Raw genomic sequence first — 287,161 nt, 5'->3', positions numbered from 1 at the left:
CTTCATGTGTCTTCCTTAGTCCTCATTCTTTCTTGTGACATCTTCCTGGGGGCAGGGAGAGGATGTCCATCAGAGCTGAAAAACTGGCTTTGTGCTCTGTGGAGAGCAGTGGCAGGGACGTGCGCTTGCAGACACTGGTGTGCAGTACAGATACATGTGGGGATGCACCTGCCTGGTTTTGCTGAGGAGGAGACTTGTGGGGGTGGAGGTATTGGCTGGCTTGCTTGGAGGGATCCCCTCTCAGCTCCATGATTTCTGCCGTCAGAGAGGGAGGAATCACAGTGGCTCACACAGTCAGTGGGATCTATGTGTGTCTGGAGCTGCCACACTCAAGCAATAAATGCAGAGGAAGAAAAGCCATGCACGAAGCTTAGAGATGGGCGAGGGAGAAAAAGAGCCCTTTCCTCACAGTGAAATAGAGTTGGGTGGGATAGGGTTGTGTTGGAGAAGAAAGGATCAGCATTTCTGAAGGGCAGAGCTGATAAAGAAATGTCTCAGGTGGTTGCAAGGCTCCTTTCTCTACCCTTCTGCCTACCCTTGCTGTTGCCAGTAGCATTCTGATAAGGCTGCAGAAAGGCACCATTGTCTCACTAAATCTCATGCTGATGAACTGAATGTCATCAGTAGCTCTTGTTTGGATCCAGTGCCATTAATAATCACAGAAAAACTTGACGTGGTTTTCCACTGGGCTTGTGAATAGCACGGTTTTGGCTCCATCTCAACAGTTTGGACTTTAAGAAGCTGGAGTTTGCAATGACCAATAAAACAGCAGGCCCATCATTGAAAATAAATCTGTGATTGGGTGTGGTTTTGACCTATTAAAGTTTTGGCCTTTTGCATCTGCCTCAGGATGCAGCCTGGTGGCTATGCTGCCCAGTCCTGAAACGTGTCCATGATCTGAGCTAGGAACACCCCAAACTCATGTGAAGCAGGGCTGCATCAGCTAGCTTACAGGGGCCTCACAGGTTGCTCCTATGATACTGAGTAGAAGACAGCTGCCTCTGCTTTTAATGTGAAATTGAGTTTCACCTAAGCAACAGATCTCATTTTGTAGAGTGCATCCTTTATGTAGGACCATCCAAGATGGAGCTCGTGGTTCCCATGAGCTACTCTTGTGTGCCAAGAGAAGAGGCGGCTCTTCAGCTGGGGTCCCAGATGCATTCTGCTTCTTCAGAAAATAAGATTTAGTTAAAATGTTGATCTGGAACTACCCAATTTTAGCAAGTCTGGAGTCCTGAGTGCTGGGGAGCTTCAATGACTGAGCACAGCAGGAAGTGAATTGGCTCTAAGCCTTAAAGGCTGCAGGGATCTGTCCTTATATATAGCCTCTCTCTATGCATATATATATGTGTACACATATATATATATTATATGCGTATATACTTATGTATCTTTTTAGGTCATTTGAGGTACTTCCTAGTCTGTGGCAATTGCTAAAAAGAAGTGGTACAGCCTTCAGCCTACTGTTAAGAAGCAGATGATCTTCTGGTGTCAGGGTCATTCTCTTCCCTAGACAGCTTGCTTTCATCTTCTGTATTTCTTGCATGGGGAGTTCTTTTCCCTCTTATGCTATATTCTGCTGAAGACAGCTACATGGAACTGGAGTCTCAGTTGATCTTTTTGCTCATTTCCACCCACAGAAGTCTATCTTTTTTAACATCCTAAATACCTTGGTAACAAGATTGTGGGTCTTGATTTGAAATTAATCTTTAAAAGAAGATCTTTTTTTCCGCTCCCTTTCCTTTTCGAGATCTGAACACCATCACAGAGGTAAAGACATGCATCTTCACCCAAAAGACTTGAGAGGGTTTCCTTTTGGTCTCTTTCCTAACAGGGAATTTAATAAGATTTCTTCTTCCCCTCAGACAAAGTCTGGTAATTCAAAGCACTGGAGTGAAGGAGAAGGATCTGCTTTTTGCTCTCATTCAAAGCATAGCGAAGTCAGTCTAAACCCTGGCATTTACTTCAAAGGGTGTTAGCTCAGACCTCTGGTCTGCAACTCTGCAAATTTTATCCCACTGTAAGCCCTGGGCTTCTGATGGGGCCATCTGAGAGCAACTCTGCCCAGCTGCATCAGGGGTAGCTGTCCTTGCTGCTCAGTCCCAATTTCCACGTATCAGCCCAGATCCTCCTTCCCAGCAGGCAGGTCTTTACACTCTGCAGCAGCACGGCAGCCAGAGTGGTGGCCAGCACAACCTTGGTCCTTTTCTTTGTGCCATGCTGGAGCTCATGACCATTTGCTAGTCCCCACAGCAACATTTTCTGAAGTCCTGGCAGGGGAATAGGAATAAATACGTGCAGAAATGGGGTTTCTTTTGATGGATGTTGTACTTAGGGACATGGTTTAGTGGTGTTCATAGAGCTAGGACAAAGGCTGGACTCAGTGATCTTGAAGGTCTCTTCCAACCGAAACTGTTCTATGGTTCTATGAAGTTCTCTCTTACTAGAAAGCAAGTAAACGTAACACAGAGAATGGTCTGCAAACTGCTCTCTGAATTTAGGTCTGGGTTTTTAGATACTCAACAGAGGGTCTAAAAGATATGTCAACTTTGCATGGCTGCATGATTCTGGCAAATGCACGTGTATGTTAAATGCAAGTTGATTGTATTCATGGGCCTTGGTGGTTTCATTGCTATTAGTTTGCTTTTGAGAGAGAACAGTTTTCTTTCCATGTGACTAGTGCTTTAAGGTGATTTGAAGTGGGTTTCCTGAGCATAGCTTCTTGTTTGGTGGCTTCCAACCCAAACCTGGCTTGAACACCTTGAAAGTCGCAGTGCAGAATCAAATATGGAGCAGGCTGGTGTATAGTGATGTGGGAAAAGTCTCAATAACAGGCTAACGCTGTGAGTTTCGTACGGCAAGCTATGTATAAGGACAGAAGTTTATCGTGTTACAGGCAGAGAGGAGCATAAAAATAACAGGATCACTGAGATCTAGGCCCACTCTCAAATCATAGAAAATATATCCCTGGGCAGCAACAGATGAACTAGGGTTGCAACTGAATGTACATACAGGTGTTTGTAGGTCTAAAATCTGAACATCATTGCTCCAGGAGCTTGGTGGATGGTAATGTTGTAGGGTGGATGATGCAATTACATAGTTTCAAGAAAACCTTCTGGATTGCTTTGCCCAATTATATAGATCCATGCACTGAACCAGGAATTCTTGTGTTACAGTAAAGTGACTAAGGCTTATGAAAAGAGAAGGTAGGGTCAGCTGTTCATGGGGCTGCACTGCACTGCCATTCAATTGTCCTGTATAGGGAGATGAGTCAGGGATATCAGTAACATCGCAAAAAGATTTGTCTTAGTGAAGAAATCAGGAATGGTCTGAGATCATCTAGCACTAGCTCTCATTGCCTTGTAAAATCCTATGGTTCATAAGCAGCGTCAAATGTGACTAAGGCAGCAAGGTGATTAGTATCTCTGCCCGGTGTGCCCCAGGTAACCCCATGCTTTTGGAAATTGTCAGCAAAATCTGACCTAGTGAGCACAAAGTCCTTTTGGATGAGGGTGTGGAGGGAAGATTTCTTGTTTTTTCTGTATTCTTCCTTCTCTGTCACAACAGCTATGAGCTTTCTTTGCCTTAGTACTTACTGTGCTATCAGACCAAGGAAGAACCCAGTCTGTACCCTCCAATGTAGCTAGCAGGTGTCCAAATGGGAGATCAGATCCTGGAGGCAGCAGCTTTGTAAATTAGACCTTCCATTCCAATCTCACCCCGCAGATTGCATCTGTGATTGATCTGGTATTCTGTATTCTTGAATCCCACATCCATGAGTTAACCTCTAACAGCATCCATGAAAATAGTGGAAATTCACTGACATTGGTCCTGCTTTTCATTTTTCCTTGTGTGGGTTTTTTTTGTTTGTTTGTTTTGTTTTTTTTAAAAGGTAATTCCAGTGACCAGAACAGTTCTCAGGGTTAATCCTGATGGAGTGGGACCAGGATGTGGGCTCCAACTGGTTTTAGACTCTGTCCTCAGAAACCGTGAGACTTCGGCAATTGAAGCTTTGGCCTTTCTGTCTTTGTTCCATCAGCATCCTCATCTCTCAAAGACTTTATGTTGGGGAAGATGAAGTTTTTAACACTTATGGCCATGAGGCAAATAAACTCTAGTAAAGGAGAGGAGCCATGCAAATTGACAGCTATTGTCAATGTGCCTTGGATTCATGTGCCTTTCACTTGTCCCTCCATACTTCTAGCTAGCAGATAGTGTAGCCAGAGGCACAGTGTGTAAAGGCACCCTGGAGTCAATGGGACAATTTTTTTTTCTGAATGTAATGGTAAGTTCTCTTTTGAGGAAGAATATTTCAACTGAGGGGTAGATCATGTTGGAACAAACACCAACCAGATCAGGATTGTTCAGCATTGCCCACTGGAAAGCTGAAAGGCAATGGCTAATAAAACGAATTTTCAGTTAAGGGAACAGAATTGACGGTTATCCTGCAAAACCTGAATTAAATAAAAGAAGGGGCACCCTAGAAAAGAATGACTGATCTCACCTGGTGAAGGTGGTCTAGAGCCCCAGGCACAGGCATGTCTCGTATACAGTGAACATGAATCATAGAATCACAGAATGGTTTGGGTTGGAAGGGATCTTAAAGACCATCTAGTCCAAGCTCCCTGCCATGGGCAGGGACACCTTCCACTAGACTAGGTTGCTCCAAGCCTCATCCAGCCTGGCCTTGAGCACTGCCAGGGAGGGGGCAGCAACAGCTGCTCTGGGCAGCCTGTGCCAGTGTCTCACCACCCTCACAACGAAGAACCTTTTCCTTACATCTAATCTAAATCTCCCCTCTTTCAGTTTGCAACCATTACCCCTTGTCCTATCCCGACCCTCCTTGAATCCCTCCCCACCTTCCCTGTAGGCCCCCCTCAGGTACTGGAAGGCAGCTATAAGGTCTCCCTGGAGCCTTCTCCTCTCCAGGCTGAACAACCCCAACTCTGTTCTCATAGGGGAGGTGCTCCAGAATGCAGAATGCACCTGAGGAAGCTGAGGTAAAATTTAGAAAGGAAAAAGGAAAGTGAAACTGTCTTCTGAAATACATTCCACAAATGAGGATTTTATGGTTTGTAATCCACACTGTGCTACGATCTCCAAGGTTGCACGGATGTAGCTGAGGTCAGATTCTGCCCCAAGAGCAGCATTGCAGTTGTGGTAGCTAAAATACCTCTCCAAGAATGGATGCTTGAGGTCATCAGCTAATTACACAGTGGGGCAGTGGTAGCTGCCCTCTCCCCAGAGATGGGATGAAGACACTGAACAGTTAAGTAGGTGGCAAAGGCATGTACATTGTCACTCTCTTCTGAAGCATCTGGGGAAGAAGCTCCTGTTCTCTGTTCCCTTCTCTCAAGCAGTTACACTCCAAACGTCATTTGCTGTCCAGCGTGGCTGGTGGGGTCTGTGCTGCCTCACCTGTACCCAGGTCCTGTGCTGTAGTAAGGTGTAGGTGGGCTCCACATGACAGAGTGAGTGACACTGGACAAACCTGAATGCAAAATCCACCAGCTGCCCCAGGCATGACTATGCCTGCTGAGAAGCAGGAGCCATACGATAAATGTCTCTGATAACTACACATAAGCAAAACATAAGCGAAAAAGAAATTTGTTTTTTGAAGGCATTTACGAAGGAGAGAGATGTTAAGGTAGAAAAGTGTTCTCATGTGGGTATTTGTGTAAGAGATGGCAGCAGCAAGGGAGTGACAATCACTTAGAGCAGAGTAATAAAGAGCCTGGAGGAAACTGCACATGGAAGATGTAGCAACTGTAAAGAAAATGACTGTGAAAACGACTGCTTTGTTACTCAGTAGCTCCCCTCCTTTCTCCTGGGTTGACACATTGCATATGCTTACCAAACACAAAAATTGTCAGCTGGATGTCATATCACCTTATGCCTCCAAAACAACTAAGTCCCAATCTTAGACGCTCTATTCCAGGTGATGATCCAAGATGCAGGAAAAACATGACTAGGTGATTTCAGCAGTTTATAGGATCTGTAATTAGAACAGGCAAGGAGAGCAACCTGAGCTGGTGCATCCTCTCCTGACCATCACAGCAGCCCAAAAAGGTGTCACTGGGACCCTGAGGGGTTCGTGCTCTCCTCTGTGAACTGAGCAGAGCATGCCTTGCTAAATAAGTCATGTTTCCAGGGTGTTAGTGTTGATGGGAAGTATTGATGCTGCTCTTGGAAAAAGAGATGAACAAGGCAGAGCTATTCTGGCACACGGCCCCTAAGAAAGAGAGGAAGCAGCACAAGCTGGTATTTTTCAAGTGGAAAAGGATGAAATCAATGGGGAAAAGAGTAATTGTTCCTGGTTCATAAAAGCATGTTCCAGACAGTGGAGAGGAAAACCTATTTTCCTAGAGGAGAGTGGTTGGGCATTTTTCAGCTGAAGGGTCCTGAAAGTAGACATAATTGATCATGTCCACTTGGAGATGAAACCTAAGATAACCATACTAAAAAAAATCATGATGATGTAAAGGCTTTTTTGACTCATAATATTTTTTCCTTATCTGATCCCCACCCGCAGCTGGGAGTTGGCTTGTTTTTATTGTGTTGAAAGGTCTAGTTTGCCTGAGATCCTTCTAGTAATTCTTGTAGCAAGGTTTCCTTCCAGACTGCTGTCATTAGTTTTCAGATACAGCTAGATCTGTGTGAAAATTCAGCTTTCTACCACAGACATTCTCAGTGACCAAAATTTAGCATTGCTTGAAATTTCTAGGGACAAAACAAAGTAAACCAGATTTCTCCTAGTCAGCGTGACAGCTAGCCTAGCCATAATGCAGGCTTTGAAGAGGGTGTGCATGTCAAAGATCATTTATGCCCCACAGGGAACTCAGAAACTTCCAAATGCTAAGATGATGTTGAAAAGGGAAGAAGCAGAGAATGTTTTTCAGATTTAATTTGGGACCAGCCCAAAGGATACCCATGAGAGAGGTAGGGGGAAGGAAATGTCAAAACACAGCTTTCCAGCAATGTTGATTCTTTTGCGTTTTGTAGATAATAGCTAAGAGAACATCTTTATTTTTATGGTACATCAGACGTGCTTTGTGCCCACAGACATAACTTAAATGCCATGTCCTTGCCCAAAGGAGCCTTGTATTGAGCTGGGTCCCTTTATTTTATAGAGACATATGTCTGGAGATAAATAAATTGCACTTAATTTTTCTTTCCACTCATGCAAGCAATTATTGTACATGACATGAAAATGGGCCAATTGGTTGCATTTTCAGTTTCTCAGATTCTTCCATCTCTGCAGATGCTGCCCACAGGGATGTTCCCCAGAGCACAGCTGAGCATCTCCTGAGAGGTATTAACATCAGGCTTTAGTAGGGGACTTTAACTCCCACCATCTCTACAGCCTTTGCGTAAGATCTCCAGGTGGCTACAAAGATTCACCCATATAAGTTCTTCAGGAACCAGAATCTTACCTGTAAGTGGAGTTAAACTCTGGCTGCAACGTCCTTTCGAGAGGGAAGCACTAAGACACAGCAATGGCCTGCAGTAATCTGTGGCAAAGGAGAGGGGAGGGAGGATGCGGGAGAGGAACGGCTGGGGGAGAGACTGGAGCAGCAGCAGATGTCTCAGCAGGCTGGCAGGGAGAGACTCTTCCAGGTGTGGGGGGGACGCAATGAAGGGTAAGAAGCCAAGCCCACAAGCAGCAAGGAGGTGCTGGTTTTTCTCCTCGATGTATATCCATCATTCTGCAGCAGCAGTGAGGTCTGGTGGAAACGGGTTGGTGTCAAAGTGGTCGCCATTCATAAGCAAAAGGCGTGGCACTGCAGCAGGTGGAAGGTAGCTCTGTGGGGAGTCTTTGCTCACTCTTCCCTCTTTCAACCCTTGCATAAAGCAATCCATGGAGGCACCATTTCTGTGGGGTGGTTTCGAACCTTGTTTTGGAACCACATCAGATATGCTCTGGTCATTGGTGATAGGACTTTAACATTCAAATTGTAGCCACAAATTTAGCAGAATATATGTACCCAGGGGTGAGCTTCTCCTAAAGACTCCAATATCCTGATGTGTGGGATTTCTAGAGAATATGAAAAGAAATGAGATACCAAGTTCAAAAGCATCTGCAGGGTGCCAGGGACAACCTGTGACACAAACTCACATGGTGTCTTTTCTCATAGACCGGCTATTTTTTATCCAACATTGCTCATGACATGATACCCTCAATGTCTGCTTCAGGCAATCCGTTTTTCCAGCCCGTGAAGCAGTCATGGAAAACTTGCTGCTCCCAAGCAGATTTGAGAGCCGAGCTGTGATGGAGAAGGTGGCTGCACACCTGGCGTGGGAGAGCCACTGCTCTCAGTTGCCATTTGTTATTTTTCTTGCCCAGTCATGGGCATTTGCGACTACTTAAGGCTGACAGCTTTGGTTTCCTGGTCATTATTTCTCTTAACGCTCTACCGTGCGTGTAATTTCTGTTGGCTTCCTGTTAGATAATTGGTATATTTTTTATATTAAAACAGACAATAGCATACATCTTTCTCAGTCAAATATGTTTCTCAATACTAGGTGTATCAGAATGTCATCCTCATTGGGTGTTTGTCTGCCTTAAGCTTCTGTGGCCTTCTTATTCCTGTGTCACCTTGGTGAGTTGGGAACAGCCCCTGAAGCAGTGTTTGTAGAGAGCAGGACCCCAAACTCTGACCTCCTCTTGGAGATTTGGGGGATAGGTGGTTGTGTGCAGCTGCAGATCAATGTTTGCACAAGGAGAGCAATAAATTTCAGACTCGCATGTCATTAAATCATGCAGTTTGGTCTGGGATTCTGTCCTGATCTCAATAACTGTTTGTTAATAGTTAAGAAGGCCTTCATAGATTCTTAACTGGTTAATAAATAACTCAGGGAAGAGAAGGTTTATTTTCTAAATCACAGGTTAGTTTGCTTTATTTTTAATGATGTTCCTCATGTGTGCCTTATAAAATTTTTTGAGAGACTAGTGACATTGAAATCACTTGCACTCTTTTTCTATGCTGAGCCAAGGCAACTGTGTTTTAGTCGCTTTCCTGCTATGAAATATGTTATAGGATTAAATATGCTATTATAATTAAAGATTGAAAAAGCCTATGGAACTTGGTCACAGACTCTGTCCTCTTGCAAAATCAGATTACAAATTCCAGGTGATGTCATCTCAGGTATGAAACACTTCCAGCCAAAAGAGATCAGCTTATTTTCCTAATAGCACTCCTGAGAACTACTGCCCATGAATCTGGGATTCTGCAATTGATTCTGTTTCTCCATATGTTGAAACAGCCCTAGCAAAGAGTGTTCAGTCTCCCATCCCTCTGGATTATTTGGTGAATGTTTCTTTCATCTTAATCACAGACAGATAAGCATCAGCTCACGAGGTGTCATGTACCAGCTACTGAATATAGAGTTGTAAGAAGCAGAAAACACAGGCTCTGCTTCTTTAATTAGTTCATGCATCTGCTTTGTTAGCTGATCAGAACTCTAAGAGCATAAGGAGTATTTGGCCCAGGACACTGATAACCATGCAGTGAGATCATCAACAATTCTTTCCAAGAGTGAAGGTTAAGGAGTACTCCTCCTAGGTCCCAAAATAGATTTCCTGTTGAAAACTCAGATAGTTGGACTGTTTCAGAATCACATAGCCACTTCTTACAATTATGCGATGAGTTGTGAACCTTGGTGGAGTTTGTACCCTGATGCACATGACTTGCAATACAGCCTCACCTGTGGCTGAAGTCGAGTGATCTTTGTGCTCTTGCCATCTCACAGCTGTGCAGATGTGTCCCTCGTAAGCTGCCGCTTCTCGGTTCTGATAGATCTCCCAAAGGGCAAAGATGGTCTAGGCGTCCAGAAGGCAGTTTTGTTTGCTGGTCAATGCAAAGGCTTTAATAGTGTATGGAAAGGGTAAGATCAAAGATACTTGTATTAGCTCTTAGTATGTCTTGGAGAAGGTTATGTTGGGGTTTGTTAGGAATGGCAGATAGAAACTTCTCTATGAACAGGAAAAGCAACATGGAACAAAGATTGTGCGGTATGGGATTTTTTTGTAGTGAGTTGGTAGCTCTTCTCTAGAGGCAAGACTAACACTCTGCAGCCAACATGGATGATTTTGTAAGCAGGTATGGCCATAGGGAAAATACCAGGGACATCGAGCGCATATTCTTGCCAAATGTGAGGTGTCTTGCTTTCAGAAACGAGAGCAGCACTCATTTTTTTCACACATTTTAGCTCATCCATCCATCTTTTGAATGTCTGACTACCTTAACGTTGTACCTTTAGCGAGTCTGAAAAGCAGCTCTGCAAAACGATGAGCCATATGCATAGAAGCACTGAGCGTCTTCTCCCTGCCAAGTTGCTCTTATCTGGCACCAGCCCTGCCCAGAGCAGCACTGCCTTTGCTCTTCCAGCACAAACAGACCTGATCATCTGAGGTACGGCCAATATTCACCACTGTCCTGCTCTGTGTCAGACTTCCCAGGCTAGGGTGGGTTGAACTGGCTGAGGACATGGTCTTCTGAATCCCACTAAAAATGGGACGCTTTGAGGGAAAACCCTTTTGTTGTGGGAGTCTTGCCACTGGTGCTTAAAATAAATTCATATTTGTAGCCTGAAAATGTGCAACAGATAGGTATATAAAGTTAACTCTGTTATCTAAGTCTCATGCAGATGAGGGCAACACTATTTTCTGGAAAATATCTGCCCCCCTACAAACACCAACTTCTGCTGCCTGCTACCCATATTAATCTGTCTTTGAGTTAGGGTTACATCCACACATAGTGCTCAGAACAAAAGCAGCCAGTCTGCTCAGTTTAGTATTTGGTTAAGAATAGGATAATTATATGTGTTTAGTTCTCAATATGATAAACTCAGGATCTGGCATGGTTGCTGATCTTGTCTTAACCCTAACAGTACACACAGACTTAAGTTTAATACCAAGGACCTAAGCTTACCTGTAAAAGGCAATGGAGCTCTGGAAGCGCGTGCCGTGAACACAGACCACTTTAGGGTGAGGCAATACATCCTCCTCTTTTACCTCCAGCTTTCCTGGACCCCAGTGGTAGGCACACACCTTACTATATGACAAGGACTGTTTCTAGGCCGAATTCAAAGGTGAGAACTTGGCCTCACTCTCAGCTGAACTTTGTAGGACATACCACCAAATCCTCTTCTAAACCCCAATTCTGCAGCTGGGAGTTGGACAGAAAAGAAGCACGGAGGGAGCGCATGCCTGCTCCCAGGTTTGCGAGCGAGAGCTGCATGGACGCCTTGGGTTAAGAAGAACAAGGACTGGCGATTGTGGGTTGTGTCCACATCCTGCCTGCCACAGAAGGATGTGTTTAGAGCTCCCTTTTCCAAGTGTGCCCTTCCTATCTTTAGGTTTTGGGTTGGAAATGGTTTTTCCTTGAACTGCCCAGGGACTGTAGTGCAGGTGCTCTGGTTAGGGATTTTTATTTCAAGGGCTGGTGACGCCAGGCTCGGACAGCCTGAGCACAGTGTCTCTCTGGCACTGGGAGTATTTTCTGTAGTCCCTAATCAAATCATGCTTAGCCACCATGAGCTGCCCTGCAGATTATATTTAAAGCAATAGATTTATTTCATAAACTGTTTGCTGGAAGTGCCATGTTATTCCTAGTTCTGTGCCAAGGCTTACTTGACTGCACCTGCACTGTGAACTGGAGTAGAGGCTCCTTTTCTGCAAGTTGGACCAGTTTTCTTTCTCTAGTTCACAGGACTCCCAGGACAGTTTTATTGAAACAAGCGAGGAAGGGGGTATAGGCATGTTCTGGCAGGGCACAAGGGTGGGAATGAGCATAAAGGGCTGCAGGCATCTGACCCTTGCACTGCTGCTGAATGCTTTGTATCCTATGCCTGGGAGCCCAGACACCGGGGTGAGAGCAGGGAGCTGGAGAGGGAAGCAGCAGCTGGATGATGCCACATACCAGTGTGGCTGTTTGTCTCCAGTCCTTGCATACCAGCTGCATTGTTGTCCCAAAAGGGGCAAACTGGAGCAAAGTTAACCCAGGCCTGGTATGCAGGCAGAAGCACGTGTGCAGGCACACCAGTGCACGCACCGTAATTGTCAGGCACGGCGATGCAGATTTGTACTTTGCATGTTGTCCATACAGTACTCGGTCAGATAAAGTAGGTATGGCTCAGGGAAAATGGGAAACCTGTCCCAGGTGAGATGTTTTAACTTTCTCCAACCTTTCCTTATCCTGGGAGGAGACAATTGGAGCTAAGGGCCCCACCTTGTAATTAAAGGCATCAGATATGAGGAGCATGTAAGACAGTAATTGCTAATTAGTAGCTGCATGGGTTAAATGCCATCTTAGTTTTCCTTCTTGGTGGCAAGGTGAGCAGAAAGCCCTTGGCTGGCAGAGAGGGAACAGGTTAGTCTGCAGCTTTCTCCTTCCCGATTCGGAGAGTTCTGTGATGTCTCTGAGTGGTGACCCTCAGCCCATTGAGTCCAGGCAGTTTTTAGTCTGAAGTGCATGGCAGGCACAAAACAAATAACAAGATGTCAAACTTTCTGTCCTTCCCTGGAGTCGTGACCAGAGGCTTGAGCACATCTCTCAGGGCCTTTAAATACATATAAATATTCTGTGTGTTGTTTTGTTTCTCCCCTTCCCCCTCTCGTTCTGTGACTTCATCTGATGGTCCTTGGAGAACAAGGGGACTATTCTTGGACACCATCCTCATTCTAGAAATCATAAACCTGGCATCTACCCTAGCCCTCTCCTCTTGGATGGGACCCTATCTGAAATGCTCATGGCACATCAAAGGAGCCAACGCATGCTCTGAAAGGGTCTGCTCTCTCCTGAGGACACAAGTGTCCTGTCCTCATGCATTGAGCTACTCACAGCTTCTGCTCTCGCTGCTCAGTCACTTGTTAGTGCATCCCCATGACCTGGGAGCTGCTGAAAGCCTTGCATCTTTAAAAGGGAATATTTGAAAAGTAAAGTCAGGCTGGGATAAATCACAGGGAACAACATTAGCATGTGAATAATATGGATAGGAGAAACTAGGTTATAGAACTCATAGTTCTATGGGTGGGATTTCAGACTCCTGCAGCCCAGAGTTCCAGCTATATAAAATGACAGCTGTGCTCTCTCTCTTTCTTTCTGTTTTTTTTTTTTTTTTTTTAATAATTTTAAGAAGAGTCTTCTTGGTTCACCCCCATCAGCATTGCCTTAATAGGGATCCTTTCTCCATGGCAGCCCTTTTATAGATTAAGAATGAGAAAATGGCTGCTAGAGGAGTGACTCACCTCATGGTCTTGTCCCATCTTCTGCACCCAGATGGAAATGGACAGAGGCAGGAGAGTCCAGGACACTGACCAAAGCCTTCGGTGATGGCTCAAACACAGGCAGGCTGTTCTCCAAAGGTTCCTCTTGGGCCTTGAAGGAAACTAAGTTAAATGGGGGGTGTGTTAGTCATTTCAGCCGTGCAGGGTGTGTAGCCCTGGCCTTGAACCTGGCCGCACTTCACACGCAGGGGCCAGAGGAAAAGGAAAGTGTAGTGCAGTCACTTCATGGGCATCACTTTGGGCCCTTCAGGGGCATTCAGTGGGAATTTGTCATGTTTGGAGAAGAAAGAAAAAAAAAAAAGGTAATTTTAAAAATTACTCATTTTCACATCACCCGAAACTGTGCAGTGTGTGATCCACACAGAGAAGAAGCAGTGTGATGGAAGTGGTTACTTTTCACTCTTGTACTGCTTGCACTAGATGCCTTTGCTGGCACAGAAAACACCTAAGGGCAGGGTTTTACCTACTCTTTGAGGGGCAAAAGCCGTTTCCATGGGAAGATACAATCTCACAGATCATCCTGCCCTCACACTGGCTCCTCCCATGTGTGTCAGTGTGCGAACTGATTAGATAAGTGACCTGGGTTACAGCTAACCTAGAGGGAAAGAAGGGTAAGACTGGAAGAACAATGAATTCATTTCACCAGTGCTGTTGGGTTAGACCGACTCTGAATGTTCACAAGAGCTGCAGCCTGTGAGACCTTATGTCAGAGGTGGTGTTTGCAGCAGGGCTCACGGGAGTGTTAGCTGAGCGATGCAAGTACCTGGAGGCTTTGTAATCAAAGGGTTTCGTGGTGTTTTCTCTCTTTGTGGTTTTTTTTGAAGTCATCCTAATTAATTAAAACAGCTGATGGAATGGCAGGGCAAGCACATAGTGAAAAAACTCAAAGCTGCACAGGTTTTCAGCATGGACCTGATGAAAATTCTTCTTCATGTACCCTGGTGCCTCATTAGCATAATTAACTCTGCTCTGAGTCAACTGAAACATCAGCAAGTTAACCATTTTCAAAGCAGAAGCAATTTTACAGCAGCAAAGTTGATACCGGAGCGCGTGAAATACTGAAGAAAAGCCTTTCCTTTCCATGATGGTTCTGAGTTTTTGAACAAAAGCTTTGTTATTGTTGTGTGATGATCTTTTTCTTGTAGTTGAACATTTTGACAGAGAATTCACCTCATTTTCATTAATTTTTCGGCAGGGGAAAAGTCAGCATTTTCTCAGTGAGAACTCACTGAAGCAGAGGCAAGGCTAGGTAAAGGAGCGTGGCTAACTCCAGCATAACTGTTGAGAAAAACCAAAGTTGTAATGAGCAAGTGACTCTTTGGTTTAGTGCTTTATACAAATTATCTATATAAGCCTGAGTTATTCCTGAGATTTTATTTCACTTCTGTTAGTTTAGTTCCACATTGACCCTGTGTTCAAACTCCTCTGAGGACTTTGCTTGAATAAGGAGATGGGTGTAGAACAAATTTGGCAGCCTGCTGTTGCAGGCTTTGCTCAGTGAATAGCATTGATTCATGTAAGTAATGTCATTCTAGTGAAAATTTAAGGGTTCAGGGTTGTGGATCCAGAGCCTCTGAGAAGCAGATATTGGGTGTGTAGCAGATTTTTGGGATGATGGAGTTTGAAGGAATGGCGGTTCGAATTTGGTGCTGGGAAAATCTGTGAAGCAAAGGATGGGAGCTTTGCTACTTTGCATGACATTTTCTTCCTGCAGGTGGGTTTCAGGGAGTCAGGATCTGGGAGGCTGTTATCAGAGCAGAGTCCAACGATATGGGTGCTGTGTTCGGGTCAATTACCCAAAGGAAGTCCAAGTTCCTTTCCCAGTCTTTCCTACTCTCCTGCAGATAACCTGAGACCTGCTGCAGCATCTGTAACACTGTCTGGAGAGGTCAGACCTCCTGGAAACATGGCATTAATGAAGGGGTCACTGTCCCCCATCTATGGGGAAGTCAGTGGAGTCAATCACTCTGATTATGGCTAATCACCACAGCACAACACTTACCCTCTAGCAGTTTGACCCTAGTGGTCAATTGTAGACACAGGTGGCAAATGGGTCAGGGAAGCTCAGGTGTCTTTGGAAACCGTCCCTCAAAGATGATGCTGGGTAGATGTAAGCTGTCCTTGAATCTTTTCCTCATGCAGATGTGGTGGGAGAAGGAGGTGCTCCTACATAACCAATGGAGCATGACCCCAACCTGTGCTTTGCCCTCATTCTCCCAATCCACCCCATGGCTGTAATGAGCATGGCACAGACATAAAACCATAAGGCATCTCCATGTACACTGGAAGGGCCTGTGCCAGGGCAGCAGGGAAGGTTTTCTCCCCTGGTGTTTGGCAGGCGTGGTGGCTGCAGTGGCCACGATACAGTAAGCTGATAGCATGCTCATGAGTCACTTCTCAAACACTGGCAAAACAGGCTGCACCAGGCCCCATCAGTGCTCAGGATATTGTAATTACGATGGCCTAGCTCACTGATGGAGGGCAAATACATGATTATTTAGAAGGCAAAGTTAGTTCAGTTGTATTCTCCTAGGGAAACCCACAGCTGCTGTCAGGCATGGCTATGGCCTCACTGGGGAAGCAAAGATGAGCCTTTGATGTCCTTGGCTCATTTGCCCTTGTAGCAATTCAGTTTGGCCTGAGCATCTGTGGTTGAGGTGTTCTCCTGATGATTTTCTTACCTTTTAATGACCTGCTTCCACTTCAGCAAACTACTTTTCCCCTCTGCTAAATAAACACTTGAATGAAGATTTCTGGTAACTAGGAAAATACCAGAAGTTCCAGTTTGCTATAATCACCTTGATCTTATCTTTTTAAGAATAAACAATTGTCCCCTGTCTGAGGCACATGGGGATTTGCGCTGGCCCAGAGCAGTCATTCATGTGTGCTGTCAACAGTCTCTGCCTGTGCAGTGCCCTGTCGGTGCTGCTCAAATTCTGGCTCCAGCAAAGGGGAGTCTTCTGCACAGCCCGTTATTCAGGTTGGTGCACATTCCTGGGAGCAGCGACTTACCCTTTTATAGCTCTTGCTTCAGCTGCAGTCTACTACGGCGTTTTCCCTAGTGTGTCTCAAGAACAAATCTTTCCTATTGTTAGATTAGAAGATGGTACAACAATGGGGTCTGAGTTGGGACAAGAGGAAGGTAGAACCGCACACACGATATGAGCATGTTGAGAGCTCATCCCAGCCACAGGAACGGTGACTGTTGAGGACGGCAGATGAGCTCCTGCAGCAGCAGCCATGGGTAAAGGCAGTTGCTGCACCTGAGCAGGTCTGGGTGAATGCACCCAGACACCAGCATCATGGGTCATCGTACATACTCTTCGTCAGCTCCCGTGGTTGTCTGCTATGTCCTCCAGAGCTATGCTTGTTTCTGGCAGGTGCTTAGATGGAGCCGGTCAGCCGGAGCTGGTTCAATATGCAGGGGTGGAGGGCCATCAGCCAGGAAGGGGCTGTTCTGCAACCCCTGTGTGCTTAGCCAGGGCTGAACATGCCAGGAGGCATGGACATCGACAGCAGCCTGTCTGTGGCACCAAGCTGTCACACACCTGCACTCTCCATGGATGTGGTTCTATGCTGGTGTCTCATCCCCCAGCAAAGAAGGTTTTGAGTTAGCTGCTTTCTTCCTAGATGAGGAAAGACGTGTGGTTAAAATAGGAAGGATTTCTTTGTTCTCTGTGGGGTTTTGAAAAGCATCGTCCATGAAAGAGGCCCTTGAATTCTGATTTACAGCAGCCCAAGCAATTATACAACTGTATCTAACATCTGGAGCTCTCAAGGAATCTCTCGGTTCCTTACCCTTGCATGTTGTCTTTTCTGACAGTCACAGGTGTGTGTGCAGGTGTGTGACTTATTTACTCCTCCTGATTTAGGTGATACTGTCTTTTAAACCGGTGCATCCTCAGGTTGGACTGAATTCCCATTGACTCCCACTGGATAAGAAGCATGTCCTGCTCAGCATCACATATGGTTTTTTGAAAGGAGAGAAAGGCCAGCGAGGTGTTTGGACCAATCCCTCATTGCCAGAATATCCACACTTAGTGCTTTTTGTCTCTGGATACCTAAGTCCATTTTACATCTGAGGACACTAATGCACATAAGCAGGGCAAAACTGCAGAGGGAATTAGTGCCAAAGAGGAGCAGGGTTAAGTTGTGTCCAGTTTCCAGAGCTATGCATGGATCATCCCATCCTCTCTGAGCTTGTGCCTGGCTGCAGTGTGTGTCTGAGGAAGGCTGTCCCTCCTTTGAGCACCTGGTACGTGATGCCTGGGCTGAATTTACCCTTCCTGGACTCTGCTGGTGGCTCATCAGCCTCGTGGTGGGCTGCTGTGATGCACAATCATTCTCTGCAACAGCTCTGTGATATGAGTAGCCACTTCCCAGTCCCCTAACATCTCTCCTACTCATAGAAAGGAAGGGAGAGGGAGCCAAGAATCATCTTTTTGCCCCGTGTGACAGTACAGCACCAGCACAAGAGGGCTGCAGCGCTTGATCTGAGTCCTCAGCGCTGCCCATGGCAAAGAGTAACCAGTTGCTCCCCAGTGACAAGCCCTGTCTTTCCATTTTAAGCCTATTTGTAAAAGGAGGGCTGTTTTGATTTTTTTTTCTTTCTTCTTTTGATGCCAATCTCTATTGTTTGAGGAAACTTTTGCTAGGAAACTGGGACTGGGGAAAAGGAAACTCAAAGACAGAGCAGCCAAACCCTTTGCAGGAATCTGCTCTCTTCTGAAGGTTAAAGGTTGTCATTTTCTGATTTACTGGAAATGATTGGTGTTTCCTTTGTTCTTCTTTGCGGTGGCTGCTCTGATAAGCCCTGAGGGATGCTTTCCTTGGACAGATCTGGAACAATTACAGCAAAAGAAATAAGGAAAGTAAGCCCATGTCCTGTTTTTCCTTATTCCATTTCTCGTTAATCAGCGATTTGCCTTGTTTCAGAGACTCAGGACTCTGCCTCTCTAATTGCTGGGGACTTTAAATGGTTGCAGACCCAGAAATACCATCCACTACAGACTGCTGTGATGAGAGTGTTGCTGAACGCACTATGTGGTCTGACCTTTTGGTTTTTGGAGAGCTGGCTTCTGGGACTGACATGGCTCAGAGATGAGGGTCATTTTGGAGCTCAATGTGAAGTTTGCTGGCAGCCCAGAGCCCTTTCCGTATGCTGTGCAACCCTGAGTCCTTTCCAGGGCTGGGGTAGGAGAGTGCTGCAGCTCCAGGCTGAGCAGGGCTGTGTGTGGCCCAGAAATATGCAGGGAGATGCATTAGGTCAAAGTCAGCTGATAAAGCCCCACCGATTCTAGGAATAAGCATCTTCTACTAGGCTGGGTGCAGATGGTGAATGCAAAGGGACTTGGCCAGCCCTCCCCTGCCGTGATGCAAAGCGCATGTCGTGTGAAGTGGTGCTGCTGCGAGGAGCCAGGTCCAGTCCTGTTCCTTCCTGACATGGAGTCCTCTCACACCCAGCAGAACTGCACAAAGGAGTGCCATTCCCTTGGTCGTGCAGCAGCAAACTTTGCTTATCTGTGCCAGGGGCTTCCCTGCATGGAGAAGGCTGGAGGTCCCAACCCACATTCCCACTGAAGCAGTAGGAGACTTCACCAGTGACTTCAGTGGACCGTGACCAGCCCTGTGATATCTTTGTGCCTTGGTTTCTCACTGTAGAAATGCAATAGAACAGCCACCACCTCCTCGGAGTGCTCTGAGGCTTGTTTGTATTTTATAAAGCACTGAGATGCGTGGGAAAAATGTGTCGTGAAAACCCCTCCTGAGAAGGCAGAGCCTGAGCACTTGTGACTGCTGTTTCTTTGAGCTGCAGGGACAAGCCTTGTGTATGATGTAACTTGCTGTGGGCAGCTTTGCTTGGAAGCAGGAAGAAGGGGGGACCACTGTCTTGTTATTTGGGTAGAGCTTAGACCAGTATGAACTTGGGGGGGAAAGTAGCTGAATGACCCACTTGTTCAGTCCTCCTCCACCCCTTCCTATGGTTTCGTGGCCCAGGCCTGGCCTTGATGAGTTGCTCCGTGCTATGCTGGCTGCTGCAGCACAAACACAACCCACAGAGTCTGAGGGAACATGAGGAGCCAGCAGCTGGTCTAGTTACCACCCTCGTGCCTTCTTCCTCTACCGGCCTTTAAGGCCAAGCTGCAAGGCGACAGCCGTGTCCACTGAGCTGCTCCAGATGCCCCAGAAACCTTTCCTGGATTTTTTGTTTGTTTGTTTGTTTTCAAAAGGCACACAGCTGACAGCTAGACAGTGGAGCAGCTGGAAGGAGATACCCAGCAGCAATGTTCATAAAAGTCCAGATGAAGGATTGAAACACCTGCTAGCACCAAGAAAAATGTTTGCTATGGGACGTTAGGAATTACACCCTGTGGTGCACATGGCTGCTCGCATGCATAATTTCCTCATCATTGCCAGTTAAAAAGGCAGGTGATGGATGGGCCAGTGTGAGCCAAGAGCATAGTGAAGGCAGCAGGCTCAGTCCTTGCCAGCAAGTGGAGAAGATGTCTTGCAAACAGTTGCCTTTAATACCTAGAGGTATCACAAGTATTGTGAGACATGACCTCCTTTTCACTGCAGAGATATGTAATAGATGCTGCTTCCTCTTTTCATCAAATAAAACCCTTCAGTAACAAATTGCACTGCCAGAATGGGTCTTTCCATTCAGAGTAGATGTAGTTTTAAACTACATAGTGAATTCATGGCCATAGGAAAACCAAAGACAGTTTTTCTGTTGATTTAATCTCAAAACTCAGTGCAGGCCTAAGGATCCCACCAGTGAGAGGAACTAGGATAGCTGCATGATGAAGAAAGCTGTCTGCCACAACCAAGGGACTTGGAGCCACCTATCTGCTTGTCAACGTGAAGCTGACCCAAGGGGAGAAGAGCTGAACTGGCTGGAAAATACAGGGATTGAATGCCTCTCCCATGCTATGCCTGTCAACACACCTTTCCTTCAAGAGGTTGATACCTGCAGAGGTTTTACCATGACCTCTGAGATCTCTGAGCTGGCCAAGATGGTCCAGGCAGCCCCACACAGCCCTGTTGCCAGCACGTGGTTCAGTTCACTTGCATGCATATCCACATCTCTTAGCACATCCAGGGGCAGCAGCAGCAGCTCTCCTGGATCCACTCCAGCTCATGTGCACACAGCTGAGGTGTCCCAGCATCACCTCACAGGTCAGATCAGGAAGCAGTGCCCTGAATCTGTGTCCCTCATTGGACAATGTCACCAGCCTCCTCGGGGAGCTGTGGCTCACCTCACTGCTCTGGATGTGCTGCCTGAGCACTGAAGTGGGAAAACCTATATAAAAACTTACAGAAATGTTTTGTAGATGTTACAGCTTGGGAAGGCCTTGTTCTCATAAGTCTGTGTGAGATGCTTTGGAAAAAGCTGTTTTCCAGACCTTGCTGAGCCCTCCTCCTGGGGAAAGTCAGCTGCCAGGAGTGTGCATATCAGCTTGGGCATGAGTTGCTGCTGGTTGCTTTGGAAAAGCCAGGCCACTACCTTACCTCTCACCCTCGTGCTGGCTTTGGTGTGTGCCTCGTGAGGCACAGATGCACTGTGACATGCCAGTGCGGTCCTCGTTTGTGAGTGTGCAAAGCCTGAGATGGGGCTCAGCCTTTTCAAAGGGAAGGGCTGAATATCAAGCCAAAAGGCTGGTTCTCTAGCACCACAAAAGGAAGGATTTAATGTCCTATTAAGTTTCGTAACATCCTCGTCATCTGAAATTTCTTTGAGCCCAAACCCAATCTGGGGGCGTAATGAATTCAACGTTCTCCCTCTATTAGACAGCTCTGATTTCTGCAGTTTTGTAAACATTCCCAAATCCACGTGGCACTGTAGTAGTTGTCTTTCAGCTGCCTATCTCAGAGTGTCTCTCAAAGGAAGATAGAAATCCTGTATCCTGCTCGAAGTCACAGAGAAAAAGGCATCAAGATTCAGACCTCAGCCTTATATGTGGGAGGAAAACTGACCAGACGCAGGTGTAGGGTCTCAACTGGTGCAAGCTTGCTGTCTCGAGTGCCCACCGGGACCTAGCCCTTTGAGTGAAGTGCAGCCTGAGCAGATGGTCCTCCCAATGGTACCTACGGGGAACCTGAGCCTGAACTGCCATCAGAAACTGGCTCTGGGGAACTTCCCTGCTCTCACAGTTAGTCTCAGGCTTGGGATTCATTATTAGAAATTGTTAAAAATTAAAGCGTAGGTATGTAGCCATAGATCAGGTCACTGAGTTCAGGGATAAAACAATTGCCAGGCTTATCGTACCCCAGCATTATTGCTAATCTTCGGGAAGGCTGGCACTGCTGTGGACTGGTGTCTGTGCTATGAGTTGAGCTGGGACAATGCACTCGCTGCCAGTGTTGCCAGTTGCCCTACGCCAGGAGCTGCAGTGACCCACCTGAAAGCAGATCAGAAAGTTGAGTGATGCAGAGGTGTGTGTTGGTTAAAAAGGTGGATATCTGCAGCTGGCTGGTGGAAAGGGGCTTCCCCGTGAACTGAAACAGAAGAGTTTGCCTAGCATATGTAACACAGAGACGAGATTTAGTGACTGGAGCTATTTATTGGAGTCTCTTTAAAACCATGTTCCGTGGCTGCAGGGCTGTTATCTTCAGTCCAAATTGTTAAATCTCATGGGGGTGTTTTGGGTTTTTTAATAAAAATATTCTGTCTCTTTATTTAATAGCTGAGATAGCAGGTTTAGCCCAGTATCTCCTGGGAAGTCTCTAAAATTGGCAGCTAAAATAAAATCAGTAGATTTTAAGAATTACTGATGCTTTATAGAACGTGGATGTGCATTTAATTTGGATACAATTCTGCAGAGGTAGCACATCTTGGCAATTTTTTTGACTGCTTTTTATTTTGCTAATAAGAATGCACGGAAACAAGAATGTCATTCATTAGAAATCTTTCTGCTTTGTTCTTTTTGCCGGTTCCTCATGCGGTCTCCTAACCCTCTCCCAGCAGTACATGGAGATCTCCACCTGCCTGTGTTCTTGCAAACCGAGTGTGCAAATACCTGGTGTGGTGAGTCAGTCAGGTCTTCACACCAGTCATTCTGCAGTGGTTTAAGATCACTGGTTACGGTGGAATCACCCTTAGGTTTTATGGTCTCTCCACCCAAGCTCCAACGTCCTTTCCCCATAACGGGGATGCAGAGGAAAGTCTTGGCTGGACAGTTGCTGGGGCCATTACTGCCATGGGTGGCATCAGAGGGCAGGGAAGGATTGAAACCTGCCTTGTTGCCCATTTGTCTTTTCTGCCAGCTCTGCAAGGATAGTAATGCAGAATGATGCCCTTAGACTCGAATGTGTGTAGAAACTTGGATCCCGCTGTCATCCATACTATGTCCAGGAGAGCTACATCTGGTTTTAATGTCATAGAATCACAGAACGGTTTGGGTTGGAAGGGACCTTAAAGATCATCTAGTTCCAATCCCCCCTGCCATGGGCAGGGACACCTTCCACTAGACTGGGTTGCTCCAAGCCCCATCCAATCTGGCCTTGAGCACTGCCAGAGAGGGGGCAGCCACAGCTGCTCTGGGCAGCCTGTGCCAGTGCCTCACCACCCTCACAGTGAAGATTTTTGACCTAATATCTAATCTAAATCTACCCTCTTTCATTTTGAAACTATTACCCCTCAACCTATCACTACACTCCCTGTTAAAGAGTCCCTCCCCATCTTTCTCCAGGCTGAACACCCCCAACTCTCTCATCCTGTCCTCACAGCAGAGGTGCTGCAGCCCACTGATCATCTTCATGTCCCTCCTCTGGACCCACTCGAGCAGGTCCACATCCTTCTTGTGCTGGGGGCCCCAGAGCTGGATGCAGCCCTGCAGGGGGGTCTCACCAGAGCAGAGCAGAGGGGGAGAATCCCCTCCCTCAACCTGCTGGCCACGCTGCTTTTGATGCAGCCCAGGATGCAATTGCCTTTCTGGGCTGTGAGTGCACATTGCTGGGTCATGTGCAGTGTTTCACCCACCAGCACCCCCAAGTCCTTCTCCGCAGGGCTGCTTTTGATCCACTCACCCCCCAGCCTGTGTCTGTGCTTGGGATTGCCCCAACTCAGGGGAAGGACCTTGCACTTGGCCTTGTTGAACTGCGTGAGGTTCACACAGGCCCACCTCCCCAGCCTGCCAAGGTCCCTCTGGATCGCCTCCCTTCCCTCCAGCGCGTCGACCGCATCACACAGCTTGGTGTCGTCGGCAAACTTGCTGTCAATCCCACTGTCCATGTCACCAGCAAAGATGTGAAACATCACCGGTCCCAGTACCGACCCCTGAGGAACACCACAAGTCCTTACGAGAGACGAATGGGATGTTTCTCAGAAGGGTTATTATTGTTACTATGGTTATAGGCGAGTGCGCAATAGCCCCAGCCGCGTACTGGGAATCCCTGTTGTGTTTGGTGCTGGACTGTAGACAATAAGACAGGCTATGCCCCAGAGAGCTACCTGCCCTTTAGGTTGCTGTCAAGGTATAATTTGCTTTTCATTACACACAAGCAATAAATAAAAGTCTACAAATTTCTGCACTGAGCCATTTTGACAAAAGGTCTAACCTGGAGCCTCGTGCAGAATTTTTTTGAATTAAAACAGCCACTATGATTTTTGTCATGGCAGGGGAAGCGGTAACTCTCTAGGCTACCTGCTATAGAAGAAAAACCAGGCACCATATGCAATGTAACGATGGCTCTCTCTATCTCAAAAATGCGAAACTATGGGAGAGAATTCGTCCCACCAAACGCCCACTAAGCACATTTTTTAAATCTGGTTTCTCAGCCTTTGAGGAAAGGAGAAGCAAAATCTAGCTATGTTCTTCTTGCCTGCTGGAACTGGGCCCTGTTTCATGAAATTAAATGGCTAAGGAGGAAAAAAAAATATATCCAAGGCAAAGATGCTATTCTCAACAAAGGGAACAGTATATGCAACAGCTTCTGCAGCATTCCTGCAACATGATGTCTTTCCCTGCAGACTCTCAGTTAGGGATTGATTGTCTAAGCAGAGAATTGCCCGATTCAGAAAGGCTTAAGGCACACTTCATGAACTGTTTGCTAAGAGGATGAATAGATGGGCATGTGTGTATATAAATCTATAAATCATGTCTTGTTCTGCCTGAAAGAGGACAGCTGAGATTGGATTCTTTGTCGTTTGATTTTCTGTTCTCAGGGCTAGGGATAAAGGCAGCAGTATTTCACACATGGGGTCAGGATTTGACGCTGCATCTCCAGAGGGACAATCTGTGGAAAACAGGAGATAATGTTTATTGTGAGTGCTAGAGCTCACAAAGGGAATAACAACATTCATGCTGCTCTGATGTGTTCACAGATAAGGGAAAGTCCGGTGAGTTTCTCTCATTTGGGTTCTCCTCTATCCCAACGGGCTTTTTTATACAAGCGATGCACGGGTTCTGGTTTGAAACGGGGAGGGGTTTGGTGGCAATGCTGCTGTACACTATTGCTGTTCATCCCAGTCCTTACTCCACTGTGCTCATTGCTGCCTCTTCCTGTCCTTCAGCTCAGACATGATCTGCTGCGTTTGTGCTGATTTGGCTGAACTTTTTGACAGGCTTTGTCCCACTTTGGCACTGGTGGGTTTTGGAGAAGGGGTGTTGATCGTGGGAGCTGGCACCAACCTTAGAACTGAGACAGGCCCTGCAAGCACCTATGCTGTGACCAGCAGTCCTCTGGAAGATGCTCCGAGCAGGGAGGGGAGGGTTCAGTAGCCAGCTGCCCTGAGGAGCTACCAGGTTTGTCCCCCCAGAGAGCCCTCCTGCTGCCCAAGCCGGCAGCCTTTGCACAGCCCTGGGGTACCAGCAGAAACAATGCTCTGCGTGGCCCCAGGAGGTGCAAACCTAAATCCCTTGGCCAAAGACATGTTTTCTGCTAGCTGAGGCTGTGCCTGGGGGTCATCTCTTCTAGGAAAGCCCACAGAGAAGAGCTGCTAGACCATTAGACCACACAGCGATTCCTACAGTGCCTATGGGAGCAAATGTGAACCCCAGGCAAAGAGCAGTGCTGTGGCTGTGGGACATCCTAAGCCCGCTCTTCCGCTGGTTTGAGTTCTCTCCCTAAATCCCCATGGGTGGTTCTGTGATCCCAGGCAAACATCCTATCTCCCGAGCAGCTCCGGGTGAAGCATGCAGGGGTGGTGGGATGTGGGCTCCTTTGCTGAGCACGGTGAGTGGGGGAGAGCGGGCGGGCGGCACGGCACAGAGCTGCGGCAGTGAGGCAGGCGCTGATCTCACTGTAACCAGGAGCACCACGGCTGAGCCCTTGGAGAGGCGCATCTGGCATGAGAGCTTTGACTCATCTCTCGCCTCGCTTGTGCTGGGTGGTGCGCTGAATGAAACGCAGGAGTTGTGTAGAACAAAAGGCTTTGCTCATTTCTACGTGGATACTCTATCCACCTCGCTGGCCCCTACGTGTGTTTTTTTTCGTCTGAGATGACGTGCTGGTGGATGGCTCCCTGTGCAGCCCTGGCATGGCAGGTCCAGCCGAGCAGTGGTGCAGGGTTTTGGTGGGCTGTGCTCTGCCTCCAGCCCGTGCAGAGCTCTCCCACAGCCCATCGGGCAACAGTTTTGTGCCTGGTGGCACGGTAGCACGGCCATCCCATGGGCACAGAGCTTCCCATTTATAAAATTAACTATGAGCCATCAAGGGTCAACTCCCTTTTTCTACAATAAGCATGAAAAGATTGGGAAGGTCAAGTAAGAAGTGAAAGATGTTTTTTTCCTTGATAGTTTTCTGCACTATCTGGTATCTCTCTGCCCCTTTGCCCCTCTTCCTATTTCATTTCAAGAGAATAATTCTGAAGCAGAGAATTAAGAAGTTGGTCTCATACTTAGAAGGTGTTAGACGTAGTACATGTGGGGTGAGGTTTGTTCGTTGTTTTTTTTTTTTTCCCATGAGCTTCTAAAATATAAAATATTATCAGCTACTGCATTTAAAAGTGGTCTTTCAGTCATTGCCCTGTCTGGGGAAATGAGTAACAGGTGAGAGAGCTCAAAGCACAGGCAGACATCCTATGTTTGTGTTTCTCACTTGTCATCCCTTCCCCAAAGAGCTCCCAGAGGCCACCCATTGCTGTCTGCCTGCTTCATCTGTCACAGCCACCCATCCTCCTTTACCAGGAAAAAGTTAATCTTTAGTCAGCCCCAGGAAAGGCCAGTTACCTACCCCAGATGTGTCCCAATTCTGACAGATTTGCCTTGGCAGCAGTGTGCTGCTTTTCAAAGAGCTCAGAAGAAACCCTCCTGCCAGCAACTGTAGATCGTGGTTTTTTCATTTCTTCTGGATGGGTTTCTTTTTCTCTCAGGGGAGGATTTCTCAGTCTCCTAAAACTCTTCATGTGGTATTTCTGTCTCATAAAATGCATCCTCCTTGCCTGTAGAAATACTGTTCCCTGCTAATACCAGACTAGCGACTGCGTGAAAAGTGCAGACAAAGCCGGACTTCATGGACTCAGAAGGCAGCCAGCTGAAGGGAACGGGACAGCTTTGGGAATGGGTACCCAGTCTCCTCCCTGTCTAGTGACCCTTTGCTAAATATGGGACAGCTTATATTTACCAAAAGCAGAGGGAATGGAAAGCTTAGGGGGGTCAGGAGTAACAGTTGCAGATGTTAGGCTCTGGGTTTGTTTGTTTGGATCTCCCAAGCACACTCTGATCCCAAACTTTTCTGCTCTGATGAGCGGGACTGGGTAAACGGACTCTGGTACTTTTAGTCCAGCCTGAAGTGGACAAGTGTCCACGGCTCCTGACTCACACACACTTCTGTTTCCTCCAAGGTGACTGCTCATCATCCTACTTGCTTGCTACCCTACCTGCCAAGCGCAGCCTCTGCCCCTGGAGGTGGCAGGTTCTCCTTCAGCTTCCCCTGCCTGGGCTTCCCCATCAGCAAATGATAGCTGATCTCACTTTCAGGGCTGCTGAGCCAACATTGTTTGTCAAGACTACATTACCAGGCAGTATTTGGGGGATGGGAGAGGAGTTTCCCCAAGGGTTCTTATTTATCTCCTGCATATCAACGTTTATCAGAAATTATGCTCATTTTCTGAAGAGTCCCAGTTTGCAGATCTCTAGGTTTCCTGTTAGCACTTCCTCGTGTTTCTTAAAGTCATTCATTATCTCCAATTAGCTTGTGACAGCTATATAGCGCCCAGAGATTGTGTCCTGGTAGTTCTTATAATACTTCCCAAGATCAGCCTGTTGTATCCGAAACAAAGTCCTCCTGCTTTTCTTCCCTTATTAAAATAATACTTCGCACTTATGTAATGTTCTTCAGATCTCCTGTGCGAACATGAGCTAACCCTGCTGTAAGACACAGCCATGTTTCTGCTTTGCAGATGAAGAGAGTAAGGCAGAAGGAGGGTAACTAATTTGCAAAGGTCACACAGCAAAGCGGGAGCAGAGCTAGGACCGTAATTCAGATAACCTGCTTTTTCCCTCACGCTCCAGTCACTGCCGCACAGCACTAACAGTCCAAATTAAGAGATTATAATGCATAATCCGTACTGGTGTGCCAAGAATTCTCTAAATCACATTACACTGTCACATAAAATGATGACTCATTTGATAACACAGCCCACAACCAGTTCCTTTATGTTAAAATTACGTGGACAAGACTGGATTTAAAAAGAAAAAGGAGAGCTTGTTATGTGTGTAGCGAATGCTGAGTTATAGATGCTTTCATGGATTTTATTTTGGCTGATGCTGAAGGAGCATTTGTGAGCCTGTTTGTTGACAGCGGTGCTTGGGACCAGAGATGCTGACATTCCACTAACAATAATAGGAACTGCCTCTGTTTGTTTCTAAATTGGAAATTCTTCCTTACATGGGCCCAACCCACCCTCCGCCCCCACCAAAGGAAAGGGCATTTGTCTGGGACTTGCAGATGGAGCATCCCCCAGCAGTGCTGGTGCCTCTGGGGCTGCAGGGTTGGGCCTGTGTTCGATCATTGCCAGCAGCCCCTCTTCTCCTGTGGGGAACAACTCACAGTGGTGCTTTTGGGCTTTCTGGAGAGAAAGCGCTGTTTATCTAAAGCAACTCACAACACGGCAGAACAAACAGCCCAACTACACTCTTGCCAGTAGAAGACGCTTTCACCAAATCTCCCTGTTGGTGCCTCCTCTCTGCCAGCTCTACTCTCCTTGCTCCTCCCCGCAGCCTCCTCGTCCTCGTTGCAACCCCAGCTTCTGCCCTTCGTGACTGCCTCTGCTGCTGCCATTTGGGGACTGGGTTATTATACACACCAAAGCCATTTGAGATGTGGCTTGTGCAAGTGACATTGAACCGTGTTTGGCTGCACTGTGGTTTCACTGTTTCCTGTTCCTTTTTCTGCCTGGGCTGTAATTCCCGCTGATGAGGAATCCAGCACAGAGTCCTTTTTGCCAGGAATGCCCACACATTCTCCGGCTGAGAGTTGCTGTGGCATCTCGTCAGAGATTACTTTTCCACACACCGCATGGCTGGCGCATGTCATAGCCACTTGCCGCACTTTGAATATGGAAGTGTGGTCAGCGCAGATGGTCACTGCTTCTTTTGAAGCCGTGAAGGGCTTGTTTGATCATGGGACCGCTCCATCTCTGCGGGTTGCATTTCCCTGTCTGCATCAGATCCCATGGGTCACTTCTGGCCCAACACCATTCTACCCTATCTCCCAGAAAATGTGGTTTAATCTCCCCAGCTTTGGGTAAATAAACCTCACGGCAGCCAATTTCCAGCAGGCAGTAAGGACTCGGATCAGGAAACAGCTTCAATTGCTGCGTAGTCAAGGCCAGTTCAAGAGGCTTTTTGGAAGATTTTCCTACTGTTGTGCTGGAAGCTTCTGCTTCCCTTGATTTCTTAGAGGGGAAAAAAAAAAGTAAAAACCAGTTTCTGTGTGTGACCTGTGGAGACCCGGCGCATCCTGTGCTAGTGCTGAGAGCAGGGGAGGAAAGTAATTGCTTTCAGCAGTTGGAAGGCGTGGGTGGCAGGATGGCTTTGCGTGGTGCCGGAGGACGCTCCGTACACGCATCCCTCCTAAACAAATACCTCTTTAAATGTGTATTATGGGAATTCAGGGAAGAGCTTTTTTGTCTGCTTCTCTCCAAGTAGGAGTGAGGCTTATTAGTACTCTCCTTCCATAGACGAGGTGCAGAAGCTGGGAAGTTGTGAGACGAGTAACATTCACTTTTATCAGTCAAATCTACTCTCTCCTGGACAGTCACTTCAGCCAGTAGGATAAGGAAAGGAAACACAAGGTGCCGGCAGGAGCGTGGCTTCTATAGGGGGAAGCACATAACACCATTAAGCATAGCTACAGAAATGAGATTTTTTTGCTGTGCATGTGTCAGTAGGAAGGAATTATTTCTGTAATACTGCTTGATGCATAAATGCTGGATATGTACTTGTTGAAGAAGATGTATATGTCACTGATGTGCATGTCAGAGTAACTGTATTCTTTTAGACGTGGTATTTGCATGCTGGAAGAGCATTGTAGGCTCGTGCAGTCAACTCACGTATTTTTCCAGGGATCTTCCGTCTGCAGTCTCTGAGAATTCCCAGGGAGCTCCTGCTATATAGGGGAGGGAAAGGGAGGTTTCAAGGTGAGATGTGATGGAAGTGGAAGTGGTTTGGACAGTCTCAGAGCTCCAGAGGCTGAAAGAGAAGTGGATGCTCTAAGTGCCTACTCAGATTTAGAGTCACAGAGAAAAGAAAAAAAAGAACTGAAGGTGCAGGGGTGTGAAACCGGAGTGCGAGCTGACAGCCCCCAGTCTGTGGAGCAGGGTTATACACAGCTCCGGAGGGAAATGTCTGCAAGCAGCAATCTGGTCTTTGTTAAAGGACAGAGATTTAGGGAGATGCACAGGTTTTCAGTAGAGCTCAGCTGTGAACAAGACAGAACTGGCCAGTTTGAGAGTGGAGGAGTAAAACTGGTGCTTGCTGGGAGGCAAGAGCAGCCTTGCTCTGCAGGCCAGGGAAGGTGCACCCCGCGGTGCAGCTGTAGTTGGGGACTGATTCCGGAGATTGCTCTGCCCAAGTGCAGGAGGGCTTGCTGCCCTGAAGGGGAAAGACAGACAGATTTTTCAGTGTTTTATCTCACTGTTGCTGAAAGAGATGAGTCTGTCATTATTTACTGCCATCTGTTAGATAGACAAGAATGGCAGCTGCTAACGGTGATACCTTACATCTCATAACGTCTTTCATCCCCCAAAACTGGAGCCCCCAAGAGATTTACAAAGACAATGCAATCAATTTGATGCCATAAGAAGAGTTACACCTCAGGCTGGTATCAATCAGTGGAAATTTAGCTGTTCTTTGTAAGCTATTTGCATCTCTGGAAGCACTACATTTATATGAGTGTGTTTATGCGACTGCTACAGTCAGCAGAGCCCCTACCCTCTCGTGAGGGGTCTGGCCTGTGTACATGGGTATAGGAGGGTTCGCATCATATCCCTGTCTGTGACAAACCTCAGGTGGAATTCGTCACATTTTTGATTCAGAAAGAAATTTGTCTCTCTTCTTTTTTTGTCCCATATTTTAAAGGCCTGGGTACACATGCACGCAAAGTCAGATTTAGAGATGATTAAAATGAGCTGGGAAGCAGATGTCTGACATCAGTGTAATACAGAACACCTTCCAGAGACTTTTTGCCTTGAATGGCATTACCCTGATCTTACTTCACTGATCCCACCAAGATGAATTTGTTAGGGGGGGCAATAAAAAATGCAGAGGGAGAAGCAGCAATACAGTGTGCAGCTAAAAGTGTCCAGACCTGCGAGTTGGATCCAAGACAGTAAGGGTTTTGTGGTTTCTCTGCTCCTGAGTCTGCCAACAGCCAGCAGGGTGACCTTGTACGCATCTCCTGGGTTCTTTGTGCCTTGGTTTCATCACTTATAAAATAAGGATAAAGTCATTCACCTCGTCTGCAGAATGGTTTAAGATCTAGTAATAAAAAATACTAGGAAGGAACTTAGGTGATATTGCTATTTTATATCTATGAGAATGCAGATACCAAAGCAAATGACATGCGCATGCAGGTCATCTCATCCCTTGATCAAAATGAGGCAGAGAGAGGGAAGGGGATTTCTTAAGAGGAGCAGCCATCTGCCAGGCTTACAGAAGAAATTACTGAAGTGTGTTATCAATAGTTATCAAAACTTGCTGGAGCGGAAAGGATTTTAACATGCTAATGAGCTTTCATTTGTGGTTCCTTGGTGGGGAGAGTTGGTTTCCTTTCTGCATTTCTCCAGGCTGAGCAGTGACTTTGCCTTGCCTTTCAGTCCCCACTCAGTGTTGGTTTCTGGTTCTCTTGTACTTTCTCAGTGTGGTTTCTGGGGAGGGTGAAGCAAATAGTTGCTGAACTATTTCTCATGCTTATTGTTTTGCAATGTGTGAAGCGGGTTATTTTCACAAACTCCACATTTTTACAATGCCAAGAAGTAGGAGCATTGGTTGCATTCCTGGAGGCTGCCTCCATGTCCTAAGGATGTGCATTTCCATTTTATTGTCTTCTATTTTTACCTTATTTTTGGGGAGGAGGAAGGGCTGGAACACCCTTAGGACAGGCAACAACTGTCTCCGGGCTGGTGTGGTCGGGGTGCGGAAGGAGGGACACGGCGCGTCTCCTGGGCAGCCCACACATGGCCTGCACATGAGCTGCCCTGGCAGCCCCCAGGCAGCCACAGAGACCCAGCTGCGGAGAACCCTCTCTGTCGTCTCTGGCTTTTTAAGACTCATTTAAGCCCTAAAATAACAACTACCACTCCCTGCTGAGGGAAACCGGCCGGGATTAGCTAAAGCCTCCCATTCCCCGCTGTCTAGTGAAACAAGGACTTTCCCCTCTGTGTAAACAGGATGACTTTGCTCCCCTCCCCATCTCCCTGAAGGGAAGCACTGTGCTCGCTCCTGCCCCCTGACAGCTCCTGCCTGTGGTTTACAGCTCAGGGCACCAAAGACGGTGGGAGGTATATGCTAACCAAAGATGACAGCAGATGGGTGCAAGCACTTTTAAGAACAGCTGCCGGTGTCTCATTTGATAATCCCATTTTTAACAAATCCATATGATGGCAAAAAACCCTGGAAATTAGGTTTTTCTGTCCCCTCTCATCTCCTGAGCCATACTTGACCCGTTCAACATGATCTAGGGATTAAAGGCTTGTTATTTTAGCTTCCCTACAATAGATCAGAGCCTGATCTCTGCCAGGCCACTGAGCTACTGGTGTTTGGCTCTCCCCCTCTTTCCACTTTTTTTATGTCCTGGGACATCTGATCGTCCACAGATGTGCCTTCTGCTAAGGGACACGGTGGATTCTCCCTAACGCTATGTGCTGCGGCATCAGCCCATTGTGTCGGTTGCAGCACATTTTGTAGCTCTGATGCTCCCATTTTTCCATTCTTAAAACTATGAAAACTGCCTCAGAGAAGAAAGGCTGGGTAGCATCACCCTCGGCAGCGCAAGTGCAATCAGGAAGAAAAAGGAAGCCCTTGCTCTTCTCTAATGGGGCTACAAACACGCTTTTGTGTCCGAGATCAGAAGAGAGAGAAATTGTGAGGCAAATCCTGACAATACTGCGCTTCAGGCTGTTGGCTGAGGTGTCCTTCGTCACCATGGTAGTGGTGTGCTTCAAACTAATAGCGAATTTGCCAACACAACACTCCTGCTAATACCCTCAATTCCCAGACGGGGAAGCCGTGCCACTGAGATGCAGAGTGGTTTTTCCAAGGTCACCCCGCAAGTAAATGGCACGGAGGTGAAAAGCGCTCGGGTTTATCGACTCCCAGAGCCTCCCAATGCAGCTTGTACCTTTGGGAAGGTTTTGCCTATAGAAAGGTCTGTCCTGAAGACAGAGCTGGACTTACCAGCCGTGCCCGCCTGCTCTCCAAACCTTTTTTTTTTTTTTTCCTAAGGGAGAAGGAAGAAAATGTTATTCTAAGAGAGAGAGGCAAAAAGGCAGTTTCCTGGGGTCCGTGGACCCTCTCGGAAAGAGCCGGGCCCGTGTTTACCCCAAGCCGCGGCTGGCAGCTCCTGCAACAGATGCCAGCCCCTTTGCACCGTAGTTTCTCCCCCCCGTTACGACCCCGCGCAGGGCGGAGCGCGGCCGGTACCGGGGCGGGCTCGGCGGCCCCGCAGCCCCCGGCGTCTCAGAAAGGCACCGGGGGGGCGGGGGGGGGGGGGGGGGGGGGGAGCGGCGGCGAGGCGAGGCGGGCAGCGGCGCCCCGGGCCCGGCGGTGGGGGCGGGCCGGGCCGGGCCGGGCCGGGCCGGGCCGGGGCGGGCGGCGGGGCGGGGCGGGGCGGGGGGCGGCGCGGCCGAGCGCGGCAGCGGGAGGCGGGCGCTGTCCATGGCCCTGCGGAGCGCCGGGCCGCCCCGGGCTCCGCCGCGCCGCCGAGCGGAGCGATGGGCAACACGGTGCACAAGACCCTGGCAGGTACCGGTACCGGCGGGGGAAGCGGGGCGGCGGGGGGCTGCGCTGCCCGGCGGCGGGGGGGGGGGGGGGTGGGGGGCGAGGGGCGCGTCCCGTCCCGGGAGATGCTGGGGGCGAGCCGGGCGCGGCGGAGGGAGCCACCCGGGGCGGGCTGGGGCACCCCCCGGTGCCAGCCCCGCACCCCTACGGAGCAGTCCGGGATAAACTGACCATTTAAAAAAAAAAAAAAATTAAACTGTCGTTATTGGTAATGGTCCCCGCCGCGGCGCGCAGCGAGGCGGGGATGCTGAAGCGGCGGGGTAGTGCTTCGCCCATGTGAGAGCGACAAAAGCGGGTGAAGGGGAGCTGTTCTCGCAGCTGAAGCGGTGATCCCCAGCCTTGCGGCCGAATCCGTTTAGGGGCTTTTCATTTCCCCTTCTCTTCTAAAATAATAATAACAAAAGCGCAACTTTTTAATATGGAGAGACGTTAGTTGTTCAGAGTCACCAGAAGAAAACTACTTGAGAGCGGGTCTGAAATGTTTGGTAGACTGCACCGGTTTTAAACTGCCTTTTTAGCAAATTCTGTTCTCACACAAGAGATGTACGGATTCTTTTCCTTTGCAAGTTCGTAACTGTGGGGCTTTTTCCTCCTCAGAGAATCGGTGCATAATAAAAGCAGTTGGTCTCTATAGAATCAACAGTATTGAATTGCTGAGCCCTTGCCAGTCTGTATCTTCAGCTAGTTGCTTTTCTTCTCGTTTCTGCTCTTGCAGAGCTCGTGCATCGCATCCTTTGTAGTTTGGGTGCCCATAAATAAAAAGGGTATTATTAAACTTCTTTAAAGAAGCAGGAGAACCTATTGAACACACACACACATGCCTCCCTGTAATCAGCCAGGGAGCTGAATATAGAAATAAAAAGAGGAATAGATTTGCATTTGGATGTGCCATACATTGTCTTTGCAAAGAGAGGGTGCTTGGGACCCTGTGCAAGGCACAAAGAAAGCTGCTAGGCTTGTGGTTTAGCTATGAACCGGTGATTAAATTTCTAGTTGCATCTCCTCTCGTTCTCTAGTACATTTTAATGGGAAATTAGCTCCTTTCACAATAGGGAAGTTTTCATTTTTTTTTAAATACCTCACCAACTGTCAAATAAAGGCATTGTAAGGAGTGCATGACCTTGGAGAAAATTCATTTTGTGAGCTGGCTGTTCAGCTAGAGACAAAATATCAAGGGGAGCATGCAAAAAACCTGGGACAGCCAGGGAAATATCCTTGGGTCAGAGGAGGTTACATCGGTAAGGCTTGAACTTCCCACAGAAAAAATATCTGTACCTGCTGGGACGTGGGATCTAGCTGTGAGCTCTGTTCCAGAAGGCTGAGAGTTGTATCAGCCGTTCTGCCTATTGCTAGAACAGTCTTTCCTGAGCAGCCTTCAGATGCACAGCCTTACACACGTGAATTTAAAAAAAGGGATGACATCAGTTGTACCGCAGTTCTGTGATTAAAGAGTTCCTAGTGGTGCTTTCAAAAGAAGTTCTTAAGAAAGAGGAAAAGTTTGATGGAAAACACTGAAGACTTGATTTATGTAGACCTCCCAATCAAACATTGTTCTGGTGGCCTAGAAAATCTCCATCCTGTCCTACCAGGTGGAGACCGTCTGTAAGGATTGCTTTGCTGGGGATAGTCCATTTGCAAACATTTGTCAAATTGCGCAAGGGAAAAACATGCAGAACACTTGAACACGGTTTGCTAATGTGCTGGAAGATGCTGAAAATGTGTCTTTTCCCCAAAAGTCAGCTGTGTTCAGTTTTTATAGAGTAATGACAGTCAAAAGAAGCTGTTAACCTGTGGCTGCAGAATAGATTTTGGATGCTTGCAATTTGGAAGTTTATACACATATTTTGTCAAGTTGGAGACAGTTCAGCAATTTTTTATATTGATGTACTCAGATGCATTGTTTGTCTTTCATTATCCAAATGGCATTGCGGAGGGAAGCAGGTTTAGAACGGTTCTTAGAACGGTCCTTTTGAAAATTATAAAGTTTTTCTGGAAGAAAGAATTGTTGGATGAAATCCTATTTGTAAATGCTGTGTTTGTTTAGAATTACTCAAAGATAATCAATCAAAATTAAGTCTTTCCTCTTCTTTGTCCAAAATGCATCCCTTTCTTCACTCTGGCAGGGTGAGCAATGCACTTTCACTCTTATTTTGACTGACAGGAATTTCTCTCCCCTGTCCCATGCCCTGAAGTAATTCATTAAGAAAAAAACCAAACAGAACAGCCCCAAACTAAAATTTGCCTACCTGTTGTGTTAAATCAATTAACTGTAGAAGCCTACAGATGTTGATCCCCTTTTGTCATTTCGTTCACCATGAATAGCTGAAGGTGGAAAAAGTATTTCCATTCTGATCAAAGGTAGAGGAAATGTGGAGGGACCTTCATCATTTGGCTCCTGGAAAAGCCGAACAATCAACAATTCAGGTTTTATATAGAAATGGAAATACTCTTCTCAAATAGTGGAATTCAATTTTAAATCCCATTGAATGCAGTTCAGCTCATTTTTATACCTAAATTTGTTCAAATATGTTTTCTGTGCTTGTTGCATCTATAAATCCTTGCACAGCCTCTCTCTTTCTCTCCACATTTCCCTGTAATGATACAAGAGCACACGCTGTCGGTGCCGGAGAAATTTGTATCGGGAGCTTGGGAAACTTGTGTTTGCCAAGCATCTGATGTTTAACACACAATGGATGAAGGCTTTGTCAAATTAACAGCGAGGTTTCTAACCAGAGTGGTATTGAAGTGAGTAATAGGCTAGGGCTAATGAAAGGCAGCTTCTATATTTGAACCAACTGAGGAGGCATTTGAATGGAAAAGAGCTGAGATGTGTCAGATATGCTTAACAACGGTCCTGAGGTGGTGGTGGAAATCGCTCGTATCTAGATGACAGCTGAATGATACATGACACATTCCTCCAGCAGGACGGTTGCCTCCTGCGGCTGGCCTGACCCCAGAGGGTGAGCAGGACCTCCTTGCCTTCAGTCTCCTCCGTGTTGCTGGCCACTGTCGCTCAGAGCTAGCCCACTGTCAACCCTTTCTGCATCTTCAGTGGGAGAATCTCCCACTGCATCTCCAGTGCAGTGTGGGAATTTACGCTTGGATGTCAATATTTTCTTGCCTCCCTCCCCTTACCATTGCCCATTGTTTGAGATGATTTGTGGGCAGGTGGTTAGGCAAGAGTGAATTCTTTATTATTGAGGCACGCCGTTTTTCTGTCTCCTACAGGTGATAAACTAGGTGTGCAGCATTGCAGCCGATGGGTGGAACATGTCCTGACCTGCAGAGTGGGCTGGGAGGCCGCGTGGATGTTGGTGGTGGATGGGTTGCATACCAACATCGGGCTTTATGGCTTTGTGGCTGCTCTTACCTGTGGTGCTGCGCAGAGGGGTTGCTCTCTTGAGTTAATTCACTGGTGAGCGAGGCATCAAGCAGCGCACATTCGCACCCCAGTGTCATGGATGGTGCTAATTGCTCATGCTAATGGCTTTCTTTGGCAGACACTTTGAACAGGACTCAGAAAATGGTTAGTAGTCAGATGGGGGCATGAAGCCTTACCTGAAGATGCAGGGAGCCCAGCAGTACTTGAGGACTAGCAAACTGGGAGAGGTGAAAATTCCCAACCCAGCGAAGCCCTTACATGGAGCTGCAAGGTTCAGAAAAAGCAAGGAACAACATTTAGGACTTCTGGGCAGGCAGCAGGTCTCCTTATGGTGCACGGCAGCTTATCGTGGTGGGGTGAGCGTGGACAGCTGCTGGTGGGCAGGGCGGGCAGGAGGCACTCACTGGCCAAAGTACAAGTAAAGGCCTTTCCAGTTGGGATCCAGTTGTTGATCCTGGCCCAAATAGGGTCATTGGTATTTAAAAAAGGAGCCAAATTCCCTTTTAAGAATCTGGCTGGGATCTGATTGCAGTGCTTCTCCCACAGCCTTCCTCACAACTGTGAGGAATACCAAGTATGAGTGGCATTTGTGTCTGGTAAACACAACGGAGAATGGGACTTGTTCTGGCAGAAATTACTTCAATTTCTTATTTTCAAGAAATTATTTTGTATTCTTAAAAAAAAAAAAAAAAGCTTTTAATAATTAACCCTTTCTCCGCAAGTCAGGAATCCCAAGTTTAGACCTTTACCAGGCTGATGCTTCTATCTGCCAGTCTTTTGCAAAACGGTGATGGTCGTAGGGTCCCGGTTACAGTAAAGCAGCAGGAATTTATAGCTTGTGGGTAGACAATGATGTTTCTGTGCATCCTTTTTAAAATACTGATGCCTGGTGTCATAATATACAGGCTTCTTTTGTAAGAAATGAGTGGCAAAGACCATGTAGTGGGAAAAGATCTCTGCCTTTTCCAGGGGCTAAAATCTCAGCTTCGAGGAGCATTTTTGTTTAGATTTGTTCTCTGGTCCCTCCACCCTCTTTAGTTACTAGTGATACACTGTAGGAGGAGTTCTTGGTATTGTGAGTAGGGAATTAGTTCAGTAAATTGTTTGGTTTTGTTCCAGTCTGACTTCAACAAAACGATAAAATAACACTTCAGGTTGTTCTGGTTTGAGTGAAAAAGGTACCTGTTCAGACCAGTTTTCAGTTCGGGTTTGGTTCAACTCTGATCAACACTGATTACAGGTGTTAATCCTCCCTCAATAACAGCCCTATTTTGGCTGGTTTTCTGCCTCTTTTAGACCAGGAGTTGAGGTTTCTAGAGTCTGTCATTGATTTTGCTGCTGACTCCCTCTGTGACTTTTGAGCAAGCGGCTTTAGCATAGTATTGCTTTATGTGTAAGGGAGGTAGGAAACACTGTTTGGCTCACATGGGTATACGAGAGTTAATTAATTAAAATGCAGGCATGAAGCATCTCCAAGAAGAAGGTCATAGAAGGGCGAAAAAATAGATTAATTCGCTGCTTCTATTGTAGCTTTCTGCTTTTCCACCCTTCAAATGGAAACCTGCGAAACTGCTCAGCCTTCACTGTGATTTAGAGCTGGAACAGGTTGATCGTATACTGAGTACTATCTTTAACCAGCCTCGCACAGTACATACCCAAAAATGTGCTGCAGCCAGCTGGCATGATTAATTCAGTGCTACCATTGGCATCTCAGCTGTTGAGACTGGAGAAACAACTGTACTTGAATACAGGAAGGCATCACCTATCAAGACGGTGCTAAGTGGAGCTGTGTGTCATGCCCCATGGCCGGTGTGCTGTCAGACGCACACAGCACATTGCCAAGTGTGTCATTAAAGCAAGAGCTTTTCATTGCTCTCCACTCTAACGCTGGATTGTGCTGGGCAGGTGCCCTCTCTTCTGTTTTATTGTTTACGCTCTAGAGGGGAATTGCTTTACTAAGAGGTAGGATATCTGGCAAACAGCACTTTTTCCCTTCTATTTCTTTAGATAATTGCTGCAGGTCAGAAAGACCTGCGTGTCACCGTCTGGCCCTACTGTAGATGCTTAAAATCACACCCCTAAGTCTGTGTGTGTAGGCAAAACTCTTAGAGAACCCTCACCGCAGGCAAAGGAAATTGCTGCTTCCCAGCACATTATAATTTGACAACCTATAGAGATGCTTAAGTATGTTTAAGGTGTTTAACTTTAGGCAGTCAAGTTTGAATGTGCGGGCATTAATGTTTACTTGACATGAAAAGGATGAGTCACCTTGAAGCTTATGCAGTGCTTCTCTTCCCATTCTAGTAAGGATCCTCCTTGCCTGTCATGTTCAATGGCTTTTCAATTAGGAATGCAAATAAGCACCTTGGTCCTCATTAGCTCCAGTGGATTTAGCATTCAAGCTCATTGAGTTTTGAAGTTGTACTTTTGGACAGTCAGTGTCCTGCTGCACAGTTTGCCTTGAAAGGAAACATTTTCTTTCTCATCAGCATCCCACCGTTTACAGAGCGTATCTGTGCAGGTTAGTAGCTAAAATAAGAGCAGGCTTTCCTAAGGTGGAGTGTGCATGTCACCATGATGGATGTGGTGGGTTCAGGAGAGAAGCAGGGAAGCAAATCTGCTGAACCAGGCAGGGGTAGAGCTAGCGAGAACCCAGGAGCAGGGGTAGCTTCGTGAACTGCAAGATGGGATGAGGCCAGGTGTGATCCCCTGAAACACTTGTCAGATCCCATCTGATTTTCCTTGTGGGGAAGGTGTGCACAATCTCCTCCATCTCTTCTCTTTGTATTTCCATCTGTCTTATCTCCTTTGTTTGTCTCCTTTCTTGTGCCCGGAGCAGTTTGGCATCACTCGCCTGCTGCTGCTTCTCGCCAGGGCAGCCAAACCACACAGCTGACTCACCACGGGTGCCTTCCCTGCTCCTAACGAGCTCCTCAGCCACACGCTCATTTGGGGCTTCCTGGCGTCAAAATATAGCTTGGCCAGCAAACCGTTCTCCAGATTTACCCAGGGGGCAGATGTGTGCTCACTTACCTACAAGCGCAGAAAGAGGTGAGAGCCCGAAGGGCTGTCGGAAGGGACCTGGCTCCATGTCACGTCCTGGGGAGGCTTTTCTGTCTGTGGCAGCTGGAGGAAGTTTTGCTACAGGAGTATTTCCATACCTCGTTCTGTCTTCGCATTTAGGCAGCTTCTCCACCCTTGCCCTTGGCATCACTGATCTGCTGTGTCCTGAAGGGGACTGACCCCACGTCAATGATCCACATATCTATTTGATGGCCCCAGTGCCCTTATGTTGTGAGGTCCTACCACTTCTCTGAAGACCTCCCCATCCCACCTCTTTGCATGCTGCAAATACAGCAGGACTGCCCAGAGGCGTTAGCTGGGGCAGCCCCTTCCAGACGATTGCTTAGATAAGATGTGTACCCATGGGAGGACACACTTGTTGGGAAAGAGATGCTGTTTACTCTGGGTTGTTCCATATATTGATGATGGCTGTATTTTTTTTTCCCTCTACATGTTAAAAAGCATGAATCACTGGCACCGAGACGTCTGGTTGAAAGCTTTATCTCGGCATACCTGTGTCAGCTTTTCCCTTCAGACCTGGATGCCCTGTTGTCTCAGTTACTGAGTGCTGGAACATTAAATTCCTGGTGTCTCAACAGTTGAAGCAGGGCTTTGGGGAGGAGTGAGGAAGGGGAAAGTGATTTCTTGCTTGTTAATTTGTTTTCCCCTCTGTGTCCAGGGAGATATCTTCCTCTGCTTTGTGTAAGCAGGGCTTGCTTTCCACCCAGGAGTTTTTTCTCTCTCGGTTCTTTCAGACCTCTCGCAGTGGAGCAGCTCGGTGATCTCCTACTGAGAGGATCAGACCCCATCTCTTTCCCTGCTCCAGCAAAACCACGACATTTTTTCCTTTCTACACCAACACAACTGGTGTAAAGAAACCAAATCCTAAGTTAAGAAATGACTTCTTGCTTGCTGCTGGAATTACACAGGAAGATTCTTTAAAGAAAAACCATTTAACTGCATTTCAAAGCTTTTCAGTGCAGTAGGGAAATCACATTTAGGATTTTTTTTTAAGGGCTACTGATGCTTTGAAGAGAGAAAAAAGGATGGAATTGTGTTTGTAGAGTTATTGGCTAGATAGCTGCATGTAACAGGTTTCCTTTTCTCAGGTTTTCTTGTTTCCGCTGTGGAGATTTACATAATAATGAGACTTTTGTACTTTAGGAATTCTCTTATTTTAACCATCCATTTGTCTGTGACTCCAGGTTTCTTGTGATTGTACTCCTGATGGCATAATGTCTTATGGCTATGTGGAAGAAATAAATAGACCACATAAAAGCAAAGCTCTGTTTTTCATTGCCCGTGTAGCAACACAGGGAAGACAGTCAGTCAAGAGAGAAATTCCCTGAGCGAAAGTTTTCCATCAGGTTTCCAAATGCCAAGGCAGAAAGTTGTTTGATTTTTGCCTTCCTCCATAACCCGAATGTTAAATCTGCCAAGCCCTGTCTTGACAAGCCAAAGGTAGAAGATAGAATATCCCATTTGGCAGCAGAAATGAAGCAATTTCATTCAGGTTTATCTCTCTTTCCTCAGCGATAACTGGCACTGTGGCAACAGCTTTTCTTAGCCTGTTATCTCTTTTGGTCGCATCAGGGCACCGGCTTCTCAGCTTAACGTGTTCTGTAATTTATGGAGTGAGTTCAAAAGTTATCTCCTCAGTGTGGTGCTAAGGTTGAATTCATAATTCCTAATGAGGGGAAATAGCTACTTCTTGGGGTCTTGAACTTGACATGGTTGGATAGAGCTTTTTTTTTTGGTAACAGAAAACAGTTGGTGCTTGAGATCTGTCTGGTCTATTGTCCCGATGGTGGCCAAAATTGCTGCTAAGAGAAGCAGCTAAGAGGCTGCAGAGAATTTCAGTATTTTGTGGAGGAGACAGGATCAGGACCTCTGAGCGCGTGCTCTCCAGAAGGCAGCTGGACAGGTTAACACCGATGCAGAGTGGTGGAGTGAATTGGAATATCTATATCACCGGAGGTCTTAAAGAACCAGTTTGTTATTCATCAGCTAGGAATGGCATTAGTAGGGCTGGTCCCATCAGAGAGTAAAGGTGGGCTAGATAATCCCTACAGGCTCCTGCTGAAGAGGTGTGCCCCCAGGAAACACCTCTTTAAGAGCTGTTCTTTGGTGGTCCTTTCCTCAGGATGCCATCAAAAACTCTTAATTACTTTGTCCTGCAAAGTGAAAAGGTTTCTAAGTATGAAAACTGAAATAATTTACTAACTGGCTGTTGCTTCACTATAGTGATAAAGAGCATTGGCTGGTATATTGTGTGGTAGCCATTGTGCTGGCTTATAAAACAGAGATAACTTTCGTATGGTGGTTCATGGGGACAAACCACACAATGGAAAGAGTGTTTAAGTGGCTTAACTTTTATCTGATGATCAGTGTTGGATTTACTGTGGAGCACAGTGCCCCTCGGGGCTTCATGGCTGGCTGGTGAACCTAGCCCTGTGCAGGACAGGCTGGGGACAAGCCTGTGGGGACATCGCACAGGGTCTGCATGAGAGCCTTGCCAGCAGTGAGGACTGAAAAATAAAAGTTGAACATTGAGACGATGTATGCAAGGAGGGGAAGCTTCATGCCAGTGGAGCTTCCCTGCACTTGCATGCAGGAAGGTTTGCGGATATTTCAGTATGCCAAGCATTTTGGTTGATCTCTTCTGGAAAGGCGATGTCCTCTGAAGAGTACGAGGCAAATCTTCACACTGGCATCTGATTTGTGAGTCTTAAATAGCAATTACTGGGTGATTTGCCAGCAGTGGAACAGCACTGCTTGTGCTGCTGATGTGATCAAAGGGAGAGGGTGAGAAGGACAGATGCTTTGCAAGTCAGAATTTCAAGGAAATCCATCTCGGTTAAAGTTTATAAAAACCGATCTTAGCCAACAGACCCTATAGCGTGTCTTTAAATACCACAGCCTTGAACAGCAGCAGTCTGTACTGAGTCATGCCTGGGGATTGCTGTTATTGGGGCTAGGAAAAGACAGAGCAAGATACAACCACACACACACCCCCCAGAAAAAGACCAAATGCTGTGAAGTATCCAAAATCAATCTTCTGAGTCTGGCTGTTGTTTCCAAAAATGTCTGAGTGGCTCAGGGCAGACTTAGTCTGATTACAGCTTGTTTTGCCCACCAGCAGCATCAGTTGTGCTGCGCTGTGGATGCTGGCTGGCCTCGTGTGGACGGGCTTGGCAGCCACCACCCAACGTAAGAAAACTTATCTCTCGTTTCACCTTGTAGGTTCAGAGATCTGGCAACAAGTGCTTTTATGTAAGACCTTTTGTATACATGGAATTGTGCAGGAAGAGAGATTTTTTTCTGAAACAAGAATGCCTGCTTCCAAATTAGCCTAGTCTACTGCTTATGTTATCCACTTTGAAAAGGCATGTGAGGATGCCAAATACCAGTGTCTGCACATAGATACTGGCAATAATGAATCTGCTGTCCATTTGCACCCTGCCTTGTTCCAAAATAACTTTCATGTCTAGACAAAGGATGCAGCTCACCTGCAAGGCTTGGCTATCCCCTCTGTTTGTTTTGCTATTGCATAGTAATTAAGATATAAATTTATTTTAAAGAGTTCCAAGAAATGCCTCTGCAACCCCAATGTTTATATAAGAGAGAAAGAGAAATTCATAATTTATTGAATTTGTGTGTGTTCTGCTGGGATTATTCATTGGAGGAACGTACTGAGTGATTTTTTTGTATCCTAGTAACCAACTGTGGTTGCTTTTCCATGAATAATCTTTATAGTTTAACTTGACCAGCCAAATCTAGAAGGGAAAACTCAAGTAAATTAGATTTATCAAGGCAAATAATTACAAGGCACAGATAGCTTTTTGCAGGTGAGAGAGAACAAATTTTTTTCTCCCTCATTTAACTACATAATAATCAGATTGACAGATCCTGTCTGGAGAATCAGATTTTACCAAGCAGAGCAATAGCGGAAGTTTGAGTCGTTACGAACTAAACTTCAAAACTTGATTTGTTTAATATTCATAATTAATGAATTGGTTAAAACAGTCCTTTCCTCCCTCAAACAAGCAGTGTGATGGTTTCCAGAGCTTCCTAATAGCAGTGCAGATTATTTCCCTTCTATGGATGCCGGCGGAGGGGAGCCCAGGGCAGGGGCTCAGAGTTCCCGGCTCTGCTGCCGGCTCTGCTGCCTCATGAGGACACTGTGAGGCTTAGTTATGAAACTGCTTTGCAATGCCCTTTCTCCCTGAAATGCTGGCCCCACGTGGAACAGCCAAAGTTTATTCCTTAATAGAAGTGTTTGCATTTTTCTCCTTTAAAATTTATTTTTATTAAAAATTAGCCCCTTTTCAAAATTGGGTTTTGAGGGATCAGGTTTCTTTTGAAATGCCTCTTGCTCTTAGAAATATTAAAAGCTAGTTTCTGAAGCAAAACAAAAATAAAAATTTGCTTCCCAGCTCCCTGAACATGTTTACTATTTCTCCCACCCTCTTCAAGCATTCAGCTGACCACCTCTAAGCAGAGGGCAGAGGTACATTCCTCCCAGAGAGGCCAAAACCCTTCTAATTTTAAAACGAACTATTTTCAAACCATCTTTTTGTATGCATTCCTATTTAGCAAATGTTTATACACCCGTGCAAAAAAACTTGCACTCCTGTAAATAGTGAAATCTATGGGCACACCAGTAGAATCAATCACCAAACCATGTGAAGAAGCACTTGGCTCTTCCTTTGAGATGAGATTAACGGTACAACCTCATAAGACTGTCCCAGAAGGAGGGAGCAGCTTACGTTGTGTGCCTCTGGATCTTGACCATATTTCCCCCCTCCCTGATTTGCTCCATGCCTCTTGTATCTTGAACACACACTGCACTGAGCAGTTCTTTTTTCTTCCTTTCCAATGGACTAAAAGTGATGAGCAGAAATGTTTGTTGGGTCAGTGCTGAGGACCTTTCTGTGCTTTTATTCCTGTATTTTCCCTTTCTGTGCCTATATTCCTCTGCTGAGCCAGGGCATCACTTTGGAGCGGTTGCTATTGTGCATCTCCAGCCGTCATTCATCACCGCAGACTCATCACCTTGGTTCTCTGCCCTATTGAGTCAGTGCTCTTCCACAGCTCTCTTTTTGGTAATCTTTTTCCCTGGGGCTAACAGTGGTGCTGGGAGCACTAGCTGTGACTTGTCTCTCTGTGGCAGTGAAAGAGTAGCTGAAGGGAGTGATGCTGCCTTACAGCTTGCCTCTCTGTTGCCTTGGAGGGTTGTGGGGTTTGGGACCTGAAAGCTCTTTTTCCGGGGAAGCGACCACTTTCCCAGAGAGGTGTTTGGGCAAAGTATGGTTGGTGGCAGAGAGGGTGTTTGGGGTGCAGACTCAGCACTGCCTGGGATCCACGCTGGGGAGCAACCCTGGGACTTATGGTGGGGAATGATCGAGGCAGACATGCCAGCTGAGCTCTGTCTTTCTGGTGGTCCCATGCAACCCTGGGTGCACACGCTGCACGGGGGCTTTGCCTGATGTGGACATGTAGGTCCAACAAAGAGAAGGAAGAAATCTCCCCATCCAAAATGCTGTGGGCCTGTCCTGCTATCACAGGATGGGGAGCTGCAGAAAAAACTCAAATTCAGCAGTTACGGCTATGAGAAATGAGGCATCAACGCGAGGCAGGTGGGAAAGACGGGAATAAAGGGCAGGGCCTTCGGGCACAGGCCTATGTCTTGTGCGACACTTGAGGGCTACAGTTCCTGTGCTGGGGGAGGCTCCTGGTGCTGCCTCTTGGGCTTGGAGAGGTTTGTGCCTGGGCTGGGTCTGCTCTGGTGAGGGTCTACTGGTATTGTCCCACTAGCAGCTCCTCTTAATAGGCACCACCTCAAACTAATAAGATGGTGTTTTGCGGCATCTTGTGTTCTCCAAGCAAAGGAAGCCATGCAATCAGGGAGCTTCTATATGCCATTAATACATGACCATATGGCACTGCTTGTGTGCAGGTGAGGGCTCCTGGTGGTTTAGCAACGTCATGAAGCATTTCTGCCATGGATCCTACTTGTCTAGGGTGGCCTAGAAAAACCTAAATGGGCACAGGAGGACATGCTGCTGTCTCACCGAGCTCTGCATGTGTAGGAAGCTGAGCTGGAAAGCATCCCTGAGTTTGCTGCGGTCAGGCAGGCACCTGCTCCGCCCTGGGGCTGTCGATGGGCAGAAGGTTTGCTGGTCCCATGTCACAGGCTCTGTCTGAAAAAAACCCACTGTGGTGCTAATGAAGGGGCTTTCTCATTGGGAACCAGCGGTTTTGAGCATATCTCAGCATGCACAAAAGTGTGGGAAATGGAAGGGGTAAGGAGGGCTAGGTCAGGGCAGGTGTTTAGGACATGGTGTACACCTTGGGGTGATGCTGAGGACAGGCCATGCCACTTCCCAGCCCCTTTCCCTCCTAGTATCTGCCATGAGCAGCTCTTGCAAGCAGCAGGCTGGTTTCGCCAGCAAAGGGTGATGAGTTTGTCTTTGGTGGGTGCTCTGGTCTGCCTGTCCATCAGGAAAAGCTCAGACACGTAATAAAGTGCATGCGCACCTTGCTGTGGCACATGCAGCACATCGATGCTGGAAGTCCTCCATGGACTTGAGCCGACGGCGCTGTGCCAGGGTAGGCATTGGCCACTGCCATTCAGATGATTTTCAACTTTATTTTTAGACATCTTGAGTGCAATTCACTTCAGCTGAAGCCAATTCCTCGATGTGCTGGCAGATGAAGGGTTGTGTGGACAGGAGCGTGCCTGCTCAGGGGGAATGTGCCTTTCTGTGGGATGCAGGGAGGTTTTGGGGAAGCTGAGCCTCTCCCCTTCTGCCAGCAGCAGGTCGCTGCAATGAATGAGTTGCTTAGGAGAGGGCTTTCCTGCAACTCTTCAAGGGACTGCTCAGATTCGGTATTTCAAGAGGCGCCCCATGAGCAGTGGCGCCCATAACACCCAGTGTCTGGTGGATTTGGGACCAGGAGAAGGCCCCTGTATGGATCCGTTTTGATGATCTCAGGCTTTCTGTACATTCGGCATCCCTTTTTCAGCGTGTTTCCATCTCACAAGTCCCTGGGAGAGGATGCAAGTGGCACAGGCAGCATGGGAGATGCTTGGTGCCATCTATTTTGAAGAAGCGGAGGGACAGCATGTAGTCATGCCACTGCCTGTGTTTTATTGTGGCCAGAACCGCCACAGGCTCTAAGCTGTCAACATGTAATTGTATATTTTTTGTCTGGTAATAAAATTTTGTTTTACCAAAGAAAAAAGAAAGAACCGAAAGAACCACCCAAAGAGAAACAAATTCTTTTTCTCCACAGTTTTTCATATGTGATTTATAGGTGTGTTTTTCCAAGTAAAACCAAACAAGGCCAGTGAGTGACTCTGAGTTAAAGTTTGATTTGGTTAATTGAAACAAGAGCCATCTGGGTGGAAATGTGAGGTTTTAGACAGCTGTTTATATTGTTTCATGTGGGATTTCTAAAATTTCCAATTCCGTAGTTACTAAGGAGCATGCCGTTTGACGATACCATGAGGTTGTATAGGTATAAATGATCTATGGAGAAGACAGAAAAAAATATCACAGCTATAAAAATAACAACAGCTTTGCAGCTCTGCAGTAAACTGTTCTGAAGGTATTGACCAAGTGTGCTTCGCTGAACAATGGTCCAAGCTCCACCTTAAAAAGGTGGAAAAACATGATGAAAACGAGTACTTCATATTGCCTGGACCTCCCCTGGCAGGCAGGCATCCACAGGCCATCATTGTTGAGGTTGCAGTGCTGTTTGTTTGCTGTATAATTCACACATTCACCCCATCTCTTGGCAGTGATTCCCTCCTCTGGGGGAGGGAACAAAAAAAAGGCTTTGGCCTTTCTCTGGCCAAAAAAAAAAAAGCTGGCGTTTATCTTCAGCAATGCAAGGAATTGTCTCTCATCTCCAGATTTCTTTGGTTCACCTGCCTTTATCAACTCTTGGCTGTTCTACCACAAAGGGAGAGCAAAGGGAGAAAAATGTTGATGTTGACTTAGGTGTGCTGGGATCAAATCCCACTAGCATTAAGAAGCTTGACATGGAGGCTTAAAAATAAACCTTTCTTGCTGTCCTAGTTGCTCAAATCCTTTTTGTGTTGAAATAATTGAAGACATTTGAGATGAAGGAAGGGGCTGAGGTCATTGTGTGTCCAGTAATGGTACGACTGTATTTTCTTTTGTCTGGACAGTTTAATGTCTTGAAGTGGCTCTTGTTTCCTCTTATTAATTCCTGTAAATATCATGGAAAAGGATCTCACAGCTCAGCCATGCAGCAGCCAAGAGTTGCACAACCACCTGCCTCTTGGACTGGCTTCATAGCTCAGCAGAAAACTATGCGTTTAAAAAAATTTCGACCAAGGAAAAAAGGATGCATCTTTTTTTTTTTGTGGAACGTTTTCCTGTGTTTCTGGACCAGCAAAAACTCTTCTCTTTGTTTTTTTCTTTCTTTTTTTTTCTTTTAAAGATTTTTGGCTTTATTTCTGAAGATGTACTGTATTTAGAAAAATCTATAGCTTATTTGTCTGAACCTAACTAAAACAGCCAACAAAATATGTGCTATTAGTGTACAGGTTGGACTGTACATGAATTGAGTGAAGCCACCAGCCCTTCAGCTCACTTGGAATGAGAACTTGGCCAGTATTAAATTTATTTAAAATCTCCCTGCTGGGAGAGTGTTGGCCTTGGGCACCAGCCCACCCAGCTCAGGCTGGACTCAGCCCCTGTGCAGTTACCTATAAGCCATTAGAGTTCCCACCGCCACAAATCCGTTTGTGCTTTGTGATGCCTCCGGGGAAACTAGCCTGGCAGAGTGGAAGAGCTGTGCTTCTCCACACACCCACACCCCCCCACACCCCCCCCCCCGATGTAATTATAACCAGTTATTCCCATCCCTTTGCCCTGTTTTGGATTCTTTACATATTGTTTCGGAAAAGCTTAGTGGAATCGCAGCCTTTGTATATATAAAATATAGGGTGATTGAAGACCTGGCCACTTTTTTATTTAGCTTCCTCAGCCATGCGTTCCTCCCAAAGCATTTTCCCCTCTTGCTGCCAGATCACTGTTTAAACTGTGTGTAAATACAAAAGGAACTGCGGACAACGTTTAAAAGTGCTGCACCATGTTGGGAACAGGGCTTGCTGGAAAGAACATCTTCCTAGAGGCCTTTTTTTCCCCTTTTCCTGTGGTTTTGCGGTTCCCTTAGGTCAGATCAAAGCCCTGTATGGGTGCCACCAAGTCTAATGGCTCTCTGGTTATCCATCCCTGTTTGGACTGAAATAGCTCCACCGTTTTTTTCTTTTAAACTGAATTCTTTCCTGTCCTTTGAGTATAGAGAAGTTGTAATTAGGAGGAAAAAAAAAAAAAAAGAGACCCTTAGAACCACTATGAAGAGAAGAGATAAAGACGAAAGAGCCTTCTGTAACAAATTTGAGGCAAAGAAAAATAGCAGGTTTGTTCCTTTTTATCATAAGGTTTTCTTGGAAAAAGTTGAAGGCAGAAATGAATAGCCAGGCTCTCTTTTCTGCGCCTGTAGCATCGCTCTGCATGTTAGTCTTGCCCTTCATCTGCAGCTTTTCTTCTTTTGTAGTCCTGGCACTGGACAATTCGTGTGCTACAAGAAAGTTCTCTTGTGTTTCTACTGAGCATGGAAAACACGCTCAGCTCGTAACACTTCTCAGCTCGAGTGTCATGCGCCCCACCTGAGTTGCCGGCGGTACAGCTCAGCTGTGGCATGGTACGGTACGGTACACAGGCAGACCCGGGGAGGGCTCTGACAGCACATCTTATGTACTGGCCTTTCTCCAAACATGCTTTTTTGGAGGTGGGAAGGCGTAAGTATGAAGTGTATACAGTCTGAATTCAGAGGGATGAAGATAATGTAAATGCTGGCTTTTAGGGTGTTTTCAGAGGACAAAGTATCGAAAGTGAAGCTAAATTACCACTATGACTTTTCAAATCTTTTTTCTCCCTGTTTCACAACCAGCCCTCCTGCCGTGATGCTGCCTGTCTGTAGGGGATGGGTGGGTTTCCTGAATCAGGGAGACAACAAAATTCTTTCCCTTTTTTTGTTCCTGTGTGTGCTGGAAGCAACACAGTGACGGGCTGTGGGAGGGATGTGCTAAGCTCCAGCGCTCTTTCCACGAGCCCAATATTGAAACCATGGGATGGAATAAAATGGCTACTCTGAGGATATTAAAAGGGAATCCATTTCATTCTCCAGTTTCATTAAAAGCCATTAACATAATCACTATTTATAAATCCCTAGTGCAAATGATGGTACAGCTGGTCAGAAGAAAAGAGGTTCAATGGAAACAGGGAGTTTATTTGCATTAACTGTCGTTACATGCTCCTCTGGCGGCAAGGGGAAAGGGTGAGGGCATGGACCGTTTCAATGTCAGTGATTACACCACTCACATATTCTTGTAACTCTTCAACAAATCACAGTCATGATTGGAAAACACTGGTTCGGAACAATGCCTTTTAAACATAAAACATTGCTGTTTATACCAACTGTAGGGGAAAAGTTGTCTTGGAAGTGAAGAATTAATTAATGGAGAAGAATTGGGGGCAAGGAGACAAACTCAGATTCGTTTTTTTAATCTGTGAAAAATACTATAACTAGGATCTTTTCTGTGCAGTGTGATTAATCAGGGATATATGATAGGTGTCCTGCAAGCACAACAACGGGGTCCCTCCCTTCCTCAAAGCGAGACACGTGGTGGCCTCAAGCCTCAAGGGCCCAGCAGCACTCACTAATAGAGCAGGTTTTTTCGGTCTCTTAGATTGCTCTTAGGCTGTGTCTGTGGTCTCTGCTGCAGCAGTGAATGCTGCTGGCCTGGAGCAGGGAGGAAGGGGAAGTGATCTCTGAGACAGACCCCAGTGGCACCATATCCTATAAAATTAAGAATATCTCTGTGTCTGTCTTGATGCCATGAAAATCTGTATTTGATCCGTGCTGTAGAGCACCGAAGCCACTGAAGACAAAGTCCTTCTCTGATGACTGTAGGAGCAGTCAGAGAAAAAGGCACCTGGACACATGTACTGTGGGACTGTCCTTGAGTCAGGCTGTGGAAAAAAGGGGATGCACAAGGAAAATGGTGCTTGACATAACAGCAAAGCCACTTGTTGAAATGGGGTCCTTGGATGCTGGCCTTCTAAGCTGGGTTTAACTTGCAGTGAGCAAAATGCAGTTGATTTAAAAAAATTGATGCGTCAGAAGATGGTAGTGGGCTTCAGACCTGCCCAAAGTAACAACCATTAAAAAAAAAAATAGTTTAGCATTGTAAATCCATGGAAATTGGACCCCATTTCTATATGAATTTAGTAAATCAAAACAGAACTCAACCACCCCAGAGAACATGAGGGTTTTCATCCACATTGTTCTTCCTCTCCTCCCATTTTTGGGTCTCCAGATGAGTTCATTCATTCAGACCAGTCTTTCCAGCCTGAAGTGTTACATCTTTTAGTGCTCTTTGCTTTATGGTCCACTTTATTGTCTGTTTCTAGAAAACAATGAAAATAATAAATCACAAAAATACATATTTTAATCATGGACTGACAAGCTGAGCATTTAGATTTGAAAAATATTTAGTCTCTCAACTTAGCTGTCCTCAGAAACCATTTGCGGAGTTGCTTAAACAGATGTCAACTGCTTCTTCTCATTGCTTTTGATCACCTCCCAAAACTGTGCTGTGGACTCTGAGTTTAGGACTAGAAGATAAAGTGAGCTGAGCAGCCCTCTGCTCTTTGCAAGTTAAACTTAACTTTCTAAAGAAGGTAACAATTTTGCAAAAACATAATACATCAAGTAAGTGGCACAGGTTTGCTCTCCTGCTGTATGAAATCATACGTGTTGCATATGCAGCATATTAGTGAGAATGTAGTCCAAAAATTCCCAATCAGAGCTATAGTAAGAGTGGCTGGTGGATTATTTTGACAAGATGTTTTTCTCTTTAGCCAGTAGCCAAAAGTTTCGTCTAGTTTTGCATCCTATATTTTATGACTTTCAAATCCCTGACATCTTTCAAAGCTGTTTGGCTTGGGAGCATGGCCTTCTGAGTAAAAACGAGCCAGTGGACTTGGGTGTCGAGGCCATATAACAGATTACAATAAGCTATGCCATTTCCAAGGCTCGTCATCTATCACACAGCTGCTTTCATCGCTCACACCGAAAGACTTAAGCAGGGATTATGGCACGAACCCTGCCTTTTCTCCAGGCCTCTCCCACTTGCTCTCCCTCTGTCTCTCATTAACCAAGTCTAAGAATTTGTTACTAGAGTTGCAGACTCATTGACCCAGATTTGCTAATAATACGGGGGAGAGGAGATTTTTTTCTGTGCTTAATCGCTGGCTTCTATGTATTCTTACTGCTATTTATATGCAGGAGAACTAAAAGCCTGTAATAAAGATGGGGCCAACTTTGCAGCAAAATTCATGCATGCATGCAGTAAGAAGCACAACATGAGAGAGACGGGGGAACAGGGAGACGGAGGTAAGCGTAGGTGGACTTACCTATACTTGCAGACCCAGCAGCAGATTTTTTGACAGCAGACCCTGCTTCTACACAAGACCATTTTGGTTTAGTTCAGGGCTCCTCACTTTGCCCTGAAAATGCCACACCATTGAAGTTGTGCACTGGCTTTCCCTGTGTCAAGTTTGATTTCCTTTACCACCACAAAGCAAAGTCAAGCCGAAGGTCTGGAAGTGGCTTGGGAGAGTATTCCTGCCTGATGTGGGAGAGTGCTGGCTCTCCCCAGTCTTTGGGGCTCTGTGATCACTTCTAGGTCGTGCAAGATTTGCCATCAGCACTTTTCATCCTTGGAGCAGGCCTTCTGTCATGGTTTATTTTCTGCTTCGAGCCAGCTGGTGGGTCTTGGAGAGAGACATTGGTGTTTCAGCTGCACTTGCCATCTTTTGGCTCTGATGCTAGTGTCATGATGTGACGTTTGGATAACCAGGAGAGCTAAGGCCTGGTGTTGCCTTTCCTGTCAAAACAACTGTTCTTTTAAATGATGTGGTTGAACTTTGTGTTCATATGAGCTCCCCACTGCAAGGAAAGGGCTTAGTTTGAAAGGAGCAGCGAGGCAGGAGCTCGTTTCCTGAGGACATGGTGGGAGATGGGATGGAGCAGCCTGGAAAATACTTCAAGGTCCTGCTGGAATTGCCCGTATTTACTGGTTTGAGAAAGGATCAGAACAAAAGGATTTTGCCTAATGCTGTTGGCAAATACCTCTCTGCTTTCATGGAGGAACACCTAGAAGACCAGAATAAATGTGTCATTAGCCTCTGCCTAGAAAAAAAAAGGATTTTAGCATTTTTTAAAAAATCCCCCATAAACTGTTTGGTTTCAAGCATTAGCCACAGAAGCAAGAGGGTTTTCTTACTCAAAAATCCTTGTGGAGACAGGCAGAACTTGATTTTGCAAGCTAAAGTCAATCCCTGTTCTCTGTCAGGGATTTTTCCGGACTGTTTTGCAATGAAAAATGTTATATGTCCATTAGATATTCGCCTTGAGAGTTACCTCAGTGCCACAACACACCTTCTTTTAATGAAAAAACAGCTTCTTTCTTCCTTCCCTCCTCCCCAAATTAGTCTCTTCAAAAATGACACATTTCCTGCAATTCACTACAGGCTGTTCAGTCTCCCCTTAACACCTCAATTTCTGTATCACTCTATTGCAAGTGAATTATGTGGGTTTTTAAACTCCCTGGAAATTTGTCTCAGGTTAGCAGATGGGGCAGGGAGACCTTTGCACCAAAGCAAGGCTCTGGACTGGTCATGCAAACCACAGGAATTTAAATGGGGAATATTTATTAATTGTCAGGTTGAGTTTTCCAGTATTTGAGCCAGCAGGATGCTCAGAAATGAGGCCATTTTTTTTTTGTAGCAGCCTTATAGTGGATTTGATAGCCTAACTCTACAAATTCACATTGATGAGCATGGAACAGGCGACACCAGTGCTTCCCGCAGAGCTCCCTGACACTTTTTCTGTATTTTTTTTAAAAAAAAAAGTCTAGGCAGTGCACTAAATTTATATGTGAACAGATTATTATCTCTTGTTCTCAGAAGATAAGATCTCATCAGAGCAGAATCCTGTTTCGTGTTACTGTTAACATTTGTTATCTGCAGTAACAGCCTAGCCTGCTTCTTCCAGCCCCCAGCAAGGCTCCAGCCAGTGTGCCTGCGGGCAGCTGCATCGTCTCCGGCAGTAAAAATGCAGAGGGATGAGCATGGCGAGGACCATGCTTTTACTGGACCACACTGTGATTGACTTTCGGTCTGCAAGGGTTGTTTCTACAAGCTTGCGATCATGCAATAAACTTGACCTCATTGTCCCCACCTGTTGGGATTTTCCTGTTTCAAAGCAAAGGCCACCTGCCGCCTCTCTCCAGATGCCTTGTTTAATGTTCAACAGGGTTGTTGCAGCAGCAGCAGCAACCTATCTACTGTAATAGGAAAAAGTTCTAATGTTACAGATAAAGCAGTGGCCGTAAAGATAAGACAGAGGCATGTTAGGTGGATTCCCTTTCGCCTGTGCAGGGAGTGTTAATAGATAGATTTCAGGCTGCACGCTGCTGCCTTTCAGCCTTTTCTCAGAACAACACGGGGAGACCGCACTCCAGCTGCATGCTGATGAGCTGTATCGCCTGAGAGCTGTTCACCCACGGGGTAGTGGTCCCAGTAATTTCTGTTCCCTGGACATCCTTGCTTTAGCCAGTATGGATCCCTGTTTGGCACCTGGCTGCCCCGTCATTTGCTCGCCTTGTGGTCCTGTGCATCTTTTGTCATGGATTTACTTGGAGGGGGTCCCCAGAAAAGGGCCGTGGGACCCAGGGAATGTCTTTTGATGCAGCTGTTGTAGAGTTAATGCAAACTGTGGATTTACCCGTGGCGCATCACATCGGGAGGGCAGTGCTCTCCTCCTCCGACTGTCAGGCTGCCCTTGCCGTAGCTCTCTGCTGTAGCTCTGGTTTCCTTGGATGTTATTCTCTTCTCCCTCATTTTAGGGCTTTCTGTGATATTATTCCTGCCTGTTTTGTCAGGGCAAGTGAAGAGAGGATCGGTCTGGCTTAAGGTCAACTCCCCAGCTAAGCAGCCTCCTCCATCCTGCACCCCAGAGAGCAGCAGCCTTGGAGCTGGCTCTTGCTCTGAATTTTGTCTGCTGCTGTCAGTGGGATTACAGGGCCACAGCAAACACGATGCTGTGAACAAATGGGTGAAAAAAAAAAGTTTATTTTTAGAACTGGAACCATGATAAATATGTGGAATTTGTCCAGTGTCTGCCTGCTGTACCTTTTTGAAATGCAAAGTGCGTGTTTGTTAAAATTCCTCTCCAAAGGTCAGCATAACCTAAGAAATAAATGTGCTGGCCTTTTGGAAAGCAGGTGAAGTTTCAGATGTGCGATAGCTACTTGCAGCTGAGAGCATGGGCCCCCATCGCCCAAACCTGTTTCAGTGCCTCCCATGTGACACCATAAGGATGTGGATGGAAATGCTGCCTTGCCAAAAGCGTTTCTTTTGCAGGTTTCAGCCCTACAACATTCTTTATCCTTCAGCTTTTTCTTCCATTTTCCTGGATTACTTCATAGTTGCTGAAGTCCTGCTCGTGCGTTTGAGGGACTCAGGCTGCGAGTATCATGTTTGCAGTTGGTGAAAGTAGGGATGAAAAATGGAAAACTCTAGAATGAAAAGAAGCAAAATGCTGTATGGGACCTCAAGACATCACCCAGGGGGACCCAGTGAGTTCGCGTCCCATTTGATGATCTAGCCAGCCTGCTGACCTGCTTACAGGGCTCAGGGATTGAAGTATTTGAGAACCTTGCATTTTTTAATCCTTTTAGCTTCCTGCGAGGTGGAGGAATACTATTACTCTCTCTTAGGCAGGGAAGTGAGGCATAAAGAGAAGAAATTACTTGCTCAAAGCATTGTAGGAATCTCATAGCTGTAAAGAATAGTTGGCATAGCTCTTAGCTGCCTGTCACGGCATCAGGCACCCTTGTGTAGGGTGGCATTTCTGTCACAAGCTTGGCTGTCTATCCCACTGACGGTCTTTTGGGTAAGAAAGCAGATAGGAGAGGGGAAGGTTTGTAGAAATAGCAGAGGAACTGAAATGTGACCCAAACTGTGGAAGCCAAGCCACAAGTTAGGGCAATTCAAAGGCACAAACATCCTGTGGAGCTTGCCTAGTCCCCGTCAGTCCATAATGAGTAAAGCACATGCCCAAGCTCAGCTTCAGGCGTGTTTCAGTGGGAAAGCTCTGCCTCCCCTGCCTTGGGTTATGTCAGGCTTTATTCCTGGTGGCAACCGGCAGGTGTTCATGTGAGGGGGGAATGGTGTTATAAATAAATTATCCATTCATTTCCTTCTGGAGACTTTCCTATTGTTTAGGTACAATATGCTTTCCTGTTTTTTAAAAAAAAACCAAAACAAAACAAAACAAAAGCCAAACCCTGGCCCCAAGTTCCTCTCTGGCAGGGTGGACCCAAAGCTGCATTTGAAGCAAGTGCCCGTGTCATCACTCTTCTGTCCGTCGTGCTGCTGTCACTGTCACTCGTGCCTCGGTCCTCCGCGCTTTCCAAAAGCAGTGTGAGAAGTGCCTGCCCGGGGGCTGTGCCGGAGGGCATCGCGTCCCGCCGTGCTCAGTCTTTACGTGTGTCTTTTCTCGGGCAGGTCGATGTGGGAGGAAGGCGGCGGAGGGAAGCAGGGGATTCTTCTGATAGCAGAGAGGAGAACAAAAGCTCTTTTCCCTCCTTCCTCCTCTTGGCCAACACAGGGACATTGAGGCCAGGGCACTCACTTTCACAGGGGAGTTGTTTTTAACCATTTTAGAAAAAAGTGCAGCTCAATGGATTATAAAATGAGGCTTCTCCACACGGGTAGCCTGTTGCCCGGCAAGACGAGGTGTGATGTGAAAGCACCAAGCCCACCGGGTCCCGCAGAAGCCCCTCAGAGGCTGTCCTGGAAACACCCATCTCTGGCTTTGCTTAACCCACATCCCAGCTGAATGGCACAAAGGCTTTATGAATCCAGATGAAAAATGGGGAACCGGTGTGGGAAAGCTTGGCCAGGAGAGGATTCACCCCTTGCTGCGCAGGGTCACTTGCCCAGCACTATGTGCTGGCTGGGTTCATGCCGCCATGCCTTTATCTGCTGAGGAACCCCCAAACCATACTTCCTCTGCGGCAGCATCATTTGTCGGGAACATTTGCAGGCAGACACATGGAGCAGCACCCACATGAGCCGCGGGTGGGTGTGTGCTGAGAGCAGCCAGCTTCTGCATTTTAGCTCTTCAGGAGGCAAGACATGAGATTTCTCCTGGGAACACCCAAGAGAAATACCTGTGCCTTTTGCAAGCATGACCAAGGCTGACCTCACAGACCCAGGGAACCCCCTCCTGCACTGGGAGAGCCCAGGGGGGAGCCTGGCCCACAGTGTTGCTGTGAGTGGAGGTGCTGTGCCAGGCAGGGGACCTGCCCTGAGGGGATTTAACACCCGGAGGGGGCTTCTCTCCTCTCTGTCTCCCCCAGGACTCTGCCTTCACGGCCCTGGCATGGAAATGGCAACCCCCCACCCGTGTAACAGCAAGGATATATTTATTTACATTAGTGTACAACAGGATTAACCATTACCTTGTGCTATGCAGTGATTGTCACGTGCAGTATGCATGAAGGGATACAAAAGACCTTTTATTTAGCCACTGCATTTGCCTGTCATAATTTAGGATTGCCCTTTGTGTCTTATGCAAACAGTAGCTTTTTGCCTTTGACTCCTGGTACAGATACCTGATTTCAAGGGCTAATCCTGTGTTCAGGTGTTGCCTGTGACCCCTCATCTCCTGCATTTGCAAAGGCAGCAGTTAGTTAGAGCCTCTCTTAGGCACAAATGCAAGGCCCAGCCTCTCGCTGCCCTACCTGGTATGGTTTTGTTTGCAAAAAAGGTGTCATAACGGCATTTCTCCTGCCAGCTTTCCCAGCTAATCTCCCGGCATCTTCTGGTGTTTCTTTCCAAGAAAGGAAAGCGTCAGAAAATCCTTCCCTTTCATGAAGCAAAACTAGGGGTTACACACAGGGAGGAAGCAGCTTGAAGGAAGGGCCAGGCAGGCAGCTTCTAAAGCTTCAAACGTGGCAAAATATTTCAAAATAAATGTGTGCATGTGGTGCAGTTTTATACTTAACAAGATGACTTTGAACATCCAGGATGCCTTCCATTTTTGCTTTAGAAGTCTACAAGGCCAGGTGCAAAGAAGAGGAGAGGTGGAGTGGGTGGGAAGTGGGGAGATTGAAGTGCCTATAACACCGTGGTGGTGGTCATAGGAGCCCTGGTCCTGGAACAAGAACCCAGGTGTTCAGGGATATGTAAAAGAGATTGTCTCCGCCTCAGGGAGCCTTAGAGCTAAGGCTTAAGATTGAAAGTTGAGCTTTTTTCATTTCTGCTTCATGCTTGTGTGAACTTCACTTTAGGCCTCAAATCTGCTTTTCTTGAAATTGGTCTCGAAATTGCTATTGACTTTAAATGCTGCAAGATCTCACCCATAAATTCTCCTTCTCCCATCTGTAAAATGAGGATGGCAGGATTTCTCTGCCATCTGTGATGCTGTGAAGCTGAAAACAATCATCATTTATAAAGTGCTTTGAGCTCAAATGGGAGGTTCTGTGTAAAGGCAAGGCTTTGTGGGATGAAATGTCCCTTTAATGTGCCAGTTGCATCTGATATCTGAACCAGGGGCTGGGTTGAAAGTTTTGGAGGAACAGCCTGGTGATGCAGAGGTAGTGCTGCAGCTGCTAAATGTCTTGGTTTATTTGTGTTGTTCAAAAGCTTCTGTTCATCGTTACAAAATTAAGGGACAGAGAAGCCAGCGGCTGCATGTCCCACAAAAATCAGTATCCTCCCTCCGCGTTCATCTTGAGTACCTCTGATCTGAACAGCCACGGTTCTCAGAGGTGGTGTGACTCTGGCTGCCAGCTGGTGATTTACAGCATGTGCATTGCAAATAGGAAACTCGGAGCCACAGTCACAAGTGTTAGGCCTTTCCGAGTGCAATAGGATGCATCTGATGGGAACAGAGGATGTTCATTTTTGTCCAGGTTTGCAGGGCATAGAAGGGAAGCTGCCTAACCTTTGCCCCAAGAGCCACATTTACCTTATATTTGCATGAAGCTGAGGGACAAATTGGTGCAACAAAGAGCAAATTGTGGCCAAGCACAACATTTTAAGATTAAATATGCGGTTCCCAGCGAGTAATGCAAAGCACGTGTGGCAGGCCAGTTGCAATTGCCTGGGCTGAGCTAACACACGGCTCAGGTCAGGCACTTCTGATGGAGCCACTGGTTTCTCCCTTTGCAGACACAAGCCACCAGACCCGCTCTGTCTCCAGCCGTCCCTACTACAGCTTGCCCAACAGCAGCCATGAGAGACGCTCGGTCCTCGCTATCACGGAGCCGCCGCGTTTCCACTCCCAAGCCAAAGGCAAGAACGTGCGTCTGGATGCTCACTCCCGCAAGGCCACGCGGAGGAACAGTTTCTGCAACGGGGTCACCTTCACCAACCGGCCCATCCACCTCTACGAGAAAGTCAGGCTGAAGCTGGTGGCTGTGCACCATGGCTGGAGCGGGGCCCTACGTTTCGGCTTCACTGTTCACGACCCATCGCAGATGAGCTCTGATGAGATACCAAAGTACGCCTGTCCAGACCTAGTGACCCGACCTGGATACTGGGCCAAAGCTTTGCCAGAGAGGTTTGCTGTGAGAGACAATATCTTGGCCTTCTGGGTTGACCGCCATGGGAGAGTCTTCTACAGTATTAACGATGAGGAGCCAATATTGTTTCACTGTGGTATTAAAGTTTCTGGTCCTCTCTGGGCACTCATAGACGTCTATGGAATTACCCATGAAGTGCAAATACTAGGTAAGTGTGTGTTTTGGCCCGTGGCTTGCTCTTGTGGGTGCTCTTTCCACAGAGGCATGATCACGTAGAAAAGACGCATGATCGATCTGGTTCATCATTGCTATGAGACACTTAAGAAAACTAATTTACTGTTGGTTTTGTGTCTCAAATTAACCATGTCTCTTTGGCTATCAGTGGGGATCCAGAAAGCAATGTATTTCAGAGATGCCAGTGATGGAAGGTCCTAAGGCTGTGCATTATAGCAGCCATGTGAAGGGATAAATGGAAATCTTTACATGTAACTTTACCCAGCTTTTTCTGAGCTAGTTGTGCTGCTATGGTATGGAAAAACATGATGCTGCTTTACAGCAAGGTCCCAGGGACTGAGGAGACAAAGTGACCCGTTCTGGCTTCCCCTGTTCTTTCCCAGCTACCAGTTGCTGCCAGTCCACTGGAAAACTACCACCCATTCCCCAAGAGTTTCCTGGCGCCCTTCCCCAGCCCCTCTCCCAGCTCTTGGCCTTGGTCCCCACCTAGGCTGGCAGTTTAACAGCCTGTGTTTGCAGATGTACCCCGACTTACCCTTCCCTTACACATGGGCATCACTGCAGCACAGGATGCAGCCTGCCAGCTGAAGAGTGATGAGAAAATGTAGGGCAAGCTCCTGCATGCTTCAGGAGCCTTGCCACCACGTGCCCTGTCTCCCCTCACCCCTAAGCAGATCGCTCATTCAGGTGGTGCCTGGCTGATTTACCAGCATCATCCCTGGGGAGGGCTGCAAGAGGGGATGAGTTTGTGCCCATTAGCAAACCGAGCCGATTGCCATGGAATGACTTTCCTTTTGTGACTTTTATGACATTGAAATTTCAAATTAATTCAGCATTAGATGGAGTGTTTTGAACTTGTCCACGCCACGAGGAATGCTTTTAAAATACAACTGTGTTGCTCTTTCCTGGAGGCTCCTAGGAGCTGATTTAGTTTTAACAGCCAAACTAAGCTGCACCTGCTTAAGGAGATGGTGCCTCCATCCTCACACTGAGCAGACACCAGCGATAAGTTGTGAAATGGTTAATCCAGTGGGCAGGCAGCTTCATCACATATTCTTCCAAATGGTACCAATTATTTTACAGGCGAGAAGGCTACACATAAACAACACTTTGCCCTGCCTGCTCTGCGTCAAATGTGTAATTAAACCTTCCCAGTAGCTTATCCTGTAATTGCAGTTGCGATACACCCCAGTCTCTGGTGCTCATCACAGAGGTGAAGGAGCGTTTGCTGTATTGGCTAGTCCAGCTGCTTCACCAGGACAGTCCTTCTGCCTCATTAGGTTATAGTTAGAAAAGTAAAAATGCAGCTTATTTCTGCTCCCTACCCTCAAGTCCTGCCTGCAGCATCCGAGTGTGCAGAGTATGAGTGAAAGACTTGGCCTGAGGGGACCTGTACTCTGATTTTTAAATTTTTTTAATCAAAGTACCAAGCCCCACAAACTGCCCCAGGAATCAGGGCGATGTTCGGCCATCTGGGACCCAGCCTCCTTGCTACAGTTGTGGTGGTGTCATATGTTTGTTTCTCCATCTCTTCCTCCCAAAATTTTGCAAGTTGAGAAAGCTGTGAAATATAGCTCAAATACAGATTCACAAGATGCATCTTTCAGCATTGTGAAGCTTGGATGTGTCTTACTCCTCTGTGGGAGCATTTTGTGCCAGATACCTGTGCTTGCTAGAAGCAGCTGGTCCAGCCATCAGCCTGCACTGGTGGCCTCTCCTGCATGGGCTTCTGAGTGCAGGCAGCCTCTGCTTTGCAGCTGCTGGATGCATTTGGGTGGTTTTCCTTCTTTGGTAAAAGCTTGGTCGTTTTCTCCTGCAAGGAGCAGGCAGTGTTGATGCTGGGAGTCTTCTTCCCTCTTCATCTTTGGGAAAAAACAGGGATCTGCTTCATTCATGCACACTCTTAACTTCTGTGTGCTTTGACTTTGCTCAGTGGGTTAATGCCTTACCTTTGTAGTAAAATGTCCACCCCAGGCAGTGCTGGAGGTAGAAGGAAGGGCACTCCCAAACCTCCCCACACCTTTAAATCCCAGCCTGGCATGGCTGAGGTGAAAATCTGGGAAATTAGTTAAGAGTCAGCATCCTGACATTCCCTTTGCTGTGAAAGGGGAAAATAACTCTCTACTGTAAAAATGTTCTTTCTAACACCTGCAGCAAGTAGCTTTTGTGACAGGCTCTCAAATAAAAATCTCTACAGTGGTGTGAACACCCCTGAGATACGAGGCTTGAAATCTTCTTGTAAAATGACCTCCCTTGGACACACGTATGCCTAGACATGTCACAGCTGTAAGGCAATGACAAGGAGTGTGAAAACAATATCTATTCCAGCTTGCGCTCCTTCACCCATTACTGTGTTATAGATTTGGCTTGCACAAGACCTTTGGACAACAAGATATTGAGACGTTTCCCTCTTTTACAGAGTGACCTCAAAGCTATTAGACCCCTCTACTGAGAAAGCTGTAGGACCACACTGGTTTACAGCTTTTCCCAGTTCACCAGTGCAAGGAGCTCCCAGATTACATGGGTACTTCATAACACTTGTTTTTCCTCAGCTAGTGCCAAGATGCAGCTATTTCTCTGCCTGCTGCCTGCTCCATGTGAGACTCTCCACTGCTAGCTGTTCATTAGTGGTTGACCTCTGGCTAATTTTTCCATTGTTTTTCCATTCAGAAGAACAGAATTCAGATAATCTGTAGGCTGAAATAATAACAATTGCAACCAAAAAAGTAGGGAATTATATCTTGACTGTAATGACCCTTATCACTGGGTTTATCTCACAGATAGCATGTTTGCAGAGACCATGACCACTGCCCGGCTCAGCACTGCCCGGCTCAGCACTTGCCTTCCGCAGAGCAACCATGATTCAGCCAACTTCAATAACAATGAACTGGAGAATAATCAAGTGGTGGCCAAAATTGCAAACCTAAACCTAAGTCGGGTACCAGGACTTGCAACAGACAACCACATCATCCCCTGTTGCCCAAACCGACGGCAGCGTGCCCAGGGGGTCCCAGCCTTCCTGGACACAGACCTGCGATTCCACCCCACCCGTGGACCTGACATCACCTTTTCTCAGGACCGGATGGTTGCATGCACCAACTGGCAAGAAAGCAATAGGACTTTGGTGTTCTCTGACCGGCCTTTGCACATCGGTGAAAGCCTCTTTGTGGAAGTAGGACATCTGGGGTTGCCATACTACGGGGCCCTTTCATTTGGCATCACTTCTTGTGATCCGAGTACTTTACGGACAAATGAACTCCCAGCAGATCCGGACTTTCTCTTGGACCGCAAGGAGTACTGGGTGGTTTACCGAGCGTTCCCGGTCCTCAACAGCGGCGACATTCTCAGTTTCATGGTCTTGCCGAATGGAGAAGTGCACCATGGGGTGAACGGAGCCAGCCGAGGAATGCTAATGTGCGTGGACACCTCACAGTCTCTCTGGGTGTTTTTTACAATACATGGTGTAATCAACCAGCTCAAAATATTGGGTAAGTGCAGCCAAAAGAAATGATAGTGGGGAGCACTTGGCTGGTGGCATTTCCTGGGCCAGAACGAGAGCTACAGGTTTGCATTCGCAGCATTGCCTTTAGCAGGTGGCCACCGATGTGAGTAAGCAGCTCCTGATCTCACCTTGTGTTTGCAAACAAGAGTGAGCGAGACATGGTAGCTGTCACATAGATGTATGCAACCTATATAAGTCCCCCAAAAAATGATGAGACTTGCGAGATAAAATAAGCAGCAGGTAGGGAGGCAAGGGTGGCTGGAGCCATCCAAACCCAGCTATTTTTCAGAGGGTTTGTTTTTAACAGAGATTCTTTATAAACCCATTATTCCAGCCAACAGGTATTAAACTTCTGCCTTGGTAAGGGCAATAATTTTTGTGAGTGCAGCTCTGGATTAAGCATGTGTGTTGCTGATAGGCAGTAATCGCTCCCCAAGTACTGCCACAGCTTGGGTATCAGATGTCACTTTCGATCTGTTGCTGGTGACCAGTTACAGTGCTTCTCCTTTCCTCTTGTTAAGGATTCTGTTAGAAAAGCAGATGTTGATGACTTTGTAAAGTAGGTTTTTCTCATTTAAAGCGGTGCCCTTTCCCAGCTGCCCCTCACCTGACAGTGAGGCAGCGATAGCTTGAGGCTGGTGCTGCTGGAGAGATTGGGACTGCAAGGAAGTGACTTTACATCCCAGATGATGTCTGTCAGATAACCTGGTGCTCACTTCACTGAGGCACTGAACAGAAATTGTGTAATGGCGTAGTGAGTTCCAGGCCCTGAAGGTCACATCCAAAATCATGCACCTGTATCGTTACTAAGGGGCAGAACTTAAATCAGCAGCTGGACTTTCTCCTAAAGCACCCTATGCACGTGGGGTGGGAGCGACTCACTGGGCTGAGGGGCATTTAGCTGGGGTTAGGTGTCTGTCAGCCCCGCGGCAGGCTCAGCTCTCTCTGTGTTTGCAGGCACTGTGCAGTCCAGCCCAGTGACCGTCTCTCCCTCAGGATCCCCCGGCGGCTCGCAGTATGACAGCGACTCGGACATGGCCTTCAGCGTCAACAGGTCGTCGTCTGCTTCAGAGTCATCACTTGGTAAGGAGAGCTGGGCTGATAGACGACGCTAGACAGCAGGGCAAGGTTAGGGGAGAGATGTTACATCTCCTGCGAGGCCAACAAATAACTGGAAGAAAACACAAAGGGGTGGGATGCTTTTCATGGCCTCAAGAAGGGCCGCATGTTGCTTCCCCCTTTGTCGGTCTGTCTAATGCGGGGCTGCCCTTGCTGCAGCAGCAGTGCTGCAGTAGCAGGGGTGCGGTATCGTGGCTGGGTGTCTTACACCACCCAGGCTGCTGCATTCTGCATTGCCAAGGCTCTACTACTGGAGGGATGCCCATGTAAATGCTCACATGCTGGTGTCTGGGTCTCAGGCAGATAGCCCCAGGTGCCCTGCCTCGTACTGTCGCTGGCACATGCCACCATTGAGCTGTTCCACAGCTGCCTGGAACGGCCAGCGAGACAGAAGAGCACCCTGCGTGGAGCACAGCTCCTTCAGGGAGAGCAGGACTTTGCACACCCACACCATGAAGCGGGTGTGCAAAGTCACAGCACTGCTTGGGGAAGCCCAGGTGAGCTAGAAAAGGGATGGCAGGCTCTGCCCAGAGCTGTGCCTGTGCTACCAGTTAGACTACACTAGGGTTTATTTGGCCAAACGAACCAGGCAATGACTAAGGAAAGAAGAGCCTTAAAAAATTGAGTTGAGTGTGTGTGTGTTGTACAGTGTCAAGTTTGCACTGTCCTTGTAACTAAATGATCTCATTTCTTCCTCCTCCTTTGCAGTGACTGCTCCCAGCTCCCCTCTGAGCCCCCCTATCTCTCCCGTCTTCCCCCCTCCAGAGCCATCAAGCAGCAAGAATGGGGAATGCACCGTTTGCTTTGACAACGAGGTGGACACAGTGATCTACACCTGCGGACACATGTGCCTCTGCAACACCTGCGGTCTTAAGCTGAAGAAGCAGCTCAATGCCTGCTGCCCAATCTGCCGACGGGTCATCAAAGATGTTATTAAAATATACCGCCCTTAGCGCCCGGCTCGGGCTGTAGGAAGGGGGAACGCCGCTAGCAGTAACCATGCCTTTCCGTCCCTGCTTATGGGTTATCGTGCTGGTCAGTCGTTATCAAGTGGCTCGTTATCTGTGTTTCCTTATTTGACTGGTAGGGCACAATTCAGGGATAAAATTGAGCTGAGGATCATGTGGGGCCAAAAGGCACGGCTGCCGCGTGCCCATGGGCAAATCCGGGGAATTGCGGTCTGGACCTGACCCAGCTGCAAATGAGAAATTTCCCGTGCAAAGGCTCTTTTTTTCCTCCTCCTCCTCTGGAGGAGGCTTGCTGTGGTGTGGATCAGGAAGGGGAGGTTGCCACTTCATCAGTGCCGGGTGCCACTGGGCTTCTTGAACCCGAAACCCCAACAGCTCTAGGCTGCTGCTGAGTGCTTGCGCTGTGGTGGAACCAAATTAGGACAAGGCCCAGTGGGAGGGTTCAAAGTGGACAAAACTGATCTGGAAATGTCATGTTCATCCATGTAAGGGGAACTAGCTAGGGCCAAAAGAGTAGCACAGTCAGATTCTCACTTGTTTGGGTTTCGCCCCCCTGAACAGGCTTCTGGGGCACGTGGAGAAGCTGGTCTGGACTTAGATAAAGCAGTTCTTGCTTTGTGTGGCAGAGCAGGGACTTTTGGCCAGGGAGGCTGAGACCTGGGGAGCAGCCTGTGGGGTAGCAGTGAGGAGCACAAGCCTGCCGAGAGCCCCAGCTGACCCCAGCTGCTGCAGCAGCAGCAGCGATGGAGCAGCGGGCAGCCGCAGTGCTGGGCTGTGGAGGCACTGCCTGGATGTCTGGCTGCTGAAGCCATATCTTGTAGCCTGTGGATGAGAGGGGCATTTGGACGGGCACACTGCTGTCCTGGCTTAGAAAAAGCACAGGGCTGCCGCCACCAGCAGTGATGGTGCTTGTCACCTCCAGGCACACACACCTGCCTTTTGCCCGGCTCCTCTTCGCAGGCAGCATAGCTGCCATCTCACACCGTCCTGCCTGGCTCGCCTCCCCCAGCCAGCACTGCAGCAAGGCTCAGCCTTCCTCCTGCCCCACCACGGGGACTTTTTGGAGCCTGTGGTGAGAAATCAATTCCCCATGCTGGGATACAGTCCCAGCAGCCTCACCTTTTTTTTCTGGGGACTGTGTATGTGCTAATTTTACCTGCTCTTTCTCCTGCCTTTCCAGGTTTCCCAGCACAGCTCCTAGCTGTGCGGACACTGGGTCCCAACAGTAGGTGAGAACTTGTTGAGATAAACAGTGATCTATCTCACTTGGCTTTACTTGGGAGGAGGAAAGAAAAAGGCTCTGCAGCTATTATTAGATGTTGGGACTTAAAAGGTAAATGGGTTTCGGCTGTGATATTAGACAGCTACAAGCAGCAGCAACCTGGATGAGCTGGGCAGCATCTGAGCATGCAGCATTGGGGCTGGTGTGAAGAGCTCGGTGTCCTCCACCCTGCTGCTCCCACAGGAGCTGCCCTCCATTCTCCATCCTCTGCCTACTTGGATGGCTCCTATTCAGTCCTTCAGCCTGAGCCTGGCTGGTTTCCAGCCGGTCCAGGTTCGTAAAGAGAGGAAGAGAGAGGATTGCCAATGGGAGGATGAGAGAGGGGCTGGTGTCATTCTAGGTCGGTGACCATGTGCCACCAAGTGTTTAAAAGAATGGCTTTCTTCAGAAAGGTGCAATTACCACATTTTAGTCCAAAAAAGAAGAAGAAAAAAGCAACCCCAGGGCTTTTGGGCACAGAGGGGCAGCCTGACGTTGTCGGTGTCTGTCGCCTCACCTCACCGTTCACTCTCTCCTCCGAGGCACCGGTGGCCGTGGGTGTGCTCCCGCCTCTCGCAGCGCTGCTGCCTGCGTGGCGGTTTGGTGGTGCCGGCAGTGCTGCACTTGGGTACTGACCGGCACTGAGCCCTGTCCCAGCCCTGCTCTGCCATCAGGGAGAGCGCACCCAGGGGAGCAGCTCATCCTCCTCCCGCAGCATGCTGTGGTTTCTAGCTCACAGGGCATGGAGAAACCCTTTTGGGTTTTGTCCTTGAAGAGCTAATTAACATTTTAATTAAGTGTATAAATGAGAGGTTGCTGTAGAGCGAGCTCTCTCATCCATTGCCCTGCTGCATCGGCACGAGAGCCTGCCGGCTTTGCAGAGCCCTTTTTGGAAATTCGGCTCATGCCACTGGCTGTGCCGCCATCGAGCGTGTTCAGCCTCAGCAGAGCCACCGGCACCCTGCCTGCGGCGCGCGTTCCCTTACACCTTTGCAAAAGGAGGCAGCGAGGGCAGCTTTCCAGCAGCCAGAGCCTTGCCAGACCTCCAGGCTGCCTTCTGCCCCGGGACCGCGGACATTGCCTTTGCAGAGACACCCCCCCCACTGCGGTCCAGCCTTTGCAGATCAGGGTCTGGCTGTGGTTAGTGGGCACAGCACTAAGAGCACAATCGTGGTGAAGTGTGTGAGCGTGGGATGAAGGGCCAGGGGGGTTAGTGCCTGCCCCGTGAACGGGCTGCAGCTGGAAGCCTTTCCGTGATGAGGAATTCAAGGAAAGTTGTCTGAATCCACAGCGAGCGATGCTAGCTTGGATCAGGTCTGGGCTAGCAACTGCCATCAGCCATCTCTGGGGTTGCTGTCCCGGTTTCAGGGGTGCCTGGTCCCTTTCGGTGGCTGCACACAGCTACGTGCATGTGCAGAGCCCGTTTGCTTGGCTGACACCTCAGGTCCTCGGTGAGGGGGGCTAACTGCACACCTGGGGTGGGGTTTTGTTTGGTGTAGCTCTATTTTAAGCCAGCAAGGAGAAGTACCAAATCCACCCCAGGTTGTGTCTGAGCTGTTCAGGACACATTGCACAGGTTGAATTTTTGCTGTAGCAGCTGAGACTGGTTTCCAGGGGGGCAGCATCCAGTGGGGCCAGCAAGGGAGCCAGCTCAGTCAGGGTCTGGAGCACAGCCGTGCAGCGAGCAGTGGATGTGTTGCCCTGCCTATCTGAGAGCAACAGGAATTTTCAAAAATAGGCCTCTTAAAAAAAAGATTTCCAGGAAAAGGTAGCCTCTTACAGATTTAATTGTTAGTACTCGTATTGCTATTTTTTTTAAACAGTCCGATGATATATGATTTGTACAGAAGATCTGTTTGTGCCTTATAAGGGTGTCTGTGCACTTTTTAGCCTTTTTAAAGCAACTTTTAAAAAGAAAAAAAAATGGGGAGTGAAAAAAAAAACACAGATAAATGGTAGTTTTATAGAATTTTGTGTTCACTGAGAATCCTGCTTTTTTAATATATATATATATATATATATAGGAGTGAAAAAGTGTTTATTTCCATGGTTCCCCCCCCCCTCCTCCTAACCTATTTGGTTAAAAATTTTAAAAAAGGAAGAAAGGAAGAAAAAGAAGAGATGGGGGACATCTTTACCTTCCCCTTTTCCAGACAGTTACTCTCTTATCGTTATCTTTATGATTCAATACTGTGACCTGTACATCATGTTTAAGCTGAATCAGACTTTGGACCTCTCTATTAAGCTTTTCAAGCAAATCATTTGGGGGACCTGAGTGGGGAGGGCATCGCACGAGGGAGGGAACTGCACTTCTACATGTCAGTACTCTATAGCGTTGTGTTCAGTGCTGTGTGTTTTACTTTTGTCCATTTACCTGTTTTACATTAATATAATTTTACTTGTTTATGAAACAAATAAAACTTTGGCTTGTAAAGAGCACTCCCAGACATTTAAAAGTGATTGACCTGGAGGCTGAGCAAATCCTTTCTCTCCAAAGCATGTCAATACTAATACATAGAGGCAGGGCAGGTCACCTCTGGTCAGTTCAGGTACCTCTGCTTAAAAAACAAACAAAAACCCTTTAAACACCTTGCATGAGCTTTGCTTTTCTCCTGAGAGGTCACTGCACAGTGGCTGCTCAGTCCCTTGATGGGCAGGGCAGGGTAGGGGTGATTCCTGGCTCATTTAACCTTGCAAACCCTTGAAAGTTTGGCTGGCCACTGCAGTAAAGGCAGGGGGTATTTTATGCCTACGGGGGGGGTGGGGGTGGGGTGGGGTGTGTGTCCTGTGGCAGATGCCATCTCTCAGTGCCCCAAATTCCTCATCCAACCTGCACTGTCTCAAGCAAGACCACTGCCAGCCTGGCCCCACTCCTGTGCCCACGCTGAAGCTGTTGCAGCCTGGGGACTGTGCTGGCTGGCCAAGGGAGCGGGTGATGTGAACATGAGCAGGAGGGCTGCTTTTTGTTTTTCTTTTTTTATTTGTTTTGTAGCGATGCCTGGCTTTTTACTTCACAAGTAGAGGCCAGCTGAAGGCTGCTCTGTAAATTGTTTATATCCCAAAATGTGGCCCGCTGAAGCCAGACACCAGTCAAGCAGCCTCAGATGTGGTTTAAAGCAGAGTGGACGAACTCATTCATAACTCTGCCCTGGCAAGAACACAGCCACAGTCAAGCATTTGCACGAAAACCCTTGCAAGCCACAGGTGGTGAAGGAGCCCAGCAATAGCTATTTATGCCAAAATGCCTTTTTATAAACTGCTGCCCCACTTTATCCAGAGAGCTGATCCTTGTGAGCTGCCAACAGACTAACGCTGCCTGTCTCAGGCCACAGAGTGACTTTGCACCACACTCAGCATTCGTGTGATGACCTGCTCCAGCCGCTACCGGCCCGAGCCCCGGGGAGAGCACAGAGAACCACTGCCAACTCCCATCACCTGCGAATGTGGACACAAGGTGTCAGCCAAGGAAGTGAAGAAGCCAAACCTCCGGCTTTATACACTTAACTAAAATGTTAATTAGCGTGCGCACACACAGACACAGACACACACACACACACACACCCCACACACACCCCTGCTGATCCTCCCCTCTGCCAGCCTGGGTGCCACGATAGACGTACCAGCCCGAACTGAGCCTCCCATGGCCAAAGCCCAACTCGTTAGTGCTCTGCCAGCTCCGCTCGCCATGCAGCCACACAAGCACTGGCGAGCCGGGCGGCAGCCGGCATGGCTCAGCGCCAGGAGCAGCATGCCCATGGGGATATGGCGTGGCACCGCCACGGGACAGTCCCTGCATGGCCATGCAATACGCCAGGTTATGTCACAGGCCCCAAGTCTCTCCCTGGCACACTCACCTGCTGCTGGGTGGCGCTTGCTCCTGGCATGGGGCATATGCTGCAGGCAGGCGAGTGAACACCGGTGTCGGGGGGGGAAGCAAGACAGGTCCCGATGCTACGTGCAACGTGGCTAACATGGGGCTGCTGCCTGCACAGCCTTGCATATGGTCCTTGCAGCCCTGTGTGGGCTAGGTGGGTTACGGTCACCTGAAAACTGGGGGCTTGCATGTCCCTGGCTGGCAGGCAGTGAGCCAGGAGCAGGGAAAGATGCTCTTGCATGTCTTTTTTCCCTCCCCTTCTTGCCTACCCCTCACCAAGCACTGCATGTGTGCAATACCACAGCCCTCTGCCAGAAGGAACTTGGGCTCTGGGATCCAATCCCTACTTTTGCCTGAGCCTTTTCAATTAATGCAGCCCCATTCCATGGCCAGCCTGAACCCCCAAGAGCCCCCCAGGACAGGCAGAATCTCTCTCTCTGCACATCCCCAAAATCAGCAGGCTCAGCCTACTGGCTTGAGCTCAAAGTAACACAAAGGGCACAAAGGTGAGACCCAAGTAGCTGTTGGGGTCCCTGTGACCCTCACCACTCACAAGCACTGCTGTGTGTGTGTGTGGGGGGGTGAGCACAGCCAAGGCTGTCTGGGTAGATGGACGGATGGCACATCCCACTGATGCGGGGCTGGGAGGGTCAGCTGTGCAACACTCCTCTGTCTACTGGGTCAGAGGGATGGGAAGAAAAAGCACAGCTTTACTGAACACTGTTTAACCTAGCAATGGCATTTCTCCTTCTCATGAGCACTGGGGTACACATGGTGCAAAGTGAGGACCAGGCTAAAACCCCACATGGGGAGCATCAACACAGCAGCAGCCCCACCAGCCACAGCTGTACAGGGAAAACATCCCCCTGTGCCAGAGCAGCGTGCAGCCACTACACACATACCCACACCCGACCACTGCTCCTGCAGTGCCTCCAGCACAGAATACCCATGAGGTGAGCTGGGGCGCAGCAGCAATGGAGGAGCTGGGCTCTTCACGGCCAGGAACCATAAGTCAAAAGTCCAAGCATCGTGACCTGCCCCAGCCTCGTTGCAAAGGATGTTGCAGCCAGAAGCCCTTGCTGCAAGCCCCCATGAAGCCAGGCAATACAGCACCACGCCCTTCTTCTCCTGACAGACAAAAACACCCAAGGACAAAGACATACTTCACCTGGGGATAGCTCCAACACAGCATGAGGAGCTGCCATTGCTCCAGGCAGGAGAGCGGCACACCTCCCAAGACACCCGCTGTGCAGCACCTCAGATATGCACCAGTGAGACACAGGTTCATAAGGGTGCTTGAAACCAGTCAAGCAGTTTCTTTTTATTTCTTAAAAAAAACCCCAAAACAAAAAAGAAAAAAACCCAAACCCACCCACCCCACCACCCCGCAATAAAATAAATCAATCCCCTAATGATGAAAGTATAGATACGGCATTTACACAGCTACATCTATCTTCCGCTGACCCCCCACCCGCCCGCAGAAATGCAGATTTATATGCGCTTACATAATACACCAAGACACGGACAAAGGAACGGGCTTTGAGAGCCTGCGAGAAGAGGGGGGGGTGCAGCGGGGGCCTCCAGCCTGCCAGGGGTGTGCCAAGCCACAGGACCTCCCTGACAGCCGGCTCTTCTGTCCCAAGCCACTGTGATGCCCCGCCTTGCCACAAGCCCTGGCCTCGGGGCTGCACTGGTGGTGGGCACGGAGGGAGGTGGGTCTTTGGCTGAGGGGGTGATGCGCCTTGTGGCCAAGCTGAGTACCGAGCCTCCCAGCCACCCTCCTCATCCTCAGGAGGTAGTCGGGGACTTTGGCCGCATCTGACATGCAAGGTAGAGAAGAGGCACAGCCTGGCAGAGGGCACACGTGGCTGCTGAACCAGGGGGCACATATTGGGTGAGGGGGGCAAAGCTCTGCCAGCCCAACGGCTCTCGGCATCTTCCCAACAGCCTGTGGTCCCTTCGCAGATGAAGAGTGGTAGGAAGGGGTAAGGCTGCAGATGGTGGCATCCTACTGAGGGTGACCCCCCAACTAGGCACTCACCCTGCCTTCCTGGAAGCTCTTTGGGAACAAGGGAGCAAGCCCGTCACACGCTCAATGAGCCAAATACAGTACTTGTGTCAGCAAAATGAAGCACTACCAGTTCTGAGGTTTAGTCTGGGAGGAAAGCAGAAATAGCCCTCATTTAGTAAGGAGGCCACAGAAATAGCATTGTCCCCTCTGAGGAAAGGTGGGGGCAGTGAGGTCTCCGAGACAGAGAAAAGAGAGACACTTCTGAGATTAAAAGGCCATTTGGCAAAGAGAGAGCAAGGACACAGTGCCACAGGGAAAGGGCACACAGTCCTTCCAGCCCCTGCAAGAAACTGCCAGAGCAGACGGGGGACACAAGTCCAGCCCCCTTCCTAGATACAGTGGGGGCTGGATTTGGCCACTGGGCAACTCTGGCTTAACTCATCCTGTTCCCATTCCTTTCCAAAGCAAAAGGGATTTACTGGAGCAGGAGATGCGCAGAGACAAGGCAGCATTGTTCCAACCCACCCTGCAACTCTCCCGGGAGCACATCAACACCTCGCAATGCGCCACGCAAGGAACTTTGTTATTGGATTGGGTTGCAGATATATTGCTTACTGCCAGCTCAGGTGAGTCAGCCTGATTAGGGACTGATGTGCCACCAGAAAAAAAGGTAGGTGGAAGGGAGAGGAATCAGATGGAGACAGGGGTGCATGCATTCCCACAGCTAAAAAAGAACCTTGGGGCTTCTGGATATGAGGCTGGACTGGGATGGTCGGGGCTTCTTTATCAGATCAAACCAGGACTGGGACAAACCGCCCCATCACCCTCCCAGAATGACCCTGGCCTGAGGCACCACCATTTTAATTCTGTGTGCAGACAGAGATATCTTCAACTCCACATTTCCAGGGCAGAAAATACGGGACAGAGATGGAGGCAAGTGTTTCGGGGAGTGGAGAACCCTGCCAGCCTCAAATTAGAAGGAAAACTAGAATTGTTTTCAGCAGCAAAACCATGTGGCTGCAGGGCTGCGGCTGCAGCACTTGCACTTGCAATTAGGCTAGAAAGGGCAAGAGGGTTTGGTCAACAAGAAATCCACAGAAGCACCAGGTTTAAAGCTCTTCTGGAGATAGAAATGTGGCCCTGAATCTGCAAGTAGCCAAGTACAGAAGGGCAGAAAGCAGCACTGGGGAATGACAGCTCATCCGCGCTCATCCTCCCGCTGGGATAAGCAACACTGCAGGCAAGATTAGGCAGGAATGTCAGCACGGAAAACCCCAGGCTCTGCTTGACCTGAAGCCCCCCAAACAGCCCGCCACACAGGATGAAATGCAAGTACCTGGAAGACAGGCAGACGGGGTGACAAACAAGGCAGGGAGCCCCTGAGCACCAGACACGCCTTGCAACTGGTCGTGATGAGGAGCTGAACTCCCACATTCTGGATTGCACTTGATAATATCAGCACCTACTGAAGGACCCACGTCCTGGCTGCTGCCCGCCAGCCCAGGGAAGCTCTGTGGGTTGTGGGAACGGGTGGTCCCCTATTAGTCCAACAGGCAGGGCAGTCTGTGTGGGAAGGAAAGCAAAGCATCCTCTTTTCCAGGGCTTTTGGGGTCATTTTGGTCCTCTGTGCCTTGCATAGTATTCTTCAGCTACCGAAGCAAAACACCTCTTGTTGTTTGGTTGCAATACTGCATGGGAGAAGCCTGCATAGCATCCTGGACCAGCACAGAGTGTGTGCGTGTGTGTGTTTTTCTGTTTTTTTGTTTTTTTTTTTTCCACCAGGAGGATGTTGAAGTTAACACTTGTCGTTGTAGAGCAGAGAGGGACCAAGGGACAGTCCCGTGGCATGCATGGGGAGGGCAGCGAGGCACTACCCTTAACTGGAGTGCAATGCCTGTGCCTGCACATGCAGGCAGAGCCACAGGGACCCTGTTCTCAGCAACCATTCCTCCTTTATGCCATGCTCCCTATGGCTCTGCTACACACCTGGACTAAGCAACGTGACCTACAACATCCGTCTGTGACCCTGAAGTTTTTCTTTGTTGGCACAATCCCACGCTTCACCTCTCTCCCTGGCTACTGCCATATTTCTTTTTGATTCGCCATACAGGTGGCAAAAACGTCTATCAAGGTCCATCTCCCAGCACGCAGAACCATGACAGCCATCATATGCCACGAAGCTTGGCCAGAGCAGCCCCGGCTGCACAGCTAGGCTGCCGGCACAGCCACAGGAGCGAAGTGCTCGGGGGGACATGGGGAGGAGGGCGGGTGGGAGCACACGGGTGGAGAGGGGAGGCCAAGCTGCTTCCTCCATGCTGCTGCCAACAGGCGCCAGCTGGGATGCGTGGGATCTCAATTACTATCTTTTTTTTTTAAAGCCAGCCTCACGGAAAACTATAAATTAATCTGCTAATTAAATATTCAGGTGAGACACCAGGGAGCCTCCAGCCGTGCAAGCAGACGAGCGGCTATGGCTTCTTACGCAGGTAATTGGAAGGGATCCAGCCCTCCCAGCATGGCCCCCCAGTAAGGACCTTGCAAAACCACCAGCCACTGCTGTTCTTCTCACGAACTTCAAACAAAGTCCCTTCTTTAAAGCTGTTGGTCTCCTCGTCGCCTTCAAAATCTGCCACTGCCACATAGAGAGCTTCCCTGGAGATGTCCGGACTAGAGATGGGGGCTGAGGTCCTCTCCTTGGCTTCCCCTCTCTCCACTGGCTTGGATATAACCTTTTGGCTTACACTGCTTTTCACTTTGGCTTCGTCTTGGATGGAGGCAGAGAGGAACGGCTTGGCTTTCGGAGGAACCAGCATAGGCCTCCCCGGCACTGGGGATGACCTGATTTCAGGTGCTTCCCGTGCTGGGGCCCTGAGCTCCACCGCGGGGCTGGACACAGGACCCCCCGTTTTCTTGGGGGGTGGTGGTCTGCGGGGTGGCACAACAGGGCGCTGTGGCGGGGGCTCCCTGGCACCCGAGGCATTTGCTGCGCCCAGGGGTGCTTTGGGCAGCGCTTCTTTCGCAGTGTGGCTGTCCAGCTTGGGCAGGGGTTTGCTCTCCATGCTTGGTCGCTCCTGAAACCTTCCAGAAGCCTCTGAAGAGACCATAGCGTTACTGAAGGAGCTTTCGCCGGCAGCGGTGTCCTGCTCAGAGGGTTTCTCTGGGCATTTTGCAGGTCTAAGCTTGCTCCGCAGGCTGCAAATGTCCAGTTTATCATCAGCTGGAGGTGGGTCAGACCGGGGGGCTGCAGCGGGTTTTGGCCTGATCTGAGGTCTGGACTTCAAGAATGGATTTTGGGCAATGGGGTCAGGCTTATCCTCCACAGGCTCAGCTTTTGGCTTGGTTGGCTTGACAATGGGCCGGAGGTTTGGCTTCTTCACTTCCTTGGCTGACACCTTGTGTCCACATTCCAGTCCCATTTCATTTTTCAGCTGGAAGAGTTTGCCCTTCTCCTGTTTCAGCTCGGGCTTCTTGCTGTCCTTTGGGGCTGCTGACTGCTTGGGTGGGATCATGGGCAAAATCACGCCTGGGGGCTTGGGGGGAGGCCTCTGCCTCTCCAGTAACTCACCTTCCGATTTAATGATGGACTCTTTCCTGGGCGGCAGGCTAGGCTTCTCCTCTGTGTCACGGTCCGAGATCTCCTCGTAACCACCGGCGAAGGCTAGGTCCCCGCTCTCGGGAGCCTCCTTTCCCTTCCAGTCTTTGGCCCACTTCCCACCACAGTCTGTACCGTTAGGAGGAGCCTCTGGCAGAGGACGACACGGACCTGTCGCTTCCTCGCCGGTGCTGCTGTCAGCCGTGGCATCGCCGAGCCGGAGCTGGGCCATCTCGTTGGGTAGCGGAGCCAGGAAATTTGGCCTGGATGCATTGCTGGTTTTCTTGTACTTATCAATGAACGTGGCGGGGGCCCAGCCTTCCTTCTCCTCAATCTGAATGTACCACCAGCCGCTCAGGTTTTTCTCAATAACCTGCCAGGAGAAGAGGAAACCTCAGGCATGCGTGCAGGAGCCCTCTCTGCACAAAAGGGGATGCTGGGCGTCTCTGAAATGACGTCAGGGTGGTGTATGGCCTTGGTGCCTCCCTGACCTGGTCACCAAAAGCCATGTAACCACAGGCCTGGTACCCTAACAGGAGGGGGACCCGCTAACCACCTCTGCCAGGGAAGGGGACCGGCGCGCCGGGTGCTGGCAGCGGCCGCTGCGGGGCACTGTTGGAGCGATGAAGCGGCACCGGCCGCACGACCGGCCACCCCCGCGGCACGACCGGCCACCCCCGCGGCACGACCGGCCACCCCCGCGGCACGACCGGCCACCCCGCGGCCCGGCGCTCCAGAAGCGGGGCTGCGGCCTGGGCGGGGCTGACTCGGCCGCCGTAAAGGAAACAGCCTCGGCGGGAAGGACAGTTTACACTTTGAAAAGCAGAGTCACGTCTGCAAGAGGGATTGTGTCAGCAAAAGCGGGTGTTCCAGGAAAGCAATTCTGGAAGGGCTTTTAACTTTACACCTGGCCTAACTAAGAAAAAAACCCCACCATTTGTGGTGTGGTTTTAATTTCCATTCGCTCAGACAACACAGCACCCACACAGTTGAGGGACAGGAGGCCACCAAGAGCACCATAGTCCACAGAGGCAATCACGTGCCCCATCATACAATCATAGAACGGTTTGGGTTGGAAGGGACGTCAAAGATCAGCTAGTTCCAACCCCCCTGCCATAGCAGGGACACCTCCCACTAGATCACATTGCTTAAGGCTCTATCCAACTTGCTCTTGAACACTTCCAGGGATGGAGCATCCACAACTTCCTTAGGCAACCTGCTCCAGTGTCTCACCACCCTCAGGGTGAAGAACTTCTTCCTTGTATCTAGTCTAAACCTGCCCTCTCCCAGCTTCCAACCATTACCCCTTGTCCTGTCACTGCAGGCCCCCAGCCTTCTTGTAGGCCCCCTTCAAGCACTGGAAGGACACTAAAAGGTCTCCCCAGAGCCTTCTCTTTTCCAGGCTGAACAAGCCCGGTTTCCACCCAGAACGCCGTGGTGAGCACATCTGCCCTGCCTGAAAAAGGTCCCAGGGCAATGGGAGTCTGAAGCACTGCACTGATGCGAAGACGTGGGAAGGGAAGATGACAGCCTCACCTCTACTTTCATTCCTGCCTGGAAGCTGATGCCATCAGGGATGGTGGTCTGGAAGTCAGCAATGGTGTAATATTCCTCTTCCACTTGAGGAGGGACAGGAGGTTTAGGCAGGTTCAAACCACGTGGCTATGACAAGAAAAAAGAAAACCCATCAGCATGTTTCTACAGCAGGCGTGCCGCAACATCCACACAGTCCACCAGCCTGCAGCATGGCCAGGCCAGGGAGTTCGGCTGTGCCCATACAGCACCCTCACCAACATAAACCATTACCAGGCTGAGCAGAAAATTGCTCAGTGCCAGAGTTCTCGCTGACGGCAGTCACCCTCCCCAGAGGGAGGGAGCCAGTCTGCAGCCTCCCACTGGCAACCCAGCCCTGTGGGACAGATTGGTCAAAAGTTCATTTAAAGACCACATGCAAAGAGAAGAGTCTTAAGACAGCAGGGAGGCAGCATGCGTACTCCAGCCTTGACCAAGAGCTCTTTCAGTGCTCCTCTCCAACTCCCTTTGCCATTGCTGCTCTCCTACATCAGCTGGCACTTACTATGGTGAGATCTCGGCGAGGAGGGGGTCTCTGCCTCATCTTTGGTGACTCTGTGGAGGAAGAATTTCAGATGCTGTTGAGTTTCTGGCTTTTGGTCACACATGTGTTCATAAAAGACAAGCGAAAGAGAAAACAGAAAGGCAAGGACCAAGCCTGCCCCATGGGCAAGGACGCCAAAGGAGGAACTTGTCTGCCTGGTACCCAGAGTGGCATGGGTCACCCTGGTTTTGAGGGCATCCCACTGGAAGAAGAACCAGCTTTGCACCATCAGGTGCTGCTAGGAAATGCAGCTGAGGTCACCACATGAAACTGCTTGTACATTGCAGGCCTGACCCAGAAGACCTGGCCTGCGGAGGGGTTAAAATGCCCCAGCTTCTGAGAGGAGAACATCTGCAGTCTGGGGTGGGGAGGCCTTTATCCAAATCACATTTGCTGATCCTCAGCAGGTCCCTGGGCAGCACTGTGCTCATCCCCCATCTGCCTGTGCAACGTCACCTCCAGACCTTGCTGCAGAGCTCACAGTGCCTGCAAAGCCTTCTGCCTCCCTCACACCCTGTTACATTGCCCAAAAGCCTGAAGGAAAGGCTGCACTGACACCCCAGCCACCACCAGCCTCCTCCCAACTGGTCACTTACTGCGTCGGATGTCAGCATTGGGCAGGGGACGGCTGTCAAATCTCCCATCCCTTTGGCCAGCGAGCGCATCCTTCTCTCGGCTCGCCATGACCTGCTGTCGGGAGATGCCATCCAGATCCAAGGCACACGAATGAGTAGAGGAGCCTGACCCCAACTTCTGTGAGAACATCTCTCCATTCCCCTTTTTGAGGTAGGAGGCGGGTGCCCAGCCTTCTTGGCCCTGGTACCTGCAGTGGCAACAACGGCAATGTCACTGTGCAGAGCTCCTGCGCTGTATCGGGGCCACGAGCCCTCCCCGCAGGAGGGATCCACTGCACTCGAGTGGTGTTCAGCCATCGGACATCCCCGTACCCAGAGCTGACCCAAGGTACTGCATGATCTGGGCAAAACGAGCTTGCCAGGTGCCATGCTCCATGGCACGTGGGCACCTGGAGAGCTCCAGCCATGACTAACACTCCCGTGCAAGCCGGCCGCAGCCAGTGGGCTGAGGGCTGGGAATGGTATGAAGCCCAAATTCCTTTTCACCTCAACAGTGGCACCCGTTCAGGAATGAAGCACACTGGCAGGGGAAGCAGAGGGGAAAACCAGAGGGCTGCTGCTAGGCTCGATTACCTGGACTTTGGAGAAAGCACAAGCCCTCTGCCTGAGCGCCGGCAGCCTGGATCCCTTCCCTGCTGTAAATCTGCACTGTTTAGGAGAGAAACCAGCCCTGCAATCTGATTGAGAAACCACATCCGTGGAGTCTCCCTGCCATGCTGGAGGGTCCTGTGCCAGTGTCAAAGACTCTCCCCGCTGGCTGGGCTGCAGCCACTATGCTCAGATGGCACCAGCTACTGAGCTTGTAATTGCCTTTAGAGCTCTTGTGGCAGCTCTCCTCTGCTTAAAAAGTCAATGGACGTTTTTCTGGGGCTTTGTTACTGCCAAGACCACAGGTTCAATGTAAGGTTAAGAAAACTGCAGCACGTGCTCCCACCCTGCTCAAGTCCAGCCGTTTGCTAGACCACAGACAAGAGAAAATGAGCTTCCAGGAGAAAACAAGTATCAGCTCAGGACGATCTGGAGTCTTTGGCCACAGCACACCCTGCACACAGCAGACCTAGCCTGGCCAATGGCTTTTCTCCACAGGATAACACAGCCAGAGGATCCAACCTGCCTCCAGAACACTCACTGGTTTTCCTATCAGCAGCACATGACGTAAAATTAATGCTCTCAACACCGGTTCCCTTTGCACTGCTGGGGCATGTGATGCCGTGACGCAGTCCGCCTCCCTGCACAGGAAATCGGGGGATTTTAAAAACGTTTAACCACAGCTATGCTTGGCTGAAGCCCTGAACGTCAGCTAGCCTTAGTTTGTAGGGATGAAGAGAAATGAGTTCTGGTAGCCTGCCCTTCCCAATACCCTAGACTTGCCTTTGGACTGTACATCCCACGTGCATTGAGTCTCTGCTTTGCAGAGCCCCTGCTGCAGTGCCAGGGAAGAGGAAGAAGCAGGAACAGTACCTGATTTTCCACCAGCCCTCCAGGTTCTTCTGAATCACCTCCACCACAGCCCCTTTGTCCAGGTTCATTTCATCCTGGTCTCTTGCAGTATACGGGTAAATAACGGTGTACTTCTCCTCTGTTGGAAAGAAAGTGCAGTTTCATGGAGATACTGTTTTATGGAAACCTGGACTCAGTTGAACAATGGTTAAATGCTTTATATAATGATATTTCCTGTTGTAATACAGCTGCAAACACACAGAGATACATAACGATTCACAAAAGAAATGCCAGTGAAATGTATTTCAAACCAAACCCAGCTACATTTTGAAATGTAAGCTTTGGTGAGCTAGTCTGGCCCAAGGAGAAGTCAGTTAAAACAGTTCCTCCCCTCCCTTAGGAATAAAGACTATCATTTATATGACAGCTCTCCTTTCACCTGCTCTTCACAGAAGCCCTTCCATGCATCCATTTCAGTTCAGATTTCTTTCTCACAGCCTTTAAAGAAGAACTGTCCTCTATACAGGAAAGAAATCCCTCAGGCATCAGGGAGCAACCCCACACATACAGACCTGCTCTCACGCACAGCTCTCAAACTGCTCTACAACAGCAGGTCTACTTCCCTGTGCAACAGCTGGGCCCCCCAAGACATTGGTCAAAGTCGTGAGGTGAGCCTGGAGAAGAGTCTGATGTCCTGTTCACCAGACCAAGTGATGGGACATGGATGCTCCTCCCTTAATGAGGAAAGAGAAACATCCTGATAGCCATACGGACACATCAGACAAACAAGTCCAACTGTCCACCCCTCTCCCTCACCTTGTCCTGCCCTCTCTGGAAGAAACCCAGGAAAGCAACTGCCTGTGCTTAAGCAGTGCCACAGTAGGGTGAAGGCCATTTTGGGAAAAGTCTACCTCCAAACCCCACACCTCTGGACATTCATATTTCCCCACTGTGCAGGTTTCCTGGATTTGTCTTCTTGGAGGAGTACAGCCCTTGAAGGGCTTGATTTCCCACTCCTTTCATGCAAATGAGTCAAAACAGAAAATCTCCTGTCACATCCAGCAAAACTAACCTGGCTCTTCTCCTCCTGACCCCTTCTGAGACACCAACCCCAGGGCCATGGCTCAGAGGAGTTACTTTTACAGGAACTAAGGCAGTAGTTGCAAGAAGTCTGCATACACGTGTTGAGGGAAAACAGAAACTCCAGCCTCTGTACCCAAACAAGCCTCAAGAAGTGAGAAGGAACAGCTGACAGAGGAAAGAGAGGTGGACATGAGTGGGCCTAATGGAAGGCTAAGGAGCATGCATGGCACGTATTGAGGACTGACACAAGCAGGATTCATCACATGCAAAGCAAACAAACATGCCGACAAGGCTCCAAGCACACAAAACACAGGCAGCCGAACAAGACGTCCACCTTGACCCCATCCATTGGTGTACAAGTCCCCAAGAGTCCGACGACGGCCAACATGCCTGGGAAGAGACCAGTATCTCCATGGGACTGGGAAGAGCATGTTGGGGAAGCAGGAGAAGGACAAGAGAGGACGTAAGGAGGCAGCACTTCAGGTCCAAGAGGAGACAGGGCTGACACCAGAAAGTGGCACAGAGATTGTACTCACCTGGAGCCCCCTCTGGGAGGCCTCCATGGTCTGACCACACCCCCCCCCCCCCTCCTCCATCTCTCCAGAAGATGAGGGGCTGAGCCAGCTACAGCACTGCTTTGAGCATACAGTGGTCAACAGGAAGGATGGGTTCTCCCAGGGCGTTTCAGATTGCTGTTCTCATAAAGTGAGCTCATGCATGCTCTTTATTCTGCATGAGTTTAGAAGACATGTGAATTGTCCTAGGACCTGAGCTTTGCTCCTCCTCCAGTACAGATAAAACAGCTCCCTGGGGCCTAAAGGAGGCATTGGTATGGCAGGACTGAGTGTTCCCTGGAGGCAGCACCTTCAGCCCCTCTGTCGGGGTGCAGAAAGGCCTGCAGTTACACTGCCAGTATCCAGCTGCCCTACTTCTGCTGCAGCACTGGAGCAGAGCACTGGCCAGGCAGGACCATTACAGGCAGACATGACTGAACAGCACATGTGGGTTTGTCCTTCCCCGGTCTAGTGTCCTGCCTAAGTCAGGGAGGGCTCTGCAGTCCTGCGAGCAGCTCAGTGCAGTTCAGCAGGAAGAAGCTGAGGCAGGTATCTCCAGCAACCTCTTACCTCCATCAGGCTGCATTGAGAACTCATCCTGGACACCATCCTGGGCCTCCAGGCAGGTCGCCGGCACCCAGCCTTGCTCCTCCGATGTGCTCACAAACCACCAGCCTGAGAAGAAAACAGCAGGCCGCTCAGCTAAGGGCTCTCAACAGCCAAAAACTCTCTCCTACCCTCCCCTCCAAACCACAAGCCTGGGGGACTTTGCCCCTTCCTTGCTGCCTACATGGGAAGCTGAGGTGACCCCAAAGCAACAGAGCCAAGCGCTACCTGAAAAGGAACACAGACAGTAGCACGGGAGAATTGCAGCTGAATGGTATCTAAATGCACAGTTCCCACCCCATAAAAAACAGGAGAGGCTCTGAGAACTGAATGGCTCCAGCCACTGCATTTGCTTTCTTTTTTTTTTCCCCCCTTCATTGTTCATTTTCCCTCAGTCTGGATCAGCAAGCCCAGGCTAATTAGCAGAGATGAATACACTGTCTGCAAATCAATAGCTGACTCCTGCTGCGCTCTCGCCTTCTTTACATTTGTGGAAACAGCAAATTTTAAAAGCTAAGAGCAAATGCAGGATTAAAACATGAGCTCTCCCAGTGGAAACCTAGCCAGCTCCGTAGCGGCCACAAGCAATTCTGGGCCACCCTGGGTGTCCAATCAAAATAAACGCGTGCTCCTCGGTTATTAAAAGCACAAGCTATTTGTGTCTTTAGGAGGAAAAACATAACGACTGAGCATTATCCTCGGAACCTCACCAGTGAGTCATTTAGAAAGACTACTAGATTGTTGCGGAGGGAATCAGCAGCTACCTGCATGGAAGGGAAAACCAGGGCTGACATTCAATAAATAAATTATTTGCCATAGCTTTTGAATTGGCTGTGCTATTAGGTTTCACTTGCTTCAGGGTTGCTTTTATTTTCCTCATTCTCAAACATAGCTGCTGGTGCAACTAATCCTCTGGGGACTGGCTTTCCAGAATTTTAAAATCTGTTTTCATGATTTGTCTTTAACCCCCCCTAAGCAACTTCTGTTAACTTCAGGGAATAAATTCCCCTTTTCAGCAAAGTCCAGAAGTTGGGCCCATGCCATGACTTGATCCCTTTCCAGAGGTTAAGAAACACATTTAAGTTTTGAAGCAAACGATAGCTCAGCTGCCTGCCCTGCTCCACGGCTGGGTGCTTCATTGTGTTCAGAACCAGGAATTGCAAACGCACAATGGGGGCTTTCACGGGCGCCATGAGAGTGTCCCCCTCTGTCGATAAAACAAGCCTGCCAACTCCAGGAATAGCTTTTGTCCTCAGGACCCATCAGCCAAGTTTTTCAGCACAAAGAAGCATAGAGACTGTAAAAGATGGACGGCGCCTGGCGCTCAGCACATGGGTAATCAGACCCTTCCTTTAGAGACAGCCCTGAAGTCTTATCCGTGCTCATACAGACAGCCTGCAGACTGAAGCTGCTTCCTCCACCTCCCACCTCAGCTGACCATGCAGGGACATCCCTGTGAGGTGCCTGGAAGCTGGCCCTATTAAGAAAACGCCGACAATACAGGATTGCTATTCCTGCCCCTACTCTGCGATGCAGAGTAGACCCAAAGACCTCTGCCAAGCCAAACTCTCTGTACCTGATTCGTTCTTCTCAATGATATCCACCAACTGGCCCACGCACAAGCTGATCTCGGAGCTCTCCTGCTTCTGGTAGTCCGCCACCACGACATACTGCTCCAGCACCAACGGGTCGACCGACGCAGAGTCAGCTCCTGCACAGGGGGGACAAGAACCGACCCGTGTGCCAGGGTCAGCACCAGCTCCCAAGAGCGCAGGCTACCACTCCCAAGCACCTGCTGGCCTGCGAGTAGTTCCAGGACACCACGAGGACCCCAGCGTGAGAGACGTGAGCCAGAGACTTGGGCAGAGTGAGGAAGAGTGAGACCAAACCAGCAGCCAGGTGAGATGGGTACAGCCAGGTGAGACTTTTGACTTGCTACCCACCTTCCTGCTCACAGACAGAGCCATCCAAGCAACCCCACCAGTGCCACAGATGCACACAGCAGCCTGGCCCCTGCTGTCAGAGAACGAAGGGGCTCTGGGCAGTCTCCTGTGCACTGCCATCAGCTGCCCCCACGCATGGACCAGCTCAGACCCCAGCTCAATACACACAACCCGCAGTGAGTTTTGCTGGTCCTGGCTAAAGAGCCTGGACAGCCAGGTGGAGGGGTGCATGTAGGACAGAGCAGCATCCCCCTGTCATCATTGCCTTTATGCATTTCGGTCACCGTCTCACCACTCACCAGCACGGCTTGCTCGCTCTGCTATTTGCTCCACTAACTCTGCTCAGCTCCTCCTGCTGGAGATCCCAATTTCACGTCAGAAAAGAAAAAAAAAAAAAAAAATACCCCACGGAGGAGCAAACGGGCAGGATCCACCGGGAGCAAAGCTTTCCTTCGGCCAGGAGGCCTGTCACCCGGGCGAGGGGCGCTGCGGCACCGGCTGCGCAGAGCGCGGGCGGGCTGCAGGTGGCACTGCGGGCTAAGGCCAGCGCTCCTAACGGGCCCTTCGGGCCAGGGGACACCCAGGAGCCCCGCCAGCCGCCTCGGCCAGGGGACCAGCAGCGAGGCACAGCAGGGCAAGGCTGGTTTGTATTTTGCCAGCGCGTTTTCATGTAGGAGAGCGCTCTGGACGCGGCTGCCCGCCCCCCCCCCCCCCCCCCCCCCGCTCCGCCCGGTGCGGCTTGCTACGGTAGCGCCGCAACCGCGGTTTCCACTCGCATCTGTCCCTGCTTTAGAAACACGGCCCCGAGCCTGTCCCGACACACCGAGCAAAGCCGCCCTTGCCCCACCCGTGGGCAGGGAGACCGCGAAGCGACCCGGGGCTCCGCAGGCTCAAGCGAGCGGGCACGGCGTGGGCTCCGGCCCAGTCCAGCCTCTTCAGCCCCACCGAGCCGCGCGGTCGCTCGGGCCCAGCCCCACACTGAACCAGTCGCAAGGCGTTCGGTTACCCAGAGCACCAGCAGCACTTGCCCCATCTGCCTCCAAAAGCCTCCAAGAAGCAAAAAGGTGTCAGAAACTCTTGCCCACGACTCCCCTCCACTCTGAGCCCTGGCTCTGGCCTCCAACCCAACATTTTGCCTTGCAGCTTTGCAACCTGTCAGGTGAGGGCATTATCATATTCCCCCGTTCTCCCCAGGTGTGGTAAAAATTAATTAATATTTCCCAAGTGCTTTGGAAATAGGATAGTGTTAATTATTATAGCACGAGTGACACAAAAGAATCACACACCCGATCATGGGTCTTAAGTCAAATTTACAGGGGCTGTGCATATACTCTGAGCAGGGAGCCTCAAGTTTTGGGCCAGGGCAGACATCACATCTGGCCCAGCCCTCTAGCTGCTACGGCATGGCAGATATACGGGACAATTACCTCCCAGTCTCTGAAGGGTGTGAAATTGCATAGAGTGGTGGCCCCTTGGGACAGTTTGATGAAATGCAGCAAAGAAATTCAGACTGCATTATCAGGGACAAGCTTCTACGGGCAAGTGCCCCATCGCATGAGAGGTCTCAGTCTGACAAAAGATCTTTCCTATGAGGGAACCTATTGCAGGGCAAAGGTTCCCCCATAGGAAACCTAGGGTGGCACAGTCATCCCAAAAGGGTATGAGTAGAGATGGATAAGATCTAGCAGGTCTTTAGCAATCCTAGGATGGTGTCCTGCCTCACAGAGAAGTTCTGTGCACGGGGTCACAACCTCTCAAACTGGTTCTGAGAAAGAAACACCACAACAAAGATTTAAATGAACAATGCATCTTCAGGTCAGTCTAATCTAAAGGAAGAGGAGGCAAATTGTCCATGTTATTCTGCTATAAACAGCACTCTGCAGAGCTCCAGGTGTGCTGGCCAAGTGCAGAGGATCTGTTACCGCTAATAAAAGCTTCTTCCATACCAAAACCCAGAGGTGGGGCACTAGACAGAATTTAAAATAGCCCTCTAAAGTGAATGGTGGATGCTAGGACTATCTGTTCTACTAGCTCAGTTAGAGGTTTGTGCTCAAAGTGATCAGAGGATCTACCCGGCCCCCAAGAGAAGAATAACAGCTGTAGGAAGAGAGAAGTAGTCTCCTTTCTGCCTCCCTCGCTATAATTACACCCATTGCTCTGAGGCTATTCGTAGTTTCAGCAGGCAATTTGGATCTTCCAATGTACCTATTAAACTAGCAACAGCAGTGGTAAACTGAGCTTGGAGGAAGAAGTAGGAGTTAATTTCAGGAGCCTCTTCACCTGGCATAATTGTCCTCAACCACAAAAATACACACTCAAGTTAACAACAGAACATCTTCTATATGGGCAGATTTGGGTCTCTTAAAAATAGCAATGGTGTGTAAACCTTACCATTTAAGATGGGAGACAGTACTAAAGGTCTGCAGCTGGGGAGGGGAGGAAGTACAGACCAGAGCTCACAAGAGAGTGAGTTTTGCAGATAGCTGTAGGCAGGAGCACAGACTGCATCTCCTGAACATCCCTCACTTGTGAGACTGACACAAACGTGGCCTAGAGAAGGGATAGGCATTGAGTCGAGAGACCACTGAGGTCCCTGGACTGGACTTACAGAACTGATGCTTGCTGTGGATGCAGGAGAGACACCAAGGAGATGCATTCAGCGCTCCAGGCAGTGCACATCCCAGCTACCAACCCAAGGACTGTTCAGTGCAGTGACCTTCTCTCAAGACAGGTCACATACGGGCCAGCCCATAAACCTTTGCAGGTTTTGTTTGACCAGGAACTTGGTCATACACCCAAAGAGTTGAGAGGTACAAAACCAGTAGGAAGTCTCATAGATATGAGGTTGCTTGCGACATTTCCAACTTTTCCAATTTCTGGCTTTGCAGTATCCATGCCAAAAGGGAGAACTTTCTTACAGGGCTTGGACACTGGTGCCTCCAGAGGGAAACAAAGAGCTCAGGACTGAAATAAGGGAGCACAGATACTTGTTTTTGAAGCCTGTCCTTGCTGTACACTCTAGCCCTTGCCTAACACATCTTTCAAAAATGTCACGCTTTGGATAAAGTTTCTTCCTCCCAGTCCTCTGGCCTGTGGTAATTGGATCCAGTGCTCTCAGGACAGCCCCTGTTCTTCCAGACATGGTGAGTTGACGAAGAGGAGTACTGCAAAAGTTACTTTCTTCCTGCTCTCACGTGAAACAGGTACTACATGCTGTGCTGTACTCTTTGCAAGCCCTCTCATCTCTCCAGGGATTTTTCCAGAACTGGAAAATAATCACATGGAAATATCATTCACCAGTGGAGTTTTAGAAAGGTCCCCCTATAGCTGCTGGAGGATACAAGAGCTGTTTTCACTGTCTCTCACTAGACTGCATACTGTGGTTTGGGGTCCCTACGCCATTGCAGGCACATTACATAGCACAGCAAAACGGACATGGCCACACAAGAACATATCTAAAATAAAACTGGCGGGGGGATATTGGAGCTCTCTGCCAGCCTCCTTGGGCAGCTCCACCCAAATATAAACTGTAGACAGTTTCAGGCTCCCCTGCACTAAGTCAGTGCTGCAATGAACCCATGACTCTCCATCTGTGCTTGCTGTTGAACTGCAAGAGGAGGAGAGGATAGAAATGCTCAAAACAGTCTTGGGGACTGACATGATGACTACTTTTAGACATACGTACATCAGTGGCCAAGTCAGCCTTCAGAGTCCCAGAGCCTGGCGAACAATCCACCCCCCTGCAAGCTGCAGGCTGTATGGAGCCTGGGCCCATGCCTAGGGCTCACAGACATGTGGGACTACAAATACTGGTAAAAAAAAAAAAAAACAAGCAGAGGAAGCAGATTTTATTTCCACTGCTCACTTACACTGGGCCCTCCTCTCAACAGCAAATGTCACTTGAGTCTCTTGGTCACCAGAGGAGGCTGAGGGCAGGTAGTACTTTACCCCACTTCGCATCCCAGTGTTTGTTCAAATCCCATTTCAAAACAGGGCTTGCTGTTGCCAGGAGCTCAGGAGCTCTTTCCAATGCCCTCCTGAAGAGCAGTTTCCCCCCCCTCCAGCAAAGCTGGGAGAAGTAAGCAATTGGGAAATTGTTTATTGGAAAATTCTTGTGATTTTTGCTTGTTAGCAGCTATTGGATGCCTCTCGTCAGGGAGATCCAGTATTGAATAAGCCTTTTTTGTGTCTTGCTGCATATTTGCTACCTCAAAGCAGGACTGGCTTGAGGAACCAACGAACTATTAGGAACTTCCTCAAGGTGTAAGAGGAATCAGGGTGACAGCAGCAGAACCAAACTTTCTTTCTGCTGCCAGAAAACCTAAGACAGTGAGAGGAGTCCCTGAACCTGTCTGGCACAATGCATCAGCCCTTTGTAACGTTACTGCACACCAACATCTTTTCCTGATGGCTACTGCACATACGCCAGGTGCCATGGGCAAAACATTGCATCCTGCCCTGCCAGAGCAGGCCATGGCTTGGACATTACCCAAACTCTCCCTTTTCCCTTCCTCTCAACAGTGTCAAGCAAACAGCATCCCAAAGAAAAATTTCTCTTTGACCTCAGTAACATCCTTGTGTCACTTACAAACCCACCAAGCCAACAGGATGGCAGAGTGAAGCTGCCCATAAACCTGCAGTGGGAAAGCAGGATGAAGCTGTGTACACAAGCAGGAGAAAAGCTCCTGCTTCTCTAACAGCCAGCATCCTTAAATTGAATTCTGCCCCCAAAGAACAGAGTTATGCACCAGAAATTTTCTTCCTCTTCTTCTCAACCCTAGAGAGGCCTTCTTTTCTCTTGCCTAAGCTCGGTGGACAGGATTCAAAGTGATCTAAACACACACTGATCTCATAGAGAAATGTAACACCCTTCCCTTACTCACCAAATGTTCCTGCTGAGACACAATAGAAGTTTTGACCATGAGGGAGATTTTATCTTTATTTTACCTCTGTTTTATCAAAAGAGAGAAGAAGGAAAAAAATTGTAGCCTATTTTTGTCCCCACCCACAGCCAGACACATCTCTCTGCCTCCAAAGCTAGTTGAAGACCCACCACTTCAGCACAAGAAAGCTAGTACAAAAACTGCAGTCTGCTTGCAAATGGCTCATGAGAGCTATAAAATGACCATCCCAAGGTCCAGCTTTGACAAACACACCTTGCAGCAGTCAGAGCTTAAGAAGAAAAATGTTGTCTGAAGCTTTTAACCATACTGGTAAACCTCTGCTAGTCAGTCAGGAGGGCATCCAGTTACGACTTGCCCATGAGAACAGACCAAAATCAGGAGCCACTGTTCAAGCAGACAATATCTGAGGTTTTCATATGCATCCTGCAACTAGTTTCAGTTAAGATGCTGGGCCACCATCAGTTCTCGAGGGAGGTATGATCTGCAGCTCCAGTAGAAAAGTAGAATCAAGTTTTCAAGTCTCCCCTGTATCTTCTCTCTCTCTCTCCTCTGAGAGGAACCCACTCATCTACAAGTGAACTTGCTTATGCAGCTTGTGGCAGCACCAACTCTCCAGCCAAAAACCTTTCCACAACCTATGCCAGCAGAACATCCATCCAGCCAAGACTCAGACCTTCCTTCCCAAAGACCCTCGCACTATTTTTATACCTTCTGTGGCTCCAGTACCTGGAAGATGTTCTTCCTAATCCACAAATTGAAGGCTCTTCCCCTCCTGTCTCCTCTTTCTGGGAAGCTCAGATAACTGCTAAAACACACCAGCCAGGGAGTCTTTCAGAGGTATTCCACTCTCTTGAGGAGCAGGAGTAGAGCATCCCAGACCCAACCATCCACCCGAAGGGTCCCAGATGGTGCAATCATGAAGCAGAATGTAATACTGCATCAGGAGACTTGCAACCTCACACCGACCACCGTGCAGCTTAGACCTTCCTCTGGACTTGGGAAATTTTGGCATCCCCATCCTCCTGGCTGCAGACCAAGTCCTGCCCTTCACTCAAGACCTGTGACACAGCCCCTGTGTGTGGAGCTGTACCAACAGGCAAGTGCTAGTCCCAGCCTGCTGTACCTCCTCTCCACTACTGTCCCATGTCCACCAGCCACCACAGAAAGCTATGGGGGACGTGACAGCTTCTTGCAAGGGGCTTGCCCACCCAGCCTGAGCCTGTGTCCCTTTGGCAAAAGGCAAAGCAAGAGCAAGGGCCAGGTAGCAAGCGGCTGTTAGTACCTCTCTGCAGGAAAGAGGCCGTTCTCTGGATAAACCCTGATGGAGGAACAAAATGACGGGAGACAAGGCATGAGGTGGGGAGGGAAATGAACTCGGGGGTGGCAGCAACAGTGGCAACAACTCAATTAATGAGTGAACTGGGAAGCCAGCGCAGCACGGAGAGCTGCGGGTCCCACCTTTGGGAGCACCACAGAAGGCGCAGGGGACATGGGACTGGGACTTGGAGGCTGCAAGGAAATCCCAGGTGGATAGAGGGGGCATGCTGTGTCGGGGAGCCCCACGGGGGAGCACAGCAGGGGTTTGGCTCGCAATGGGGCCAGGCCCTCGCCCCGCTCCAGGAGACCACGGCTGTGGGTGAAAGAAGGAGCTGGTGGAACCAGCAGAGAGGAAAGGAGTCCTTACCAGACCTCTTCTTTCCAATGGGCTCCCTGAAAAAGAGAAGGAAGAGCGTCAGCAGAGGGATGGGGCAGTTGGGTTGTTGGCCAAGTGACAAACCCACCCAGGACCTGGCAAGGCCGCTGACCTCCCTCAACCAGCTAATGTCTCCATGGGTGAAACAGGGCATCACCCGCCTCGCAAACAGCCTGTCTCTCCCCTCTCTTCATTTACTAATTTAATGCTTTTGCCTTTCCCAGGGTGAGGCTCAGTTGCTGGCCTGGCCTCGTTGGTGGCTTGGTCTGACAAGCCACAACTCCCATGGCAAAGGCGGGTGGATTAGGATGATCTAGCAGCAGTGCCAGGAGCTGGGGAAGCCCAAACCCCCAAAACTGCTCCCAGCACAGACCACAGCTCCCACAGAAATGGGCACCAGTTTGAAGACGTACAAAGAGGGAAATACTGAAGTTCCTCCACGTCCCATGCCTCTTTCAGGGACAAGGATGGGGAGGGGTTGCAGAAAGGGCAAACATTTATACCCCAAAATTGGACAAGTCGTTAAAGTGTTGTAGAAAGGATGAACACCAGGGCTGTGCAGCAGCAGAATTGCCTCCAGGACACAGCAAGCAGGAGCTATTGGTGGTTATGAGGAGGCAATGAGGTAGCTTCAGCCCAAGTCCTCTTGCTATGGCCAGCACTGGCCACACTCCTGACGAGATGGCTTAGAAACCTCATGTCCTGGGTCCCTTCTCTTTTGAATGTTGCCAAGAAACATGGTTGCTGAACAGCCTCAAACCCAGAGCACAAGCATAACTCTCTTCAAGCACAATGAAATCCGAGACATTTCACAATTAAAAGACAAATACCAAATCAATGAAAATATGGGTCCAGAAAAACCTAAAAAAATCATGGGTAACAAACCAAAACACCCAACCAGCCTGAAACACAAACAAATGCACCAGCCCTGTCCCCAGCCCAACCACAGCAGTCCGCGTTGCTACAAAAAGGGCTCTCAACACTTCCACATAACTCATCTCTGTGGCCTTGAAATGCTGCTGTAGTGTGGGGTGATGGTAACCTGCTGCCTGTTCACTTACGGAGGAGACTGCTTTCCCGGGTCCTCAGACTCACAAGCACAACAGATCAAGACCATCTGGCCCACCTGAAATATTCTGGTACCAGGCGATCCTTGTTACTTCCAGGAAGAGTAACAAGCACAGAGCAGGCACTGGAGCTCCGAAGGAGGAAAAGATTCACCTAGTGGTAAGGGGACCCTCCCTGAGACTTCAAGATGCCCGACCACTGCTTGGAAAGACAGCTGGACCAGCCCAGATGGACCCCAGAAGTCACTTCATCTGCTTATCAAGTCCGCGGGCAAAATAACCTTTCCCCCTCCTCCCCTTCGTTTTCAGGACAAGCAGAGAAATCCCTCCATGCTCAGCAAGAAAGCCAGCCAGACCTAGGCTAGGCTTTGCTGTCTTTCAAGCTTATCTGCATTTTCAGACCATAATTACTGCAGACATTTTATTCCCCTAGAGCGATGGGGTGATGCGGGGACTCGGCTGCCTTCAAAGACTGTTCACCCATCCTGGCAATGCATTGTGCTTGCAATGCCTTATCTTCCTGGTTCTCCCTTCCCTTTGCACCTTAAACTTCTGGTGCCCCTCCATGGAGCTATCAATAAAATTAAATGAAATGTAACAAAGGCGGACTACAAGCAAACAGGACATTGTTATGTAAAAATAGGAGACTATCTGTTAAGTTCAGAGTTCACAGACTGTGCAAAGACCTGAATATCATGTCCCAAGTGCAGAGACCAATGGAGGAATGTACTGGACAGGGCATCCCAAAGACATTTCTGAACAGAGACCACACTGCAGAGCTCAATCAAAGTTTATCAATAAGTGCCGTTAAATTTGCCCCAGCTCAGTGGTGCAGCAGGGAGGGGAGGTGAAGCAAGGCCAGATGAGCATGCTGATCAGCAGGTGGGCACGGCACCGTTGTGCTGACAGGAGGGCGCTGATGGAAATAACTGTTTTTCCCCTGCCATCTGCTAAACCTATTACTGTAACTCATCCCCCTGTTTCCTTTCACCGGCTGCTCTGTCTGAGTGAGGGGGCAAGGAAGGAGCTGCAATTTCACTTTGCTGCTAGGTTGTTCCTGGCATGGATATAAAGAGCTGCAGGTCTGAAGACCAGCTGCCCCAGCCCACCACCTCAGAGGGGACAAGAGCTCAGACAAGACAGGAAACAGCAATAAACTCCCAGCAGCATCTACTCCTCCTCCGTTCCCCGGGGACCAGAGAAAGGCACACGGCAGAGCTTGCATGCACGGCTTCCTGGAAACTGGTGGCTGCAGAAGAAAAGAGGGAAAGGCCACTCTGCCTTCCACTGTGAAACTCATTTAGCTCACAGCCAGGCTGTGCAGATGAGCCAAGCAGTCACAGCACAATTACAAGGCACCGATACACAGCTATAACTGTGTGCCACCAACCAACTCCACAAAGCTTCCCAGGTGGTAAAACCCAGCACTGGTTCTCCAGCTGCTTCCCAGGACTTTCCCAGTTCCTTGTTGGCAACACTGAAGGCAAGGGTTCCTGTGTGACCAGAGTCTCACTCAAAGCACTGAGCCAACAAGAGAGTCTCAGGGTGCAGTGGGCTCAGTTCAGTGTCCTTCAAGAACCCGTCTACATTTAGCCTGTACCCGGGCCTAAACGTAACAGCCGCTCTATCACCCAATGAACCCTCACCAGTCAGGGAGGGGAATCAGGAAAAAGGAGAGAGGACCCATAGGTGGAAGTATCACAGATATAATGAAACCACCACCACTACAAACAGAAAATACTTAGCTAAATGGATATGCTGTCATCAGAGTAGTCCTCAGCAGAAGCAGAGCAAGAGGAACCCCAGCAGGAATAACCTCACAGGAGCTCCCTCTTCTCAGTAAACCTCCTCCCTTTATAATGAGCATGACATTATGGCAGGGGCTACACCTGTAGCTAACTCAGGCCGGCTGGCTTGAGCCTGCCTAACATGGCTGGCCTATGATTCTATCCTAGACAAACCACCAGTGCAATCCTGAAAGGAAACTTTTACATGTGGAGAACTCCTAGCACCAATTAATAATCCCCATGCCACTTTTTTTTTTTTTTAGGAAAAGAGTCAGGATTCTCGAGCATCTTCTCTAGTGTATCAGACAGCATCTCTCTGGATCCAGTGATGGGAAGGAGTGAGATGGGGAGCACAAGTCTGTGGCAAGGGCATGAGGCAAAGCTAACAGCTTGGGAGGTAGGCTGAGAACAAACACAAACAGGCTGTTCTTCAACAATATGTAGGTGAGCTGTTAAACTCCTTACTGCAGGACACTGCGGACACTGAAAGTCTTCATAGACTTACAGGGTCATAATTCAGGCAGAGAAATGTCAATTAAAAGCCGTTAATTATAAAACTGGGAAAACCCTAAAGGCTAGAACAGTGCCTAAAAAAGAGGTGTTACAAGTTTGCTTGACTTTAAACACTTTCCGAAGGCACTCACGTTTGGTGGCTGCTAGGCTAGGCAGACCACTGTGTGCTGCGGGGAGATGGCTCTAAGCTGCCACGCAGAAGAGCCCCCCTCGCAGTGGTGGTGCCCTGACATGTGGTTCAAGGACCTCAGCACCACCCCTGCTGCCCCACAGCCCCGGCCACAGCCAGCTCACGGAGCAGGAGAGGGACAGTGGGGCACCAAACACACAGAAGACAGCTTGCTGCAAAGCCAACCACACAGGAGCCATGATCAACATGCAAGATAAGATGGATCTGAGGTCACCATTCCAAGAAAAGATCTCCTGCAGAAAAAAACTAGCTCCTGTAAAAAATATCCTTCTGCAACACAGTAGTGTCATCAAAATAGCTATCAGGAGGTAGATCATCTTGTAAGTATTCAGCAAGCTTGGATACGTTAGCAAAGCTAATGCAGGCAAGAGAGACTAAGAAATGGGGTACAACAGAGCTCTTGTTTGGGAGAACTGATGTTTAGCAAATGGTCCACTGAGCACTGAATGGAACCCCTGTCCCCGACGCTGCAGTGCCAGCGCTACCCCTGTGTTTAACCACTGGAGAGTCGGCCAAGCTGAACCTTCGGGCTCAGAAAGCTGCTCTGTTAGCACAGAAAATCAAGTCCTCTGTCCATGCATGGGGCTTGCACTGGCACAAAGCAGTATTTTTGCAGAATGGATTAACCCCTCTGATATTTTTGTCTGCTGTCATGTAGGAAAGACAGTTCTCAGCAGAGGGTGAAGGAGACCACTATTTTGGAGCTGAGACCCAGCCTGAGCTCCTGGTGAATCTGCACGTAGGCATCAGAAATACTGCAAAACAAACAATCCACTATACAAGCTGTAATTTGTCTAGATAGCGGGACACGGCTCAAAAGCCACAAGCCAGCAAGCATCCTTATCCAAACCAACATCCATCAGCTCCAGGATCTCTAGTTTACCAGCAAAAGCTCCTGGAATGGCTTCCTAGATGGGGCAGCCACTCTGTCTTGAAGCAGGGACTTGAGCCTCCCCTTTTTCCATCAAATCCCCATCACCTGGCCCAGGAGCTCATGCCCTTATTACCCCCCAAACACCACACAAGGGTGACAATGACAACTTTTGCTCCTGGCACAGCTCAACTACAAAGAAAGGTAAGCACATGAAAAGCTATGGGGAAGCAGGAAAAGAATAGGCTTGTTTCTGGAAGACGCTGGCTACAAAAGTTTGTGCTTCCAATTTATGGAAACAAAAGAAAGGAGCAGATTTGCTCCCTGTTGCAATGATGGAAACATACTTCTGTCCAGCATACTCTTCTGGTGCTTTGGACCAAACACAAGTCTTTTACCCACCGATGGCTGCCAGCACCATGGCCCTAAGCACGACCTTTCAGTCAGCCCCTACGGGAGACAAGCTGGCCCAGTCAGATCACATCAGGCCTGAGTCTCATTTTAGCCCAGCTCTCCCTTCTCTGATTTATTGGGGCTGGTGCCTGCCTGGAGTCCCTGTCAGTCTGCACGCGGGAAGCAATCCATTACTGCGACTGCCACTGCTATCCCCACCTAACTGCACATTGCCAGGGTTTTGGTATTAATAGAATAACAATGGGCTGCTCAGGTTGCTGCAAGCACAGCATCAGCAGCAGCATACGCTTTCCTCATCTGGTCAGGTCCCAGCTCATTATCAGGCACCGTTCAGCCCGGACGGCACAGACAGCCCCCAGCAATAACAGCCCCTTGCTGATTCAGGAGCAGCTAGGATTCAGCCTGGGACCCAGGTCCTGCCCAGCCTCCTTCTCTCTCTGGCGATGCTTCCCCTGGCACGCGGCAGGGAGGAGCAGGGTTACTCCCTCCACACGTGGTCCTCCACCCCAGCAAAGAAAACATCCATAGCAGCAGAGCTGAACTGCCCTTGAAATACCTCCAAATTCTCTCCCTTTAGCCAAGGGGCTGTTTGGGAGAAATAGCAGGAAGGGAAGCTGGGGATGTGAGCTCAGAGGGTGCCCACATATATAAAGTAAGGAAGAAAATTATTTTTAAAAGCTCTCCCAGGCTTTGGCTGCCACCAGAAGCCCTGCTGCAAGTGAAGCTGGCCCTGTGTGTGCTTGCCAAAGAGCTGCAATGCTGCAGCTTCACACTGCAGCCAAAGCGACACGGACATTTTGCTGGTGCCCCAAGGGAACAGACAGCTCTGGCAGGCCAGGTTTGTGGAGCAAGGAGAAAAGGAGCCATTCTTCAGTAAGCTGGGAGAAGGAGGGGAGGAGAGGCAGCTCCTCTGCTGGGGGTACAGAAACCGTAGTGAAACTTTTGCTGAGTGCAAACAAATCTCTCTAGCTTCTGCCATGTGGTGGCAAATGCCAGGCAGGCTCCAGGCCACCACAGAGCAACCCTGGCCCTGAGCACTCCTCACACTTCCAGGCAGGCAGAAGCAAAGCACAGATCAGTGTCTTGGATCAAAATCCTCAGGGAGGCTCCGTGCCTGCCTACAGCTCAGTGCTGGAGCTGGAAGACATGACTGTAATGAAAATGTAGCTCCTCAGTGCTTCCTCTCTCCATTTTCAGCGTCTTTGGGCATAGAACCATAAACCATGGTAGCAGAAGCTGCAGCCACCAAAACCCAGGAGTGCTGGGAAGCTGAGGCAGGGACCCACTGCTGTGAGCAGGACCTGCATCAGCAGATCAAGGGCAGAGGACTACCCCCACCAGCCTTGGCTGTCTTCCTACCAGGAGAGGACCAAGCCCCAGAGGCTACCTTCTAAAGCAGAGAGAGCACAGTCCCACAGCAATGTCGCTGGCTGATACAGCAGTGTCAGGGAAAGCCACCCACTCTTGCTTCATGCAAAGGGCTTTGAGGATCAGCTAAACTGTAAAGCAGCAGCCCAAGCAATGTGCACAGTGCCTTTCCTGAAGGATGTTTGCTTACCAGTGGCAGGAAGAGGTTTCTCATCCACCTGCGGACTAGGCAAGTCAGATGTGGGGTTTCTCTGGTTCCCACCACCCCACAGCCCACCCAGTAGCGGAAAGCACTGCTCCCAGTATACCTATTTGGGTGGTAGCAGCTGGGAAAACCAAGCAACCTCAGCGAGCAGAGAGAAGCAGCAGCTTAAGTTCACTGGCCAAACCCTTAGCTGGGGTCTCTAAAGACAGGATGGGCACAGATGTAATCCCACGCATCTGCTGAGACACAGGCTCCACCTCCGCTATCATCTGCTCTTGTAGAGGTCATGAGCCCTTAACAAGCCTTCAGAGAGTCCTCGTACCAGGACTCCTGCCCACCCCAAGCCTCGGCATGCTGTACGGGCATCCAGGGAGCCCACGCCAGCCTTTCAGCCCTGCCCTCCCTTTGCAGGAGATCTGCTGGACTCAGACAGACCCAGCACATAAGGATGACGATATCTGAGAGGAGCTTGTGCCTCTTAAAGACATCAGGAACTCCTGAAGCTGGTAGCTTTCAACTGTGAATCCACAGCCCCCAGAAGGAACGAGGAGGGATGGTCAAAGACATCTTCCAAGCACGTTAAGAGATAGTAAATTTGCTTTACACGTCCCTGTGCCCGCACTGGAAAAAAAAATCAGGTTCATAAGCCAAAAGGTTCAAAACAACAACTTTAAGTATCTTATATATGATGAGATGCTCACCTACAAAAAAAACGCCAACAAAAGATGCTTTTAATGAAAAGAGGCTTTTCACAGTCAGGGGTACCTCCCGTACAGAGGACAGCAGCTACGCAGCCTCTGTGAAGGAGCACAATGACGGCTCCTTTCCCAGCACGACCCGCTTGTACACTGTCGTCAATTATTAAATAACCACTTAGGATCTTGCTTCACTACAGAATTAACCTGGGCTCCTGCATGTCACAGAGCTGAAATTCATCTGGAGAGGAGAGTTTGCAGCTGAATGCCTTGACTCGGCAGTGGCTTTGTGCCCAGCCATTCAGACTTCTCCAGCCTTATTGCAGAAACTCTCTGCTGTGGCTAAAAACGGCTTTAAGTTGAAAAAGGGTGGATGGGAGGTAAGGGGGTGGGTGCACACAGTAACTTCCCACCTCAACAGCTGAGCATCCTGCTGCTGGGTCAGACCTGCTGAGATATGCGGGAAGTAGGAAGTTGATGATTTCTCTTCTTTGAGACTACAGTTTTCATGGGTCTTCCATCCAACACCAGGGCAAAAAATCCCACATCCCCACAGATCACTAACTTCCCAGAGGATTTCTCTTTCCATAACCATTTCTCTTCTCCTTCCACCCCCCACCACTACTCTACAGAGTCACCTCTTCCCAAATTTAACCAATCCCTCTGGATTACAGCCCCACTCTGACCCAGCACCAGGCAGTCCTCCAAGGTGGAAGCAGTTAAGTTATCCCAGTCCAGAGCTTGCTGGACAGGGATCCACATCACAAAAGCCACTGATGGTCACTGCCAGAGGAAACACAACCTCAATCTGCTCTCCTGTTTGAAGTGGTCCCTCTGGGCAGAAGGACGCCAGAAAAGTTGGTGTGTGTGTGTGTGTGTGTGTGTTCGGAGGGGATGATGGAGGAAGGACTTCACCTCCCTCTTCCACCCGTTGACTCCTGGAGACTCCTGTCTCAGATCTGCTTTCAGCTGTGATCTACCAGCCAACTGGAAGCGATGGGCGAAGGATGCACGAAGTCTGCATTTGACTCTTTCCCTCTCTGCTCAGTCCCCATCCACTCCATCTCCCTTTGCACACGCCAGAGGCAAGGCCGGGACTTACAGAGCAGGCGAGAGATTGAGAAGGGCTGAGGAACTCAGCTTGCAGGGCTGGTAGCCAGCAGCGACCTGTTTTTGTTGGTGCTCCCAACACCAGCAAAGGGACACTGAATGGAGGAGCTGCACTGCAGGAAAGCAGGAGAGCTCTGGCTCAGCCCTGGAAGAGCTCCAGAGCTGAGGAAAGAAGACACCACAGGGGCCCAGAGATAGATGTATGGGCTGTCCAACCTCCTCTTTCCATTCCCAAACACTGCCAGATCCGAGGACTACAATCATCCTTTGCAGTTAAACCAGAGCTCCACAGACAGCAGTCAGCTGTGGCCTCTGAAAGCAGTTTGACATCCTTTGGTGATGCGAGTTAGGTGGATCCTCTACCTGCACCCCAGACAAAAGCAAGCAGAGGGTGTATCCAACAGCACTCAAAGGCACGTCCCCTTCACTGCCACCAGCTGCCACTCCCATAGGTGTGCTGTGACCAGAGGTGTCAACCAGGGAAGTCCAGGCAAGGGTCATGGAGCAGGAAGGCTCCCAACCACAGTGCTATGAGAGCGGCTGCTTGGCTTGGCACCAAGCATGCTGACCAGCCCTCTTTCCCCCCCTTCATTCCTGCCTTTCTGCCACCCAGCATAAAGAGCTGCCTTTTTTTTTTTTTTTTTTTTTTTATTCCCTTCGTTCATGGCCTGGCTCCCTTTCAAATTCCCGGAGAAAAGTATTTATCTGCTGGATGAATGATGATATCCGGCCAAACCCCAGACACGCCATCACGTATGATCCAGCCCAGCCGTCTATCACAGCTCTCATCTCCTTATTGGTAAGTTGGCAGCATGACAGCACTCGGGGCTCGGGAAAGGGCTCCCACCGATCTCTCCAAAGGAGAGAGTCAAGGACTTTTATTAATTAGCATTTTGAATTGTAGCTAATAAATACCCCTCTGGCATTCAGGCTGGGATAGGAAACACATCAAAGATGTCCTTGAGATGCTGTAGCATTTTGCTGCTGGAGGCAAATGGACAAGAGTCACCTCCCCCCTGGAGAGAAGCAGGCAGCAGGAGGGAGCATGACCACCGCTGGATTCAATGGTGCACCACCCTCACCCATCCAGCACTGCAATGGCCAAACACTCACAAACACATGGCAATTTTGCAGTGAGTGCAATTTTGCACCCAGGAGCTGCTCAGCAGTCCCACAAGACACGGCGGGATGTATCTGAGGATGGACCCCACAACACAAGCACATGCTTGGGACTGGACTTTGGGCTGGTGCCTCTGCTCTCCTTGTCTGTCGGACCCAAACCAGGGAGACAATGAGGGACATGGCACTGATCACTGCTTGGCCAGACGGCCAGGAGCTACAGCTTCAAACACAACAGAGTGCAATGCTGCACCGCTCTGGGGCTGACACTCAGCACCCAAAGGTCTCCACATCCCCATGTACTTCTTGTTCTGGCCCAGAGTACCTACACCTCGCCTCATTTCTGGCTCAGTCTACAAGACAAAATAAAGGTGAGGAAAGTGGGTGCAAGACTGAAGCTGCCCTTCAATCCACCACGTATGAAGCTGCCTCAGCTACAGGCAGGTTCAATAGCTGACTCCTCTTGCAAAGCAGCTCACCACCTCTCATGCAGGGCTCAAAGACTCATGCACAGACAGCCCCCCACATCCCAAAACAGCTCCATGGGCTGTTAACCCCCATGATAAACCCCCGCCCAATGTCCTTGCAAGCTCAGCTTTTCCTTGTGTCTCTTGCTTGCCCCTGAGCTGCCACCTCTGCTGAGGGATGACTGACAGGGTGGCAGGTTAAGTGGTGAGCAATAGCTGGGCAGGACAGATGACAGCGCCAGCCGACAGCAAGCAATTAGTTAATGGGCTCTGAGGTCCTCAGACCAATCTCATCAAGTGACCACGAGCTGCAGGAGGAATAATGACAGGCCAAACAAATAGAAACAGGAGTCAAAGGAGGAAAGCAGGGATGGGGGGAAGGGGACATTAAGAGATGGAACGAAACAAAATTGAAAACCCAGGAAAAAAAAATGTAGTCCACAGAAGCATAATACTTAGCTGGAGACCTGAAAGGCTCAGTGTTGCTGCTCAGAAGAGAAAAAGAAATTCCCTTCATCTACCTCCACACCCTTCCAATACAGAATGATGTCAAATCAATTTACTGCCTTTCCTCTCACAACTAATCAAGCCTCCTCCATTGCTCAGCCTTTGGTAGAGCCGTGCATTGTGTCACATGCAGCATGAAAAGAGAGAGCAGCATAGCAGGAGATGGAGGCGGCTGCTCAGTTTTATGCTGCTTGTGATTAGTAAGAGATGGGTGGCTCCTGGCCAAAGTAGCTCATAGTCACAAGACTTGTAACCACACAGAGTTGCATAAGGCACGCGAGATTCCTTGCAAATGTTCCTTGTTTTGCATGGGGAAGACTCTGGACCATTATTATGGATGGGGCTCATGGACATGGCTAAGGGAAAGAACCTTTCAAACGAGGCAGAGGTCATTAGTAACAATGTGAAATGAGGCTTTTCAGATTGAGCACGCTTCTGAAACCAGCATTTCCAAGTAGAAAATGGCTCACAAGGAGACCAACAATTCATGGGGTCCCAGAGAAGCATTTCCATTTCCACTGGAGAAGGCTATGCCAGGAGTTGGCTGATTGGGCAGAGGTGTCCACCTTGAGCTGCACAGCCCCCGTTCCCTCTGCAAATCCCAGATCTGTGATTCCCAGGGAAAAACGTTGATGAACATCAGACTCTTAAGGATACCAGCAAGTTCAAGGCAGTTTGCGTTTCATTGTCACGCTGGCAGTGGCAGCCGCCCAACCAACTTACTCTTTGGGGGGCGTTAAGTCATCAGGTCGTGTCTCAAAGAATTGGAGAACCTCCTCGCACTGTGAGATGTAGGGAGGCAGCTGGATCAGAGCCTGTGGACAAAACAGAGACACTGGTGATGGGAAGCATCAAGACTGTGCAAGGAGTCGCACGAAGACAGGCCCTCAGAGCGCAGGGGACTGGGTCATGGCACCAAACTTGGCACCCACGAGTGCACAGCCAGGCAGGGGAGAGCTACAGCAAACACATTCTAGAGTGGGGCAAGACCCAGATAGCCCTGAGTTACACCCACTGCACCACCCCAGCTGCAATTGTAGACTACAGGAGAATAAGCAGAGATGTCTCAGGCCCTGCTTAGCCCAGATCCAGTTTTTTGGACAGATGTGCCCTTGCAGGGTAAGAGCCACAGGGATGTCCATCCCAGCATCCACCCTCCTGGCCACAGCAGGACTCAGTTTCCCAGCTGGGCTGCGGGCACAGAGCCATTGCCCTTGGGAAAGGCTGGCATTTACACATGGCAGACTCTCAGTGCCATCAGCCCTGACCAGCACATCCTAAAAATGCTCTGCTGGGCAATGGCAGCTGGGGAAGAGGCAGGGAGGGAAGCAACAGGAGGCAAAAGCGTGGACACCAGCTTGTCAGGGCAAGGGCTGGAATGCTGCTACATACTGTCGATCAGCAGGAGCTATAAGCTGCCTCTACTCTTCTCCTTTCCCTTCGAAGAAGCCTTTTGCAGACAGATAGGCTTCAACGGTAGGACTTGCAAGGTGTGCACATCTGTGGGAGGTGGGGGCAGAGTCTGAGTGAGCAATATTCGCCTTGGGCCAGAGCTCTTGTAGATGCTTTCCAACGCGGGCTTCAGTGAGGGCTGGGCAGGGAAGGCGGGCTGGGCAGCTGCCTGGCAGAGAGCCCTGCCCTGCTCTCTGCTTGTGGGAGGGAACAGGGCCACAGGTGATGGCCACTGCAAAAAGTCAAAAAGACATGCAGTTGAAGAAGGATGATTTGAAATCAAGGAGCAGTGCTGCAGCCCGCAGCCCAACATGGAGCAGATGTTTGACCAATTTTCTGTATAATGCCCCCTCCCCTCCATTTGCTGTCACAGCAGTCTTGTGACAGCAGTGTGGGCAGACCAAACCTCCACTCGTTTCTGTACTGGAGACAAAGCCACATCTGCAAAGCCCTGGGGTTACCACACAGATCAGATGTGGCTCCACACTGACCTAATTGCTGGCCCCCAAAAGCCCTTCCAGCCATTCAGCACACAGTCATTCACTGCCAGCACAGCAGACAGTCAGACCACTAACTGTGGGCCAGCTGCAATCAAGATCATGTGCGAGACAGGAGAGTGAAAACTACTCACTCCATGGCTTTTGGGTCCACGGAAGGGCTATTCAAAGACCAGGTTTCTCATGGATGCCATTCCCAGGTGGGTACTGCTCCTCAATTCCAAGCATCCTGTGATCTACACAATTTCCCCTGTGCCAAAATCACTCTGATTTTGTGGCCTGGAGAAGGTTCTGCACCCTCCGATAGCAGGCGATGATCACAGAAAACACCCAGAGCAGGGCAGACAAAACACAAGCCCCACAGCTCATTTCTCAGGATGTCTTGAAGGAAGCCCACCTAGAGCTGACTCAGCGGGCACAGCAGTAGCTGAGTCAAGCAGGCTGCCCTGAAGTCTAGCTAGCCATGGTCTACAGCAGATATGGCCATCAAATCAAAAATAGTGGCACAAATAGCATGACATCAGACCAACCTCTGGCTCTGCCACCCAAAGGAGTGAACCGGGGAGCACCATCAGCACACAGCTTCAGCCTGTGGTGCTGGAGCCACAAGTCACCTCACCTGCCCCACTGCCTGCAAGCCTGAGGAATAAGGTAATTTACCAAAGACAGATGAGTCTTAGTGCACTGAAACCCATTTTCCAGAGAGTAAGAAAGGATTATTCTCTAAAAGTGTTGCTGCTAGAGGTCCACTCAGTCTCGTTGTGGTAGAGCATCACAGCGTTGCAACACTTTCACGAACCCTCTAACTAACACTTTTTCAAAATGCCTTAGACAGAAGGCAGTTCCCACAGATGTAGAACATAAAGAGAATAAACTGGAGAAATGGGAAGAAATTTCAGGCCTCCGATCCCCCTCCTTGTCATTGCTAAGCTGGTCTGAAGTCTCATTTGGTGACTGATTGCTCTTACCAGTTGCTCTGATTCTTTTGCTGCTTTTCCTGCACATTACCTTAAATTGCCACGTTTTCCACTATGGCAGGACCTGGAACAGAGCCCTTCAGCCAGAGCACTGCCTTGTGAAAGCAGGGATTCCCTCCCTTGCTCCTCTCACCTACTTCCACCTCAAACCTCACCAACCTTCTTTCCAGGCCTCTCCCAGAGAATGAAGACACCCCACTTCTCTCACAGGGGATGGCAAGAAAGCAAAAACTTTCTTACACAGTTGTTTGCCACATATTCATGAACCCTCAATTCCCACCCAGCAGAGCCAAGCTGGAGGACCCGTATTTCTGTTCTGCACCACCACCCTCCAAGCACATGCAACATCCACCTCCAACAACAAACATGGCAGTAAGAGTGTGCTGGGATCCTGCAGGCATGATCTGCAGCACAACATGTCCAGGAGGTACATCTCTCTGCTCCTGCTAACTCGTTGCTCGTTTCACATCTCTGCAGCCTTCAGACCCACACCCACCTTCAGCTCCGCAGCTTTACGGTTAAGTAGCAGCAACTGGAAGGCCAGGCACAGTGTTCATGTAATTACTTGGTAATGCATTAACGGGAGAAGGACAGAGCAGCTCTCTAAGTGGGTCATATAACATCAGCCATTATGTTCCAGTTGTTAAGGCAAATGGATTCATTCTATTTTATGCCATTAATGGCATCATTCTGAAAGACAGCTGCAGCGTCTTATCACTTAGGGACTTTTTCTTCCCAAAAATTAAATTTATGGCTGTGTGTGTCTGTACGTAGCTGGCATATTTTAGTGACTCAGAAGACAAGGGGCTGATCATGCCTGGCTGGAGCCAAGCGGTTACTTGCACCATCAGCTTCCCCCACGCTCTTTGGAGCACATAGGTCCAAGCACACCTTGCACTACATCTCCATCACTCTGCTCTCATCTGCTATCCTGGCCCGCGGTGGTTTTCACTCGCAGTCCCACTGCAGAGCTGTCAAGACACATTTACTAATTCACCTTTATCCTTGTACTTGTTATTGCAGCCATGACATCCCTCCCATAGGTCTGAGTCTCAAAACCCACAGTCTCCCCCACCATGCAAAGTCCTAGGCCACAGTCACTGCTACAGCTCCCCCAACTAAGGAATGTGATGGACATTTTGCCACTTCCCCATCTTCTCCCTTGGGTTTTACGGTCTTTGGATATGTTTTCAACAGCGTTCAGACTGGATTTTGGAAGTACTGGACCTACCTCCAGACCATTTCACAGCTGCTGCAAGTACTAACGCACTTCTTTGACATAATGAGATGTGGCATACTTTATTTTCGTGAAAATATTTTTTTGTGGATTTTAGTATTTTGTTTTTCCCAGAAAAAAAAATGCCCTAACACCATAATTTGCCTCATACTTCAGCACAATCTTATATTCTTCAAGAGTATGGACCAAATCACCTCAGCCTTATGAAGGAATGGACACAATCAACTGTATTTTGGCTTTATGATGAGATGGTCTCTGTTGGCTTCCAGTAATTTTCTGCAGGTTCAAGACATCTTACCCCTGCGCAAGTAACTGTTTTTCATACCCAGTAACAGTAACAGGACCATCCCACCAAGAAAGTGCTGCCTTCTACATAAAACTTTTCACTCCAAACTGCCACCAGACAGGACACAGTCAGACAGCCAGGTCCTTTCCAGCCCGTCTGGAAAGCTGGTTCTGGTTTGCAGCTTGAGACAGAAGAGAAAGGGAAAGCACAGCAGCAGGGTGCAAGCTGGTGTGGAGCTGGGCCACCCTGCACACCCAGGCCCCCAAGCCCTCAGTATGAATAACGTGCAGTGAAAAGCAAATCAGTGGGCAGGTTTTCGTCACAGAAAGGGTTTGGTAGTGGGGGATGGCCCACAGTCCCCATTTTCCCAGCACTGGCACACTGTTATATACTATTAGTCAAACAGGATCAAGCCTGATCAAGGTGGCTTCATCTTTGGCTGACGCTAGAAGCCTCCCCTTACCTTGCAGTATTCATCGATAGGTATCAGGCGCTTGACTGCAACATCGCGGATGTGACTCCGGCGGAAGAGGATCTTTCCTGAAACAGAAGAGACAGAGGGAGAAGAGCAGGTCAGCACAATGCCCAGGAACGCTCTCTCTTGAATCACTCTGTCAGGACCTATTCCCTGCGCGTCCTGTTCTCACCAAAAGCACTATACCTATAGAGAAACACGTTCCCTCCCATGGATTGAATACCTTATTAGAATACAGTACATTTAAAGTGGCAAGCATGTTCAAGGAGAAAGAGGAGGAAACAATTACCAGCAAACTACAGCCCCATCTTCTCTCACCAATGTGGCGATGATGGAGGAGCAGCCCCTATCAAAGCACGAGCCTGATACTTTACAGTCTGCTGGCATGCAAGTCCTGGGTGTACAAGTCCACTGACAAATGCCAATGCTCTCCAGAGAAGTGGACATCCCTGCGACCGCTGGTGCAGGTGGGACCCTTCTTGCAGGCTCCAGGCTTGCTCAGGGCATCCAGGTCTAGTGTGCTCAGAAGCCAAGCCAGAGGGTTTCTCTCTGTGCAGCTCCCATATCAAACTGGTCCTTGGAGCCACAGTGTCAGGACTGCAGCTCTGAGTCAGACCTATAGGATTTTCCTTCCTGTCTGGGGTTTGTTTTTGTTCTCCATTAATGGGATCCTCTCGCCACTCCATTTCCTCCCCTTTGGCTTGTGGTACAGGCCCCTTTCCTTTGAAGTCTAATGAGTCCTAAATGCTTCAAGCTGCTTACACAGAGAACAGCTTCTCTGGCATTTAACGAGACAAAAGCCATTAGCAGACAGTGAAACATACCCGTAAAGACTCAGTGATCAAAAGGATTGGTATGTGGTAGGATTTCAGACCCACACTTCCCAAAGCACCAGGAACTGGCACTACTTTGCAATACAATCACCTGGGAAACTGCTTTTGGAAGGGGGTGTGGGGTGGTAATGAAGTTCCCTCAAGGTCCTTCTGAAATCTCCCATATCACAGGAAAGTTTTACCTCTTTTTGGCCCTACTTGGGTTTCCAATCCCACCACCAAATCCCGGGAGAGCAACTGATGTGTCTGTGCATGCAATCCCTTCACTTATCAAAGATGTCACCATGGGGCAACCCAGAAGCCAAACTCCCCTCACAACCAAATACCAACACACCCTCTTTGCAAGCAACGTGAGAACAGGGGAAAGCACTCTGGAGAGTCACACAGCCCTTCGTTGCACCACAGATAGCTTCAGACTCTACAGTGAGCCTTCGCAGGAGCCAAGACATTGCTGGAATCAAAGGCTGGATGCTACCAAACTACCCAAGAACAGGATGTGGTAAAACGGCCACACGCTTATCACAATTTTAAAACAGGGCTGGGTCACCCCCCCTGCTTCTCCCTGACTTGTCCAGGATCTGGAACATGCATGACTTGTGCAACCTGCCAATGCATTTTTTAAGCAGCGATGAACTAAGCCAATCCAACTTCAGCTTGCGAGGAGCATGAATCAGAACTCTATGGAGGAGCCAAATCTCCTGCTAGGCTCAGTTAATGCAAAATGCCTTCGAAACTGGACTGCCCAAGGGAACACACAGCAATCATACTCAGTACTAGCTCCATACTTGCCCTCCAGTGAAATGCATAGGGTCAGACCAGCTCATACCAGAACGATTGCTTCTCATTTATGTCCTGCTGACAGCGAGGGGCTGAGACATTCATGGTGGGAAATGCTCTACTCTGAAACGCATTCCTTCTCGCAGCCTGCCAGAGCCAAGTCTGGCGGTCTTTACTATACAGTGAAAAAAAAATATCCCTCTATTCAATCTGTCTTTTAGATTTTGAGGGTGAATAGCCTGGGAACACAGAAGTTGTCTGGAAAGATTAGGATTGACCTCCTTTCCTTGCCTATAACAATTATTTTCCATCAGACAAGCAAATAATCAACAGTTTTCCCTTATCAGCAGTCACGGAGTATTTGCTGCATAGGTTTCTGTTTGAATGATGATTTTTAAAAAGATGAATGGATCACAACAGTTTTGTTGGCAATTGTAAGGAATAGCCATTTTGCTTTTATGTCTGCCAAAATGAAATCACTGATGGGTGGGTACATTATAAATGTCTGAAATAATAAGCTCTGGGTGTGGGAATATTTAAACGTTTAACAAACAGATGCTAGTGAATAATAATAAAAAGAATATAGTTTTGGAGAATAAATACATCACAACACTGAAGTGATCTTAAATTAGCCCAGGCACAGAACATATGAACCATCAGGAAATCCAGTTCCTCTCTTGATTTGCTCTAGATCTAGTATTTTACAACAAAAAAGCTGGGTTTTAATCAAAATGCCTAATTAACATAAGTGCAGACCCTTCAGCACTGCCAAATGCAGCTATATAAATCCTTGACTTGAAAAGCCAGAGAGCACAGGAAACTACTTCCCTCCTAGAAGAGAAAGATGGGCAACTTGCTGGGTCAATGAGATGCAACATTTTCCTGGGCATGTTTTCCTTAGATCTTATCTGCAAAACAGGAATAACAACGCTGTCCACTAGGGCTTTTCACGCGGCCAAAGACCACATAATGCAAGAGAAATACATGACATCATTCATCTCATATCTGCACCCTTCATTGTTGTAGCTCCAGGGGACATAGTGAAGGCAGCGGTACCCACCATCCACACCTCGTTCTAGGTGCTCTCTGCTTTACCCTTTTTTGTCTGCCTCCAGGAGCTTGTAACAACTCTCAGCCTAGTACTGGGTTACTGCTCTGCTAATTGTCCAGGTGGACTGTCTTCCTCCTGCCCACAGCGGATACTCCTTCACGCTGAAGTGTACGGGAAGGCTCAGGATTAGCTCCTCTAACATGGAAAAGAAATAGGTAGATGGCCAAGGCAAGAGGGAAGTTAAGTCTGATGACTGTGTTAGATAATGGCTGTCCTGACCTCTTCCCACAAGCAGCCCAAGACCCAGGTACGGTGCAGACAAGGGCTTGGTTGCTGACACAGCTTTGGCACAGTATAACCTAGCTCCAGGCAAAGGCAAACCATGCCAATGAGGAGAAACATCTGCACAGAAAGATGCCAGCAGAAAAGAGAAGAAGGTCTCTGGGGTTTGATTTTCCATGGTGAAGTTTCCCAGCTGGCTAAACTGCTCACTCAGCATGACAGATGCAGAGCGACAGTGAAGGGGGAGCAATCTCAGCTGCCTTCATGGTATCTAGCAAGAGCAAGGACAGTCTTGATGCAGTTCAGATCCTTGACTCCTACATACCTGCAAACTCAGCAAAATTTGCTCCAATATGAGAAAAATAACTACCAGCTCTACTTTTTCTTTAAGAACATACTCAGGCAAGACTCACTTTACTTCTAACAACCTCATAGCAGTGCTCCTGCCCTCAGCCTCAACATCAGCATGAGGAATATCAAGGGGAAGACAAAGCAGTTCTGCATATCTTGCTGACTAGTGGCGTTTTCCATCAGGTGGTAAGGTCAGTGTTGCTGCAGGCTCCACTTCACCAGCTTCCCACTTTTGCCATACATAACAAACATAGTATTATGCATGAGCAATTAGAGCAATGAGTCTCCCCCCTGCTAGCACAAGAAAGCCACTGCACAAGGCAGTGCTGTAAAATACACTGTCCTTTATACACAGAACAAAGCTATGAATAGACTGAACATTTATCACCTGGGAATGTGTCAAGTAAGTTGATTTTGGAAAAAGAACACAGAGATAAGGCACTACTACAGAATGGCTGCCCTGGCACATTTCACTGTGCAAGAAGTACCCAGACTCCAGGACACGCTGCCTGCTTCTTCTGGATCTTGAAAACCCAGTAACACCTACATGGAAAAAGTGGTACCTCTGAGGAAGACAGCAGCTCTGAAGACACTGCGTACATGTCAAAATTTAGAAAGCGTTCTTTCTTCAGTAGAATAGACAACACTTTCCTCCAGTGAATATATTTATCATACATGATGTTAATATAACTGCAGATGCATTGAAGCACAGGCTTTGCTGGCTATACATTTGTTAGCCCCCTTTCCCAGCAGGTCTTGGGCATTTTGCATGCATCTGCTCTTTAAGGGTAACCTGGCAGTACTGTTATTCTCCATCAGCATTTTGACCGGAGAAATCTGCCCAACACAACCCATCCTTTAAAGACAGAGGGGAAAAAAAACAAAAGGGAGAGAGCTGAAATAAATGCAACTCCTTAAAAATAAGAACAAATGAAGTCTCTCTGCACTGATCTTCAGTGCAAAAGTGGGTGGATGTTCCCTGTCTACATCTGTCTGGCTACACCTGAGCATGTTTCATACACTCATTGACTAGCTACAGCTGTTGAAGGCAATTAAGCAATGCAGGACAGATTATTATTGTAGGGTTGCCGTGGAGTGACAAGGATTAGTTTAATTAAAAAAAAGTAAGCCACCATAAATATCAGAGTCAAGATTGAATTTCACCACCCAAAACTAATAAAAGTATTCAGCTTTTTATGCAGTACTTTCCAGAAATCACCAGGTGTTTTACACACAACACAAAAGCAGCTGGGGCAGATGGAGTACCATCACTGCAGCACTGTCCAGAAGACCCCAGCCATCCCCTGTCCCCACGAAAACCCCAGGAAAGGGACAGGGCAGGAGTGGCAGCCCTTAGCACAGCACAGGGAGGAAATCCCAAGGGCAAGTGATGCTAATTCTTGTCCTGATGCTCCTCCCCAGGGTCCCCCAGCCCCATGAAGTAGAAGCACCATGCCCTTCCCGTGCCGCACACAGTGCTGAGCTGATGCCTGGGCTGCGGCCAAAGCCAGCTGTGCTCTTCAGAGCCTGCTTGCAAGCAGTTGAGGCTTTTACCCACAAAAAGAAAAGACTAATTCAAGAGTAACAAAGCAGCAGCACATCTCCAAGCTCCCCTTGCCAGCTCGAGCATTTGTTTACTTGTTTTATCTCCTTGTTGACCCTGGTTTGTTTTTACAGCCAAGCAAATACTAGTACAGGCGCTTCAGCACTGGGGGCACCAGCTGTTTCTCAGCAGGGAACTGGGGAGGGGGTAAACCTAACAAAAAGATCTCAACCTACCACAAAGCCAATGTCTGACCACATCTGAAGGACTTCTGAGTTGGCATCAAGCATCCCGTTTCCCCAGCTGGGCAGCAGCAGGGCAGAGGTGGGGAGACCCTGCAAGCTGCCTGGAAAGACAGCTACGGGCACTCACGTCTGGTTTTCCCTTCCTCTGTCTGACCCCCTCCCTCCCTCCCCTTTTGACCTGCCTGGCACCAACTGCTTAGCTCTGGCGCTCAAATTGTCTCAGTGCTTCTGTCTCCTCTTTCTCATTGTCTTGAGCTCTGAGCTGAGGCTCCCTGCCGGCAGTGTTCTTCAACCTGCTGGGAGGAAAACCTGGAAAAACACAGCAGAGCACCTTGATGCTGTTTCGAGATTCCATCAGTCAATGGATAAAGCTCACAATCTCTGGGGATGTGCAGCTCCCCAGTTACAAAGCCCTACGCCCCACCAACACAGCTGCATTCCTCCTTTCTTCCCTTCTTCCACGGACACATTCCTCTCCCTCCACCACTGCTACTTATTCCCATCTACCATGGGCAGAGGCGCACCACACATCAGCAGGAGTTCATGCAACATGATGAATAGGCAGCAAATCGATCAGGCCAGACAGCACTGCCCCACAACAGCTCTTGTCCCAACTGTCCCATGCTGTGCATCACCCTAGGGAGAGTTTTCCTGTAAACACTGCCATGCCTCTTTCAACTGCTGGCATAGTTTCCTTCAAATCCCTCCTTAAAACCTTCCTTTGCCACAATTCCTGCACTCCCTTCCCCCACAAAACCCCACCATGACAGTCCTTTCACTGATATAGTCTGGCCAGGACACAAGGGGACAATCTGCTGGCTTTTACTTCCTATCCAACAGCTGGAGCAGAGGTTGCCCTTCTGCATTTAAGCTGCACATCACTGGGGTCAGGGCTTCAACAGCAGAAACAACATTGGTATGCTGCCTCATACCCAGCTGGGCAGGAGGAAGAGGGTGGTGCCCACCACCCACTGCAGGTCATCCCTGGGGGGCATGAGCTCCATTCCCCATGCAGCAGGGTTGGAACCAGCCAGAGAAGCTCCACTGAAGATACTCTTATCTGCCCACAAAAACTCCTCTGGTGCCAGAAAGGTTCTGCACTCCTAGGACTGGAAGAAACACCCTTTGTGGCTAATCAAGGCTGCCTTGCTTTATCTGATCGGCCAAGAGCAAAGGGTGCTGCAGCAGCTCCGGGGGGGGGGGGGGGCTGCACAGTGATGCAGCTTTGCCCCCCCCCCCAACCCCCGCTGTCTCAGCCATCCATCAAGGACTGAAAAGTGTCAGAGGAGAGATTGGGGAAAGGGCTGATAAGGAAATCAGGTCTCCAGCAATGTGAGATAGAGCAGGCAGGCCACCAGAGGGGTTAATCTCTCCAAACAAACAGGTAGGGAAACAGGGCTCTGCAAATTATTCCCTCCTGTGGGAATTCTCCAGGCAGAGCTGAAGTTACGCTGGGGAGCAAGGAGCCGAAAAAAATGAGGCAGAGGGATTTCAACCATTAAAATAGTTAAGGCTCCTCTTGAGCCAAAGGCTGTTACTGGATCTCCAGCAAGCTGGAGGTGCAGAGAACCTGAAACACATCATCCTGCTGATCATGGCCACAAACCAAGCCAGATATTTAAAGAGTGGAAAATCAGCTGTGCCTCTTGCTCTACCCTGAAGGACTCCCCCAACTCTCACCTCACCCCACTGCCTCGGAAAGAATTCACTTCTCTGCACCTTTCAAATCACATCCAGATTTTCCCTGGCATGGGTTCCAAACTCACTTCCAAAAAAGGCAGCCCCAAATGTACACATAATTAATCCCAGCCCACGGAGCAGCCAGCTATGTGGGCTATTCCTAGGATGGGGAAGCAGGCGTGGGAGACGGCATTTCCAGGAACGCCACACTTAGCATCTGTTTGGTGAAGTCCTGTGCTGTGCACATATCCTGCCGAAAATGAGGGGAACCAGCAAAGTGCCTCTGGTGCTGCCTTGTGTATAGCATAAGCACGGAGTCCCAGACATCTGTGAAATGAAGTTGAATTAAACAGTGCCCCTATCAAGACAGCCCCTTACACTCTCATGGTTTGAGATCCTGATGGAGTAGGAGCAAAATGTTCCCAAGGCCATTGCTTCTATGGCCTACAGTGCCATGTAATGGAGAAAAACGTAAGGTAGTTTGTTTAAAGACAGCTCAAAGCTCAGAAGCAGAGCAACTGCTCCAGCACAGAACTCCGCCTGGGGTAATACTGCCTGCACATCAGCAGGGTCAGCTTAAACCCTGCAGAAAAGGCAACCGTACTGATTATGGGCTGCAGGCTGGCCTGGGACTGTCCACCAAACACTGCTACAACAGAGATGCCCATCTTGCTAGAGTAGAAAATAGTACTTAGGACCCTTGCCCCATCGCCAGGTCTGATGAAGATGCAATGGGACTGTGGAAAGTCAGGTACTGTAGCTGGAAAATGGATGAGTTGTCCCCCACCTCCTTCATAGGGTCTTTGTGGGGAACTATGAGCATCCCCACAGTTGTTCTGGGACAAAAGCCACAATGTTTGTGGGTAGCACTGATGCCCATGGTGAGCACATTAGCAGGTTGGGAAGGGAGTAAAAAGGAGGCATAATTCTGCTTTTTAAAATGTTCTCACTGAATCCTCTTTCTCCTCCTCCCTTCTTGGGAGTTCACTATTGTCTGTAGCTAAAGCTTCCTAAAAAGCAATTTTACAGCCAAAGTTAGCTCAGCCTCAGGCAACCCCTCCTTGCTGAGGCTCACGTTTCCAGTGGAGCAGACTGGCCAGGATCTGCTCCAGGCCACTCAAGCTGTATGAAGTTTGGAAGGCTCCACTCTCCTTATAAAAGCTGTTTCCTGAAAGATCTGGCACAGCCCTTACACAGCGGGCCCAACTGAGCTCATTTGTTTTCTTAGTTCATTCTTTCCTGGGGTCTCCATACCATCATCTCCTAGCCAACAAGCATGTAACCCTTAGTGTGGACTCCTGCAGGCAAGGACGGAGCTGCCCAGCATGACGTCACCCGCGCCGGGCAGTGACAGGTCTCTCCTCTCTCGCCAGCTGCTCCTGACTCCGCTCCAAGGACCACAGTTGATGCCATGCATGGACTGGGTGTCGCCAGAGCTGTTTCAAGGGGCCATCCTCAGCACCACATGAAGCCGAGCAGGCTGTGCTGGTGGCTCAAAGCCAGTAAAAGTAGCCAAGAGTCCACTTCAAATTCCCCTATATGGCAGCAGAGGCTTTTCAGGCACGGTGCAGGAGCACTGCACTATCCTGCCAGGCCAAACCGGACCCCACCAAGCTATGCTACAGGATGAGCATGGTGCCAACACCTGGGAAGGGACAACCCCTGGCCCCAAACGTCAAGTGCAATTGCTCTGCTCTGCTTCAGAGGACCCAGCTTCAGAAGAGATGACTGGCCTGAAGGACTTGTACTTATAAGAGCCTCTTCTGATACCATCAGAGACCTACTTCAAAAGACCCAGTCTCTAGAAATTTCCAAGAAGTCAAATCCTCAAAGCGAACATTAACAAAACGAAGCAACGCAAAGCTAATAGAGTTCCTGTGGGCTGGATGTCGTAACTACAGAGTAATCATGGAACTCTCTTCCCATTCCAGGAAACCAGCCTGAGAGAGAAACCCAGATGGCACCTTCTCAGGTCATGGTAGTGACCCTGAGTTTTATTTGCTAAGAAAGCCATAGCTGCAGGAGGCACAGGGTCGCAGAAGACGTTTTTGAGAATTGCAGTGGCCACAATGTCTAATGTTACTCTACAATGGGCTTCCCAGAAAGCAGCGTACTTTCAGTAAGTCACTGGAGCCAAATCACCACTGGTAATGAAATTCAGATGCTAAAAATGTTGCTCAAAGTGGGATGGGGAGCAAACTGCAGTACTCATAGGAGCTGAACATAACCAAAACCCTAGCAAGTCTAAGTATACTAGATGCACGTTTTGCAGAGAAAGAGACACAGGCTGTTTGCGCAGAGCTCACCTGGATGGTACCCCCAGGCAGACAGAGACAAAATTTGGGTTCACCTGTAGGTATCAAAACCCACTGCCATTTGGAACTGTAAAGGCCAAGAACTTCTCCAGAAAGGAACCATTCTCTAGCACAGCCAGCAACTACTAAAAGAGCCTTCCCTCACCCCCAAGTGAAGTCCTCTTTCAGAAGCAGACACAGGTTGCAAGCCATCTCACTAGGGAGGTATAGCTCATCATCCTGCTCCAGAGAAAGCCACCAGCTACTGACCACTCCGTGACGCACAGCAAAGGCAGGAGGGCAAAGGCAACACAATTCCCACTTCTTAATAACAGAACTTCCCTGAAGCAAGAGGACTTCTGAACTTGTCCTATGAGGACACACAGATGCAAAGTTATCTGTCTTTCCAGTGGCTACCTCTCGCTCAGAGGCAGGACAACTTCTCACCACACCACCCCTTGCCCTGTGCTGTCACCTGAAAGCACAAGTGGTAAAGCTGCAGGTGCCAGCTGTTAGGCATCAATAGTCTCAATCTTCTTAGCTATTGCAAGCCACTGCAGAAATGAAACGTGAAGAAAAATTTCTGGAAGAAGTATGGACTAGCGTTTTTCCAAGTCAACGTGTGACTACCTCTGAATGGTATTATTTAATCCTCTTGCAAAAAGGGGACCAGAGCAAAAGGGCAAACACCTCTGCAGGGGACACGCAACAGCACAAGCTCCTCTAGAGGATGGTCATCCTAACTCCCCAAAACTGCTTTCTCAGACAAGAGCCAGGCTTTATTTTCCAGCAACTTCAACCCCTTTTTCCTCCAACGGAAATCCCAGTGACATGCCTCTTAGTGAAGGGAAACTATTTCAACACCAAGAAGAAGAAACAAATATTGATGAGTGTGCTGTGAGAAGCAGTGCTCCAACAAGGCTTCCCAAGCCCGATAACTACTTTCCAAAAAAAGCAGCATTTTGGTGGGAATTTTCTGCAAGTGCAGCATGGCCAAACCATACATCCAATTTTTCCAAGTTACGCCCTTTGCCAATTTGGCTTCCCTTTTTCCTCCCCACTCCTTGCTGGCAGGAGTACTTGTATAGCAAGGGCTTTTCTGCTGTATTAATGTTAGGTGTGCTTTGCTTTTGCTGATGTGACAATGCAAGAACAAGCCAGAATCAGAAATCCCTCTATGGGAAACCCAGACAAGATTCTCTTGCTCAGAAAGGGGCGTAAATTATTTTTGTCATGCCAGTCAGAGAAAAGTAAAGCCCACTAAATGCCTTTATGTTTCTAGAAAAGCCAGGAGGCACAGCACAGCACAAAGGGCTGCACTAAATGGACCTGACAGTCACTGGAAGTGATTATGGTACCGTGACATTTCTAAATATGCCCATTAGCTACTTGGGGGTGGGGGTAAAGACAACTCTGTGGTCAAAGCCATTAGCTATGGGTGCATGAAAGACTCCCAGGGCCTCCTTAGGCTGGTTATTTTTGCAAGGCATATTGGGGCTTGTTTTTTTTTTTTCCCTGTAGCAGCAGCACCACCACCAAAGGGCAGCCACAAGCAATCCCCTGCACCACAAAAGCTGCAACGAACCATTGCATCTGTTCCTCGGGCACACAAATGCTCAGCTGCACGTTGGGCTGGCAGGGCTCGTGTCATGCCACAAAAATCCTGTCTTTGAGCAACCAGTCCTGAACATCACAGGAGGAAGCCAAGGCTGTCAATCAGCTTGATTTAACATGCGGAATTTAATTGTTATTTCCTTCTCTCTGGATGGCCCTTTGAGTTGCACAGGACAGGAAAAGCAGCGTATGAGCAGTTCCTGGGGAGCCTCACACCATCCTCAGCCATGTGCCGTGCTGGCCAGGCCCCTTCCGAAAACAAGCAGGCTGCTGTGGGTGTTGCTCCTGGCAGAAGCTGTGCAAGCGGGGTGCTTAGCTAAAGTCCTCCACTAATGACTTATGGATGGAGAGAGAATGACTGAGGGGTTTAACACTTGCTGGGCACACTGCTAACAAATACAGATGTTTTAATGGACACGATGCAGGCCAAGAGCTTGCTATTGCTCAGATGGTTCAGTAGATAAGAGCTAAAGCACGTGTATGCTCACACACAGACTGGGAAAAAGCTCCTGCCATGCCAAAACCAGCACGGTTTTTGCTGAAGTCCACTTGCCTACCTGGCAGAAAGGGGATGATCCTTTGCTTGGGGTCCTTCTGCCCTCCTTCCATCGGAAACTTGTCCAGCATTTGCATCTAGAAAAGGAAATGCAAGAGTGGTGATTGAAGCCAGGGGATAACTTGCACGACAGAAGGCTGCTCTCCCCAGGAGGAGGTGAAGCCCGTTCTCGTAACCAGCAGTGTCCTAAGACATCGTACACAGCACAGCAACCTGCAGCACTCAAGGAAGCACATCTAAAGCATTGCCAGAAGCACAAGACCATCATCTCCACTATTTTCAAGTCATTTCTCACCACCGATGTTGCTTATTACTATCATTCTGCTCAGCACGAGTGATTTATGTAACCTGCACTTCTGCAACCATTAAGTTTCATCCTGATGGACCTCGGTCACTAGATCGGAGGAGCTCCTCAAAAAAAGCATATTTTAAGCTTATTAGCTCAAGCATAGCACAGCACTTACACAGTTCCTGGACTACAGCTGACTTGGACTCACAGCACCAACTCATGTTTGCCTGCAAAAGGCCATAAAGTTATACGTCAAGTTTGGGGAATGCTTTGTGCTACACAGGCTTTGAAGGACGAATATTTTATGGGATATTCAGCACTAAACAAATCCTTTCCTGACTGATGCAACTGTACTTAGTATGTTTAGCCAGCAAAGAGAGGTGATAACCAGCTCCTGCTCTCACTGGATGCCTGCACTGGTGCTTCAGCACATGCACACAACTATCTTACAGCCGCTATGGTGCTTAATACTGATGCCCTGGCAGGATCCACATCCTCAGCATTTGCTTTACTTAGTCTTGCTGGTAAATACCATTTGGATTGGGCTTTGCACTTTACACAGAGCAGAAGAGGAAAAAGAACATGCTCACCTATCCATCCATCCATCCAACCACTCAGATACTCTCTCCTTTGGAAGGAAGGAGTGGGAGATGCAAACTTTCCCTTGTTTTCTCTGGGGCATGGATCTGATCTCGTGTCTCCCATCATTTAAAGGCTCACTGGTCCCCAGGGTATTTGAAACGGGTCTTGCCCTCTCCTATTGGAGCCATCACACTCTGTATAAATAATTAAGTGCTTATGGAAGCACAGGAGACAACCTGCCCAGGCAGTGTCCTAAGCACCTATAAAGTCTAAATAGCCATTCTCCTCTGGCCCAATTAATATTTAAAGTATTTCATGCAAAGAGGAAACTATGCAACCAGAGAGCCTGACCCTTTCATCCCACGAGAGGTATCTGCAGGCAGCCCTTGCCCAGCCAGCAGGAGGACGGGCACCACCAAGCAGCCAGCCACACAATCCATGCTCCCTCCTGTCTGCTGCTCCAGCATGTAACATCAGGAGACTCATGACCACAGGGAGTCCGTGCAGGGCCAAACTCCAGAGTCCAGACACCCCCTGGGGATGTGTCCCACCTAGCTCCCTGGTTTTCATGGCTCTTGTTCTTTGGCACATATTTTTCCACATGCTTTTTACAGGTCTCTGCTCCCAGCTAAGGGCTATGGACTCCTCTACCAGTAGGCACCAGGTAAGTGTAATGCTAAAGCTAAGCTCTTTTTCTTGACACAGCCCTCCGCACCCCTGTCCATGCAATACTTGCCTTTTTTTTTTTTTCTTGGATCTCAAATGCACCGGGATAAAATTCTTGAGGTTTGGTGGAGAGGGGGCAGAAGCAAGGAGGTATTTTTCCTACATTTTGAGAAGAAATAAAATACACCCCTAACACTCCCAAAGACAACAGGAAAACCAAAAGAAGCTCTCAAATATTCTCTTCAAAATGAAAACAAGACAACTCAAAACTAGGATGACACTAAGCACAAACGGACCGTGTTTACAGCTTCTTCTCAAAACAAATTTGAAAGAGTTTGTAACAAAGAAAATGACTCCAGACTCAGCAATAACCGGGGACAGTGGTGACGTTACCAGCAGCCACAAAGCGAGCCCGAGCTCGGCTGAGGGAGGACTCGCCTCCCCAAGGCACTGCAGGCTCCCAGGGCAGCACCACTTCCCCAGCCTCCCTAAGCATGCAACAGCCTCCTGCTCTTCCCTCAATACACGAAAATAAAGGATGACACCACATCCCCGCTACCCTGTAAAACACCCAAGTTGTGCGACGGCAAAGAGGTGCCTTTGGCCCTGCTCTTCCTGTCGGGAAGTGCTCGGGAAAGCTTGTGACTGGCAAAGGGTGAGCAAAACAAGTCACAAATGCCGCACATCTGATTGCTGTTAAGCAACGCAATACTTGAGTCACTGGAAGCTTTTTCCTCCTCTCCGTTTTAAACGCAAGCTGAGAATCTCTTGCTCCGGGAGCACTGTGAGCCTCCAAGGCACAAGCGGTGCAAGCTGTGTTTTCTCCCGTGTGCACGTGCCTGGGCTGTGCCTCTGGCCAAAACTGCTCCCAACCATGTGATCCCTCCAAACACAGCCAGAACTTCAGGCCAGAAGTTCTCCACTTCCCTTTGCTTGACCGAAAGTGCCTCTTGCAGCAGCTGCTCAGCAAGCAGGAGGCGGCATGGGGATGCTCTCGCTGCAGCCACCCTGATCCACTCCAGCCTAACCCAGAGCCACCAGCATCACCCCAGCCAGACCAGACCCTGCACTGCCTGCCATGGGTTGGTACCATTATGCCTGAGCACTCACGAGATGCTATCTCTTCTTGGAAGGAGGTAAAGAGGTTGCAAGGTGCCAGCAGCACCCTCCAACACGCCCAGAAAAAGAAGAAAGTGGGGAAGGAGCAAGGCAGAGGGGTTGGTCCCACAGATCCCACCCAGCCTGGCTGCCACATCACACAGCTCCGGAGAAGGCAGCAGCAAATACTAGTTCATCAGTTTTACTAGGCATAAGCCTGTGTTTGAAGAACAGCTAAAAAACCCATTCCAAAGAAAACAACCCCAGCGCCGGCTGTAACCACAGCAGGCAGTTTGTGTTAGTAAGATACAAGAGCTCACATCTGCAGAAACACAACCCATGGATCACGGGCTTGATAGTTCCTCCGTAGCAGTACACACATGAAAAAAAAAAAAGCACGAAACAGCAATGGGAAAAGGTCATCTCCAGACCTGAGAGATGCCACCAGTGAGCTGCAGGTAGCCAGCTGGCAGGTCTCTAGGTTTTGAGGCTCCCCGTACCCTTTCTGGCCCATCTTGATCCTGCTGATTTTGCAGGATGGGGACTACAGCATAGGTCATTATGCTGCTCTTGCCCAGGAAAGCCAAGAAGAGCAGGCACAGCTCTGGAAAAGGGATGGAAAAAGGGTAAAAGTGCAGCAACCCCACAAGCCCCAGGGGAGTGACACACAGACAGGCACTGGAAGATGGTCTGCAGAAATGGACGCACACCAGAAACAAGGCAGGGCAAGGCAGGTTTCCTGGGAGAGCACCCTTCCCCCCAGCAGGCAAGGAACCGTGGAAGGGAGGCAGTTGGCATGGGGAGACTCCCACAAATCATCTCAGCAGCGAGCGTTTCCATCCAAGCTCCAAACAAGACTGCTCACATGACACTCCCAGAAGGGAAGACTTGCCTGGCCATCCAAGCTCCTGAGGAGGGGGGAGACAGGGCAGGCAAGACGCAGACAGACACCCAGCCCTTTGCAGCACAGCTTTCCCTGCCGAGCACGGGAGTGCAGAGAGGCCAAGTCTCACTCTCAGCAACACACTCAGCCAGGTCAGGAAGAAAAATGAAGGAAAAAAGAAACAATAACTCTATTGTTTCTCCCCTTCCAAGATTATTTTTAAGTATTTGTGACAGAATCTTGAAAAAAAGATTGGAGCGGATGCAGTTTAAAGCACTTTGGTGTGCTTTTATCATGCAGGAAGCTGTTGTATCACACTTTTCAACAACTCCTTTGCAGCAGGGAAGGTGATCACATGCCTGACAGGCCCTGGCCCCCTAAACCAGGACCTGGGCACGGATGCCCTAGCAGCATACCCAAGCCCTAGCCAGGCTCCCCACAACAGCACAGCAAGATAGGGCATGTTTATCCACACTTATCTCCACCACCAATTTATCTTATCAATCAGCTGTTTTTCTTATTAACACAGAAATGCCTGGGCAGTGAGTCTTTCTGGAGTGAGGCATGGCTGAAGGTCTATGGACATCATGGGAGCACACTGTCCCCACGGCCGAGCTGTCCATTAACAGGGCAGGCGATAAGGTCAGTGGGGCCACCCAGGGAGAGGGAGCCTTTCAAAAGCAGCTTTGTATCAACAGCTAACACATTGGCAGACAGCTTCTTCATTAACAGGAAACTCGTAAGATAATATCCTAATTGATTCAATTAAGAGCACTGCAGGCTGCAGGGGATCCTAGGGAGAGGGGAATGTATGTGCTCAGCAGTATTGCCGGGAAGCAGAGCATTCAGGAAGGGCTTTGCCCAAATAAGAGCTGATGGGTAATGCCAGAGGGATATACCATGCAGACAGCATAATCCCAGAGGGATACGTCTGCTGGAGTAGCAGGACCCCAGGTCTAACAGCCTGCGAGCAGGCTGTATTGCTTCCCAGACGGAATCAAACTCTGAGAAATCTCTGGAAAAAACCCCAAACCTCAAGCCAAGTGCCAGTAGGTAATAAGGTGTGTCATCACTTTGATGCTTCTCCTCTGCTCTCCACAATGAAGTGGAAAAGTTTTCCCTTCTAAAATACAATGGTGAGAAAAAAAATATTTTTTTCATCCAAATCTGATCCAGTGGAAAGAAAAATGCCAGGGTGAAATGGTAAACACAGAGGTCCTGCATTCTCCTGATAACAATGAACCAGAAGGGCATGGGATTACTCTTGCAGCAAGTCCTCTGCAGCCAAGGGACTGTGGGAATTGCTTTTGTCAAGCTGTTCTAAAGCCCAGGCTCTCATCACTGAGTGTTAGTGCTTGCATGGCACGTACCAGGGCTGCAGAACAGAAAGCAAGCCTTTGCCGTGTTATGGAGGGGTTCACATCACTGAAAAGCAAGATACACCAGCATGGGTTGGGGGGTGATGAAATACCCAGGCGAGGAGAGCAAACTCTTCCACTCTTGCACAACACCGGGAGCCGACGTTGAAGCCAGGTCATGAGCTGTAATAGCAGGCACACGGGGGGAGGGAAGTTCCCCCCTTCTCTTATCGAGAGGATTTGCTTTGCCTGCGTGACAGAGGTTCAGCATAAAACCACATTCTTCCTTCTTGGTCTAGCAAGCAAGAGCTGACCTAATCCATGCCTCCACCAGACATGTCCGTTATCCAGAACATAGAAGTCAGCTTTTGACACCACCCGAAGGGAAAAGGGGGAAAAAAAAAAAAAAAAAAAAAAAAAAAAAGGAGTTCAACAAAAGGCTTCAGAGTCTGGCTGGGTGTGCGGCAGCAGAATCACAGGAGACTCTTTGTGAGAGCAACAGCCTCCCCACTGAGAGAAGGCAGCAGCCTGCCGTGGGGGAAAGATGGGTAGGAGCCAAGCCTGCTCTCATCCCACACTCCCAAACTCCTCATCGGCCCCATCCCTCGTGAGAGGGGGAATGTCGCAGGCAGCCAGGCACGCCATGTGCCCCACTGTCCCCATGGCAGTGATCTCCAGATGGGGACATTCACATGCACCACTCATCCTGACCTCCATGCGCTCAGCAGGGTGTTAGTCAGGTCCACTTGTATGGGAAGATAAGTCCTCCTCCAAATTTAATCCACCAAGGGACAGTATCCCCCTGATCTCCAAATGACAAATGCAGTGGGAAAGGGATGCAGGTCCAGCAATTGCCTGCTGTCACAGCAGCACTCCGGCCCCAGAGGGACGTGACGGGGAACATGGCTGCGCACTGAGAACTAGAGGCTTTACAAACATGCTCCTGCAGATCAAAGCACCCTTGCGCCCTGGAGCCAGCTGGTTTGGGGAACATCTGCCAAGCAGATAGTCTGGGAAAGAGAAAGGCATCTGGCAGTGGCTCACAAGCTACTGATGTTTAGTCTCTTTGCGACTGATCCTATGAGAGGCACCTTCCCTGCATCCCCCTGGGCTGCCTGTGAAGAAACAGGGTGAAAACACAACAGCCCAGAAGACAGAAGGACCAATGTGGAGCAAGCTCAGATCCCAAGTGTGGCGATGCTGAGCTCAGGAGGACAAGCCCAGGGAAGGATTCCACTGGGGTAGCACCATGTAATGCCCATTCAATGGCCAAAGTGAACTGGGTGTTCAAAGGCAGTAACGGGAGCCGAAGGACAGCACAACAGAGCTGTTCTTGATGACTACAGCTTCTCCCCACTCCCGGCTTTTCTGGTGCAAGGAATGAGTTCGAGTACATTTTACACTTCACCAGGCAGAGGCAATCCTGACCTCCTCAGCACTAGGAAATGGCATCACAGAGACTGGATTGTGAAAACCTGATGGAAAACTTTAAGCATCTCTCAGCAATAGGCAAAAAAGAATTAACTGAGGTCAGAGAAAAAAAGGGCTACACAAATTGGCAGCAGCTGTCGCTGCAAGAGAAATTTCCTATGAAATCACAGGAAGTATTAGACAGAGGGAGACATTGGTGCCTGTGAATAGCTCACTGGCACAGAGAGGGCAGCGGGCACGTGGCTGAGCAGGATGCTTCACAGACAGGTTTGGTCCAAGTGTAATTGTTCTCCAAAAGCAACTGAGCAAAAAGCTTCCAATGCCCAGGACGCAAGATGTTTCCAGCCCAAGGACCTACTGATTCTCTGAGCAGAAACCTCAGCCATGCTCAGCTCCAGCTTAAGCAACTGAGGGCTGCTGGGATTCCCAGTGAAGGAGGCACTCGGCCTCAAGGATCTAACCCTTAAAAGCCTGTAGTAACCTCAGTGCAAGGAGCCCCCTATTTTATCATCCATCCTTGAAACTTAAAACCCCCGGAGATCACTAAAACATTATCATGTTTGTTTATTAGTGATGAGCGAATGGGAGTTTCTAGTTGCCGATATCACCATCACAACCAACACCATGTGCTAATTGCAGCAGATGGTCCAGAGAGTGTCATGGAAGGAGAAAGATAAATACCCTTGTCTCCAGACAGGTCTCTCTCTGGTCAAGCCAGGCCCTGCTCTCACAGCGATTTCTGTGTCTGTTCTGTGCTCATCTACAAAACACATTTCCAAAAGCATTAAAAAAAAATCATGTCTTAAGACATTTGAAGTCTGTTGTTTTCAAAAGCAAGAAGTAGCTTTGAGGCATACAGAAAGGAACAAGAGGGCAGATAAAGCTGCACCTTCCCAAAACCCAGCTCCATTAAGGCATCAGGTAAGACACCCTGAGATAGTGGGATCCAAAATCACCACCCATTTTTGGATGGCCCAGACAACTCCCAAAAAGCACTGCTTGCTTTCCCTCCTTTTGTAAGTCTGTCAAGAATATATTTAGAAGAGACTAAGGAGAGAGTTTAGTGTTTAAAAAAAGAAAAGGAAAACCTCAAATTTGGATAAGAGCACCCAGCAATCTCCATTTACACAAGCTCCTTGCAGAGCTGCTGATCCCTCTGTCTGCTTCTTGGATGATTAAAACACATCGCTTTTTACACTCGATTCATTGGTGCTGAATCCTGGAAGTCATCATTCTCTTTGTACTTTACTAATCCATTTACCTCTTAATTTCTGATAATTGCAGCCTCTAGATGGCATTAGGCCGGGTAGGCAGGTCCCAGACTGCACAGATGAGCACTGAAAGCTGCAGCACTCCATGCAGGCACCAGGAGCACAGCATTAACACCACCAAACAACCAGTACAGCATCTATAATTCAGCACAGCGACCCAGCCATAGGAAATGACTCTTGCTGGTAGACGTGCTTGGGAAATGAGCAGCAACACCCGGGGGTGATGCTGGTCTGTGCCGCTTCCTCTTCCCCATCCCGTCCATGGGACTGTCCCTCCAGCACAGCCGGGGCTGTGTCATATGGGGAAGTACCCATGGAAGGAGCCTTGGCACGGGAGCAGGGAAGAGCTGTGCCACCTGCCCCAGCCTGGTGCCAAAGACCACAGAACCACCACCGTGACCATTGCTGGAGCAGTCACAGCAGCAGCCACCGTAGGGAAGCCTGCAAAGATGGTTCATGTCCACCTGCATCCTCCTCTCTAGCATCCCAAAGTAGACATGTTCAGAAGACCAGGATGTCACGAGATCATGGAAATGGAAACAACAGTGGAGAAATACCAACATATTTGTCCCATTTCATGTGCCGAGCAGCTGAGGTGCAGCAAGGGGGTAGGGCTGTGCTCAAATACTCCAACTAGATCTAGTTTCACATCCAAGACGCTGCTTCACACCAAGAGGCAACCTTCTGTCAAGCGTTTCAGCGATGGGTCACAGAAGGACTTTACGCACATGCCACCCCACTCCGAGCTGCATGCTTGCCAAAACCATGGGATGACTTGTCCCTAGCTTCTCACCCAAATAGCTCATGATCTGATTTCTCTTCAACCCCCTCCTTCCCAAAAACCTTCCCCAATCCTGATGAGGAGAGGCAGACCGGCGTACATTCCTTCCCTGAAATTAGCGCAAAGTTTTAAACCTGTGGCAGGCCCAAACATGCTGAGACAAAGGACGAGGCATTTGAGCTACAGGCAGGGCTGCAAAAGCTGCAATCCTACCACTTGGGAGAGCACTGCTGGTCAGAAACACCAGCCTCATGACACTCCTCTTGCATCAGACTTCTTGCTAACCATCTATTTTCCCTGCTGTTCCTTCCCTAAACACAAGCCCCATCTCCTGAACAAGTACAGTCAGCAGAAAGGCCAATGTAGAGAGATATTTGTATCCACATGAGGGAGGATTTCATTCTGCTTGGGTTCATGATGGTGTCCATCAAAAGCAGCTCCACAGCAGCCAGTGCAATTACACAGGTGGAAAACGAGACGCTGCAAACCCCTGAGGTTTAACTGCCAAAACCAGAGTCTCTATATGAAAGAGATACGCCTTAGTCCTTAGCATGACCATGTTCTTTTCCACCCTCTCTAACCTGACAATAAAACTCTCCGTCTTACAGAGACAGAAGGTGATGGACCCTGGAGCCTGGACAGACAGCCCCACGGACAGCATGAACCAGCCCAGCTCCTGCATGAACCCACCAGCGTCCCCACCACACCTCTTGCTGCACCAGCAGTGTGTCTCCCTCATGGAGCGCACTGCCTTTGTATCCCTCCATCTACAGAACGGGTGGGATTTAAAGATGTCAAGTTCAACGGTGCCCAAAAGCCCAAGCCGGGCAGGAAGCCTCTGCAGACAGCGCATACCCACGGCCGCTGCGGGGAAGTGCTGGGGAGGGCGCGGGAGCCTGGCACTGCCACCACCTGTACCACGGCAGGAGAGGACTCGGAGCACTTCTGAGTTCAGACAGTCCCTGCCAGAGGGTCGGAGCTTGCCAAGAAACTCCGTTTATTGCAAAACCAGAATGCTGCCATTAAGCGAAGTCTGATGGAGGAGACCGGCCCTCGAAGCCTATGGAGGAGTTAATGTATTTAACAGGGAAGGGTTGAGTGAGCACTGAGCAGCGGAGCTGGGGTACGGGGAGCCCTGCGGGGAGCCTTTGGGACTGCATAAAGCAAGACACAACGCAACTCCTGGGGGAATGTCATCCTAACCCAGGAGATTCGCCCTTTGCCAGGGCCGGGAGCCAGCAAACACAGAGGCACCGCGGAGGAGCCCCAGCAGCAGGCAAAGTGCGGCGACCCTGCTGCTTTCCGTGCATTTTAACACAAGAATGCAGATTTCACACAAAATTCAGCCAAAACCACATACCTTGAATTGCACCTGCTTTTTTAGGACCCAACCAGGATAGAGGGAGATTGAGCAATGCCAAGGTTTTCCAGCATAACTAAAACCATAAGGAGCACGAACCTTGACAGCACCCTAATCTTACAGCTCTTCTCCAAGTGCAATCTCACCACAGAGATACGAAGAGAGAAAACCTGAAAAGCCTCTGGCCAAATTCACTGCCTGATTAAAAACCACCATGGTTTGGGGGCTTAAAGCAGCCATCTGTTGGCAGGTGGAAAGGAGTCGCCCCCCCAGACGGAAACCTCAGAGCTCCCTGGGAACTTTCCAATGGGACTTTTTTATTTCCTGGAGGTGGGTGGAGGGGTGGGAGGGGGAGAGGAGGGGAACTGGAAAATGCTGATTTCCAAGAAGAACGATCAGCAGATGAGTATCCATTTCAATTAACATTTCAATTTGAATGGTAAAACCTAACCACTAAAATTAAAAGTACTTTTTTTATGATTTAAGTTACTCAAGGGGGAAAGCTTTTTTCTTTAAAAATTAATAGTGAAAAACCAAGACATCATTTTACACCTACTGAACTGAGATTCTTTCTTTGCTAAAAGTTAAACGCTAACTTTCCTCCCAGCTTCGGACAAGGAAACCTCACCATTTTGAAGAGCCGCACAGCTTCCCAGCTGGCTTGGCACTCTGCGTGGCTGAACACAAAGCCTTCTCCAGCAGCCATTTCCTCAGCCATTTTCAGCATGTATGTACGCAATTAAAAAATACGGGATTGCAACTTTCTGCTGACTGAGATTGGGTGAGAACTCCAAGATTTTGGGCCCCTACCAGAGGTGCTGGTAGTCTCCACACCCCAGTGCTCCCCAGGGCAAGAGACAGGCAATGCTCGTTGCCAGTAGCAGCTCTACAGGCAGCAATTCTCAGATAGGAAGACCCACAAATAATTTTCTAAAAAACATAGTTTCCGCCATTTTTCAGCAGTATTTTTTCCTAAAAAACCAACCAACCAAACACACACCAAAACACGGCAGCTGCACTCTGTGAGGCTGAACACCTCGCCCAATCCCCAGCGATTTGGGGGGTGGCTTTGCAGAGCCTGGGGTGAACCTACCTGAGAGTGAAGTTGCACAATATAATTGAATCACCTGAACTTTTGCCCGCAGCACAAGACAGGGAGAGGTCTCACCTCCACCCTCCTCCTCCTCATTCCTGGCCCTCCTGGAGCCACTCCAGGCTCACAGGGGCATAGGCTGGTTTGCTGCCAGCTTGGGGAGCAGGGATCAGCCCCAGAGGGGTCCCAAACCTCTCTGCACCCAAACTGCTCGCTAAGGGAGGCATTTCTCAAAGTCTCTATAACAAAGTATTTTCTTCCACTCCAAAAAGGTCAAGTACCAACCACAGTTGATGGTAAATGATCAGCAAGCTGAGCTTGCAGAGGAAAACGGGAGCACAAGGAATTCTCCATAAGGTGCACAACAGTACCTCATGTATGAAAAAATACCTGGTTTGGCTAATTTAATATGGTATCAGCACTGAAAAATGACATTTGAATGAAAGCATTTTCTTGCCCAAACCCTAAATACTCCATCGAAGGCAGTATTAATAAATGCACCAACCTTAACTACACCTCCCAAACTTAATCTCCAAGATCTAATTTCCATGCTGCCAGGTAAAGACAGCCATAAACATCATTTATAATTCACTACACAGTGACTCACCCCTATTGCAAAGGCCTCAAGATATGGTATCAGTAAGGCAGAAAGGCTCAGGGAGGTAGAATTAAGACAAGGGAACATGCTGGCTCTCCTCATGCCACCAGATCACAAGGAAGACCATTTATTGGTCACATTGCAATCCTAGATAACACCAGAATATAGAAGTTACCATAAAACAGGGTGTGGAGCAGCATCCTGCAGCCCAGGGATGTGTGGGAGCCACAAGGCGATGTGAAGATGAGCAGAAGGGGTGCCATGCATCCAGCGGCACTGAAACACCCCCACGGCGGTGGAGAAGCAAACCCTCAGCCGCTGGCAGGAAAACCACGGAGTCACCATGGCACCACAGAGGGGACGGGCTGGCTGCCGGAGCCCTACAGCATCCACCCGCTGGCACCACATCATGTTTTCCCCCTCTCCATTTTCTGGTTAACGAGGTCCCCCTCCCTGCTGCCGGCTGGCTGGAAGGCATGAATCACAGAGGAAGGGCAGATCCTGCACACCCATCCTTCTCCCCTGCAAGGTCTCCCCTAGTCCAGCCGATGGAGCAGCCTTGCTGCAGCTGGCACAGACTTGCCTTCCTCATCCCTCCCGCAGGATGACTGCCACATACCCAGGAAAAGTCTGTGCTGGATCCTAGGGATAGGAACAAGAAGCCAGGCAAGCCTCAGGGCAGAGAGCATATAGGAAGAAGAAAACATGCAAGGAAAGCAAGAGGAAAGGGGAATCGCTTCCTGGATGGAGCAGAGTGCTGGGAAGGGAGAGCAGGCAGTTAAATTATTCACTTGTCCCCCGGCCCACCGGGACCGCAGGGAGATCATTGCAGAGGTTCACACCTCACTTTGCAAGGGGACTCCAAGACTGCCAGACATCCTTCACCAAAAGCACTTTCCACAGCCAGCGTGGGAGGGGTGATTTACAGCACTGTGGTGGACCTGCGACAGCCTGATGTAATCGAATGAAAGGCAGAGAAGTGAGAAATCAAGGCTGCAAAAAAGCATGTCATCCCTTCAGCTCTCAGCGTCAGCCCTCTGCAAGGGCAGGACAAGCTCAGAACCACCATCTCCCTCTGCCTCTCTCAGCTTTCATTTCCACCTCACACCAAAAAACAGCACAGACGCTTCCACTTCCTAGATGCCCACAACATGTGTGTGGTGCATGCTATGGTCCGTACTTATATCACACTGATTTAGCAATGTAAAAGGGTCCTGACCATTCTACTAAAAATTCAGCACTCTGAGATACAGACTTCTTTGCACTGATTTACTGCTATCCATCCTCAGCTCCTCCCCAGGCAGCATCACTCAGCCTGAAACGGTCTCATTTTGGATCCAGGGCTGCTGCCACATGATATAAATTGCAGGTCTTTCCACCAGAAAACTGAGCTGCGTTAGACTGATTAAGAGCACAACAGAGATGATGGAGCTGGCGTCAGCCCAGACCCACGCAAACCTCATCAAAACCCCCTGGCTGCAACCGGCTCCAGGCAGGCACCAGCAGCGGGGCCCTGGGCAGCTCCCCAGGGACCCACCCCATGGGCAGCAGGCAGGAGAGGGGACACCAATGAGCTCCTGCTCTCCTGGGGATCCTGCTCAGTTCCTCTCAGGAATGGGGCAGCTGAATTTCCAGGACTTTTTCATTAAGCAGGTGGGGAGTGGAAGGGCACTAGCTGACCCCTGAGACAGGGAGAGGGGTGTAACCCCTCATCTTGTGTTACAGGACAACTTTTAAACACTGCATTACCAAAACCCTCACCAAATAAAACTACACTGGACTGTGAGCAAGAGATCTTAGCTCCATCCCCAAGGACACAAAACTTAACCTCCCCATCTTTCTGCCTCCCAGCTCCATGGGTTACACTCAAGCACAGGCTCCCCTCCAGATTGCACCCACCAAGGGATGTGTTGCATGGGCCGTACTTCCTCCAGGGCTGGGAAGCAAAGGCTGAGAACACCGTCTCCTCCAGCTGCTCTGCCAAGTTTCCAGAGGGAAGGAGACCAGAGGGTGCCAACAGGGATGAATGAACAGAGCACGGGCTCAGGACACAGCCCTCCTACACCACAGGGACACCACAGCAGTGCCAGGCGATGAGCCTAGGAACAAGAAGGGATTATCTGATGGGAGCATGTGGAGATCAGAGCCAGGAGGTAAGTGGGAGTCCTCGGGGCTCACAGCAAACCAGCAAGAAGCAAAATTGCTCCGGAGACAAGAGGGAGGGCTGCAGAAACCTGGAGAGGGTGCAGATACAGCCTGCGGCGCAGCATGCTCAGACCAAAGGGAAAGGGTAAACTGGCCATCAGCTTGGAATAAACCAAAAATCACCAAGTGCTGTTCCCAGCAGCTGCTCAAGAAAGGCTTTAGCTATGAGAATTGAAAATTATTTCCACTTCAGACCTGCACTGCCCAGGGTCGCCATGCTCACCCCAGGTGTACACTGGCCCTGAGAACTTCCATCCAACACAGAGTCTCAGGGAGGACGGGCTGCTGTTTCCCAGAGGCAGGCACAGCTTTCAGCAGCTCTCAGCCCTGCTCGGCTGCCAGGCACAGAACACAGCAGCTAGTCCGGGTGCCAGCCAGAGCCAATTATAACTCCACTGACCTGCCTTGGCACTAGCACGCACGGGAATGCGCTGGTTCCCGGCTGCCAAATGCTGAAAAGCTATAAATGGGAGACATTTGGAGAGAGAAAAAATTAAGGAGCCAACTTTTAACTAGGCTGAAGTACATTGGACTGTACATGTGCTTTGTGGAGGGAGAGAGGAGGAGAACGATGAAGATCTTTGATGCACTGCTGGAAAAATACTGGCTGTTTCTTCTACAGACAGACATAGTCCTTATTTAATGGAAAGTGTTTCTTCTTTCCTTGAGTTCGATTATGGCAATTCACTATTTCTATACTTCTGCATATGGTGCCTAAACTCACAGCTCTCAGTGCAGTCTGGGCACAGAGGAAAAAGTAGTCGCTGATGCTTTGTAGCAGAAACCTCACCATAGGAAGCTGTGAGTTTTTTCTTATCCTTGGTCATGCAAGGGCCTGTCTTTCATGATCCAGCTGTCTAAGGGCAAGATCCTCGTGATTTATTTTTGTGGCGGGGTGAAACCACGAAGTACATTGCACACGCAACCATGCACAATTTTGCTGAACTCCATAAACCCTGGAGAAAAAAAGAAATCCCCAAAGTGTTGAAATAAGATTCCTATTACGAAACAGCTATCGAAAGAGCCCTGTTTACAATCCCTGGACGCAAAAAGACATCCATCTCCCTCAGCCGCAGCACGGCTGAGCTGCCTAAGGGCTTTTTCATCAAAGAGGCTGCCAGGACCAGGCACAACCCAGAAGAGGGTTGAAATCCAAGCGGTACCTCAGCTTGCATTCCCACCTGAAGGAGCCTTGTGCTGTCTGGGACACATTACTCTGTGTGCCTGCCCTTTGCTTTCCACATCTGGAGAATTAAGATAACACTTACTTCACCTTTGTGAAGCATGTGCCCTGCCAGGAGCCCAGAGCAGAGGAGGAGGAGGAGTGCAGGTGGAGGACAGCAAGCATGGAGCTCACAGTACTGGAAGCAATGCATCATGCTTGTTTTAATTTTTCAAGAGTCCAACTGCCTGAAACAGGCTGATGAGAACAATTCTTCTCTGTGTGCCAGCTAGCGTCTTCTGAGCCCATTTTAACGTAGTGTTTTCTGTAAAAACAGTTTGAATTACTAAGATACTATCTTTTTCTCCCTCCCCATCTTTGCCTGGTGGTAAGAACCCTCCAGAAGGGTTAATCTGTCTTTCACATTGAGACAACATGCACAGACTACTGCTTTTGCCAGTTTTCTCATAAAAGTAGGCACCACTTCAACAGCCTATTTTTTTGTGTTACACACAAAGCTGTTGGCCTGAGGGCTGCAGGACTCTCTCCAACACGACATCGCTCCAGGTGGGTCAAAGATGAATGCTTCCAGCTAAGAACCTGAAGGATTTCTTAAACATATGGACAAAAGAGAGGGCTGGGAAACACACTCGATGCACATGCAGAAAGGATTGGGGGAGAGAGCCAGAGCCGTTTTTAAGGTTGCTTAAAATTCTCAATTTTTCTGTCTCTGAATCGTACATGAAGCACGCTTACTCCAGCCTACGTCGTGTCTCCATCCCTTGACTCAACATTAAACCTCTGCACAGAGGAGCAGCCATGCAGCATCACTCGCTCCTACAGCCTTCAGCTGGGACAAGGACTGAAGGAAAGGTTTCTGTGTGCAAGTGGAAAAGCCCTGGGATAACTGCCTCAAGGAAGGCACCCCTGAACAACAATCTGATTTTTAAGGGCTTGCAGCTGCATGTCACAGGAGAAGCTACTGCTTCAGTGGTGAGAAGGCAGGACACAGCATCAACAGCAAAGCCTACTCCAAGGGGAAAGTTTGAGACCCAGCTCCACCACAGCTCACAAGCAGCTCACTTTGTGCCCGATCAGATCCGCTCCCAACTGCAGAGACACAACCCTTGCCATCCAGGATGCAAAACAAGACAGAACTGAAAAGAGCCAGGCAAAGGCTCCCAGTCGAGGAGAGGGTGGCTGCAGCTGAAAGGCAGAGGAGGACAAGGATGTGGAGCGGGGCTCCTGCCCGGAGAAAGCACGGGGGTCTGGTAATAGCGGGAAAGGTGTAAAAGGGTCAGGTTTGAGTGTAAGGATGTTTTAGGAGTGTAGCAAGACAACAGTGGCTCTTGGTCACATGAAGACTACCATCGTGGCTGATGAGCTCATAATTACAGAGTGGGGAAAAAATGTTTCTTTTTGGGGGTTTCCATAAAAAAACACAAAATACAAGCCAGTATCTGTTCTCTAACCAACAGTGTCACTCCTTACAGCCAATGGTTTCAAGAGGATCCTTCCAAGAGACTTGTTAACCTCCTCCCAAGTGACGCATCCAACATGATTCAATGGAGCCCTGCAGCCACTGCACGGCTCTTCCCCCGCCGGCAGGGCTGGAAGCACCTCTCAGGCATGCAAGACCCTGATCCTCTATCTCTGTCCACCAGAGACAGCCACTCACATATCTGATTACCAACTTCCATGCCAGCTAACATTTCCAGCATACCTGCCAGCCCCAATTAGAGTCCAGTACACAACTGGCATCCTTGCGAGCATCAATCTTATTGACTTTATTTCTTAGGAACAGCATCCATCTGCTCCCAATAGCTCACATCTGGCATACTGAGTGTTATGAAAAAGCCTCAATCCTATTTGAAGGAAATTATTCCTCCAGCCAAGAGATTCTTGCAGAACTGAGTTTAGTATTTGTAGTTACAAATTTACAAGAAACCATACAGTTACCTGCAGTTTCAAACTTTATAATTACAACTTCATCTAGGGTTTGTTTATTAATCCCTAAAAAGTTGCTCTTATGTAAATCGCCATGTGACGGAAAACATTTATGGAGAAAGAAAGGAGGAGAGGTGGTAGGAACTTGAGCACAGAGGACTTACACAGTAAAAATGCTCCTGAGCACTGCCCAGGTCACTGAAGGTTTCCTCCTGCAGTGAGCAGTGTATAGGAGGCAGAGGTACTCCTCAGCTTAAGCGTTCCTTCCCAGTTTCACCGTCTGGCACTGAGCCCTCCTGTGATGACCCCAGAGCAGGAAAGGGTATGACCTATGCACTTTCCAAAGGATAAGGGCCACCACTTCACCTGCTCAAAACGCTGGACTGGGACCAGGAGGAAGCAGCCTGTGCTTCGTGCTGGGACACACAAGCTGAATTGCGGAACAAGCATCAGTCACCAGCCTGTAGAGAGGAGGTGACCATCTGCTGCGTGACAGCGGATGGCCCATGGTGTGGTCAACGGAATTGAATCAGGTAATTAAGCACAAACAGGAGGTCTTGCCACCCTTGGAAGAGATGCAGGATGGTGCTTGGAAAAGCTGCTACAGAAATGAGCTGTAAACCAGGACTTTTGCAGAAGAAGGCCAAACTCGGGTATCAATGACAGCCAAAGGGAAGAGCTCTGGAAGTTCACAGTATTCAGACAAAAACTTGAATGCTCCCAGCTGATAACAGCACAGCCTGCGGCATTACCACGACCAGCAAGGTGGCTTTCGACATTCCCCATTCCAGTACAGGGAACATGGCTGGTCTGGTATCCCTGCATCCAGATGGAGGCACAGACCAGCACTGGGAGAACCCCAGGCTTCATCCCTGCCTTGGCTAAGCTGGCATTTTGAGTGTCATTCCTGCCTGGCTGGGGAGTGAAGGACACTTTGCCCTCTGGTTGCAGTGGGAGCATGCTAGCCGGCAAGGCTGTCAGTAGTAAGCGTGCATGTGTTTCACTTGGCCCTACTCCTAAAATAATTGTTTGGCCACAATGGAAGGTGACAAGCAATTCAGCTGTGGCCCCACAGGGAATAGCAGGAGAAAATCCCCAACCACTCACACAACTGTGCCTGGGCTGGTCTGCGCTGCAGCATCACATCAGCCCGGGGGTCAGCCCCCACCTGCCCTCACTCCTGCCCCAAGAAGTTCTTCTCCTCTCTCCTACTTGGATCAAATGGCTTCCTTGTCCTCCTGCCTGGGCTTAGCAGGAGGGTCACTGACAGCAAAAGAGGGTGCAGCAGCCTTCACCCAAATGTGGCCAGAGCCGCTATTGAAAAAACAAAACCGTGCTCAGCTTCTGGTAGGAGCATGGAAAGTGCAGCCAGAATGACTGGGAACATAGAGATTAAATTAACAAACATCTCTACCCAAACATGCATGTACTGTGATTGCTCAAGGCCGTCAGTATGAATAAATTTGGATGGATTTTCACTGGATAACATGAAAGAGATTCTTGACACAGGGATCACCTGCAACTCAAATTTCCAATTCTTCCTCCAACGCATCAAAAAGATCATCAGAACTGGACCCGGGAAAAATACTTTTCTCTCTTACTACGTTTTCAGAAGCAGCTGAACCATTTTAGCCAATCAGTTATTTTAGAGGGGGGGGGTGGGTTTTTTTTTAAAATAACCAGAGGCATGAATAGTTTCCAGCATGGAAAATTTCTGCCTAAAGAGCTAAAATTGGCATAGAATCATCCAACAGTCATATAATAAAGCCCTCCAGCAACGGCAACAGTCAGTCCTACCAAGCCTACCTAGAGCATTTTTTTCCACTGTGCTAAGAGGATCTGTTTCACTCCTCGCCTTTCAATCCAATTTCCACCGAGCTGCACCACAAGTTTAAAATAAGGACACCAGGAAGCATGTGCGATAAGGGGGAAGGAAGGGAAAAACCACAATTTCATTCATTCTTTCAACGGAGCCAAAAAAGGAGTGGTTACTTTTTTTTTTTTTACTTTTTTTTTTTTTTTTTTTAAGAAAAAGCTGCAGGGAACAGGGAAGGGGGAGGTGTTTGCTGTAAACTTTCCCATCTGCACCATGATATATATATATATATATATATATATGTAAGGCACCTCTGCCTCTAAAGGTGCTTAAGGGTGTTTTGCAGAGCCAGCTTGAGTCTCTGGCTCCAGACAGCCTCCAGTGATGATGCTTTCCATCCTGGAGTGTGCACAACTCCAGCCAAAATGGAAGGGAAGGAAGAGAGGAAGGATGGCCATTATTTCCTTGTATGTCCTTCCCCACGGGGAGCAAGGCAGCCGAGGGAAACAGCACTGCTGGAGGCACTGGTTTATCACATGTAAACCCCAAAAGACTGTGCCCCCCTTGCAGCAAACAACGGTGTGAGCTTGGTCACCACCTTGGAGCATCAGTGAAGACAAGATGCTGTGGAGAAGGAAGCGCTAAGTTCCATTTCCTTCCAGCCCTGGCTGCTGCCCAACAGCTGCTCCCTGTTTATTTACTTTAATATTTCCTTGGTTACACAAGTAGCTGCACACAGCTTAACCCCTGCCTGCACCAGTAGCCAGCCGTGCCACCCCACCTTACCTTGACTGGCACAATACTGCGGAACAGCAGCATGGGGCAGGGTAAGGACACTCAGGGTCTTGCCAAAGCCAGGCTCTTGCTGGCTGGAAAGGGCTTACTCGACGTGGTCACCCTCAAGATCATGTCCATAGCTCTGCAGAAGGTGCCCTGGTGGGCAGGGGACAGGGCACCATCAACGCAAGCAGCCGTCTCGCACAATCCCAGGCTTCACAGGCTGACCTGACCAGCGGAACCTGGGAAAGCCATCTGGATTCCCATGGGCTTGCTTCGCTAGGCAGGCCCAGATGTGCTGTCATTTTAGCAGCATATTTGTGTCCGGATGCAGAGATTTCAATAAACGCATCCTCATTCTCAGGCAACCACAGCACCCTTCCAAATAAAGCACATAGCTAGGAGCAGCTTCACATGAGCAGGTCGCTGGAGGCAGAGGGTGCCCAGCTCCTCTCCCAGTCTCACGCACAGGCCAGGAGGGACATGCCAGTGACTTTTCTGGTGGCTGCTGCTGGTCCATAGATCACTTCATGCATTTTCCTTTCTCATCTGCACAGAGCCTGTTCCAGCAGCTCAGTTTGTGTTTTGGCTCATAAAACTCATCCAGACCCCTTGGCTCATCTCCACCAAGGAGGGGGTGGAAAACACCCTTTGCCTGCTTGCCCAGAACACCAGCTTCGAGTTTCTGCAACCAAGCCTGTTCCAATTGCCTTTCCAGCCTCCTCCTTCATGGCTCCATTTTCTCCCTGTCTCCACTCTGCCCCAGCTGCTCCCTGGACTGACACTGTTCTGCACCGGGCAGCGGGCATTTCTCCAGTGCGTGCTCCCTGAAATGCCAGCCAGCAGGACACAGACCCAGCAAATCAGCACTTGTCAGCAGAAGTCCTATTTAGCTGTAATAGCATCTGAAAAAGGCATGGATTTGCTCCGCAGGAATGGAATTTGGGCCTAACTAACAAAATTCCCCCCAAAGCAAATAAAAAACCCCAACAAAAACCCCACCACTTGCACAGATTTCTGTTGCAGGAATTCAAACACACCTGTGCAGCCCTGTGTGCATTTAGTCCAGGAGAACTTTGACACCGGGACATGCAAAAGCCCCAGGGTGCCCTCACCGACACACAAGAGGCGCTGGAGCAAAGAGTTCAGCTTTTGAAGTTCTTGCTTTCTCAAGCATGTCCAAAATTGCATTCACGTTTCCTCAAATCAAAACATTTTCTGGCAGATCACGAAAGGCATGCTTAGCATAAGGCAGAAATCATGCTTCTCAACTGACCACAGCTTTTGACCCTCTGAAGTCAAAACCCCAAGAACTGGCAAAATGCTTACCTGCAGGTCAAAGAACTTGCTGTACCGTCGATATATGACTTCTGTGGACCCATTGGACCAAGTGACTTTGATAATATACACCTGTAAGGAACAGAGGATGAAATCAGGAAGGAGTGACCCAACAACCAGCACCACAACCCAAATGCTGCTAAAGCTGCCAATGCAGCCCCAACGGCTGGGCATCAACCAGGGAAGTTCATGGGAGCACTTAAAATCATTTCAGCAATACTAGAAAATATATAAGATTAAATTATTAAGCTCCACTGCTGCAACTTAACTGTCTACTAAATGCTTACTGATAGTTATGAACTAAGACAGGTCCCTAGCCCTAAATGGGGGCATACATCAAACGTGAAAGGATACGTCGATGTAAAAACACAGTTAAAGTCTCTCCACAGAGACACATCACCAGTTAATAACTATGCTGTGGCCATCCCATCTACGGCTACAGCATCAAGTTTGATGTCGAGATCCCAAAACTGCAGCCTGCAATATGCTGCACCGCCACCACCACCAGCCTGGGTCCCAGGGCTGGGGCTTGCAAGAACTCAAACCCACAAGGTTTGAAATGACGTCTGCTCTTCCATAAGCAGCTCTGAGGTTTTGTTTACTTAAACTTGCAAATTACCCTCCTATTCCTTAAAATGCTACACAATCAATCCTAGAAATCGCAGTTTATTCACAGACCATATGACTAGGCTTTTACTGATCACGAATGCAAAGAAAAAACCCAACCCAGTTTTTTTATTCTTCTATGAAAAACAACAAGCAAATAACAGAATTGGGCAATTACTTATCTAATGTCCTCGCTTGTTGCTTGCTTGATGAGGTGCCAGCGTAACACTCAAGTGATGCAAACCTCAGCCTTCACTAATTGATAACAGATTGACTAAGCAGAACGAGGGCACATTCATTTTTTTTTCTAACTCATGTCCTGCTTATTTCCACCACAAATTCAAGTATTGATTCACTGAAGCAGGTACAAAACAGTCAGAAGCTCAGGTGAACGGACTTGCTAGAACTCCAGTTGACATAACAAAGTGTGAATGCTCTTAGGATGCTGATGTTCTGGTATTTAAAACAGAATCTCTTAAGAGTTTCACAAGGTTTCCCACAGAGATGCACATTTTTCCAGATGCTGGAATGTGACCAACAACCCAGCCCAATATCGAAACTCAAGCACCAGGACTCAATGGATAGCACAATGCTAAGTTATTTGAGCTCAAACCTACTCAAATGCTGTACTAAAAATCTAAAGGTCACTTTCCTGTTCAGAGGGCTGACATAGCATGACCTACCAAGGTGAGCAGGCTCCTGAGGAACCACAAACTCTTCACAGCAGATTGACTTCCAAATTAAGACAGAAAAAGAGGCAGCAAGATGAAGCAAGTTTTTACTGCTAAAATAAAGAACTTCAGTACTTTCTATGCAGCATTTCAATGACCACTTTTCCTAAACCAGATGATCAGCCCAAACACAGCTGCAACTGCTTTGCTGACTTGCAGTGAGCTGGCCGGGTGTCACAGGCACCACCACCCTCTCCCAGACAAAATGTGAATCCCTCAGCTTCGCCTCACAGGCCTTATTCAGCCAACCACAACCGTCTCCTTTCATTCACAAATTCTTTCTTTGAGCTGAAGGACCTGCACTTTCTGCATATTAACACAAAGAAGACAGAGGGCTCCTGCAAGACAGCATCTGCAGCAGCTGTGGAGACCTGGATGGACCAGGATTTGCTACAAGGAACGCCCAGACACTGTGCTTACTTATCACCAAACACGGCTTGACAAGTACTTTGCATTGGATCAGGCACAATACCTATTGAAGAACATGCTTCTAGACATCAACAAGTCAGGGACAACTTGGCTGACTTCAGTTTGCAAAGAAAACTGGTAAAGTTGCATGACGTGGCCTCTGAAGCCTCTGACGGCATCCGTACAGTCACCACCATACCATCAGCAAACTAAGCGTTAACTTGACACTAAGTAAGCATCCAAGCTGCCTTTACCCTCACCCCAGGATTTGCCAGCAGGCCAGCATGAGCTCATTTTGGTTGGAAGCTCAGCTGATATCCCAGCTTTCTTAACTGTCTACAGCACTTTACGGGGTTATATCACTGCTGGCTGCCTGCCTGGAGAAAGTCTTCCATTGGGGCAGGAGGAAAAGCCAACTTTTCTTCATTGTTTATTCCTATCCTGCCTTTATGTGGAGTCAACAGCTTATTAGACTGGGATTTTAATCAGGATGTGGATTTGCTTGAGCCAAAATGAATTCAAGGCTCTTAAGGGTAATAAAGCCACGAGATTTGAGGACGCACCACGCTTTATTATACCCTTTGCAACTGAGGGGGGAAGCATTTCTCCCAACTGATGAGCTCACTCCTATTTTGCTGAAATGCAGGTCTCCCAGGAGTCTCGATAACAGTTTCTTGCACATCCCATTAGAACAGCAGAAAGGTCTCCGGGGGTATATCCTCACCTTCTTGTGGAAAGCAGAAAAGATGGGGAAGCCCACAGGAATGGGAGCTCCTCAGTATCTATAAAAACAGTCTCAGTAAAGCCTGTTTCCTCTCTTCTTGTGAATATCCCTCATCCTTCACTCTGATGGCCCCATCCCACTGAGGTATTCTCTTGGCCAAAACCATCAGAGATCTTGGTCTCTGCCAATACCTAATCCAGTCCCTGCTGTCCTAAGGATAAAAAAAGACACCAGAAAACATAACTCAGGTGGTCTCCTCAACTAACAACAGAAGTGCAGATTTTGAAAGGCATGAACAGTGCAGTCAACCACCCAGTGATGGATTTCACAGAGACTGGAGATGATGAGGCACCAAGCTCCCACAGGCACCCACCCATCCCTTTCTCAGGTGCTTTTGGAAGGCATTTTCAATGATCAGGACAGTTTTGAAAACATTGCACTTGGTCTGAAGTTTCCCCTCCTGGTCCTGCACTGCACCATGTCCTGCCAGGAGCAGCCACCATGAAGTAGCAGCCCAAACAAACCCAATTCTGCCTCAGTAGGAGCCACCCTGTCACCCACTCCCACAACGCTCAATCCTATAGAAGCTGTTCTGAGGGCGGGCTTTTTCCCAGCCCAGCTGTGTGGGTGACAGCATGTGGAAACAGTTATTTCATGGGTCTTCTCCAGCTCCGATTTCTACGGTCCTTCAAAGAAATAACATAGAGAAACCACGCAGGCCTTTTCCATGGAAAGAGCGAGGGAATCTCCCAGGGCTGCAGCTGGTGCTGCCTCAGGGATGTGCACCCACAGGGAGCACCACTGGGAACGAGGGGGCTGCTGCTCCGATCCCACTCCACCGTTTCCTCGAGGGGTGGCGAGAGCCGAGCAGATGGCAAGGGAGGCGGCAGGCAGCCAGGTCCAGGAGGGGGGCTCTGCAACCTCATCATGTGGGCTGGGCCCCTGGCCAAAACCAACAGGCAGAGCTATCTAAATGTTTACAGCTCTTCCTGGGCCAGTGGCGGGGTCTGCACCACGGAGGGGAACTAGCTGACTCGGTGAAACCCAGGAACCAGTGGCTTTCCTCCCTCCCTGCCTCCCTCCCTCCAAAAAGGACGCCTTACCTTGCCCTACTCCCAACCCCAAAATCCTCCATTCCTTGCTCTGCTCCAGCCTACGTTGCTGCACACGTGTCATGTCAAACCCTGCAGCTAGCTCTGATGCCTGAAGGCAATGGGCCAAGCTGAGCTTTAGAAGAGGCGGAAATCACCAGGGCTGAATCCTCCTTAGCTTCATTTTAGCCACGGGTCAGGGGAGCACAGCTGAAATTCACACCCGTGCTTCTGAAATCCTTGAGATGCAGCTCACGGCATTTGTCCTACTACAGCAAGGCAAGCGGAGAGGTACAGAGCTTTCAGGGTCACTCAAATACACTCAAAATCCAGTTTTCAGGATTAAAAGAGCCGCACGCACACACCCTCAGCCCCCCATCACTCCTCTCCCAGCCACCAGCTCCCCTGTCCTCACTCTGTGAAACCGCAGTCCCACAGTGCAGCAAGCCCATGTTATGGAGCAAGAGGAGTTCCTGGCAGGACAACCTTGTCAGAGCCTCAGCAAAGACCAAAGCAAAGGAACAAGACTTTCCCTCCACTCCTGGGGGGTACAGAGGCCACAGGGACAGTTTTGGAGGTGCAGGTGAGTGTTGTCTAACACTGGAAGAGAGAAGCACTTCACATTAATGCCAAACACTCTCTGTACTCCCATCCCTTGGAGGGCAGAAGCAGATCAGATCCTTCACAGGAAATGAAAACCTGCAGATGCAAAAGGCTGAACTCCAACAGACACTACAGGAATTGGGGTCCCAAACTCCCTGGGCTCCCCAGCCTCCCTACATCACATACCAACTACTTAAAAATTACCAATTAAGAAGTTTACCATCAGGACCACCACTGCCCAAGATTCTCCTCAGTCACACTGGAAAGCAAGTGCCCTAAACAGAAATATAAAGATGGAAAAAAGGCCCAGAGGGTCTTGCAGCTCACCCAGCCAGGCATCACAAGTTTGGTCCCCATGGCATCCCTCCAGCACAACCCCGTGCCTGCTGCTGCTCTCACGTCCCCAGCATCTCTGGAGAGGCAGCTGAGGGAGAATGGGCCAGTGGAAAGTGGGACTGAAAACCTTTGTAAGGGAACTGTCAAAAAATGACAGGTTGCCAAAAGAAATGCAAATGGCACCTGGCCAACCATAGCAGAGCTGTCAACGAGAGCTGCCCGTCCGCTTGCATGGCAGCAAGAGCTCTGCAGCCCCAGGGGAAACAGGCTGGCAACTCGCAGCGAGCGAATGCCAGAGGGAAATCCAGGACATCCTTCCTGGGCAGGATGGTACCCCAGGCAGGGAGCGAGCTCTAGTGTCAAGCATCACCAGAAAAGCAGGGAGTCTGAAGGAGCCAGGTCAGAGGCACATCCAAGAGCAGTCGGAATCACAGGGACTAGAGCACGAGAACAGGCAGGATGAGAAGCCAGCGCAAATTATCTTTATCTGAAAGGGCAGCCAGAGATTTTTTTGGATTTTTTTTTTTTTTTTCTCTTGAAGAAACAAAGCCCTGGGAGCTGTCAGAGCCCAGAAGTATTTTTCCAGGGACTGATAAAGAGCCTCTGTGCTGCAGATAGCAATGGCTCCTGGTGACTTCCACCGCTCAAAGGGACCAAGGACTCTGGAGTCCTTCACAAGCCCTCAGTCTTGCATCTTCCCCAAGAGGCACATTGTCCCATACAACAACGTGGCTAGAGAGGAGATGATTCAAGCAGCTGACTTGACGCAGTGGAATTAAGAACAGATAGTAAAAAAAAAAAAAACCCAAAACACAACACCACAAAAAAACCCAGAACAACAGGAACAGTTTCCCATTCTTGAAACATGAGGCCGTGTGACCTCCTAGAAGAATCACTTCTGGACTCCTTGCATAAACACACTACGGACATGCACAAAACACAACCTGGGAAGCAATCTGGACTGCTTAAATTTGAGTGGGAAAAAGGCAGACTGAAGTTGCAGGAAAACCTAGAACTGCGGTTTCGGCCTCTCTCCTCCCATAGGAAGAGTTTTCCAAGGAGAGTTACAAGGCATCCTGCCTGGGGAGGGGCACGCATAAAGCCCACAATAAGGCTTTGGGGAGAGGGCAGCTGCTGGCTGGCCTGCAAGCTCTCTGCCTGGCACCCAGCACACAGCTGAACGAGGCAGCAAGTGTACCCTGAGCTCCGCACCATCCAGCTACACCAGCTCAAGCCCAGAAGCAGCACACCCACACGGACCCACGCAGCCCTGCAAGCCAACAACCCGCCAGCAGCGCTCCCTGGCACAGCACAGTCCTCCCTGGGTGGCTCTGCAGCAATCCCTGAGCTTCCCTGGCCCCAAAGCATCCCCGTGCCCAGAGCTCCCACAACCAAGATTCTCCCTTTCCCACACCAGAGACATGTGAACATCGGCAGGGTGGGTAGCAACACCATGGTCACTTGGCCAGACACCTCCACGGGGCTGCAGGGACATGCAGCTCTGCCCAGCCACCACTGATGGGCACCAGTGTAGGTCCCCAGCCATTCAGCAGAGCCCCTACAGCAAAGCCAGACATAACAGCCTCCAGCAGAGGCAGAGCTGTCTGCAGAGCTGTTTCCAATGTGTTTGAGCCTGTGTGGTCTCAGGTCCAGGGAGACTATGTACAATAAACCTCTCTGTGGAAAACTCCACATATTTAAAGCATCTTTTGCCAGTAGAAAGGAAAAAACATCAGTCTCTCTGTTCCACCTGCGCTCCCTCACACCCCAAAACACAGGGAAGCGACGCAAGAGCCTTGCACCCTGGCTTCAGCTGCTGCCATGAGAAAGGAGCACTGAGAAATTCAGAGGGGCAGAGAAACCAAAGCAGCTGAGGGATCGAGCCAAACCAGAGTGGGTTCAATAGAGAAAAGGGAGTGGGAAATTGTAAGAGGAAAAGGAAAAAAATGAGGGAGGTGGCTGGAAACAAAGAAAGTTCTTGGCGGCAAGCTGCTGTGCTTGGCCCCTCTCCATTAGCCTTTGCCGCCGCAGGCGTGCGGGGCTGGGGAGGGGAACGCCGGGCTCTTGTGCTGTGGGACACCAAAGCTTGGAGTGGGAGAGAGACAGCCAGCCCACAGCTCAGTGTCCGGACACCTTGTTACCCCCTTGCTCCTGCTCTGTGGACAGGGAGAGCTGGGAGAAGAGTCGTGCTGGTTCAGACAGCACTGGGAAAGGCACAGAGAAGCAATCCCAGTGGTAACTGCAGGGCACTGGGGATGCTGCTGTGGTCCCTTTGGTCTAGCAGAGGAGAGAGGCAGAAGCGACAAGTCAGAGCGGCAGGGAGGAGCTGGGTAACGGGGATGCGGGTAGCACAAGGACAGGCATACCCTCATCACCGCAGCAAATAACCCAAGCCAACCTGCCCACACACCCAGGACTACAAAGCAGCCACCTCCCCTCTCTCCGATTCATCCCTTCAACCACACCCTCCCTAAAAAGCCAGCGAGCGACAGCTCTTCCCACTCTGCTGTCGTACAGCTCGCCAGGGCACAGCGCTGCCTGAGCATGCAGCCAAAGCTGCTGGGATGAAGTGCACCCAGGCGGGGTAACGCGAAGCACGGGGACTCCAAGGACAACCCACTGAGCCCTGCTCAGCCGCAGCACAGACCCATCAGTCGTACAACATATGCCCCCGCTTGTTTGCTCTGAATCACACCGAAGGTCAAACATATGGATTCATTTGTTTCCTATTTCCCACTGCTATGTGAAACAGCCGGAAGACAGAGATACCCTCCAAAGCAAAGCTGCGAGGGATCAAGGTGACCAGACCTCCAAGCGGGCAGAGGCGATGAACGGCCTTGGTGCTGAAGTCCACTGCTGCAATGTGTACAAGCACCAGCTTTCCACACGGTGCTGCACCCACCTCAGTGTCAGCGCGCCAGGCAGGATTTGGTCCTTCCACTAAACTGCAACATTCAAGGTTTTCAACAGCCTTAAGTAATACAAGGGATGAAAAACAAAGGAGAGTTTGCATCTGAGTATTGGTTTTCATCCACAAAGCTAACAGTGCTCCCTTAAGCCCCAACTCTCTTGAGAAGTGAGGGGGAAGGAAGGATCGGTCAGCTCTGTAATGGTGTGCAGCAGAGCAGAGCCAGGCGCAAGGATGGGTCCAAATTTCTACCAGCTATGGGCTCCAAACACCCTGCCCATGGCCGGCCTCAAGCGGGAGAGCATCAGCCAGCTGACAGGAAGCGGGATGAGATACAGCAGAACCACAGGATACAGCAGCAAAACACCACTACAGATGAAAGCCCTCAAACCTCTTGAGGACACCGATACTCAGAAACTCCTCGCCGCGGCAGAGACTCCAGCTTCCTGGGCTCAGCCTTGCTTCATACATTCTGGTTTCACTTTTGCTCTCTTTCAATCCCTGCATAGATTTCACACTATTCATTTTAACCTCCTGCTCCCTCGGTCTAAATGCACCCAGCTCCTTCAGCTCCCCACAGGACATTCCCACCATACCAAGAGCATGGTCACCCTCCCCAGAGAGCGTACCACAGGGGGATTCATGCTCTAATGCCCTTTTTAAGTCAAGCAACCAGTATGATTCACAACAGCAGAAATAGTGCAGCTGTACAAGGTGATACTGTGCCTCACAGAGCTCTGCTCCAGCTGGGCAAGTCAGGACCAGGGGACCATGACACACAGGTCCATGGGACACATGTTCTTCAGAAGACATCTTCTGCTCTGTCTGTATAAGGCAGTGAAGAACTCCTGAATCTGTAGATTAGCAGCTCCTGTCCTCTTGCCATTCAAGCACTCTTCTCTGAACGCTCCATAATCAGTTCCAGATAAGCAATGGGGTTGGGTTGGACAACAAATGAAACCATGAACAACCTCACCACTACAAGGAACAGGAGCAGAGAAGACACCTACCATCACATCACAAATGCCACATTAAAAATGTAACACATTTACTTTTTGAATGTGTTTTTCATCAAAAATGTTTAAAAATATCTATAGATGCTATCAACTAGCCACCAGATTCCAACACACATTGTTAATTACTTTTGCAAGGCAGCTGCCACAAATGAGGTGGTTCAATATGCACAGGTATTCACCTTATCTGAAGTTTTCAATCTTGTTAACTGAGCTTGCAAAATAAATGTAAGCTGCACACTTTGTTTAAATTTCCCTTTTTCAAAGTGATACATGTGAGCATGGAGGCTGGGAAAGGATGTCCTGCAAGAGCATAGTCCAGGTTTCCGAATAAACTAACACAACCAAACAGCATGCTGCTCTCTTTCCTGTTCGATGTATATATATAATTTTGGTTTGTGCTCTAGAACAACCATTTAAAACTGTGTGAACTGTGGCAATGTTCTTGGTGGACAGGTTGTAGAAATGAAGATGTGATTCAATAGCATTGTTATTAACACATGGAACAACACACACAAGTTGCAGCTGTATTAGAATGAAAGGTCCCTGAAGCTTGCCTAAGGGCAAAAATAGAACCAAAATCTGGATTTAGTAGGGAAAAGCTTTATTTTAGGACTTCTACTAGAGAATAACAAACACAAAACTATAAAAAGATCCCATGCAAAGTCCTTTAAAGGAAAACCTAGTCCATTTCAACTATGGCTTCATTTCGGGTCTTTTCTGAATCAACAGTCATTTATCAGAGTCTGAGACTTTGCCAGACCATAGAAATGACAGTCTGCTACTCTCTCGCCCAGAATGATTGTTTTTAAACTTTGCTCGTGGACTTTGCCTTTTTAGATTTGCAGTATGGCCCTGGAGCCCTCACCAGCAGGCCTCTGAGGGGCATGAGCTGTAATCACTTAACATAGGATTGTACGGGAAATGTCACGGCAGGGTGACCCTCCAGCCACTACTTGAAGGACAGGAGTCCCCTTCTTCACCTGGATGATGGGCTGCTGAGATCCTGAGCTTGGTTGTTCTCTCTTGACAGGATCAGAGCAGTGCATCCTGCAAAAAACACCTGAAAAAGCAACATTTCTCACTGCCCCTTCCGGGTACTGCCCATGAAAAAAGCTTAAAGACACAAGTGACACACATGCAGTTGAAGCAGCTGGGGTTAGAAGCCCAGGAGAGGTGCCACTGCAACACAGCATGACATGGTCTGACGGCTGGCAGAGCAAATTCAAGGCTCCTATCACACGGAGCAAGAAGCTCGGTTATCCTTCCCCTCTCAGCCCTTCCACGCATGCGAGCAGAATTGGTTTGACAAGAACGGCAGCAGACATGTCGGCCTCGCACCATGCCAACACCACAGCAGCCAGAGCCTTCCAGAAGCACGAGGCTGACTGCAAGGAGAAAAGCATGCAAGGGGAGAGCACCCCCACTAATTGCAACTTAGCCTGATCCCTGCTAGAGGTGGTCACTGCAATACCCATCAAAGGCTTTAACACTTCACCAAGGAGGAAAGCAATCAAGAGGCCATTCCCACTTGCCCAAATGCCTCTAAACACACCTGGCCTTCCTGTGAATAACCCACCCAGCTCCTCCTGCCCTCTGGTCAGGTACTGAGTTGTCATCAGGGCAAGGAGGACGGATAGGAGATGGGACAGGCACACTGTTGTCCTGCGGTATCCTTCCAGAGGAGTGCAGCCATCAGACATGCTGTGAGAATCAGTGAGACAGCAGCACGCTGGACTGATGCTCCCTCGCACCAGGATTTGAGCCAGTGCAGTCCACAGACACGCACATGTTCGAGGGCATGGGGCTGTGTTTGGGTCCCCAGTTAAATCCCAATACTCAGCTCAGCACATGTTCAAGACGGCACCCAGCTACCCAAACCCTTCCCAGCACCTTGCTGGGTCCTTATCCAGTCCAAGCCCCACAGTTTGCAGGAATATTGTGTCTCCTGCTTCAAATCAGAGATCCAAAAAAGCACAAATTTTTGTCTTGGGCAACACAACTCCCTTTGTATTGATTACCAAGGTGATGGGCAAACCACACCAGCCTGAATAGAGCTGGCCATTCCTACAGCCCCTCCCCACCGTGGGCATCAATAAGGACTTTGAAACACTGGTTTGATCTCACTTTTCTGGGAAAATGGAATTCCCAATTTTCTGCTGCGGCCTCACTGCAGCCAACACAACTGCACCTTTGTCCGGCAAAGAAAAGCCTCTCGCCGATGCAGAGAGGAGGCCGAGCTCAAGCAGTACGGGTCACTCGCCGGTCAGGCCAGCACAGAGGCAGCAGGAGGAAAAGCCGGCGTGCTCCTCCAGTCTCCCCAGGGACAGCGAGCGGCTGCCTCAAGGGATGGAGAGCACAGTTATGCTCAGCAATGAGAAGCCAGAGAGCAAAGGTTTAACACATACACTGTGGTTCACTCGGATTTGCAGCATGCCAGCAGATACAGTCCGAAGTAAGATGACTCAGCCGCGATGTGCTGCCCCTCCTCTCCCCCTCTTTGCAGGAGGAGGAATTTTTTTTTTTTAAAAAAAAAAAAAAAGAGAGAAGGGTTTGATTCCATATAATTAACTGGCTTTGTGAATCTGCCTAGCTGCTATCGATTCCCTCAAACAAGGCGAGCGCTCCCATTCACTCCAGCAAGCTGCCTGCCCCTCCCTGGGCTCAGCCCCGCTGCAAGCCGCACTGGCTCACGCTGCTGGGTTTCGGTCCAAGACAAGTACAGGGAAAGGTTAGAGGCAGAGCACTCGAGCCACCGGTTGAGGAGGGAGCGAGTGGCAACGCTGCACAGCTGGCTGTCACGAGCTGCGTACAGCCACCTTCTCCCACCGCTCCGGGAGCTCCAGCTGACCCGCAATACACCTCTCTTTTTTAGAAAACACCTCTGTCCTAGTTATCCAGCCTTACAGGGATAATTTTTGCTACACCCAGCTCCACCCACCTCACCCCTGTGGGTGGAGGGTGAGCAGTGACAGTGCCCAAAACAGATCACAGAATCATAGAATCATAGAAGGTATTGGGTTGGAAGGGACCTCTGAAGGTCATCTAGTCCAACCCCCCTACAATAAGTGGGGACATCTCTAACTAGGTCAGGTTGCTCAGAGCCCCATCAAGCCTGACCTTGAATGTCACCAGGGATGGGGCTTCCACTGCCTCTCTGGGCCACCAGTTCCAGTGATCCACCACCCTCATATTAAAGAGCTTTTTCCTCGTGTCCAACCTCAATCTACCTTTTTCTAGCTTAAAACCATTACCCTTTGACCTATCCCTACAAACCCTACAAATCATGTCCAGGACTTGGGGTGCATGTCCAGCCACGGGGACACAGGTCCTGAGGGGTGCACGGAGCCCCAGCAGGGGAATGAGAAGGCCAAAGGGAAAGCAGAGGAGCAGCCACAGGTGACCCTGTCCGAGCCCCATTATGAGACCCAACGGCAGCGCAACAGATCTGCCAAGACAAACAGAAGCATACGCAGCTCAGCAAACCTCCTCACGTACACGCTCCTCCAGATCAGATGCATAACCCAGCTACAACGAGTAAGTCTGGGATGGACACGGCAGGAAGGGGGGCACATCTGGAGCTGGGGCCAGGCTCAGCGAAGGCTGATAAAGCCGCAGACAGGGCAGGAGAGGAAGAAGCAGCGATAAGGGATTGGGTGGTAGCAGCCACATCACATCCCTGAATGCAAGGAGAGGGTAACAGCCCCTTTTACCATCCCCTCCATCCTGGCCAGAGCTGGCCTGCCCTCTGCTTTCCTCCAGCCTCCTCACTGTCACAAACAGCCGGGGTGACCCGGAGAAGCCCCTGATCTCCCAAGAGCTCCAGGAGCCTGGCTCCGCTGACACCACGCACTCCAGCCAGAGCGAACACCACATCCTCACAACCCAAACACATCACGAGCAGTGTGTCACTGGGTCACCCTGGCCTAAGGCGAACGGGGTGGGGAGAACAGTTTGGTCTTTTTTTTTTTTTTAACGGTTGTTGCCAGAATTCACCCACAATGTCTCCATGGATGCCTGGAAGCACACCAAAGTTTAAATAACTAAAAAACAAAAAAACAAAAAAAAAAAAAAAAGAAAAGAAAGAAAACATCCAACCCTTTCAAAACCAGACAAACCCACAACAGTTTGGAAGATGCCCTGGAGCACGCAGGACCACTCTCCCTGGGCAGTTCACGCAGAGGGGGCGCAGGGGACAAGAGGGAACACCTCCCAGGGATGGCGGCACCATCCCAGGCGCAGAAGGAAGGTCCCTCGCCCCGGGACTCTGCAGCCAACAGGTTTCAGAGCCCCTTTGCCACACGCTGCTCCCTCCCTAAAGCAGAGGCACTTCTCGATGGTGCCCCAGAGCCGCCCCCCCCCCCCCCCCCCCCCGGGTGCGTGCTGCCTTAGCAGCCCCTCCAGCAAAATCCCGCCCGCCGCTATTCACGGGCACCTCCCGGCGCCTCCCCCCGGCTCGTCCCGCACGGGGTCACCACCGGCGCTGCCACCCCCCAGCGCGGCGATGTCCCTGCCCGCCTCTCCCCCGGTAGCAGGGGTCTGGGGGGAAGCAGCAGCGCGTCCCTCCCTGGCAGGGGGGCACCGGGTGACCCCCATGGGAGACGCCGGGAGTGGGAGCTGCAGACCCGCTCCTCCTCCTCCTCCCTCCCGCCTCAGGGCCGGGGCTCTGCGGCCACTGCCCGCCGCCGGGGCAGCCGTGGGGGAGCGGGGCCGGCACCGCCGGGCCTTTGTTTGCCCAGGGCCGGGCGCGGCGGAGCGGAGCGGGGCGCCCCGAGCCGAGCCGAGCCGAGCCGAGCCGAGCCACTCACATAGTGCTTGTTGGGGATGCGCCGCTTCTGCACGTCCAGCACCTTCACCTCCGCGATGCTCCGCCTGGGCATGCCTCTGCCTCTGCCCCTCGCAGCCCGGCGCCAGCGGCGAAGCGGGGAGCGGCGGCGGCGCTGGGGGAGGCACTGGCGCACGCAGCCGGGACCGGAGCCTGCAGCGCCCCGCCGAGCCGCCCTCCCGCTGCCGAGGGCGGGAGGCGGCCCCGGCCCGCCCCGGCCTATCCCGGCCGGCGGGGCGGCCCCGTCCCCGCCTGCTTAAAGGGGCGACCGGCGCCGCCCGCCCCATGCGTGTCCGCGGCCGCCGCAGGGGTGCCCCCCCCCCGAGATGGAGAGGGCAAGGCGCTGGGCTATGTCCGAGGCAGCAGCTGGCTGTTGGCCCTTTGCGGGGAGGGGGCTGGAGGGGGTTCGGTCTCGCCCATCTTGCCCGGCATGGTGGGTCTGTGCGTGGGCTCCATCACCGGGTTTTGATCCTTCACCCTCCTTTTGTCCCGTAACAACGTGGCCCCCGGGACTTGGCCACGAACGGCCGCGTCCCGAAAGGGTCCATGAAATGAGCAGGAAAAGGTGGCTTTCGCGGCTGCGGGCACGGCCGGCTCAGCAGAACCGCCTTACCCGGAGCAGCCCGCACACCCCCGGGAGCGGAGCCCCGCACCCCGCAGCCCACCCTCCGTGCCCATCCCTGCCCCTGGGGCAGCCGAGGAGACAAGGCAGCCACCGGGCGCTTCTCCACATCGGCACCACCCACGGCCTCCGTCTTCCCAGGAGCTCCTCCACACGTGGCATAACCACAGCTCTCTTCCCTGTTGGGCTTTTAATTACGTTATAAAGTTACTCAAGACTTGCACTGGCAGGTCATTAGCTTTCATATGAACTTAATTCAATCATAAACAACTCATCTCACTCCTTAGCAGCTCCTTAAATGTGGCTCCTTTTAATATTGTTAACTTTGCTACAACCACCCCAGAGAATTAATGGAGGTGCAAGCAGGTTGTCAGGGCTTTATTGCCCCCCCTCCCCACCTTGCCCTCCCGAAGGGCTCATCTTCATCCTCCTCCCACTCAGCTGTGGGAGGTGCCACTGTAGAGATGGCTGCAGGAAGGATGCTAGGTTGTCTGAAGGGGACATCACACCACCGGTGACTTCCCTGACGCCTGCTGGCATGCCGCCGCAGGGCTGGTTTACTTGTGGACTAGCTGCACGTTGCTCCCCTCCCTGCCCCGGCCCTGTTGTCACTCCTCAGTCAGACACACGTTGAAGGTAGGTGGGTGAGAGGCCATGGAGAGGCCCAGAAGAGCCCCCCCTTCCTTCTCCCGTCAGGAAAGCCCTGGCATTCATGAGAGATGCTGCGACCAGACCTTGAAGTGCTAACCAAGAGTCAAAGCCTGGGAAAGCACCAACAGGCAGCAGAACTGCAGCTTTTGATGTTGTCTGGAGTGCCTGGGCTTGAGCAGATAGTTTTGCTGGTTTTAAAAGCCCTAAAAGATGCACGAATCCTGCAAAGGATGGCAAGGAAAACATCCAAAGCAGCTGTGCATCATGTTGGTAAAATAAGTGTACATTGAGGAGATGTGGAACACTGAAGAAAGTGGATTAAGAGAGGAATAAAACTATTACTGGTCTCACACGCTGAAAGGAGAAACTAAGGTAGAGGGCAGCTGAGGCCACTGCAACTGAGCGATGCAGAGAAGGATGTAACCTGAAGAGCTGCGGATTGAAAGGCCGGGCAAGGGGATCACAGGGATAACAGAAGCAGATAACTGGATATACGAAACACAAAAAGAAGCACAGAAACACGCTAAACAAAATGCAATAGATGATAAACTGCAAGGTGAAGGGAATTAAGTAAGGCAACTGAGTTACGAATGCTGTGGCTGCAGCCATCCCTTTTGCTTCGTATGCTGGTTTGTTCTAGTTAACAGTGACTGCAGGACTGCCAGGCGTTCTGGGAAAGGGTGACTGTGCTCGGGACATTGGTTGTGTGTGTGCAGAGCTGGCCTGATGCAGTCTGCTAACTGGGTTTTACAGGAGTGCGCTGACTGACCCTACATCCCTCATACACTGAAAACAACACAGCCAGATTGATCGTCTTGCTGCCCAGTCCATCTGTACATGAACACAAAGTCCACCATCAAAACACCTTGGACTCACTACCTGTGAACCCTAGTATCAGTCTGTGGTGAAGAAAAAATAATTAAAAAACCCATCTGGGAAGAGCAAATCGAGAACATGCAATTCAGAGAGCACTTCGACCTATAGGTGCAGCATCCATGAAGAGGCTAAACTGTGTTTTCTTGCCAGATTTGTTTGGGCTAGCTTTAAAAGCTGTGATAGATGCAGTACAGAGAGATGTTGGAGGACAGTGGGGGTGCTGGGCAAGGAGCCGACTAACAGCTGGAGTCCCAGGTGCCACCAGCTGCAACACGCCCCTGCACAGCGTTCCAGCAGTGTGGAAGAGCTGTCCTGATGGCCAGCGCAGTAAGGACCAGCAGCAGAAGCAAAGTGTGAGAACAAGCAGGGAAGCCTATGAGATGGCTCCGAAAGGAGCCTCATCCCTATTTGTGTTTCTATTATCTCGTGCCGGCCACAGACTTGAGGGGACAGAAATCTTTAGTCCAGACCGTCACTTTAGCATGGAGGCAGGCAGTGAATTTGTTGTTATTTGTTCTGAATAATTGGCAGAATTAGTTCTGCCCATTTTTACAGCTGCAATGCCTGTTCCCCACACTCCCCCTCCACAAGGCCACCCCCACCCACTGTGGAGCACTGTACTGCCATGCACCTTCATCAGCGACCTTCGTGCTGGCTTCCTCCTTTCCTTTAATCCTGGCCCCACCTCCACAGCTGGGAACTCGCAAGAGACAGAATGAACACCAGAAGGATGCCTCATTCCTGAGCTTGAAGCAGCCCAGAGGGACACAGGTGGTGATTTGCTTGGGGAAGCTTTGTGCCCACCTCACCTTCTCAGGGGTGCACGAAACCTTTGGGCATTCCCTTGCTGATAAATCCATTTCCCTGTGCCACTAGGTCACCACATGGAGGTGTGTGACATGGAAAGCAAAAGGAGTATGTATGAATGAGCTCTCACAGCATCTCGGACCTACCTGCCCCAGGGACCAGACCCTAGTCTCCTGCCTTCACCCTTCCAGCTCTTTTCTATGTACTGCCCTAGATGTGGCCCCCTGCTGCTGGGCTGTCAGGCCATTCCTTTGTATCAGGTATAAATCATGTGTATTGAACACAGAGCTTGTTACACACATCGCAAACCTACTCCAGGCCTGGGAATGCTCGCATGGAGCCAAGTGACTGTGCAAAATCGACTGGAAGCACTTAAGGGTTGGCATTGCTCCCCCAGCACCGTAACGTGCTGAAGTGACTCCATCGCGCCTGGACCCCGACAGCACCGGGCACCGGCTGCAGCCTGGCAGCTTACAAGCACGCAGTGACAAGCAGAGGTTGGGGGTAATGGCAGCTAGCACTGCAAAATGGCTCCTGTGTTTAATTAATGAGTCTGATGAGAGCTGTTGAGGCGAGCGGAGCACGACTTTGTACGCTGACCTGATGGCCTCCCAAGGGAGGGACGCCGGGAAGCCAGTTGTGGAGACGCACAGCCTGGCTTGGCCTCTGCTGCAGCTGGGCAACTTATCAAGGAAACTGCCAAGCTTTTGCTAAGGGAGCCCCAGAGAGGGGTTTGTGGTTGACCTGGGAGTCCCTTGCTTGGCCCACACCTCTAGTGGTGTGGCTGCAGGAGCAGCAGAGATCTGGCAGCAGCACTTCCTATGATGAGGTTAGGTGGTACAAGGGTACAGGTCCGACTGAGGGGAGGTTTGGGACAAACAAGTCATCTGCTGCCATAAACAAAGGTTGAAATATTGTTAAACCAAACAAAATAACTACACGTGAGAGCTCACCACCTACTCAAGAGTCAAGGCCTCCTTGACCGACGTGCACTCTGCCTTCTCTCTGCCAGGATCAGCTGAGCAATTTAAAGCAGGAGGGCAAATGACTTCTGAAAAGCCAGCCGTCAGCTTGGACTTGCAAATGGCTTTCCGCTTGGCTGTAAGCAGGCTCCAGCTGTTTGGGCACAGCTGGGCCACCCCTGAAGTCTGTCAGGTGTCAGAGATGAAATGGAATGAGAAAGCAGGGCCCCACCTCAGCCCTGAACTGCAGAGGAAACGCTATCTGCAGTCATTCTGGCATGGAAAGTGCACTATTGCTGCTTGCTTTTTAATTTAGGCATTACAAGTGCATGCCAGGTGGCTAAATGTTCCTGGTCCTCCCCTGTGTACAGAAGAAATGCATCCATCTTCCCTGAGCTCCCTCACAAAGATTAGTCAAAAATGATGCTCCTACCACAACAGAGGGCAAATCTTTGCAGCTGAAGCCCAGCAAAGCAGTAGTTACCCACCGTATCACCAAGGCTGGATTAGCACTGAATCTTAGCTGCCACCGGGAATGATTTTCCACCGTTTTGACCCCAGTATTGCAGGTTTTAACTGTGTGGTGTGGATGCCACCCATCACGGTCAGCCTGGCAGCAGACTGCACCCACCTTGCACAGAGCTGTGGCAGCAGGCAGAAGCAGATCCCATGGAGGGGATGCTCAGCCCTCAAATGGTGGAGGCTGTTGGGGCACACAGGTGCCAGTGAGCAGGGGAACCCTGGAAACCTCCTGAGGACAATGCTGGAGCAGGAGACAAAGTACTGAAGCACGGATGAGAACCAAAGATCTGGCGAAAGGTGTGCCATAGTGAATGACAAATCCAGGAGAAGGAGTGAGCACCCATTTCAGCACAACGGGACAGCTCAGCTCCAGCTCCGCGCTTGTGCAGGCAGCAGCCGGGCTCTGGAGCCCAGGGCCACTGCTTCAGTGTGTGTGCCATCTAGCGAACAAGAGCAAGAAGAGCAAACATCACCCCGGTATCCCTTGCAAGCCTGGAAAGCAGGCCCAGGGGAGCGAGTCCCACTGGATGCTTGTGAGGGCAGGTGGGGTGCCAGGGCAACAGGTCCCTGTCACCCAGCCGCATCCCACCCAGGAGAAGGGCGACAACAAACCCCACCAGCAAGGAAGGGCCACCAGCCTCTGGAAAGGCTTGCCTTGCTCAAGCCCTGGGTAGATTAGCATTTGCAGGATTAAACCGGTGGCCAGTGCAGCAGGAGAACATGCAAGAGCATTTGGCTTAACAGGGTGCAGATGACTTTTGAAGGATGTGCCTGTAGCAATGCTCACCTCCTGCAGCAAGTGCTGTCCTCCTGCACTGAGGGAGGGAGAGCAGATGCAGCCATAGCAAGAAAGCAGTTAGGCACAAGCCCCAATTCCATGACTCTCCCTGCCTGCCCTGTTTTTTCTTCCCCCAGAGTTTCATCATCCCCATCACAGCCTTTGGGCAGCTCAGAGGAGCTTGGAGCCCAGACACGACAGGACACAAAGTGCAGGGGGTAATGAGGAGAGCTGAGAATACTACAGCTGCTGCAGCACCAGTAATCTTTCAGGGCTGTCATCTCTGTTTTTAAAAATTAAGAAAGATTTTTACTTTTGCTCGGTTTTCAGCATTTCACCAGGGCAGAATGGTAGCTAACAGTTATTTCTGGAATACATAGTACTTTCAACATATAAATATAAGTATCTTCATGGTTGAAGCTCCCCTCAGGCACTTCCAAGGACATGCAGATGAAGTTAAATAATCCCATGAGATCCTCTGCTTCACTGGGATACACTGAGTGAGGCCATTTTTGACTGGTGTGTCCTAGGAGACAGTGCAGTCCTACTACCTATAAATGAAGGAGATGGCTAATTATGTGTCCTCAGCTATGTCATTTCTTATTATATCATGGCACAAGGCACCCTCATGCTTTGCTCTTCTCCCTCTCTCACACAGTGCTGCACATTTAAAACCCCACCATCAACAACTTAACTACTAAGTTCCTCTCCCTTTCAGCACCTCATGTCTGAACTCACAGCTTGCAATACTACCTAACCAGGGTGGACACTGATAGAAAGGTCAGTTCCAGCATGAAACTCAAGGTAGAAGTTGGCAGGCTCCAGGGCAACCTTCCAAAAATTAGGGGAATACCCCACCAGCTCCCCGGGCTCATGTCAAATCTCCCCTTGCACACACTGTGTCCTTTCTTGGATGAAAGAAATCATAACTAAACCAGCAGGTAAAATTCTCTGAGCAGAAAAAAAAGACCACACAGGCCCTGTGGTTGCTTACAGAGGTGGTGGGGACTTTTCTGAGCAACTCGAGAGCGCAAGCTGAGGTCTCGCCCAGCACTCACGGGGAAGACGTGATTTGCATCTTGGCCCCAAAACGCATCCCCAGGATCTCCTTGTCCTATCAAAGCAAGGGAGCAGAGGCATTTGTCCGAAATCTTCTGTTAAACCCAGGCAAGCTCATGAAAAAGGAAGAAAGAGCTATGCATAAGTGGTTTGCACTCTTCAGACGACAGGCTGCAATACTCCCTCTTCACCAAGCAGGGTCAGCCAAGCACTATTGTAACACACAACGAAGTCATCTTAAGGTCTACCAGTTTCAGCTTCACAGCAAAGATGATATTGCCGCTGAGCTGCAGCATGCAGAAGTGTTTCTGAAGCAACTAGTCCTATTTTAAAGAACAGAAAGTTCAGCCTTGCAAGCAAGGTTCACATGCCAGAACTGGCTCTGGAGGTTTCTGTAAGTCAGCAAAACCCAGACCAGAAGCAAAGCCAGTCTGAGGCCACAGCCAGCAATCAGTCAGGAAATCAGACACATACTCAGATTTCTCAGTCTGTTACTTTATTAGAAGGGTCTTTACATCATAGTGGTGGCCCCACTGAAAACTTTACAAAGTATTTTAAACCCCCCTTTTTATTCAAAGCCACATTTAAAAAAAAAATGGCATCCCATCCCCCCTCAAAACCAAGCTGGGTTTATTCATGGTTCGTTCTGAACAGGAAACAACAAAATCATCTGCTTTTGAAGGGGGGGAAGAGTATAACCACCTTGTAAACATGACAATCAGATGTGCTCCCTGGCCATCTTCTAGGAGAGGGAGACAGCACTAGAGCCCTGGCACACCCAGAGAGGGAACGGAGACAAGGGACAAAACCACTCCCAACCCTCCATTAGCAAAAGCAGAACTATGTTGCTAGCTCCAGGCTGCAAATAAGCTGAACTGGAGAAAGGACAACTGTGGGAGGCAACACATCAGCTCTTTAAAAGCCCCCAGAAAGAGTCTCCTTCCTCCAATACCCAGAGGGAGCTGACACTCCCTGGGCTGGTGAAGAAGGCAGTCAGAGGCAGCAATGCCCTTCAGCTGAAGGAGGCATGTTACGAGCGGTACGCTGCAGGACATCCTTCTGCAAGTAACACATGAAGGACTGTCACTGGGTACTGATTTCTGTGACAACAATTTCATGGAATAGCTCCAGCCTGAGCCCAATGGGACCAGGAACAAAACCACTGGGGCTGCTGTAACATCTCTCTAATACAATTAAAAGGCTCAAACCAGCACATTGTCCTGGTTCAGGAACAACCCTCTGCATTCATTAATTTTGCATTAGCTCCCAACCTGGCACTATCACATCTGAAAGGCAGTCAATGCTTTTGGAGATGGTACAGGCAGTTTTCCCAGCAGGACAGGCTAGTTACTGGAAAGCTGCTAGGCAGGCTGCTTGCAAAGGGTCCCAGCCCTTGGATGTCCATCTAGGCTATGTGTATTGAGACACTAATGGTGCAAATTCAGGAGAAACTTGGAACGGCCCAAGTGAATATAGTCTTGCTAGTTTGCAGGACGCTCATAAATATTTATTACGAACTCTAAATGGGTAGATCAAGAGGTGTTAAAGACCTGGGGGCTGACTCTTTCAGCTAGGTACCTAGCAATGTAGCACATCACATACTGCCTTTTCCTGAAATGCCAGTATGTCTCTAAATGAACATACGAGACTTTAAAATAACAACTTTTTTTTTAAACCTGGACATTTTTTCCTTGCTAGGGAAGCACGCCTAAAACTAACAATGTGGTCCAGAGATGAGAGAGAAAAATTTAAGTGCTACCTTACACCTTTTGGTTGGGTAAAGAAGGTGGTGCTGCCCAGTGAGGTGTCTGTGTCCCTACCCAGGTCTGTGCTCTAGGTCCTACTCAGCAGCTCAGCCAAGCACTGCCTTGTGCAGATGGAGGAAGGCAGCCCAAACGAGATACATCACCCACCATGGAGCAGAAAGGACAGAGGCCGGACCCGCCGCTGCTCTACCAGCCTGCAGCGTGACTCCAAGCTGAAAGCCAGGAGCATCATCTGAGAAACTGTGGCCTATCATAAGGAAATGAGACATCACTGGAGAAAGTGATGCTGAGAGTAACAAGCCACTGTGACCTATCTTTGCGTCTCCTTTTCCCTTGCATTCCTTGTTTCAAGACTCCTTTATTCCTTCCAAATGATGCTTTGCAGCCCATGACCCCGACTGCAGAGTGGCCAGGCTATCTGACCTACATGGCCCACACAGACATAGTACTTAAAAAAAAATCTTAAGCACATGTGTGATCATGAGAGCTCCAGCAATTACACCTTTCACCCCCTCATGTGTCCTTACCAGAAGACACATGACTGTGACCAATATCTCACTGTGTCACCACAGGACTGAGCACTGTCACAAACCTCCCCCTCTGCACATACAAATACACTTCAAGGACAAAACCCTGCAGCCAGCTGAACAGTTTAATTATGCCATAGTCCAGTCTCTGATAAGATAGTGTTAGCTAGGTGCCAGAGGGACTGTGGTGCCAGCCATCACAGCAAATGAAGAAGCAGAAGCATCTTTGGAAGGACGTCCAGCTGGTCTCTTTTCTGCATAGTCTGTACAGGGAGGAAGAGTAAAGAAAAAACCCAACCTGACATCCTCAATGGCAAAAAATCCAAATCGCTGTCTCTCCCTTCAGCAAAAAAGGGGTCACAGTAGATAGAAATAAATCTAAGGCAAGGGGGTGGTGTGGGGGGGTGGCCACAAGGCCAAGGCTGGCCTAAGACAATGCCAAAGCTGCTCTGTCCCAATCTAGTCCTTACAGAAGACCAGGAGGAGGAACATCCACGGTGGAGAGAGAGGCTGATAACTCCTGCACAAAGGGCAGGAGCCATTGCTTGTTTCTCCTGTTCAGAGCAGTTATTGCTTCAGTCTGAGCTGACAAGGCCAGTGAGCACCAGGCTCACGTGAGAGGCGACGCATCCAGCTAGCAGTGCAAGTACAAATCACAGAAAGGGTCCTGCCCGTCTTCCCAGCCTGGAGCTGTGCTGAGCAGGCCAGCTCCCGGAAAAACCACCAAAACTTCCAGTCAGCATCCCCCAGTGCAGGACAAGAGGCCACATTTATCCCAGACAGTGTGAGGGGACAGGAGGACGCTGTTTTAAGAAGACTGACAAGAGGATCTTCCAAGTCCAAGCTGCCCACCTGCAGCCCAGGAGGACACAGCAAGTACCAGCTGGTGGCCTGCCAGCTACAGGTTGTTACGAGCTCTCTGTAGAGCTGAATGGGACGAACTTGGCATGTTTCATTGGGGATGCTGGCGTCTGCCCTTCTGCCTCCTCACTCAGCTTGAAGAACATCTCCTGCTCACGCTTCTTTTGGTTCAGCTCGTCCTCCAGGGCCTTAAGCAGAAGGGAAGACACACAAGAGCTGTATTTGAGATTGTACTGGAGCTAGGGACACTGTCCCCTGCTACCAGGTAAGCAGGAGACCTTGCTCACACCAAGGAGGTACTACCTTCTTTCGTGGCCTCAGCTTGTCTCGCCACTCCTTCATGTGCTGGTTGTGGTTCTCATCCAGGGACTTAAGCTTCTGGGTTTCGTGCTCAATCAAGAGGTGACACTTTTCATTCTAAACACAGATCATGAAACAGAACACCCATTAAGCAGCTGGGACTGTAAACCCAGTGGTCAAACAGGACTTGTACCAGCCAGAGGCACTCAGAGCTCTGAGCTCCAGGGCACATTTAGACACGGCCACAAAAACCTCTCAAGGCAGAGCAAGGGGACATCAGGTCTAGTTCACCGACAGCCCTCTGCAGCCACTTCTCATGACACGCTCCCTGTGCTGGAGCAGAAGCAGTGTACAGGCAGCTCCGAGGGACCGGTACCTGCAGCTGCTGGAGCTCATTCGTGTTGCTCTCACACTGGGCCTGCATGTCCTTCATCTGCGTCTCGTGCTTCTGCTGCTGGTGCAGCCGCTCTGCTTTTTGCCTCTTCTCTTCCTGCTGAGCAAACTGGAAGAGAGAAAAGCAGGTGCCAGTGTAGGCAGCATTGCTCTGATCTCTGAAGTTGGTGTAAGAGGCTGGCCAGCTTGCACTATCATATAGGGAAGAAAGAAAAGCCCCAAGGATGCTTCCCAACACTAGTTATGATGGAAGCAGTGCTGAAAACTACACCTGATGCCACAAAAGCAAAGACTCCCTGCAGTGAGTTAGAAGTTTGGGAAGAGATGCCTTTTTCCAACTTCCCTTCTGCCATTAGGCCAGCAAAGTACTTTAACTCCAAGCCAAGCCTCAACCCTGGCGCCCTTTGCAAGACCTGACCTGTTTTATCTTTTCCCGCTGCTCAGATGCACTCCCGCTAGAGTGGATGTGAAGGCTCTTCTTATACATGGCCATGCGTGTCTTCCCTTCACTCCGCTGGATTTTGGGGAGCCGAGCTTTCTCCTGCTGCTGCCGAATTTTCAGCTGCTCTAACATGCGCTGGTTGTATCGCTGCATTTGCTCCCTTTCCTGCAACAGTAGAAGGTCATGTACCAGAGGAGGAAAGACACTTCAGGCAAACAAGAAAGTGCTGAGGAGACCAAAGAAGCTGGAGAGCAGATCTGGGAGCTGCACGGAGGTGGCTGGTGATAGACAGCTCCAAGGGGACAAGAAGTGAGGGCAGCTACTGAACATGCTGTGAAAGCAGAAGAGAAGGAGGCTGGAAGAAGCAGAATCAACTGAGAGACATGCCAGTCTTCACTCGCTCCTCTGGGAATCAACTATTCCACATACTGGACAGTGAAATGTTTCCAGAAAAGCCCCCAAAATTCACAACTGCTTCTTGTATGTTAAATGCACGCAGCACAGAACACATGTCCCAAGCAAGAAGGATGACTAGAGTGTAATTTTGGTCCCTTTTCACCAATAACGACCAAGTCCCTTTACTCCCAACCCACCCTTACCCATTTACAGCCTGGAAGGGAAACATCCCTTTTGGGGACATCCAGGCACCCTCCCGACCAGCACCGGTGTACGAAGGTGCTAACGCTTCACCTTCTCATGCTTCCGCAGCAACTCATGCCTCTGGAGGAAATACTGGTCCTTTAGCTGCTGCTTGACAAGCTGGTGTTTCTCCTGTTGCTGATGCTCTTCGAGATCCCAGATGCACGCCTCCCGGTCTAAGAAAGGGAGAAGGGTCAGGACACAACCCACCCTAGACCCCAGCTTGGTCATATGAGGCATCCCAAGCACGAGCAATCCCTACATGCAGAAGTAGTGCAACAGATGTGGGAGGTGATCATTCACCTCCTGTTTTCCAAGAGAAATTGGTTGCAAACCATACTGGAGAATCGTTTCTCACCATTATGAAGCCTAATTGGTTCATATTTGTAAAGCACTTTGAAGATTAAAGCGCTAAGTATTATTATTGTTAAACATTTAGACAGGATCTGGCAAGGCTGTTTTTTCTAAATCCTATCCTGCCAGCTTGCAACTCTGTCACAGCATCTGTTGCGTGGGAAGAGCCAGCATTGGATAAACCCATCGTTACAGCATTTCCTTCCCTCCTTTGCAGCCTTTGCCACCCACCTCTCATGAGCTGCTGCTTTTTATTCAGGCACTCGCGTTCCTTGTCACAGATCTCTCTTTTGTTCTGGGCAGTTATATTCTTCATGGCTAGTTCCAGGTCCTCCTTCTGCTTGGCCAAAAACTCCTGTTCCTGGAAGAAAACAGCAGTACCAGCATGAGCCCTCCTTCTGCTGCAACTTGAAAAGCATCTGGTGGTGTTTTAGAAACTGCCAGCCCATCAAGGATGAAGGATGCTTCTGTCTACTACACGCTTCCCAATCCTGGAGTTGTGGCAATCTTCTCTCAGCCTTACCATGGTTTGTTTTTTCTGGGCAAAGTCATCCATCCTCGCCTTCATGTTCCCTTTGCGCTGCTGCCGTGGCAGTTTTTCAACCTCGTTCTTGACCTTTGGGGAAGGAAATGAGATTTATCAGCAGGTAACTTCAGGCCAAGAACAACCACCTAATGTTGCTAAACAGCTGGACTTCAGGAAACACCCAAATGTACCAAAGAAAAGCAAGAGCTTCCCGCTAAAATACCAACTGCTTCTCTCTCAAGTTCTGCTATGGAGAAGCGACGAGGATTTCCTGGAAGAAACAGAGGCAGGAAGCCATCTTTCCTCCATCCTATCCCCATTTTTACCTCCTTCTTCATCTGCTTCAGCTGCTCCAAGAATTTGACATGGTCCCGCTCCTGCTCCAGGCGAATGCGCTTGGCCTCCTCCCGCCGGCGCAGCGAGTGATCTTGTTCCATCTTCTCAATCTGCTGCTTCTGCTGCCGTTCAAGGTTTTCCAGTTCGGTGTCATAGAACTTTTTCTTTGACTGTATGGAAAGGGAACAGAGGTCAACCCAGGAAGGGAACAGAGGTCAACCTCAGCCTCCTCTTCGCTTTGTTTCCTTCCAAAAGTTAAAAATAAAAAAACCCCAAAAGAATAAGAAAAGGGGGTGGGGGTTTTTCCTTTCATGGATTGAGCCTCTTTACTAAACACAGAGGAGAGAAATTTCCAAATAACACCCCACGAAGCACACAGGGCAGCTTCTAGTGTGAGCACAAAGCATTTTTAAACTTGTTCTAGCGCTGATGCACTTCAAGCCTTTCTCTTGCTTACGTCCTGGTCTGCAACATCCACTGGGACCCATGGCCCTGGGCAAATATTAGCAGGCAGTGAAGCTCAAGCATAACAGTTCTTTCTCTGCAGACAAAGATTTTCCAAGTTTGAAGGCACTTGTGCTTTGACAGCACCCTTGGGTCTGATCTCTGCCTCCCTGTGAGCCGCAGGGGTGGAGCACTCGGGTGTCAGTGAGAGCAGGTTGCAAACTGCCCCAGGGAAAGGAAGCGGGTTTGGGGCTTTTGCACATCGCACTGTACAGTGAATAGATCTCACAAATAAGAAGTAACTTGCGAAGATGAGAATTCACAGACGTGGCACATCAAGACTGTAGAAATACAACAGAGAACACCAATGAGTGATGGCTCCCAGCCTGCTGCAAGGAAAGGGGTTACCAGGCACACAAGCTAGGTGAATTAATAAAGGTGTATTTATAATATGGCTCATGAAATCTTCAAAGGGACTTCCCTACAAAATTATTTTAGTCCAATGGAAGTTGCCCACGGAGGAACTAAGTATGTAAGCCCAGTTTATCTTTACTCAATTTACACTCAAAGACTTGCCAGATTTCCTACTGTTACACACTGGCCACATTGCTTTCTTATTTAAAGATTTTTTTCTGTGAAGTACAACAGCACTATAAACTCTTTCTCACAGGTCCATGAGCAGACATACAAGAAAAGATCATTAAAGAGGGAAAGTCTAGAACAACCCTTCCTCTGCTACAGCCTGCCAGGCAATGGCAGTCAGTGCTTCCCAAGCTGCAGGCTACACATGCTTAACGCCCCCAAAAGCAACCCAGAGAGGATCACCCTGCACAAGGGTTTGCACGGCATCTGCAAAGGAGAAGTCAAACCAGCCGATACCCAGGAGCTTCCCCTTCCCTGCCCACGTACCGTCATTTCTTGCTCAAAGCGCCTGAGCATCTGCTCCAGCTGCAGCTGGTGTTTGCTGTTGAGCTGGGCCTGGTTTCGGTGCTCCTCCTTCTGGAGGAGACGCAGCTCCCGCAGCTCCTGGCGTCTGCAGAGGGTTAAAATGGACAGGGAGAGAGAAATACAGAGTCAGACAAGTTCAGAGAGAGGCATCTGCTTGAGCAGAGATGGCAGAATCAATAACCAGAGCACTTCAGTGCAGAATGAAAGCCGCACAGCCATCCCATAGCACCCTGCCACTTGCTTTGAGCACAGGCAGGAGGTAAATGCCAGCTGACTGATGCGCTCTCAGGCTCTGTGACCAAAGCACTCCGAGGAAGCAGGATGCTAATTATGGTAACTGCTGGAAAACCGTCAGTTTTCACAAGTCAGGCCTGTTAACATTCACAGCTTCTCAAACAAGACCTGTCAAAGCTCCTAAGGTGATTCTGCAGGCACTGCTCCCCCCGACAGCACCCAAAATACCTATTCTGTCATCTGCGTTAGTGCATACTGTTCTTCAAAACACAGCTCAGGCCAAGCTGGCACTACTCTGGCCTGGCCCCTGCACTCTGCATCCCTTCTTGCTCATGCCTGGGTGGCAGAAAGGGCAGTTTTCCCAAATTCTGACCTATCTACCACGACCTATCCATTACTCTTCTCATCCAGCTTTACATCCAGCAAAAGGGAGCCTCTGCTCAGGCTGTTGTGTTTGAGCCCATTTGCCATGTTTGTGCCCGATCGAGCTGGAAGTCACCGATGGACCATGCAAAAGGAACAGCAGCAGCCGTTTCCCTGCGCAGGATCCCCACCGTGACCTCCGCTGCTGTGTATTAGCCCTACACATTGAGCACAACCCTCTCGGGGGGCCCTCCTGGGAAGAGCACGTTGGAACAATTTCTTCTTTCAAAACAAACTCAAGCCCCATTAAATCAACCAGTGCAATATGATGTACTCTCTTCTGATCTCACCTTCAGATCAATACCTTGGCATGTTCCAAAAAGCCAGAAACAAGCCCCTTAAGTGCAAATCAAGATGCCAGGAGAGTTGATCGTTCCCTGCCAGCTAGTCCCAGGGGAATAACCACTTCCTTCAAAAGGTGTTCAGGGACTTGATGCTTTCCAACCCAAGCCTCCTTGTCTCTTGCCTCACCTCGCAGACAGAGCAGGCACTACTTAAAAATTAAAAAGGAGCCTCTTTTCAGGGATGTCATTATAGCTGAGTGGACCAGGAGAAAGCAGCTGTGCCTGGAAATTCCCTGTACGCTAGTACACAAGCTCCCTGTGGTTTATTTGGTTATACGCACTTCTCATACGAAAATAAGTAGCTAATGAGCTTCTGCATAGATCTGATATTAGGGCCTAGGAATAAGGCTGCCTCAGGGACACATAGTGCTTGGGACAGATTATAATCTCAGGGAGTCCCTCAGAGCAGCACAAGGCACCTTAGAATAGGGCATCAAGCAAAACAATTTGTATTTTAAATTTTTTAAGGGCCTTTTCATTTCAGTGCTGCTACTGATAGTAACGGAGCTAGGAACAGCAGTTTCTCTTCCTGAGAATAGGTTGTGGAGATTTGAAAGCTGTAAGATCTGCAACAGAATCATAAAGGCTTAAGCAGAGAGGACACACCCATGAATATTAAGTGATGCCCAAGGAGTTTACAACTCCCTTGGCCTTTCTGTTAATGAAGTCTGAGAAGACACAAGAACAAAAGGAAGAGGACCATCTTGAGAGGAATTCTGTGCTTACTTCCGTTGAGCTAGCATATCTACAGCCCTGGAGACACATTCAGTCATTCCCAGAGGACAGGGCCAGCCACAGCACAAGCTTCCCTCATCACAGCATTGCTGCATCTCGTCCCCAAGATGCACCCCTCATTCCCCTGCATGCAAACAAAGCTCAGCGTACATGATACAGCAAGCCCTCTGACAGCCAAAGAAAGGCTAAAAGTCATGTCCAAACTGGACAGTTGACCTGTCCAAGTGGGACCAAGACAGAAAGCGAGAGGACTTTAGGTCACTCCTGGATTTGCTTGTGGAGAAGAAAACCCTGCCCTGGCTCAGCATCCTGCCCTCCCTCCATCCCAGTGATCCACTTGCCTGAGAAATCTCATCTCTTCATCCTTCTTCTCATCCTCGCTAATGATCTTCGACGTGGTGACGCTCACTTCTACTCCATCCACCACAAACTTGCGGGTGCGTTTCAGTGTCTTCTTGTGCATCTGTGAATCCTGAGTTCGGTAGGGGAGGAAAGGAGGAGGCCATGAAGCAGCTCCCCAGCTTGTTGCACAGGGTGCTACAGCTGGAAGCCTCAGAGCAATTTGGAGGCCATTGTTAACGAAGAACATAAGCAAGGAAACCACAGTGAGCAAAAATCATCAGCAGATTTGGAGCTGCCATTCAAGCCACGCAGCCTAGCTACCATGCCACAGTACAGTGTGATTTCTACCCTGCAGAAACATGATCTGAAGGAGAGGCAACCCACCGCCTGAAGACCCTTCCTCACCATGTCCAACTAAAGCAAAGCCTGCCGGAGGACACTAGGACCTCCCTGAATCGCAGTGCTGGGGAATCCACACAACAGGAAGCTTGTGATGGTTCCTTTTAAGGCCCCTGGGCCATCTGACACACAGGCACCCCACAGATCTCCCTGCAGGTGTGAGGCAGGCAAGGCCCCCCCATCAGGCTGCAATTGTGGATGGAGCCACAGGGAAACAAGCCAGCCCTGCCCAAAGGCTCAGTGCTCATGTCCCTCTGGCCCTTGTTACAACACTTCACTAATCACAACCAGCTCTGAGCCCCTTAGGGTGATCTCCACAAAGCACAGCCCAAGCTCCGTTTCATTAGCACAGGTAGGGACCAGTGCCAGGAGCACCATGTCCTCCTCCCAGCAGTGCCACAGAAGGCCAGCAACCCCCTGCAGGGTCAGCAGCCCAAGCCTGGCTAAGGGGATGCGTCCAGAGACTCAGTTTCTTTGGTGAAAAAAAAAAAAAAAGTATATGAACGACTTTAATCATGCAGCCCTACAGGGAAAGCGCAGTGAGGTAGAATGAGAAAAAGCTCCCCAGAGTCCTCTTGCTCTTACAGCAATGAACATTGCAGATATAGAGGATGGCAGAAGAGCTTCACGTGAGCCTTCAAGGCCCAAAGCAAGCCCCTGGAGAGCTTGCTGCAATGGAGGAGCTGAAGGAACTCCGGGGGCATGCAACTTGCCCACTATGTAACGATGTACCTCTACGGTTGTGGTTTAACCAACACAGAGAAATTGGTGCAAAAAGGTTTGCATGAGACCAGCTTAGGTCATGAAGGCTCTTACTACCCAAACTGAATTAAAACATCTGGCTAAAACTCCTGCATTTTCCAAATGAGAAAATGCCAACATTCAGCTGTCTGTGCCAGCCCCAGTGCACATTATCACTGTGACTCACTGTCTGAGCCCAGCGACCCCGAGCTGCTGCAAGTCAGGCTGGTGCCCAGTCCCCAAGTGGTCCCCAGGCTCTTCCCCGCTGTTGAACAAGCAGCTCCCTGCCTTATTCATGGAGCTACTCAAACCCAGATCTAAATCCAGAATTATTAATATTCTCCTGGTCTTTCCTGTTATCCCTCAGTAGCAGGCCAGCATCCTTTCCTGAACACAAATAAATGTATTTTCAAATATTCCTGTAAAGTAAATTGCTTTCCAGAGAAGAGTCTGAGAAACTGTGGTCATAAGCGACGCTGGCTTTGAGTGTCACACTCTGAGCACACTTCACAGCGCACATCCCAGTGTGCCTCCTCCAGCTCCCAAGCTGTGAACTCCCAGTATCCATGCAGGTCAGACTTCAGAAATTCAAGGTAGATACTCAAAAGGAGGAGGTCCCTCCAGAAACAGTTGTATCTGAGAAAGTTTGGTTTACCTTTTCAAAACCCTATCTGTCTCCTTCTGTCTGTTTCTGACTTGTTTTCTCTGCCAGCTGCAGCCTCCTAAACTCACCTGTAGATTTCTTATCCCTAATCTTTCTAAAAAAAAGAAAAAAAGACCTGTATACTTTTCACCCAAACTTTTTTTTTTTGGACTAAACTATAAGCAACTGGAAAAAAAAAAAGTCTGGTAACAGAGAGTCACCTTAACTTCGCAGTTTAGCCTGTGATAAAACCCATGTAATAGTTAACGTTTACAACCAGAAATGGTTTAACTCTTTGCTGCCCCTTCTCTTGCAGCAACCTGCCTGGCAGCCTGTGCACAAACCCAGCGGCACCAGGAGCACGAGTAAAGGCAGAGCAAGGAGCTTAACCCCCACGAAGCTAAGGCTGGGCATGGAGCCTGGGTGAAGAGGGAGCAGCACAGCCTGGTACCTCCCCTTGCACCCACAGTTCCTTGTGCAAAGCAGAGGCTTCAGCAGAGCATCTTTTGCAGAGCCCTCCAGAAGAGTCACTCTGGAGAGCAGCTCTGCTTGAATGCCTTACTTGGAGAGAAGCCATTTAGTTTGTTCTGAGCATTACCTCTGGCTGGGGCAATTCCAACTGTGATCCAATATGATGATCTCTGTCACTCACTCCCTGTAAAACCCAAAAAACTCCTTTCCCCTTCTAGGGGACTAACTGGGGACAGGAATCTCCTCAAGGAGACCAGGTGTCATGGGAAAGGCAGTGAGGAGGGGTAAATTGCTATGCAAGAGCATCACACTTCCTTCATTAGGGATCCACATTGATTGCAGGCTCCTGGGGTGGATGCCTGCTCTCATGCTCACAGCAGGAGACAGGAGGGGAGGAAAATTATGCTGAGAATGTTTTTTGGGCACGTTTCTCTACCAGGAAGCTATCATTCATGCAGGCAACTGGATAAAGATCTTGTGCAACACATCACTCTGCCCCCCTCAAGTCACACACATTTCTTCTTCTGAAGCTCAGCAAATATCATTGCAGTTATTTTGCCTCTTCCTCTAAGCCATGCTGACCTGGCTGGCTCTTGCTCACAAGCATTCCCAGCATCCAGAAAGCTTTAGCGAAAGCCAAGAAGCCTGGGAGGTCTTCACACAAGTCACTGCTGACATAAACCAGGCCAGATGTATGGCAGGTTGGAAAAATTGAGAGAGGCACCAGCCCAAATAAGCTTTCTCCTGGGGCTAGGTGTTCTAGAAAAGAGCAGAAGAGTGATGGACAATGGATAAAGTTTAGGAAATCATATTCTGGGTTTCATACTTGTCCTTCCTCTGACTGTGTGCAACTGCACAAGTCAGGTAAATGGCACAGTTACCTCACACTTCTCAGGGACCCAAAATAGCTACAAAACATCAGACTTCCACTAGATTTCAGTGGCCTTGGACAGCAGAGGACACATGTACCTGCAGCAGCTCCACCAAGAGCTTCTCCTTCACTTGAGGACCTGTCACATGCCCATGGCACAGCTTAACCCAGCAGTATGTGCTGTGCCACCCCGAGTCCAGCTGGGACAGGCATCTCATAGACAGGGAAAACAAACCACTGAAGGCTTTGCCTAAAGGTGTGGTTCCTCCCTCCTCGTGGCCCTGGGTTTATTTGCAGAGCTCCAAGCCTGGACACTCACATCGCAAGCATCGCAGCCAGCCTTTCCAGCTATCTCACCAAATAGCACTGGAGTAGCACCTGGGTGGTCTTTAGCGTTGTGCTAAAGCAAGATTCCTGGACCCTCTGTCTTCATCCAGCCTCTGTTCTCTCCTACTTTACCTGCTCCCCACCTTTAGGCACAGGGCAGACTAGGGGCAACTCTCTCCTCCTGTAGTCAAAGATCAACCCAATCTAGAGCACAGCAAGCTGCTTTCTCAGGAAGGTGTTTAAGGGGCTATGGCTGAAGGGTGCATGTGCACAGCCTCTGAAGGAAAGGATCTGAATTTCAGGGATTTGGCTAAAAAGAACCAAAAAAAACCCCGAACTTCAGCACTTTTTAACAGGGGTTTGCTGCCCTTCCTTCTCCACACCCTCTGCCCACCACTCTCACCTTCAGGGAGATGGAGCCACTCTCTCTGTTGAGGGTCAGGTCAGCAGACAGGGAGATGGTCAGGTCCATGCTTTCAGAGGCTGAAGTGCTGCCGGAATCTGAACCCTCTTTGGACTGACGGCTGGAAAACAGAGCTGGTGGATCCAAGCTCCCGTTGGCAAGCTTCTCCTCTGTGAAGTTCTCCAGGTGGCTGCTCTCTGGTCGCTCCCCGATGCTCTTCCGCTCCTTCCTGCCTGGTGCAGGCTGCTTGCCCCCCTCTGTTGAGTTACCCAGCCGTCCAGGCTGCGAGATAATGTCTGGCTGGCCCTGGGTGGCCGAGGTGGCAGAGCTGGCAAGGGTTTTTGTGGAGTGGTTGCTCTCCAGTTTGTCATTGTCACTGCTTATCCCTTCATCTGAGACTTTATCGCACTGTCCATCTGTGGTGTCCTTGCCAGTCCCCACAGGCCCATTCACTGCCTTGGGCAAGGAAGAGTCTGGAGGCTTCTCCCCATCAAAACTCATCTGACTCGCCTCAGAGGGGTCCCGCTTGTGCTTACCCAGGGGCTGGAAAGACAGTGAAGGGAAAGTGTTGGATTTTGCACCACTGCTTTAACACAACTGCAAGAGCTGCAAGTCCCCACGCTTCAGAGCAAAGTCACCCACAGCTGAAGAGCTACTTGGAGGAAATCTTCCCTTTTAGGACATCTGCCCTGGGATACTTCTATCTTTCTCCAGGTTTGTGGTCCCAGGGACTATGGACACTAGCTGGAAGAAAACAGCACAATGGGGAAGCTCCAGAACCTGCAAATTCTTAAGAAGGGGGTCTGGGAACATGCACTAAGAAGGAGTCTGGGAATTTGCCAGGCTCTTTCCCCCACCACAGCCACACTGACAAACTTGCTGGCACGGGGCTGGGAGCACTCACCGAGGCAGACTCCGATGAGTCATCGTCTTCCACTTCATCCCGACTGTCCTCGATCTCTTCCATCACCTCAGCCTTGGCCTCAGCCACTAGCTCGCGCAGGGCCCGGTTGCTGGTCACCTTGCTGACGAAGGGATGCTGAAAAGCCAAGCACAATGCGTGAGGCGGACAAAACACAGACCTTGTGAGCTTGCGGCCAAGCAAGTGCACAGGGACAGTGAAGGCAAGGACCACTTCTCACTTTAAAACAACCTCAAAGACCTAAGGACACTGTTCTTGCCAGTGTCACCAGACTTAAGCCCTCAGATGAATTTACAGATACGTGCTGCATGTATGAAGGAGAACAAGAGAGAATACAATGCCAAGGTTAAGTGCCAGCTCTGCACACGGATGCTCGAAGTGCAGTGCTCTGCAAAGCTGCTTTATGTCAACATCCCCCAAACAAAAGCACCAGCCGCATTTAAACAGGGGGCTCTCACTGCAGAGATGTCCCCCTTCACCACAGACAGATTGAGCTCTGGGGTGCAGGTCCAAGCCCGCAGAGTGCCACCAGTAGCGCGACAAAAGCCAGTCTGCAGGATCCTTGGGAGCAAACAGAGCAGGGGGGAAGTTTTGATTGAAATTGGGCTTGAATGGCTCAGTGCACACAGTGGGGTGTTTGTGTTGAGCTTCAGCAAAAGGCTGGTGAGCCCCTTGGGTCTGCAGAGACAGTTGCATGCTTCCTCCTGTTGACTCCGGTGCGGGACGGGAAGCATGCAGCCAGCATGACAGCACTGCAGAGCGAGAGCGTCTCCAGCCAGTGGGGAAAAGCATCTTCCAGGTTTTTGATATTATTTTGGAAGGGGACAGGAGGAAAGGAGTTGAATTTAAATCTGAGATAACCAGCTATCCAAGCTGACTGCCATGTGGGTATTTTTAGGCAATGGGAGCATTTCTATTCCAGCTGGTGTCCATGGGGACCCTTTCTCCAAAGGGAAAAACATTGCTGTTCCTTTTTGGAGCATTTTAGTGGCTGAAAAGTACTAAAAACTTTCTAAACAAGCCAAAAATCATCTGAAACCAGTCTACGGCCCATCAACCCTTGGTGGTTTTTTTTCCTCCTCAAGGAGACTCATGCTGTACAGACAAGGGCGGTTTGGACACTCACAGACACCAGCAGGTACAGACACCAGCTGCAGACCCAGCCCTGGGGCTGTTGCTGGTCCCTACCTCCAGCAGCTGGGCAGCACTGGGCCGGGTCTCCGGGTTCTTGTCCAGCGCTGTCTTCAGGAAGTCTCTGAACTCCAGGGACCTTAAAACACAGTCGTTGGCAAGAAGCTCAGAAAAGAGAAAGGCTTTGAACACTACAGGGGTCTGCTCGATCCCTTTGCAGGTTGTGTCCCAGTTTGCAACTGGCTGTAATCACCACTTCACTCCCAGCACGGGAAACCCTATGCTCAGTGATTCTGATTATTAGTAAGAGAATCAGCAACACGGCCAGGTGAGGGACTAGATTTTGACTTACCTGTGATGGCAGCAGAGGGGCAGGACTGAGCACCAGCCACTGTGCCGCAGGGCCACAGTGGAGAGATAGGAGAGGACACCAGCAGCCATCCTCCAAAGGGAGCCCGTGGCTGGAGCTGCTTGTGGACAAGGATGCTCCAGGACCCAGCCCCACGGCCAGCGTGAAAGGAGGGCTGTGAAGGACCAGGAACCCCATAGGAGGGCACCCTCAGCCTGCAAAGCGCAGTGCTCAGATACAGAGCATGGCCCCCCTCCAGTTCTGGCTTCTGAGCTGCTCCAGAGGAAGCGCTCCCACCCTGCCTGCTACCTGAACTGCTGTAACGATGCTTGTGACTTCAGTGCTCCCCCAGTAATTTGCTGCTGGCTATCATGCATGATTTTTATCATGATTTAAAAAAAAAAAAAAAGTAGTAAAAAATTTTTAAAAATGAACTGATTGGATTTTTTAAAGTGCAGATGAGGCTTTCCAGACTCCATGAAAGAAATTCTGCAGCTCTTAGCCATGTCCAAGTTTATGAGGAAAATCTGTCTTTCATACAAAACCCGGATGTTTTGAGAACAGCCAAGGGATCACCCTCGCTTCAGCAGGGCTGTGGGTGGGCAGCAGCTCCCCCCGTGCTGCCTGCACACCATCAGCGTGTGTCACGGCACAGGCAGTGCTGAGCAGCCTGCCTCCAGCCAGCAGTGCTCTCTGGGCCCCTAGCACACAGCTGGACCTAGAATACAGCTAGAATCCTACACTGGGTTCTCAAATTAAACAATACTGCTAGAGAAGAATTTTTTTTTTTTTCCTCTCGAAATACTGCATAAGTTGAGAAACACGTACTGTGCTGCCCAAACCCCCTCACCATTTGGAAGGGCAGCTGAGTGTGGGGGGGTCAGACTTGGCAATCTTCAGCAGGACTCTCATGGGGTTGAGCTCATGATGGGGTGGCTCAATCTGGGCCATTTCGATCAGCGTGATTCCCAGGGACCAGATGTCCGCCTTGTAGTCATATGGAGTATCCTTCATGGTCTCACACATCACCACCTCCGGGGCCATCCTGCAAGGGGAAAAGCAAGGAGCAGGGATGGGGAGGGATGACACCACTGCCACACAATGTGAGCCTTGCAGCAGCAATTAAATGCTTTAAGTAATCCACAGCATTGCATAAAGAACAGCCTTTCCTCCTAGCTCTGGGTTTCAGAAGAAACAGCATCTTTTCTAAGGGGTCCAACCCCCTCCCTCTTCCGCAGACCAGCCAAGGCAGCCCATGGAAACCCCTAGGCCATTGACATCTGGCACAGATGTTGCTTCAGACAATAAATTAATCCTCGCCGATTCAGTTCCTTCAGCAAGTCGGGTGATTTAGAGATTGCATTTCTGGAGCGAGGAGTCATTCCCATGTGCTTGGAGCCTCTTCAAAGCCCACTCCACCCCCTGGGGTGCGGGGAGCAGGGAGCACACACACACGCGAGCACACATGTGTCCCTCACTCCTCCAAGCCTGCAGCACGGTGGCCCCTCGGCTGGCTCAGGGCACCGTGACACCGGGCAATGCTCCCACACCACTGAAGCTGCTCATGGCTCCCTTCAGGCAAGGGAAACCCTTGCACGTGTGGACACTGGCCAAGACTCATTGTCAAAATCCTCCCACCCATGCTCGGTAAGGCCCTATGGTCCAACATAGCCCAAAGGCCATCATCTCCCCATTTCTGAGCAAGCTTGATTTTCAGAAGAGTGAAGCTCCTCATGAACACGGGATTTCTGAGCAAGCAGGTCACTCACCAGTAAGGGGTCCCAATGAAGGAGTCTCGCTTCTGCAAGGTTTTCATGTTTTTGGCAGACACCCCAAAGTCAGCTGCAAAGAGCAGTAAAATTAGATGCCATAGGAAGACTGAAAGACCCTTCTGAATTAGCACACTTGGCTGAAATGCAGGTTTAAAAGCAAACACACATTTAAGGCAAGAACATGATACAATGTGCTGTTTCCTCTAAACTGAGCATCAGAAACTAAATTCGCTTTTGTACTATAAGACACGGGCATAACAAGCCACCCCTACTGTAACCCAAACCCTACACATCGAGCAAAGGAAACACTGGTAAAATTCTTATTGAAGATCTTTTCCACAAACAAACAAAAGCAGCTCTGTGGCAGATTAATTTCAGGGCTGCTACTTCATAGCAAAAAGTCTCATTTTACACCAGAAAAAACAAAGTGCTGTTGCATTCTTTCTCTTCCCTTCAGCCCCATGCACAGCAGCCACTGTGTGATGCCTTTCCCTGATTTTGTCCCTTCTGTAGAGAGCTACTGAAGCCAACCCAACCCAAATCAAATTGGTAAGACTTGCAGAAGGTACCGAGCTTGCTCCAAGTCAGTTTGCACTCCGAGATGGCCCTGATGACCACTGGAGGAATTGTTATCCATCTGCACCCTGGGCTCAGGTTGTCCCTGACTGTGGGTCACTCTTGGCCCAAGTCAGCAGAGTGTTTTCACACTGGAGCACAACCCATGGTCACAGGAACATTTCTATCTTCCCAGGCTGGCTGGTCTCCATTAGCACCCACAGACACATCCCAAGAACATCCCACAGCTGCTGGCACCCCTCGTCAGAGCCCAGGAGGAAATCTGGACTCTTCTGACCAGTCTCTACTGACACAGCTACCTTCTTATGCCCCAGCAGGTAGCTGGATGCCAATTTAACTTAAGCCCATAGTAAGCTGGCAAAACAACCCTTTGGCAAAACTCGCTCTGTCACCACCAGACCTGCTCTGGAGATAAGACGCATTCTTCCAGCTCCCAGCCCTGCACAGTATGCTCAAGCAGGCCAAAAAGCTTAAAAATCAAGTTCAAAGAGGGATTAAACAAATTCACAAAAGGGAAGTCCATCAATGGCCTGACCATGGCTGTGGCTTGGGGAGTCTTGGTGCCCGGCTCTGAGCTAAGTACAGCACAGAGCTTGGTGGTAGATTTGGCCTCCCATGAAACAACACAACGTTTTCCCCCACTTCTCCTGCCTGAGCTCAGCAGCCAGCCAACAAGCAGCTGATGGCCTACAGGCCAAACGCTACGATCAAGCTCGTGGCAGCATGTTGCCGTCATCAGTACAGCGTGAAAAGGTCCCAGGCAGCACCATCATCCATGGACACTCTCCCAACAAGCTCAGCCAAGCAAGCACCTGCCACGCTCCTGTGCCGGGCAGCTCACCAAGCTTGATGTTCCCATCCTGGGTGAGGAGCACATTGCCTGCCTTCAGGTCACGGTGGATGATCTTTTTACTGTGGAGGTAATGGAGGGCTTCCAACATCTGGCGGCAAATCACTTGAATCTGAGGTTCGGTCAGGCCTCGGTCCAGCTCTGCCGGGAGGGAGAAAACCATTAAACAAGACAGGGATTCGAGTGATGCTCCCCCTGTGCAGCAGGAAGGCATGTGCTACCCAGCAGACCATCTAAAAACCACTGTCCATGTGTCAAAGCAGCAGGAGACCAATGCAAATCAGCTTGTTAAGGTAATTAATTCCCTAAGACAGCACTCGCAGGGCAATGCGCGCCTGCCTGAAGCTGCTAGTTTATAGCTCCCTCCCAGGGATGCAGATGAGGGGAATAAGGAGGGGGAGGCAGGCACGCCTGCGACAAGCGTCTGAACGGCAAGTTCCCTGCCGATTTGGGAAACGTGTACCCGCAGCCAAGCTGAGTCTCACTCAGCGTGGGGATGACACTGCAGAGAGGAGAGCTGAACTTGGCTGCAGGTGGCAGCAGGGTCAAACTCAGCACAGCTCCATGTGCAGCCGTGCTCTCATCCACCGGGGAGCTACCCCCGCTGTGGAGATGCGGCATAGCCCCCACCCCACCCCCCCATGAGGGACGCACCACTTCCCAAAGCAACAGCCAACAAAATGCTCACCCACCTTACCCCTTCCCACTGCTCTAAGCTGGTTTTACAGGTAGCAACAGGCACCAGCCCACCAGTTCATACCCCCGTGTCTGTCCCTATTGCTGAAGATTGCAGGGATATGTGACCACTGCCGAGCTCTGCCCGGCCACCTTCACCATCCAGGACCGCTTTCCAAGGCAACAGCTCTGCAAACCATCAAACTTCCAGATGGTTAGCATCGTCCGACCTTCCCTCCCTCCCTCCACAAGTCTTTGTAGTGCAGATCCCTCCTCCAGCACAATGGAGCATGCACCAGACCAAGCCTTAGACTGCCCAAACTGCATGACCAGGATGGGGGCTGACAGACGGACCCCATCAACTGGGACAGATGCTCATTCAGAGCGAGAATCTTAATCATAGGCTGGGAGATGCTGGGTCAGCCACTTTGTTCCTCTTCTTCCTCACCAAGATCTCCCTTGCTCTGGGGGAAGTGGCTGATTATTTTCACTCTCCCTGGAGCATCTAGCAAGAGTGAGGTGCAGCAGGCCACAGGTTTTGTACAACAGATTTCAAAGGCAAATGCCAGTTGCTGGTGGGGATGAGGAGGCAGAACTGGCAGAATTTGGCAACTCTGAATTTACTAATGCTGGGAGCATTCCTGAGCTCCAACTTGCAGCTCCGCTTGCCCCTCTTTTGTGGAGTGATGGCACTACAGCCAGGCCATTTGTTCAAGGTTTTCTATGCTCCCATGTCCCAGGTCCTCCAGAGACCAACTGCCATGGACACAACCCCACATATGCTCAGGGGGATTGTCGTGTCCCAAGAGACAGGGCACCCGTGTTGAGATTTTCCAGGGGAAATGCATCATTTCCTCCAGCACTTCAGAAAGCACTACTTTTTCATACAGCGATTTGGATCTGCTTTAAGAAGTTTCCTAAAGGAGGTACAAGTTTTAGGGGCTGAATCAAAGATGACAAATTTGGGTCCATACTTTTTGTGGAAATAAAAGGGAAGCAAGGCCTTCGGAAACACCAGAGCTGAAAGGGAGTAACCCCTGGGGACACATGGCTCTGTCCCCGGGGCTCTAGGCAAGAGGACATCAGAGTGCCGTGTTTGCCGTGCAGAGGGGATGTCACCTCATGCCATGATCTGTACAGTCCTGGCACAGAGGGGCTGTGGTACCAGCCAGGGCTGTTTTGGGGAACACCCACACACTCCTGGTCCCAGTGGCTCTATGTGGAAGGGAGGAGTTAAAAATGGAAAGATTCCTAGAATTACTGCAAACTGCAGTTTATTCTGAGGCTCTGCTGCTTCACCAGATGACTGATACCATACAGAGAAGGCAGCAAGAAAATCCTGGGAGCTTCATCACGACAGGCACCCAGATTAAACATCTCAGCCCCGCTGCCCTTCCGGGGAAGCTGTGGGAACAGGATCCCAAGCACACGGTGCCTCTGTCAGATAAATATTTAAAGCCATCTTTCCCCTCCAGCCAGACTCTCCCTTCTCCCCTGCCTTGTGATCTGCTGATCCCAGCAGCATTTAAATCACAAAAGGACATCAAAGTAGCTCAAGAAATGCCCCAGAGCTGCCACACCTTCTGCTCCGGGTATGAAAATAGGCAAACTCATGGGAGAGAAACGGTAGCTGCAGAAACTGGGGCACTCACATCTGCCATCTGTCCAAAGTTTGCCCCTGAAAGCGTGCCAGAAGGCTAGAAATGCCTTGCAGGCATCGCCCCAAGCAAGGAAAAAGAGCTGGGCACCATGCACTGCACTCACCCAGCATGGTGGCATCCACCGCCCCGCCTGGGCAGAACTCAATCATGATCTGGGGAAATAAAGAGAGAGAAATTAAAGTCAGGTCTGTATCTCACTGAGCAAACCCCACCAGGTAGGGAAAAGGAGACAAAAAGCATTGGATTTTGCTTCCCTGCATGGCAAAAGCTGCCCCTTTGGATGCAGAGGCTTCCGTGTTCCCCAGGACACATCTCCCAGGCATCCCCAGCACAAACGATCACCCAAGCCCCAGCGCCAGATCCTACACGACGCCCACAGTGTTTGTCTCAGGGGGACTGTCCCCATCGCTGCGACACTCCCCCACAGTTGTGCCTGGCCCCGTCGCACCTGGACGCCCACCCTGAGCAGCCAGCTTCCACTTCAGCTCCAGCTTTCCTCTCTGCTTACATCCCTTCCCATCGCATTTTGGAGCGAGGGTTGCTCCAGAGAGCGGCCTTGCCAACAGCATGAGATAGCTGTCATAGCTGGGAGCTGACGTGGCTGGGAGAAATCAGGCAGGATTTTCTCTGGCAAATGAAAGATGGGGAGGGCCGTTGGGAGTTTAATTATTGTTTTTTTTCCCCTCTTTGCTCAGTAGTTCATTGCTCTCTTGATTTTGAGCAATTTCAAGGGAAACTATGTCAATAAAGAGGTCGAGTACATTCACCAGATTGATGCTGTTTCTCTCCCAGACTCCTACCAGTCCCCCACACCTGCCTGCCCAGCCCCTGCTGTTCCCCCACAGGGTGGGCAGCACCCACTGGGTGGGCCCTTCCCTAGAAGCTCAGGGGTGCAGGTCCTCTTCCCCCTCACCTCTGCACAAACCCTGCCTGAGCACTCCCCTTCAGGGCAGGCGAGGCTGTTCAGATAAACAGATTAAAATTTCAAGCAGCCGGGGGTTATGAGGGAGAAGAGATGCTTCACCTCCTGAACAAGCTCTTCTCCTTGTCAAGGCGACATGGGGCAACATACCGGAGAGGTAAAATGCCAGAGTTTATTTTGAGGACAACGACTGAACAAACCAAAGGCAGTGTTTACCAGTGCAGCTCTCTAAGCCCTTCAAGTGGGGGTCATGGTATTCAATGCAGCTCTAAGCACTGGACCAGGAGCTGAAGGGAGAAGGTTCAAGCTCCCTCTTTCCCATGGTCTAATCCTGCAGCTCCAGGCAAGCCACATCCCACCCTTTTCTCCTGCAGTTCCTACACGTGGACAAGGGAAACACTATTATAGACCTGGTCGGTGGTGGAAGATAAAACTGCTTTGTTTTAGAGAAGGGGGAGCAGGATCAGATGCTGGGATGCAGTAAGCCTTGAATTCCTCTGTGAGTGAGGAAGGTCCAGGTCCAAAAGGGGAGACAATTCTGAGAAGAGAAACCCAGGCAGGTTGGGCAGCATAACACAGGTGCCATTGGAAGAAGTAGAGAATAACCAGAGACCAGGGCTGGGGAAGCATATGAAGCAGACAGACGGAGAGAAGCAACTGGGAAGACATTCAAACCCTTCACAACCCAGGAGAACAAATCTGCACTGACTTGGAGCTGAGCAGGAGCCTGGCAGGGAGGAAGCCAGTGGGCCAGCAGAGCCCCTGCACAAATGGGCCGTGCCAACACATCTTTTCTTGATTGACATTATATCTTGAACCAGAGCATCAGCAGCTTCACCAGCAAATGGAAAGGCAAGAATTACCTCCTGCCATGGTCTCCTCAGGCACAGAGATCCCCACTGGACCCCTGTGCTCCATTACCAGCCCAACGCAGCTCTAGGAGGCTCATTTCAACCAATTATTTTTATAGTGTTCCTCATCATGTTCGTCAAAGCAGACTAACACCACCAGTGGACACCAGCCCTTCCCAGGCTCCTCAGAACCCAAAGTGCCAGAAGCAAACCCCAAACAAGCCCCACGTCAATGCTAGCCTGCCAACCAGGAGGGAAAGGGCTTTCCCTCGCTCTGGAACACTGAGGGAACACGTGGGGCTTTGCTGGCACAGCCAGCCTGTGACTGTACCTCTGCACAGTAATACCACAATCCCACCCGTGGGACCTGCCCTCTGCTGATCATCCGAGCTGCTACTAGCCCAGACCAGCCAAGAGTGAGTGACTGCTTACTGCATCACCCAAGCCCATGGCACAGGGTTTGCAGTGGCTGCAGAAAGTGCAGACCTGACCTCACGTAAGTCTGAGTATCACAGCTTTGCGCTGCTCTGGATGGCAGAAAACCTGCCCCTACAAATGATCTTGTCTCATCACTGAATCACAGTCCAAGGTTTCGTTCATCTCACATGAGCAATCCTTTCCTGCTCCTGCCGATCCATGTGCCTCAGGAACTCACCTACCCAAAGAGGGTGGTCCCTGGGCTCAAGCACAAGCTTCCCTTACACTCAGTGAGTAGAGAAGGCTTGATCAGAAGCTTGTCTGTGCTACCAGGCTCAGCTCTTGAATTTAAACAGTCACAAAACTTCCAACAACCCAGCCTGAATCAGCTGTTAATGCGGCCTTTGCCATTCAGGTTACTCTGGTGCCTTCATTGCTAATGCTCAGCAAGCAACTTTACAGATTCTGCCTCTTTGTGTGTTCCAACTAAATGAAGTCCCCTGGCATCTCACACAGCTCCTCTTACACAGCCTCCAGACAGAAATGTCATTTTAATTTTGAGGGGTAAGACATACAGAGGACAGCCCACTGGGTGACAGTCACCGCCGTCCTGGTCAGCAGAGCCCCTGGGAGCCCAGCGTGGTGTCCCCCTGGCAGATGCTGTGCTGAGGTTTCCTACCAGGGGCACAGCTGGCACAGCTGAAACATGCTCTGGTCAGACACACTGAGTATCTAAATGGGGAAGGGCCAAGCAAACACACCCTACTCTGGATCTGTGTGGGATATGTTTCATCTCACAAAGTTTCATTCAGGTTCACAGTCTAGCAACGAGAAAATTAGGGAAATCAGTCCATCTGAACCAGCATGACTGTGTATGTTTATGCAGGCACAGCAGGCTACAAGCCAGGCACTGGGAATACGAGAAATATGGAAAACTTAAAAATATGCATTTTCAACAAGGGCAAAGATGCCAAAGAATAATTATGTGTGTGGCCAGATTGTCTGAACATCCAAAAACCTAACGGGCTCGTTTCAGCCCAGAAAACCTGATTTAAACAAATGCAACTGGCAGTCCCATAGCCCACACACCACACACGCTTTCTTCCAGTAGCAGGGCCAGCCTAAAAAAAAAAAACAAACCCAACTTTTCCCATTGAAGCAGGTAGGAAGGCAGGCCCGGTGGCAGCAGCACACGGCCACCTCTGCGTGCAAGCTGGGGGATGCAGGAAGCGCGCAGAGAGCGGAGGCTGTGCAGGCCCCCTCCCCGGACCCACAGCAGGGAGCGGGATGCCCGGGTGGCCAGTGACACCCTGGGGCAGGCAGCCTGCCACTCCGGCCACGACGAAGAATGAGCTGGAGGATCCTAGAAGAGAGCTGTTGACAAGAGCCTGTGCATCTGTGCAGCCAGGAGGCTGGTGATTTACCCAAGGGCTGCAAAGATTTTAACTCTCTGCTTGGGACTGTTTCCACGTGCTTTGAATACATGGGCTGACCACCCCTTTACTGAGGTGTCCCCAAGCCACAGCTGGAGCAGCAACCTCTCTAGTGACAATGCCAGTCTCAGTGCTGCACTTCGCCTCTCAACGCCACACTGGGCTGCTGCCTGTGCTGTGCTCGGCTGCCCCCAGTCCCCCTGCGACCTGCAAGACCTGGGACCCAGCACAGGGCTTGCTGCAGAGCCACGGCAGAACTGCAAAACAGAGGTATCGCACACCCTGTCCCAAAAAAGCTCCTGCAGTCTTGTGAACTAGATACACAAGACCTGTGGGGGTCTCTGCCCCAATGCTGACATCCTGAAAGTGGCTCCTTCACACTAATTAGGGCTGGGGAAAGCACCCACACCTCCTCCTCTTTGGGGTCTGAGCACCCGCTGTGGGGTCTGCATCGAGCAGCGTGGAACAGGGCTGGAGCAAACATCCTGTTTATAATGATTTCCTCCACATAAGAAATCCAGGGACTTCCTCACCGAAGGCTGCTCAGCCCCTGGGCTGCGCTGGGCTGCTGGGGGGAACACGCAGCAGCCACAGGAGCTCTCCTTCCTGCTGCTGCCTCAAAGCTGTTATAAATCCCAGTGATTATGCACTATTGGCATTTTCGTTTTCAGTCCACAGGCAACTGCAACTACACCTCACTGGCACAATGCAAAATTCGCCATTAGCTCCCATCCCCAAGCTATCTGAGCAACATGACCAGCACAGCCAGAGCCCCGTGGTCTCAGCTCCAACACCACGGCCAAGAAACCCAGCCACCACACTGGGCTCATTTGCAGCTCGACAGGGACGCACAAGCTGCACACACAGGAACAGATTTGGGCAGCTGGTTTATAGACAGAGAAAAGAACCCACCCTCGTTACCTCTCAAAACCTTTGTATCACAGTTTGAACACAGCTATTAAAAAAAAAAAAGGGCCCTTTTCTTCTATTACTTTAGTGAAACAGCATGAATGAAGAGGTCTGCATGCAGAAGCCATATAATCTTTCCAGCAGGAAAACAGCACACATTATGAAAAAGCATTATATGACTTTGCAGCTCAAGACAGCAGATCCGACACTGTGCCAGAAGAATCCCTCTAGCACCTCACACCAGCTAAGGGCTGGAGGTACTCCCACCCAGGGAACAAACCTAGGATGGATTAGAGCCCAGTGCAGTTCCCGGCTCTGACAAACCAGGAGCAGCATCTCCTGCCCAGGTACCAAAGTCCTCCCGGGTAGGACCAAGAGCCTGCTCATTCCTCCCACCCTGGGCAGGACTGGTCCTGCCCCTTGGGTGTGTTTAAACTCCTAGAATTTTCTACTACATTTAAAAAAAAAAAAAAAAAAAAAAAAAGGACAAAAAAAGCGCTTATCTTTAAAGATATTTTTACCAAACACTGCACAGTCGCCAAGGGTGGAACAGCTGATGTCCCTGAACTGAGGTTTCAATTGAAGCCCAATTGGGAGGAGAGGACACACCCTCAGCCCTGCACTTACTCATCCCACTGGCATGTCAGAGGGCAGAGGCCCGTGAACTGTTCCCTCTGCAGCAGCACTGGAGAAATGCCTCTTCCAGTCAGAAAGTGGTGGTGGGGGGAAGCCATCAGCTGGGAAAGTTGGGGGCCGCTCATCTCCACGGTGGTGGCCCTGGGCAGCCAGGCATTTCCCAGGAGTGCAGCAGGCTGTGCAGGAGGCCACCAGGTCCCCTTAGGATGGAGGAGCCCCTGGCTTGCAGCCCAGCCGCTCCCACGTCACTGGAGGTGGCGGGCGCCTGCAGGCTTTTCCTGTGACTTTGCTGCTTTTGCAGTTGCACGTTGAATAGTCCCATCGCTTTGGAGTCCTAGCGGTGCTCCAGAGCACCCAGGCCATTACTCCATGGGTGCACACAGCGCTAAGCGCCATAACCACGCAGCCACCTCCCTTCCCACCAAGCCCTCAGCATCAGCGCCAGTGGGCACGGCAGGTTGCCTGTGTCCCCAGAATCCATCTGCTCCCAGATCCACCCTGCCTGGCCCAGAAACTGCTTCAAAACTGAAATACTTCAGCAATTTCCTCTCCTAATCTGCAGCAGAGGGTTTCATTTTGTTTGTTTAAGCAGCTGCCCGCCACCGGGAAAAGGTAACCCGCAGCATCCTGCTGCCACGGCAGCCTCTGTCACCCACACGCAGCCTTGTGACTCTGCCACCTTCGTGGGGCCACTTAGAGGTGACATCATCACCCACAGCAGAAACCACCCTCCAGCACAGCCGTCAGCTCTCCTGCCTTGTATTGGCACAGAGGGACTGGGGAGATAAGAAAAGTAAATGTGGTAAAGTAAACTGTGCTGCATTTATAGACCGAGCTGGTGAAGGGAAATGCTCTCCAGGTTGCCTCCTTGCCAGCCATCGCACCCATTCCACCTCCTTCTCTCCAGGATGCCAAGTTGGCACCAAGCTCCTGGGGGGATGCTGCCATGAGCAGCAGTCACTTCCATCTTGGTGCTCTCCAAGTTCAAGCAGGGCATGGAGAAGGAGCAGGGTGTGCCACAGCTGGTCTCGGCCACGCTCACCATCAGAGGTTTTGGGTCCTTCTCCATGCAGAGCTGCCATTGCAGGGAGACCACAGGAGGAGGAGGGTGACAGGTCCCTGGGCTGTCCCCCATGTGCAGACCTGGGAAGGAGAGGCAGGAGCAAGGAACTGGGGGGCCAGATGTGCCTGTGTGGGTACCGCAGTGGGGAGAGCAGGGCTTTCCTGGCATCGCCCACCCGCTTACAGCAAAAGAGGAAGAAACAGCAAACAGCAACTGCTCCTGTGATTCAGAGGCAGCGTGGTGGGGTGGGGGGCAGAAATCCTTCACATTCAGCAAAAAAATGCAACAAAGGGAAAGAGAAAAGAGAAACAGCCAGAGTGAGTTGGGGGCCCTGGCTGCCTCCTGGCTCCGCTGGTGCTGCAGAAAGAGATGAGCCACTCGATGTGAAGGGTGGGTGAGCAGGATGGTGCAGAACAGCTAACAGGGACTCCCACCTACAAAACCCCGATACCCCCAGGTGCTATGTCTGCACTCCCCACACTGCCTGCTGCTGCAGTCACCCTGCTGCGTCAGCCATGCTGTGAGCTGAAGTCCACCCTTCCTCCCAGCACATCCAGGCGACGGACACCACTCCTGAAGCCACCTCACGCAGAAGCCACCAGCTTGCTCAGCCCCACGACAAGCCCCAGTGCAGCGGAGCAAGAGGACCCTGCTCGTGCTAGGGTGCAGGAGGAAAGGGGGAAACACACACCCTTACAGTGAATTTTACAAAGCTGCTTTTTAGGCTGCAGCAAGAGACCAGGCCCTGCTTTTCTGTAAGGGGATTGCCCAAAGGAGGAAGTCTGGATCCTCCTCCCACCGCAGTGAAACTGGTGGCTGGGAGGCGAGAAGGCAGCGAGGCGGCATCACCTCGGGTCAAAACCGCAAGGCATGTACCACTGCCTGAATTTCAACAGACAGCTGCATTGAGTGACAGCCGCTGCCTTTGTGGCCGCAGAGCCCTTCCCCAATCCCTGCCAGCCCCCGCTGCTGCCCCCCCAGCGGGGCACGGGCAGTTCAGTCGCTCCCACAGAGCCCCCAGCCCCATGGGGCAGACCACAGCCACCGAGGATGAAGGCTTTGGCCATGAAACCCAGCGCCGCCCTTCCGCCATCAGAAAGGGAGTTACAGCCTGCGGTGCCTTCCTCCTCCTCCTCTAGCTCTGCAGAGCAAACACACATGTGGGTGTCCCGAGGTGCTGGCAGTGCAGGAGACCTCACACCTCGCTGTAGCACGGGAGGAGCCCACCTTGGGAACAGCACCCCTGTGCGAGCTACCCCAGCCCACCCAAAACATTTCCTGGCTTTGGTGGGGGACAGAGTCTCCCTTCAGCACACCGAGCCCAGAGCAGGACCAGGGTTCCTGGAGGCCCCTCACACAGCCCACACCAGCACCGTGGCACCCATAGCACAGGATGACTCCTCTGGCATTGCAGGCAGCGGGAGGAAGGTAGGAGGGGCAGGAGGAAACGGTCTAGACCTCCCCATGTGTGACAGGGTATGGAGGAGTCATGGCAAGTCTCTCCTCCCGGCATTTGGATCATGCACCACTGGCGAGACAGGCTCCTTCCCAAGCCCTGCAGGAGCGGTGGGAAGCTGAGAGCCCAGACAGTCTCTAGGGCTTTTGGTCTCGACTCAGAGGCAGAGGAGACAGAGCAAGACCAGGAAAGCATCTTCCTACAGCCTTCAGTCCTGATTCTGGAAAAGCAGAAAGTTTCCTGCCCCGTTACCTGCAATGGTTGTTCACTAGCTACTGAACACCAGCTTTCCCATCCAGTTCTTCAGCATCAAAGTCACCCAGCTGCTTGCTGGTGGCCATCCCATGCTACTGCTGAGCACCATAACACACATGCCATGGAAAATAAAAGGCAGAGGCAACAGCTAGCTCTGTTCTCAAACTCTGCATGTTACTGTAGCACTGAGAAGACTCAGACAAGGTCAGGAGCATCCAGAGCAGGGGCCAAGATCTGCAGAAAACCCGTGGAGGGGACATCCCTGGTCCAGCAACACTAGCTGCGGCAAATACGAAGTGTAGCACAAAGAATGTAGATGGCCATTTGCCCAAAAGCCGACCAGATAAATGATGGATCCAGACCTCAAGCTCCATCCAGAGACCACTCTGTGCCAGAGGCACACAGGCAAAGCACAGACCTGCATGCAGAGTGGCCACCTGCGATGTAGATGGCAACCTCCACGTGTACCTCAAGATGCCAGCACCACCTCCGTAGCCCAGCTATGGCCTGGACACATGGGGAGGCCAGGCACTCTCCCCATGAACAGCTTGTATCCAGCCCCACCTACCTGTCAGGGCCTCCACTTGCACCCGATGCCTCCAAACACCTGAGCACGGGGTGAAGAGCCACCCCATTTGGCTCTATCCCATCCCTCCAAGCCCATCACGTCCGCCAGGCTGATGGGCTGAGCCCATCCTCATGGCTCTGACAACAACTCTGAACAGATTTCTACCTCCCAGGACTGAGAAAGGGGCTTCAGCTTCTGAGCAACACAAACCCCAGAGGACAGAGCTGTTCTTTGCTGGTGGAAAGAACACAGCGATATATTTAGGCACAGAAACCGCATTTAGTCATGGTCAAGGGGCATGTCCTTTACTCCATCTGTTTGACATTTGAACCCAAGTTCTGGTGGCTAACAGCAAAGCTATGCTGTCCTGCTGGATTTAAGAGGCAAGTCGAGCAATGCTGGATCAGCCCTCCCAGGAGGGGGTCCCCTCTTTACCCCATAGAACAAGGGCATGCAGGGCTACAGGGGCCGGTTTTGGGGAGCAACACCTTGTTTTTTAAATACCATTTCATCAAATCTAGCCTCTCCTTTAAAAACAAGGGCTGTGCTGACCAGTGAAGTTTTGTTTCCAAACATGTCGATTCTCCCCGTTATCTCAGCCAGCCTCTGCTGCTCCGACTGAAGTCCAAGGATTAAGTTTACATTACGGAGCGGAGGGAGGTGGATCTCATTCCTACACCCACTTAACTTAGCACTTTCCCCGCCACCCTCCTGCCCAATGCTTTTCACCCAACACATGCCAAAGGGTTGGAAGAAAACAGGGAACAGATTACGCCAGCGTTGCTCATAAGCCAGATGGGCCAATTCAAATGAAGCCTGAGCTGCTCCAGCTATTCGCTGGGGGCTGAAGGCAGTGCAAGACGCTCCAGCAGCCTGCTACACACCAAGGACACATGCCATCCATCCCAACCTCATTTCTAGAGCCCCACCAGGCCAGCGCGCTGTCCACACAAGAGGGCAAAACACCCAAGAACCACCGGCACCTGCAAAAGCCGCCAGCTCTGCACTCCCCTCCGGCTGCAGCTGGCCCTCAGCACACACTGCAAAGGCCATAAAACAATACAGAAGCCACCAGAAGCCTCTTTGCTGCCACAGCAGAGCACAAATGTCAACAGCTTGTCTGACATGGCAAGTATGCTGTAGGTGGAAGCGAAATAATTAGCTCTCTGTAAGAGAGTGCTCCAAGCTTGCCAATTTTCCCTTACAGACAAGGACACTATTCAGAGACTTTAAATATAATAAACCTTTTCTCCCCACTTTTTCTGAAGAAAATAACCTACAGAGAAAAATATTTGAAATAAATAAATAAATAAAAAAGGTCTGTCCCCGTAACGAGCAGGGGAAAGCAGATGCAGAGCAGCAAGTGAGGAAATCCAAGGCTTACGGAACTTCAGAACAGGAAAGCTTTATCAAAGACAAAGTCAGATAATACTGCATACTCCTCCTGAAACACAGATCTCCCTGCTGATCACAGGGAGGCTGGGGATGATTTCTTCACATCTAAATCATTCTAAGATGACAAAACATTTCCTCGAACTACCCCTTCACAGGTTGGCAGAAATATTCCCATTCCTACTGAAATTTTGGCAGAACAAATCAAAACTCCTTTTAGTTTAACCAAATGGTTTTGACATTGCAAAAAGCACCTTTCCCCTTGCTAGAATCACACAGGGCATTTAGTTTCTTTTGACAAGGGCTGATATCCAACCCCTTTGAATTCAACATCCCGACTTGATAACCAGCATCCCAGAGGGATGAGAATCCAAGAACTCCCGTGGCCAGCGAATGCAAACAGCTACGAGATGCAGAGCAGAGGGAGTCAACACGGCCACAACCAGGCTGTGGTACCTAGGATGCTGAGCGCTGTGGGAAGGGTTAATTGCAACATGCATAGGCTGGTTCATGAGCTCTCCCTTCAGGGACCAGACCATGACCAGCTCCAAGTGCTCAGGGCTCCCAGTGTCACGCTCTGTGGAGCAGGGATGGCAAGAGGAAGGCCAATGCTCTTGTTTGCTATAGAAACCAGAAAAACACCCAGGCAATGGCTCTCTGCCCAGGCACAGGGCAAAGCCTTTGCTGCTTGGAGGGCTGTGACTGGGATCCCCCTTCTCTTTCAAAGTTAATCACCATTTAGAGGCCACTCAGTTCACCAAGAGCATTTGTTACTGGATGTGCAGCAAAGTGCAGAAAATCCTTTCAAACATAAACAGTTAAAAGGAACAAGCTGCTTCTTCAGTGGGAAGATTCACCAACGTCAAGTGCCCCAAGTTTGTGCCAGCATCTAAAATAGATGATGCATTTCAGAAGGGCAGAGCTCACTGTGAGAGCTCAAGTTTGACCCAGGACAAGTTTCCTGGTGTCTTTTATTAACAACCAGCAGTTCCAACACAGACTCAAAGCCTCACCTGGCCAGAAAGACGACTTGTTGAAGGGGTAACAAAAGACTTTACATGATTTCCACTCCTGCCTGGCTCCTCCCTAGGAACAATTATTTGTTCTGATCATCTCCAAGGTGCCTGGATCCATCACACAAGACTAGAGTATTGCTATTTAACTGTTCCAGTGAGGGCTTTGAAGTCAATGGAAACCACCGCAAGCCATAAGGTCTGCAAAAGGCTGTCTCTCCCTCTCAAATGACAACTTTCAGGCTATATCTGAAACAAAGTAAAGAAGTCTAAACCCACAATCTATCGCTTATTCCAGGGCACAGGCTGAAGATGCGTTTCAAGGCACTGTCTCCTATACACAGGTGGTTCATAAGTATTTATTTATATGCAAACATTATTCCTTAGCATTTCCCTTGGTAAGCCAGCCAAGTGTGAACGTGGCTCATTGCAATTCATTTCTAAACAAAGTTCTAAAATGCTTTGAAAACTGATTTGCCTATAGGTTTCTTGTTTGCTGCTTTCTTTTCATAAAACTATGGCCTTATGGTTATAAACCTCGACAGATTCAGCACATAAGACTTATTCCCAAGTACCATTTACCTGCTGGGTAAACTCTAGGCAAATCCTTGTCTGTGCCTCCGCTCCCCCTTCTAACAACCAGGATAATGACACCAGGTCTCTTATGAAGGAGATCCACGGTGTATGGATGACAAGCGTATGTAATCACAAGGCATTATTATTGCTTCCATAACCTTTTCTTGCAATGTTATCCTGTATAAAGGATGGTAGACAAAGGCTTCTATTCTAGTTTGCGTTGTCATGTTGGTACCTGTAGAAGCACTCTTGAACTTGGCTGGGCTATGGTAATTTGCCTGCTGCATAAGTCGTTCCTGGTGGTTGATCAAAAATCACTCCGTTTCCATCCCTGCTTTAAGGGAAAGCCCCAGTTTTACCCAGAATAGGATTTCCAGCAACTTGCCAGGAGTCTGAATGCTCAAGCTCACGTTCACAAGACAGAGCAGATACGTTGGTCCCATGCAACGTACTGCCCCACTTTACAGCGGAGAGGAGGGCAGAAGAATACTTGGACCTCCATGTCTTTGGGAAAGGCAGTAAACAACCTGCATAAGGGTGAGGCAGAGAGAAGCCTGACTGCTTCGCAGGTAGGCAGCGGGTGACACAGAGGGGAGGCAGGACGCCACCCAGACACCCACTCTGCGGGGTCCCAGCTGGTAAAGACACAGTCCCAATGTCAAAGCAGAAGTGATCACCCACTCAGGTCAATTATGTTACTCTGAACAGCAAATTGCTTGACCCTGGAAATCCAGGGAAGCATCAGAAAAATCACTGGGTTACATTGCTTTTTCCAGATTCCAGCCCCGGCCAAGACGACGTGCATCCAGCTGACTCTAAGGACAGGGAGGGGACACAGTGATATGTCCCTGCCACACTCCCAGCCTTCTGGGCCACAGCAATGCCCTGTCCTGATGTGTACAGATGTCTGCCCACACCTGCTCCTCGCCTATTCACCCTGCAGAAGTTACTGTTTTGCAGTTCTGCACAAATTCTGGGCTGGTAGGAATTTAGAAACCGGTCCAGCAAACACCACCCCCACGCCAGTTTGCCCAGCGGGGCTTATCCCACAGCAGCTCCTGGGTACCAGAGCACAGCCCTGCCAGCAGCACAGCACTGTGTGCTCTCAGGAGCTCTCAGGGTGCAGCCAAATCTGGCATGGATTTAAGTTTCTGCAGTTGGGGGAAAGGAGGAAGAAAAAGGAAAGGGTTGTTCCTCTAGGACATTGGCTAGCTGTTTAACAAAATTCAGATTTGGGATCACTTTGTGTTTCTGGATCTCTCCTCCACTCGCTGTGCTCAACGCTACGCGCAGTTCAGCACTCACGAGCTGCATACAACTGTTCAAGCACTTTGGGGGGAAGTTTGGTACAAAGCTTTAGGAGCACGAGGCCAAGCAGGAAGGGCCAGTTTAGACTGCAACTCTCCTGCCAAGTGAAATTTTAAAGGCATACGAATAGCCCTCGGATTCCTCAGGGACAGATGACTGAACAGCCCAGAGAGCCCTGGTCTGGTACAGCATTCATGCAGAGGGGTTCCTGCAGGCATCCAGCCACAGCTCACGCTGCTCACCCTGCGAGACATACCTGCAAGTTGCAATAACCTCCCTTCGCTAAGAAAAACCTTAGGGAATCTGATACTGTTATCAGCTTTCTTTTCGTTTGTTTTAAAGAAAAGGTATTTCCAGCTTAAGAGAGTTAAAAGCTGCAGATGCTTTACATAGCCCAGCAGTCTAGTGCATGGGATAATGAACATTTCTTCATGATACAGGATTTTCAAGAATGCCCAAGTCTCCAGTCAACATTCATATCAAAGGGGTAGCAATCCAAAAAATCCCTGGCTAAACAGGTCAGGGCCTGCCCACAGAAAATGCAAAAAGCTTTTTTTAAGGGAAGTACAAAGAGTAGCTACAAAGCTGGTGCCTCTCTGCAAGGTATACGAGTCACATACCCACACAGCGGGCCAGCGAGAAGAAACTCTAAGCTGATTAAATTAACCATCCCCAAAATGCTCCAGCAAGGCAGGGTTACCTGCACGGTACAGCGATTTTTGCTTTGATCTCCAGGAAATATCTATTTATTCAAAAGCCCGTTTGCTATAGCAACCACGGTTTATAGAAAGGGAGGGAGGGGGAACAGAACTCCCTGGTGCTTTGCTAGAAAAGTTGTACCACTACTAGCAGAGTCCTGCAGTTAAATACCTGGGGCCAAATGACATTTCAACTAATTTCCAGAAAACCCGGCAGACTTGATGCTGGAGCATCTCCACAGGCTCCTGCAAGAGGGATCCCGGGTTTCCTGCCCCGCTCCGTGGAGCAGCTGCTGCAGCGTGTTGTATTGTCTGGCGGAGATGCCCACTGTCCCCTGGGAGCACAGATCTCCCGGAGGAAAGTCCAAGTTCATCACTCTAAATAAGACCCTCCTCCCTGGTCATCTTATCATCCCTCTGTCTGTGAAAGGAGACATCCAGAAGCAGCAGAGATATTCAGAAGCAGGAGATCAAAAGTTCCTCCCTTCCTTTGAGGTTTCAGCCTTTTTCTGTTGTTTTGGAAGGGGGAAAAACACCCGAACCACCACATAGCCCTCAAGAGGGACATAACACACAAAGTCCGTTGTTTTTCTTTCCCACATACTAATAATTGTCAGCACAAATGCAGCACCATTGATTCCAAGCATTCAAAACCCATACCTCAGTCCCATTCCTCAGAACAAAATAGCTTTAAAAAGTTCGTTTTTAAAGTTGCATGTATATGGGGTGAGGGAGATTTGCCTTTGTGTTTCCAAGTCCTACATCGCACTTCAGGAAAAAAAAAAAAAAAAAAAAAGACTTTAAAATGTGGCCCAGCCACAAGGACTCAAAGCAGGCTTTTTTTTTTTTTTTTTCTTTAATAGCATGAGATTCTCAGCTTTCATTTAGTGCCCCCATTTCCAGCAGCTGGGATTTATGCAAAGGAACATCAAATGCCACAGGGCTTATAACAAAAATAAAATAAAATCATGAAAGCTCCCACCACTGCAGTTTTGCAAGCCTCCCTGGGCTGTTTTCAACCAGCACAAGACTGCTTGGCCTCTGCCATGAGCAAAGAAAAGAAGATGGAGGGGGAATGGAATAAGATAGTAACTGCTGGTGAGGGCACAGCATCTCAGCAGTGTATTTATATGCTGAAGAAGTTCATGCTGGATGCTGTCATCTCACCAGTTACATTCCTGGGGACTCACTGGGGTCCTCCAAGCCTTTGGTTCACAGCAGGCTTCTGCTCTGACCTGCGTGAGAACTGGGGTTCTCCTCCTTCAGCTTGATGTTGATCAGGTATAACAGCAAGAGGAATTTGCTGGTTTATGCTTCCATTTCAGTGTGATGGATTTCAAAGCAGCTGCTGCAGGATAAGCCACTTCCCTTTGCACAGAAACGTTTTTTACTCCATAAATATTGCATGACACCTTCTGGTTACTGAAGCGCAAAGCCAAACCCTGGCAGAGAGGAGCTATGGAGACCTAATGCAGCTCAGGGGGACAAGGAAGCTTCTGCAGGAGCAGCCACCACCACCAAAGGCCAGGTTTCCTCACATATTTTCCTTGTTAGTTCAAGAGTCAGAGAACAGTCAATAGACTGATTTAGCAAGAGCCCCTCTCGGCGCCGTTGGCTGAGACTGCTTGTGGCACAGATCGAGCCATAAATTATTCAGAACCAAAGAGCTCCTGCCATCCAGGAGGTTGTGCACGTCTAGACCCCTTGCCAGCCTGTCTGCGGGCTCCCACTCCTGCCCTTTTCCCACTTTGAACATTGTCTTACATGCTGGGATGCGAGGACAAGGAAACCACAGCAGATCACTGACCAGACACGTACCCACGGCAGTTTTACCCAAAGCCATAGCCACTTGAAGCCAAAAGACCAGTAGAGTTCATGCACCCATCATGCAAGGGGACCATTTGCAAATGGTCCAACAAAGTGCTGGCTAAAACAACCAGACAGACAGAAATGGGGATGGGCTAGGGACAAGACAATGAAAGTTGGTGTTTATATTTGGATGTAAATTTTCCCCAGAAGCGCTGGTGACCGAGAAGCAGAAGCTTTTGACTTTAGGGAAAACCTGGCAGCAACTAGAAGCCTTCCAGAAGTATAACAGCCTGGCTTATTTACTTCCCTCAAAGCCAGCAAAACACTAGAGCATTAGTAAGAACAGCCTGAGCAATGAAATCCAAATGCCACTCAAATAATTAAAGAAAGAGAATGATCCTCCTCCCAAAACAATGGACGGGGCTGTAACGTCTACCCTCACGGGAGAGCCTCATACAGGAGGCTCTTGTTCCAGTAGCTTCAAAGAGGCTGTTTAATTTTAGTAGGTCGGCAAGCATACGACATTACAAAGCACTTCTTGGACAAAGGCAGAGCAGAGGAGCTCTGCAATCCATTTTCCCTACAGGAAGGAAGGCAAAGCTTCCTATTGTGGGGAGGAGGTGGAAGGGGAAAGGGGAGAGGGCTGACATTTTAGAGAGAGCAAACAAGGCCAACGTATAAAATTCAGGCAGAACAGGCACAGAGAAGGGAAGTAAAGCCAGCAGAACATGGCGGAATATAAACTAGCCCCATCTCTCACTCAAGCTCAGTGTATTTTCAGTTTTGCCAAGGTTAGTTTTGCTGTAGTTGCAATCTGTAAAATCCTGAGTCCCCTCCTAGGAGAGATGTTTGCCTTGCACTTCCTTAGAAGGGTATATATTTACTTTGTTCTTTAATGTACCCAGGGCTCAGCATCATGATTAGTAGCCATCCAAATACCAAGTCTCTAGACAACCTGCAGCCCAGTTCCCTCGGAGCAAGAAGATGCACAGAGGGAAGTGCTCAGTGCTGGGTACCGCAGACCTCCGAGTAGAGTGTCACAGAGAAGCTGGGGCCTTTATAGATGGATTTTTAAATAAGAAGGGACACCGGTGCATGCTGACGTTGCAAAAAGGCGCTTGCTGAATAAGCAGACTTTGCCCAGTGAAACAGTCCCTTCTCCTGCATCGCTTAACCGAGGAATGAACTAGACACGGATGGTGTTATTCTGGCAACAGCCCTGTGGCTCAGCCTGCGCTCAGGCTTCAGCACAACAAGCAGGGACTGACGGCTCTGACAGCTCAGCTGACACAAGTGCAAGTCTCAAAAGCTGAGATCTCTCTTTTTAACTGTAGTAAGATCACCCTGGGAGGCCATGAAGGTATCTAAAGCATTCAAAAAGTAACAGAGCTGCTGAACCCTTTGGCACTCTCCTGACTTGCCAGTAGCTACAAGAAGGAGCAGATGAACTGGCCAAGACGACAGGTTTGAAAATCCTCATATCCACCTGATTTCCACTATCTTGACACAGGCACACCTGCACGGGGCAAGTACATAAGGGTTCATGCCCTCACTCTCTCCAGCCCCTGCACTATTCCCATGGCAGCATGTAGGAAGGTGCCTTTCACGCCCACCTTCCTCTGCTGCCAGGGACTCAAGGAAAATATCAGGTGGGGGTGTGGAAATTTATATACACACACCTGCTGGGCTAGGGGAAAGAGATGCAGGAAGCTGCTGCTCCAGCCGCAGCACAACTAGCCATTGCACTACCCCGCTGGGTTGCATTTCATGTCCCTGGGCCTCCACAGCTATGGGAAATGGAGCTCTTGCTATCAGCTGCCTCTGCATTACAGATCAAAAAACCCAGGGTTACCCTTTCATCTGATCTTTCAAAAGATCGGCTGCATGGGGAAGAGATGCTCTTATTGGTGCTGCATTTTCTACCTTCACAAACTCCAAATGCTGAAAAAATCCAATTCCAGTTTTCACTTTACAGTGAAGATCTCTTGATCTTCCCCGAGCTATTTATAAGCAGCTTTAGTTAGAAGATAGCTAGAAAGTGGGGGAAATCCAGGCACTGTTCATGCAGTGAGTAGAGCACAGCTTGTGAGTAATTTTTAACTCACGCTGATGCTTTAAGCTGCTCCAGAGGTTTTGCTTTGACATAAATTAGCCATTTCCTCTCTGCAAAGTGAGAAATGCCCAGCTGTACAGGTCACACAGCAATAGCCTCTTACCCAGAGCTTGCCATCCCAATAAAACGCTCCCAGCAGCTTGACGATGTGCCGGTGATCGCAGGTTGCCAGTATTTCAATCTCCACCATGTAATCCTCCAGTTCATCTTCGCTCTTTGTTTCAATGACTTTGGCAGCCGCTAAAGCACCAGTTTCCTTATTCTTAGCCTGCAAGACAAAACGAGCGTGAGTGCAAAGGCGAGAAGAGCCAGGAGCATACAGTACTTGCACAATTCCTGCTCCTCCAATTCACGCTCAGCTTGACTGGTACCAGCCACAACACAAGCACGGAAACTCGCAGATGCATTTCTGCCTCCTAAACCTGCCTGTAGCTTTGCAGAGAGGATGAAAGCTGTGTAAGAGCCAAAGCATCCTCCTTCCTCCCTCCGGTCTCTAATGCCCACACCACTTCCTATCACGGAGAAAAAGAGGCTTTTAGAAAAGGAGATGCATCCTATTGTTTGTAGCATGAAAAAGATGGAAGCAAGAAAACCTCAGAGTATTAGAGGCTCTCTGCTAGTAGCATTGGTGATAGCTCCATTTAAGAGAAGTCCTGAGTACACAGACAATCTGACCAAATTCACAGTACAGCTGTGAACCATCTCCACCCAGAACATCCCTACACTCCCCTTCCTCACCAGAACCCTCACCAGGGCGGTTTTCTGTAACTCATGGGGGAAACGTAGGGATCACCTCCTTAGCAGGTAAACCAAGAAGGGTGCATTTTGATTTCCCAAGACTGGCCGGCATTCCTGGTGTTGCATGTTAGTGAGCTCTTCAGATCACTGTAAGAAAAGTACTACATACGCTCTTCCAACTGCCCCCTCCATTTCATATAGTCCCTTTAACCATCTTATTCACCAAATGACTAGAAACCCACCAAAACCTCTTTGTCCTAGTGGCTGGAAAACTTTTGCTGACTTTCCCTCCCCATTCCTCACAACAACACAGGAGCGTACCCTTGGGTTACCAATTTGCTGACCTCCTTCCCCCCCAAACACCCTTTTCCAAGCAGCTCATGCTGCCTAGGAAGGGGTCACCGATAGCTGCACGGGTGCTGCTCTGCTTGTAGGTGCCACACACCAGCAAAGGGGTATTAATGCTGACTTGGAAGCATTTGCAGACATGTTTCTTATCACCCCACTCCTCTTGTGCCCCCATCCTGTGTGAGGAAAGAGGCAGCTGACAAAAGGCTTGGCTAAAGGCAAGCATCTGTAAGCAGGCACTGCCAGGAAAGCCTCAGAGCTGCTCCCACACAGGACTGTTTCAACATCACCCACCCAGCACTGTCCACTGGCTTCCCCCAAAACTGCCAGGGCAAGCTTGCATTTGCAATTGGAACTTTGCACAAATTGTTGCAAGAATTAGAAGTTTGCAACAAAATGCCAGAAGGGCGTTTGTGAGACAGCCTGCACACAGTGCTTCACTGTGAAATGGGTCACACGCTGGGAGAGGGGGCGAGACGGGAGCTGACAACTCAGGAGCTCCCCGCCATTCCCAGAAGCACATTGACTCAGCAGATCAAGGGACAGGATAAATCCCTATAGCTCACCCGCTCTGCTCCCCACCAATTCTGAAGAGCCCCCACACCATGATTCCAGTTCATTACCCATTTTCCTTCCAACTTACCCACTCTGGGCTGCCTCTTCCCTAGGGATGAAAGTCCCACTGTAGATGTTACCACCGGAGGAGCTGGGCAAACTCCAGTTGTGACCTTTCTTACTGCTTTGCAGTTTACATATCTGTGTTTGGAAAACTTACGCAGGAGCTTACAGGAGGATTAATTCCTAGAATAAACACCGCAAGCCCTGCTGAAGAGTTTTATATAGCCTAGGTGATAGTATAACCATGTACCAAGGAACAGGCTGGGGAGTGGGGGCAAGGAATAAGGGGAAAATCATAGAACGGAGGGAGGAAAATAAGGGACCCTTGCCACTCTGATGACTTTCGAAGACTTTCTGCATTCACACAAGTTGGCATGGACAGCTGTGTCTACCACAGGGGACAAATCCATTTCCACCTGGGCTCGCTGCCCAAACGCCAGACAGAAGCTCATGTTGGTTGTACAAGAAATTAGGGTGTTTTTTTTTTTTTTCCACTCAGGTTGGTGTGTTTCTTACCAAGTTGCTACCAGATGCCTAGAGGAGGGCACACAGAGAAGGGCAGGGGGAGATGCAGAGCACAGCAAGCACAGGGAAAAATGCAGCGCTTCCGAAACAGAGCAAGAAGTGCCCCACTGTGTTTGCTCTGCACTTACGGCGTTGGGAGAGGTCCAAGGAGGAGAAGTAAATATTGTGAGAAGAGGTGGGGCTTCCCTTGGAGGTCAGCCATCACACGCTTCCCACCGGCCAGGTCCCAGCTAGCTCAGCCCTTTCAGGATGCTGGGGCCCTGCAGGCACCTGAACAAAAAAACAGGAGCAGAATGTGCCCCAGACCCCCACTGCATCATCTCCCACGGAGAGGTCTAAACCAACCTGCCCTCACCCCCAAGCCTTGGGGGAGCCATGCTGCCACCTCTCATCCCCTCCCAGGCTCGCTAAGGCACGCAGGGGTGCTGGATGCCGAGCTGGAGGACGTGGTTTTGCAAACCAGGCTGCTAGCTGTGGGTGGGGGAGTGACTGCAGCCCACGCGTTCACTGGGGCAGCCTGACCTCATTCATCGTTACTCCTGTGACTAGCGGGTGAGCAACCCAGCAACTCCCAGTGATCGCTTCCTTTCTAGATAGGAGCCCATGTACACCCTGCCTGACATTCAGTCTTTAAAGACTTTAAAGAATTAGCTGCTGCCTTTCTCCACCACTTTGGACTGTCCCAAATGGAAGCATTTACCCAGCCATCTCCATTTCCTCATCCATTCTAGCAGGGGGCACAGCTCAGGGAGTGAGGGGATCTCATGAGCTGCATAAGGTGGGCTTCCACCCCAAAGGAAGAAGAGCACTGCTGTCGCACGTTCCCCCAGGCCAGCTGACACAGAGAGGTCACAGTGCCTGGTCACACCAGCTGAAACGAGACCAACACCTCCGAGGAGAAGTCAGCTCAGGACACCACGAACTCATGATGCAAGAACACGAGCTTTTGAAACAGCAGGCTCACGTGGGTAGGGATGCCAAGGGGATGGCGTAGGCATGAACCCTGTACTTTCCGCGGCCCTGCAATAATGTCACCGCTACAACTGAGTGCGCTCACGGCACTTCCCAGAAGGGAACAAAATGCCCTACAGCCCTGTGGGATGGCAGAAGCAGCTGAAGTAGGAAGGGGACTCGAGACCATCGGGTCAGTAGGAGATTCTGGAAAATGAAGTCTCCTTCAGCGTGGCCCACTGCAGCGTGGAGAGGAGGCTGGTTGCCCCACATAGCTGCCTTTGAGAGGACCAACACTCATACAAGCTGGACAGCTGATCCCCTCCCGAGTTGCCCATGGCCTCACTGAGCCCAAACCCAGTCTGTAGTGTTTCTACCATACCAGATGGAGGAAGATGCACACTGGCTGGTGTGGGCACTTCTGAACTGAGCTCAGCAAGTCACATTTGTCCTCGCAAGAGCTTTGGAAATCCAAGGAGCTTCCGCCCATATCTTCATCTTCCCTTTTTCTCTGCTTGTCCTCCAGCCCTGACACCAGGCTACAGCCACGTTCCCCGGGGCCTCCCTGGGAATGGCAGCTGCCTGCCATCAGGCAGACAGACGGCTGCATCACAGCCCCTTGCAGCAGCCAGCCAGCTCCAAAAGCTGCTCACAGCAAGCCAGATTTGTACAGGCAGTACCAGATTTTGGCCAAGTATGCTGGGCGGTCTCTCTGCAACTCACGTCGGGCAATTTCCTTCAGCTTTCCTGTTGGTATTTTCCTGCACACAACGTATTATGACAGCAATGTTCTTCCAGGAAGGTTTGTTTGGATCCTAATTAGACCCAATGTATACGTTGCCATCGCTGAGTGCTGGTTTCAGACATCCCAGGCATGAGATTATGCTTTAGGGTTTAAAGCCCTTTCCTGATTTCTGCTTATCTTTGTGCAAGAGACCAGAATCTGCCCCGAGACATTAGCACAAAGCTAAACACAGCCCACTCTGACCTCAAAGAGCCAAGCTAGCAATTAGGCAGAAGGAACCAGCATCTCCAAGTCTGTGACCTGCAGGCCTCAACAATACCTCTCATAGCAAGGGGACACACAGCGCCAGGCTGAGAAGAGGCAGCAGCTGCTGCTTGCTCACCAAGAACTGCAGGATGGAAGAAAAGGGTTGCTACCAGCCTCTTTGCAATCTCACCTTTACCTTCAGCTTCACTGGGGGTCATGCCCTTGTCTTGCAGCAAGGGAAATGAAAATTTCTGTCATGTAGTTTTGTTTGTCTTTACATCCCAAAGAAAGGAAGAGACACTGACATGTCAGAAAGTAGAAAAACAGGAACTAGAAAGCACCCTAGGATGACTACCCAACAGTGACTTTGTTAGACAGCCACATCATTTGGAATGAAACCCTGCAAAATCTAAAATCTTCTGCAAACCCCAGCCTAATTACAGGGTCTCCAACCCAGCAAAAGTCCACGTAGAGAAAGCAGAGATAGGGGAAGAGCTTCTGTTCCCAGGTAAAACACCCCTAAATGTGCAGGCTTTGAAAAATTCATGGTGTTTCTATTTTTTCCAGTGAAATTTGGGGACAGAAGTGAAATAACCACCCAGATGGTAAGATCCCAAGAAGAGAAGCTGTTTGATGCCAGTTTACAGCCTATGGCTGGTCAGTCAAAAGCATGCATCCAGTTCCATCTTTTAGCTCCTCCACTCCTGGACATTTTAATGCCACAGATAGATAATTTGTCCCTGGAGTGCTAATTAGCACCAGAAAAACAGAGCAGACAGCTGCCAGCATAGTGCCTAGGATGTGCTGCCGAACTATCATTAGATTCATTACCGTCTTGGCATTTAAAAACCTGAAAAGCCCCCATGGCCACTATCAGCCTCTGTACAAATCAACGCACCACACAGACCACAGCCGACAGGTCTGTGCAGAAACAGGAATGGAACATGTATTCCACAAAAGAAAACATATCAAATAAAAGTTATCCAGTAAACCACTTCCAGAAAGCCAAGCCAGGAGCCAAGCAGGATACAAAGCAAAGGACTTTGCTAGAGTTCTCTGGAGCAAGATGGGCCCTGGTCACAGTACTGCCACACTGGGAACACCAGGGAATAGGGGATGAGTAGGATTACTCCTAGAAGGCAGAGGTATAGAGAAACTAGTGCACAGCTTATTGATTTAAGGGGTGAGAGATGCCTGTTCAGGTGACAGAAGAGGCTGTTTGGCCTTCGCCTGTGACTCACCCTCTGAGCTATTGTGAAATCCAGATTGTGACAAACACAGGAACTATTTTAAGCCTTTAAAGAACACATTACCGGAAGGCTGGATTGTTCGGTCCTTCCTTGGGCAGGACTGCCACCAAAGACACAACCAGTTTCTAGGTGAGGCAGAGGAAAACCCTGCATGAACTCTCACTCACTAGTAGAAAGAAGAGAGCTAACACCAAGAGCGCCCCAACCACTTCATCTAGGCTTGCTTGCCCACAGTATCTTCAAAGCCAAGGGATGATCCTTTTTAAGCTGGTCTGCCATATCGTGCCACCATAGTTTTGCTGTGATCTACTCTTCCAATCCTTGTAAGCTTTCTCTCTGTGCCAGGAGAGCTGATGCTTCAGATAATGCAGAGTTAGAGAACCAGGAGTAAGAAGCCTGCTGCTTTCAGTGAATGCTGTATTTGGGGGTTGATAGTTCTGACTTCCCCCTCCCATCCACCATGCACCATACTCCTGTTGTGCGTCTTTGTACGCAAGCAACTCCTCACTTACATATTTCTCAGGGATTACATAATGATTAATTGCCTTCCAATGAACTTTGCCTGAGCTGTCTGCATCAATAAACAAACACAGAATAGACAGGCTTGAGTCAGCACTCGTATTATTGTCAAATAATAAATGGGAGCAGAAATGAGTTCCATGCCCAACAAGCCCCCTAGAGCCACTTCAGTTTGTCACATAAATCATAGAATTGTAGAATGGTTTGAGTTGGAAGGGATCTGCCATGGGCAGGGACACCTTCCACTAGACCAGGTTGCTCCCAGCCCCATCCAGCCTGGCCTTGAGCACTGCCAGGGAGGGGGCAGCCACAGCTGCTCTGGGCAGCCTGTGCCAGTGTCTCACCACCCTCACAGTGAAGAACTTCTTCCCAATATCTAATCTAAATCTCCCTTCTTTCAGTTTGAAATTGTTACCCCTCATCCTATCACTACCCTCCCTGATCAAGAGTCCCTCCCCACCTTTCCTGCAGCCCCCTTTAAGTGCTGGAAGGCCGCTAGAAGGTCTCCTCAGAGCCTTCTCTTCTCCAGGCTGAACACCCCTAACTCAGCCTGTCCTCACAGCAGAGGTGCTCCAGCCCCCTGAGCATCTTCATGACCCTCCTCTGGACCTGCTTGAGCAGCTTGATGCAGGCCAGGATGCCATTGCCTTTCTGGGCTGTGAGTGCCCATTGCTGGGTCATATTCAGTGTTTCACCCACCAGCAACCCCAGGTCCTTCTCCGCAGGGCTGCTCTCGATCCGCTCATCCCCCAGCCTGTGTCTGTGCTTGGGATTGCCCCAACCCAGGGGCAGGACCTTGCACTTGGCCTTGTTGAACTGCATGAGGTTCACACAGGCCCACCTCCCCAGCCTGCCAAGGTCCCTCTGGATCGCCTCCCTTCCCTCCAGCGCGTCGACCGCGCCACACAGCTTGGTGTCGTTGGCAAACTTGCTGAGGGTGCACTCAATGAAACTCAATGAGCTCAAATGAAGCCTGTTTTGAGTTGAGGTTTTTTTGGGAAATGCTGAATTCAGCCCTTGGTACCACTCAGCAGAGCTGTTAGCGACAAACCGGCACGGCCGCAGCAGTAAGGCTGGCAGAGCCCTGGTCTAGCCACCCCCCGTGCACACAGCAGCCCCCGGGCGCCAGGTCAGGCAGGGCCCCGACCGGGCTGCACCAGCACTGCTGCTCTGGCAGCTGTGGCAACACTTCTGCAAGTGCTAGGGGAAGGGGAAGTGGCTTGCAAAACAAGTCGAAAAACGTTAGTTAAAAAAAAATAAAAATGCAGAAACGCCTTCCTCTGGTTTTACAAGCTAGATGCAAGGAAAAGTAACATCACCAAAGCGCTCACGCTATGCCCAAGGACCTGTTTTCTATGTAGAGGTGACAAAAAAAAAATAGTGTGACCAAAGCATGGCATATACACCTTCTCTTGCCTTAAAAGCTCAGCAATAGCCCAGCAGGAAGAGGTGCGAGATAACAAGCGCACACAGCAGCATGTTAGTCAAGGAGCAGAAAAGCTCCATGCAGTGCTTCAGAAGAAGAGGCTTCTTTGCTGATACACCCCACTATAACCCACCTACAGAAACTGAGTGGACCTCACGGTCCTGATGTGAATGAGAACTAAACAAATACACACGCAAGGTTTGAAGAGAGGAAAGATCCACATGGATCCAACACCTTCAGCCTACACAGGCCTATAACTTGGAAGCACGAAACATCCTTCAAATCACTGGTCCCCTGGAAGAGCCAGTGCTCCAAGTGAAGCAATCCTGCCCTGGTCTTCATTCAGTCAATGCCACAACATTGGAAAAAAAAAAAAATTAAAACGGGGAAAAAAAAAAAATAATCCATGCAACCACTTCTAAGTTCCCTAGCAACTTTCTGCAACAAATTTGGTACATAGAGAGCGAAGGCGTGAGCAGTGGGCTGAATGGCCCCAGGGAACAGGGCTGAGACAGGCGGTGGTAGCATGCATGTCTGTGTCCGTCAGCCCTTTCACATTGTGCTAGAAAAGCATCAGAAAAGCAAGGCCTGGTAGAAGAATAAAAAAACTGATCAGACCTTTGCTCTCTCCACAGCACAAGCGCGCCCGGGGAGGACACCCCAGCAGCACGCCTGCGCTTGCCTGCGATTGTTGAGAGAGAAATGCCGGGCAGGCAGCAACTCAACGATGCCAACAGATGCAAGCACTGAGGTCCACCAACATCGGCTGGCTTGGCTGGGGCACAACTTCCTTCACTGTCCCTCCTGCCTACTGAAATACCACACAAACATTTTGGTTGGCTAAATGAGGACGTAAGCCATAAGGACACGAGCACAGGTAGGTGTCAGGGAATTGCTCAAGAAGGAAAAACGTCAGGAAGGTTTCCACATGCTGGATGGGAAGAGAATTCTGTTTTGAAGAGCAGGGGGGTGGAAGTGAGGTGTTTTTCTACAGCCAAGAGACAGGAGTCAGTCAATCCAACTCCAGCAGCACCAGTGCCATCGCTCTGCTCTTCACAAGGGGCACACTGCCCCTTCCAACCCTGCATCCCTGAGGCAGCACATACAGATAGCACTCCCGAATGCAACTGCATTCTCCTTTCTTCAATGGGAGCAAAGCAGCTCTGGCAACTGGATGCCGCTCAGGGCCAGCCACTGAACCAGATGGGCTATGCTGAGCAAGGCAGCAGTTCACCCTGCCTGTGATTTGCAGTGACCAACCCTGGCATGTCCCCAGCATACACTGCTCCCCGTGCCTTCAAGAGTACCTATTACTTCATTATTTTATAGACTATTTAAGCGACTTTACTCTTCATAGCAGAATTCCTTTTCCGTCAGGATTTCAGGCTGAGCAAGGCGGGCAGTGCTGGCGGACGGTAGGGCAGCACAGCCATCTGCTGCAGGTGGGCAGCATCCCACGGGGACCCATGACCACACACACAGTGTGGCAGTGAGGGTGGGTTTGACCTGAGACTCATGAGGAGAGCCCCAGATTTACAGACAGCAGCACCCCAAGGATGAGAAAAGGAACCTTTTTTTTTTTTTGGAAACTGCACACTCAAGAAAAAAAAATTTTAAAAAATTACAAGATGTGCTGGGCAGGGATTTTTCTAAGGAACAACGATTGCCACGTGCTTGAGGGTGAAAGGCTCAAAGCCTTCATCTAAGCTTTCTCTTCCATGCAGCTGCCCACAGCTCCCACTGTCAGCAGCATTGCCAAGCTCTGGGCCATGACACTGAAGTCATTATCAAAATATTTAGGCCATGGAGAGCTAACCCTCTCCCCTGCCACACAGATACAACCCCGTGGCTCCACAGAGTGCAGGACAAGCTTCACTTGGACTTCAGCAGGGATGAAGCATCACACGTTTCAGTGAGTTTAAAGTGAACATCAAGTTTAAAGTTCAACCACGTTTAACATTGTTGGGACTCTGCTCTGTAAGTAAAGGAGTGCTGTCTTCCCATTCCTCTTCTCTCCCCAGCTGAAACATTTTAAGAAAACCCTTCAGCTATTCTAAGGGACAAGGCCATGATTTAACCTTACTATTGTTTTTTAGATTTTTTTTGTGGCCAGTTACAATCGACTTGAGCTTCCACCCCCTCTTTTTTTTTTTCTTCCTCTTTTTTAATTTTTTTTTAAACTAACCCAGCAGATTAGCATCTCTCCATGACACCCTTTCCAGGAATTACATGTTAAATCCCTCATGAATCAAACCGACAAGAGCTGAGCCTAAGCCACTTGAGCCAACTCACCGAAACCCAGAGCAGTGTAGGTTCGGCTGGTGAGCAGAGAGAGGTCTGCAAGTGACAGGGATGGTCTCGTGCCTTTAAACAGGCCCATCGCCATGAAAGCCAGGCTCATAAGGCAGCTGCACAACATTTAACAATTAGTCTTTTATTACCCAAATTTCAAAACAGAGCATTTATAGTCTGTAGTGTGTACAGCACTAATACCACCATAATCAGATAACCCAAATTCAGCTTTTTAAGCCGTATCTTAAGAAGAAAGAACAACAACATAAAAGGCAGGCTACGAGTTGCTGTGGCACGAGGCTCAGCATTATCTCTCTGGGAGCTGGCATGAAGAGCCATTTGAAGGCGAGTTCAAGTGAACAAACCCCTTTTTGGCTGCGCTGGGGGCTGCAGGCAGCCCACGCTCCCGCAGGGGACAGCCTGTCCCCACCCTCTGAGGAGAAAGCCTTATCAGGGAGCCAGTGTCCCCATCAGCACACGCTGGGAAGGGGAGATAGTGCTTCACAAGAGGCATGAGCACAGCAAAACAATCCCACAATGAGAAAGGCAGCAAGTACCAGGGCTTCTTCCAGCAGAGCCCACGCTTTTGTAAGATCCAGTCCATCCCCTGCTAGCTTGTGAATTCTCAATGCCCAGAAGAGCCCTTGTGTATCTGTTCCCACTGACATTAACGCAACTACCTGTGACAGTAAATACTGCACCAGCTAATGGGTTTTGCAGGACTGAGATGTGATTCAGCGGTTCCAAGCACCCAGCCCACAGCAGCCTGCACTGCTGGCTTCGCTCTGAGCATCTGCACGGCTTTGCTTTGGCAAAGCAGCTCATAGGGGTGCTGCTACCACCTCTCCCTCCCTGCACACGCAAACAGATGTTGACTTTGAATGAATAAAGCCACAGCCATATATTTTATGAATTGCATCTTAGGTGTTTTTGAAGAAAAATAACTGCCTTTTTTTAAGGCTGTTCTAAAAGGGTCTGAGTTAGGAACTTGTATTTTTTAGGCCCACAACCCTAGAGGTACCGCAGACTTCCCAGGCTAGAACAGACTGATCACAGCTCCCAACTGCTGGCCTAATGACTGATTTAAGATCACTAATTTGGGGGCCTTTGGATGAGGTGGGTAACAATGCATATTTGGCATGCAGTGCATTGCCATCTATGGGCTGCTATCACTTCCTTATCACACCCACCAGACCTACCAAAACTAAGACATTAATAGAATGAGAGCTAGAAAGAAACAGTTTCTCCCCACCCCCTCCCTACTTTTCAGCTTCATTACCCTCTGCAACGTGTTTTCAGTTTCCTCATACAATCCAGCCCTCTTTTGCTGAAAAAAGTCTTTGTATAAAAATAGGGAAATCCCAGTAGTTTCCACTGGCTGCAGGTTTATTAAGGTCTGCTGTATACATTTCGCGCTCCACGATAGATTACATGATTTTTAATTAATACGTATTTAAATCAAGCCTGTCCTACTTTTGTGAACACTGTGTCAAACCAGTTCAAGTTTGCTCAGCTGAGCACACGGGGAGTCCAAGACACAGCTCCCTGACAGAGCTCCTCTGGGCAGTAATACTCCCCAATAAAACCATTACCCAGCCAAGCCCTCCTTCCTCCTGCTCAAACCTGGTCTCATAAAACCAAAACCAACGAAAACAAGAGCATTTTTTCTTCTGTCCACATCTAAATTCCTCCCAGATCAGACTCTCCAGTGTACAAATCCTGTCCTTTTGCACTGCTCAGGGACGACAGGCTCTTCAGAGCCATAGGGTGCGTAGGGCAGGATGCAGGCACAGGCGGATTATATCACCTCCCCACGCTTCCGTGTGTAGAAAAGGGGCGGAAGACGGGCAGGAACCTCATTCAAACATCCTGAACTCTCATGGCCATACAAACACTCAGACTTGCTCTAAACGATCGCTTTTGTGCGAAGAGCAAACGGACTTTCTAGTGACTTCAAGAGAAGGATTAAAATTGTTCATCGTGCCTTGGCCACCTACGTTCTCCTCGCGCACAAGCAGCCTGCTTTGTTTGTTTGGGGCTTTTTTGGCAGCTGAGCAGAACAAGAGGGCAAGCCTCTTCTTTCACGTCTCCGTCCTATATGCAACACCACCTAGGGTGGTGCTCCAGATATAGAAAGACAAAGGAAGACAACATGCAAGTTAAATCTTAGCATGGCAGGAAACTACATCTCTGCAATAATGCTACTGGCTATTATCTAAAATAAGGCTTCATAGTACACGGCACCCAAATAATCTGGGATTCTTAAACAAATAAACAAAATCTTGCACGAGAACTCTTCCAAAACCAGCCATGTCCATTCACCAACTAGGAAGGGGAATAGACGCAGGAGAGATCAAAGATGACGGAGAATTAAAACTTCACTAAGAAAGAACAAAATAGCCCTTTGATTTCTGTCACAACGTGAATCCCCACCCCCGATCAACCATGTTAAAACATCACAAAAGCAGACTGTTGCCTGAATATACTAGTTATAGACAGAGTGAACTTCTGGTTATAAACACATGGTCTTCACTGTGTCATTTACTATAACCCACATTCTCATTTGGGTCAAAATGAGATGGAAATAGTTGGAGATGAGGAGATGTTATTACCCGACAGGCTGACAGCCTACAGTACATAAAGTTACTCTGATAATTTTGTTATTGGTGTGAGGCTGGAGTTAATAGCAGAGGCATTAAGACATGACAACACACTTAAAAACCAAACCAGACACTTAGAAAGTAGCTTTATTCTGAAAGTTATCTACTTTGGATATATTATACGTGTTTAAAATAGAAAGGATTTAAATTGGTTATTCTTCTAAGTTTTCATTTGTCTCAAGCCTATTAACTTTTACAATATTTACCTCTTTCCTATCATTGCATGAGAAACCTAAGCAAATATAATCAAATAATTATCCAGGAGAAGAGCAAATGTTGCTATATACAAATGGGTTTCCAATGCACAACACCAAGAAAACTGGTAACAGAAGCATCAATTACTACTGGTGCTATTTTCAAAAGGACAAACCTATTACGGATTTAAATATGATCTTTAAGAATTGGATTTTATTGGGAGATGGGATCCTTCACCGAAGACTTCCACTCAATGGATACTTAGCTCCCAGATTTTTTAGAGAGTTTCCATCAAATAACATGATAGAGACAACAAATAAATACAACAAATCCCAGGACACTGTAGCAAAACACCCCTGTCCTGACCTGCAACCAACCAGCTCCCTTCTTGGCATTCTCTTTAGTCACTACTTACTTCTCAATTCTGAAAAGGCACTACCTTCTTAAACGATCTAAGGAGACCATCAAAAACCAGCTGCCCCACAGCTAATTCACAACCCCAGTTCCAAATTACATATGTTAACACAGGTTTCCCAGGGAGGACGGATCCCCAACCTGCTCCTCCTGCCAGCCCCAACCAAAAGCTTCCTCTCTCAACTGCTTCACGGGAGACCAAAGTATTTCAGAGCCGGTAACAGCGAGAACACTGTTGCTTTAGAGAGCAAAGTACAGCGAGTCCCTGGCCTTTAAACCCCCATCCTTTAACATAAGGGTTACGCACTCATAGCACTGGACATGTCCCCACTCAAGGCGCTGTCTCCTCGCCTCACTCCAAGCTTCCTGCCGGCGAGGACCACAGGAATACAAATAATGTCACCCCTGGAGGCTCGCAAAACTTGGAGGCAGCCCCGAGACTGCTGACTTCCAAGAAATCTCCCTCCATTCATTGCACCGACAGGCTTGGCAAGGAACACCTCGTCGCCTTACAAAAGCATCGCTCTAAAAACAGGCGATTTAACGGGAAAAAAAAACCAAAGCAAAACAAACCCAAAGCAAGCTGCTCTCCCTCCCTTCCCCTGCCCCAAGCAAAGCAGCGCGCTCCCACACCCCCAGCTGCCTTCGCCCCCCGTCCCGCTCCCTCCCAGCGCCTCACGGGATGCGCGGAGCCGGCCCAGGTCCCGCACGGGTGCTCTCTGCCCCGCAGCACCGCGGACGCCTCCCAGGTCCGCTGAGCAAGCGGGGAGCCCGCAACCGAGCCCTCAAACCGCAGGAGGAGCCACCGCCACCCCCGCGGGGCCGCAGGCGCTTCGCCCCCCGCCCGGGACGGGAGCTCCCCCCCCCCCCCCCCCCTCCGCCGCGCACCCACCTTGTAGACCTTGCCGAAGGCGCCGTCGCCCAGCTCCCCCACCACCTCCCACACCTCGCCGGGGTCCAGGTCGCGGCGGACGTGCTCGTACTCCTTGGACCGCCGCTTCTCGAAGGTTGAGAGGCGCAGGATGCGGCGGAAATTGGCGAAAGCCATGCCGGAGCGGGCGGCGCGGGGCTGCCGGGGAGCGGCCGGGAGCGGAGCGGAGCGGAGCGGAGCGGCGGGCGGGCGCCTCCCGCGCCCTGCCCCGGGGGAGGACGGAGCCGCTGCGCGCCCGGGGGAGCGGCCAGGCGGGAGCGCGGAGCGGGGAGCGGAGCCGCCTCCAGCCGCGCACATGGAGCCGGCGCCGCTCCACCTGCTGGCCTGGCTGCCGCCGCTCCGCGCCATTGGCCGGCGGCCGCCTTCCGCCCGCCCCGCCCCGCCCGGCCCGGCCCGGCCCGGTTCGGCACGGCACGGCACGGCTGGGTCCGGCACGGCTTGGCAGGGCTTGGCCCGACAGGGCTTGGCCCTGCACGGCACGGCACGGCCCAGCCCGGCCCGGCCCAGCTTGACCCTGCACGGCATGGCTCGGCACAGCCCGGCTCGGCGGGGCACGGCTCGGCCCGGTGCAACCTGGTACGGCACAGCCCGGCTGGGTTCGGCCCCGCCGGCAAGCCGCGCCCCGCAGCGAGGCAGAAGTCGCGTCTGTAGCGGCGGCGGGGGCTGGGGCAGGTGGTCTTCAAGGCCCCTTCCCACCCAAACCGCCCTGTGGTCCCGCGCTCTCACCGCCAGCCCCCCAGCACGGCAAGGAGGAGGCCGGGGCACCGGAGGGCGATGCTAAACACCAGTAACACCGAATTGCTGCCGGGAAGGGTCCGGGGCTCCTCAGCGGCTGCTGTCCGGGCCCTGCTCAGCCCGGCGGGCCGGCAGGGCTGCGCTGCCGGGGCCGAGCGCAGGGACATGGCTCCGAGCGCTGAAACGACACCCCGAACTGCCCGGGCCGCAGGGGGACGTTTCCCACTTCCCCCGGTTCATCTCCTGTGAAAACAGCCAAACACGAGCATCCTGAAAACTCCCAGCAGCAGGAACCCGAGTGCATCAGCACCGCGGGCACCCGCCACGAGTCTGTTTTAGAGAAGACGGGACCCAACCGGTGCCAAGTGTGAAGGTTTCGTATCCTCTCCCTGGCCAAACTTCGAATCCTCTGACAAACCGACTTGAAATCAAGTATTAAATGGGGACATCTAGGGGAAACACCCGACGGTGCAGCCACTGCTTTTAACAGAGGCCTTGGCGGTAAACGGTTGCCCGTGCAGACCGCGGCGGTACCGGCACCGCTCGCACCAACGTGTGTTTTGTCCCCCCGTACGTGCCCCATTAACGAGCCGAGGGCAGAGGTACGGGAGGGGGTGCGTTTGCACGCTCCATCCTGATGTGCAATGCAGGTGAAACGGAGCATCTTGGGTTGAGAACATCTGGGCTCGGTGATTTCTCATGAGTTCCCTGATATTATACCACGGAGTGCGGGGGCTGGTGGTCACCTCTGCTTGTCTTTGCTGTTAAGAAAAAAAAGGGGTTTATCCTGGTATGATCAGCCCTCACGTTTTTATTGGGAGTTTAGCGATACTGGTGCTTGAAACGCTATTTAAAACTGCGGTTCACGGAAATTTGTGGCTGTATGAGAATTTCAGCTGCCTTTTTTGAAGAAAGTTTCATGTTCCCTACTTCTGCCCTTCTCCCCGCTGAGTTGTAGGAAAACCAAGATGAAAATGCAACCCGTGTATATCCCTGAAACAGAAAGAGGCTGAAAATCATTGAGCACTTGTTTTCACCTAACTTCATGGGGTTTGGATCTGATCGGATATAATGTGTGGATCTGGCAATACTGGAGTAAGAACAGAACAGAATAAGGGTAACTACTTTCAAAATTTCATACTTTAATCTCAATTTTTCCAGTGTTTTAGCTGTTGGGGTTTTTTAGGTTATCATTCTTATCAACAGCAGCATTTAATTTCATTGTGTGAGGGGACCTGGGCATTGTACACAACCATAGAAACATTGCTTGGATGGGACGCCCAGAAGTCATCTAGGCCAGCAGGAGTGTCACCAGCACCAGACCAGGTCAGACAGCAATCTGTCCAGCTGAGTCTTGGAAAACTTCCCAGGATGGAGCAGACATGACCTCCGGGGTTACCTGCTCCAGGGTGCACCACCATCCTGGGGGAAGTTTCCTCATGTCCCACTGGTCCTCCTAAGCTGCTACCTGTGGTCAGTGCTCCTTGTTCTGTCATCTGCCTCCCTGGTAAGTGTTTGACTCCGCCTTTGTAATTGCCCCTACAAGAGCTGTGGGCACAGATTGGGGATATCTGTCCTTATCAGGTGCTGTAAAGATATGGAATCCAAGATAAATCTTATGCCAAAGGTTTTACAGTGTAGGTCAATGCCCTGTGGACTATCTGAGGATGGGCTGATCAGCTCAGGGCTCAGAGAGGTAACTTCTCTGCTGGCATAAATTTTGCAAACTCAAGTTACCCCTTCAAAAGCTTCTGAGCAACTCTGATTCACAGAACCACAGAATGTCAGGGGTTGGAAGGGACCCCGAAAGATCATTTAGTCCACCCCCTCTGCCAGAGCAGGACCACCTAGAGTAGATCACACAGGAACGTGTCCAGGCAGGTTTTGAATGTCTCCAGAGAAGGAGACTCCACAACCTCCCTGGGCAGCCTGTGCCAGTGCTCTGCCACCCTCACAGGGAAAAAGTTTTTCCTGATGTTAACGTGGAACCTCCTGTGCTCCAGCTTGCACCCGTTGCCCCTTGTCCTGTCATTGGCCATCACCAAGAAGAGCCCGGCTCCATCCTCCTGACACTGGCCCTTTACGTATTTATAAACATTAATGGGGTCACCCCTCAGTCTCCTCCAAACTACAGAGGCCCAGCTCCCTCAGCCTTTCATCAGGAGGGAGATGTTCCACCCCCTTCATCACCTTTGTGGTTCTGTGCTGGACTCTTCCCAGCAGTTCCCTGTCCTTCCTGAACTGAGGGGCCCAGAACTGAACACACTATTCCAGATGTGGTCTCACCAGGGCAGAGGAGAGGGGGAGGAGAACCTCCCTCGACCTACTGACCACAGCCCTTCTCATACACCCCAGGATGCCATTGGCCTTCTTGGGCACGAGGGCACATTGCTGGCTCATGGTCATCCTGCTGTCCACCAGGGACCCCAGGTCCCTTTCCCCTACAATTCAGCACAGCATTTTAAGGGCTGGGGCATTTTTCATCCAGCACTTGATACCCTATAAGCAGATTTGCTGTCTCTTGGCTCCATAGCCAAATGGAATCAGCCATTTGAATTCTTTCCACCCATTTCTTGCAGAAAGCTCACAGGCATCAAACCAAGTCAGCAAACAGGTTAATTACCTATCTATGAATTACTACTTCTTACTCTTTCTCAAGTGATAAATAAGAGAAAGAGAATATAAACTCCAGAAATGCAAAAAGCTTTGCAAATCTGCCCAAGCTTCTGGGAGCGCCGCTGATCCTGTGGACAGATGGTCACGAGCATCACCGTTGTGTTAACTGCAACCGCTGAGAGTCAGCAGAGCCCTCAGCAGCACGTGTTAGCAGAGCCGAGCGAGATTACGACCCAAGGAAAAGAAACTGCTGAGCTGACTGCAAGACTACATACAGCTCTGTGTTTTAAACGTTGGGTTACAGAGGGTCTGTTGACCAAAGTAAGGCAGTGGAGTTAGAGTTTATCGGTATTATTCCTGCTATAGGTTAGGGGTAAGGAATAAAGAGCATTTTCAATGGTTATGGCTGCGCTGGATTGAACCCGTTCTGGGTTGGAAGAGAAATGGGTGATAAACACTTTGTATATAAATATGAGAGCAGTTCAGCTTCCTAACAGGTACCTTGAACAAGAAATTGGGCATTCCAAAGCAGCAATGTCTGAGCTCCCAGACACATTGCACAGGACGCTGCCAGGTACTGGGAACTAGAAACATCACAGCCCTGGCTCAGAGGGACAGCAGAGCCCTGCAGTGGCTGCTTGCTACCGAGGACCTCCTCAGCATGGACAGCAGGCTTTGGGGTACCACTTGTCTGAGGCTGAGATTTGCATTACAGTCTAAATCCTTAAGTCTGTGCTATCTTGCACATTTTAATCTTGGGCATTGTAAGAATAATTTCTGTCACTCGATTTTAAGATGTATTATCATTTAACGCTGAATGGAAGGGGAGCCTTTGCCTTCACATCTGAGGGGAATTCCTGAAATTGTGGGAAAAGCATTGATGTTGTGGGACAGAAGTTGCCTCTGGTTCTAGGGCAGAATTTTTCTTCTGTGAGGAGTCATTGCCATGGTGCTAATTCTGTTTTGCTGATCTTCCAGCCAACTGAGATGCAGCTGAAATCTGGGTGTTTTCTGCAGCATCTGCATTTAGAGGGAGTACACTGTTTGTTGTCAGTAAGACATGCTGCAGCACCGGTAGAGTATTTGCAGCTTCTGATGTTCATCGAAATAATTACCTGAACGGTAAGTACTTCTAAAAACGAGATTGGCATTAATGCTTTAAAATTACAGGCCCTATGTAACGTTTTGAAAAGAGATGGACAGAATGCTACATTGCTTAGGATTTAGAACCAGAGATCACAGACATTACAAATATTGTACTTCAGATGTAACAACAAATGCAGCACTCTAATACTAATTAATTAGCAGCTTGGTTAATACAAGTGCTTGGCAGCACCCCAGAAAGCTCTCAGCTACAGCATGTATCACCATGTCCTCCCTGCTCTGTCATGCCCTGGCTGCTCTGGAAGGTTACATGGCCTGGCTACTCCTGCATCGGCTTCTGGAATATGTATGGCTCAGGGGACCATGCAGAGCCACTGAGCTGCATTTTCAGCTCTCATTGAAGATACACCTTTCCTCTGCCCCCTTCCATTGCTTCCTTTCCTGTCTGTGAGACAGAAAAAAGTCCAAGAGCCCATGAAACCTGTTCGATTTTATGGTATTACTGTCCCCTGCATCCCAGCAGCATGTGAAGCTCCCAGGTCTGGCTTGCTGGTACTGTACAAACACGATAACCAGGTCCTGGCACAACGAGCAGATAATCGACACAGGAAAAACCCAGTCCAGCCATAAAGGAGATCTTTACATCTGTGCAAGCGAGATGCCAGGAACACAGGGCAAGAGGGGATTTTTGGCTCACTGAAGCTAATTCCTTAGTACTGCAGCAACCTCATCATGTAATCTTTTCCATAAACTGATCGTGCTCCATGTCAGAAAGCAGATGGGTTTCTTGCCAATAGTGTCCTCCATGTGGGGCTGTTTGCAACCCCCCCCATCTGCTGGTTCACAGCTTCCCCACCTCCTGCCTGCTGTTCTTGATGCTATTGCCATATTTCTGGTTTGTTGGAAATGTCCTTTTTTCCTCCATGGGTGGGGTAGAAGAGAAGTCAAGACAGAGAATTATGAGGACTTTAACATGGCCTCCTGTGCAGAAATCACATACGCCCTTTCATAAATCAGGCCATCTTATTAATACTGTTCCATTAATTGTGAACAGTACCTCTTGTCTGCTACTGTTTTAATTGCCTGTGCAACCTGTCTGGGAGCAGTGGGCATTTAAAATAAAATAAATCCTGCTAATTGTTGCTCACAGCTTTGTGCAGACAATGCCTGAGAGCTCAGCGTTTTCCAGATCTGCAGTTTCATTGCTTTCTCCATTATGTGACTGACCTGAATAAGGACCAGATCACGCTGCTGTTTGACTTGCCGGACCGAAACGCAAGGGGGAAGATTTGCTTTAATGAGTTCTACACGGTGGCGTGCATCCTCCTGTCCCACAACGTGTGTACCCTGTGGGTCCTGGAGTCGGTACAGGGACATCCACCCTATCCAACACCCCTGTAAAGGGAATCAGCTCACTGGATCTGATCTTTACCCATGGCATACAAGGGATGGAGAGGGTCCCTGGGCCTATGCTGCTGCATAGAAAAGGAAAGCAGTGAAATAAGCAGTCCCCCTGTTAATACCAACCTTGCTCCTCTGGGATTAATCCACCCCTGAACCTTTTGCAAGGTAGGAATCATCTAAACACTCCTCCCAGCTCAGGCTGTCCATCTTAGTTCTCCAAAAAACAAGGCCTCGGCTGTGTCTACCTGTGGGGAAGGGAGCAGAGCATCAGTTTTCACCCACCCGTTCTTGCCAGCTTGTAAGTGCAGCAGGTGCCGATGCCCTTCTTCAGCCTCCCGGGCATCACCTACAGCCCCGGCTGGGGAGAGACCGGTGCCTTTTCAGGGAAAAGCAGCAAGGACAGCAGGCTGTGGTGAGGGAGAGGGGTGGGAAAGCCAGGGTTATCCCCAGAGCTCAGCCTCGCTGTTGGAATTGTGCTGCAGCTCTGCTCTGGAGCAGACACCCAGCTGAGGGCCAGTGCTTGGGGCTACTGCCCGTGGGACTCAGGGTGGAAGGAGAGGAGCCAGCCGTGGGACGTAGCCCTGTCAAGTCATTCAGCACACGGGAGGGATGCAAAAGGACCTCATAAAGCAGTCTTGGAGCTTGGCCGGCTGTCAGTGGCTCCCCCCAGCACAGCCCGATCCCAGCCGGCAGCAGCCTCCTGCTCCTGCGTGGCTCCACGGCAGGAAGCACCAGGATTTTGGTATTTCCTGTGGGTGAGACTAGCGGGAGGTCACCTTTATTGTCTGGACATGAGCATCGGTTGGTATTCCACATATATTTTCCAAGCAGGAAATCAGTGCTTATCATCTGTTTCTAAACCTTTCTGCCCCAAAACAGAACCATCTTGAAAAGCAGTTCGTCCACCAGCACGTGGGACCTGCCTTTCGACTACTGGATGTAGACAAGGATAATATGATTGATTTTAATGAGTTTGAAGCCAGAAGGTTTCTCTTTGACATCCAGAAAGAAGAACTTAAGATATTTAAGGACTTTGATGTTTCTGGAGATCAGGTAAAATTAAAGAAATTACAGTCAAAAGATAGGCCATAAAAATGCCTCTCAATTAAAAATCAGTCCTTGGGATAATTTTGCACTGCAGCACACAGCAGCTTTTTACTCAAGCCTGTTTTCTTCCTGTTGACTTCAGGAGTGGGTGTTCGGTGACTTACAGCACAGTGTGAATTGAAAATGTTTTACGAGTAAGATAGCAACAGGAAGAAATATTTTTTGGGGTCAACCAGGCATAATTCTCTGTCTGAGGAGACTAATGGGAGGAGGTGAGCAGGACTGGAAGTGCCTTTATTTAAGCCATTTTCTGAGTTCGCTTGTGGCTTCTCATTATTTTCCAAGCTCTCTGCAGTCCACTCCCAGAGCTGCTGGCCAGAAGGATACCTCGGTGTGGTACATTCGGACTTGAAGCTCCTTCTAGAAACATTACAAGTGCTGTACCTTGGTTTATGCCTGTGCCATGGAGATGCTGACACCAGATAAGAGCTCCAGGTGAAGCTTTTTCTCTGATGGATCACTCATTTTGACCTTAAACCAGCTTCAGATTCCAAGGGATCTTGGCCCTCCCTGCCCTGTTACAGGGAGCAGCTCCCCACAACCAAGAAGGGACCAAAGCTGGTAACAGCAGCTCCCTCCAGCTCTGCATTGACAGAATCCTCCTTGGGGAGGTGCATGCATGCATCCCTTGCCAATTTGCTTTTGCCACCAGCTCACCTTTGTCCCTGTCTGGTCACTGGTGCTCTTTCAGATCCCTCCCTGCTTTGAAGTACTCTCTGATTAATGACCACTTGCAGCTACACTGGTAGGAAATCCGTCATTAAGAGACTGTAGACATCTCTTATCTCTGCCACAGCTTCACACCATCCTCATGACGGCAGCATCCCAGCATGCTCCAGGAGCACACTCGGCAAGACAGCCATTAGTAACTGAGAGAGATCCCTTCTCTTTCTCCTCCTTTCTGCTGCTAGGTTCCTGGGTTATTGTTTTTATTGATAATTCTCCTTCTCTATGTTCCACCACCAGTATCCTCTTCAATTATTTGTTACAGGCAGTTGTTGCATCTCTCCTGTCAGACCTGCAGCTTGCAGCCTCTTGCCTATGTGGTTTAGCGGTGCAGCGAGGTATCAAAGCCTCTGTCCTGCTCGGGGCCTGTGGATAGTTCTCTAATGCCCTCAGAGTAGTTTCCTGGAATAAGCTGTTTCAGCCCCAAGTTGTGTGGATCCTGTCCTTTCATCTTGAGGCTGCCTGATCAAAAGGTCACTTCAAGCAGGAGCAGCACGGCTGCGACACAGCCATGAAGGCACCCCGCTCCCCACTTCCACCCAGCCACACCGTAAGCCCAGCTGTTACGAATTACTCCAACATCTGCAAGTCATTACAAATGGTAGAAAACCAGCCATGTGCCAGGGAGGTGCCCTACGAGCCTGTAACACGTTTGGGATCAGCCAGAGGCAATCAGTTGAAACCAATTTCTTCTAAGTCTGTTTACATTGTGCAAGGCTGCCTTGCTAAGCTAGGGACACATCTCCTCTCCAAAACTAGCAACCGAACTATGGGGAATTCAAGATGTTTGCAGTCTCCTGCATTGACAAACAACAACAAAAAGAGGAAGGGGATCATGAATAGCCTCCCAGCACGACCAGCGAGCTCCTAATAGATTAACAAGGACCCTCTACCCAGCTGGCAACAACTCAGCCTTGCTTCTCCATCCCCCTGGGCTCAGCTTACAACCACCAGATAGATGTACCAAACTTGTAGAAGATGCATAAATCAAAGTGCTGCAGCAAAGCAATTGCCGGTTCTGTTTTCTCTGCGGCACATCGCCACTGCTCTGCCAAGGTGAGCACTAGAGACGGGTGTCCAAGGAAGAGGAAGGACTGATGCAACTTGGACTTCAGCCTCGTGCCTCACAACTCTCCCCAGGACTAAGCCTGATGTTGGCATTACCTTCCCCCACGTACTGCACTAGCTGTGTCCTCTCGGTGTTTCAGAGACAACTTCTTCCTGCCCCCTACGTTCCACACTGGTTTAGCGAGTGCCTTCCTCCCCAGCGCTGCCATTGCCACGTTCAGACGTGCACAAAGCAAGGCTGGCTTGGAATGGGGCAGACTGGTCCCCAAGGCTGGAGCCACTCAGACCAGCAGCTTTCTGCTCTGCACTCCCCGCCTGCACGCGCCGGGCTCGGGCAGCTCCCTGCACCCGTGCTGCCGCGCTCGGGAGGGACAGCCCAAAGGCAGGAAACGCCGTTTGCCTCGTTAACGAAACCACCTAATTAAGTCCACGTGGAGAGAAACCAAGAGAGACAGTTTAGTTTCTCTTGCTAAATATGGCCTGTTTATTCTTTAGGCACAGCAATCCAGTGAATTTATTTCCCCCTCTCACCTTGCACACGGGGCATCACACCATTGAGCCTCCTCCACACTCGCTGCCATTAGAGAGCTTCCCTAATGAAGCAGCATGGCTGCAGCATAAGGCACTAATTAGCATAGAAAATTCCAGTCTCCAAGCACCACCACTGAACTCCCTTGAGACGAGGTTTCGGCACGCCTGTGAGGCAGCATCCCACCTCTCAGACCGATTCAACTGCTCTGAGTCCAAAGAAAATAAACTACGCGGCTGAAATCCCAACTTTCTGGGACTGTTCAGAGAAAGAGAGAACACAACAAACCACTCTTTGCAGAGCTGAGCTGAGAGCTCAGTGCCTTTTCCGTAAGGTATCTTGATATTTTTAGCCCAGAGTCAGAGGGACCAGCCACCCCAAGCTTTCGGCCAGATGCTCCCTACAGCATCCAGCACAGCTCTGGATTCTGCACTGACCAGGGCAGCTGCCCCAGCGTAAGCAGCAACAAAATAAGGTCCACAGTTGAAGACCATTTCCCTTAGCGCTGTCTCTGGAGCCCAGCAGCAGGTATTAACGCAGCCCCGGTCCACAGGAGCACAGCCCAAGTGGGACGGGTGGGGTAGCCAAACTGGGATGGAGCCTCAGGCAGCAGAAAGCAATTAGGAGTTTGGCACAGGGCCAGGAGCGAGGGTGCGACATCCGCCACAGGGCAGACACCCCACGCCAGTCCTAGCATGTTATGCAGCACCATATAGTGAGATATAGGTCAATGAGGTATGAATATAGGCGAATACAAACATTATTTATGTTAATTATGAACAGAAATGCCACAATCTACGTAACATAGCTCTATAAATCATACATAATCTTCTCTCCTAAGCTTATACGCTGTAGGGTCTGAAGCAGCACTTTATTTCACTGCTTCCAGCAGTGACAAAAAATTTCAACCCTTGTGCACTTTTAACCTAGAATCCACGTCCTTTTGGGGTTTTGCTTCGGTTGACAGTCAGCCTGGAGTTCCCCAGCCCACTTCACACACCAAAACGTGCCACAGCTGCACACTAAGGCCAGCTGGGTGTGGTGTGGGTACGTATGCACACACGCGACACCACCAGGCAGACATCCCTCTTACTGCCTGACAAGCGACCACGCTTTGCTCAGCTACGAGATGGGTAAAGAAAGATCACACATAGTTTTAGAATCCTGGTGTTTGAGGAGATCAGCTCTGATGACTTCTCTGTCCATGCTGCAGGAGGTGGAAGCAGGGTTGTCTCATGGGTCAGAACAAACGGCTACAAACAAACCTTCGCACCTGTTATTTTATGCATATATATTAAAAAAGGGAATATGTATATATAAAAGATTATATATATACCCACATATAAAAGGAATAAAAAAATTATAAAAATATGTATGTATAAAAGGGAAAGTTCCAGGAAAATCACATGCTTGTTTGTAACTTGCATCACAAATTCTACTGTGAAATGATCCCAAGATTTAAAAAAAAAAAAAACAAAACAAAACAAACCTGAAATGTTCAGCTATGATAACATTAGACCAAAGTGGTCTGCAAAAAATTATTCCTACTCCTCTGATACCTTAGGTATTTAATCAAGATTATAAAAGTGGTGACCTGAATTAAGACAACATGTCAGTTAATGTAATTATAGGACAATTACACAGATCCATTATTTTGCACTGTTCACCAAGGAGCCAGAAGCACATCTGCAGCCAGCAGGAGCCGGGCACAGAGAAGGTTCACGCTGGATGTCTGAGCACACCTCCAGGCCCTGCATTCTCCACGGATTGCACACCTTATTTGCAAGATGAAACACTGTCACACACCAAAATTATTAGCAAAATGTGTCCCCAAGGTGTCAGACAGGTAATGAAAAAGTTGTAGAGCTCCAGCTCAGAATTAAAAGCCCTATTGAATAAATTTAAACAGAAAACCAACACTGACTTTATTTCTTAAGGCATGGCATTTCCAGGATTACTTTTATTTTTTAAATGCAGGGGGAAAAAGGTGTTGGTTTTTTTTGTGTTTTTTGGGTTTTTTTTGTTTTTTAAAATACAGAAGATTCTGTACAGCATTTCCAATAGAATTCATGATGGTTTACTCTCAATGGTACAAGATCTTTCCTCGTTTTTTTTTAAAAAAAAAAAAATCATGTAATTTAACAGTCTGAAGACAACCTGCTTGTGCTTTGCAGCTGATTAAAAAAATGTGCACACACTACTGCAATATGTCAACCAAGAAACAGAGGTACAACATGAAAATACATAATGCATTTTAAAAGTTACCTGATGTTCACAGCGTCTTTATATTGGCCTTGAATTCTTCATGGATTGAAGATTTGATTCTACAAGACTTTATAAAAGTTACAGGGCAAAAACAATGGTCACATCACTGGAATCCCCTCGCCCTTGTTTCACTGGGTGTTGGAACTGTGCATTTTCCACGTCACAACCAAATCTAGCACCATATCCTTTGTAATATGGATGTTTGTTACATGGCACACACAAACCGCATACAAAAAGTTTTACCATAAAAATGAAGATATTTATTCAAGAAGTACAAATTTGATGGTACCAGCCATCTTTGAAAGCCATTACCATGAGGCAGAGAGGACACAAACCGAAGTCTCTTGCTCAGAGCATGTGAAAGCAGGTGCCTTACAAATTGCCAGCTAACGCAGTCATTTCAGTCATTGCTCAAAAGCCACCTCCACTTTTTAAACATTCCCTGGACTTAAGAGAGGCACAAACAGGGTTTTTAATACAAGACCAGTTAGTTATGTTAACAAAGCCATCAGCTAAAATTTATTTTGTTTTAAAATTTCCTTAAATTGTCTCCAGCCTTTGACTGGATTCGAATTTCCTAAAGAAAAAAGGGACTTGGGAATGAGCAGGTGCAGAATTTTTGGAGCTCAAGATGAACTAAAAGTTTTAAGGCAGGAGTCAGGATTTTAAGTTCTCTATTTGCCCCATGGCTCTGATTGAATGGTCTTCATCTGTAAAATACACAAATACAGAGTTCTACTGGATAAATATCCAACAAGTGGTCCTGCTTGGAGGGCAGGAACATACTTTTTCACAGACAGTCCAGCAGACAGATTGATTAAAAGTCTCAAAGTCCACGGTAAGAAGCCTGCCGGTTAAAACATCCCATCTTCCAAGTATTTGACTGTTGTAGGCTCAGTGGCATGTATCTCCCTTGGAAGGAGAGTGATAGCTCCACCTCCTATGAACAAGAGCAACACACACAGAGCTACGGAGTATCTAAGCGGATGAAATATGGAAGAGCAGAGCCGTTTGCAGAACCGAGCAATCAAAAACGCTTTATGAAAAGGCAAGTCTTAAAGCAGGCAGCCTTGTATATACAGTCATTAACCAACAGAAGTGTTCGTAGCTGCAGATACAATAGCAGGACATTCATCTTCTTTGGGAGAAGACAGAAGCACGGTTGCTAGGAAGTTTAACTCCAAAGCTTCCTAGATCAGTCAACTTGCAAGGCAGACCACCAACATCTAGCGGGTTTGAAGCAGATTTTTTTTCTTTTTTCAAGAAAGCTGCAGAGCATACGAAGCTCTTTCCCCCACCCAAAGCAGTTTTCAAAAATGCCTTTCTCGAACCTCTATGTCCTACTCCAGGACAGCGCAAGCTGTCCAAGAGCCGCCACCCATCATCTAAGAGGGAGTCAGAACTCTGGGGGAGGTGGTGTGAAAGGCAAAGGAAAAAAAGCCCCTTTTTCTAACAGAGACTACTTTCATTTCAACATAACAGGATCTGAGCAGTGCAGTGAAAAAGCCAACAAAAATATTTTTTTAAAAAAATGTAAACATTCTCTGCATAAGGTGCAGGGTCTTGGATGTATGTACAGTGACATAGAAAAGAGTTTGTAAAATATAGATCAAGAGTCAGAAATGTAGCTACCACTTACGCTTCTGAAGACGACAGAAATGGAGAAACATACAGCATTCAATTCGTCAACACTTACACAGCCAAAATGCTTTCAGAACTCCATGGCTAAAAGCGTCCCACCATTGTAACAAAGATTTTTTTAAAATGTTTTTTAAAAATTTTTTACATTATTTACTAACAGAGGATATATATGCAGAAGCATGTCATACTACAGCAAAATTCTATCAATCGGCCATCTGCTTCACCGAAGATTATGCACATTGCCATGTGTTGCCTTGTTGCTCCAAAGAACCCCTCTTTCCTCTCCTCCCCGAAGCAACTCAGGAACTTTCTGTGAAAGGCAAACAGGAGCTGGGTTTTGTTTGGTTGCTCCTGGGGTGAGGTTTTGTTGTTGTCACTACTACTTTGAGCATTGGGGTGCCTATTAAAAAAACTCAACTCAATACACTGCTGACTCGCACCATTTAGTTTTCCAAAATATTTCCTAGATCCAGAGAAGCAAAGGCTTTCAGAAAACTATAAAAAAAGTTCTTGCAGTGCAGCTGTGTTTTCTGCAGAGGACACCGATAAACTGTGATGCACGAAGAGCCAAGGTAGCCAACGGAAGTTTCGGGAGCTGGATGCTCTGAAGGGGCTGCTGTCACTTGGTTGTGGAAGACAACCCTGAGCATCCTTCTGTAGTGCACTGAGCAACGTACCTAGAGCAACTGCGGCTTCTCTGGAGCTCCCTCGCCCCAGCAGACTATGCATGTTCATGCCTCTCTGCCCTTCAAGCTGTTCAGGAGTGTGGACTTTCACTAGGTTATTTCTTCTGGGTCAGGCAGAAGTACATAAAGAGTATAAAAATCTCAATCACGTCAGACAGACCTGTCACTAACATGGTAAAAAGTGTTATCTACTGGCATCAGTTCATAGCCAGAGCTAATCAGGGATGACACAAAGGGCTGATGGGTCTAGCAAATTAAATAAAAGTTCTGTTACTCCTCACTTATCTGTACTTGGCATTCCAGTTCACGGCCACGGCCATTAAAAACCCGTTACATTGCTTCAGTTATACCCAAGACACCACACGGTGCGGGGCAGCACACCAGCTGGCACGCCACAACCCAGCCCAGGCCGTGCTGCTGGCAGCCTTGAGCTGCAAGCTCAACACACGCTCGTGCTGCAAAATAAAGATGCACACGCCAGCGTGCTTCTACCGTCCTTCCTGTGAGCAGCCAGTGCTACCCACCCCGCCGACCTGCACCAGTCCTTCTCACCGGGGCTGCCAGCTAAACAGCTGTTTAGTACTCGGTCAGGCTCACTTCAGCCATGCCCACTCTGCAATTAAACAAGTCTTCCCTCCCTCCCTCCCTCCTCCAGGCACACGGGGAGCCCCACTGTGCCCTGCATGAGTCCCATGGAAGCCCCAGCCCCGTCCCCTGCGCTGGCGCTCGCATCAAAGACCATCTTGTAGGACAAAGACAAGGCATTTCATAGACAGAAATGACTGTTCTCTCAATGTATAGTGCAACCTCTACTTATATACATGGGATATGTTAGTCAACATGCTGTATGTCTGTATGCCTTCATTACTGATATTTTTTTAATATATATATATATATTTTGCAACCTAGAATTCTTTCTTAATACAAATCTTGTAAGATTTGTTTCCAGCAGGGTATGTGCTTAGCACATCTGTCATTTCACACAGAAGAGGTTGAAAAGTCTTCACTTTCACCTATAAAAGCATTTTACCATTGACTTTTTTCAGTTTTAGATATGTGCTTAAGGGACAGGAGAGAGGGGGAGGCTGTTAGAGAAAAGAGTATTTTCATGAACCAATTCTCTGTTCTACTCAAAGCCCACTCATGACATGGCCTTCAGATCATCACCTTGCTCCCCAACATAAAAGCAATTAATATAAAACGTGGTCATCTATTGCAGCGTAATAAAACTGAACCTTTTCCAACTAAGAGGGGGAGAAGGAGAAGAGCTCTCCCAGACCCTACATGCTGTAATCTCAAAAACAGTACATGGTGACAATTGCCTGAATGAAAACAGAAGGAAAAAAAAAAAATTCAACAAAATGTATCCTACCAAAAAAAAAAAAAAAAAAAAAGGTAATGTCTTGGTGTTCAGTTACAGAATGTCACCCTGGTTTGCTCCTCTTTAATCTATCATGATTCCCTGCCAGGAGGGACTGCAGGGAAATGACATCATAAAGACCATTTATACAGAGATGGAAGTTATGGCTTATGAGACAAGCAGTGTCTTCCTGGCATAAAACCACCCTTTGCCCAATGAAAATCCAAGAGATTTGAGTTGTTTATATATCAAATATTTTTTTCCCCTCTGGAATGCAAAAGATCTGGCTGCAAAAACTCAGTATAATAAATCATATTTGTCTTAAAAAAATTCTCCAGAATAGAAAGCTTTTGTTATAGATTAGTATTTATCAGCTTTGATTTCATCTTTAAAAAGAAAAAAAAAAAACAAAAAAACAACAAGAAAACCAAGTCACTTTGGTGTTTATGAGAACTGGGAACTAACTTGCCTTTACCCAGCTCTGCCACTGCACTTCAGTCATCCTGTACCAAACTGGGGCTAAAGCAGCCGTCAGAAAACCATGGGCTTAATACAACACCGGGACCCAAAAGCAAGCTATATTTATTTGGGATAGGGTGGGAAATGCATATAAAATGTGGATCTGTTTTCCAACTATCAATGTAAATTCTGCGCCTGCTGGGAAAGACTTGTGACGTTGTACCAGTGACCTCTGCTTGTTCTAGCTCTATGCTGATGCTCATGAAGGAAGAACTCCCTTCAAGTGTGAGAAACTGAGTTCTATGGACTCAATGAAGGAGCAAAAGTAACAAGTTTAAAATTGTCCATGTAACCCACCAGTTTCACTAGCAGATGAGAAAGAGCTGGGACAGCTGTAGCTTTAGATCACCGATTCAGAGAGGGAAGACAGAAACCAATAAAAATATGTTCTTCATACCTGAACAGCACATCAGACTTTGGAAGAAGTGAAGTCATTTCAATGATGGCTGAAAAAACAAGCAGACTAGAAACTACATTTAAAAGGAACAGGGCATTTGATCTCAAGCAAAGGCATTAACAGACAGAGGTGCAGAGCAGCCAAAGGAATACAGAGAGCATCTCTAACCGAGGGAACAAGCAATTAGATTCCTCCTCCCCCCGCAAAATGCCCCGATTCAGATTTTTGAGACTACAAAAGGATTTATCGTTTGCCGAAAGGGCTCCTCTTACATTCTGAAGCGAAAGCACTGGCTGTGAAACACCACCGTCATGCTCTGGGCCGTGGGCGCGTGTCGGTGAAGATACCTCCAGCTGTCCTGGCTGGAGAGTCGCCAGAGCTACAAGACTGGCTGCTGCTTCAAACGACACTCACTTGAAAAGCTGAAAACTGTGTGCTGTTGTGTCCTCCTTACCACCTTCCATGCTTTGTGCCCTCTAGGAACTGGACAGAGGAAGTTGCAGTCCATTGCATCTGGGTGTAACTGCAGTTTAACCTAGAGCTGTTACCCTGGTGCTATCTGACAAAGGTGATGCACCTAACGCTTAAGTACAGACCAGCGCATCGCTCACCTTAGCTCGCCTGATCAAAGCTTGTTTTACTGATCTGAGTGACATACAGTAATTCAGCAGGCACACACTCAGGTGCCCGTCAGCCAGTAAAGTTCAGGCTAAGTCAGTCTTGTAGCAAGTAAGTTTACAGTACAGTACGTGAGAGAATACATTGACTAAGTTATTGCCTAAGGCTCCAGCAGGCTGCGTTCCCAACTTGGGAGCCAGCAACGGCACAGGACTGCGTTGCCATCTTGGAATGTACAATTGCTTGGTCTGAGCATCACCAGGAGCCGCCCATGCAGGACAGAGACCGAGCCTCCAGCCCTGCTCCGCGGCCCGGGCCTGGCTGTGCCTCGGCGGAGCACGCGAGTTCGGTCAAACCAGAAAGGATCCCCATGAACAGGCAGCACGGGACCTACCCAGAGCAGCTGCGATTCTTGCAGGAACTGTATGTGGTGCTGATATGAAATTTTATAAATTGATTAAGGTTTTTGTTTTTTTTTTTTTTTTTTTTAAATGAAAGTGCTCTCTGTTGCTCTGGCTCCATGGATCAGGACACCACCTACAGTTTTAAGAATCATTACATATTTGTACTGTTTAAGTGAACAACAATCTCTTCCCTCCCTCTTTGTACCTCCTCTCTTTTCCCTTCCCGCTCCTTCCTTTGCCCTTGCCCTGTGCTGCTTGCTGTTGTGTTCAATATGAGATCAGGCAACCCCCAAAGGCCAGTTTACATTTTCATGTTTTGTTTTTGCAGATCTCCATCACAGATGGAATTTTTGCTGGTCATTTCTTAGAACCAATCCATTAGCAGAACAAACCAAAAAAAAAAAAATAAGAGGGCAGTGAAAACAAACCCCATGACAGAGACGGAAGAAAGAAGAATCAATAAACAAGCAGAAATCAGTTTTCCACCGGGGTGGGATTTGCTAAGGGCTGGCTCACGATGACTTGCACCACATAGTCCTTTGGAATTTTCAGCTCCTCCAGTTTCATTTTGTCTGCCAGCGGCCTGCCCGAGAAGAACCAGCGCTGGCTGCCCGGCTCCACTCCTTCCACCGCGTGCAGCCGCCTCTTCATGTGGTACACCGTGTCCATGCTGCGGACCATGAGTTTGAGGTCTTTGCCTGTGGACAGGCGCAAACGAAGCTGGCATTCATGCCCTGAATTGGGTGGGGGATCAGGAATATCCAGAGTCTCCAAATCGCCCTTCTCCTCTATCATGTTGATAGGTGGGGCGAGGCAGTAGACGGGAAGCTGGTACCGGTTGCCCAGTTCATCGTAACACTCTGTAAGAGCACCTTTAGGAGATAAGAGCGGAAAAAATGAGTATGAATGCATTTCACATTTAACAGTGAAGTGGTCACACTGCGAGACATTTACCCTACTGTTAAACCACCCGAGAGATGAGGTCTGAATTCAGGCTTTAAAGGACTGATACAAAACCCTCAAGTTTTCATTAAAAATTGCTTCGCCTTGTTTTTATATGGAAACTGGGGTTTCAGTTAAAGGCAGCCCTACAAGCCAAATGCACCCTTCCCCCCAGATAAACCAGGATAAACTTCAAAAGCAGCAGGAAGGAAGAGACAAAGGAGGACAATGTTCTCCCCATGTGTTATTCAAAAGAGGAGTATTTCTCTGGCAGCATGGCTTGAGGTTCAGGGCACATATGCACCTAGAAAATGCTACTTGGATGAATCACACTATCCTGAACCTAAGCTGTAAAAAGGCAAAAGACCACTGTGAAAAAGATTTTGTAACTTCTCAAACATTCCAAAATTGCTAAAACGTTTCATATAGGACTCATGTTTTAGCAAGCGCTGCCAGAACAAACAAACACGACCACCCAAGTCAAGACAACTCTGCGGCTCTGGCCGGAGCACAGTGTCACCACCAGAGCACTGGCACCAGCACATACTTTCTATTTGCACAGCATCTCTAACTCCTGTATCAAAGCCCTGAAGTTTCAGGAGTGGATTTTTATTCCACCAGAGTCCCAAGAGGTTCCTCGGGATAATCTGGGAGTTCATGTTGAAGACGGAGGGGCAGCGGTGTGCTGCCTGGCACAGGGCATTCCTCCTTACCGGAATGGCACAACGCGCACAGAACAGCTCAAGAACTATAGCACTTACTGAAGTAACACACACAAGCTGACTTTTTCACAGTATGAGACACACTTTATAAAGATATTTCAAAAACTACCCTGGAAAAACGGCAGCACATTGTTCATAACATTTGAAGAGTTAAAGTAAGAGGAGGCTGAAAGCAGAGCCCTGCTGCATACAGCGCATGTCACGTCTTGCAGCAAGCCAGGAAACCGGGATGCTGAGGAAGCTGCATCCTAAGTCACAGCTGAAATCCCTTCTCACTGTGGTTAAAAAAACCCAGATATTCACACTCCAAGCAAATGCTTCTCCCCTGTTTCGAATTTACCTGCTATAGCAAATTTCCACATTTTTGCCCCTAGAGGGGGCACATTCACTTGCAAGATGACCCATCCTTTTGTAGTTGGAAATGTTTGAAGAGGAGCCAAGTCCTTGAGCTACAGTATATTTAAAAAAGTCTTTGACTCGGCAGTTCTGCACACAATACCCAACTGCTCCTTGTTAGAAAATAAAGTGGTTTTTTTTTTAGTTGGAGGTTTTTTCATGCTGACAGTGAGTTGTCTTAAACATTGCTGTTTGATCAGCAAAATTGCTGCAATACAAAATTATAACTTGGGTATATAGTGTGCCATGCTGTGACAGCAGCATCTTGTGCTGGAAATCTCCTTTCTCTTAGACAGAAGCTCCCCTTTTTTAAGGGTAATTTGTGTCGATGAAAACACACAGAAGAAATCTTTGGCTAAAATATCAACGTTTTAGGTGCAGCTGCTTTTGGAGACTTTTCTGTTTGTACAGGTAGCACCAAGGCAGCTATGCTCTGCGATTTATTGAGAAAACAAAACAATAAAAGGAAATCCAGAAAAATACTGTTATACCACTCATTACAGTCTTCTATTATTTATGAATCTCACAGCAACCAGCTTTTATCAAAACTGTATTCGATCTGGTACTTTGTGATTTAGAGACTAAAGCCTGAAGTTCCCATACTTCAGTTTTATTTTACAATGTTCATTTCATTCTGAATGGCTGATCTATTCTGTAAATGTCACAGTACTAAATTCTGGATCACAGTTCAAGATGATGTAGTCTGCTGCTGAAAAAAAAATAAAAAAATCCAAACTTCAACAGCCTTTCAATTTAGCCAGAGCAGCTAAATTTGTACATTTCTTCAAAAGCCATGTGTCTTAAAAAGAATACTCCTACCTTAAAATAGTATATCAAAGAGTTAATTTTAAATACCATGGGGTAAGCTTGCTAAGGAATTTCTTCATCATTTATATCCTTGCCCAGCTGAACTAACATCAAGGTCAAAGCATATGCTATAAACACCAGATTGCTTAATCATAATCAGATAAGCAATATTAAAAAAATCCTCTGAAACAGCAGCTAACTTGGAGGTCTGTCTTTTTTTTAAAAAAAAAGGGTTTTTTTTTTAAAAAAAAAAAAGAAAAAACACACAGTAGAGGAAACCTCTTGCCAATAAAAACTGCACAGTCCCATCCCAGGCTGAGAAATGGTTTATAACAAATTGTTAACGTAACAACGAGTTACCATAAGCCTCACCAGTAATCCTGTTCTTCCACTCATACTGGTAAAAATGTCCCTAAAACTCTCAAGTGCTATTACCTACCACTCAATGGCTTTCAAGGTGTATATATCAATTAAAGCACAGAAGACTACTATTGTGAGCAGAGGAGACTTCACGATGGCACCACCTCCTTACTGGCACACCACGCCTGCTGAAGGCCAAGCTGGAGCTCCAAGGAAGAGATGAGGAGGTGTTGGTCCTTGCCTCCCAAGAGACATGGAGCTGCACACACAGCCTGGTCCTCTTCAGCCAGCTAATTCCTGCTGGGCTTTATGAGGCTTTCAGTTAGCTGATCTTTGGAGAGGGTCAGGCTCTGCTACAGCCGTCAAGATGTTGTAAATGGCAAGAAACTCAAAGGTGTCACAAAGCGAAACGACGGCTGAATGTGCTAACCAGAAGGCACGATGAGCATGGAACTATTTGAAGTGAAGCAGGCAAATGCAAGCCATGAGAGAAGACAGAAAGCGGCTGAATTACCTGCAGCCACCACGGCAAGGCCTATCTCACCAGCCAGATGGCAGCTCTTCACCGACGCATTCGCTGCAGTGTCCCTTACGCAGCGCAAAGCACGCAGGAAATTAAACATCTGAACTAGAAAACCTTTTGTAATTTCCCTGCTATAATTGAAAGCCATGTTTCTGATCCTTCCTGCAAGATACATCAGCTTGGGCAACACAAGTTATTTGGCAGGAAGGGGCACTAAAAGAATGTCAAGCTTTTATGAGAAAACATAAAGGAAAAAAAGAAAAAATTATTATTTTTTTAGGTCTCCCCGTTACCTAGGCAACCAGGGTCCTCATCAGCCAGTTATAGCACAGGAAGGATGCAGCCTCCCCTAAACCAGAGAAGCAAAAAGCAATGCAAGCAGAGGTTTCGCAGTTCACCTGGCAGGCCTGTGCCCTCCCCTGCCAGCAGGCAGGGTGCTTGGAGCTGCGTGATGACAGCCGTTCCCCAGCCCCACTTAGACATGTTTCCTCTTCCCTGCTTCCCCTTTTGTCCCCAGTGCCGCAGCTGGCTGCTGCATCAGGCCAAGTTCAGATGCCAAAGCCTAAAGGATGAGTCGGTACTTTGAATTTTCACTGCTGGATCATACAAGGAAACCCTGTAAAAGGGGCAGATTGCAAGGAGAAAGCAGCAGAGAGAATGGGTGGCAGACATGTAGGTCCAGGTAGAGTGTTCTGTACTGGACATGAAAGATCTAGAAGTTACAAAAAGATCTTACAACAATATTGATGAGAGGACAAATTAAGCTCATCAATACTTCATTACTTCAGTATTCTTTATGTAGTTAAATACTTCTCTAGATGTTGGCATGCCTTCAATACACTTGGACACAAAACATCCTGGTAGCAACATGAAGAACTGCCTTTGAGGAAAGCCAATGACAGAACCAACCAACAAACCAACACATCCACCCAAACCCTAATCCTCACCAACCTGCTATCATTTCATCACTGCACCTTGAATACTGTGTTCAGTTTTGGGCTACTCATTACAAGAAGGGCATTAAGTTGCTGGAGCGTGTCCAGAGAAGACCAACGAAGCTGGTGAAGGGCCTGGAGAACAAGCCTTATGAGGAGCTGCGAGGGAACTGGGGTTGATCAGTCTGGAGAAGAGGAGGCTCAGGGGAGACCTTATTGCTCCCTACAACTACCTGAAAGGAGGTTGTAGTGAGGCGGGTGTTGGTCTCTTCTCCCAAGTAACTAGTGATAGGATGAGAGCTAATGGCCTCAAGTTGCACCAGGGGAGGTTTAGAGTAGACATTAGGAAAAATTTCTTTACTGAAAGCATGGTCGAGTATTGGAAGAGGCTGCCCAGGGAAGCAGTGGAGTCAGCATCCCTGGAGGTGTTCAAAAAACAGGTAGATGTGGCACTTCGGGAAATGGTTGAGTGGGCATGGTGGTGTTTGGTTGGCAGTTGGACTTGATGATCTTAAAGGTGTTTTCCAACCTAATGATTTTATGACTCAGAATTAACATGCCATGACATGTGATCTGAGGAGTGTTTTAAGGACTTCGCTGACCGATTCATTATGCTAAAAGTTTCCCAGTTAAAGACTTACACTGTCAAGCAAGCTCTACAGTCATTCACTATCAATGCTGCAACACAGTTATGGAGTTAACTTTACAGGCTTGATTCAAGTCAGAACAGAAGATGCTAGAACCACAGTGGATGGGATTATTTTAATATTTCAAAAGCAGTACCAGTTTGGAGACCAAGGAATTCTGGAAGGAGCTGTGAGGCAGAGCTTGTTGTTGGTTGTTATCCAGGTAGGAGACAGCTTGAGAGTTTCGGGCGGCAAAATAAGCAGATGTGATCATCAAGCATATGGAATTGGAACATTTTGAAATTAGTTGCCTTGCAGACCATAAAAACTTTGTTTTACTGAGATTATTAGGATGGAGATAGTTCTCTGGATTGATATGGGAAAACATTAAAAAAGGACTGGCTGATATACTGCTTCCACCCCTAAGCAGTTCATATTTTGGACTTGCACATGAAAGGACTAGCAATTTAAGAGACCTAAAATGACATGAAAGTAAACTTTTGCAAGAGTTGTTGAAATCAAGCATGTATGACCACACTCATCTAAAAGCATAAAAACTTTTAATGCATTTTAATGGCATTTTGTCATTTCTTTAAAGCTGCATATCATCCTCTCTTCAGAAAAGGCAGCAAATTTCTTGTTTTCTGTTCATGATGTGCCTTCTATTTCTTTAAGATTTTGAGCAGATTTGAGGAGGATTGCTCAGAAACACCCAAAATTTAAGAACTGAGCAGACTTCCATCTCTTCTTCCCTTCCCCCTAGACAGACTTGCTGCAAGAAGAGAAATTAAGACGACACAACCGAAATTTAGCATTGCAATGAGACTAGCTAATTTAAGGAGCTTAAGTGTCTGTGTTAACATATTTGCCCAAGGAGCAGCTGGTTCTTTTGTTTTTCTTACTGAAAAGCTCCATTCCAAACCCAAGCTGAGCCTGGATTGCTGAATAAATTAGCAGTAGTAGAGCTTTCACCTGTAGACTATTGGTTTGAATCCGATATAGGTCACTAATGCCTGAAGCTCATTTTGAGCATCAGAAAACAAGTGGGTCTTCTTCTGGGTCCTACAGTACAGTCATTCCTAGAGAGCAATGACTGAGGCAGAAAAGCTGAACTCTCTTCATCTTTATTGGTCGCTGATCCCAGGTCACAGCTGGGAAACACAGGACCCTATAAGAAAAAAAAAAAGTCTACTGACATCAACAGCACACAAGAGTGGTGAAGGGTGACTTCACTCAGTACGTGAACAGGATTGAGACAAACAAGTAAAAGCACGCAGAGGTTTGTTCCAGCTTAGCTACAACCATCACAAACTGGAAGGAGTTGATAGAAAAAAAGCTCTTTCACATTAAACCCCATATAACTTAATAACGACTGAAACAGCTTAATGCTGCAGTTAATGACTGTAGCTCTCCCATTTTCTGGAGGGCAACGTGCGGGAGTACTCGTGCAAGCCTGCGCCTTGCACCATGTACTGAGAACAATAAAGCGGCTATCATCATTAGTGGTGTGCATGAAGCACTTGACAATAAACCACATATATAAGGCCCCTCTCATGCTTCTTCCACAGTAAACTTCCATGGGCTATGCAAATTTAGACTACCACAAAGCTACCGTGCAAAGCCTTTACAAAGGTGAAAGCTTGTCTCTTAAGCCACAGCAAAACTGCTTACACAACACAGCTCTGCTCTCATCTTCAGCCTCCCTTTACAATAAAGAACTTGCTCCAGCTCCTTAAAGAATTGGGTTTGTAGATAATAAGTGTTAAGCATTTAATAATTCTCATTTCAAATTCACTGAAAATCAGCTCTTCCATTATGGGACCATTATCGGTCTGGCTCAATTCCACAAAGGAGAACAACTCCCAGAGCCAGCAGGAGATGCCAGTGCTTCAGGAGCTGCTTGGTGAGCGGGGACCAGCTCACTCCTGCTTGCAGCAGCTGGCACAAGACAGACTGGAATTATGCTTAGTGCATTACAGCAAGGGAAAGGAGGAGAAAACGAAGATACTCTGCTACTGCCTTTGTAATCCTCTCACCCCGTTCTTTGGCAGAAGTACCTCGGTAGCTGGTTCACTGAATCAGCTATTGCATTGCTCATGCTCCTCTCCATGCTTGGCTGTTCTTTAGAAAACCCAGCTCACCTGGGCTCCAAGATCACTGATAAAATAACATACATTCAGCTGAAAAGGCTGTGCGAGGCAATAACCTGAGACATGCTTGCAGTGGAGGGCTGGACTACACAGGCTCTTGAGGTCCCTTCCAGCCTCAATGATCCCAACTAGCTGCCTTTGCTGTAATAATACTTTAAAGAGCAATTCTCAGAGTATCTAGCCAAAGATCCCCCACGTGTATCTAAGCCATCCTGCTTCAAACTAATCACACCTCATCCTAGCGTGGGGCAGGTTTGTGAAACAAGCTGGCAATCTCATGAGTAAACCATTCTTAAAACCAGTTTTGCAACTTACAGAATCATAGAATGGTTCGGGTTGGAAGGGACTCACGCCTGCAGACCGGCACAGGGGAGGAAAATTCAAACCGCTGTCACCAAACCAACGGCACTCAGACCTACAGAAACCAGAGGGCAGCAGCACTGCGGAGAGCAAAGCTTGCACTCTACGGTGGCAGTGCCTGCACTCACCTGCCAAAGAAGCAGAGATGCAGCTGAACAGTGAAGCAAGACAAGGGTTTTGTACAGCTCTGCCTGCACTTCTCTGCTAGCTAAGAGGGATGGGCCATCATCACCCAGTCCGAGGTATCTCTCATCCACGTGTTGCAACTGAAAGCTAATCTGCCTGCGTGCCATTCCTATCTATGTTCATCAGAAACCTCTGGGTTGGATTTTGGGAAGGAACAGGGGGTGTTTATTTTGGGAAAAGGCTGGTGCAGATATGCAAGGTGCATTGCTGGGCATGCTGATCTGTTCCCTTTATCGTAGTAGAGCACCAGCATCAGTTAATTCATTAGCAGTAATTAACTAGGCTGACGGTGAAAGATAATTAAGATTAACACCGTCTTCCAAAAGACAGAAATTTCTGCACTAGATAAGCAAGCCACTTTTCAAATTTTAGCTGGTTAGTAAGTGTGCATCCCTTACTGTCCCAGCTGTGCTGGAGTGGGGAGAGCAGAGGGATTAGCTGCCATGGGGAAAGGGATGGGTGCGGATAGAGAATGACTTGGGAAGGAGAATGCCTGTGGGAAAGGGGGGGTGGGGGCAAAGGCAGGGCCATGAACTATCTCCCTCAAAATTCCTCTTAAAAATCCCCACTAATGCCAACAACAGTGGCGGCAATCCTGTCAGAAGAACCAGGATCTGCAGTCCCACTGTGCTCATCTGCCAGAGAAAGAGGGGAAGCCAGAGAAGAGGGGACCTACACCAGAAAGCTCAAAACCTGACAGCAGCATAACTGACAGTACAGAGCTAATTCTTCCTTAATACTGTTTTGCTAGAGCACAAATATCTGCAATCTATGCAGTTCATTGGCTTTTCACCTGCTCTGGTTGTGGCAGACAACTAAGACACCCATCGGGCTGGTACACACCTGTAATCCACAACGTGGCTAAGGCTGCCAGTTACTAGACCAGGACGATGAATAACAACTATGAACTAAACAGTGCAAGGAGATGGTAAATTTTAACAACCACCATGGGTTCAGAGGCCGGTTAACCAGTCACCCAGTCATGGCAACTTTATGACGTTTCCCCACCCCTTGCTTTGCAGGCTTTTGCCATGATACAAACTGTAGAACAGACCGATTCATTGGCGAGTCGTTCTTTATCCAAATCAGGTTTGATATAGAAAGTCAATTATGTATTAATGCTTGGTAGTCATCATGTTAGCAATACCATATGCACTGCCACTTCTGTATCGCTTTGTAAAAACTTGGATCTAATATTCCAAGAAGATAACAGCTTCCAAGAAACATTACATCAGGGTTCAAAGATGACAAGTCTTTTTACTAATGAAGTATTCATGTACTATTCTGCTTTGCATGCCATTAAAATAGATGCCTGTCTAGACAGGCTTCTTAGACAAAAATTTTTTAAAAATCTGGTTGGTAAAAGAGCTTCTCTGTACACTCTCTTCATTTACATTTGCTGTTCTCCATCTTCTTAAAGGGGGTGGAGGGATTTGGAGAAAAAAAGCATAGCATCACAGTCATCTGAGCCTGCAATGCATCCCTCCATGGACAGCTAACTCGGCAATGCTATCTGACCAGGCTATCTTTTCGGTGTGACGATGCACGGAAGCTGAACTCAGATTTAAAGAAGTTGTCACTGCTTTTGTTACCATTGAATTTTTACTGAGTCTGCTGTTCCCACAAATCAAGAGTGAATACCTAGCACTCAGCATCCAAAATCCTATTACTAACAAGGCTAAAATGGAAAACCAAATGAGAGGTTAACAATAGCATTTTACACAGCTGATAGAGATTTTAGTTTTTCTTGCCAACCACAAAGACTTAAGCAGTTTTTGCTTTCTTTGGAGGTCTACAAAACTTTTCCTCTGCTTTCTTAAAACAGACTTCTGATGCAGAAGCCAGGGATGTTTGACTACGATGTTGCAGAAAGGCCATCAGAAAACATAGCATACTGGCTCTTGAGGTACAAATGCTTTATTCTTTCACAAAACAGGAGAAGAGAACATACCATCTGGACTGCAGAAACTGTGTTAATCCTAAACTAGACCCCTATGTTTACAAAGGCTCCATCATCCTGTGAAAAGCAACATGCTTTGCGAGCACTGTTTTCAGAGGAGAAAAAGTCTTTGTCCATTACAGTAGGACTTTTTTCATAATAACCATATACAAAACATAACTATTCAGTCTCACTTTTCTAATTTGACAAACTACTTTGCTATTTCCAGTTACTTCTGGAAGACAAAGTAACTGCTATGCTATTTGCATCTTACTTTAAGAGGATTTTCCTTTAGCTGAGATCAGCAGGACATTACCTATCAACACCATGGACCATTACATCATCCAACAAATAAGCTAGAGCCTGCTGCACTCCTTTAAAAATAAGGCAAAAGGCAAAGGCACCTTTACCTTTGCTTGAGACTAATCTCATTAAGTACAACTCACTTGTCCTTAACTGCTTGTCCTACCTTGGACTGACTCTTGTAGCCATCTCAAGAAAAAGCACGTCCTCTTGCTTCTCAGGTGGAGAAGGCGCAGTCTGACCACGCTAGGAAGTCCTGCCCTATGCAGGATGGTTCAGCAGCAACTCGAGCTGCTCCACCTCCATTGCATGACCAGTGTCTGTGCGTTTAACCTTTGAACAATCCCCTGCCCATGACAGTGCCCACTGTGGTCAGCACAATGATATTTGAGACTTCGTTTAATCTGAGCTTGAAGTGGATACAGATGGAAATTCGGCTTGAGATAGCCCTTACTACAGCTTCAGCTAACACAGCAGCGGAGACAACCCCTTAGTCTGAACACAAAAGCAAATACTGACTTTTATGGAGTGTGGAGAAGTCCCACATCAGTTTGCAATGAGAAAAGGATGTGGAAAACCACTTTCTAAGACTAAACAACAACTCTCCCCGTGACCTACCTGTATGCAACAGGGGATAGAAAGAAAGCACAGAATGACCCAGACAAAAGTTTCCCCTTTACCATTTTTCTTTTACTGCTCCCAAACTTGCCTATATCCCTGTGTTGACATTCAAAGATCTGTTAGTAAGCATGGAAATCATTCATTTGCATGCTCAGTCTCCAAGGTTAACCAGCAAAAATGTTACAAGCTCCAGGGAGGTCAAGCAAACTGACACAATCCCACAACAGTACCTACAACCTAAAATAAAACTACAACACAAGGGCATTTAAAAAGGTGGGGGTGGAGGGGATTACAGACAGGTACAGGAAATGTGCACATGCAATGCACTCTTCACCTCCAAGATGCTGTTCTGTCAGAGTTACCTTATTTATAATAAAAATGAAAAAAATATATTGATTAAGTATAAACAAAAAAAGACTGCATATTACTCAGAGCCGCATCACACCCTAAACATGCACCTAGCAGAGGCTTTGGGGATCTACACAGATCTACGGTGCGAGCCCAGACACGTTAAAAATTCAAGGCCTTGCTGCAGCTGTGACCTTCTACAAAAAACTTGCTTGATCACTACAGAACAAATAAAGGCAGCCCATAGATTTAATGATTTTTGTATAATGACTAATAGTCAAAATGTGTATGGAAACACACACTTCAATTTGTTGAAAGTTTTCTTTGCAATAATGCTACAAAACAAACATCACTTACTCTGTATTAGGCTCTGTGTTAGGCTCGGACTACTATCAGCAGAAAAAGCAAAGCCCACTCTAATTCTCAGTGATAATTGTCAGCAAAAAGCAACCACCAGCTCTATGTCTGAACAAACCCGGCCTCTTTCAAGTTATGATTTAAAAGTCCCTTATTGTTTTAACCTTTTCAAGCTACACTATCACAGGGCACATTAGTGCCAAGGAAAACCAATTTCTTAGAAAATGATTTTTCCCCTTATTGGCAAATCTGGATAGGCAAATCCAGTGCCTATCACTTGCTTTCATCAGGCTCCAATGCACCTTTATCAGCCCACTAATTGCTGAAGATATTCAGGAATTTTCTCATCCATTTCCAGAGCTGAATCTGTTCTGTAACACACTCACTGAAGCCTAGTAATGACTTGAAGTTACCATCCCAAGGTATTTATTGACAGAAGTTGTGGAAGATTTCAAAGTACTAAAATACCTCCTTTTGGCTCACTACCAGGCTAGAGAGTTCTGCCCGGGCTCCCTGTAACACACCCCAGGTAGGGCTTTTGCTCAGCCATTACCTGACCCTAAAATGCTGCACTAGGGAGAAGCCTTCTCCTGTGACTCAAGACATGTCTGACCATAACGATCTTGCATTGGTCTTGGAGAAAGGTTACCACCTTCCTATTACTTAAATACCTGAAGCCAAAACAGAGAAAGATGACAAGTGTCATGGCCACTGTCAACTGAAGATTATGCAGGAGGAGCAGGATGCGTCCATGGGCAAGGAGCGAGTGAGACACTCAAAGCCTTCCTGAGTCCGTCATTTACCAAACTGAGGTGCTTTGAAAGACACCTATTCCTTCAGGAACACCAATTTTAGGGCAAAATGCTCTGTGCCAATTACAGAAGCAAGCAACGCCACCTCTGAAGATCACCTTTTCACACAGAAGGCAGCATCTAAGGGGCTCTCATTGGCTTACACTAAAATTTTCAAGGAGGAATACATTTTAAACACTTCATATTTCTTTTTCTCATTTTACTAGCTGACAGCAAGGCAGATGAAGCAGATACCCAGTTTCACTGTTGTAAGCAGCCAATGATAGAGTAAACGTCCACTCCTGTACAGTATCTAATAAACTAGACATCATGTCCTGACCACTATCAGACACCAGAGGAATATTATTCACTTAAAACAGACATCCTCCTGTCTAGAAGATCTGCAACATGCAGATCAACAAGCAGTCTGCAGCTTCTTATATGAAGAATTTGAGATGTTCTTTTGTCAAGAGTCCAAGTTTATTTCGAGCATTTAGTAGAGTCAGTCAGTCATTGCCCCCCCCCCCCCCCCCCCCCGCCAGGAGTTAGCTGCACTTTCCTGGTCACACATTAAAAAAAAGCAGTTCTGAAAACAGTGTTGTACAGTCATTCTCACCCCACCAGAAAAGGCAATTCGAAACCAAAGACAGGAAACAGACTGGCATATGCTATCAGGGGAAGAAACTTGAGAAGAGTCCAAGCAACTAATGTCCAAGCTCCTCAAAACACCTTTCAAAAAGCAAGAGTAGAAGTTAAAAATATTTAAGGAAAACAACTGTAGGATGCAGCCATAAGCGGGTTTTTATCTGAAGGGTTGATAGTTTCTAACCTGGACTTAGATACATAAATATTTCAGCCAGCCACAACTGCTTTACATCCCGATGATCTGATTCAACACTCCATTTGAAGACAACATGGAAATCCAGCATCCCTCAGAAAGGATGTTGTGTATCTATTTTAAAAATATTAATAACTGCAGAAATGACAGAAAGCATCATCTTAATTGTAGTTCTGGTCTAAAGAGGCTTTTGAGAGAATAGACTGTTTCAAGGTTAGGAGGAGTTGGTAAAGCACTCCACCATAATGCGTCCTTCACTAGCACCAACATGTTGCACCCAGGACAGCAGACAGAGCTTGTACCGTTCCTACGGAAAACACCCAACGCACGAGCCAGCAGCCACAGAATTGCACGTGTCCCAGTGCCGCAAGCACTGACGAAGGCTAAAGGGGGTAAGGAAATTAAACCAAATTCTAAATACGGGTGGGTCTCCTCACCATCTCCCACAGCAGCTCTTTGCTTTAAAGCAGCACAAGATGCATTTTGCATTGTGAATACAGGTATTTTCTCCTCAGCGTCTGGGTACCGGCCCAAGCATGGTAGCTTTAAGCAAACAGGAGGAAAGAGTAAGAGATCCCACATAATGAGCTGGAATTTCCAAGAGGATGGAAAACAAAATAGCAGAAACGGGTGTACCATTAGCATAAACCCACCTCCAGTAGTGATACACTAACCCAATTCCAATGATTATCTTTAATTGCCTCATTGATTAGCTATTGTCATCTCCCTGCATTCTCTACTCACAAATGTCTGCGCTCAGCTTTCCACCACACGCTATGCACAGCAGTTGCAATGCAGAAAGAACACTGATGTTGGCCAAACGTTAGCCCAGCTGTTATTTGCTTCCTTGAGAGCGAGAGAAACACCAACCCTGTGGATCGCTGCCTGGTAGGTGCCGCAGATGCAGCCTTCTCACATGGAATGCACCCATTACAAGAGAATCTATTGGCATTTATCTAATTTTCAGCCAGGGGATCTGTTGAACAGCTCACTTGTACAAGGAGCATTTCCCTAATGAAAAAATACCACACAAAACGCATGGTTTTAATTCAGCCACAAGCTGCATGGTGACAGCCTAGCGATGGATGATACTCCAAGCATCTCTACCTCTCACTTCTAACCACATCCCAGCAGAGTACAGCCCTCCCAGGACGCAGGGGGCCACACTCCAGCACTCTTCAGAAAGCTGGAGTCACACCCAGCCCGGGGGATGGAAATGAATAACCCATTTAACAGCACTGTTAAGAATCACTTTATTACATGGTAGACGAGGGTTCCTCTGCAGTGCACCCTCTTTTAAAGTCACTGCTAGTTATATCCTCTTTCTAAAACACATGCAAGCCACTGGTTGTGTAAGTAAAGGCCCTTCATAAATGGTCCCTGCCCCCCACTTCTGAGGCTGTGGATGCACAGACAGTTTTCTGAGCAGTCAAACCACCCTAGCAGCTGCCTGACTCCCAGCTCCCGCTTGTTCCTGCTGTTGCAATACCCATCGAGTCACCCTGCTATAGGTCTTGCAGCTGTCTTATAAATTGGACATGGGAACTAATGAATATCAAAAGCAACCCAACATTGTGGCAAAGGACATTTTAAACCCAGAGGTGTTCACTGACCCTGTTCAGCATCCTGTGGCTCCATGAAGAGATGTGGAAGGGGAACAAGGAGGTTGTGCAAAGGGAAGCAGGCATCCTGCTCATCTTGCTCCACTGCTTAAAGCATTCTGGGTCCACAGTCCTGGTCAGTATTGAGAAGCCAACTCCACTTTACCAAATTGAGACTACACATTCTGTTTTCTTCCATGCTGTGCCTCGTACCTGAAAGAAACGCTGAATGCACCCACACACTCCAAAGTCACTAGTTCTCGGTACTTCTCCTGCTAGGTGGCACATCCTCCACTCCAGAGTGCCAATCGCTCTAAAGAAGGGACTTGGCAAAGCGGAACCCCCATGCTGCTGTACAGCATTGCCTCCCTGCTCCCTTGCAGACCTCCTCTGACTCAAGCAAAAACAATCCAAGGAATTATATCAAATGAAAGAAATCAGCACCAGCTAACTTTGCTATTTGGGAAAGCTTTAACCACTTCACATAAAAACAGTTTCTTCTGTGCTTTATAGGCACCTTCACAGTAACAGTCTGCTTTCCATGGGTCCTTTTAGAGTAAAAACTGGAGCAAAGACAGGACAAAACACAGTTGAAGAGCAAGAACAACCGGCTGTGAGACTCCAGGTCAATGCAGGATAGGGTTATTTGCAGTAACTCCCTGCCCCTCTCTCCTAGAAGGCTTTCAAAGGGGAAACAGGGAAAGTACTCCGAAGCGTAAGCATTCACAACTCCACTTAAACATAAAAATCAAATCAAAGGTTTCTCTGAAGCTTTCAACTCAGCTCTGAAGTGGTTACTATGAAAGAAGGTGTTTCTACTGCACTATAGTCTATAAATTAATGCTGCAAACTTGCCCTTTTTCAGTGTGAAGGTAAACAAATGGATTGCTTTAAGCACCCAGGAACTGAAATAACACGCTGTATTTTAAGCAAGGAAGAGCTGTTTTCTCACTCATATTTATAAATTTAATATCTCCTCCTTGAAATTCCAGTTTAAATAGCAAACTGCAGCTAAAGCTGCCAATTGTGCAACACTCATGTGACGAGGCCTCACTGACTTGACAGCACTGTCAAACCAAACAACAGAAATCGGTAAAAGAGAACGAGAAACAAGTCTTTAGAAAAGGTTTAACATTTTGCAGTTTGCATCTACATTATGAATCTTCAGTTCCTTTTCCAAAGGACTGTAAAAGTTGAATTGGTGTAATAATTGACTTTTGTCTTTTTAAATTTCACATGGATCAAAGGCAAAAATGAAACAATTCTCTTCCTGTTACCAGACAACTTGCTAGACCTTCTCAGTATCTAGCCAGTCTTCAGCTGCAACAACTACAGAGCAAAGAGACCTTTCTTGATCCGAGTGTAACATTTATGAGGACTTTGCTCCTGCAGCAGGGCAGGAGTGCATCTGCCCTTCCCCAGCGCTGTTTGCACATGTGCCTCCCTGGAAAAAGGCATTTTCCAAGAGCAATAAGCCATCTTTCCAGGCGTGCTGGCTCAATGTTGGACAGAGAAAGCGCAGAGAATCACAGAGGCAAAAGACAGCAGGGGAGGAGGAGCTGCCATGCTGCCCGCTGCCTCCAGGAAGCAGGTTGGAGCAGGCTGAATTCGTTGTCCAAGCAGAGAGCACAGAGCCTGGAGGCCACTGGTTGAAGATCCCAAATTTAGATGAAGTCTTCTAACGAAAAAGCAATTACTGTGCCCAAACAGAAGTGAAACAGCCAGAGCATTTCAGAGATTTCTCATCAGCAGGAGGTACTTTCTGAGGACAGTGAGGGCAGAAGGAGTGTGCACAAAATTGCTCCACAAAATGGATTTTGAAGATGAGCTGGCCTCCCCCACTGCTTTGCAGGAGCTCAGAGCAGGTGCCCATCCAGCAGTTGGACAGTAATATTTCTTTTCACACTTGTCACATCCTTGCGCCGTGTCCGTGCTTCAGAGTAATGCGATGTCGAGACTGCGACAACTGGAGTGGCCAAAACCTGAATGAGGCACCAGCAAAACTGGGACTACAGCTCTCACCTGGGCAGGCAACCCTTTTCCAGAGTATCTGTTGGTGCTGTGCACACATGGAGGCAGGAAGATACTAAAACAGTCTGGATGCAGTCTTGTGAAAGCTAGACTCAATGTATTCACTAACCATTTTAGCAAAGACAAACCTAAGGAGGGAACTTGAAGTCAACAACTTTTAAAAATAGACACTGATGTGTAGAAGAAGAAACAAAATACAAGCACTCTAACACACACTCATGTCCTCAATGCTAACAGCAGCTAGTCTGGTTCCTTCCAAGACACTAGCAATTTTGGGGGTTTAATCCCTTATTTTTGGTATTTTTTTTAACTGAAGTGAAAACAAAACAGAAAAACCTACCCCAAACTAAGAACTGCTTTCTGCTGAGCAGAGTTTAGCACAAAAAAAAACCCCAAACAGAAACAAACCAACAGAACCACCCCCAAAACCCCAAAAACAAAAAGCAAAGAACTAGTAGCCTCCATTGTACATTTATGATATGCACTACAGAAAGATTTTAGAGTTCCCTTAATTTTTTACGGCCTGCATGCTCATCTCAGTACTACTGCTGATCATATCGACAGATACGCTCTGATAGTCAGACCTCCCAAAGCTTTCATAACTCTGATAACATCTAAAATTAGACAGCCACAGTCACTAAAATACCATTCCCTGTCCTTTTAAAGGGACATTAGAGAATCCTGACCAAGCACTCTGTATCCACGCACAAAAACACACTGTTCAACAGCATTTAACACGCATGTAGACAATGTAATACATTACAAAAAATATGCTGTTAATGACAATTTAAAAGTCTCTTCAGACAAATAAGCTAATGAAAAAGCAATTCCTACAACCTTAAACCCTAGCAAAGGCTAAGCAATGTATACAGTAGCTTGCAGGCAAGGGTGGGAGAAAAAACACAAGGATCTTTTTGGCTTAGATCAGCAGTTAGAGAAGCAGATTCAACTTAAACACTAAAGTTGCCATGGCGAAATTTCCTGTAGAAATTTTCTCATCCACAGGTTCATTAATACAATAGTTAAGTCAAATATAGCTGTCACACAAGAAGTACTGCAAAAATTACAGAGTTCTTCTGGAGCTACTTATTTTATGGGAGACATACATTAAAGGGTGTTAAACATCTATCATATAAATTTTGTTGTAGATACTTCCAAACTATTGTACAAATTTAAAGACTAACTTCTGAGTGCCTGTCAACTACGTTCCACTGCTTCCTTTCCCATCTATGTCTGGCAGCTCACTTTTAGCAATTACTGTTTTGGAAGCCTGGAAAATGAGTATATGAGATGGATACACAGGGCCCATTGCAGAAAGCTCATTTACAGTAGCATCCCACCATTGGCACTCACATGCAGCACTTTGTGGGTGTTAATAAAGATCAAGCATGTGACATGAGGAGCCTTAACATTCACAAAGGAGCAGGGTTTGGCAGATATTGCCATTTAATGGGTAAAAACACCACAGCAGATGTATTTTCTATAAAGGTGATACACAAAGTCTGTGACAGAATAAAATTGCTAATCATCTGAATTAGAGACTGTGCTTCAACTTGACTTAGAAAAAGTAAGTCTGATTTCACTCCTGGATGTTATAAAGAATCCTTCTTCTGATATAAGACCTGGCTTTAATACAAACCAGTTTATATGCCTGTGATACAGAATACCTTTTATTAAATTAATAAGAAGTAGCCAGCCACTAATGGCTAATACAGCCTTAAAAGGACTGCTGGCACTCAGGTGCTAACTTTCCCTCTCCAGGACAGAGACTGCCTGGTGCCTTTTCAATAAAAGCACTGAATGCTATTTTCATCCTTAGTTACTGTTTCTACAAAAATAAGCTACCGTGATCACTCTCCTCCCTTCCCTCACTCGAAGTCATGCAACCTCAGGCAGTTTTGTTGTGCAAAGGAGGGTCTGTACACACTCCCCTCTCCTTATAAGCAAGGATGCGGCTGGTTGAGATGACTAACTTGTATCGGTAGCATATACTGCTCTGCCTTCCCATCATTATTGTGTTCCTCAGCCCTGCAAGGAAGAAGAAATTGGTATTTTGTTTATGGTTTGCCTCTACCATCAGTACAGGCTGTGCTGTCCAACCAGTCTCAAAACACTAGGGACAACTGATTTAAGCAAAGCCTGCATTTCTTGCATCACCACGATCTTGGTACGTAAACTTTTCATAAAACTACTACAGAAAAGAAGGTAGAACACGGCAAAATCTGCCAGCCTGAAATTTCCCCAAACATTAGAATAATATCAGTAAGGATGGAAACAAGGTAACAGCATCCACCGAACAAAGTTAATAAAACATCTTCCTAACAAGGTAACACATGAACAGTCCACCAGTGCTAGGCAGCAATAAAGCACACTGATGCCCACCATCGCTAACCCATAGGCACATCTTTCATTTTCAGAAAAAGCTTCAGTAATTCTTCTGATTTACTTAACGAGACCAACGAGAGAAGGTGAAACGCCAGCTGCACCCGGGAGCAGAAGTCTTCCAATGCTCCGAGCAATTTACCTTAGCAGTATAAAAACCTCCTTGAGACTTCTCACACAGTGAACGGGATCAACGCTAAAAGCAACGCTGATATCTTGCCAAACACACCCGTGCTACGGGCTGCTCTCCTGTTTACCTGAAATCATACCGTTCCATCAGCTTTAGCTATCACCCTCTTGCCCCTCCGCCTTACACTCCCCCAAGGTCCTAAGCAACATCATGAAATCCTTTATTTACAAACAAAAATTGAGTTTTTAACATAACAGAGGGAACTTTATTGAATACAACTAAGTGCTCTCTTAGTACTGGCTAAGTACTAAAAAAAACAACCCCAAAACCCCAAACTTGATCAGTAAGGAGCATGTACATCCTGGTGGTCTAATGAACCACAGTGCTGCGCCGAGACAGCTGAGCACTAGAGGACGGCAGGTACGTGAAGTGATGTAACGTGTCCTTTCCGACAGCGACAGCCTCCGAAACCCCAGTGCACGCAGCGATGCAGGACTGCAGGCCCAGCCGTTAAAAGGTGCTCTTTACTACATGGAAACATCAGGCCCAAAGGCAGCAAATATCACAGTATGATGCATAGTTACAGCTCAATAGGGAAAAGAGAGTTTTGCTGGAATTAGGAATTTGTGTTTGGACTGGGGGAAGCATGTTTTCCTTTACACCACTGCTGTTGGCTTTAGGTTTTTTAGTCTAATGGTGGGGTTTTTAGGTGGTTTCGTGTGCGTGTGTGCGCGTGTCATTTTGAGGTTGGTTTTTTTAATGGTTTTCTGTCAAATATTTCACCCAAAGGGGAAGAAAACTGCTCCACTCACAGCAAGAACATTTCAGTAATTTCACTTGCTTTTCCCCAGCATTTAAGTTAAATACTCACATCCCCACTTTTCATGATCTCAAGTGTTACACACAGTAAATGTGACAGTTCTGCTTGCACACAAAGAGCCAGCACTGCAAGACTGCTACTGAAAAGCATGCTGCGAGCTACAGGAGCTGTATTTTAAGGCACAGAGAAGTTGACTGCTCCCGAGCACAAAGCCAGTGCTTAACAGAGAGGCCCTTTTATCATTCAAACAGCATCAAAGAAGTTAAAGCCAATATACTGGTAACTATTATACAGCGGATTAAGTGTCCACCCCAAAATTTAAAAACTCCACTTAACCCCAGACAGATTCCCATTAATATTAACTACTTTCAGGACAAGTTCAGCTCAACACTAACATTTGGTGCAGACCCTAATAATATACCACACACTCCAACATTTCCTTTTTGATAGCTGAGAAGTATGTAAAATGGTTCTTCATTAAATTTAAATGGACTCATTAATAAAATATTGAGGATGTGCTACTTTAAGACATCGGAAAAAAAAAGTATAAATTGGCGATAACATTATTTCTATTTTTAAATACATCCCACAGAGGCACCCAAGATAGATGAGAAGTGCTAAGCCCATCCCACAAGCTTATTTATTTATTTAATACTTCTTTTGCGCTATTTTTAACTGCAGAAGACATCAAAAGGCATCCATTAGAAAAATTACATTGGTTAGAGTCTTCCTCACACAGGTTCAACAAGTGAGATATGTGGCTGAACACAACGTTATGAAGAGATGGGTTTTTTCCTCCCTTTCCTGTAGATTTCTGGAATAAAAAAGCAATTTTATTTTTGCAGCATCAGCTAGGCCAGAATCAGTATCTGCAAACCACTGTCAGTCCTTACTCACTCCCCAGCCCCCTCTTCCCACTCCTCCACTTCCCGCAAGGTTTGATTTTGTAAGTAATACACGGTTTGAATGCATACACAACACGCTTACCACACAGGGACAGTTAAAATGTAGATGTATGGGTTTGGTTTGGGTTTTTTTAAGCCTTAGGTGTGCACATAGAAAATAAATGAGAGGCAATGCCATAGTCTCATAGTATTGCATCATTATGCAGAAGAGCTCTTCCTTCAGGAGGAAAAAAAAAAAAAGGTTAAAAAATTTTCATTTTTTCAATACAGTTAAAGGAATTTATCTTAGTTGATGTTGTTTTTCCTTAGGAATCAAAGCGAATCTTTGGTGAGCTAAGAAATCAAAGGAAGAATGTCCCATCACAAATACAAGTTTTCACATTCAAAAGTGACAGAGCTACATTGTCAAATTATCTATTTAGGAAAAAAAAAAATAAATCTTGACTTGATTTCTACATGTCACCTTCCTAAATGGTTGCTTTCTTTGGGGAAATACAGAGTTTCCATGCACAGTCTGAGCAGCAAATTTTCCCTTTTCCTCCCATTTGAAGAAACAAAGCCTGAACTCCAAGGAAGCACTGCAGCACTCCTGAGCAGTTTCTACCAGGGTTTCTGGTGGACTAGAAGACAAAAATGCAAGTAGGCATTTAGGTGTTATTTCAGGAGCCTCTGCAAGCATTTTAAGTCTCCTCCTAACTTTGCTACAGAAGACACAGCCTAAACTGGGTGCATATTTACTGCCTGGCCAGATAAACAGCTACAGACCCTAAAAAGGGTATAAAAGATGAACTTCAGAAGTGACACAAGTCCCCTGACATGCTCCAGGTCCCAGTGCAGAGTGGGAGGACAGACCACACCAGGCAGGGCATGGCACTGCTCAGCAGTTGCACAGGTAATCTAGGTGGTAGTGTAAGTCATGTAAGCGCAAGACTGCACATGCAGCAGCTGCATTTCTTAACAGCTATTTTCCCTTCTTTTTAGATTTTGCATAGAGCAAGGTTTTTTTTGTAAAGAAAACCAGAGGTTTTTGGTATCACTCGGAATAAGGACAGTTTGTTTGTTCTACCTGCCCAGAGATAAGCTCAGTTTGCTGAGAACAGGCATTACTGAGCCCATAAATGGAAGGCTTTTATTCATAATCTATTCATACATGGCACTAACAATGCTTGATGACTAAGAAATACTTCAATTTCTAAAAGAAGTAGCTTTCTCTTTAGTGGAAAGGTCACATTGCACAGAGAACTATGCAATCAGCTGATGCACAAGACAAGTGTCACCAGCAGAAAGTTGAATAAAAAGCAAGTAGTGTAATTTTGTGGGTACAAAAATCACTACTAAACTCTAGATCCTGGATAAATATTCCAAACATTCTCTGTATTTGGAATCCAGCCTCAGGTGAGGCCTGGCTTGGGCAACAGAGCCTCTGATACAATTTTGATTCCTGACTTATTTCTGAAATTTTCTGAATATTCTGCATGTGGGCCTTAGAAAGCAGACCACAGTCTGCCAGTAGTAGGCAGAAATCCAAGCAAATTGTCTGCTGAAAAGCCAAATTTAAGAGTTCACATACTGCTTCCCCCTTAAGCATTACATTCAATGACATTAAAAGGCTAATTTGCAGGGCATAGCATCCATCCTACATTCCCCAGGCTGCCTGAAGAAATGTGAGGTATCTGCCCAGTTTCAGATTTTTGCTTGCAACCATAAACTGCTGGGAATTAAACCCTGAAACACACTTATAAAGTTTGTGCTTAAGAAACTAACAAACACCACTTTCAGAATTTGTTGAGTGTTGAAACTATGAAAAGAGAGGATGTGTGATGTATAAGTGAGGAACACAGACACACAAGCGACTCCATCTCAGAACCCAAAGACAGACTTAAACTTCCACGCAGGCTTAAACTGCTTAAACTTTCCCACTTAAATAAAATCCTCCTCCACAATTACAAGTTGTTATGGCACTCTAAGGAGAGAAAGCAGAGACCTAACATGTCAAACAGCTTCTTTGCATGACTTGATACCATAAATTTAATGTTTCCCCTGGAAGTGCTGTTCATATGTACACTTGTGCAACATTTAAACTGAATACATAATCTAATGCCGTCAAAATAGCTCATTACCAGGGTCTTGTCAAATTCCATAACCACATTACACAAATAATATCTCACTGCAAAAGCATGCTTATAGTTCAAGTTCTCATTTACTAAAATAATTATGTTTCTATCAGTCTTCTGTACATGGTCACAAGCAAACTCAGACCATCACTGCGGATACTGAACATTCACATGCTAAGAGACAATTCTTTAGGCTAAGCTAAAGTCTGATCTGGAGAGCAACTCAATAAGCTGTAAGAGACCATAGTGCAAGGTAATTACAATTTGTTATACCTGCTCCATGCCTAACATTGAGTTTTCCTGACCTCTCCTATTTTTATTTTAGCAACTAAGCAAAACAACACAGTTATTACCTTAGGTCTGCAAATACTCAATCTCCGAGACATTAATTATTTCAATTTATCTGAATGGCGACTTTACATTATCAGCAATTTCAGATATCCATTTTGCCAGACCCCTCTCACCTAAACAATTCCCTCCAGCTCACAAGATGCCTAAACACTCAACCTCTTCTGGGCCATTTTCAGTAACGTAGATGTTTTGGAAGGACAGAAATCCAGCAACACTATCAACTTAGAAGGAGAATATTCTGTTGGTTTCTGCACACAGAACAAGTATAATATGCTATTTAAAATACAGTATTGATATATAAAATCAAGCAGGCAATTTAAGATTTCCAGATTCTGACCAGTTTTATGAACTACTGCAAAGAAAGAAACATGTATGAAACACAGGCAGAAAGAGGTGCTCAATACCAGTTCCATACTAAACAGCTCTACTCCTTCCTCTCCCTTTTGAGAGCCACATTAGCTTACAGCAGGGAAATTATTTTTTTCTCTCCAATAGTTTGGGCCTGGAATGTATACAGACCTCCAACAGATCTGTCAAAGAAGAGATCTGAGATCTCCTTGGCACTGGCAGGTTCTGGAAACAACTGACAAATTCCTCTTTAAAACTACCTACTACAGAAACCACTTCTGTATGTGTAACTGCCCTCGACAAAAACTCCCTCATTATCAGTCAAACCAGCAAAACACTAACCTCCTTGAAGACAAACAATGATCTGGAGGACCACAACAGACTGCCCATGAATTATGGAAAAGCCAGGTTGTGTTGTAGCACTGGAAGTTTTCACCTCTCAGCCATGTTTCAGAGATCCTGACTGCTCAAAAGCAGTGGGGAAAACAACCCACTAAGCCACAACTACGAGTAATGTTTCACACTAGCACAGGAAAACACAGACAGATCCCCACATCCACCCTTTTCAAACTAAATACACGACCAACTATGACAAGGAAATTGAGGTCCTGAACACCACCAATAAAAGAAAAAGGCAATATGAGTAGTCAATCTCATGAAGACTAGTTACCCTGGAAAGCAAGGTACGTGATCTTCCAAGTCATCCTTTCTCTCTTTCCAGAAGACCCTAGTCAGCACATATATAACGTCTTTTATACATGTCAGGAACACGTTCATTGTCTGGTGCAAGCCTCTTCACGCTCCTTCTGGAAAAAGAGGACAGCAAGCAGAGCCTAACCAGAACACATGCCTGCTTCAGTTTAGTGTGTTTTGTTATGGGTCGGTGGATGAATTTTATTTTTTTGTGCGTGAGTTGGCTTTCTTTTGGTTTGGGTTTGTTTTTTTTTTTTTTTGGTGTGTGCGTGTTTGTTTTTAATTTCATCCTGATCATTTCAGATTTCTGTGAAGCTACAAATCCTTTTTTTTTTTTTTAATAGAGAACTTGAACTGTATTTCTATTGGGAATAGAGGGAAATGATTAATTTCAGAAGGGTGGAGTAAGGGAGAACAGAGCTTGCAAAAAAAAAAAAACCACAACAAAAAAAACCCCCAACAACCAACCAACCACAACCCAGAATTCAGAACAACTGAGCAAAGGGGAAAGCACCTGAAATAAGTGCTTACAGTTTATCTCATACAAGATCTTACAGAAGATTGACAGCACCAAGTTTTTGGGAAAGTTTTTCATACACTTCATAAAAGAAACTTTAAAAAAAACCCCACCACAATTCAAGTGCCAAAGAAACCCATAAGATCGGGGGGCGGGAAATCTACTCCCTCACTAAGGGAGGCTGGAAAAAACTTCAGAAAATTGTGCCTTCGAGCATCCAGGTGTTTCAAGAGATTACAGAAAGTCACAAGTGTTGCCTACAGAGATCAGACACTTAATCTGTGCATTACACCACGTACCAGATCATGCATTCAAATTTAGGTACTATGGAAAGGTAGCTTTTCTTGGTCCCTCTACACACTAACATGATTTTGCTCTGCATCACCAAATAGGAAGATGTGTGTACTGAAATACAGGTGGTTTAAACTATTGCACACGTCTCAGTCAATTTTCAGGTTAAAAACACATTTGCCTTAACGTACTGTTACACTTCTCACAGGCCACATCCATCTTAGATGAACCTACCATGTGGTAGTGTTATGTTTGCACCATCAATGATTGCTTGTGCCAGTTCGTGATCATTACTCTCGAAAGCATGCGCAGCCGCCTTGAGGGCATCCCAAATTTCCTTGCGACCTTCGAAAGCTGGTGCTGTGTCCCAAAACTCGTCTCTCTTACTGCGCAACTGTCCGTCTGTCATGGGGTAATCACTTTTCCATTTTGGCTTCTCTTTTTTCAAGGGTTGATTACGACCAAGAGCAACTGTGGAGGAGAAAGAGAGAGGGAAATTAAATAAAGGTAATAGCACAAAATTACTGAAGTGCCTTTGGATTATTCTGTTTAGGATCTACAGAGCTAAAGTTTACTTTCACACAATCCTGACCCTTTTTTTGCCCATCTCCTAGGCATCACCTCCCTTCCCCTGGGCTCCAAGTCGGCTTTATATCTTAGGAAAATGGAAGGGCTACCTCTTGCTTGCTGATTTCACCTGCACCCCTGAGCAGCCACAACTTCTCCCCGAGCTCCCCCATCTCTCAGCACAGCCATCTTCCAAAGGCTGCAGCAGCAGTACAGCGAGATGCCCATTCCCCCAACACTGACCAGGGTGCAGTGAGACCACACTCCTCTGGATCTCCGCTCTACGCTGCTAGCAATGCTCTCTGCTTGACAAGCATGATGCTCTGTTAACACAAGAGTTTTAAGAGGCTAAAGATTTTTTTTTTTTTGCATCATCTGCTTTTAAACACTTTTAATTCAGAGTAACTATATGTGGAAAGGCAAATAAGATGCACAAAGGCTAGAATTGTCAGACACAGGATTCCCTAAAGAATAACCCAGGAATACATCACGCTTTAAAAAGCGGTTACCTCCTTCACAATGAACATGAAAGCATTTGTTTCATTTTAACAGCAGCTATTTCTGTGTAATAGCCAGTTATGATAATCACATAGGTATAATGTTTGGTGGATTAAAGCTATCTGCTCACTTTAAATCACAGCACTGCTAAGACCGTGCTAAACCCTTCTCTTCCATCTGTGAGAGTACAGGTTTATTTCAACTTCTGCTGAAAAGAAAAGGAAAAAGAAGGGAGCAAACTTCAGTGCACACTGGGAACAATTTCTCCCTGCAGGAGTTAAAACCCCATTTCCTTCAGCCCCCTCCTAGCAGTGAGAAGGAGAAGCTCCCTGCAATGGGACCCTATGAGGACAGTACAGGGAAGAGAAGAGCAACAAACCACAAAACCAGTTCTCAACATGGCTCAATATCACAAAACCTTGAACACATAGTTTAAATGTCTCCAGAGGAAATGAAGTGTTCTTCAACAGTTAAACTAAATTTAACTGTGTTTGTAGCTGAAAATAAGCAGACCCTCCATGGGGCAGGTCACAGAAACTGGATGATGAGTACTGAAGGCTCTTGAAAGACAGGTAAGCTACACAGGACTGAAGTCAATTAAGGATCCCACCACCTATGATGCTGGAGAGCCATCCCTTCCTATGCTCTCTGTGAAGAGCCCTTGCCATCCCAAGAGAGCAGAGGAACCCCAGCTGTCATCAGGCCAGGGAAGCATGACGAGATGCAGTCTGTCACCCCACATTCACATTACCAAGGCCAAAATATCTCTTACAAGAACGAGACACCACAGCTGCTGCGGTATCAAAGCCTGTGGAGCAAAGCTGCTGCTTACCAGGTGCTCCTGGCTAGTCTGCACAGATGGGAGAGCACCAGGACAAACACACAGGTTTACATTCAGCATTCTGTATCCCATGTACATCCTTAGAGATACTAAGAAACATTTCCTTTCTCCAGATCCTCTTATTTTTCTGGCAGGAAGTTGACAATAGCTGACAAAACACTTTTCGCTTTCCTCAATCTTCCTCCAGTGTTCAGTTTTCAATGGAAGAGATTGTAATGTCTAAATATTCTTCATAGTTCTTTATCTAGACTTACGCTGTATCTCTACAGTTAACTACAAACCGTATTTATGACAAAGAGTGTGTGTGTGGGGACACACACAACTGAGAAGACCAAGTGTCAATACGTCGGAAATAGTAATTTCGGGTAAGCTGTAACATTTTGCAAAAATAGTATTTTAATTCAAATGTTCCCTCTCTTTTCTCGATTTTTTTTTTTTTCCTGCCACAGATGCACTTGGTTGTTTTCAGAACAGCACTTGACACCAAGCACTGGGTCTCAGGGTTGACCAGCAAAGCCTGGTGTTGCAGCAGGCATTTCAACTTCACATAGGCTTTAAGGAGACCAAAACACATACACGAGGTTACACCTCATGCCCTTATACAATCTGATTTTACATGACCAAAGAACTATCTACTTCAATTCATAACTCAGAATGACATTCACACTTAAGAAGCTGAGACTTAAGCCATTGAAAATAGGACATTCAGAAGAGCTCCTGATGGTAAGGTGACTTCCCTTGCCAACTATGTGAAGGCATACACCTTCTTCAGGTTAAAAAGAAACATAGTAGAGGATATATGTGCATGGAAACAAAGTCAGATCATAATTAAAAGTAGCAAATTACAATTGCATGGCACACATGCAATGACTCCAGCTGTTATTCTGTTTCCCATGCAGAACCTAACAATAATAAACTTCTGAATCCTTTCAAGTGACCACAAATGTTTATTGCTTTTTGTTTCCACGGGATTGGTTCCATGAGATTGCTTCCATTTGCTTTTCAAAGAAGTGCTGACCATTTAACAGATTTCAGAACAGCAAACCCAAGTGTTTACAAAACACCAAGTTTCCTGGCAAAGCCCAGCCGTTACTAGTCCAAGTCTCAGCTGAGCACACACTAGCTGGGGGCCGATGATGGCCCAGCCTAGAACAATGGTGACGGAGGCAGCCCAGACAAGATGGACTGCACACATTACACAGTATACTATGAAATTGTAAAAACATATGTGGTAAAACACTTAAACAAGGAATTGTTTCCTTATTAAGGCTTAGCAGTCAGAGCATGAAAATTTCAGACAGACAGAACAGGCCACTGTAAGAAATTTGGGCCAGTGGGCATCTTTCCTTGCATTCTACTTCGGCTACCATCTGTTTGCATGTACATTCAATGAATCCTAATTTATCCCACAGGGCCCTCTCCTTCTCCCTCAACATTAATTATGAAAGCGGGTTAAAGGCACTTCCCGCTGTCCCCGAGCACGGCGGCATTTCCTGCACACAGCCCTGCCCGCCCCTACCCAGCACCACTGCAGAAACGGCAACAAGCCATTTCTCTCCCCTGCTTCCCCTTTCGCCTAAGACAGCATCCAAATATATTGCTCTTCACTAGACAAGGATAGCAGGGGAGAGACTAAAGAGACAGAGATCCTAACAGTCTCAAATAACTTCTCCCTGGAGACACAATCCTTCCTACACAGACAGCAGTGATAAACCCAGCGATAAATTGTTTTTTTCAAGTTGGGAGAGAAGGATGGTGGAAGAAAGTGACTCTACAAATGCCTCTAAAGCCAAATCCACTCTAACAAGCCATCCATCCCAGTACTAAGCCTTTAAACACAACTTGGCTTCACAATTCAGTATTTAAAAAGGTCTTTAGCGTGTTTTATCATTTATTAGAAGTTCTTCAAGAATCCCCTAAAAGCTTTATGCCACCCCTGAAGATGTATTAATCTCTCTCTAGTTCTGTGGATAGATGGAGCAGAAAGGATACAATAAACTTAAGAAATCTAAAAAACCTAACATGTAAAAGGGCCCAAATCTTTCACTTTCCACCTCATGGTTTAGTCACTATAGAGAAACATCACTACATGAATTTCTACAACCAAAGTTTTGGACCATATCAAAGGACTTCCCCTTTTCCATAGTAAGGCTGACAAAGACTAGTCAGAATAGGCAATGAAATAAACGTCAGCAGTTGAAACACTTTGTCAGGTATTTATAGTGTCAAGTTTTGTATTCCTCACTTTGGAAGTAAACTAGAGCTCAAAAGAAAATGTTGACTTCATTTAAGACCATGCACATCAGAGGCACAAGCAGCTTGCAATATCTGGAAGAGAAAGTAACATCCACATTAATTTTTCATCTTACATCACTTCAACATAAATAAGAAATTATTAATATCCTGCTTGAAATTATGAGTAGTTTTATAAATGCCAAGAAGGCATGTTCTCTCTGAAGCACTACTGAAAGTTGCCCATCTCAATAGATGGCAATGGTTGATATTTTTGGCAAGAGACTTATTTAGAAGGAAATATGAAGACCATTAACAGTCTACTTTTCAAAAAAGGAAAAATTGGCACGAGTGACACTCCAAAATAAGGTTGTTCTTGTTCCAGTAGCTCACAGACGGTGGTGCTGTGCATCCCAAAGAGGGCTAAGAAGTCGCTGACAACCTGCAGGACGTTGCTGAAGAGCAGCCTTTCTCAGGGAGAACCACACAGGTCACTACATGGCCTTATGAAGGATTTTCCAGGGCTGCTCAGAGGGGTTACTGCAAAGTGATTACAGATGCTCTTTATACTCCTGGATATTGGACCTGTTCTAGACAGAGAGTTGCCTTAAAGATGCCTCCTGCACTGTCTCCCTCCAGTTAGAAATGCACTACTACTTGCATGGTACACAGAGCACTTAAGACTTGCTGAAGTCCGTCAGGTTAACGGCAGAAGCAATAGCTAAGAAGGTAAGAAGTCCTGATCATTACTAGCTGCATAATGAATTTCCTCGGGCTTGGCAGGCATAAGAGAAGAAACTCAAACCTAGCTAGTTAGGCACTCCAGGATACAGCAGGAGTCGGGGCAGGAGACAGGACTGCAGTGACCTGCAGCAGGCTGGAGAAGCAGGCAAGCAGAGAGGCAAGTCTCATCTGAATTCAGCATCCACCCATCCAGCACATCCACCATGTAGGTGTCCCTACACTTGCAAAATCCAAACACTGCCCAAGCCCCCTTCCCTAGTCAAGTGTCACTTATTAGACTGTTTAATATCTCGAAGTGACCTAAAACCAGTGGCAGACAAGCAGTAGGCTGTTTCGGCCCCACCAGTAGGATTTAGCAGCATATAATGTGTTTTCCCTTCACAAGCAGAGGAGTACCCCAGGATCCTGGAGGTAGCTGCTACTGTCGGACCCACTAATCTTGGCTCCTGGCAAACTACAAAGTCTTACTTTTCAGAAGGAAAGACATATTTCTCCAGTCCTTGCAGACTATTTTATAGCCTGAATTACAAAGGTTTGTTTCCCTTCACTACAGCTTTCCCTCAAAGCAATGGAATCAGTAAGGTTATCTACGCTTCTTTTGAGGGAGCGTATGCAGATAAATCCATATATTTAACTCAGTTTCTTAACAGAATGTCAAAAAATGTCTATGCAGAACTTTTTTTTTTTTTAAAAACAGCTGTTGTGTTTGATCACAGCAGATCACAGTACTGCCGCCTCCTCCAAAGCGAACCAGATGAGTAGGAGCAGCTGGTAACAGAAGAGTCTCATACTAAAAGCCAATATCCAGCTAAAGCATCCATAATTCCTAGTTTATACACCCATGAACTGTAGCACTTGATAATCAAATTGGATAATATTTCTGCACCAAAGGGCTTACTGTCAAATCAAATAATGCTAATGCAACAGCTGAATGAGACATCAGGCAGCTTATAGCCTCTGGAGAAGGACAGGTGGACCCCTGCTTCAATCGTGAATTAGAGCTTCCTCCTTCCCAGTTATTGACCATGAAAGTAACCCTGCAAGACAGGCGACAGGATTTGGTCCCTTGTTACAGCCCAGAGTTACTTCCAGCAACTGAGCTAAAATATAAGCATCTGGGGAAATGTCTCCTTTGCTGTCAGTCAGCCTTACGTGAGCTTTTCCCTCCCACCTCATTTCTTCAAGTATCTTTCACCTATTTCTCAAAACAATGTTAGGAAAAAAATTTGGCATGTTAAATTCATGCAAGTGCTTCACAGTGAATGTCTTCCTTTTCCTTTGAAACAGAAACATATGTTGCTTGTAGCATTAGTCTTTTGCTGCTTTTGTAAGAGGCAGGAGAAACTGTCCCAGTTTGGCCAAAGCGTGCCTTGGAAAAGTCTCCGTGCACACACAACCCACTGAGGCCACAGAGTGACTGGCAGTGCAGTTCCCAAAGCAGACATTTGGACTGGACATGCTCCATTTTAGGACTGGAGGCCCAAAGCTGTTGATCTCCACCAGCAGCTGTGTGCCAGAGCTGCAAGAACAGGGCCTTTCTGTACTTCCACATCTCCGCAGACATGTATGAAGACCTACACACAACAAGCAAGCACTGGGGAAGACTGGCATGGAGGGGCCCTCAGCCTGTGGAGCATGAGTTAAGAGCAGATAAAGGCAAGTGTCACAAGGCAACATCGAAGTGCTGAAATGACACTAGTATCAGAGAATCTGTCAATATTTGGTAATTTTTTTTTCCCCCTTTGTTTTGTATAGGAAAATATCTAAAAGACGAAGACAACTGCTTAAGTGTTGAGAGATGAAAAAGATTTTGAGTGAACTGTGAGGAAAGGAGCAGGAGCGCCCAACAGCTGAAGACTGAAAAAAATCACCAAATCAGTCTGAGTGGGAAAGATGAGACAAATGTTCAGAAATGGATCTCAGTGTAAAAGATGGGATTTGATGACTGTCAGGCTCCTTGGGAGGAGGACAGAAATGATAAGCCATCAAGGAAACAACACAGACCAAGACTTGCAGAGGCTGAGGCCAGCCAGGAGAAATGTGGCATGCAGGTACTGTTTGGTTTGCCTGAACTATAGACACGCACAGCTTCAACAGGGGAAGCTATACCCTCCCAGGGATCAGCAATTTGAGAAACAGCAATGGGTAATTATATGAAGACAGTCAGAAGCAGCTAACTAAATATTATACAAATTGAACTAATGATCAAAAATATTTTCTTTATAAAATTGCGTCCCTGTTGAGGATCAGTTGCTAATAAAGTATTTTTCCAAGATAAATGAAATTCAAGTAACAGTTTATTACGCAAAGTTTCTTTTAGTACTAGTCCCAAGGGTTTCCCTCCCCACAATCAGTAAGCAGTACTCTATCAAATGAGTCTCATTTTAAATCTATTTTGCTCCAATTTCCTCATAAGGTATCTTGTAATTTGGTATCAATGTCTAGATACAGTTCATTCTAATCATTTTCTTTGCATCGTTCTCTAGTGTAATCCTTTCAGCAGTCAAATTACAATTGCGTCTGGAGGAAGAGTCAGTACGAAGGAAAGGTGCAGAAAAACAGCAAAACTGAGGAGGGGGCAGGGGAAAGTGTATCGCATCTAAGCAGCAGACAATTTGAATTACATTAAGTATCATAGGCTTACACAATTTAAATTGCATTAAGTAGCACAGGCGTACACAGTAATGGGAAAATAGAAGAATCTTATCTGTTTATTGCTAGTTTTCAGCATTTTCATTTGTTAAGAAGGTTACATTTTAGCAAGGCAAGTGTTTTGGAAAGGAAGTGTCCCCTGACAGTAATAAAAAGACTTATAAGTTAAATATTTCAATGAACAATTAAATTTTCCTAGGAAGGAAATGAAAGAGCACCAAGATTTCATACAAAAACTGAAGGAAATATCTGTTAGTACAGTCCTGAGAGTATTCAGAGCAGTGTACCCTGTGGGACTGAGAAAGACATAAGCTTTCCAAATACTGTGTGTAGATAAGACAGACAGACAGATAGATATAAAGACAATGCCTAAGCTAAGGCACTTTGATGAAGGGAGACCAGGGAGGGTGACACGAACTCTACAAGAAAAACTGCATTTCCTGACAGAAATTCAAGTTACGTCTTTAAGCATGTGCAATAAAACACCAGGCTACAGACTCAAATCTGTTTTATTGTAGCCAAACCAGTTAATTTTGAGCCAGACAAGAAGTAAACTTGTGGTATGAAGCTTTTTAGAGCAGCAAACCTACCAAAGATGAATCTGTGCACATGAAGTAAACCCACCAACCAGCCCCAAGGGCCAATTTCCCTTTCTCCTACCTGAACGGGTATGAAGGAAGGAAGAAAGAAGAAAAAAAATCAGATGGGGAAGGGGAAGAACAAGTGGGGGATAGCAGACTGATCACCATCGCTCAAAGCCAGGCTTGCACTCCTACGCGAGTCGCCTGCCAGACATGACATATGCTGGTGCCAAATGATGTATGTGGTCCCTCTGGGGAAAGGGGGTGCCATCAGTCACTCATGCTGCCCCTACACTCAAAGCCCACCAGGCAAACAGTGCTGTGTCCCCCAGACGCTGCTCACCTATGCTGGCACTAGGGATGTCATGAAGCATTGCTTTAAGCAGGAGCAGGGAATGAGCCTTCCCTGTTTCTCCAAGTGTTTCATCAACTCTTACCCAAGATCTTCCTCCAACGAGAGTTAATTGCACATAAGAAACTGTAGTGAATAAAATGCAAGTTACACTGGTAATTACAGGCAGCTTTGGACGAGTCATACGTGCACAATGCCTCCCTGCCTCTCCACATACACAGGGCACTAAATCTTCATCGAGTCAATCCAGAGGCTTCACAGCATGAGATATAGAACATATGAGAGGATGAGGGCATATGAATGTGCTGGACAAAGAAAAATTGACTCTAATTACTAGCTATTACACTGTATTTTTCCTTTCTCCCATAATCTTCAACAGGAACTGCAGAAGAAATCAAGAGAGCTTGGTACTTCCAAGCAGCTCATTGCTCATCACCCCTCATTCCAAAGAAGCCAGCAGTATTGCAGTGAGAAAGAAAAACTTCAAACTTTTGAGATCTGCTCCCTGATAGTATACCAGATCCAAAAAACCCACCTCTTCCCAACACACACAGGATCTATTCAGATTACCGACAGCCTTGATGTGTGCTTTGCACCTGGGACATGCTGCGATAACGCAGGTCGCCTTTCACAGTTTAAACCATATCAGTGTATTTTGTCTAATGTGAGCTGCAACTCACAGCCAAGCATCAGCTGGCAAGAGGTGAACTTCAGTCTCCTGTCTGTTTGTGCAGGTTTTATGAGGACAATTCCTCTGCTCCCAGAGCTGCAAGGGCAGGATGGCAAACCCCGACGGTTACAAATGCTCTGGGTAAGTGGTGTTGCTCTGGATAAGTGGTGTTGGATAGCGCAATAATGCAAACAAAGTCACTGTGAAGTTCTCTACCGTTATCTGCTTCAACGTTTCAAACAGTATTTTTCAAAGGAAACTTTTCACATTGGTCTCCCACCAAAAGCTCAGCACTATTTCCTAGAGTTAATTCTATGGATCTATTATTAGTTTACAAAAGCTTTGTGGTTACTCCTGTGCCCTGCCTGCCCACCCCATTTCCCACTGGAAGCACAAGCAGATTATTTCTTGATCACCTCAATGAAGCTCATGATGCAACACCTCTTCTCTCAACAGATAAGAATGTCTAAGGGAGCACACCTTTGCAGAGTCACCACCTCAAATCCTTAGCGCCTCAGTCAAGGGGTGACCATGGGTGAAGCAGGAACACTGCCAGGCAGTGCAAGGGCCAGATGATGCCCATCTGTCTCGATCGCACCCCATCAGAGGAATCTTGGGGCCATAAATTCTATTTCTGCAGCCAGTAGGAAGAACAGCAGCAGCTATACGGGCTGCTCAGCATTAGCTTCAACCTCACAAGTGAATTTCTAGCAGCGCTATGGTGGAACAGCCTTGAGGGACTGACGTTATCATTGCAATTACCTGTCAGCACTGTTTACACTTTTACTGCTCCTATCTCTGGTAGATGCATGTTTTCAGCAGGATGCAGAACAGGATAAAGATTTACCTGTTCCCAGGTCACAGCATGCAAGCATCAAGACCTTTAATCTGTACCATCTATAGTGCACAACTAGACTACCTCTTTGGAAACCTATGACAAGAACCATTAAGGAAGCCATCAGTAACTTGAAAAAGCCTATTTCAGATAGGCTGCATAAAGTACTTGCTTCTTTTGACTTCTACAAAGCATAGCTGAAGTTAAACTCGGTTGTAGCTGAGAGCTTGGCATTAATGCAGCCTCGCGCATGCAAAACAACATAAGCATGGTACGCAGCACAGCAGAGCTGGAAACAGTTGCGGGAATGCAGTGGGAAGCTGTGCAGAGCTTTCTCAAAAAGAACAAAACAAAACAAAACACCCACTGCTTTCTGTCTCCCATCACGAGGAAGAACTCAGCAACTTCACTTTTAAAGTACTAAAACCCTTTTGTATCTTCCCCTCAATTCAGTTAACAGGGAAACTTTAGACACTTCAGATAAAACCATAAAGCAGCGAGTTCCTCCAACTGGTCAACTCCACGTCAGTGTATTGCTGAGACGTGGGCACCTGCCTGCTGCTCCACACCAGCAGCATGGACCACTCTTATCTGCTAGCATGAATTTAATACAGGGAAAGATCTAGCATGCTCAGCTGCAAATGAATGCTGTCCTGGCTCAGAAACCCCCTTCCTGCTTGATAATGTTCTCCCCTCTGACCACTGCATAACAAGCATCTATATGAACTGCTAAGGAAAGATTTGAAGATGTTTACTGAAGGCTGACATCCCTCCTGTCAAAAAACCCCTTAGAACTGGAAGTGCTGCAAGTGCTTCTCCACAAGTTAACAGCCAAGTTCTGTGCACTTTGAGCAAGGCACAAATCAGGGTCTGGCTCAGCAGCATTTAAACTGAAGCTTTGCTTTTATGTTGTCCCAAGCCATGGAAATAGCGTGACCAGTGACAGCCTGTGTCACACAGCCACAGACCAACCACACAGGGTCATCACAAATTCTCTGAGTTCAGTAAGTGACAGACAGGGACATCTGCTGTACATTTTGTCTGCGTTTAACGCACCATGAGTACTTCCAACACTAGCACAATTTTAATTAAAAAAAAAAAAAAAGGCAGCCTTATCTTCCATCCTGCCAGAATTATAAAAAAATATTAAGCTTGTAATTTTCTTTAAACAATGCAGCTGGCTCTACCCTGACTAGGTGCAACCGTGCTGAAAGCCAGCCAGCACACCCTCCTCAGCAGACCCGCATGCAGCATGTGTACACATGATACTGCAACTTCTGAAGGCTTTCTGGATGATGCTGCCAGCGAATTTACTTTATTACAACAAGTAAACCCAGACTACTGCAGCTTTCAGCGCATTCACTAGGTCAGGAGGAAGGACAGCAAGCAAAGAGCTGGGGCACTTCAGTGCCCCAACAGAAACAAGCTCTGCCAGCACCACAGATTCAGAACTAGTTTCAGCATAATTTAAACCTTTTTACATCACCACTGTGGCTCAGTGCTACCTAGGAAAATTTTTAAACCAACAGAGATCCTAGAAATCCGTAGGGCTCTCCTGAAACAAAATTGCTTAAGAGAAGCTGCAGGAGTCAGCACAATTTTCATATCCCATCTCACCACAGTGTTAATTTGCATTGGGCTATGTTGCATTAAACCCTTCCACCAAAATTTGAAATTTAACACAGTCTGTGTAATAAAAGTTATAATGCACAAGACAGATGGCCGATTTAATGTTCCTAATGAACACTTAAGGTGAACACGGAATTGCTTGCCGTGTCACTTCTGCCATGCACAGCAGTCACAAATTCCAGAAGGGAGTGAACAAAAAAGCCTCCAAGTGTGTAACTCTTTTTACAATGACCAATGATTAAATTAGGTTAGTTACAGGATCTAACACCATGTCTTGAATTTATTCCAGTGTCACAGTTATTGGCAGGGATAAAGTTTCACATTAGCCAATTAACTAAATGCACTATTACTGTATCTCAGCTACTTAAGCTCATCAGTTAATTAAGAGCTCAGCATAAGCTGAAAATAGGAATCTTGCCTGACACACATACCAAACATACATTATCTTAACGATTTAATTTTACAGTTCCATATTATGTTCCACAGGTGTCATATTTGGAAAACTGAAAGGCAATTGCTTGGTTTAAGGAATAGCTGAAAGATGCATAAGCAAACATTTAAAGATTTAATCTAAGAAATTGTATTTCCTAGAACGATACTTGCTGCTTTACTAAGCTCTATTTTACAAGGTAGCCTTTAATGATAAAATTACCATTTCACACTCATTACAAATTACTTCCGTATCAATTTTTAGGTGCTTCCAACTTGGTTCCAGTCTAAGAAGTGTTTTATCTTAGTGTCTAACTAAAACCTACCACTGGTTTTCCCAGGGATGATGCCCTGGTAATTTCTGAGAAGTGCGGCTGCCAGCGCAAGCTGAACAAGGCAGACCTGCAGGCACGCAGCCATGCTAAGCACCTGCAGCTGCAGGCAGATGTGCAACGGTGGGATAATGCATTCTTGATGCTCCTCAGATGCCAAGCTTCTTTCTGCAAAGTAATCTCTCAATCTCTCAACCAGTTCTCAACAGTAGGTGGTAAGGTCTTCTTTAATAGCTATCAAGTCAGTCCTGCCATACACAGCACCAGCACACCAGAGATGTAGGAGCAGAAAATCAAGTACCCTACTTGTTGACGTTTACCCTTTAAAGACACACAGCATAAGTCATGACGCCACATCATCACTCAAGACTCCCCCAGATCATGGACCTGGCTTTCCATCTACCACCAAGCCCATCTTTTTGGAATATTTGTCCTTCCTAGCAAGTATACAGCCATAGGATTAAAAAAACCCCCAAAAAACCAAAAAACCACACACAATGCCTTGCAAGGGTGACACTTCATCTCTGTGGCAGGTTGATTAAAAACCAAAAAAAAAACCCCAACCTAACAAAACACCCTCTATATTTCAGCTGCCCTTAGCACAAAAGGCTTTTCATCCACAGAGGTTTCTCCATGCTACAATATTTTAACTAGCAGGACTCATCCTCCTCCCCTACTGCCCCTTGTTTCCCCATCAGTAAAAAGCAATTCGCCACAACATTAACAAACCAGTATGACCACAAAAGCTGAATGACCACATCAGTGAGCCTCCAGGTGCTCCCAAACAGCGAGGTACCAAAAGAACTAGGTCCATTTTAATATTCATACCTTTGACTGTGCACGCTGAACTTCTGCAGGGCAGAAGTCTGACAGACTAGTGGCTTAACACACTCCAGTGAAAACCAAAACCACTAATTTACTTCTCTTCCATCGTCAATACTTTCTGGATCCACAATCTAGTTAATAAGCTTGAAAATTTATTCATGAAAGTACATATGCTCACAGCCTAAGGAAACTCCAGCCTTGAGTTCAACAGCATGTAATCTAAAACACATGGGGGAAAAAAAACAGCTAAGGAAAAATGATGATGCAAGTCAGATTTTTAAATAAGCAATTTTGAAACTAAACTTCTATCAGTTCTTCTGGACAATCATTCTCCAAGAAACTTCAGCACCCAAGACCGGAGAAAGCTCAGCAGCTGGAAGGTCTACAAATGGGTATAAAGGCCAAGCAGCGTCAATGGCTCAAAGGTGCAACACTTGGGCTTCTCAGACAAGAGTGATACGGAGCGATCAGCAGTTGTCTTCGGATGCTGAGAAAGTCTATGGCTCCACACACCCCCACCAGAGGTCAGAACACATAGTAAAGAACAACTGAAGACAACTTTGGAACTACCTGCTTGAAAATTAACTCCTACCAAAAACTCTGGTGGGTCCAATCCTACATTTGGTTTCACTCCATGTGAAGGACAGGAATTTGCCCCAAAACAATGTGTAAAAAAGCCACAGAATCTAAAGCAGACACTGGAATCTGTTTAAGTGTCTGCATCAAGTGATAAAATGAAAGCAGTTATTTACAGAAGCTGTGGGGACCCAGGAGCAGGTTATAGCAACTGACTGACGGCTCTGCTCTCCAGCTGAAGATGCTGGAAATTACAAAACACAGGAGGAAAACAGAAACTAAACCCGGAAAGGAGAGCAGTTCAGAGAGAGAGAAGCTCTATATTAGGATCACCTGGGAGCACAGAAACGGGATAAAGTCTACCTTCTTCGGAGAAAAAGCAAACTTGGATCATTTCCCCACCACCCATCCATGCGTCTCATGGCGTACGCAGTTCCTCTCCCATGCCATGAGGTGCCACATCTCTTCTGTAGACTACTACTCTGCACTGACAGGGTGACATCCATCCTCTTGCCTCTGGTTTCCATGGACATTTAATTATGCAGATCTTGGAAGAAAGGCTAAAACACACCTTGAGTTTTCATAGTTAAAACTTGTTTTCTACTGCAATCTCCAAGGTAAAAGATTTTAGGGACAGAACGAGTGTCACACAGAATCAGAGCGTTCATCACACAGGTTGAAGAAAGCTCCTGTTTATTTTCCAATACTTACAAATTAAGGGAAACAAATCATACCCAAGAATTACAAAAAAATACTTCCACCAACTATTCTTTTGTAACCAGACTGAGGACTCACTTTCTATACTGTTTTGTTACATAATTTAGTAAGTAACAATAGTTTAATGATAATAAGTACATCATTAATTAGCACAATTAGCTTTGAATAAGCCTTCTTTTGATGGTAAATGCAGAGAATCTTCTCTTCTGTGCATTCTTTGTCCATAACACGAGATAGCAAGTACCAGTAGCGTACAAGGATGATGTGGACACAAACTCTGCATTCCAGGGTTTGGGGTGGGTTTTGGTTTGTTTTAGCAGAGGACAAGTTGGGCATATTCTGCAAGTTTAGTTACTTCTCGGTGTTGTTCAGATTAATACCGGTATAGTTCACAGGACAGGCTGGATATTAAAAAGCCTTTAAAGAAATTCTTAATAGGTGAGGCTTCAGTTTCATTAACTCTTATCTGCAAGCAGGATTTCTTTAAAACTGCACAAAGTGTATCTACAATATTTTATGTACTATTTACTAATAATGCCCAGGCAACTTCAGAAGACCAAGCTGCCTTTTGAAAAACACGTATCTCTGGCTATTTTACACACACCAACCTCTTAGCCGCAGGAACTACTACCTTTCAAGTACACCTTTTGTTAAGAAAACCATATTTAACCCAGAGTTAGATCCAAGTAATAATACATAAGGACACTACCGCATTAGGAAGCTATCATCCATCTTCTTAACTGAAAATGAAAAATACGCAAGCCTTTGTTGCAACCTGTATACAGATCTGTACGTCTCATACATCCAGGCAAAAATAAAATGCTATTGTTAAATGGGAGCACTTGAACAAAGTAGCCTTAAAACTACATCCCTTCAAGGCCATTTTACCCCCCTGTGGATGTACTCAGGAAAAAAAAAATGAACCAGACCTATTATCCTATGGTCAAGGTTTATTGTTACAATCCAACTTTAAGCATCTAACCAAAGGTGCCTGAATTAGGGGCATGAATGGGGCAGCCTCCTCTGCGCAATGCTGAGCACAGACATCAGGGTCTGCTGTGAACCTCCTTCTGCAGGAGCTTGCTGCTCTCCGTGAGATGGAAGGACCTTAAGAGTGGGCACGGGAAACTGCCCTCTTCATTTAAATTGCTCAAATGAAGATAGATTAAAGTAGCCAGAGCCTTCTCACCTTTAGCAAATTCATTTGATCTCTTTCAAAAGTCCCTGAGCACATAAATCTTTAGCTCTATTAATGGACTGAGAGATGCTTGTTTGGTACAGAGGGGCAGCGTTTCCAAAGACACAACAGCACATCCCTTAAGTAACACCTCTTCCTTTCAAATGAAGGGATCACTACGGAACATAATTTGATTGAAAACACATTTAATTCTCAACAACTGAGAGCAAGCTAAAAACTGGCAGTGCAATGGTTATGTTGGCTTCAGTATCGGCTGTTACACATCCAGTAATATGTAAAGTAGGTCTTGACCATGAGCTACGCTTGTCTTTTCTAAAAAAGGTACTCACTGTAATGCTCAAAGGAGTTTATTTCTCTAGTGTCATCATCTACTCATAAGCAAAAGTAGTATCATTTGTCAGGACAGATGCACTTTTCCTACTTTTTCATATAATTTAAGACACAAGTACTGTAATAGCAGATTAAAATAAGCATACATTGATTCTGAACTTGAGAGTTAAGTTTCTGTAGGAAAAGTCTTTGTTTCTGAGTTACATCAGAACTCTACAGTATTAGACAGACCCTTTTCTCACCCCTTCTCTCCCATGTGAAGGGAAAATAAGCCTAGCTTCAAATTTAAGGATGACAACTTTGACTGCTAATAAGTGACAATGCATTAGCAAAGAGAGATTCTCATTTCAGCCATTTGAAATCAAGAGCCCAGATCTCCCATGGTTTTTCAGTGCAGGTATAACTATTCCATTTAGGTGGAGGGACTTCTGAAAGCACTGAGGAAAAAAAAAGCCAAAACCGCTGATTGCTGGCTATAGCAGTTGAAAGAAGAATTTGTAAGAATGGCTGGACGCAAGTACATTCCAGATTCGCCCAGCTCGTTGTGCTAATTACTATGCTGTAATGAGCAAACCATGCCCATGAAGTGCTGCTTCTGCAGCTCTGATGGAGGGTGCCTCAAGCCCCGGACCCAGCAGAACCGGGGCTGCGTTTCGGACTCCATCACAGTAGCAATCAAATCGTAAACATGCAAGAAACCCATTTGGATCCCCCAGCGAATAGAATACATACACAAAGAAAGTATTTAGGTTTCCTTGGTTTTGAAAGCCTGTATCAAAACTAGGAATGGAAAGCATACAGCTGGGACTCGAGCAGACCGAGCAGCTCTCTTCAGCTCAGGCCAGGCCCCAGGCAGTGATTTCTTCCAACTAATTTTTGAGCTGTAGCTTTGGTTCATAAAACTTTGGCCAGCGTTCAGGACCCTCCCTATTACAGCAATATTTAGGCACTACAAGCAACAGAGGCTATTAAAAATAATAATCAGAAAGGCAGTAAGAAACAAGAGACTCCTTTGCTGCGGGAAGAGTAATCTTTGCTGGGGTACATCCAAGATGAATACCAACTACTTGGAGACTGTTGAAAAAATCAAGTAGTAAGAATAATCTTCTTTGCATGTTCTCTTCATACTAAAGCTGGAAGTTTGATCTCCAGTATTTTGAACCAACCCCTGTTTTTAGGACAGAGCTGTAATTTCCCCTCCCTGAAACACAGCATTTTCCCCTTGGCTATCACAGAAGAGCTTGTGTCTTCCAGTTTGTTACATACGCACACCTGCAACAGCAGGACCTGATTCAAACTGTCCCAAGCTCTCAATTCAAATTGCCACTCCAAGAAAGCCATGGAAATATGTACATTTCCAGCAATCACATTGCTTGGAAAAACTAGTCCTAGGAACATTTAAAGACTGGTCAATAAAGTACCCAGTACTCAGTTTATCAGCCTCAACTCTATTTCCACAGAAAGAGCAGGCTGTAATATTAGCCACTGGGGGCTGGGGGGGGGAAATGACAACCAAGCTGTGTAAAAGGTAAAGATGAGCATGAAAAAAATGCACCACAAAATGTCCATGTCTGAACAGCATTCACCCCAGCTCCCCCAGGTGAAAAGACCTCATTCATAGGGGCTCATTATTTAGCACCAAAATTGACTTTAACACATAAGAATCATCACTGAAATATCTTCATAAAAAAAATATTTGTGAGAAAAAGGGTTTCTTATTTATCAACCTTCAACATAAACAAGTGAAAGTCGGGAAGTTTCAAAATAAGAACAAGAAAAGAAATGGTGCAGATACCTAAATCTGAATTGCATGGCAAGAGTTTCTTCAGCTGGAAAAAATCCTCATATTGATTTATAACAATGAAATGAGACATGTGAAAGAAGGAAGGGTGATTGCACTAAGCATCTAGAAGTGCGCTTTATCAATGGAAGATGAATTCAGCTTGGAAATTTGGCAGGCAGAGTAATCAGATAGCGACAGCATACTTGAGTAGGCAAACCTGGAAAGAGTCTTAAGACAAGATTAGATCAGTTGGTAGAATTTCTAAGACAGAATATTCTGTTTGACACAGCACTGAACTAGGACATACATAAGCCTTTGCCGGCACTGCCATCTTGAACTTTATACAACCTTGTTTTAAGCTGAATTGTCACTACTTAATAAAACAGAGTTTTTAACAGGCTTGATTATCAGATAGCAATGCTCTCAGCATTTCTCTGGATGCAGCCTGCCAAGAGATGTTAACAAAGTAGGACACTTGCAGGAACTGAAATGCTTCCTCCCCCACCCCCAAGTATCTATAATATTTTCCTAACTAATATTGAGTTCACTGCAAATTACTAACTCTTGGTAATAAGTTTTCCACAATAAGATAAAATGCTAATGTCGTTTCTTCCATAGTCCTGCGGCAACCATTTTCCCCTGCATATAATCATCAGAAAGAACATAATTGGAGTAAAAAAATTGCACTTGCATTCCTGAGATAAAACACCTGTCTTCTTTGGGATCGATAAAGCCAGAAAAAAAAAAGTGAATTCTGTAAGTGAACAGTTATACAGAATGCGAAAGAAATACTTGTTTATTTTCCAATGCAGTATTTTGAGGAAGCTGTGGTAAGCGCTGCTTTAAATATGTTTACTCATTAGTTCTTAAGAAAACACCGATCCCTGGGAACTGATCATGACTGATCATGTCCTGGGACGAATGAAGGCTGGGAATGGGGAGTGTTAAAGAGCCCACCCAGTCTACACGCCCAGGTGAAGCAGTTAGCTAGACCCTATCAATGGTGTTTCATTTGGGGTTCACTAACTAACGCACCCCCAAACTTCTACTCCCAGTTGGTTTGGTAAGCAGTCTCCACATAATCAACTTGTGTCAAAACCACTTAGAAATACACACCAGCAGCACTAAGTGACACCCACTATGTTAAAGATAAACAAGGAACCCAAATTCCTCTTTTTTTCAAACAGGGACAGTGTGTTTTCCCAGGTGCTGGGCACTGACTCTCCAAAATCCAGTGGAGTATTTCACTTTTCAAGCTGCCTTAAAAAGCTACAGCGGTAATTTAACCACAAGCCGTGACTTCTCCTCTTTCTCCTCCCCAACTTAAACCTAATTACTAGAAGAACAGTATTTAGGAGAATTAGGTGCACAACAGACCAGTCACACTGCTAGAAAGGGTGTGAAACTTCCCAGGGAAACAAAATATACACAAGTCTCAAGATTCATCTCTACTAACACCTTACTGGACTTCGGTGGGTGAAGGACTATGAGGTCAACCAATGTAGAAGTGAGATGGTAACTTATAAAACGTGGGTACCTTGGAGCATTAATTACTGCTCAATAGGCAACGTAAAAACAGTGGCAAGATCATAGGGTTAGGAGTCAAGAATTCCTCCAAGCTTATGTGAACAGAAAAATGGATAAGGGCCGTTCAGAAAATGAAGAATTTGCTTCCACCAAACCCGTAAGGGCCAGCTTTCAGACTTCAAACTCTTTGGGGCCAGTATTGTTGGCTTGGTTCAGTTTATGCAGTATTCATGAGCTAGCCTGGCAGAGACCCAGACTATGACTTGTACATAGGAATAGCACGATTCCAGCTGTAAGTACATCTCCCCCAAAGAAATGCGATTTTAACAGACCAGCAGGACAGAATCCATGAGAGATACACAAGGTCACAAAACACTGGAGCTTTCCTTTAACTCTAAAAAGCATATTTTGTTACTGTTTCTCTCCCTAAGAAACAAAAGGTTTTGGAAACCTGTATCTGGACACAGGGCATTATTTACATCATGATCTCTCCAAAGCAGTGGTGGCCAAGGCAGCTTTGTCACAGTTGAGAAGAATCTGGTATGTTTTCTAAGGGTTCATGCCATTTAGAAGTAAAAAAAGATACCCCACACACAGCTAAACTGGTTTTAGAGGTTTACAGGAAAATAATCTTTCTATATGCTGGATTGTTTTTTCTCATTTTGAGAGAAAGCACGCTGGTTTAGAAAGTCTCTATCACGAGCCAGAGTTCAAGAACTAGAAGATTATTTATACCTAAAGGACTCTCGTTCTGGTATTGCTTTGCAATATCAAACCACAATATCCATGCTCACTTGTTCTGACAATGCTGCTGCTCCTTTTTTCTCCCAGAGGAGAGACTAAAATAGTGTATTCCCTCATGCTCCATTCTGAAGGAGTTTCAGTTAAAGCCCAAACTTGAGCCTGTAGTATTTTTGGAGCCATTTTTATGCTGTAATATCAGTGCAGCAACTGGAGTGTCCTGCATACGTACAATGAACACGCTTGTTTCAGCCACGTTCAGGCAGAGATGGGATGTTGCATTAAGTAACATCAGCGTGAGGCTATACAATACATGACTGATTTAAGCATGTGACTCTAATCGAGCAATGTGATTTCAATTCTCATGTGGTTTTCTGTTGCAATTCAAGCTGTTTTGGCACCAGAACCAGTTTTAGATTTGGATAAAGACACAATGGAGATCTACAGATGTGAAAAACCAACACACAAATGAGTAAGAGAACTCATCTCAAATAAGCATTTAAACATGTCTTAGAATAATATCTGATATTGATAAGCACTTTACAGAACATTTTTATTGAGAATTGCTTGTATTTATAGCAACCCATGTTCTTTTAATGTACTTCTGTAGGCACATAGCAAAAAAAAAAATTTACCAAAAAAATCAGTCTGTTATGCATTTTACTGAGCCAAGTCATCAACATGCAATTCACAAGTGAGTTCCAACTATTTTAAAAAAAAGTTTAAATAGATATTTGACAGCTTTCCCCTTCTTCACCCCTCAAAGTGCTAACCCCCAGTTGGGACCTATGATTCGCCACCCGTTCAGCAGGTTTGCTCATTACATGCACTGGATATACATAACGCACAGGCAAAGGAAGAGATTCGCTCACCCTCAGCAAGCAGGGCATTCTCATCACGTCCCGAACAGGCAACCAGACCAAATCCAGGAACAGCGAAGGATGCTGCTACTTAGAGGTGTGAAGGACTGGAGTGCTATGCTTCATCTGAACGTATGTTTAACTACTGCTGCCACCAAATATAGACTCCTTGCGAATACATCCAGCAAGTTGGTGAAATTGTTAGCCCAACCTTCAGATAACGTTTATGGTTTCCAAACTATTTCACACATATGCTACGCTTTGCTTCCCATTAACACTTCCAAACTGCTTATTGCCCATGTCTTCTCACTCCCGCTTCAGTCCCTGTGTTAACAAGCTTAGAGCAACCACAGCCTGCAACTAGTAGAACTAGTAGGGACTTTTACCTGCAGTATGATCCTGCACCAAAAAAGCATTTAAAATGTGCTTCCATGTTCAGAGACATTGAGTGCCGCCTCCCCACTTCCAGCACAGCCCTGGACATACGGCAGGTCCTCCCTGTCCCCCATGGGATACACACATGCTATGGAATGACTCACACGAGAGAGGTTCAGAAGCGTTCATCGGGTGAGAGCCCAACTGAAAGCTAAGCATCCCGCATTAAAGACATTATTTTGATGTATATGGCTTTTGCTTGCACCAAAGATGAAGCAAATGCATCTGAAAACACTGTGAAGGCATTAAGAAGTCCAGCATATATACAACATTGCCTTATACCATTGCCAAGAAATACTTTGTGCAGTATATATGAAGCATGTGAATTAGCAGTTTTTACTTAAACCATCTACCTCTTCACCAGCCAGCCATTATCCTGTGATTGCTGATGCTCTATAGTAGGCTCAGGCACTCAAGCAGCAGCATGTTGCTGAAAAAAAAATGGGCAGGAGGAAATGGCATTTGCCAGCCACAGGTACTATCCGCTATTTTGAAGGTACTCTTTTACAAAAAGACTGTATTTACCCATACAGACAAGAAATCACAGGAGATGATAGTTCTGTGGCAGAAAAGTAAAGCAACAAAGTAAATGCCACAATATCCTTCTCATGAATGCAGAGTGCCCTTGATCACAGCGTGAGAGCAGAAATTGAGCTCCATGACTGAATTTTAAGAATACAAAGGTAACAAGCTTCCAATCCCAAACTCCTGTACTCTGCTTCAATGCCATCTCAGGCCCTGAGCATATTCTCAAACTGGGAAAAGGTGAAAAATGCCTTTCTATGTAATATACTGTCCGAACTAAGAGAATTATTTATAGTTGCTACATTTATAATAATTTATTATAAACTGTAAGTTGTTATGAACTACTAGACGTTTATAATTTCATTTTATGAAAAATATTTTTGTTATTTATAGAAAAAAGTGTCAATAACAGTAGACTGAATACACATACACATTTTAAGGGTAAATGTTCCCTATTAAACATGTGCAAAGATAACATGCAATCTACAGGACTGTATGATACATTTTCACATTTTCGTCTCTAATCTTTTTCCCCCGGGCAGCACCTGTTCTCACTGAAATCTACTGAAGCACTCCTCACTACTGTTCGTAAAGTGCCTTTTCTTTCATGTTTGAGAACGTGGGAAAACCACACGACAGATCAGAAACTCCCCCAACCCCCTCCCCCTTCTACCTAATCTTCAGCACAACGATGTCTTTTTATATATACATATATATACACATATAAAAAAAATCCTTCAGCACATCTGAGTTTCTACAGAAGCGAAGAATCATTTCTTCAGAACTGTGCCCATCTCCTCCCACAAAGAGCTTTCAAGCAGGGCTTTGAATTTTTCCTTTTAAATTATGTTCACTAAGGATGGGGGGAAGATGGAAGAGAAAAGGACACTGAGAAAAGGATGAAGGGATGAAGGGAGGAGCTGTTAAAATGATCTAATATGCAAGCACAGCAGCAAGGACCCCCATCCCCACCAGTATTTCTACTTTATGAAGTACAATTTTCAAATGCTTTACATTAGGCCCTAACAGGTCAACTGGATGTAGAACAGCTCCTGCAAATTGATAGCACGTATTAATTGCTCATGCACTTATTACCTGCAGAACCTGCAGTGCCCCTGCATATCTCAGTAATGTGAGGTCTCAGGATGACAGGTTGCTTATTTTAAATATTTAAGGTAGCCTAAGAAACTTCAGCCCCATTCAGCGGTTAAGACTAGTTTTTAATTTACTTCAAAGGTGGGAAACAGAACAAAATCCCTTTACACAGTTTGCTCCATCCCATCTTTTGTCCGTCTCTCATTTGCACAGATTTAACCTGAGCATGTCAGGAGAGAAAGCTACTACCTGGCTAATAGCTGTGAGAGCGGCTCAGGGTCAACAGAAGGCAGCAAATGCAAAATTCAGGTTCTAGCCGAACCTTAAATAAACCACGTTAGACATCCTGCATATTTTACTGCACACGGGTCAAGACAGTAAAATACCAAGTTACATACTATGCTGTAGGTGTTTTCCATTGACTGTACTAGCAGTGCAACGAGCACTCATGCTGCTTTTGGATGCATCACTTCTGCTGATATTGGTAACTCAGTATGAAACACTGAACTAGATTCTGCACTTTTCACACTGGAAAACAATCACAATGTGAGGGAAAAGCTTTTTTTTTTTTTTTTTTTTTTAAGAAAAAAAACCCTGAACTTCTTTTGCTGGTCAAGTAGTGGAACATTTCTCTTCCTTCAAATCTTAGATTTCAGCCAGACAACATATAGGCAGCACATTAAACTGTAACTGAAAATGTCAGAGTGCAAGTTAAGTGTTTCAATCGACAGCCAAAAACGAGATTACTGACTTCAGCTTTTTTATTCTTCCTTGTATTCCACGTGCTTCACAGAACAGGTCACTTCATAGCCTTTCCCTTCCGATTTCAGTTCATTGAACCTCGTCGCTCTCACCACGTTCCCACACCAAGCGACGGCAGGCACCAGCCTCCCAGCAGTGGGACCAGCAGCCGTGCCACAGGTGCTTCCCCAGCGAATGGATCCCATGTGCCCCGTGCGCTCGCCCAGACACGTGGATTCACCAGCCCTGCCAAGTCGCACTACAAACCCCCCCAAGGCTTAGCATCACTGCGAGCAAAGAGCCCGTAGGTTTTCCGTAAACCAAGCAGATGCCTCTGAAAGCCCACCGCACACATGCCACACTTGCATCGCCCTGGCACCCACCCCAGGTCAGCTCCTTTCCACATGTTGAAGTCCAGCATCCCAAACTGGCAAGACATCCCTGAGGACCACCTCATCCACCCGCTCACTCTTTTTACTGCAGTTATGATGACTACGCTGCCTAAATGGAGCAGCTTTTAAAACTAGAATTAGGAAGATTTAGAAAGGCTCAATTTCAGAATGTGACTTTTGCAGAAGAGAGGAGTCCTACAAAGCTTCCAGGTGGAAGAAGAACAAAACCCACAAGCCTCCACAAACTTCACCCAAAGCACCTGCATATAGGAAAGATGAAGGTGAACCAACGGCTTCTGCTTTGAAGCTGCCACTTAGGCGCTACGCACCCCAGAGATGCCACATGCAGACCTCCCTGCTTCATCCTGGCTGCTGGGTGGCAGAACTCCCCCCCCCCAAAATGCTCTTCCCTTCCCAAGACAGGAATGCCACCAGCTCTGGGAAGGGAAGGCTCATGGCCACACATCCAGCTGTGCCTCTTCTCAGGGAAAGTCTCATGGGAAGGAAAACCAAGCCTTTTCCCTGCACTTTCTTTCAGAGCAGTACTTGGGAAGGCCATGCTGCATGGCTGCAGACACACTGGGATCTGGCTTCTCTGCAGGAGAGGATGGACATACTGCACCAGTCATGCTCAAAAAGTCATTTTGAATCTGGTGAGAAAGAATTGGGAGGATCATGAAGCAACTACTGGCCAGTACAGCGCACTTTCCTGTAGCAGGAATAAGCAACTTGAGAAAAAAAAAAAAAAAATTAAAAATTAAGGACTAAGAAGAAAAAAAACCCCAAACCCTGAAGTATTGAAGTATTTGCATCAAAAAAGTCTGAATTTTAAGGCCGCGAAACAGAGATAGCAAACTGGAAACAACTGCCTAATAATGTAACGTGACTTTTTTACACAGCATTTGTCTACAAGACAGGGTAAAAGCACTTTTTACATCAAACCTGTAAGTATCAACGTCCTTTTTTGCTTATAAAACACCAAAGGAGCAGTTGTATTCATTTCTCAAACATGGTTATCTCGTCAGAAGTTTTCCAGATAACTATTTTCTTTCTTTTTTTCAGGAGCTGGGTAACCAGACCAGTTGTGGTCAACTTGATCCTTCTTTGTACCTGTAAGAAGACTTGCAGGAATTGGCAAGACTTACCTATATATACAGCAAATCTTTATTTCTGGCTTCAACTGTATTATAACTTGTGACCCATGAATTATATTATTCAACATTCACATGAAAAATAATAGCTGTCATATAACCTGCTGCAATAAGAGTGGACCACTACTTTTCAGAGTTTATTCAAACCAGCAACTAATAGTATTTTCCATTTATCAAACATCTCCCAAGCACAATGAGTGTTCAATTTATCACATTTAATATTCAGCAAAGGAGGATGTTGTTGCTTTCAACACTGAAATCCCAAATAGAGAAATTAAAACAAATCACTTCATCTAGAAACCAAACAAACAATTACAGAGAAGAACACCACCAAAAAGGGAACTGAACAGCTGTGTTTGTCAGCCCTTATTAACAGCAGAAATAACACCTTATTTCATTTTCTAAGACTGACTTGTTATCACCTGAAAAACAAAACAAAGTCTATCAGTTTACAAATGAAAAGTGTCATACCATAAAAGTGACATTCCAGTAGAAAAATACTTGGCACTGAATTACCAGGTGTTCTCAGCACAAGATCCACAGACCCTAACATTCTCAAGGACGCTGTGGGTGCCCAGCCCTCAGGAAACGGAGTCACTAAAGGCTACTTTTATTCGAACCCCTGATAAAAGCCACACATACTCTTGTTGAAATCATGAGAGATTTAGAGCAAGGTGTAAGAGCCATGCTAAGCTTTTCTTATTTATTCATTAAAAAAAAAAAAAAAAGCCACATTAAGACCTAACAGCTAATGCCAGATCTGATTTAATATTACTTTTGCAAAAACATATCCAGCACCATATTTCAGAGTTGCATCATAAACCAGCAGGATCTACCCGAAGTCTAGAGCTACGCCCTTGAGATGGCAATGAAAGCCCAGAGAGGTGCTGTGTGCAGGCACACACCATCACAGCTTGCAACCAACAGCTAAAACACTGCAAAATGCAATCTGGAAGTGGGAGATTCTTTGTATGCTCTGATACAAGGGGTAGGCACCAAATGCCATTAACTGCTCAGTCACGAGACGCTTGTTTAACCCCCCCCCCGTGCAAGCCGTGCATAGCCCTACTGTATTAGTCCAATTGTGAGCAACAAATCTGGCTACTTAATATGCAAATTCCCTTGGTCAGTCTTCCATAGAAGCACCATGAAAGCAGTTATTGTAACTTCAAATTAGACATGTGATATGCAGCACTGTGCAGCACTCTAAAGAAAATATTTAAGAAACTGTTGTCCAGTTATCAAAAGAGGCTGAGCACAGTATTTGGCTCTCTAGAAGTTAACGAAGCTCTAGCACTGCATCAAATACTGCAGGAGGAATTTGTATTTTTAATAATCTCCTATTCTAGTGCGTCAGTCCAATGTGCAGCCCGATTTCCACTTGTCCCCGTTATCACTGCTGGGTGATAGGGGCAGCAGTAAAGACGACAAATTTCAAACAGAATCACGGTCTTTTATAACAAAGAAGGGCGATAAGAACTCCAGCAGGCAGGCGAACATGATGTCAAGGAGAGCGCAGCAGCAATCAGACAGCTGCAGCCAAAAGGCCTAATCTGTAATGACTTGTCATGCCCGTACTTCTAGACACTGGATTTCCTGCCCTTTCGTTATTCCACACAAATAACTATCTCGATGAACTTTACCAAGTAAGACAAAGTAATATGCAACTTCTAATAGGGGTAAGAGTCTGCCAGAAGAAAAAGGAATGGGTTTATGTTTTTCTTTTTCCTTGCCACTGCTCACCTCCAAAGAAAAAAAAGAAATTTAAGGGCCCTCCAGAAAGGACTTGTATGTGGGGATGGGCAAGGTGGCAACGCAAACTATCCCGTTTGTGCTAAATCGAATGTACCCGATAAGCTATTAATCCTTATGTACAGGCACAAGTGCAGAGTTTTCCAGCAGTTAACTCCAAACCCAGTCTCTTCGGAACACACAACTGAAGTAGTCACATAACCTGCAAGTGGCCAGAGAACAGCTATTTCTCCCTCAGTCTCACCATCCTGCAGAAACTCAGTCTCCTTTGACAAGGCACAGCAAGACGAGATTTGGTGCTTGGCTCCTGAAAGCTTGGAACATCAGATGGGAGACAGCTGAGCTAAAGGGATGGGGGGGGCGGGGAACACACACACACAATGGGGGACGACAGGACCCTGTGTCTATAAATCACTTAATCATAATTTATTCTTCTTTATATCTCCTTTGAAGAGTCACCAATAAATCCATCTCACCATCCAGAACACCCACCCACCACAATACAGTTCTACTGGACTACAATGCACCAATCATTGAGACAGGAACTTTTTCCCAAATACAACAAACAATATTCTGTTGAAATGAAAACTTGTTAAAAAGAGCAGTGATAATGAAACAGCTGGTACCAATCTGCAAAGACCATTTCATTTCCAGCAGGATGGGCAGGGCAGCATCTGTTTAATTCTTGTTAAGGAACAGACAACTCCTGCTTTGGTCAATGCAAATAGAAATAAGCAATAAGCTGGTACACACACATAGGAGAGCTGGTATCGTTGATGAACTCAAACTTACACACAGAGACACACCTGAGTACATTAAGCAGCTCTCCAGATACATGCAAGCATCTGAACCTTGAGAAACATCAACAGCAAAAGACAAAGGAAGCACATGCTGTCAGCTTTGCCGAGCAGCAGAGAAGTAATGGGAAGAGCCAGTGACTGACAAAGGGACCAAGGAGAATACGGGGATGTGACAAATCCTCATCTCAACTCCAGTGATACAATCGAGCAAGATTTTCCCAGCTCCCCACAGCACTGTAATAGACTGAGACCGGTACGAATTAGACTTGAGGTCCAGCTCCCACTTTTATGCAGCATCAAGGGCTGCTATTACTGTCTGATTAACCTCATGACTTGGAATTCTCCAAGAAACTTCTCCACTCTGAGGAAGAGACAAAGCCTCCCCAAAGCAAGTCCACCACCAGCAACGCTCTGGTTGGAACACAGATGTTTCTGCTTGAAAATAACCTTGAGATTTATAAAAGGATCTGGCCCTGCCCATTGACAGCAACCTGAAAGCAAATCAACCAGACTGGGTCACAGCCCAGGAGCTGGAGGAAAAGAGCCTTGTACGGGAAACAGGAATAAGCTGCCTTTCTGCACAGGTCTAGTCTCCAAATCATCTTTGCTTGTGCTTCAGCTGGCTTGCTTGCTGATGCCTCAAGACATAAGCTCCCGAGAGAGAGAGCACGAGAGCAAGCAAGTCAGATTTCATACTTGGCACGGGCATGTTTGCAGAATTTGTGAAGCTAAGAATTAGTGCAGGCTGGACTTTAACATCTCAGGAGTTAGATTTATAAGAGATATTTTGAGGTTCTTTCAGTTTAACCTACACCCCCTTTTTTTCTTGTTGAGAGGCAGGAACAGATACGTTATGTTACAAAACAGGCTATTGCACACTGTAGCTGATTGTTTAAGACAGTCCTAAGCAGCCTGTAATTCAACTGAAATTTCATCACTTCTCACTTCACCAAGACAACCTTAAGGAACATTATCCTTAGAGCATGAACCAACACGAGCCAGCTGACATGCATTTCACATCTCTCACATCTTGAAAAACCCAGCTGCTGTTCTACCACACCAAGCACAATAGGTTGTTTAACCCCAAAGCAGCACTGTGTCATGCCTTGTAAGCACCAAGGAGGAACATGCTCCCAGTTAGTCCATCCGGGACAGCAATCTGTAGGCGACTTGGATGGAGACTGCCCATCTCACACGCTGCTACTGGGCGTGTAATAAGACTATTTCACAGTATCAGCCAAATGCAGATTTATTTTTTTTTCCCCCTATCTCATTCACTCAACACCACAGGCAAGATAAGAGTGAGGAAATTAAACTGAGGCTATTTCTGTGACATGATCTCACCTCGTAACACCTAGCTACTGAAGCGGGTCTCAGAACAAATGTCAGCATAGCTTTTAATGCTATTTTTTGTTCAAGATTTTTTGGATATGTGATGATTCCTGACATTCTTTTTCTTTGACTTCTAGTATGCTTTCGTCCTTTCTGCACTGACACTCTTGCATTTTTTACTGGTTAGTAAGTCTGCTTAGCACAGATGCATTTTAGATAACTCACTTGTTCCTTTTTTTTTTTTAATAGAGAAGAACAAGGAAGACTCATACTAGACAAAGCTGTAGAATTCCTTTTAATGACAATGATGTGATTAAACCCTACACAGTTCTTCGCAGCTGGACTTTCTGGTATTTCTATGAACTATGTATCTAGCGTTAATCAGCAGGTGGCTGCTTCAGATACAATTGTAAAAGTGCTGCATTTTTTTACATTATGGAATGACAGCAAAGTCACTGATATAACAGAATACCCATCAGCTGAGACAACTGAAATAAAATCAGACTGATAAATAATATTCCATAAGGCACAGAGGAAAATGTGCAATTTCAGCACTTTTCAACCTGGTATCTGTGGATCCTGCATGTGTGAGGACTACTTTTAAGTCAAGTGTCCTGTTAGCAGGCTGACTTTAAACGACTATAAAGCATATACAGCTCAGCTGAAGAAGGTCGGGGGTCCACAAACCTGAGAACATTGACAAAGCAACCAGTCAGACATTTAGGCAGAGAAAAACATAAAGGTAAAGGCCGCCTACACTGCAGCAGTGTTTCCACATAAGCTAGGTTTGCCAAGTAGGTGTGCGCTTGCACACGAGCGAGAACACACTGCTCCAGCATCTGAGGTCGCTGGAAACTGGTATTTAGCATGAGCGACTTAGGCTGGAGGAAAGCATCCATCTTTCTTAGAGAAAATAAAAAGAAAAATGAAACCCAAACCCGCAGCAGGAGCAGGATCTAAGTTATCTGAAGAATTATTTTCCACACACCACAAGGAGCTGAGACCAAGGAAAACAAAGTTTGGGAGCCCCAGGCAGGCCCTTTCCCCAGCCTGTCTTTATCTCACCAGCCGCCTGCCCGCGGGCTGCGCCGGGCCGGCGGAGGGGCCGCGCCGGAGCCCCCCACCACGCTGGGGCCGCGTCCGCGGGGTTCTGCCCTTCGGGGGTGCGCCCGCCCGGGCACCCCGCCGAGCTCCCGGGCACTGTAAGCCGGCCTGGGGCGCCCAGCGCGCCCCCCGCACATCCCCGCCGCCCCGGGAAAGTTGCGGCCCGGGCGGCCGCGCCGGGGCCGGGCGGGGGGAAGCCGGGCGTGGGGCCCCAAGGCCAGCGAGGGCAGCGCGGCTCCCCCGCCCGGCGCCAGCCCCGGGCCCGTCCCCACTGCAGGCCCCGGCCCGCAGCGCCCGCCCCGGGGTCACCCCGCGGCGCCGGGGGCGACCCGCCCGCCGCGCCTCCCCCCTCCCTAAACCTAGCCCCGGAACCCGGCACTTACCTCCGGTGCCGTCCGAGTTCTCGTTGAGGCTGCCCGAGGAGTCGTGGTGGGAGCCCACACACCCGCCCATGGGGCCCGCCCGGCCCGCAGACCCGCCGCCGAGCCGCCCCCCCACCCCCCTCCCCCTGTAGCCGAGCTCCGCCGCCAGCCGGGCAGGCGCGATAGCTCCGGAGCCGCCTTCTCGGTCTGCAACACCGCCCCCGAGGCGCGGCCTCCTCCCGCCGCTCGGCTCCGCCTCCGGCCAGCGGGGGCCCGCCCCGGCCCCGGGCTCGCCCGGGTCCCGGCCCGCGCCGGGCGGCGTCGGACAGTCGCCTCGCCTGCCCTTGCGCCGCGGCGGCCCGCAGGGCGGGATGGGCCTGGCCGCGGCCCGGCGCAGCCGAACCCGGGGCCGCCCCTCGACCCCCGGGCGGCGGCGGGAGGGACGGCGGGTGGCGGGTCCGCGAGGCAGGGCGAAGCCCTGGGGTGAGGCGATCGGCCCCGGCGCAGGGGTCGGCCCGGGCGGCGGGCCCGGGCGCAGCGCGGGCGGGGCGGGAGGTCGAGGGCCGCGGGCGGTGTCTGGGGGGTGCGGGGCCAACCCCCGCCGGCTGCGGGCAGCGCTGCGGCTGCCAGGCTCGGAGGGTGCAGGGGTCGGGCGGTCAGGGCCCGCCTGGCTGGGCCGGCTGGGTGGCCGCGGTGGCGAGATGTATTTATTGTTTCTTTCTGCGCAGTCCGGGGCTTTCCCGTGCTTTCCCGTGTTATTTATGGCTGCACATGAGAAGAAAGTACATGCACAAACGGAGACAAATTGCATCCCGCTAATCATCCAGCCACCTCTGGGTTAACCGACTGCCCGTTTAAATGGAAAGAAAACTAAGCAAAACCAGTACTTCGTGGCCAATCAGCACCAGACTTCAATCCCGAGAAGAAAAGTTTGACTTTTGTATGCTTTATGCCTACAGGGGTTATATTATTTCAGTAGCAATCTCGCCATGGGATTGGGGAGTTAGGGTTCATACACTATCAGATGCACTGTAGCTCTTTAAAACAACCAGCAATAAGTCGGAACACTGACAAATGGAAGCAGACAGTGCAAAAAATAAAGCATGGTAACAGACTGTGCTCTGGATTCCCCACATGCTCAGCTATACATGGCAGCTTAATGTTCTGATACACAAAATAGCAGAAAACAAAACTCAAGATGAGCATATTTTACCTCCTTAAAGATGACATTGCAAATGTATTTTTTAGAGTTAAAATAGCATAGCTGTTTGTAGAGCTCAGTCATCAAAGTGACAGGAGCAAATGGACAAATCCATTTTTCTACCATTAATTTTCCTACATAATCTTCATACCAAAAGACCAACCAGCCTTTGGGAAGGCACTTGTGTCGATAATTAAAATCCGAAATGTATGAGATAAGCTGAGTGCAAAAAGCCGAGCACTTTATCATCCGAGAGCAGAAAGACATAGAGCTGGTCTGCTTTATGGGTCCGAACAGGAAAGTCAGGACTGGTAAGAAAACCTAAGGAAAGATTATCAGAGTCTGAACGCATGCTCACTAATTACAAGAAAAGCAAAAATTCCTTTGTGCAGAGGTTTAAACCAGATAATGGAAATACATAGAACTCAGTTCTAGTTTTCTTTTCGGGTTGTATCTGAGGGCCACATGGGGTTTGCCTGAACATACACAGGTAGGATCAAAGATGCTGGGTACATTTTTTTTTATTTCGGACTGAACATAATTTGTTCAAAATTGTAGGAATACAGAAGAAAGTTAAGGATGTTTGCAAATTTTCATGAGAGTAGGTGTTGATGTGGGTATATCATCATCAGAGTATGGTAATTCTGCAGAGAAAGCATGGATTGCAGTAAGGCGCTTGGGATGTCCACTTCCACCTCTGGATATCATCCTGCCCAGTGAGAGCCCAAAAATGCCCATCAGCGAGGCTGAAGGGGGTTAAATACAGCGTGAGTGTTCCATAACGGGGTGGCTGCAGGACTGCGGGCTGGCGTGGGAAAGTATGTCTGCACTGAGACAGCAGTCTGCTTGCAGAGCTTTGCAAAACACAGCGATGCTTGTTATTCTGCATAGTTGGTATTAAACTCTTTCATTAGATCCATTGTTGTTCTCACACACACATCGTATATAACACAGATATATGTATTTGCATGTATATAAACACTCAGGACGGGCCAAAGTCAATGTTTACTGCCTGACCCCATGTATCGGGATGTACTTGCAGTGCACTAATAAAGTACAGGAGACAAACCAAGAATTTTTCTAAACAGCTTATCTATTTTGAAAATTATATTCCTTCTCAAAATAAGTTTCACAAGAGGCAAGGACTGAGCTTTGCGATCAGTTTCTGCACTGTAATCTTGGCTCTGCCCTAGATACCCACTGTGGCCTTGGACAAGTCCCATAACCTCAGTTGCTCTATTTCTATCGGTAGATTAACATTTGTCTACGTATCTCTTGGGGGTACGGCTAGGATTAATTAATTCTTACTCTTTATTACTTGTTAACTGCCTGCAATGTGTGGGATGTAAAACACTTTGAAGATCAGAAGTGTCATTTCACAAATTAAATGGTGTAATGAAGTGACTATTCCATATAGGTACCACTACCCTATATGGTTGCAAATGGTTCTTTAGGAGTCGTAAACCCTGCAGTGCTAACAGCTAAAGGGTCTTCTTTTGGCACCAGGTGCTACTGGACAGCATGTTGTACCAGGAGGGCCAGTGCGACGGGGTTCGTGGCCCAAGGAATGAATGTGTAGAAAAGCCCTAAGTGGATCTACATTTTGCATTGTAAAGATTATTTCCTATATAGTAAAATATTTTGTATACTTCCCCAGTTTTTCTCTCCAGCTGAGTTCTCACTGTTTGCTTGCAGTCAATGGTGGTGGGTTTTGCCATCACATGATGATACAGTATGATAAATCCCTGTTCTCCGGTGATTCATCTTTGCGTGGGAACAAGTATGGGATGCTGACAAATTGCACCAGTGCTGAAACTTCTGTCTCAGGCATCAACATTTTGATTTTTATCAGTGCTACCCAGGACTGTAGTATCAAAGTCTTATCACTGTAAGTGAAAGTCTACCCAGATCTCTTTCACCCTCCTTTGACAGATGTGACAGCGAGACACAAGAGATGAGGTTATTTGCCAAAAGTCCCACAGGAAGCAGAAGCAGGAAAGAACTGTGGAGTCCAACCGCTGTGGGATGCTGAGCCTGTCTTCCTCCT

The 287,161-nt window shown here is 48.1% G+C and overlaps 5 protein-coding genes across 7 annotated transcripts; 2 read left to right on the top strand and 3 right to left on the bottom strand.

Annotated features, from left to right (window-relative positions):
* The first annotated feature begins 33,665 nt into the window (after window positions 1–33,665).
* Window positions 33,666–65,690, top strand: NEURL1B (neuralized E3 ubiquitin protein ligase 1B). The gene is made up of 5 exons (XM_086470831.1): window positions 33,666–33,696; window positions 59,530–60,090; window positions 62,897–63,604; window positions 64,576–64,701; window positions 65,446–65,690. Exons 1-5 carry the CDS (start codon window positions 33,666–33,668, stop codon window positions 65,688–65,690), a joined length of 1,671 nt encoding a protein of 556 aa, XP_086326957.1.
* Window positions 65,691–75,319: 9,629 nt separating this feature from the next.
* SH3PXD2B (SH3 and PX domains 2B) lies at window positions 75,320–151,835 on the bottom strand. Of its 3 annotated transcripts, XM_086470963.1 has the most exons (15): window positions 151,764–151,835; window positions 138,527–138,607; window positions 117,882–117,957; window positions 106,643–106,719; window positions 102,454–102,545; window positions 91,409–91,434; window positions 91,007–91,042; window positions 84,454–84,588; window positions 82,842–82,946; window positions 82,052–82,135; window positions 80,656–80,773; window positions 79,156–79,382; window positions 78,521–78,570; window positions 77,980–78,105; window positions 75,320–76,816 (listed from the first exon to the last, which is right to left on the bottom strand). In XM_086470963.1, the coding sequence occupies exons 1-15, from the start codon at window positions 151,833–151,835 to the stop codon at window positions 75,320–75,322; spliced, it is 2,802 nt and encodes a 933-aa protein (XP_086327089.1). The 3 variants fall into 3 exon arrangements, with proteins under 3 accessions (XP_086327089.1, XP_086327090.1, XP_086327091.1); XM_086470964.1 differs by lacking the exon at window positions 82,052–82,135; XM_086470965.1 differs by lacking the exons at window positions 82,052–82,135; window positions 91,007–91,042.
* A 9,393-nt stretch (window positions 151,836–161,228) lies between these two features.
* Window positions 161,229–210,856, bottom strand: STK10 (serine/threonine kinase 10). Its single transcript, XM_086470923.1, has 19 exons — window positions 210,701–210,856; window positions 196,985–197,149; window positions 179,566–179,614; window positions 177,118–177,267; window positions 175,698–175,770; window positions 174,779–174,973; window positions 173,637–173,718; window positions 172,431–172,565; window positions 171,527–172,069; window positions 167,671–167,801; window positions 165,555–165,678; window positions 164,192–164,371; window positions 163,863–163,955; window positions 163,571–163,700; window positions 163,037–163,161; window positions 162,323–162,511; window positions 161,888–162,013; window positions 161,515–161,628; window positions 161,229–161,399 (listed from the first exon to the last, which is right to left on the bottom strand). Exons 1-19 carry the CDS (start codon window positions 210,854–210,856, stop codon window positions 161,259–161,261), a joined length of 2,901 nt encoding a protein of 966 aa, XP_086327049.1. The 3' UTR covers window positions 161,229–161,258.
* Window positions 210,857–215,077: 4,221 nt separating this feature from the next.
* Window positions 215,078–219,907, top strand: EFCAB9 (EF-hand calcium binding domain 9). The gene is given in 6 exon segments (XM_086470830.1): window positions 215,078–215,180; window positions 215,183–215,212; window positions 216,384–216,559; window positions 217,478–217,651; window positions 218,070–218,140; window positions 219,640–219,907. Coding segments are annotated over 6 exon segments (822 nt in total).
* Window positions 219,908–228,392: 8,485 nt separating this feature from the next.
* UBTD2 (ubiquitin domain containing 2) lies at window positions 228,393–284,004 on the bottom strand. The gene is made up of 3 exons (XM_086471059.1): window positions 283,935–284,004; window positions 253,540–253,776; window positions 228,393–228,790 (listed from the first exon to the last, which is right to left on the bottom strand). The coding sequence occupies exons 1-3, from the start codon at window positions 284,002–284,004 to the stop codon at window positions 228,393–228,395; spliced, it is 705 nt and encodes a 234-aa protein (XP_086327185.1).
* Window positions 284,005–287,161: the final 3,157 nt, after the last annotated feature.

Source organism: Leptosomus discolor, chromosome 10, assembly GCF_034619465.1.
Source record: "Leptosomus discolor isolate bLepDis1 chromosome 10, bLepDis1.hap2, whole genome shotgun sequence".
In the NCBI taxonomy this organism is placed as follows: domain Eukaryota; kingdom Metazoa; phylum Chordata; class Aves; order Leptosomiformes; family Leptosomidae; genus Leptosomus; species Leptosomus discolor.
The sequence above is the reverse complement of the archived record's forward strand: the minus strand, read 5'-3'. Positions and strand labels throughout refer to the sequence as shown.

What these genes read in the sequence shown, in the direction of transcription:
- SH3PXD2B (XM_086470963.1), bottom strand. Translation starts at nt 151,835, where the DNA reads ATGCCCAGGCGGAGCATCGCGGAGGTGAAGGTGCTGGACGTGCAGAAG. An exon ending in CACCAATGGATGGGGTCAAG is followed by an intron (nt 80,774 to 82,051) that starts GTGGACGTCTTG and finishes TCTTTCCAACAG; the next exon opens with AGGAGAAGTACACCGTTATT. An exon ending in GAGGGCTGGTGGAAAATCAG is followed by an intron (nt 79,383 to 80,655) that starts GTACTGTTCCTG and finishes TTGCCACTGCAG; the next exon opens with GTACCAGGGCCAAGAAGGCT.
- UBTD2 (XM_086471059.1), bottom strand. Translation starts at nt 284,004, where the DNA reads ATGGGCGGGTGTGTGGGCTCCCACCACGACTCCTCGGGCAGCCTCAAC. An exon ending in GAACTCGGACGGCACCGGAG is followed by an intron (nt 253,777 to 283,934) that starts GTAAGTGCCGGG and finishes TCTCCTCCACAG; the next exon opens with TTGCTCTTGGTCGTAATCAA. An exon ending in AAACATAACACTACCACATG is followed by an intron (nt 228,791 to 253,539) that starts GTAGGTTCATCT and finishes TATCTCCTAAAG; the next exon opens with GTGCTCTTACAGAGTGTTAC.
- NEURL1B (XM_086470831.1), top strand. Translation starts at nt 33,666, where the DNA reads ATGGGCAACACGGTGCACAAGACCCTGGCAG. An exon ending in CCATGAAGTGCAAATACTAG is followed by an intron (nt 60,091 to 62,896) that starts GTAAGTGTGTGT and finishes TTTATCTCACAG; the next exon opens with ATAGCATGTTTGCAGAGACC. An exon ending in CAACCAGCTCAAAATATTGG is followed by an intron (nt 63,605 to 64,575) that starts GTAAGTGCAGCC and finishes CTGTGTTTGCAG; the next exon opens with GCACTGTGCAGTCCAGCCCA.
- STK10 (XM_086470923.1), bottom strand. Translation starts at nt 210,856, where the DNA reads ATGGCTTTCGCCAATTTCCGCCGCATCCTGCGCCTCTCAACCTTCGAG. An exon ending in TTCATTGGGACCCCTTACTG is followed by an intron (nt 174,974 to 175,697) that starts GTGAGTGACCTG and finishes TTCCCCTTGCAG; the next exon opens with GATGGCCCCGGAGGTGGTGA. An exon ending in TGCTGCGGAAGCATGAGAAG is followed by an intron (nt 162,512 to 163,036) that starts GTGAAGCGTTAG and finishes CTACTGTTGCAG; the next exon opens with GAAAGGGAGCAAATGCAGCG.